Source organism: Culex quinquefasciatus, chromosome 2, assembly GCF_015732765.1.
Source record: "Culex quinquefasciatus strain JHB chromosome 2, VPISU_Cqui_1.0_pri_paternal, whole genome shotgun sequence".
Taxonomy (NCBI): domain Eukaryota; kingdom Metazoa; phylum Arthropoda; class Insecta; order Diptera; family Culicidae; genus Culex; species Culex quinquefasciatus.
In genome coordinates, this window is record NC_051862.1 from 400,080 (window position 1) to 684,671 (window position 284,592).

At 38.5% G+C, this 284,592-nt stretch overlaps 22 protein-coding genes and 1 long non-coding RNA gene across 40 annotated transcripts in view; 12 read left to right on the forward strand and 11 right to left on the reverse strand.

The window, feature by feature from the left end:
- LOC6040543 (sex peptide receptor) overlaps positions 1-20,644 on the forward strand; it is a 62,588-nt gene extending 41,944 nt beyond the window's left edge. Inside the window, exons 5-6 of the mRNA XM_038253229.1 lie at positions 10,008-10,130; positions 19,896-20,644. Of these exons, the coding sequence (XP_038109157.1) occupies positions 10,008-10,130; positions 19,896-20,520 (748 nt within the window). The 3' untranslated portion in view covers positions 20,521-20,644. The remainder of the gene's footprint in view (positions 1-10,007; positions 10,131-19,895) is intronic.
- A 1,698-nt stretch (positions 20,645-22,342) lies between these two features.
- On the reverse strand, positions 22,343-24,381 carry LOC6040546 (zinc finger protein 567). The gene is made up of 4 exons (XM_038257216.1): positions 24,146-24,381; positions 23,000-24,090; positions 22,626-22,932; positions 22,343-22,566 (listed from the first exon to the last, which is right to left on the reverse strand). The coding sequence occupies exons 1-4, from the start codon at positions 24,271-24,273 to the stop codon at positions 22,434-22,436; spliced, it is 1,659 nt and encodes a 552-aa protein (XP_038113144.1). The 5' UTR covers positions 24,274-24,381; the 3' UTR covers positions 22,343-22,433.
- A 777-nt stretch (positions 24,382-25,158) lies between these two features.
- On the reverse strand, positions 25,159-27,165 carry LOC6040547 (neurotrophin receptor-interacting factor homolog). Its single transcript, XM_001849877.2, has 4 exons — positions 26,825-27,165; positions 25,776-26,767; positions 25,408-25,717; positions 25,159-25,341 (listed from the first exon to the last, which is right to left on the reverse strand). Exons 1-4 carry the CDS (start codon positions 26,959-26,961, stop codon positions 25,209-25,211), a joined length of 1,572 nt encoding a protein of 523 aa, XP_001849929.2. The 5' UTR covers positions 26,962-27,165; the 3' UTR covers positions 25,159-25,208.
- Positions 27,166-27,616: 451 nt separating this feature from the next.
- On the reverse strand, positions 27,617-29,405 carry LOC6040548. Its single transcript, XM_038257638.1, has 3 exons — positions 29,182-29,405; positions 27,853-29,116; positions 27,617-27,789 (listed from the first exon to the last, which is right to left on the reverse strand). Exons 1-2 carry the CDS (start codon positions 29,307-29,309, stop codon positions 27,937-27,939), a joined length of 1,308 nt encoding a protein of 435 aa, XP_038113566.1. The 5' UTR covers positions 29,310-29,405; the 3' UTR covers positions 27,617-27,789; positions 27,853-27,936.
- Positions 29,406-30,391: 986 nt separating this feature from the next.
- On the forward strand, positions 30,392-32,044 carry LOC6040549 (zinc finger protein 835). Its single transcript, XM_001849879.2, is given in 5 exon segments — positions 30,392-30,596; positions 30,663-31,314; positions 31,317-31,478; positions 31,544-31,737; positions 31,811-32,044. Coding segments are annotated over 5 exon segments (1,281 nt in total). The 5' UTR covers positions 30,392-30,498; the 3' UTR covers positions 31,986-32,044.
- A 2,192-nt stretch (positions 32,045-34,236) lies between these two features.
- On the reverse strand, positions 34,237-42,143 carry LOC6040550 (sister chromatid cohesion protein PDS5 homolog B-B). Of its 2 annotated transcripts, none has more exons than XM_001849880.2 (8): positions 42,127-42,143; positions 38,135-38,643; positions 35,794-38,065; positions 35,596-35,732; positions 35,458-35,534; positions 35,131-35,393; positions 34,854-35,069; positions 34,237-34,791 (listed from the first exon to the last, which is right to left on the reverse strand). In XM_001849880.2, the coding sequence occupies exons 2-8, from the start codon at positions 38,599-38,601 to the stop codon at positions 34,642-34,644; spliced, it is 3,582 nt and encodes a 1,193-aa protein (XP_001849932.2). In that variant the 5' UTR covers positions 38,602-38,643; positions 42,127-42,143; the 3' UTR covers positions 34,237-34,641. The 2 variants fall into 2 exon arrangements, with proteins under 2 accessions (XP_001849932.2, XP_038108102.1); XM_038252174.1 differs by lacking the exon at positions 42,127-42,143 and adding an exon at positions 38,924-39,118 and having other exon boundaries at positions 38,135-38,743.
- Positions 41,165-44,102, forward strand: LOC6040551 (protein phyllopod). Of its 2 annotated transcripts, none has more exons than XM_038252176.1 (4): positions 41,165-41,348; positions 41,459-41,766; positions 42,404-42,449; positions 42,523-44,102. In XM_038252176.1, exons 2-4 carry the CDS (start codon positions 41,557-41,559, stop codon positions 43,242-43,244), a joined length of 978 nt encoding a protein of 325 aa, XP_038108104.1. In that variant the 5' UTR covers positions 41,165-41,348; positions 41,459-41,556; the 3' UTR covers positions 43,245-44,102. The 2 variants fall into 2 exon arrangements, with proteins under 2 accessions (XP_038108104.1, XP_038108103.1); XM_038252175.1 differs by having other exon boundaries at positions 41,166-41,348; positions 41,535-41,766.
- A 12,540-nt stretch (positions 44,103-56,642) lies between these two features.
- Positions 56,643-62,565, reverse strand: LOC6040552 (polyadenylate-binding protein). Its single transcript, XM_001849882.2, is given in 6 exon segments — positions 56,643-59,331; positions 59,334-59,480; positions 59,547-60,302; positions 60,305-61,012; positions 61,888-62,203; positions 62,380-62,565. Coding segments are annotated over 5 exon segments (1,881 nt in total). The 5' UTR covers positions 62,054-62,203; positions 62,380-62,565; the 3' UTR covers positions 56,643-59,227.
- Positions 62,566-70,232: 7,667 nt separating this feature from the next.
- LOC6040553 (tudor domain-containing protein 7B) lies at positions 70,233-83,545 on the forward strand. The gene is given in 10 exon segments (XM_001849883.2): positions 70,233-70,423; positions 71,855-72,106; positions 72,181-73,137; positions 77,887-78,636; positions 78,639-78,755; positions 78,814-79,395; positions 79,397-79,899; positions 80,168-80,434; positions 80,500-80,657; positions 82,167-83,545. Coding segments are annotated over 9 exon segments (3,789 nt in total). The 5' UTR covers positions 70,233-70,423; positions 71,855-71,878; the 3' UTR covers positions 82,394-83,545.
- A 3,561-nt stretch (positions 83,546-87,106) lies between these two features.
- LOC6040555 (zinc finger protein 423 homolog) lies at positions 87,107-178,460 on the reverse strand. 5 transcript variants are annotated; one of them, XM_038256064.1, is made up of 10 exons: positions 178,158-178,460; positions 169,520-169,744; positions 146,758-146,850; positions 99,873-100,225; positions 91,323-91,465; positions 89,908-91,254; positions 89,728-89,847; positions 88,836-89,660; positions 88,414-88,773; positions 87,107-88,354 (listed from the first exon to the last, which is right to left on the reverse strand). In XM_038256064.1, the coding sequence occupies exons 1-10, from the start codon at positions 178,195-178,197 to the stop codon at positions 87,688-87,690; spliced, it is 4,173 nt and encodes a 1,390-aa protein (XP_038111992.1). In that variant the 5' UTR covers positions 178,198-178,460; the 3' UTR covers positions 87,107-87,687. The 5 variants fall into 5 exon arrangements, with proteins under 5 accessions (XP_038111992.1, XP_038111993.1, XP_038111996.1 ...); XM_038256065.1 differs by lacking the exons at positions 146,758-146,850; positions 169,520-169,744; positions 178,158-178,460 and adding an exon at positions 106,412-107,067; XM_038256068.1 differs by lacking the exons at positions 99,873-100,225; positions 146,758-146,850; positions 169,520-169,744; positions 178,158-178,460 and adding an exon at positions 94,533-94,554.
- On the forward strand, positions 99,315-100,288 carry LOC119767447. Its single transcript, XR_005277520.1, has 2 exons — positions 99,315-99,695; positions 99,762-100,288. It is a non-coding gene; the product is annotated as an uncharacterized LOC119767447 (long non-coding RNA).
- Positions 178,461-181,526: 3,066 nt separating the features above from the next.
- On the forward strand, positions 181,527-184,533 carry LOC6040556 (dynein regulatory complex subunit 6). The gene is given in 6 exon segments (XM_038255632.1): positions 181,527-181,688; positions 181,766-181,846; positions 182,194-182,424; positions 182,427-183,576; positions 183,579-184,032; positions 184,094-184,533. Coding segments are annotated over 5 exon segments (2,112 nt in total). The 5' UTR covers positions 181,527-181,688; positions 181,766-181,774; the 3' UTR covers positions 184,299-184,533.
- A 4,426-nt stretch (positions 184,534-188,959) lies between these two features.
- Positions 188,960-203,411, reverse strand: LOC6040557 (heat shock factor protein). Of its 7 annotated transcripts, XR_005277724.1 has the most exons (10): positions 203,135-203,411; positions 197,257-197,365; positions 196,617-197,193; positions 196,358-196,447; positions 195,043-196,035; positions 194,878-194,983; positions 194,255-194,332; positions 193,931-194,099; positions 193,404-193,586; positions 189,903-189,973 (listed from the first exon to the last, which is right to left on the reverse strand). XR_005277724.1 is itself a non-coding variant. In XM_038257361.1 (9 exons), the coding sequence occupies exons 1-9, from the start codon at positions 203,237-203,239 to the stop codon at positions 189,804-189,806; spliced, it is 2,355 nt and encodes a 784-aa protein (XP_038113289.1). In that variant the 5' UTR covers positions 203,240-203,411; the 3' UTR covers positions 188,960-189,803. The 7 variants fall into 7 exon arrangements, 6 of the variants coding, with proteins under 6 accessions (XP_038113289.1, XP_038113288.1, XP_038113292.1 ...); XM_038257361.1 differs by lacking the exon at positions 193,404-193,586 and having other exon boundaries at positions 188,960-189,973; positions 195,085-196,035; XM_038257360.1 differs by lacking the exon at positions 193,404-193,586 and having other exon boundaries at positions 188,960-189,973.
- A 381-nt stretch (positions 203,412-203,792) lies between these two features.
- LOC6040559 (probable ATP-dependent RNA helicase DDX27) lies at positions 203,793-206,731 on the reverse strand. Its single transcript, XM_001849889.2, has 5 exons — positions 206,489-206,731; positions 205,577-206,428; positions 204,555-205,390; positions 204,065-204,496; positions 203,793-204,003 (listed from the first exon to the last, which is right to left on the reverse strand). The coding sequence occupies exons 1-5, from the start codon at positions 206,639-206,641 to the stop codon at positions 203,853-203,855; spliced, it is 2,424 nt and encodes an 807-aa protein (XP_001849941.2). The 5' UTR covers positions 206,642-206,731; the 3' UTR covers positions 203,793-203,852.
- Positions 206,732-209,869: 3,138 nt separating this feature from the next.
- LOC6040561 lies at positions 209,870-212,654 on the forward strand. 4 transcript variants are annotated; one of them, XM_038255865.1, is made up of 6 exons: positions 209,870-210,081; positions 210,448-210,730; positions 210,789-211,079; positions 211,158-211,178; positions 211,248-211,975; positions 212,040-212,654. In XM_038255865.1, exons 2-6 carry the CDS (start codon positions 210,458-210,460, stop codon positions 212,389-212,391), a joined length of 1,665 nt encoding a protein of 554 aa, XP_038111793.1. In that variant the 5' UTR covers positions 209,870-210,081; positions 210,448-210,457; the 3' UTR covers positions 212,392-212,654. The 4 variants fall into 4 exon arrangements, with proteins under 4 accessions (XP_038111793.1, XP_038111794.1, XP_001849942.2 ...); XM_038255866.1 differs by having other exon boundaries at positions 209,870-210,045; XM_038255867.1 differs by lacking the exon at positions 209,870-210,081 and adding an exon at positions 210,229-210,388.
- A 5,314-nt stretch (positions 212,655-217,968) lies between these two features.
- Positions 217,969-224,385, forward strand: LOC6040562 (porphobilinogen deaminase). Its single transcript, XM_038254714.1, has 3 exons — positions 217,969-218,540; positions 222,566-222,638; positions 222,712-224,385. The coding sequence occupies exons 1-3, from the start codon at positions 218,481-218,483 to the stop codon at positions 224,220-224,222; spliced, it is 1,644 nt and encodes a 547-aa protein (XP_038110642.1). The 5' UTR covers positions 217,969-218,480; the 3' UTR covers positions 224,223-224,385.
- A 2,129-nt stretch (positions 224,386-226,514) lies between these two features.
- LOC6040564 (protein anon-73B1) lies at positions 226,515-227,266 on the reverse strand. Its single transcript, XM_001849892.2, has 2 exons — positions 226,896-227,266; positions 226,515-226,831 (listed from the first exon to the last, which is right to left on the reverse strand). Exons 1-2 carry the CDS (start codon positions 227,166-227,168, stop codon positions 226,727-226,729), a joined length of 378 nt encoding a protein of 125 aa, XP_001849944.2. The 5' UTR covers positions 227,169-227,266; the 3' UTR covers positions 226,515-226,726.
- Positions 227,267-227,775: 509 nt separating this feature from the next.
- Positions 227,776-229,184, forward strand: LOC6040565. Its single transcript, XM_001849893.2, has 2 exons — positions 227,776-228,669; positions 228,733-229,184. The coding sequence occupies exons 1-2, from the start codon at positions 227,899-227,901 to the stop codon at positions 228,946-228,948; spliced, it is 987 nt and encodes a 328-aa protein (XP_001849945.1). The 5' UTR covers positions 227,776-227,898; the 3' UTR covers positions 228,949-229,184.
- A 2,311-nt stretch (positions 229,185-231,495) lies between these two features.
- On the forward strand, positions 231,496-233,325 carry LOC6040566 (zinc finger MYND domain-containing protein 10 homolog). The gene is made up of 3 exons (XM_001849894.2): positions 231,496-232,778; positions 232,842-232,982; positions 233,062-233,325. The coding sequence occupies exons 1-3, from the start codon at positions 231,655-231,657 to the stop codon at positions 233,123-233,125; spliced, it is 1,329 nt and encodes a 442-aa protein (XP_001849946.2). The 5' UTR covers positions 231,496-231,654; the 3' UTR covers positions 233,126-233,325.
- LOC6040567 (40S ribosomal protein S12) lies at positions 233,135-234,138 on the reverse strand. The gene is made up of 4 exons (XM_038255341.1): positions 234,027-234,138; positions 233,761-233,780; positions 233,361-233,694; positions 233,135-233,288 (listed from the first exon to the last, which is right to left on the reverse strand). Exons 2-4 carry the CDS (start codon positions 233,775-233,777, stop codon positions 233,217-233,219), a joined length of 423 nt encoding a protein of 140 aa, XP_038111269.1. The 5' UTR covers positions 233,778-233,780; positions 234,027-234,138; the 3' UTR covers positions 233,135-233,216.
- A 2,631-nt stretch (positions 234,139-236,769) lies between these two features.
- LOC6040570 (GTPase Era, mitochondrial) lies at positions 236,770-238,134 on the forward strand. The gene is made up of 2 exons (XM_001849898.2): positions 236,770-237,121; positions 237,189-238,134. Exons 1-2 carry the CDS (start codon positions 236,894-236,896, stop codon positions 238,065-238,067), a joined length of 1,107 nt encoding a protein of 368 aa, XP_001849950.2. The 5' UTR covers positions 236,770-236,893; the 3' UTR covers positions 238,068-238,134.
- Positions 238,135-242,578: 4,444 nt separating this feature from the next.
- The window catches only part of LOC6040571 (sodium-dependent serotonin transporter), a 44,813-nt gene continuing 2,799 nt past the window's right edge, over positions 242,579-284,592 (forward strand). Inside the window, exons 1-8 of one of the 2 annotated variants that reach the window (XM_038254280.1) lie at positions 242,579-243,072; positions 260,838-261,210; positions 263,237-263,883; positions 268,409-268,805; positions 269,018-269,291; positions 269,354-269,827; positions 282,871-283,071; positions 283,131-283,298. In XM_038254280.1, the coding sequence (XP_038110208.1) occupies positions 263,364-263,883; positions 268,409-268,805; positions 269,018-269,291; positions 269,354-269,827; positions 282,871-283,071; positions 283,131-283,298 (2,034 nt within the window). In that variant the 5' untranslated portion in view covers positions 242,579-243,072; positions 260,838-261,210; positions 263,237-263,363. Of the gene's footprint in view, positions 243,073-251,820; positions 251,837-260,837; positions 261,211-263,236; positions 263,884-268,408; positions 268,806-269,017; positions 269,292-269,353; positions 269,828-282,870; positions 283,072-283,130; positions 283,299-284,592 lie in introns of those variants that run through there. The other variant, XM_038254281.1, reaches the window with a different exon arrangement.
- Positions 258,045-259,166, reverse strand: LOC119767036 (vicilin-like seed storage protein At2g18540). Of its 2 annotated transcripts, none has more exons than XM_038254283.1 (5): positions 259,052-259,166; positions 258,851-258,995; positions 258,688-258,788; positions 258,352-258,632; positions 258,045-258,286 (listed from the first exon to the last, which is right to left on the reverse strand). In XM_038254283.1, exons 1-5 carry the CDS (start codon positions 259,099-259,101, stop codon positions 258,075-258,077), a joined length of 789 nt encoding a protein of 262 aa, XP_038110211.1. In that variant the 5' UTR covers positions 259,102-259,166; the 3' UTR covers positions 258,045-258,074. The 2 variants fall into 2 exon arrangements, with proteins under 2 accessions (XP_038110211.1, XP_038110210.1); XM_038254282.1 differs by having other exon boundaries at positions 258,851-258,998.

The following is a 284,592-nucleotide window of genomic DNA, read 5'->3' on the forward strand; positions in this document are numbered from 1 at the left end:
CATTAGTCTTTTCGATGAGAGACGATTAACGGGCCCGGGGCCAACGTGTGAAGAGCTGTTCACCACGATGATGATGATGGTGGCTGCTCCTGCAGTTTCCAGCTGTAGTGTGTACCGAACTCATAAAACAGCAAACAAGCTGCAAAAGGCGCTGAGCTGGAATCGCGCAACTAAGACAACAAGCTGAGCCAGGGACTGAGACTAATCCTCCACTTCCGGCGTTCGTCCCCGGGACCAAGCACAAATAACGCAATTTATTATTCTATTTATTGTTCGTAATGTACAACGCTATTAACTTCACTGCCATTAACGTTAACGATGATCGCTATCGTTGATGCTCGATTTTCCCTGCCACAGTGTTTTGCTTTGCTTTACGTGGCTATAATCACAATTAGATAAACACACGCGGTGTACGCCGCGAACAAAAAAAAAAACAACCTTCTTTGCTCAGCCTGGAAAGTGATCTTTAAGAAGTGATAAAGCATTTTTTTTCGCTTATTTTTGTTTTTGTTCAGCCGTTTAATGGCAAGCTGCCGAAACGAAACTGAATGCTGGGAAAAGAAAGCGGAAATTGATTTTAGGAACTTTTTTTTTCGTTTTCCATTGCCACCACCACAGATAATAATTTCACCCACAAATTGACTTTTAATAATAAACTCTGTCTCTTCGAGTTGCTATTCAGAATAAAGCAAATTATTTCAATAACAGTTTGCTCTTAATTTTTAATGTTATTCTGTCGCTGGGATCCGATCTTTGATTTATTTTCGTGTAGAACCAAAACCATAGGGCACTACACCGGGTCAGTGGTGGATGAAAATGTAATCAGCCCAAACATTTTCATTAGCACATCCCACCCTCATCACGGAGGAGGACTGTCCCGGAATTAAAATCTCCCAAGGGGGCACTGGGCGTTGACCAGCGATGTCCTCCAATCTCATTTCACAGTCGACTGCATTCCACACCTTTTTATTTTTTTTTGTTGTCCTCCTTCCCGCGCTTTGAAATCGTTCGTTAATTGCAATCGATTTTCCCCCCATTTCCGGACACGCTTTCTCTCAATTATCATTCAGTGTGCGACGGAACCAACTTATATAACTGTTGGCCGCAGCATGTTCCAATGTTTGAAGGTCGAGAAAAGGATCGAGTAGGGGGAACAATGAATCTTCATGTAAAGTCCCTTAGCTCGGCCCAAACTTGACGCGCCCCGCGCGTGCTCTCTTAATTAAATTGTGCCATAAATTTCCGACCCGCAAAAGCACCAAATTTATGAAGAAGATAAAGTTGGCATCAACAAGTTGTACCTACACACACAATTACTGCCGTGTGTTGAATGCAAAAGAATGAACGTAAACGTGACGGCTTTTGTTGTCTACTTGGGCTGGAATGTCGAACTGATGGAAAAAGTTGCCCGCGGAGAATGTGCACAATAGGTCAATCAGAATGTGGGCGATTAACTTGATGGAAGCATTAAACCTTCCAATGACACAGAACAAACCAAATGATATGAAACAACATCCACCTACTGCACACACACAACAATGTCCGGGGTCACCACCCAATTAGTATCCCATTTCGAGGTCCGAGCATTATTCATTTGTGGAAGTGCCTTGGTTTGGATAACACGACAATGCACAGTCATGTGTACGCAATTTGTGGCCCCAGGTCGTGCACCAGGAGATAAACAGTAATAAATTATTCCAGTTCCAGTAACGAGAATCGATATTTGTATTTTTTGGACACATGAGCCCACGCGCAATCTAACTCAATTGTTAAATTGAAACTCCATGATTACCAAAGCTGACCAAAGCACTATGCGTTTCCACAATACACAATTAAATGTTAATTTTGGTGCGGAGAAAAAATAATGTTACGGAAAAAATCATTTCTGTTTTTTTTTGTTTTCAGCAACTAATACTGAAATAAAAACAAAAAATGTTAAGCCTCGGCAAAAAAATCGCCAATATCTCGAGTAACAAAAATTGAAGCTTTCAAAACAAGCGAAGCGTGCCACTGATTTTTGCAATCATTGAACTTGGCAGTTTAATCTGGACACATACAATGCGCACAAACTGGGCGCCGTTCACATCACAAAATTAAACTATCTAACATCGCCTGTGGAAACACCCGCCGCACACGCTCTGACATGTGCTGTACTGGGACACCCAACGCCGCCATACTCATTGTTCGCCAGAGAGTAAACTTTCTAGCATAACAAATAATTCCCATCAACTAGTTTCCTATTTTTGGGGATAAAACCCGCAAAATATGCGATGCAAAAACATGCCATTCAGCCCCGGGTTCTGGGTCGTGTGTGACGGGAAGCAACATATATCAGGGTGGTTCAAAAATGGACTTTGATTAAATGTTAAAACCCCTTTTTTCGATAAGATGAAGTACTAGAAAAATATCACTTTTGGACCACTTAGTTCGAAAACGTTTTTTAGACTTCTCCAAAGCGAATATGTTATCGAAGATGGCGGTGATGGAATGTTGGAAAAATTCAGTACATTCTTGAGTTTTTTTTAAAAAAAAGGTCCAAGAATCCAAATTTTCAGTGTTTGCTTTTTGGGTGTTTTTTAAAACCCCTGACTCAAGGCTCGTGGCGCAGGGGTAGCGGCTTCGGCTGCCGATCCCGATGATGCTATGAGACGCGGGTTCGATTCCCGCCATATCCACTGAGCTTCTATCGGATGGTGAAGTAAAACGTCGGTCCCGGTTTCTCCTGTCTCGTCAGAGGCGCTGGAGCAGAAATCCCACGTTAGAGGAAGGCCATGCCCCGGGGGGCGTAGTGCCAATAGTTTCGTTTTTTTCGACTCAAGGCGGTTTCAAAAACACCCAAAAAGCAAATACTGGAAATTTGGTTTATTGAACCTTTTCAAAAAAAACTTCAGATATATTCATTTTTCACATAAGATGATTGTTTGAATAAAAACCTTTGAATGCATTCAATGTTATTCTTAAAGCCACCCTACCACGACGCTCCGGGGTGGAATATTTGGTCAGTTCAATGAATAATGAAAAACCTCTAAATCTGACCGGCAATTCCGGGGCCGAGTGTCGCTCGCTACGTGAGGGACAATGCTCAACACTACCGGTTATATTTCAAATTGTGCGGCTATCGCACGTCCGCCATCAACCCCTCAATCCGGAACTTGTACGACATTTGCAAATGAAGCAAATGGTGAAAAAATGATTTGTTCAGCTCGAATTGTAACACTTTTTCCAGCCGAACCATGCTGTGAGGTATATCACTGTTGGGCTGGTAACGGAATGTAGCAATAACCACATTTCACACAATTTCGCAAAATTCTCTCTCGGCAAGTTCTAAACGTGATTTATGTTCATAAGATTCGGTCTATCTCTCCTGGTTCTTTGCTTTGAATGTAGGTATGTGGTCTGTGTGTGTATGTTTGATTGTATCGTTCACTCTGGTGGACAACGAACATTTTGCCACCGCACAAAATATATCGCTCACTAGCGTCCTTCACCACAATCATGGCCAACATGATGTGGGCCAATCGAAATGCATGGGTAAATGGATCGTTCCTCTCGAATGGGCTACTGAGAGTGTAGTCGGGGAAATAAAAGTGAAGCCACAATGAACGAGAAAGGTCAGAAAAAAGGTATCACTTTGAGGTTACGTTTATACGAGAGATATTGTAACAGATTTCGAGATTTTCTCCCGCCCGGAAGAGGCTTATCGCAGCCGAAGCAGTAAAGTTTTTTCACCAAAAAGGAAATTTTGTTTCCCTTTTTTCCGGACCTTCTCCTGTCATTCGTCTCGCTGTCTGTCTGCCAGCAGCCGCAAATCAAACATTTTCCTCCTAGTCCATGGGTTCAAACGGAAAGAAAATAAAACTCCCCCTCCACCCAAAGTGTCTTTATAGCAGAGGAAATGTTCATCAATTCATTTTCCTTCCCGTGATAAAAAGAGGCCATCAGATTCAAAAGGTGACCAAGCGATTTTCCTCGCTTTCACGCCTTCCGGCCAACATTTTTGTGGATGCTGAAACCGCCACCGATATTTATGTGGGTGGATAGAATTGGGGAAAACTGAAAGCCGCCAGGAAAACAATTTTAGCTTCACCGTTAGGCACGTCTGTGGCTGATGCGATGTCATCCTCCCACTCGGATTGAGGCGATTATCTCAAGTGAACCCCCGGGTGTCATCAGCTTCAACGGCATCACCTGTGCTGTCGAACATTAGCATCAACAGATTTGAGCCACTTTTTCTGAGTGATGGCTGATCACTGTGTCTTTCAAGCATCTGTCACAAATGCATCAATTGAATGTTTAAATTAGACAGATATTCGAATGTTCGCACGAAACACCATGTCAACAAAGAAGATCAATCAATTAGTTATCCTCCAACCACAAATTAACATAGATATTATCGACTGAAAATTAATGATGCTGGGCTGCCTTCACAAGCAATCACCGCACGGCTCAGTGCACGCGTCAGTTATCACGTTGTTCGGCATTAATGAGCCCATCCCGAGATCCTGATCAAGAACCTTCATCCCTTCCGTTACTGATTTCCTTTGACTCCCCATCACACCGCTAGCTGGGTAATTCATTAGCTGTGCTGGCGCGATGAGAAGACGATGCTCTAATTAGCTGGCTTCGATCTGCTCGTTACATTTGAGATTTAATCTTTGGGATTGAGAAGGTTCGAATTCGGGGCAAAGGGTGCTTCCGTGAGGAGTGAACCATTTTTTTACAAAGTGATAAGGTATCATATTCCATCCTGAATGGAATACAATTGACCCCGGTTCTTTTACATTATCGGTTTTGGTTAAATGACAGATAATAGTTTCAATCACTCATGTCGTTGTCGTTAAAAACGAACATGACTCCTAAAATTCTCGATATTGATATTAATTTCCGCAAAATGCCGTGAAATTCTATGGTTTTCTGAAATCAATTAATAAAAATTAACAAATATGTTACCAGCATGGTAAATTTAAAGGAACAAAAATATTAAAATAGAACTGTAACTACATTTAAAAAAAATGAAATAAAAAAAAATCAAATAAAAAATAATAATTTAATAATAATTTTTTTTGTTTACAAAAATATTGTTTGAGGAAAAAAAACTGTTATGGTATTACACAATGAAAATTCACAAAAGCTTTACATATATTAAAATTAATTCAAACAGGTTAAAAATGATAAAAATTAAATGACGCAGTGAAATCCATTTTAAATTGTTTTCAAAATTAAAAGCTGTTTTTTCTGGTGACATCTAGTATCCTTGGAAACGAACTTAAATTCCAATAAATGTGTTTTGAAGATTCTTTTAATTTTTCTGGATGGAACACTTTTTATTTGATTTTGAAAATTGTGCTTTTTTGCACTAAAATTCCAATAACTACCATTAGATTTTACAAATTAGGATGCTTCACCGCATTTTGTTGCATTTCAGATGCATTTTGAATTTTGAAATTCAATTGAATTTTGCCTAAGGCTTCATCCATAAAGTACGTCACGCTAAAATCAGCCAATATAACCTAGTCTAGAACTTTCGATGCTTCATTACCCAAATACGAACCAAAATATTTAGAAACAAAGTTGTTTTACCAAGTTAGTTGAATGAAATCCTTAAAATGCCATTAATAAATTTAACCAGATTGAGATCTAAATCGGAACTGAACGTTTCACGACAAACCCATTCAAATTCTAAAAACAATTAAATCTGCCTTTCCAACCTCTACCCAGAACCAACAGCTGATAGAATTTTCGTCATAAATCACCAGAAATGGTGCAGCGAATAGTAAAATTTATTCGCCTGATCGAGCGAAGGCAAAAGGCGAACCTACGATTCAGGCTAATAAATGAAATTAATGGCTGATGAGCTGCTCCTCGGCGAATGCGAAGCCGAAGAGAGCTTGGCCAACCAGCCAACCGGATGTAGCTAAATTAATCTTCTCCCTGGTTTCTCTCTCTCTCTCTCTCTCACTTTACGTTTCCGATCCGTGCAGATCCTTCCGGCAATGTTCCACACGGCATCGGTTTGGCTGACGTTGGCGCTTGCAGTGCAGAGGTAAGTTAATTACTGGTGGGCAATTCGATTGCCAATATATCCTACCGCTGCTGCCTTGCCTTGCCCCACGGCCAGGAATGCGGGTGCTACCCTTCCGAGGATTCCACCGGTGCAGAACGGCGACGGCCGCTAACCCATTCCATCACTTGACCCAGTCAAACGACTTAATTGCCATTGTTCATCATCATCATCATCGACGGGAGGGGAAGGTGAACTGAGTGATGATATATTGGCTTTTATAATGCATACAGACTGGGAGATGAAGATTAGATTAGAATGCTCAACAATGTACAAATTAGAAAATTTTAAAACTTTTTATTAACCAAAACATCGTGTTGAATGATGTTCAATTCAATTGTCATACCTCCATGCGTCTCCTCTCCATTGAATTGAATGCAGAGCAAAAAGTTTCATGGAGACGCATGATACATCATCTGAATTTTTCCAAACCTGGATTTTTTTAAAATGCAGCAAAATACAGATGGAACCGACTTAATTCGGAAAACAGGAGTCACCCAACGTTCTGAGTGTGTTTTTGCACAAGTGTGTGGATACCATCTACCAAAATGTTGAGCGCTGACAGTCAGTCACTAAATGGAAACAAGATCACAGTTCACTGGGGCAGATAATCGAATCCGGCTGCCAAATTGGTCACTCCTTGCTCGCAGCCGGAAAAATTCAAATGAACGGACTACGAACTAGTTATGGTCGATGTAACGGCAGAACGAGAGCACCGAGAAAAAAATGAATGTGTTGCATAAAACTTTAATTTTAAAAAAAAACTATTTGCTTGTATAATACTAGTTGTGGACTTGATTTTGACTTTCACGAATTAGTTTGTATCAGAAAATCACAAAAAAATGACAGCAGTATCGTACAAGAAACCTAATGGTTCAGAACATTACATTTATAAGGTTAACAGATAAATATTCTCTCTCAAAGTGTTATGTTCTCAAAAGATGTGAGTTCGATCATTCTAATTCACTCCTAAATTTTCACTTTGGATAATCGAATGACGAAATAGTAGTTTATGGACTTCGTTGGATAAATGTACGACTCTGGCTGAAAAAGTATATTTTTGCAACGAGTTCATACATTTCTTGATATTCCGAAAACATCCTTTGAATGGAATTTTAAGATAACTGTCCATGTTAAAAACAAAACAATATTAAAAGTATTACTTTTTGACACAAGTGCAAACATAACACAACTTTTCTGAACACATTTACTTAAAAAAATGCGATTTTTTGATATTCTTAAGGTGAAACTGGACGTCGGCCATTGAAAAACTTCTATGCAGCTTAAAACAAATTTTAAGCTCGATAGATTGTTTGCTTACGGCTTATTTACTATCTGCCATACAGAGGAGACCTTTCTAAGAAACGGCTTTTTTCTTATTAATGCTTTCAAAAACACGGAGAAAACTTTTTTTTTTGCGATTACAACTGATCAACAAAATTAGATTTCTGAACCCGACAGTTTGCTTGCTGTCGTAATTTTTCTCGTCTGCTAGATACAGAACACAATTACGTGGAATTAATATGGCGGACCTTTCCGTATTCCCTTAAGATAATCAGAGTTCCGTGAGCATAATATCTATCAAAGCGAGATAGGATTGAATATGCTAGCGAATAAATTAGGCTAATAACCGCAAATAACATTCCAAACGGGTGAAGCTCCAAATCATCACTGTTTACATGAGATTGGATTCCAGATTCAAATTCAGCAAGCATAAGACATACATACGACATTGTTATTTCAAAGAAATCATTAAAATTGGCTCTTTTTTTCTCACTAAAACTCAAATATTTCGGCTCTGGTCTGAAGTGTCGAAATTGCATTGTTTTAGAGAGCAAAATGTTTGTCGTGAAATTACCTACAAGCTACAAGTTTTACTGGGAAAAAAGGGCAAACCTAAATAAAATTAGCATTTCTGAAAATCGATATTATTTGTTCGATACAAATCTTCCTGGGCGAAGCCAAAAACATAAATTTTGGTCAAATAATTAATAGTGCATCTTGATCCTTTGACAAATTTCTATGATTTAATGTAAAAAATTGCCTTTTTATGCCTTTTGATGTACACAGTGAAAAATGTGTAAATTTGGAAGGGTTTATTTTGGAAGGCTGAATATAACCTCTTTAGTGTTGTAATTTTACCTGAATTTAGACAAAAAAGTGACATTACACCAGAAAAGTGGTAAAATTACACATTTTCAGAGGTAACATTAAAAAAAAATCTGACATATGTAATAATTCCATTTTTTACTATGTTTTGATATGAATCGATCACCGAAAATTTGTTCAAAAAAGTTATTTGTAACACTGGAACGCCCAACGCATGTCCAACTTACACGGACGCCCAAGCCTCCCAAAAAAGGTGGAACGGTAACTTCAACTCGCTGGTTCTCGGGCATTACTCAACCAATCGGGACGATTCTTGTTTCCAGTGATTTGTAAGAATGTCTAGATGATCCTAAAATTTTGCAGATCTTGATTTGAACAAATCTGTAATTTCTGCGTCCGAAAACATCGTTCCACCTTTTTTCAAAACGACTGCCTCCGCGGAATTTTTGGCGAATTTTTTTTTACACGCGAAAAAAAAAGTTGGAACGATGTTTTTGATCGCAAAAATTACAGATTTGATCAAATTAAGTTCTTTAAAGTTCTAGAATCATCTAGACATCCTAACAAATCACCGGAAAGAAGAATCATCTTGATTGGTTAAGTTATGCCCGAGAACCAGCGAGTTGAAGTTACCGTTCCAACTTTTTTGGAGCCTTGGGCGTTGGAATGTTAAGTAAATGGAAGTAGTGGTGCAAGATAGTATTTAATTATTTTGTATTGTCTAAAAAAATATTTCTAACATCATAATCTATCATTTTAGATGTATAAGAACCCAGAATTCCTCTATAAACTTTTTTCAAAAAAAAAATTATGGTATAACAAAATCTAAAACAATTTAAATTGCTTCAAAACTTACTAGTTTGTTTGTAATAAGTTTGGTCCCTGTAACATGAATGGTCAAACTTTCAAATTTCAACGTTCAGACTAATTGAAACGAACCTAAAATTCAGTGGTCCGAATAATCGAATCCAGGTACAAATTGATCACTTTTTTCCTCGCAGTTCCAACACACAACATCATCCAAGCAGCTAATTGAGTTCGCTTGTGTGCCAAACGATATTGGCTGGGAGAGCGAGAGCGTGCGAGAGAAAATAAAACTAAAAATTCCAGCGCAAAGCTCGCCATTTCCTTGCACCGACGACCGACCAATATTGCAATCAGAAACAGCAGCAAACCACACTGACCAAGGGCGGATGGATAATTGACTGCCAGCCAACTGACAGGGTGGTAAGCTGGCGCCAAAGCGAACCAAACCAATTTTATGATGAAAGCTAAAAGATTGGCCACCAAGCTCTTGTGCACGGCTTTGATCGTTTCTTTATCGCTCGCCCTTTCTTGGGTGGTGCAAAAGGTTAACCAATTTAGATTGTGAGTTAAATGGATTTTTTCAATCAAGATGCAAACACTTTGTTGTTTTATACAACACAATTTTCGAAATAACTTTTATCGGCAGATTCAATTAGAACAATTCCGAAAACATAACAATCGAAGATAGAAAAAAAATACAATCTTAAATTGGTCAAACGAAAACCTGACAGAAAAAAACAACAACTTATTTTAAGTCCGATTTATCTTTACACGTACGCTGTGCGAACTGTAAAAGTTGCTCTTGCCTAAATTCAACAAAATCCTTCAGGGAATTCCCAAAACGAGAAGAAAAATCTTTTCCCCCAATCTTGGATGCCTTCCGCCAAATCCTCGAGAGCAACTCGAAAACCTCGTTATCAACTTTTCAGCATCGTATACTTTTGTTTTATTTTATTCACGCTAGTATCTCTTTTTCCCCAGACTTTTATATATTCAATCGTAGTCCTGTCCTTCATTTCATCCCCCACAGGTACGTGTACGTCTGTCATGCCCCAATCGCCCGGACGTGGTGCACAATCCCGAGGGTGAAAAAGTGTATCGCCTACATCTGTCTAGCTGCATTAATTCATCAGAGCACCAGATTTTTCGATAAGTAAGTAAACCGCAAAGAACGAAAGAATGTTAAATGACGAAAAGTGTGGCCGACAGAGTGAGGAAAATGGGTTGAATAGAACATAATTGTTCTATCGCCTGACTCGCTGCAAACAGACATTCTGACAGAAGATTACAATCGTCGTGCTATTTCATGCAGATATTCATTCACCTTGGCATTATCCGGGGCTTTCGGTACGGGGAACATGGAAGAGTAAAAAGTGGTGAGGATGCAGTGCAAATCGCAGAACAGCTTAAGTGACTTTAATCACGGCAAAACATGTGAAAATGAGAGAAAATTAGAACCAAGTTTAAATAACCTTTAGCCTAACAATTTACATTTTTTTCACTTGTTAGAAAGGCTCAGTTTTAATAAAATTTTAATCAACAACAGTTGCGCAAGTTGCCTAAAACAAGCAATCTGGTATTTTTGTTTTGTTTGTTTTGTTTAGTGATCATCTATGAATATTCGGTATTATCCAACAGGGAGGATGAATTTCCATTTTTTAATATGACTTTTCAGCAAGAAGGCAAACCAGCTTTATATCCACAAAGAAACGGCAACCAACCTAAATTTTTCGAACAAGAACATGGCCAGAGACCATCCGTTTCGCTTGCTGTGAAATTTACGATCAAAAATTAATCTTCCCAGAAAATCCCTTCGGCATCGACTGCAAATTGAACCCAGTCCAACACCACAAACAATTACGGTGGGCCGCACTCTTTTAATTTACTCAGAAATAAAAACACATTTTCCCGAAATCTGAAATGAAACACAAACATTTCCAAACAAAATATGTAGTTCTCGCCGGGGTGCTTCCTCATGGAACTTTATCAATTCCACGAGCGGACGGCTTCCAACTGTGCCTTTTTCCCGTCACTGCATGAAGGCAAACGAAAGAAAATATTTGCTGTGCTGATGATGATAATGAATGATGAATGTGTTCGTTTTTCAAGTACTCACACAAGCAGACAGTGAGCGGAACATGTATGGCGTGGCGAGCAGGATTTTCCCCCGTTTTGCAACGAGCATCAGCCCACCACAGGCCACACTATTTTCCGCCTCGATGATGGCAAACTGGTTGTCTGTTTGAGGTTGCCAAAGCTGGTTTACAGTCAGAAGTCGCTCGATACGGTTACACTGTCTCAAAACGCTGTTACCAGAATCCCTTTACTCATCAGAGGTGAGAATTTAAGTCATTTGTACCAAATATAGTTCATGTCAATTACACAACTCGACATTTGTGAAGTTGGTACCAGTAAACGCTTCAGTTTCGTCAAAGTATGATATATTCGGGCTCTCCGAAATCGCTCCAATAGACAGAATTTATTTTTAAGTGAATTCCCTGCCACTGTATAAAATTGTGAATTTATGAATCCCTTAAGCAACCATGCGCACCCACGTTTGTCTATGGGGGGTAGCAATGGGAGCGCATGGTTTCTTAAAATGATTTCAATGCTTTTATACCATAAGTTACCCATTTTATTTATTAGACGGGAATTTTCTAAGATTCATTTTTTTCAATTCAAACTATTATAGTGCCCTAGATTATTTTTGCGGTGCATTTACTGAAATCCTGGGACATTTTCACATAAGTTAAGGGGCTACATACATGTGAATCGTCAAAAATGTCAGAGGTTGGTATGAGCACACTTTTGAACTTTTTTTTAAACTTTTATGTTAGCCGTTTCAAAAAACGGGTGCCACGATTTGTGAACACTGCATTGACCAAATTGGCTCAAAATTTTGGTGAAGACTCGTTGAACGAGTTCTGTGTGCATGATGAAGGCCGATTTTCAACAAAAATATTTTTTGTGAACTTAAATCGTCTCTTACGCAGTTCAGTCATATATTCATGAAACTTTCAGGAGTGATTGAAAATCATATTTTTGGTGTATTTAGAGAATATTTTATTCTGAAATAGGAAATTTTGTGATTTTCTACATGTATGTAACCCCTTAAGTGTAATTTCCTTCTAAATACAGAGCGATTTTCAATATTCTTTTTTAATGGGGAATTGGGGCACCATGTACCCTTTGTCGTTTCGTGCGGTAGATAGTAATATCACCAATCGATTTTTTAGTTGTAAATTTTTGCTCGGGGGACCCCTTAGATCCAATTTTCTGGTAAAAATTGTTTCATATTCGTGCTCCTGAGACAATTTTATAAAAAAAAATTATGTCTATAGATATCTATAGATATCTATCGATGAGTTTTTACCTCCTGTAAAAAAAAACTTAAAGCGCCAAACTCTCTCCTAGTAATGCTCATGACTTTTCATGGAGACACTTGGAATTATAAAAAGAATTCGTATATGCATGATAGTTTACAGGACTGCTGTGAACTGTGTCCAGAGTTCCTAATGGAAGGGTGGGATCTAGGCTAGCATGCACTAGCAGTCCTCCCACACCCAGAGCAAACTCACTCAAATATTTTAGTGGAAAACAGACACAGAGTGGATAATAAAAAGCAAACGAGCCGAGAAACGAAGATGTTTGAAATAAATTCAAGGTTTTATAGCAATTTGTATCCTTGTGCGGGGCGTGGGTTAAACTATGCGAACTGCCGCTTTCAACTACATATATGCGAGCAATTTTTGCAAGAAAGGATAACGGATGGGTTTGCTTTTCGGTCTAGCGCAACCGACGAGGAATGCAAGCCAAAAGGGCCACTCCCCCATCATCCCACTCCAAATTTGTACACACAGGAATTTTCCCCGGTGCGTTTTTCAGGTTTTCCCGCTGAGATTCAACAGCCCAGCCAGTCGCACTCTGGTCCCGGAGTTTTCGTTCGCGGGCACCTTCATCAAAAGCGCCAAGTTCCGGTGGATGTTAGGAATAACAGACCTTCGGCGAGATGCTCAACTTACAAAAGTGTGTTCCCCCCACCTTCGTTCTCGTCCGCAACGTCTCGACGTCCCAGCACGTCCTCTTCCCATATTGGAAAACGGTAAAATTGCCTCAGGGAAGGTAATTTCACTCGCCAGTGTGTATCCTTGGGAGCATTCCTTTTGTTTTACCTTCAGATGAAATGCCACGCGAACCTTTCCATTGTTACTCTTTCGGATGCTGATGTGACATCTTTCGGAGGTGGACGACGAAAGCAATAACGGAGCTACACAAAAAAAGCATACCACCTCAGCATTCTCCCGAGCGTAGAATCTTTCGTACTTTTGTTTGCTTCACCGACAGCTTCCGGCTTGTGCAGAAAGAAAACTTTGTATCCATACTGCATCGAGCAAAAAACTATCACCGCACCAAATAAAAACTTGTTCTGGGTGTCAGAACATAAACTTTGCTTTTTTTCTTCAACGTATTTTGAGGCAGTCACGGCCGAGATTTTTATTTTGTTAAAAAGGTGGAAAACTTTTTAATAATGAAAATGAGGTCCCGAGCAAATTGTTGACCCATTGGGAAAAAAATGTCAGCAGTTCCGAGGGAGAGAAAAAACATGCTTTCGACAATTATTTAGGACAAAGTCGCAAAGTTGAGGTTCAAGTCGGCATCTGGGAAGCGCACATTTGTCTTACATGTTAATCTCAAATAAGACGTTATTCAAGGTCAAAAAGATCTAAAGATTAAGATTAATCAGCTCTAAAAAATAATTTAAGGTCAGATTAGGCAGAGATTAATGTTTTTGGCCTCATGTGTAAATCGATACAATATCTTTCTAGTTTTTAAGTCTCAATCAAAGTAGGCGTCTTTGAGGGTCAAGGCATAGCCCTGTTTAAACTTTTCGGCAAATCGATGCAGGTAGGCAATTTTGCAGAACAAAATGACATTTTCCTGAATAAAAATGTTTCGATTTCGCTGATATTTTTAACACAGCAATGTTTTTACCCTAAAGAAGCCTATTTTCAGAATATATGAAAATTGTAAAAAATATCGAATTTTATACAAGGCCAAAAACTAAAAACAGTAACTTTTTGATAAACGACTCACGCTAATGTCGCAATCACTACCTCCTTTCCCCTTGACATTCGATGCAGTTGACATTAACCACGTGCACACGTAATTTTCACACAAATTGTTTTCCTCTCTCGTCCTTTCATAATTTACTCTGCTAGCTCGAGTTCGCCCCAAGGATAACGGCTTGTAATACAATTTTGCAGTGAAATAACTACCTTCTAACACAAACTGTTTGCATCCTGTTGGGGTGGGGCTTAACAAAATAATAGTAATTTTCCATTTCATGTTGAAAGTATGTTCTGTAAAAATCTCTACAAAAAAAATTAATGTGAAAATTTAACAAACAACTGTACTACAAAACAAACAATTGACCTACCCTAGCAACCTTCTCGGAAATGAGCATCCTCCCACAATGAGTATATGTTTTGCTTCCCGCGGAGAGTGTATGCTGCACAATGCCATCATCACCACCACCCAGTTACGATGTGGAGTGTTGTTTGCATGCGAATAAACTCATTTTCATGCTGAAATTTCAACGTCCACCCGGCGAAATCCTCGAAGAAAAACAAAGAAAAACTATTTTTTACGGCGCAAATATTAAAATATTTGCCCATGGCAGGCACGACGATTTCGCTTTTGTTATTAGCTGAAACGTTGCGACGAAAACGAAAACGACCACGTGGCTCCATCGTCGCGTTACCCTGCCAAGCCAAAGTAGGCTGAGCTTTTAAAGCTCCGCGTAGATTGGCGCGTAGATTTTAATGGAATTAAATGCGACAATTTTTGACACAATTTTCTTTATCGCATCGCATCGTTGCGTTGCGATTGTTATTCAAATGAGCCGAGAGTGCGCCATTGTGTGACGCCACCACTACCAGAAGCGTGTAGCGGATATAATATTGATGCTCGTTCAGTGTTCAGCTCTAGTCCCCCAATCACATGTTTGTTGGCCTCTTCATTCATATATTCACGCTGCTCTGATGGTAACATTATTCTGATCGGGTTTCCACAATTTGATACATCACGGCACCACGGCGAGCGGAGCCACCGAAAATTGAACGTTGTGGCATTTTTTTTCCTTCTTCCTTCAGAATAATGTTTTGAATGTCAGAGGTGCTGCCATTGTGAGGATTTCAGTTATCTGATCGACAGTTTGCGGGAAATCGGATATATTTGCAACGATCCATAAAGGATAACGGAAATGGCTGCTTTTGAAATTGCAAATGTATTTTTTCGGGGATGCTTGCCAAGAAAAAAAAACCATATGAGAAATGTGACACCATTCTTCAGCTAAAGTGAGAAAGTGTGGGATATAAGAGCACTTGAAAAACTGATTTAAATGTAACTAATCCATTAAGAGTAAATCAATAATTGGCTCAAATACACCATTTTAGTCAAATTTGAAAAGTTTGTTGCATATTTAGTGGAATGTGGGGCAAGAAGACTATACAGGGCAAGAGGAAAATTGCCCTTGTGTCATTAGTAAAAAAATGTTTTCGGGTTTCTACATTAAAAACTCTACAAAATTCAAAAGATTTTTGAATTAACCCAAACATGCTAAAAATGATTGTAAACGCAGAGGAGTGCATTTTAACATGATTTTAGTTGATTATACTTAAAATTCCATTGAAATTATGCTTTTTAAAAAAAACGTTACTTAATCCACCCTTAGGTGGTTGGTGCCTTCCTCACATTTAAAGGGTGCTATCCAAAATAGACACAAAATGGCGGTGTTTTTCAGAGTTTTATCAATTTTGACTCATTATTCATACCACTAGATTGGGTAGTCAGATCTTCATATTGCAGGGCACTTATGTGGTTACAACTTATGATAGGGTAGTCAGATCATCAATCCAATTCGTGCTTGTTGAAAAGGTCTTTTAATTACCTATCCAAAGATAGGTCGCATTAATATCATGAGATAAGATCTGATGATCATGAGATCCGGCCTCCAAAATGTGCAGGTGTTTATAAATTTTGATAGGGTTGTCAGATCTTCAATGTTTTGGACGCGTTGGAAAGGTCTTTTAAATACTTTTCTGAAAACGTATAGCATGACGGGTTTTCTTACAAAAACCACCCTTTTTACAATCTTCTGAACTTTTGTTAAAATCGTTTTTTTAGCATAACTTTTAAAGTACTTAACTAAACTCCATAATTTTTAATAGCGACTTATGGGACCCCAGGACGGATCGAAAGATGCCAAAATGGACAAAATTGGTTTAGCCAGTCTTGAGATAATCGAGTGACAATTTTCTGATCAACATCCCACCACACACACAGACATTTGCTCAGAATTTGATTCTAAGTCGATAGGTATACATGAAGGTGGGTCTAGGAGGTCTAATTGAGAAGTTCATTTTTCGAGTGATTTTATAGCCTTTCCTCAGTAAGGTGAGGAAGGCAAAAAGGATTGTTATGTTCTCCGATTTTTCAAGTCGACTGTAAGAGGGGTGGGGTGTGGCTTAAATTTTTCATTGCATTGTTTTTTTACAAATCGTTTTTTTCTGTAATTTAAAATATTTTACGAAAAGCAAAAAATATGTTCAAAAACCTGATAAAATTTAATATAATTTTCCGTTGCAAACTTCGTTCACGAAACTGCTGGTTGCTGAGGCTTTTAAAAAATACTTCATCATCCCGGTACGAGAATCGAATTCACGATTGGAAACCCAGCACGCCACTAGTCGAAACCCATCCCCTACCTGTCAGTATTCCCAGTGAGCACATTTACTCTTTGCCAAGCCAGACAGGAATCGAACCCATCACATTCCGCTTACAAGGCGAAACCCGTAACCTCACGGCCACGGTAGCTTGGCATAAGTGTAAAATCTGTGAGAAAATAGTTTTCTCAGTGTCACCTAGTTAGTGCTCATTTTCAACTGAAGTTTTTTCGGAAATTTAAGAATTGTACCAGCGGCTGAAAAACTATATTACAGTCGACTCTCTGGCTGTCGATCTTCTCTTCAGTCCCAACAAGAATATTGCTTTGATTTTTCGTTCTATAATTTGATAACTCCCTCTCGACGGTTCCTTCAATATAGACAACGAAAGAATTCACTGTATACAGCATGAAAAAAATCGCTTGATTCGATTTTTAATCTTGAAAGTGAAACTATTTTGAATTTCAGAAATTTCGAAGCTTTTTTTCGAAATTAGGCCTGTCGTTTGAAAATGTCCAAATAAATGTTTGTATTTTTAGGTTTGATGACAAATTAGATTTAAAAACATATTGAAGATAATATGATTCAAATCTTTTTTCAGGAATGGATTTTTTTTTAATTTGAAAATTTAAATTTAAAATAAAACTGTTTTTAAAAGAATCAATTTATGAAAAAGTTTTTCCGGAATTAGAGGCTTCCAAAAGAATTCAAATCCATCACCCTGGCACTAATTAATATCTCACTTAAGTTCTAAACTCAACTTTAGCGTCACCAAATCATCCTAACGAACCCGGAGGGAGCTATAATTTTTCATTTTATTTCCCACGCACCTTGCTCAACCGCCCACCCTGCTGCCGCCCTCTGTACTACGCGTGGCATACCAGGCTTCCGACGAAACGGAACCAGGTCCGTAATGGGCGGTTAAGGAGACGACTCTTTCCTTTTTTTTTCATTATTATTTCGTTCCAGTTCAACCCAACCTCAACAGCGCGTGACACAAGTTGTGTTGGTTGCCGGAGAAAAACCTGTGTATTCACGCTCCAAATGGGGACATAAATTTGATAATTCATGCGAACCACTGTTTTGTCACCTCCGACAGGCTCAGGAGTGGAACGTGGCAAAAAGACGGCCTCGGTGCCGACGGTCGAGGTCACGCGGAACTCCCTTTCCGGATGGTTTTGCACGAGAGGCCAAACCAACAACAATAAAACGAGTATTTACGGCAAAGGACATCCGCTTAAAAAAAAAAGCACCCGACCAAGGAAGTGGACACTGTTTACTTGCCGGATGTTTCTCAGGTGCCGGACCAAGTTAAATTGCGTACGAATTCATCTGAATTAGGCGTGAATAGAGCAATTATCCAGCGCCAAGGTTGATTACAGCGATGAAAGGAAAAAGTTTTGCAACAGAGTGGACCCGCCAACATTATGATTTGTGCAAACACGCCGAATTAATGAGGGGGACCAAAAATGCGTGATAATCCTCTTTGAAGGTGTCTCTCGTCACGTTGTACAGCCTCGCTGAAATCGAGATTTGATCTTGGTACAAATTTCTCATCCTTGGAAACGGGTTGTCTACGACCTATAATCAAGAAGAGCTGTTCTCGAGAAAGGCTTCGCGGGATTTAAAATCATCCCCGGATGAAAGAATAATTTGAGAGGGGTAAACAAATCAGTACTCTCTATTTCTTCTTTGAACTCTCGCGAGGGCGGAGAAATAAATGAGTTCTGGACGATAAATAAGAACTCCAATTAAATTCAAATTTCCTTAATGAATCTACAAGAACAGCGAATCATCGCCGAGTGGAGGCAAAGCAACTGAAAGCGGTAAGGTTAATTTAAGATGGTATAAAATTAGTTCATCAAACCATATTCGCCATATTCGAGCTAAACAACCAATAATAAGACAATGAAAAAATAATTTGTATGTGATAACTGGGAAATTGAATCTCTTTGCGCAAAGCGAGGACAACACCAATCGTTCCCAAACTTTGGGGAGTTGTTTAGGACCCTTTAGGAACTAAAAAATAGCTGTGCTCGCTAAATTTGGACAACCTTATTTTTTCCATACAACCATTTTACACCCTATTGTCCCATGTTTAAAAAAGGGTAACTGAGAAAAACGCGGTTGAAATTTTTCGATCGTTTTCTGTGTTTCTACGCATAATTGTCCAGTGGGTCTCTATTCGCCCTATATGTCCTCAATCACCCCGGTTAACATTTTATCGCCCTTATTTGTAATCCTCTTGCAGATAAACAGGTAAATAAGGTAAAATGCTTCGAAAAACTCATGATTTCGTAATAGAAATTACTTGGTGGGACAATTATGCGTAGAAGTTCAACGATGGGACAAACAGACTTTTTTTCAGTGTTTTTTTCGATGATTTTCTAAACAATGTACTAGATTTTTTGTGTTTTTTTTCTGAAAGTAAACGTAAAACTAAATTTAAACATGATAAAAAGTCAGAACCGTCAAAAAAATGACATGGGACAATTATGCGTAGAACTGCAGTGTATCTCGGCGAAAACTCAACCGATTTGGATGATTCTTGTTGAATTCGATCCGGAAGGATGTCAAGAATCACCTCCAACAAGGTAGATCCAAAACAGATGCGTCTACCCTAAGATACAATGAAAAAGGCATTTTCAACATTTTTTTTCCAAGTTGCATTTCAAACTTTTTTGACCCCGTTGGGGCTACAAGTGTTAAACTTAAAAAAACTTAAAAAATAGACTCTTTAGATTTTTTTTTGTTCTTTCCGATAAAATGTAATCAAAATTTTAAATAACTACCGTTTGAAATGGGCTGCAAAATTAGTCCTTTTTGAAATGCAAAAATAAAAATATTTCGACAATTCTGAATCGTTAAAGTGTAACAAACTAGATTTACCCATTTTCTAATTTTGAAAAATATTTGCAGTTGAATACTGATTCCATCAAAAAATAATTCAAATTGGCTCATCCATTTGAATCACCAGGTGATGCTATTCCGTCCCATTGGAATATTTTCAGCTAGTTAATAGTGACATCAGGAGTCCTAACGTTTTGCGTGAAAAATCGACAAATCCCAACGTGGTTTCGTTATGCTGTCCTTTTAGGGAGTTTAATGTCCAGACGTTTGCGCAGTTCAGTTTGTCATTAAACGATGGATTAAAAGTGTAACTAACACATTTTTCTATTATTCTTTTACCGCAGATCCTACAGCTTGGTGCAGATCGAATGGAACGGGCAGCTTACCGAAGTGTGTCACACGGACACCGCCGGCTGGGTGCACGATTACGTCGGCGAGGACTTTTACTACACGTTTTATTTTTCGTTCCGAATACTGTTCGTGCACCTGATCCCGTGCGGCAGCCTGGTGGCGTTGAACGTTCTGCTGTTCAAAGCGATGCGACAAGCCCAGCAAAAGCGCGAAAGGCTCTTCAAGGACACTGCCAAAAAGCGCGAATGTAAACGGCAGAGGGACTCGAACTGTACCACGCTGATGCTCATCGTCGTTGTAACTGTGTTCCTAATCGTTGAAATTCCACTCGGTGTGATAACGGCCTTACACATAATTTCCTCGCTCATCTACGAGTTTTTAGACTACTACATTGCAAACTTGTTTATTCTTTTTGCAAACTTTTTCCTCATCGTCAGTTACCCTATCAATTTCGCCATTTACTGCGGGATGTCGCGCCAGTTTCGGGAGACCTTCAAAGAAATCTTTGTCAAATCTAGCAAACAAATCCCAGGTGGCAGCAGCAAGAAAGATTGCGGATCATCGCGATACTCCCTGGTCAACGGACCTCGGACATTCACCAACGAGACGGTACTATAACCTTAAGCTAACTCTCCAAGTGAATTGAGAGACAATGCGTCTCCATCGAGTTCGAAAGAACAGAAAAACACAAACAAAAAGTGAATACGTACCACCCATCCCTTAACCCCTCCAATAAAAAAAAGCTTCGCACAAACGAGGTTGAACCAACATACAGAGCAAAGTCGTTTAGCTCACGCTCGCAGCTAAAGTAAATAAGCAAGCTCATTTGAATAGAAAATTCAGAGCCCGATTTTCTAATTCAAATGAACAAATAATAACGTCTTATCATTTGCCAGGAGAAGGCCGAAGGAGAAAGCCAAAAACACTCAGAGCAGAACAGAACATAAATGTGCCAGCATTTGTTGATCAAATAAAAAAAAAATCTCGCTTTTCCGCCACATCTCACTTTCGTCCTACCATATCTCCCAAATTGAGTTGGCGCAAAGTTCAATATTCCTCCCCGGCAACGTTTAAAATCAACACCAGCCCAAAGGTTTTGTTCCCAACGAATACCACTTAATCGATTCGCGGTAACCGAATTTATATTGACGGATTAGCAACGTTCCCCGCCCAAAAGTCTAGACTTAACCTGGCAATTTGATTAGAACCGTGTATCTACTATCGAGGGAAAGAAGAGCAGATAAAACGCATAATCAAACCGACCGACCGAAAATCGAGGAGGAAATTTTAAACATTCTCCTCGATTTTCGGGTCACACTCCTGATTAGTATAATAAAAAATCAAAACAAACGATAAAATCAACAGCCACATCGAGACGAAGGATGATCATGATAATGTGCTAGTCAAGATTAAACAGTGAATAGTTATGTAGTTTGAAAGGTTGAGAGTTTATTTGAGCCGAGCCGAGTTATTGATTTTTTAATGAAACTAATATTTTAGCTATAAAACAAATTGAAGCAGTTTATAACTTTAAGCACTTATTTCAAAATATTGATATAGGTTTCGTTATCAACTTCAACAAAAAAAAATAAAATCAATATTTTTATGAAATACATGCAAAACAACAGTTAAACTAATAAATAAAATTTTAAACTCTTGTAATCATTTTTTAATTATTTTTTCGCTTGAGTTTTAATCAAAGAGAAAGAAATCTTCCCAAGATATCAAAAACTCAAACCTGGCGCACCTGGTTCTCGACCGTTGGCTTGACTTCTCTCGGCGTACACATCTTCCGGAACATCGCCTGCTTCCGAAGCAATCGCCTTTTCTGCTGGGGTGGCCAATGGGACCGCACATGACAAGGCTCTCACTTTTCGTACAGCAAGATGTTTTTTTTGCCGACACACACTCACGCCCTTTCACTATTTTTGCTCAGATGACCATTGGGACCACCTTCTTCGCATTGTTCGCAACGTCCATCTCGCTGCTGTGCTTTCCTTTGTTCGTTCCACCAAACGCGCGTTCCGTCCGCCAAACTGCTGAATCACACCTCAGTTCCATGATTCTTTCCAACGCATATTCAAAATGGAGACACTCACAGTGATTCAGCCTGGCGTGGTGACCAAATTTTAAGGCCAAACCCCCAACTTGATTCTGTGATAAAAAAAAAACACTCAGGTGTTCGTTTTCTCACTTTCACTTGCACAATATTCCAACAAGCTGCCCATTTTTACGCTGCGCGACGTGTGTGCGCGTATTGCTGTGAAGCAATAGTGTTCGGGCAGAACAAGTTTTTTTTTCATTAAAAAAAGTGTGTCCATTTCTTGGATTATTTATTCATCGACTGAAATTTTGCAATCATAACTAGTTTTTTTAGGTGGGTCATGTAAAAATATAAAACAAAATCGCTTAAGACCTTTTATAAAAAAAACTAAATATATTTACCTAAAGTAAACGTAAACTTTTATTTGAATTTAATGTATTTATTTACTGGTAAGAGACAATACACTCGATAACCGAAACCGACATTTTTAGAGATCACTCTGCACGCTGTGCTCCCAAGATGTACTGTAGCTGGTTGTAGGAAACTGCTCAACTGGAAGATTACTTTTTTTCTCATGAATATTTTTTTCGTGAGTTTTCATGCTCCACTTATTGTTGAATCTGAAAATTAAGACAGCAATTAGATAATTTCATCAAACGAAAACCACCACAACGCATACCGTTTGCCACAGTACTGGCATTTATGGGGAAATTCGCCGGAATGTACGATCGAGTGTTGACGTAGATACCATTTCATCGTAAATCCCTTTCCGCACACCGTACAAACGTGCTTTTTCTCCTGAGTGTGCCGCTTCTTGTGATAGTTGAGCACCTTTATCGTGCCGCGGATGAATTGTCCGCAAATGTTACATTCGAGTGTGGGCGTTTCCTTCTCACCGTGCAGCCGCTTGATGTGCGACACCTGATTGTTTTTGCTGTGGAACGTCTGGCCGCAGTCGGCGATCGGACACGTATACGGTTTAACACCTGAAAGAGAATGAAGATGGCGTGTGATTTGTTTAGTTTTAAAATGACTAATTTATAATATCCTTACCAAGATGACGGTTCATGTGAGCCTCCGCTGCGGCTGAAGTTACCGATTCGCCGCAAAAATCACACAGCTGATGTTTCATGTCCCAAATGATCTTTTGTTTCTCTTCCTCGGTTAGTCCTTCAAAATCAATCTTTTTCTTGCGTCCTTTTCTATTCTTGCGTTTTGGTTTCTCCTCCTTAACTGGATCGAACTCGTCCTCTCCAATGATATCGTCATTATTTTCATCGCTTTCGTCACTTGTGGATTGGACAGGACGTTTTGAAGCTTTCCGTTTTGATGGTTTCACATCTTCGACACTGGGAGCATAATCGGAATCATCGCCATTGTCCTCGTAATCGTCGACGTCATTCTCGTACTTTATATTGGTTATATCCGGTTCTAGATTGCCCTCAAATTGCTGCACATCTTCCTCCGTTATAGTTGTCTCTACTAGTCCGCTACGCTCATCAAACATTTCCGATTTCAACTGATGAGTTGAGATTTCCTCAACTGGTTCTTCATGGACCATTGCCGTTGTATTTATACTAACAGCACAAGTTGGCTCCACAGTAACGTCCTCATTCTTCGACACAACTTCCTTTCCTTTTATTTCCTCCGAATGCATGTCGTACAGTGAATCCAGCTGCTTCCTGTTTTGCTCAACAGCAGCCTTGCAATTTGCCATCGTTTCCATCAAGCTCGGTTCGTCCCAGCCGTCGCCCTCCAGGAAGGCCCTCTTGGTCAGCAGAAGAGTCTTGGCCTTCATGGCAGTCTGTCGAAAGTCTAGAAAAATGTCCAGCAGGTTCAAGCAGTTCCGACAGGCAAACGGATACGCATCGGTCACGTAGATTTTCATCCGAAAGGCCATCATGACTTTGGCCTTGTGTTTATTTAAAATTAGCGTTAGATTCTCCTGGGCAACTCGCCGCAGACACAAACGACACTGCGGAACGATCACTTCGGTGTCTTCTTGAGCCAGAATGGGCTCGTTTTCACCTGGAATTCGTGGGATTCGAGGCTCAACGTCCAGCAGGTCCTCGGAAACTTGTGTAGATCGGTTGCATCTTGGTTTTGGCGCCCTTCCAGGTTTTTTCTTTCCTTCAGTGGAAGCTCTGAAAAATTTAATTATTGTTTCATTAACACTTATTTTGCGAAATTGTATCTTACCTCGATGATCGGCTTATTTTCAAATTCGCTCCGCTTTCAAACACCTCCTCATCCTGTTCCAAAAATACTTGCTCAACCTTAATGGTGCTCGATGCCCGCTCGATTCGTTTATTGGATCGGGATCCCATTTTCCTTTATACGGATTTTTTTAAATAAAAATTGTTAATCAAACTCTTGGATCAATCACAAACAAAATTGGAAACATTCACTCACGACAGAAATTGTCTCTGTCACTTTGTGAAGGTAAACAAACGTAAATTTACAAATGCATCATGTGTAGACTGACCTTAACAAAACAAAAAGTGATGCCAAATTTCGACGATTTTCAAATCGCACATATAGGAAAAATTAGAGTCCTTCAGCGATTGTCCACGCTCCATACAAAAAAGATTAATTTTGTACGGAAATTGTCCACGGGGGAAGGGGGTCTGAGTGTCCACGTAGTTTATGAATGTTCCCCATCCAAACAGCCTCGAGTTTCTTTTTTTTCCTTTGGGCTGACAGGCTCGCCCAGCCTCGAGTTTCCAATGCCAATTTATCAGAAACTAGGAAGCAGCATCTAACTCCAAAATGCTTCTAATGTGGCCATATCAGCACTTAGACGTTCAATTTCAGCCCATAAAAAGCGTTTTCAACTGAAGTTGAGTAATAAACAGCTCAATAGAAAGTGAGCAAGCAAGTTTCTTTCAACAGTTTTTCGAAATAAGGTGTTAAATAGTAATTTAAATGGGGTTAGGAGCGAGTGCTCCTTCTAAAGGCTAGTATGCAGATCGGAAGGAAAGGGGTCAAGAAACAGCTTTACGAACAGCAGAACAAAGAAGAGGGAGCAATTTCTAGGGGCTTTTCTTCACTCTCTCTGACTTGCTTGCGCTGCCGCTGCCGCCCATTTGATTTTTTTTTTCTTGACCGGTTCCTTCCGAAGTGCATATACCGCTTAAGAGTACAGAAAAAAATTAAAAGATTTAGAAAATAAAAGCCCATTTCCACTGAATGTAGGAAAAAATATTATTTAGTTTTTTTTAGTGTTTTATTCAGTATTCTGATAGTTTACTATTCCGCACACTTAGAATGAATTTTCACCAAATTGAACATAGCTGGTCGTTGGCTGTGCCTGCGCTTCTTGCGCCATCGGAACATCGTTCCGCTTCTCGTGAATGTTCTTCTCGTGCGTTTTCATGCTCCACTTGTTGTTGAACCTGAAAGCACAAAAAAAAATGTGTTACCATGACCCATAAAATTGCGAGCATCACGATCGGGCTTACTTCTTTCCACAGTACTGACACTTGTGCGGGAATTCTCCCGAGTGTGTGATCGAATGTTGAGTCAAATACCAGGGCATCGTGAACCCTTTGCCGCAAATCTGGCAGACGTAGTTCTTTTCCGAGGTGTCGTGCCGCTTCATGTGGTACTTGAGCGCACCCTTCGGACCGCGTATAAACTGGCCACAGATGGTGCACTCGTGGCTTGGGACGCCATTCTCGCCGTGGGCCCTGCGCACGTGAAGCAGCTGGTTGTGGCGACTGTGGAAGGTCAACTCGCACCCGATGGCCGGGCATTTGTACGGCTTTAAACCTACAGGAAGAATCGTTAATTAAGAGGTTTGATAGAAATGAATCATGCTGTTTTATACCAAGATGACGATTGCGATGGGCCTCAATCGTTTGAGCGCAGACCTTTGCGCCACAGAGATCGCACAAGTGAGGTCCATTTTTAGGGTTGGTTTTGTCAGCATCGGTATTTCTAGGTTTCTTAGATTTCACTGGTTTCCTAATGCGCGGTTCTTTTTTGATGGCTTTGTCCGTTTTGGGCTTTCTGCCTCTCTTTCCTGGGGTTTTCAAGATTACTTCTATCGATGGTTCCCTTTTGACCAGCGGTTCATCGTCAGCGCTTGGTTGATAGTCTGTGTCATCTATATCGTCCTCGTAATTTATATTGTACTGCTCTTCTTTGATGACTTTCTCTTCCAGCACTTCGACAGTTTCATCGTACAGCTCAGCGTCGGTGACTTCCACGGGTTCAAAGGAGATCATAGGTTCTATGCTGAGCTCGGTTGATTCTGCATCGTACCGCTCCTCATTCTTCGAGTTTTCCATTTGCTGTTCCAGTTCAAGTTTGGCATCATAAGCGGCATCAATCTGCTTCCGGTTTTGTTCCACCGCGGCCTTGCAGTTTGCAATCGTTTCCACCAGAGTTGGATCGTCCCAGCCTTCGCTCTCCAGATGAGCACGTTCACTGAGAAGCAGATACTTTGCCTTCAGAGCTGTTTGCCGAAAGTCCAGGAAAATGTCCAGCAAGTTCAAACAATTCCGGCAAGCAAACGGATAAGCATCGTTGACGAAAACTTTAAACTTGAAGGCCGCCACGGCCTTTGCCTTGTGTTTGTTCACAATGACCAGCAGATTGTTCTGGGCCACCCTCCGCAGGCAGAACCGACATTGGGGAATGTTGGCTTCAGCGTCCCCTTCAGGAATAGGTTCGTTCTCCCCAGGGACGCTCGGAACCCGCGGATTCAACTCGATTTGGTCAATGTCCTCCGGACTAACTTGCGTGTGGCAATGTCGTGTGGTTCTGGTGTGTTTTCTCTTTTTCGGTGGATCTCCCGAAGGACTTTCGCCGGAAGAACTAAATTTAAAAAAAATAACTGAATACTCTACAAATTTATAAAGCAGCAAATCTCACCTATTTCGGCCATAGATGCTGCTCGAAGGAAACTCATCACTGTTGTACGAATCATCCAAGTCGGGTTCTTCCTTCACTCGAACCTGCTCCAGCTTTATCCTTTCGGCGTCGGTCCGGCGCCCCCTCTTTGATGCCATTTTAATCCGAAAAAATACACTATAATATATTCTCACCCAAATTGATCCTAGCCGATAACGCTTGAAAAATATTTGACAATGTTTTTGACAGATACTGCCTTAGGGGTCGTCCCTAAAAACTGTATTTTAAGTTTAGCTGCGATGCTGCCATACAAACTTAAAACTTTTTGAAATAAATATAAAACAGACAAATTATTTGTAGTAAAATTCGTGAAAAAAAAAACTTTGAAAGATGCGTAGCACACGAATGGCCTTTAAAACATCAATAAACAAATTGGAAGCATCATAAAACGATTGTGTCAACGGAACTGAACTTTGTAGAAGCCAGTCAGGGTTGCCAAATCGCTTGTTTCATTGGTTTTCGTTCCTCGCATTATTGTCCCATCATGTTTGAAAGATTCTGCAGTAGGTAATCAGAATTTCAACCAATTGAAATGATAGCAATGCGTCTAGGGATCAAGTTAGAGAGGGTGAAGAAAAGCCAAAAAAATCGCTCCTTCTCCTTTGTTCTGCTGTTCGTAAAGCTGTTTCTTGACCCCTTTACTTCCGATCTGCGTACTAGCCCATAACTAGGAAAAGGAGGCGCCTGGTGGTTTTTAAACGTTTTATTTTCTTTAATTTTTTTGTCCCAAAAATGTGAAGTCAAAGAAATTGATTATTTTTCTAGAAAATTTATTTTAGTTCACTGTTTGAAATGATTTTTTTTTTTTAACTATTTTACCCGCAACGTGCTATTCAACTTTTTATCAAGCTTGTGGCTGATTTAGAACCATTTTTTTCTCATGGATATTCTTCTCGTGTGTTCTCATACTTGCTTTGAGATTGAATCTACAAATTAAATTAAAAGTTAGTAAATGAAGAACTTGAAATACCCCTTAAATAATGTTTTACCTCTTTCCACAGTACTGGCATTTGTGGGGAAAATCGCCGTGAGCCTGCACGTGCTGCCGCAAATAACTTATCATTGTAAATCCCTTACCGCATATTGTGCAAACGTGTTTTTCTCTTGATTGTGTCGCTTTTGTGGTATTTCAACGCCGAAAGTGGCCCTTGAATAATGGAACCGCAAATATCGCACTCATGGCTACGTTCACCATTCTCCGGATGGAGTCGCTTGACGTGGAACGACAAGTTGTACGAACTTTGGAAGGTCAGCGGGCACTTGGGACATGTGTACGGCCGAATTCCCAGATGTTTGTTCCGGTGGCTTTCGGCAGTTGTGGAATATATCCTCTCGCCGCATAAATCGCACAACACTTTCTGGTCGTATTTTTTCGGCTCTTTTGGTGTCTGATTAGTCGATTTTTTCCTTTTTGTTTTAGTTTTTTTAGCAGCGGTTTTCTTCTCACCATCGGAACTGCTGTTATTTTCATCTTCGTCACTGTTAGATTCGCGTATATCAATTTTACTCGGCTTAAAGTCGTTGTCTTCTGATTCATCGTCGAAATCGTCGAATTCGTCACCATCGTTGAATTCTTCTTCAAGATTCGGTTCTGGTTCGTTCTTAGCGTCCACGACCGCAGCGTCAGGATTTGAATCTTGCAGCAAGTGTTCAATGTAGACATCCGTTTCCATCGTTTCCACCAACTCATTCGGCTCTTCAATAGTTTCCTCGTAATTTGATGTTCCCTCTATCGGAGCAGCACTTTCACTTTTAACAGGACCCTGTACAACCAAATCGTCCTTTCCGAACCTCGGAATATAAATGGAATCAATTCGCTCACGGAACTGTTCCACGACAGCTCTACAATCAGCCACCAATGTCATCACGCCTGGTTCATCCCAACCGTCAGCCTCAAGAAAGGTCCGTTCCGTTTGAAGCATGTGATTCGCTTTCATTACAGATTCCTTGAAGGTGAGCATAATGTCCATCAAATTCAAACAGTTGAGACACGCGTACGGATAGGAATCGTTCACGTAGACTTTGAACCGAAAGGCAGTGTTGGCTTTGGATTTTACTTTGTTGAAAATTTTGCTCATTTTGTCCATCGACATTCTGTGCAAACAAAATCGACACTGTGGAACAATCAAATCGGAGGTGACGATCGGTGCGCTCTTAGTAACGACACTCGGCAAATCAAATTCCGTGACAATTTCATCGAAAGAAACTTGAGTGCCACGGCTTCTGATATATTTTTTGATCGGTGCCTTTAGGCTAAAAAAGAACGCTAAATTGTATTATCTTGTACGTGGTACGGAATTTAAGGTTGTGCCCAATACCTGGTTTCGGCTTTGGGTTCGAGTTCGGCGGAATTCTCGAAATCTTCGTCTGGTTCTTGTTTTACGAAAACTTCCTCAACCTTGATAGCAGCGGATTTTTTCGCAGATCTTTGTGACCTTTTCTTCATCGTTTTCACGCTAAACTTCAACAATTTCTAATCAAAAGAAAGCTTAAGAGAAATTTCCGGCGTCCTTCAAAACTTTAACCAAAACATAAACACAAAGTTTTGTGTCAACGGCAACCGACAGCACAGGCTGTCACGACTCAACATCAATAAATCAAACACTGAAAAAATAATTTACTGTACGAAAGTCATTAAAATATCTGTGTATGCAAAGAGATGCAAAATGTAGATTTTTTCAGCACTAGTTGAGGTACAACTAGTGCTGAAAAAATCCGAGTTAAATAAATACGGCGAGTGATAAAAATAATCGAGTTTTGCAATTCCGAAAAACAAGCTTTGAACTTACTTTGCATTGATACAAAACTCGTTTTTTTCAGCACTCATCGTATTTATCCTACTCGGCAATGGAAAAAAATCAATCATTAGTTTGGATCCTGCTTACACTAACTACAATTACGGAATACGGCTTTACTTTTTCTGCCTTTCAACATTTCTGTGCTCTATACTGCTGACTGCATAGAAATTCTAGCAATCTTAGTACAAGAAAACACAGGTTTAAGAAAATCTCTCCATCAAGCATAGGAGCAAAATTACCACTTTTTTACATTATTAAACTTTGATAATACGTATCAATTTGCATTCTAGTAAATAGTATTTTTTTACTTATTGTTTTTAAGGCAATATGAGCAACAAAAGAGTAGTTTATGCAACATGTTGCAAAAAAGAGGATTTTTTTCAGCACGAGTCATGCATTTATCCAACGAAGTTCACCGAGTTGGATTAATACGAAGACTGCTGAAAGAAACAAGTTTTGCAACGTTTTTTGCAATTCCGAAAAACACCCATTGAGTAAAATTTTAAGTCAAGTTTTCATGTATTTTGTCAATAAATCGTTTAAATCAAAAAAAATATTGAAAAGTGTTACTTTTCGAAACAATTGCTGAAAAGTTCAACTTTTCAGCGCCCATTAAAAAAAAGAAGAGTATTCATCATGAGCTTTGATGTAAAATTGCGACATCAGGCTCTAATGGGCTGAATTATTGCAAACGTAAGAATGTCAAAATAGGTTGGTGCTAGCAAGTATCACAGTAGACTGCGGGTTCTTCTTCCAAACAAAACAAAACAAAAACTAAAGTTAAAATTTGTTTGCAAATAAAAATTCTTCTATCCTTCAAGGTGCTTTTCTAGCAGAATGAGCAAAAATCAGGGTCGTAGATCGACAAGATCCTCAAAACGGTTTAAACCAAGTCCAGAAGAGGTGCAAACCATTGAAGTAAAGCTGGAAGAAGTGTAAGTTGGCCGAAAGCTGCCACGACTGTAAACAATTTTAAAAACCATACTAATTTCATATTTCAGTGATACTGAACCGGACTTTTGTCGAATCTGTCTACGTGTTCCACTCACAGATTCAGATCTTCAGCAAATATCCCCGGAACATAAGTCAAAATTGCAGGACACAATGAAGCTGAAGATCCGCAAGGACTCGAGCCAGCAAATCTGTTCAAACTGTTCAAACTTGCTGGACATAATTGTCGATTTCAAAGCATCCGTACTAAGAGCAAACCAGGTTCTATTGACCAGTGGAAGGCACCTGTCCGCAGTTCATGACGAGTGGTTCCATTCGAGCACCGTACAGGTAATTGCTCAATGTAAAACAGCGGTCGAAATTCATCGACAACTTGTCGAATCGGCCTGCGAACCTCGCGATACAAAAGACGACAAACCGGAGCTTCCGGATGAGCCGGAAGATTGTCCAGAGCCCTTGACAGAAAATCCAGAAGTTGTGGAAATTAAAGTCGAGCCCTTCAAAGAGCCAGATTCGGTCAGCAATGTCGACGATCAGTCACAAAATGACGATGACGAGGACGATGAAGACGAAGACGGAGATTTTGCAAGTGACGAGGATTATGTCCACGTGCCGAAGAAACAAACCACAAAGAATAGAAAGCCGCGTCGTCGAAAGGAAAATCCCAAGTTCCAGCCCCAACTTTGCACACTGTGCGGGAAACGTGTGTGTGTGGAGAAGCGGCCGAAGCTCACCGGAATCAGCACCTGGGTATTAAACCGTATCGCTGCTCTACGGAGGGATGTAACTTGGAATTTTTTGGTCCCTACCACAAAACCCGTCACGAGCGCCGGATGCATGGCGAGAAGGGAGTTTTGACGCATAAGGTGCGGGGAAGCGAATATCCACTTATTTTTTACAAAACTAATAAAGCTCTTTTTCCTTTCAATAGTGCCACATTTGCGGAAAGATGATCCGTGGCCCAAACGGTGCGCTGAAATACCATCTCTCTCTGCACGGAACAAGCGAGAAAAAGTTTGTCTGCACAATCTGCGGCAAGGGATTTGCCCTGCAGCGCTATCTACGACAGCACGGAATGACCCATTCCGAGGAGTTCCCGTATGCTTGCAGTTACTGCGGAAAGAGGTCTGTTTTGCTAAATTATTCTTAAACTTATCGAATTTATTTAAATTATTTGTTTTTTTTTTCTAAATCGCAGATTCAACAACAAGTGGTCAATGCGAACGCACGAAAAGAACATGCACGAAAAACGCAACCAACCCCAGCTGCCGGAAGCGGAGCATACCGGTGGTAAGGAATTGGAGGCGACAGCCACCGAAACGACCTGGACTAGCACGGAAAACATGGAGCTGATGAATTTGAATGGAGAGTAAGCGATAGTGGAGACATTAAGATTCGAATACAACAATACAATACCAGTGTCAAATCCGTATATCTTTGGTTATAGATTCCCATTATCACACCCTTAAGTCTCAAATTTAGATTGGCTACGTTTGGGAATTTTCTGGAGTTAAGTCGGTCTATTAAAAAGATCACGAAGTTCACGCTTTGTCAGGACTAGAGGGTGACGATTCTCGAGATTTTCAATTTCCCGGGAATCGAGAGTTGAATTTGGTCATTTCCCGGGAATTTCCTGGACCCGGGAGTTTTTTCTTCTCATTTCCGATAATCATAATTTTCTGCTAACAAATTTATGTATTTTGATTCTACGACAGTTTCCGGAATTCCATTTCCCGAAATGGACACTATCCGGAATGGACGTTTTCCGTTATAGACGTTATCCGGAATGGACATTATCCGGAATGGCCATTTCTTGGAAAAATTAGTTTTTTATATTACCTGATTTGACGAAACGAAAGTGAAATGTTCGGACAAGAACAAAAAAAAACTCCAGAAATCAACAAAGAAAAAGCAAATGAGCATGAGCATGAGCATGAGCATGAGAGACCACCCATGGTTGTCCTTCTCCGTTGCTGAACAGGACCGTAATAACCTATCAATACAACCGGTCATACGCTTCAACGATCTAATGGTGTTTCCCTTATCAACAGCATGTATGAATGCGCTGAAAAGATAAAACATCAATATCATCAAAACTAGATCTGGAGCAAATAGGTAACAGTCGTTGGCCACCAACGGCGCCCGCCATTTCAGTTTGTAGATCTCGGGGGATTGGGACGGGAATGTTAGTTAGCACAGGTTGCTACCAAAGGTGGGTTCTATACGATATCCACACCCCCACGTGTGCCGGAAAAACTACTTCTACTTGGGATTTTGTTAGTGGGTAAAGGTAATGGCCAGGATTCATCATAGAGGATGATGATGCGACCCAATAATCAATAAATTTTGTTTAATAATGTGATGGATTATGAATTCTCAAGACAAAAAGTCGGATGATGCGGATGAGACTATTCCCGGTTATTTGGTGTTGATTTAGAATAAATGATTCAATCTTAGACAGCCGGATGTGGAAAGATAAAACCAAATAATATTCGAAAAAGCAAAAACGCGAAACCGCCCGGTCAGAAAAACAAACACAATCGGGGGGACAACAAAAACGGAAACGGCAACAAAAATCTTGCGTGATGACCGCGACCCGCACCGTTCAACTTCACGAACGCAACTGTCAAACTCCGCGAAACCGCCCGGATAGAAAAACAAACACAATCGGGGGGACAACAAAAACGGAAACGGCAACGAAAATCTTGCGTGATGACCGCGACCCGCACCGTTCAACTTTACGAACGCAACTGTCAAACTCCGCGAAGCCGCCCGTATAGAAAAACAAACGCAATCGGGGGGACAACAACAAAGAAAAAGCAAATGATAAACAAAATTGACATCGCGACCACAATGAAACTATATTTGTTAAGACACAGCTTGCTATAGAAAAAAAGAAAAGTGTTTAGAAATAAGAGAATCAAAAATTAATTAAAAAAAATATATAGGGGAAATTCTCGTATGTTTGGCAGGTTAAGCACTCGCTCCTAACTCCGTCCAGTTTGCTGATTTTCACTATTTAAACAACTAATTTTGTAAAACTTTTTATAGAAACTTGCTTGCTCACTTCTTATTGAGCTATTTATCACTCGATTTCAGTTGAAAACGCTTTTAATTAGCTTTAATTGAATATCAAAGTTCTGACCTGCTGACATTAGAGGCACGCTGGAATTAGAGGCTGTTCCCCTATGAATGGTGGGTATTAAACAGAAGCCGTATAGAAAATCAGTTGAACAAAGTAAAAATAAAAGATATATTGCAGCTGGAAATAAAAAGGAGAGAAACCCCGTTCTCGGTTTAATATGCTGCCAATCCAAACAATACCGTCTACAATCACAAATTATTTCACATTCCCATTTTGGCGCGCCCCTTCTTTTAGCCGTCCCGACTCTAACCCTCGTTGGTCGAAGGTTTACGAACCGTTTCCAAAAATCACCAACTACCTTGTCATCAAGGATCAAGAAAAATGGACAATATAGCGATTTTTTCTACCAAAATTTTGATTGCTTCAATAGAAATCCCACAACCCCAACCAACTTCTTCGATTCAAGGGCAACGTTCGGATTTGAGCAACGACCAGCACGATTATTAAATTTGTAAGATTTTATTGGATTTTCCGGCTTGTTTTTTTTTTTACTTTCTTTCTCTTAGGAGTTTTGCCCTGTCACTTTAATAAAGTTGATAATAATTTCAGCGCAATGACAACTTTACCCTTAACTCTTTTAGACACATCCAACTCGCGCCAAACTGTTTACCAAAAGGAAACAAAAGAGGGAGCCGCCCTCTTTCGTGTCACGCGCGTCATTTTTTTTTGTTTTTGTTTGTATAAATAATAACTTAACATCAGAAAACATAATTGTAATATTTCTCCGTTCAGAAAATGTGTATCTCCACGGCAAATTTAGATTTTATATTTTCATCATCTCAACCTTTTTGAAAAAGATCAACTTTCTGGCCTTAACGTTAGAGGTTTGGGTTAAATCTAAAAATGTGTCTGTGTGTGTGTTTTAGTTACCTTGCTAGAGCTCGTTAGTCGTCCTCGTTGCTACTGCTGTGCATCTTTTTCGTCGGCGGTTCGTCGTCGTCCGCGCCGGAATCGATGCCGACATTGTCCTCGCTGGTTCCGCCGTTGCCTTCGTGGTTCAGCGCATTCTTCGAAGTGGTCGGCTTTTTGCGGTCCTAATTGCGGAAAGAACGTTGAAATTTTTGAACGAACCAAAATCGACTTTTTGGAAACTCACCCCAGCGAGCGTCTTTTTCGCGGGCGCCGACGAGGACGACCCCGTCAGATGGTACATGTCCTCGGGGATGTACAGCCGGTCGTTGTGGAAACTTTCGGGCTGCGCTTGGAAGTACATCGAGGGGATGCGCGCGTCCACGGGAAACTCGCGCGCGTCGAACGTGTTTACTTTGGTCAGAATCAGCCCCAGGGCAATGTCGCAGATGGCCCACAGTTTCTGTAAATGGGAATTTGAGAATTTCGAGGGTAGGCCAGGAGAAATTCAAGTGCAAACTCACATTGTTGGTGTCCTCGTCGTCCGGTTTGAGCGAATCCTTGTGGTTCTTCATCCGCTCGATCAGGTTCTTGTAGAAGCCAAAGCAGAAGAACTCCTTGTTGTTGACGAGCGGCTCGAGGATCATCCACAGGCAGCGCTCGATCTGGCGCAGCTGGACCGGGTCGGTGTGCCGCGTGAAGCGCGGATCGTGCGTCAATACAGGGACGGCAAACACCAGCATGTAGTCGGGCAGGATGTGCGGCAGCTGGCACATGGCGCGTTCCACTGCGGAGCGAAAGAAAAAGTTGTTAGAGTTTTTTTGTTCGAGATTCCTCGCGGGTTTGTTTACCGGTGGCAAAGGTCTTGACGTATTCCCTTCTTCGGTTGACGTCCGTTTCGATGTTCGACTTGATCTGCTGCTGTAGTCTGCGAAACAAAGTAGAATATTGGCAAATTTATCAATTTAAGTTATCATTTTTTAAATTACTTTCTGTCCGGTTCCCGTCCGCCCAGCACGTAAAAGCCCATAAAGTCCAGCGGAAGACATTTGTGGGGGATGCCCTTGTTGAGGCCCTTGTGCAGCTTCTTGACGAAGATGTCCCGAACTTCCAGCACCGGATCGGACTGCAATCAAAAAACAGCCATTTAGTAACCAACTCATGCCCAAAATTCAAACAACTCTCACCATCAGCTGGGACAGGTTGTAGAACTGCTCCGCGATGAACTGATCACCGACGCCCTTTTGCTCGCAGATCTTGAGCATTGCTTTGCCGGCGCTGAGCCGCAGCCAGGATTTCTCCGCCGACGAGAGCGTCCCCTGCTCGAGCAGGTCGCCCTTTTTGCTGATGAAGGCGTTCAGCATCCGGAACGTCTTCTGGGCCGAAAGGACGTCCTTTTTGAGGCCCAGCAGCCAACGTGCCATCGTTTTGAGTCCCTCCACCTTGCAGCGGGTTTCCTCGGGGAGATCTTCTTCGTCGCACCAGTCCGAGCTGAGGCCCTCGGGTCGACCTTCGGACGCTTCCTTCACGAGCAGTTCTTTGACGATTTTACGCGAGATTATGTTCTTGATTTGTACGTGGAACTTTTCCGGCAGGTTGTACGCAATGTGACCGAGGCTGACGATCGCCGTCCGGTAGTGTTCGTTGTCTGGGTTGAGCGTACCCTTGAACGACTCCACAATGTCCGGGAAGATGTCTATGCTGGGATCGACGCTCGGATCGCCGGACTGGGTGTTGACGAACATGCAGCGAATTGCGTGTTTGGCCTGCTTCGGCGACCCGGCCACGGCAAACTCCTTGCAGATCGGGGCCAGTTCTTTGATGATTTCGAGGTGCGACTCAATCAGCGGCTTGTAGCGGCCCAGGTACGTGAAAGCCTTCAGCACGTACGGCGCGACGTATTCCTCGTCAAAGTTGAGCAAGCCGATCATGTGGCGCAGAATCTCTTCGTGTTGGAAGTGCGCGGAAAATACGTACGCCAGGACGGTCAACAGCTTGAGGCCACGCTCGCCCGCCGATTCCGAGGGTAGACTGACTTCGTCAATCACTTCCGATCCGTTCATGCATTCCTGTATGAGCTCGATCAGGATTCCGATTGATTGTTTGTCGACCATGACGGAGGCGATACGCTCGAGCAACATCTTGACCGTGTTGTAGTACGTATTGGTCATGATCGGTTGGCCGAGCTTTTTCAGTACGATCGCCATGGTATCAGCGCACTCTTTGCAGGACACGTCCCGCTTCAAAATAGTCTCCATCTCGGATATGAGCTTCGGATCTTTGCGCATCTGCGCGCTAAACTTGAGCAGAAATTCTTGCGCTTTCACCGGCTCTGGCAGTTGTTTTGCAATGTTGGTGCACTTGGCGTTCATGTCCTTCTGGATGGTCGGATTGATCTCCTTGATCCTGTGCAGTTTGATCCATTCCGCCACACTTCGTCGCACCTTGAGTTGGTTCTTCTGCAGCTCGATAAACGCCTTCGTGGCATTTTCGTCAATCGTGCCAAGCAACTGGTACAGCTTCTTCATACGATCTTCGGCCGGCAGTTGATACGGAACTAGGCAGGTGATGAGAAGCCGCTCGACCAGCAGTCGATCCTCGATCCCGGTCATGTAATATCCATGCAATATTTTATCCTTTATCCAGTTGATGGCTTTTTTCGTCGCCTCGGGCACGTTGCTATCGCTGAGATACTTTTTGTAGATCATCGCCAGTCCGTTCATCGCTTCCTTGCGAATTTTGTACTTTTTATCCAGCGTACGTTCCTTCACGAACTCGAGCAAATCCTCCGACTCGGACACGATCTGAAAGTCTCGCTTTGCAGTCTCCACGATGGCCATCACCACCTCGTAACGGACCGTTTCGTCCGAGTCGTGCTGGCGGACCTTCAGAATGTCGATGATGTCTTTCCTCAGGTTTGGATGATTGAGCAGAAAGTGCATCGTGCTCTGAACACACTTGATGCGGATAGGAACGGCAATGTCGTAGAATCTACCTAGGAACTGTCGCCACAGCGGGCCGTACTGCTTGGCCAGCGTTGAATCCTTCTCGGAGAACATCCGGGCCAGCAGCGAAACCGCCTTCAGTCGTTCGTTCTCCTGGGCAGACTTTAGCTTACACTCCAGCTGAGGAAGCACCGACAGCAAAATCGACGGACTAATTACGTTCAACTCGTAGATGACGTCGTAGATCTTGGGCATTATCTGGTACTGCTTTTCATACTTGTCCAGTATGAGAATTTGGTTGAAGAAGGCCTGCGTGTACGACTCGAGCGTGTCGCTCGTCTTCACGATCAGATCCTTGGCCAGCTGGTACGCGTTCTTCTTCTGTGTCCTCAGCGGTTCCACAATGTTGATGAATATCAAATCCAGCAGATCGTTCGAAACGGAATCCGACTCGGTGATCAACGGGCACAACACATCCAGCATAAACGACTTTACCTTGCAGCTGTGCTCGTCGCTGAAATTATAAAAAAAAGTAAAAGATTAAAACTTCCATTCCGGCCTCAAGTTGAGTGCCCATCCTTACTTGACAATCTTGAACATCAAACTGAACAGCGTACAGAATATCTCCTGGCAATCCTCTAGCTCGAAGCACATATTGAAGGACTTTACGTAGGCCAGATTCTCCAGCAGATAAAAGTACCGCTTAAAAGCCGGATCCTTCGGGTCCTTCAGCCCGTTCAGCTGCTTGATCAGAAACAGAAAGATGCCCTTAATCTGGTCCTGGTCCTTGTACGGCGCTTCCGGCGCATATACCCGCAGCACGTCCGCTATGCAGCACGCAATCAACAGCTGGACGTCCTTGGAAGCATGCTGAAGAAAGTATTCGTCCGCCAGGTGCACGGCAAGCGGAATATACTGTGTGTACATTCCCTCGTCCTGACCCATCGCCTGCAGTGTGTGTGTCAGCGTTTTCAGCCGCCGAATCAACTCGTCCGGACCCATGTCCTCGTTTATTGGCCGACATCCCGGCGGATAGATGATATCTGCCATCGCCCCTTCCGGCACTTTCTACAAGTGTGTACGTGTGTGTGTGTGTGTTTTATGCCGATTCACCGGTTCCGCTGACTCCCGCCCTCGATGCCCAGCCTCCACCCTCGCAAATCCTGCAGTTCGTTCCGGACGCCGATGGTCACTGTGGGAACCGAACAAATTCCGATTATTTTTGCGAAACACCCCAAAATTTGCCAGGAGCCAAGCAAGCAAAAAAAAAAAAAGACGAGCAAAAAGGAGAAGACGAAAAAAAAGCTTCAATGGCCGTTCAGAAGGAAAACAGTCCCGCAATCTCATAAAAGAGGTTGGCCGCCTGTCTCACCTGTCGACTGGTGCATTCGCTAATCCGCGTTCTTTCCAACACTCGAGCTGGCCTTTTCCGCAGCCTTTTTTCCGAGGGAATTTTCTAAAACTTTTCGGGAAAACACACAAAACACAGCAAGCAGGGATGGATGGATATGGTGGCTTTGCTACTCTCTTGCTCGCGCGCTCTCTCTTTTGGGTTGACATTCGTTCGTGCGAACGAACGAACGACAGCGCTGCGTTGTTGCACTCTTCTAGCCGGGCTGACTGACACCCAACACACGAAGGAGGGAAAAGGAGAGGAGAGGCCTGGGGGGTCGTTCGATGGGTGGGTGGAAAGTTTTAGACTTGGAAAAATGAGCAAAGATGGGAGTTTTCTAACCTTGATTTGCAATTGATTCGTATGAATCATAAATTAAAATGAATGAAAAAATATTACAGTTGGTAGAATGACCGGATTGCATTAATTTCGAATTCCGCAAAACTTAATCATTGTGAGAGCGGCCCCTCGGTAAAAAAAACCTCCCGGTTTATTTTTCAGTTGGCTGCTCTGTTATTTGACGTTTAACGGTGCTGCCAGACAGTGCTAGATGCTGATCATAATAAAGTCTGTACAAATGTTGAGATTTTTATAATTTTATTTTACAGCAACCCCAAATACATTATACATATTATGAGTATACATGAGTATATATGTATACATGAGTATATATGTTTCATTTTTGTAATTTTAGATTTCTAGATTTTAAAAGTTTTGGGAACTTTATATATTCTCTTCTTAAGAATAAGGCTTTCTAGTCAGAAATTTACCAACACATTCAAAGTCAAAATCAAAATTATTCGCTCTACAGCTTTGCCTTGGCGTTCTCGATTGCGAGATTCCTACTCGAAACTAGGTGTCCGAAGGCTTGATTGTTGAGGCAATTGCAAACCTCTTTTTACACCTTAGCTTCCATCCACCCCGGGATTCTAACTGACGACCTTTGGATTGTGAGTATATATGAGTATATATGTATACATGAGTATATATGTTTCATTTTTGTAATTTTAGATTTCTAGATTTTAAAAGTTTTGGGAACTTTATATATTCTCTTCTTAAGAATAAGGCTTTCTAGTCAGAAATTTACCAACACATTCAAAGTCAAAATCAAAATTATTCGCTCTACAGCTTTGCCTTGGCGTTCTCGATTGCGAGATTCCTACTCGAAACTAGGTGTCCGAAGGCTTGATTGTTGAGGCAATTGCAAACCTCTTTTTACACCTTAGCTTCCATCCACCCCGGGATTCTAACTGACGACCTTTGGATTGTGAGTCCAACTGCCTACCAGCGAATCCACCGAGGCAGGACCCAGGGAGACGACTCCTACACCTGGACTGAGCTAACGACCTAACACCTCTAGGTTAGACCGGGACCAACATTTACTTCCCCATCCGACGGAAGGCGTGATCAGATCATCGTCTCAAAATTTGCCACCGGGACCTTCTGGGATCGAACCCAGGCCGACTGGGTGAGAGGCAATCACGCTTACCCCTACACCACGGTCCCGGCCACACATTCAAAGTATGTTTACATTACAGCTGGACGTTTGTTTGCATCAGGTTTCCTATCTCTTTCTAGCATTTTTTTGTTAGGCGACTTTTAGCTGTTTTTTTTTTACTGGCCGCCCGATATGTAAGCAAACATACTTCGCAGGGCTGTGACAGCTCAGCTCGGTCTTTGTTTGCATCAGGGCACTGTGACGAGAAGTTCGTCATTTTTGGGTTAAATTATTATTTTTTTTACTGGGCCTAGAAAGCCTTATTTCAATTTTAAAAATTAAAATCCTATTATTTTGAATTTTTATAATTTTTGAAATTCTAAAATGCTAAATTTAAAAAATTCTTGTATTCAAAAATTTCAGAAAATTTATGATTTTCAAAACTCATAAAACAATAGTTCAAAATTTTAAAAGTTGAATATAATTTCCGAACTGTCATCATTTTTTGGGAGAGTCACGAAAAAAATGCTCAACTTTTCTTGACCGAGTTCCTTCTGATCTTAAAATATGTTCAAAAAAACATTCTAGGAATTTCGGCATTTCAGGTAAAAATTAAAAAAGCCAAAGGAAAAATTATTCACAGTTTAGTTTGGAGAAAATGGTTTACAGTTTTAGAGTTTACACAATTTTCTGTACGTAAATATTGTAGAAAACTGGCAACGCTTCGCTTCAATCACACCTATCTGTCAAAATGTTAAATAGCAGACAACCTACAATCAATCCACAACACATCGTTTTTTGGTGTGAAAACATCTGCTGCTGGGCGCTGCAGGCTGCAGGACTGGAATCGTTCGCGAGAAAACGAAGCTGTTTTTTTCGGAATCGGAATAATCCTTTAAATTAGGATAGCAAGATTGATTCCGGTTCTTTTATCCGATAAGTTGTCACATACATAGTGCAAGTCAGGTAAGTTTGCGGATCGTTTACTCGTTTGACCGATTTCAATGCAAAAAATAATTGATTTTTCCGTGCCCTAAATGCGTGTTTCCCTCGTCTGAAAAAAAAAACGAGCTCAGCCAAATCAAATTAAGTGCGCTTTGTCTCTAATCCGCACCCCCCCGCACTCAAACAACCCCTCATCAACAATTGCAGGACTGCCGCCACCGCCGTCGGAATGAGCACTCCCGCCTCGTCGAGCGACGCGACCCCCGGAAAGGACGGCGGACCAGGTCCGGCCCCGGCGGCAGCAGCACCACCAGCGGCTGGCAAAAAGACCAACGTTTGCCTCATCTGCGGAATCTACACCAACCTGTCGCTGAACATCTTCGAGCCCCGGAACGGGCCCAACATCCGCGAGGTCATCTATCAAAAGTACAACTTTCGGGTAAGCGCTCGTCCTTGTCTAAAGGAAAAAGTGGGTGAAAGGCGGATTATCGATTTTTTTTTTCGTTGGTTGGTCTTTCTGGCACGATTCAATAACCCCCGCGTGTCGCGCGGGGACAGAGTGACCTTAGTGAACAGTAGCCGATTGTTTCATTTTTTTGTAACAGAAAAATAGTTTAATTACCTTTATATTTCGAACAAATCTATTTCAGATATTTACCTGCCTGGGGGTGGTCATAACAGGATTGAAATTAAATTTGTTTTTTTTTTCTGTAGCAAAAAAGGATGACAATGAGAAATTGAAAAAAGAATTAAATTTGACCACCCTAAGCTTTAGTCAAACTAACTAAACATAGTTCATGTGTGTGTGTGTGTTTGTTCGCCAGGATATTACATACCTTCACACATGCGGCAATGTAACGGAATACGGGGCAAGGCGCGCGCGCGGGTGGGAAGACCAGAGCAAAGGAAAGGATGTAGAGGTGGAGAGGGCAATAAAAAGGCGAGCAGATGTTTTCTGTAGTGCTCCTTTCCACGTTCTTCTTTCTTTGCCGTTGAATGAACTGAGTTCAACTCTCCTCCTTTGGGGAAATCAAACTATCTTTTAATATTTCTTTTAATTTCTCCCCTCGACACAGGCGGAACGAAGTGACACCGAGGACAAATACATCTGCTTCAGCTGCAGTAAGTGTCTCGTCGGGTTTTATCGCGCGAATGACCAAACTCACTTACCTTTCGCTTCTCCCCCCCTTTTCAGACAATTGGCTCATCAATTGGTACTCGCTGCAGCACTTGTCCGAATCCCGCAACTACGAATCGACGCCATCGTCCAGCCGCCAGTCCCAGTCGTCGGAGAACCGGAACAAGCGACCGAAAAACAATGGCCGCTCCAGCTCTAGTGCGGCGCCCGGTTCCAGCCGAGACAAGGAAAACCTCGAACAGGACAATGTCGTGTCTTCCACGGTAAAATCGCCGGAAAAGGAAAATGCCTCGCCAAAGAGAAAACCCAAACGACCATCATCCGGCCGCCCGGTACTGAAGTTGTCCTCACAACACAACATGATCTCCAGCAGTACCGAAGCCAGCAACGCCAACAGCACAACTCTAGTCAAACCGTTTGAATCTCATCTCATCCGGATGTTGGAAAATCAAGGAACGAGCGTGATCAAAGAGTCCAACAAACTCGCGAATCCGTTCCGCAGTCAAGCTGAAAACAGCCCTGCCCTCTCGACCGGGAAACGATCGCTAGACTCGCAGCTTGCAGCGGAATCGACGAACAGCAGCGACATCGTCCTCAGCTTCAACTCCGCCATCTCCGAAGTGGTCAACGTGCTGCCAACGTTAAACTCGCTCCGTCAGCACCAACTCAGCCCCAGCTGCAACGAGAACGACCAAATCGACCAACACTTTCTGCGCACCCATCGGATGTCACGTTCGCTGTCCATTTCGCTGATCGATTCGGCGCCAACGGAACGTTAGACCACTTAGTCGTCACACCCCCACTTAAACTATTGCTATTGTCGACTTTTCACACACTCTATGCAACAACAACAAAAATCACACGTTTTCGTCCGCCATTCACCGAGAGAGAACACAACAAAAAACGCTTTCCCCCCTCCCCTTCTTCTCGCATATTATATTGTGTTAAATTTGCCATTCCAAAACGAACAAACGATACAAATTAGGCTAGAGCGTAGCGCGCGTCCACCGATTCAGTAGCAAAGTCACACCAAAAATGTAAGTTACTCACTTTAAGTTTAGTATTCCCCTCAAATCCTCAATTGAGAGCAGAGAACACACGCTTTTTAGCCAGAACAGGAAAAGGATAGGCAGCGCGACGAGAGATGTTTGTTTTTATCATTGTGCGCGAAATTTCAAGTGACGAACTCACTACTTAGCGTAAAATATCTCAGTGTTGAAATATCGAGAATTACTTATTATGATGATTATTATTAGCATATAATGTTACAAACCATTGATGAAATGAAAATATGTGTGTGTACTCTAAAGAGAGAATGTTTACACCTATTGCTGATGATTATACATAGTTTGTACTGAAGCGAAGGAAATTTCTCAACACTGTTTTTTTTACGTTGTCCGTCTCATGCTTTATTACGATAGCACAGTGTGTAGTAAAAAAGGACATTCCGTTGTTTTTTTGTTTTAGTTTACACTAGCTAGTATTATAACTGTACTGATTAAAATAGAAATCCCATGACAACGCGTATGACTGTAAACTGTACTTGATTTCGTTTTGCGTAAGTTCCCTAATCTTATTTATTGTGAATTATCGAGACACGTTACGGTATGAATATAGCGAAATAAACACAACAAGCTAGTTGTCTATTTTGTATGATGGCTCTTCCAACTCTCTACTTCTACTCTACTCTACTAAATTATAATATTTTGAAAAAAAAAAGTATTTCGTCTACTAGGGGTAATTCTCGTATGTTTGGCAGGCACTCGCTCCTAACTCCATCCAATTTGCTGATTTTCACTATTTAAACGACTAATTTTGCAAAACTTTTGATAGAAACTTGCTTGCTCACTTCTTATTGAGCTATTTATCACTCGATTTCAGTTGAAAACGCTTTTAATTAGCTTTAATTAAATGTCAAAGTTCTGACCTGCCAACATTAGAGGCACGCTGGAATTAGATGCTGTTCCCCTACTTGCAGACTTCATTAGGGGTCTGTTCTCGACTGAAGGTTCATTGCTAGTAGGTATATTCCCATCAATCTTCTTTGGTGCCGGAACGTTGATCCGTTACCTGAATCCGGCGATGGTTTGGTGATGTGTCTTAAGATGATCGCGTCGCTAGTTGTGATGTTAAACCTTTTCTTGGTGGTGTGTTTAGTTACTGCTGACCTCAAATGGAGGACACGGCCTTTCTGTTTTTCCTTCTCAGCCTTTTCCCCACCCAAGGGTTAGTGCATCTCCAGCGCGGGTAGCAAACATCAAAGCAAATCAAATTTGCACCCGACGTCAACCCCACCGCGGTACCTGTCGCGGTAGCAAATTTGCTCTCAGTTCTTCGGGATTTCACTTTGCTATAGCTATTTTGCTACTGCGGCAAATGGAATGATGCACGGAAAACTGAATCATGCACGGAAAAAAAATTAAAATTGTTTTTTATGCACGCTGAAAAAAGTTTTGTAGAATCAGCCTGTACGAGTTTTGAATCAACAAAATTTTTGTTGAATATAATCAACGCCGATTTTGCGTTGAAACAAACCTTGGTTTTCTCGATTCCACAAAAGTCTTTTGTTGTTTTGAAAAAGCTGCATTGACGTTTAGAGTTGATTCAACAAAAAAATTGATTTTAAAATCAACAAAACAAATTGAAGAACTTGATAATTTAAGATCAACATTTTCCGCTAAATGTTTGAAACATAGACAGAAATATTTAGAAAAACGTTACTTAATCCACCCTTAGGTGGTTGGTGCCTTCCTCACATTTTAAGGGTGCTATCCAAAATAGACACAAAATAGCGGTGTTTTTCAGAGTTTTATCAATTTTGACTCATTACACAGCGTAACAAAATATTTTTTTTATTTTTTGGCAGCACGAAAAAAAATGCTCCTCTAGAGATCGGCTTCCCGAACACAATGCAACCTGGCGCATATTTTTATAGTTATCCTAACTCGAGATATTCAATGCAGAAGTTTTGCATATGAATCACCCCCCGTCGAAAAATATTTTTTATTTTGTTTTCTCTGTAACTTCTGATCAATTAGGTCTTTTTGGATGCTTCCGGTGTCATTCGACGGTAAATTGTTAGAAAAACTCATGATTTGGTCCCATTGGCCGGTTCCCGTAACCGGTTCCGGAGGAAATCCGGAATATTGACCAAAACTGTGCAGAAACTTCAAAATTTTGAAGTTTTTTGCTCCTAATGCGAAGTGAACACACTATAGCATCAAACAATCCATACAAACTAAAAAAAATGTTGGTCCCAGCATGTTTGAAGGCGTCTAATTGAAAACGTGGCCATTGAGAACCGGTTCCGGTCAATCCGGATCCGGAAACTCTGGAAAAAATAAGCAATATTTTCACAATTCCAATGTGTCAGACAGATATAAACAAATGTGTTGTTGAAGCAATCTTTGCTACTTCAAATTCATATTACCACCAAAACATGGCCAAGTGGCCAACGGGAACCTGCTCTAAATGTTCCGGATCAGGAAACCTGTGGAAATTTTATATTTTTATTAATTTTATTAAGCAGTTTTTATTAAGACATTTTTAATGTATCTGAAAAAACATCTAAATTGATTCAAAATCAAAATCAGAAATGTGGCCAAGTGGCCAACGGTAACCTATTCTGGATGTTCCGGATCATGGAACCAGTGGACAGCATTTTTTCATTAAGAAATTTTCAAGGATTCTGGAAAAAAATTAATTAATTCGAAAGCAGAAATGTGGGCAAGTGGTCAACCGGAACCCCTTCTGAATGTTCCGAATCAGGGAACCAGTGGATACTTGATTTTTTTTGTTTATTTTTTAAAGCATAATAAAATAAATAAATTTTCTAGATTTCTAGAAAAATCAGAATTAATTCAAAATCAGAATCAGAAATGCCTGGTGATCAAAAGAAACCCGTTTTAAATATTCTGGATTAGGGAACCAGTGAACATTTGAAGATTTTATCAAGTTTTCACAAAACATATTTTGATTCATGACATTTTTAAATTCCTGGAAAAATTCAAAACTTCTTTGAAAAAGGAATAAGAAATATTGCCAAGTGGCCATCGGGAACCCGTTCTGAATGTTCTGGATCAGGGAACCAGAAGACACTTGATTTTTTTGTTATTAATTTTAATAATGCATATTTTAATTAATGAAATTTTTAAATTCCTGGAAAAATCTGAATTTATTTAAAATTAGAAATAAAAATGTTGCCATGTGGCCAACTGTTCCGAATCCGGAACATCCAGAACGGGTTCCCGATGGCCACCTGGCGATATTTCTTATTACGAATTTTAAATAAATTCAGATTTTTCGAGGAATTTAACAATTTCATTAATTATAAAATGCTTTATAAAATATACAAAAAAAAATCAAGTGTCATCTGGTTCTGATCAATTAGGTCTTTTTGGATGCTTCCAGTGTCATTCGACGGTAAATTGTTAGAAAAACTCAAGATTTGGTCCCATTGGCCGGTTCCCGTAACCAGTTCCGGTTCCCGTAACCAGTTCCGGTTCCCGTAAACGGTTCCCGTAAACGGTTCCCGTCAACTGGTTCCCTGATCCGGAACATTCAGTACGGGTTCCCGTTGGCTACTTGGCAACATTTCTAATTCTGATTTAAAAAAATGTGATTTTTTCAAAAATTAAGAAATATCAGTAATTTAAATATATATTTTTTTTAATTAATAAAAATTATGTCCAGTTAGTACAGGTTCTCGTTGGCCACTTGGCTACATCTTTAATTTTGATATAAATTTAGATTTTTGTAGAAATCTAGAAAATTTCTTCATTAAAATATGCTTTATAAAATAAACAAAAAAAAGTCTAGTGACCGTGGTTCTCTGATTTGGAACAGTTGGCCACTTAGTAAAATTTTTATTTCTTATTTTAAATAAATTCAGATTTTTTTTCAGAAATTTAAAAAAATCATTAATTAAAATTCGCTTTATTAAAATAAATAAAAGATCCGGATAATTCAGAATGGGTTTCCGTTTGTCACTTTTCAACATTTCTAATTCGGATTTCAATTAAATTTTGAATTTGTACAGGAATTTTAAAATTTCATTAATCAAAATATGTTTTTCGAAAACTTGATAAACATTTCAAATATTCACTGGTTCCCTAATCCGGAACATTTAAAACGGGTTCCTGTTGGTCACCTGGCCACATTTCTTATTCTGATTTTGAATTAATTCTTATTTTTCTAGAAATCTAGAAAATTTCTTAATTAAAATATGCTTTTTTTAATAAATAAACATTTTAATTGACCACTGGTTCCCTGATCCGGAACATTCAGAACAGGTTCCCGTTGGCCACTTGGCAACATTTCTAATTCTGATTTAAAAAAATGTCATTTTTTCATTAATTTAAATATATATTTTTAAATTAATAAAAATTGTGACCAGTCAGAACAGGATCTCGTTGGCCAATTGGCAACATCTTTAATTTTGATTTCAAATAATTTTAGATATTTCTAGAAATCTAGAAAATTTCTTAATTAACATTTGCTTTTTAAAATAAACAACGCTGGATCTCTGATTTGGAACAGTTGAACACTTGGCAAAATTTGTATTTCTTATTTGAAATTAATTCAGATTTTTCCAGGCATAAAAAAATTATTAATTAAAATATGCATTATCAAAATGGAAAAAGATCCGGAACATTCAGAACGGGTTCCCGATGAACACTTGGCAATATTTTTTACTACGAATTTTAAATAATTTTATATTTTTCCAGAAATTTAAAAATTTCATTTATTAAAAAATGCTTTATAAAAGAAAAAAAAATCAAGTGTCAACTGGTTCCCTGATCCGGAAAATTCAGTACGGGTTTCCATTGGCCACTTGGCAACAACATAAAAAAAAATCACTTGGCAACAAACAAAAAAAAAAGTCTGGTGACCGCTGGTTCTCTGATTTGGAACACTTGGCCTTTTAGTATAATTTGTATTTCTTATTTTAATTAAATTCAGATTTTTTTCAGGAATTTAAAAAAAATCATTAATTAAAATATGCTCTATTAAAATAAATAAAAGATCCGGAACATTCAGAATGGGTTCGTTTGCCACTTGGAAACATTTCTAATTCGGATTTCAAATAAATTTTGAATTTCTACAGGAATTTTAAAATTACATTAATCAAAATATTTTTTTCGAAAACTTGATAAACATTTCAACGGGTTCCCGTAGGCCACTTGGCAACATTTCTAATTCTGATTTAAAAAAATGTGATTTTTTTTTAAATTAAACAAAAATCAGTAATTTAAATATATATTTTTAAATTAATAAAAATTGTGACCAGTCAGAACAGGTTCTCGTTGGCCAATTGGCAACATCTTTAATTTTGATTTCAAATAATTTTAGATTTTTCTAGAAATCTAGAAAATTTCTTAATTAACATATGCTTTTTAAAATAAACAACGCTGGATCACTGATTTGGAACAGTTGACCACTTGGCAAAATTCTTATTTAAAATTAATTCAGATTTTTCCAGGCATAAAAAAAAATTATTAATTAAAATATGCATTATTAAAATGGAAAAAGATTTTGAACATTAAGAACGGATCCCCAATGAACACTTGGCAATATTTCTCACTACAATTTTTAAATAATTTCATATTTTTCCAGGAATTTAAAAATTTCATTAATTAAAAAATGCTTCATAAAATACACAACAAAAAATCAAGTGTCAACTGGTTCCCTGATCCGGATCATTCAGTACGGGTTCCCGTTGGCCACTTGGTAACATTTTAAAAATTAAAATTAAAATTAAAAAAAATCGGTTATTCAAATATATATGTTTTTAAATCAATAAAAATTGTGACCAGTCAGAAAAAGTTCTCTTTGGCCACTTGGCAATATCTTTAATTTTGATTTCAAATAAATTTAGATTTTTCTAGAAATCTAGAACATTTCTTAACTAAAATATGCTTTATAAAATAAACAAAAAAAAGTCTAGTGACCGCTGGTTCTCTGATTTGGATCAGTTGGCCAATTAGAAAAAAAATTATTTCTTATTTTAAATAAATTCAGATATTTTCAGGAATTTAAAAAAATCATTAATTAAAATATGCTCTATTAAAATAAATAAAAGATCCGGAACATTCAGAATGGGTTTCCGGATGCCACTTGGCAATATTTCTGATTCTGATTTCAAATAAATTTTGTATTTTTACAGGAATTTTAAAATTTCATTGATCAAAATATGTTTTTGGAAAACTTGATAAAAATTTCAAATGTTCACTGGTTTCCTAATCCGGAAAATTTAAAACGGGTTCCTGTTGGTCACCGGGCCACATTTCTGATTTTGAATTAATTATGATTTTTCTAGAAATCTAGAAAATTTCTTTATTAGCAAATGCTTTATAAAATAAACAAAAAAAAGTCAAGTGATTGCTGGTTCTCTGATTTGGAACAGTTTGTATTTCTTATTTTAAATAAATTTAGATTTTTCCAGGAATTGAAAATTTCATTAATTGAAATATGCATTATTAAAATTAATAACAAAAAATCAAGTGTCCACGTCCAATGTCCAATGTTCCCGTTGACCACATTGCAACATCTTTAATTCTGATTTCAAATAAATTGTGTTTTTTTCCAAAAATATAAAAAAATAAGTTTTTAAAATATATATTTTTTTTCCATTAATACAATTGTGAAATTATACAATGTCAATTGAAATGTTTATATTTAAAAAAACAGCATATTTTAATTAAGAAATTTTCTAGATTTCTAGAAAAATCAGAATTAATTCAAAATCAGAAAGAGAAATAAGGCCAGGTGACCAACAGGAACCCGTTTTAAATGTTCCGGATTAGGGAATCAGTGAACATTTGAAATGTTTATCAAGTTTTCGAAAAACATATTTTGATTAATGAAATTTTAAAATTCCTGTAGAAATTCAAAATTTATTTGAAATCCGAATTAGAAATGCTGCCAAGTGGCAAACAGAAACCCATTCTGAATGTTTCGGATCTTTTATTTATTTTAATAAAGCCTGAAAAAATCTGAATTTATTTACAATAAGAAATACACATTTTACTAAGTGGCCAACTGTTCCAAATCAGAGAACCAGCGGTAACTAGACTTTTTTTGTTTATTTTATAAAGCATATTTTAATTAAGAAATTTTCTAGATTTCTACAAAAATCAAAATTTATATCAAAATTAAAGATGTAGCCAAGTGGCCAACGAGAACCTGTACTAACTGGATACATTTTTCATTAATTTAAAAAAGTATATATTGAAATTACTGATTTTTTTTTAATTTTTGAGAAAATCACATTTTTTTTAAATCAGAATTAGAAATGTTGCCAAGTGGCCAACGGGAACCCGTTCTGAATGTTCCGGATCAGGGACACTTGATTTCTTTTGTATGTTTTATAAAGCATTTTTTAATTAATTAAATTTTTAAATTCCTGGAAAAATCTGAATTTATTTAAAATTTGTAATAAGAAATATTGCCATGTTGCCATTGGAAACCCGTTCTGAATGTTCCGGATCAGGGAACCAGTGAACATTTGAAATGTTTATCAAGTTTTCGTAAAACATATTTTGATTAATGAAAATTTAAAATTCCTGTAAAAAATCAAAATTTATTTGAAATTTGAATTAGAAATGTTGCCAAGTGGCTAACGGGAACCCGTACTGAATGTTCCGGATCAGGGAACCAGTTGACACTTGATTTTTTTTTGTTTATTTTATATCTGAATTTATTTAAAATTCGTGATAAGAAATATCGCCAGGTGGCCATTGGGAACCCGTTCTGAATGTTCCGGATTCGGAACAGTTGGCCACTTGGCAACATTTTTATTTCTAATTTTAAATAAATTCAGATTTTTCCAGGAATTTAAAAATTTCATTAATTAAAATATGCATTATTAAAATTAATAACAAAAAATCAAGTGTCTTCTGGTTCCCTGATCCAGAACATTCAGAACGGGTTCCCGATGGCCACTTGGCAATATTTCTTATTCCTTTTTCAAAGAAGTTTTGAATTTTTCAGGAATTTAAAAATGTCATGAATCAAAATATGTTTTGTGAAAACTTGATAAAATCTTCAAATGTTCACTGGTTCCCTAATCCAGAATATTTAAAACGGGTTTCTTTTGATCACCAGGCATTTCTGATTCTGATTTTGAATTAATTCTGATTTTTCTAGAAATCTAGAAAATTTATTTATTTTATTATGCTTTAAAAAATAAACAAAAAAAATCAAGTATCCACTGGTTCCCTGATTCGGAACATTCAGAAGGGGTTCCGGTTGACCACTTGCCCACATTTCTGCTTTCGAATTAATTAATTTTTTTCCAGAATCCTTGAAAATTTCTTAATGAAAAAATGCTGTCCACTGGTTCCATGATCCGGAACATCCAGAATAGGTTACCGTTGGCCACTTGGCCACATTTCTGATTTTGATTTTGAATCAATTTAGATGTTTTTTCAGATACATTAAAAATGTCTTAATAAAAACTGCTTAATAAAATTAATAAAAATATAAAATTTCCACAGGTTTCCTGATCCGGAACATTTAGAGCAGGTTCCCGTTGGCCACTTGGCCATGTTTTGGTGGTAATATGAATTTGAAGTAGCAAAGATTGCTTCAACAACACATTTGTTTATATCTGTCTGACACATTGGAATTGTGAAAATATTGCTTATTTTTCCAGAGTTTCCGGATCCGGATTGACCGGAACCGGTTCTCAATGGCCACGTTTTCAATTAGACGCCTTCAAACATGCTGGGACCAACATTTTTTAGTTTGTATGGATTGTTTGATGCTATAGTGTGTTCACTTCGCATTAGGAGCAAAAAACTTCAAAATTTTGAAGTTTCTGCACAGTTTTGGTCAATATTCCGGATTTCCTCCGGAACCGGTTACGGGAACCGGCCAATGGGACCAAATCATGAGTTTTTCTAACAATTTACCGTCGAATGACACCGGAAGCATCCAAAAAGACCTAATTGATCAGAAGTTACAGAGAAACTTCTGCATTGAATATCTCGAGTTAGGATAACTATAAAAATATGCGCCAGGTTGCATTGTGTTCGGGAAGCCGATCTCTAGAGGAGCATTTTTTTTCGTGCTGCCAAAAAATAAAAAAAATATTTTGTTACGCTGTGTTATTCATACCACTAGATAGGGTAGTCAGATCTTCAATCCAATTCGTGCTCGTTCAAAAGTTCTTTTAATTACCTATCCAAAGAAAGGTCGCATGAATATCATGAGATAAGATTAGATGATCATGAGATCCGGCCTCCAAAATGTGCATAAATAACACTTAGGTGTTTATAAATTTTGATAGGGTTGTCAGCTCTTCAATGTTTTGGACGCGTTGGAAAGGTCCTATGCAACGATAGGTCGCATGAGAGATAACTTTTTCATCAAAATATCTGAGATCCGGCCTCCAAAAAGTGTGTAAATAACACTTAAGTGCTTATAACTTTTGATAAGGTTTTCAGATCTTCAATGTCTTGGAAGCGTTGAAAAGGTCTTCTAAATACCTTTCTAAAAATGTATAGCATGACGGGTTTTCTTACAAAAACCACCCTTTTTACAATCTTCCGAACTTTTTTTAAAATCGTTTTTTTAGTATAACTTTTAAAGTACTTAACTAAACTCCATAATTTTTAATAGCGACTTATGGGACCCCAGGGCGGATCGAATGAGGCCAAAACGGACAAAATCGGTTTAGCCAGTCTTGAGATAATCGAGTGACAATTTTTTGATCAACATCCCACCACACACACATACACTTGCTCAGAATTTGATTCTGAGTCGATAGGTATACATGAAGGTGGGTCAATTGAGAAGTTCATTTTTCTAGTGATTTTATAGCCTTTCCTCAGTAAGGTGAGGAAGACAAAAAGGCATGGTTACAAATATTGAAATATAGCCAGACAAGTGATTTAAAACTCTGTAACCTTCCTCTTCCACTATCCACCTTGAAGAGATGAATGCACAATGGTGTAAAGTCTCTATAATAAAACAAGGAAAAATCAACAAAACGTTTTTTTATTCAAATATGCCTTATATTTCTGCGTGTGTATAAAAAAAATTAAAAAATAAAAGAATTACAAAATAAAAAAAATAAAATTGAAAAAAAAAATTAAAAAAAAATAAAAATAAAAAATATAAAAATTTAAATAACAAGCCATAGTCATTTAAATGAAAAAAGTGTTTTAAAATGCATTTTTCACTAGTTCAGTTGTTTTGCAATCATTAGTTTTCAAAAAATCTTAGATCTGACAAAAACAAAAATTGTATCGAAAAAAAAAGATTTTGCATCGAAAATTTTCAAAAAAGATTATAATTTTTTAACAAACCCAAACATGCTAAAAATGATTTTATACGCAGAAGAATGTATTTTAATTTGATTTCAGCTGGTTGCACTTGAATTTTCATTGAAATTTTGAAGTTTATTGTAAAATTATTTTTTTGCCCCCTGATTTTTCGGGCCAATTTTGAAGGGGGTAAGGGGGTGACAAAAACTTTTAAAAATATTTGTACCAGCCTAAATAAAAAGATAAAAAATATTGAAAACTTAAAAAAAAACAAAAATTAAAAAAAAAACAAAAAAAAAAAACAAAAAAATCAAAAAAAAAATAACAAATTTCAAGAAATTAAAAATTCAAAGCTTAAAAAAATCAAAAATATTTAAAAAAAAATTGAAAAATAAAAAAAAAATAAACAGATTGAAAAAAACTAAACTAAAATTAAGCTATTTAAACGCAATTTTGAATTTTTGTATTTTTGAATTTTCGTATTTTTGAATCTTAAAATTTTCGAATTTTACAATTTTTGAATTTTTAAAATTTTGAAAAAAATTAAGTTATGTAAACGCATTTTTGAATTTTTGTATTTTTTAATTATTGTATTTTTAAATTTTTTAATTTTCGAGTTTTGAAATTTTTAAATAATTAAATTTTAAAATATTTTTCTTCTACAGATGAACTTGAGATCAAATTTAATACCTGCTTTGCTATGCGCGGTGGGAGACTCGGGGGCAAACTCGAGAGCAAATTTGGTGGGAATCAAATCGGGTAGCAAAATGGTTTAACTTTCGTCATTTTCGAAAAATTAAATTCTTTGAAATTTTCAAAAGGTTTAAAAAGTTTAATAAACTTTTAGCATTTCTAGGCATGAATTCAACCCCCGCGTTGGGCTTGTTTCGGTGGCAAATTTGCTACCCTAGCGGTGAGGATGACGGAGTTTTTTCAAGGTGACAAATTTGATCTCGGTATTCATGAGCCGGGTGCAAATTTGATTTGCACCCCAGCGCTGGAGATGCCCTTAGATGCTTCTCCAATCTGTATGGGATCATCAGTTGAGCTTAAGATGGGTTCCAAATTAATGTTCCGACTGCTGAAGACTAAATCGATGCCAAATTTCACTAGTTTTTGTTGCAATGGGCTCTGCTGGTTGCGTACGGGTTGTGAATGATGTTCTATGGAGCTTTCTTTCCGTCTTGTCGATGATTGCAAGGATACCCTGTCACAAAATATTCTAGCAGAGCTGGTTTTTCCAGAATCCTGCTAGAATGCTGTAAGAATATCCAGCTCTGTAAGAACTCTGCTAGAATCCTGCTAGAAAGTCGTGACTGGGTAGTTGTTTTGCTGTAACCGTTGATTCTAGCTGTTTTTAATATATTGGACAATTCCATGATTACCTGCTTCGCTGAGAGGTAAAGTAGTCATCATATGTATGAAGTAATGATAGGCTGCAATTTTCTGTTGTAAGTAATAGTTTGACGTGGCCGGAATTGTTCTTCGGTTGGTTGGAAAATGCATAAAATAGGTCACCGAAAAGCGCTTCCCCAACACGGATGTGAACTTAAAGTACCTAGAATGTTGACAATTTTGATAGATAAATCGAGCCAAACATTTCATTAGGGCACAAAAGCAAAAACCGCGATTAGAGAAAATCGCTTGCAAAAAGTGCACAACTTGTTTCAATTCCTATTTAAAAAATAAGCATGACTGATGGCATTTTTACTGATGATTCGATAAAACACACCATTATCCTCAACACTGCTTTACTGCTTCTTAATTTATGTTGATTTTTGCAATAAAACTCATAATTTTAAAAAATCTCGTTATTAGGCCCTTTTAGCTTTCCAACTGCTGTTCATAATGGGCCCTTTCTAAATGCAATTTCGAAGAGAACTAAAAGGGCACTAAAGCGCTGTCACCGGATTGTTGTTTTGAATGATGTTTATGGGCCCTTTTGTTTAGTTAGAAATAATGAGGAATTCAGTGGAAATTTTGATAATTGGTGAAGTTTTATGATCGAATGGAGTAGATAAGGTATGTGAAACATTAAAATTCTTCAAAAGTGTACTGAACAGCAGCCGCGGGCCGTATTCAATATTGTATTTCGACGAAGTTTTTTTTCTGCAGAAACCCTTGGTGAAACGTTAACCAAACTTTGTTTTGAAGTGAACTAGTGTTAAGAATGTATGAAAAGTTCACTTTAAAACATAGAAAGTTCCTTAACCACGAAAAACTAACGAAAAAGAAAAGGGCACAATTGGGTACTAAAGCCCTATGTCAATTTTTATGTACAACGGTAAAAAACACGATTAAAAACCATTTCTGATCACTTTTTTTTCATTTTATGGCAAATTTTTTTTTTGACGAGACAACATTTTTTCGATGGATCAACTATGGTCCCCTTGGAACGAGCTGTCAGGTAGGAGCTTTTCTGTCAAGAAGGACCGCGAGGTTAATTTTTCAAAATTGATTTAAAAATCCATTTTAAACTCTTTGTGGTCGGCCAAAAGGTCATTGTACTCAAAAAAATAAGCTTTATCGCTGTAAACAATAATATCAGCAATCTAAGCTTCATTTTAGGACCCAATTGAACTTTTTTTTCTGGTTTGGAGTGAACATTGTTATGTGCCCTTTTGTTTTTTTGATTTTTTCAATAGGAAATTGTTTGCTATCAATCTGATTCTTGGAGGGCATGTAGGGAGTGTACTATGGAGTGGAATAGTGGAATAATCCCGAATGTTTACGTTTTGGTTTTGTGCCCTAATGAAATGTTTGGCTCGAAATAGCATTTACAAAACCCATTATTGAATTTCTAGTTACCTCTCGATGAACTTAAACTAACACTAACTACATTATTCAACGCCATTCCGGTTATGTCACGGCATGTGATATTCATCCGGGTGGATTGAAACAATTTTCTTTTACGGAAAGTGGAAAATTTATTGAAATTTAGCAAAACTTGTTAGAAACTCAAACAGTCCAATACAATAATTACCCTATTTTGCCTCAAGGCGGTGTGTTATTTTTATAATGTTTTTTCTTCTTCTTTTTCATCATCAAACTTGTGTTCCAGAAAAGATATCATTTTGCAAAATCATGTTGTTATTTGGTTTATATTGAAACTGAAACCCTGTTATTTTTCCGTAATCATCGATATCTCAAACTCATCCACTGAATGATTGTAGTTTAGAATAGGTTCAAATTGTGTGGGTAAATAATATGCCTCGAAATATGGGGTTAATTTCCAATATTTTTTTTTGTTATCGATATTTATATAAGTTTGCTCAAAGTATTTGTAATAATTTATTAAAACTGTACGTGTGTTATGTCAGGGATAATAATATTTTCACAGAGCGAATAAAGGTGATATAAAAATTACTCTGTGAATAGTTTAAATATAAATATTTCTTCAATTTTGAGATGTTACTCAACCGAATGAACGCGCTTTTAAAAATGATCAAGAAATAAAAGGGACCACTTTTCCGGTCCCTGGCGCTTGAAACTTGGGGAGGGGGAGAAGGAAGTGGTAGGAGTCGTGTTATTCTACAGTGAACTTGTTTCTTCACAAGACTTCCTTTCCGAGAGGGTTTCTGCTATTTTATGTGTGTGTTAGCGCGTGATACAGTATGTAATGTTTTTTTTTAAAGCTACTTGCATGCTCTGTTTACGACGACGATCCCAACCCACCACCAGTTGGCCAGATGGACAATCCACCCAAACACGGTGCTCGGAACGCTCGGTATCGATTAAACGGCAACTTCCGGACCGGATGGAAAGGTCACTTTCTTAATTCTGTTACGTGCTATATACTGTTTGAAAGTTTTTTTTTGCAAACGAAAATCGCCGAATAACGCCAGGTCGAAGGAGGCCGATACGGTCACGTCCGAGCACCCCGTGGTAGACTGTCCAGGAGGCTACCGGCATTGGATTGGGTCCAGGAGAATCTTCCAAACAAGACTCCAAGGGCAGTTGATAACGAATAGCTGGTGATTTCTGGTTCATCGTCAGTTGAAAAAAAAAATAAAAGATAGAAATGGGCCATGCAAGTAGCTGTTGGCGGGTTCCGGATAACACCGCAGCGCAAATTTCTTGTTCATTTTAGAACCACAAAACTCAACTACAAACTGAACTCTCTTTCTAGCAGCAATGGAGCAACGGGGATTATACTTGATTCTGGTTTGCTCCCGAAACTATCGTGTTTGTGTTTTCATCTTCACCTTTAGATTGATTGTGGCTTTTCCAAGGCCTTCCTCAATTTGCCAAGTGTAGATCGATTTTTTATCTTAATTTTTAGATTTGTTTTGCAGTTTTTTTGTGATTTTCAGTGGTTTTTTATATCTTTTCTTTCCATCACTTTTTTTTTGTTATTTTTTCCTTTTTGAGACTGTCGCATCTGTTGTGATCATTTGAATGTGGGGATTTTTTCTTCAATGTTGTTTTCTTTAACTTTTTTGCTACCCTCTTTTATTTTTCAAGTTTTTTTTCTTTTGTTTCAATTTTTATTTTCAAAGAAGATAATATGTTTTATATTCATTTTCAGAGGGGATCGCTTCAGCAATGGATTCGCGCAAAAGGCTCCAGCAAGAGTTTTCTTACAAAAGCTCCAACGCCGCCATGGCACCACTGAGAGCAATCAACACTTTTTTCCATTTTTTTGGCTTTTTTTTTTAATTTATTTTATGTGTATATATGTGTTCATCATATACGTAAGTTGCTTTTTTACCATTTTATATAGATTTACTATTTTTTTGTGATTTTTTATATATTTTTTTTTCTTGCTTGATTTGTTTTCTCGTTGAAATTGTGTATCAAATCAACATTAATAACAGAAGGTGTGGAAGCAGCATGCTTTCTCTTATTTTTGTCTGCAACAAAGTTGCAGTAAAGATTTGAAAATAGCTTTCTGCCTACGCACTCTTCTTACTTGAATAAACTTATTTTTCTTAGATAAACCATGAACCAAAAAAATCAAAAATGTTATTTCAAAAGCAAAAAGATAACTAGCTCAAACTCCTGCAAAAGACTCCAGTAAATTAAGCCGACGGCATGAAATCAATTTATTTCTCTTCTGCAGTTTTGATGCGACTACAAATTTTAAAGAACAGTTTTTTTTTGTTATCCTGCAACATAGTTTTTCAAAACGGGGAAAGAGTGAGGGAAATTTAACTTATTGTTGGTTTGTTGAATTCATTAATCAAGAGGGACGACGTTTTTAGAAGCAAATTTTAGTCTGAAGCTTAAAAAGAGTGTGAATAATTGAATGTTGCATCATCAGCGGGAACTGCAAGCACCTGCGACACGGTCTTTAGCTTGAGCTGACGTTGAGGAAGCAATCTTATGTGTATGACAAAGAGATACGAACCTTGTACGCCGGGCCTGGCCGTTCCCGCCCGTGGTTAATTCAAACTAGTCGCATAAACAATTTCATCCGAGCGCTTATCATTGATTCGCGGGTTGCGGTTGACGTTCTTGTTTTATGTTGCTGCTTGTGTTGTGTTGTTTCTTTACTGGGGCTGAGTCTTTTGCTGGTGAGCGTGCAGCACGGCAACGGCCTCATCGACCTTGGCCTTGAGCGACTCGCTGTGCTCCAACATGTGCACGAGCTCGGGTTGTCAATCTCGAGCAACATTCCGGTGATTTTACCTGCGATCGACGGGTACATCGGCTCAATCAGCGGGAACAAACGCTCGCCCAGCATCTGCTTCTGCTCGGCCGGCTGTGCGGCGGCCAACATGGTGGCCGTGAGCGGTTCTTGTCCTGTTAGGGGATAGAGGGGGGAATGAGTTAAGGGAGATCGAACGATGGAATGTTGATTATGTTTACCTTTAACGTGGACAGCCTGTTGAGCAACGGGCTGAGTCGGGATGGCAACGGGCTGAGCCGGCGGGTTGCGCATGTTCTGCGTGTACTTGTAGTTAGCAGCACGGGCCTGGTTAGCGGCCATTTGCGGAGCGACTGGGCGGGTCTGCATGTTGCCACCTGCCTGTTGGCCGGTGATGGGACGGGCCGAGTTACGCATGGCAGCGGAAGCGGCCTGGGCTTGAGCGTTGGGGGCCTGTTGTTGTTGGCCGCGGACGTTTCCGGCTTGGCGATACTGGTTGCCGGCGGTGGCAGCGGCCATGGCCGGGTAAGCACCACCGGCAGCGTTTGCAGCAACGGCATTCTGGTTGGCAGCGTTGGCACGGAACCAGCCAGGAGTGGTACGAATCTGGCTGACCTGCTTGCCGAAGAAGCGCTGCGGCTGGGGGATGGTCGGAACGTAGTAGCCTCCGTTGCCACCGGGCTGGAAGATTTGTCCCATGTGCTGCATGCGCATGTTGGCCATACGCTGCATGTACTGCGAGGCCAGATGAGCCTTGCGGTCTTCCTTGCGCTGGGCCAGGGCCACGTACAGCGGCTTGCTGCCAACGATGCGACCGTTCATCTCGGTGACGGCCTTGGTGGCCTCTTCGGCAGCCGAGAAGCAAACGAAGCCGAATCCCTTGGAACGACCTTCCTCCAGCATGACCTTGGCCGATGTGATGGTTCCGAACGGAGAGAACTCCTTGCGCAGACGTTCATCGTCGATGGAATCGTCAAGTTCTTGACGTACAGGTTGACTCCCTGGTACCGGGTCAAACGCTCCATCTTGAGCTGTTCGAAGCGGCGCTTGAGTTCCATTTGGCGTTCGTTCTTCTTCTGAGCACGGCCCACGTACAGGACTTTGCCATCGCCAAGCTCCTTGCCGTTCAATTCCTGGACGGCCACTTCGGCCGATTCTGGGTTTTCGAACGCGACGAATCCGAATCCACGGCTCTTGTTTTCCTTGATCATCACACGGTGGCTGGTGATGGTGCCGTACTTCTCGAACATCTCCTTGAGCGACTCATCGGTCAACTCGTCACCAAAGTTCTTCACGTACACATTCGTGAACAGCTTAGCCTTCTCGCCGAGCTCCTTCTCGCGCTCCTTGCGCGGGATGAAGCGGCCCACGAAGACCTTCTTGGCGTTGAGCAACATACCGTTGACCTTCTCGATCGACGTGTTGGCCGATTCCTCCGTTTCAAAGTGCACGAATCCGTACCCCTTCGAGTTGCCCTTTTCGTCCTGGGCCACCTTGCAGCTGAGAATGTTGCCGAACGCGGAGAACGTATCGTACATGGCCTTGTTGTCAATGTTCTTGTCCAGGTTCTTGATGAAAACGTTGCCGACGCCGGACTTGCGCAGCGACGGGTCGCGCTGGGACCACATGATGCGGATCGGGCGCCCCTTGATCAGATCAAAGTTCATCGTGTCCAGGGCACGCTCAGCTGGAAAGAGGAGACGAAATTAGAATTGGGAGATATTGCATATTGTACGTTTGTGTGGGTGCTCTACTCTGCTTGCTGGCCAGGCCACGACCAAAACGACAAGGTCGCACATTCCAAAGGCGCGCTCATTCGTGGAAAATATACACAAAAACCAGGCAGCAAATCGTAATTTCGTTGGGGTTGATATCATTACGTGTGTGTGTGTGTGTGTGTGTGTGTGTGTGTGAATTATGAAATTTGTGCATTCGTCATCGATGTACGCTGATAGATCGAGTGGGGTGATTATGTGTATGTGTGTGTGTGTCGGATGGCAACAAAATTAGCAAATTTCAAGGACTTTTAAATGCATTTTGCTTGTCTCTAAGCGTATCGATTTATCAGTGTAGAACGAACGGTTTTGTTTTTGCCTTTGCCATTGGCGCCAACCATGAATGGTGTCGAAAATAGTAGCGCCCCCCGACTGAACGACGAAAATCGAGGCCGTTGTGCGCCGTGTGTGGTGGTGGAATGCGTAAATCTGACGAAACGAAATGCAAGCAAGCAAGCATGGTTTTAATGACAGGTGGGCGACGCAGATGACGTCACTGATTTCAAAAGGGAGGTAAGTGATAACAAACTGTGCTGGAAAGGAAATTATGCGCTAAGAAACGTAAACATGGCAATTAAAAAAAAAAGATTCCACCACATAAAAGCACCATTTATGGACGACCCCACTGGCAGGCAGAGTAAAAAAAGCACAAAATACAATATGGCCGACACGAAGATTTTCTTTGGCCATCGTCGTCGTCGTCGTAGCAGGCTGCGCGAGAGCCATGGCAAGCAAAACCCCGAACACGTGTAGGCCGAAAAGGGAGAAAAAAAAAAGTTCCGCTTACCGTCTGCTGGCTGCTGGAAGTTGACGTAGGCATAACCAAGGGAACGACGGGTGACCACGTCGCGGCACACTCGGATCGACAGAACCGGGCCAGCGGACGAGAATTTTTCGAACAGCATAGCCTCGGTGATGTCGGCGTGTAAATCGCCGACGTAAAGAGACGCCATTTGAACGGATTTTTTTTAAATCGGGTTTGATGGTAACCCTAGCCAGAAAGAACTTTCACTTCGCAGCAGTGAATTTCACCTTGCTGCTCTCGTCGCTCGTCGTATCTCGCCAGCCGAAAAAATAACGTCCACGTCCTCAGCTACTTTTTCCTATCGGTGAGAAAAGTTATTTTTGCATTTATTCCAAAGTGGTTGGGTTTCGCAGAAATCAAATTTTCGCTGCTTTCTGCGCTCGATGAGTAATATTTTTTCCCATTTTCCACACGCGACAATTTGCGGGGCAGAGGAACGAAGGAAAAAAAAACGGCTAAAAACACTATACGCACTTGCAACCTGCTCTACTTTTTCACTTTTTTCGATTTTTTTGGAAATTTTTTAACTATTTTTATGATTTTTTTGTGGATTTTTGTAATTTTTTTTATGCACAAAAAATGTGAATGGTTGTGCGATCTTTTAGCAAGAAGCACAACCTCACAACGTCAGCGACACTCTTTGTCTGAGCAGGCTGGCTGCAGTGTGGCAGTTTGAAGGTCCACATCTGACGGCGTCTCGCTCACTCTACCGTCCAGCAGAGCGGAGCAAGCGAGACGCCACATCACTGTCTCGATGACAGCCAGTTGCGAACAGGAAGCTCAGCAAAATGGCCGCCGGTGCAAGCCGTCCGATCGTCATGGCAACCAGGTGTCGCTGCTCAATTTTCACGTGATTTGAACGAACCGTTTGTTAATAATTTTTTCAACTTACCCCAAATCCAATAAATATTTCACAATTTTCGCAAAAAAACCGCATCCAAAAAACCAGCAAAATTTACCGCTGACACGGTGATTCACCATCCAATTTTTACATTGCAGTTCTCACGCGGTTTTCCTGCCGTTTTCAAACTCGCCGCCGTTGCTCGTACATCCAAACACACGCACTAGCTCGAAATCACTGTGGATTTTCCGGCTGTTTTTCTGCAAAATTTTCAACCACAAAAACGTGGAAAAAATGGACGAGGCGCACGCACGCACGTGGTCTGCACTTTTCTTCACTCTGCTGTGAGGAACTGGCCACAGGAAAGAATGCGCGCGTGGCTTGCTGTGATTTTGAAATTTTGGAAGGTGGCGACATTTCCTTGCGGGATCGTCCAGATATTATGTAGTCGTTAGAGGAAAGAAATAAATTTTTCATCAAAAATTACAGAATACAAAAATAAAAAAATCAAAAGAATTCAAAATCAATAATACAATAAAATACAAATATAAAGATTACCGAATTCGGTAAAAACCTCATCGTACAACCGATTTTCGGTGAATCTTTTATCATTTTGACAGATTTTTCAACTACCGAATTCGGTAAAAAACGTAAAAATCTAAGTGGGTGGTTTTCAAAATTCTAATGGCCTATCTACAATCACTTAACTTAGAAAATTTCACTTAGGTTAGGAGTTTCAGGGTTGTTACGGACGGCGCGGATCGCGCGGATGGCGCGTATGGCGCGGATCTGGCGCGGATTTTCTGGCTAATTTAGCTCAGGCGCGGATTTCGCGCGGATAGCAATTTTGATAAACAAAATAATTGAGAACGATAGAATTTCTTTCAAATTACAAAGGAAAATATTATTAGGAATTAAATAAATTCAATCTTTTTCGTTGAGTGCGAAAACATCAATTTCTAAGAAGTTGTTAATGAAGAAAATTTTCTTCTAAAAATTATTGATTGTTTTTTTTCTTAATACGAAACTTCGAAATAATCTTCAAGGAGCGATTTTGGGCGGAATGGTTTTAATCGATCCGTCTTAACGTCCCCTAAATTGCTATTTATATTCATGCAGTTTTATCATGCATTAAAAAAGTTATGTTAAAAAAAACTGTTTCATATTAAATTAAAATTATGGTGAAAAGGGTGGTTTTTTCATGAAACCCTCACATGTTATATATTTTTAGAAAGCATATGAGAAGACCTTTCTTGTGGATTGAGAATTTTCAAGATCTGACTTACCTATCTAAAATTACAAGCAGTTTAAAAAATGGTCTGAATTTACATAACCTCAACTGTTCGGGTCTGATCGCTACGAAAAAAAGCCTTGTAGAGGGATGCCATTTTCCTGTCTGTATAATCTTGACAAAAAGTCTGTAGGAAGTCTATTTTTTTTACTCGTCACTTATTTTTATTAGGACCTCTTAGGTGCTGCGATCACGTGGGAGATCCATAAACCATGTGGACACTTTAGGGGACTGTAATCACACTATAAATGAGAGGAAGGCACCAACCACCTAAAGGTGGATTAAGTAACGTTTTTTAATGGATTGAGATTTGTTATATAAATTTTACATAACATTACAACTCATTATTTTTAAAACATCTGCTTAACAATTCAAATAAATACCAATTTAATTAAAATCAAAATAACAAAATTCAAAAAAAATACAGAACATTCAAAATTTGAGGCTATGAAACTTTGTAGATTTTCTATGTTTTTTTCAATATAAAAATTTAAATTTTTAAATTTTTGGTTTATTGAAAAAAATAAAAATTGTGTTGCCACTCTGATTCAGGTAGAATTGATTCTACTCCCAATTATCACAACATGCCGAAATCCACTTAGAAATCTGCTAAAATCTCCGTCTAAAAGCGAAATGTAATGTTAAAATTTAAAAAATAAGAAATCTGGAATTCAACAATTTGAAATTTCAGAATTTACATATTCAAATAATAAAAAAAAATAGAATTCATAATTTGAAATTGTCCAAACATACAGACTCAAAAAACGTAAAAAAGTACGAATTATCAAATTGAAAAATAACGAAAATAGTAGAATTGATTTTTCTTTTTATTTTAATTTTTTAAAGAAAGTTCGTTAGTTATCAAATTATTAAATTATTAAATTATTAAATTTTAATAATTGCTAAATTATTAAATTATCAAATTATTAAATTATTAATGTGGGTCTCGTGGCGCAGGGGTAGCGGCTTCGGCTGCCGATCCCGATGATGCTATGAGATGTGGGTTCGATTCCCGCCTTATCCACTGAGCTTCTATCGGATGGTGAAGTAAAACGTCGGTCCCGGTTTCTCCTGTCTCGTCAGAGGCGCTGGAGCAGAAATCCCACGTTAGAGGAAGGCCATGCCCCGGGGGGCGTAGTGCCAATAGTTTCGTAGTTTCGTTTTTTTTAAATTATTAAATTATTAAATTATTAAATTATTAAATTATTAAATTATTAAATTATTAAATTATTAAATTATTAAATTATTAAATTATTAAATTATTAAATTATTTAATTATTAAATTATTAAATTATTAAATTATTAAATTATTAAATTATTAAATTATTAAATTATTAAATTATTAAATTATTAAATTATTAAATTATTAAATTATTAAATTATTAAATTATTAAATTATTAAATTATTAAATTATTAAATTATTAAATTATTAAATTATTAAATTATTAAATTATTAAATTATTAAATTATTAAATTATTAAATTATTAAATTATTAAATTATTAAATTATTAAATTATTAAATTATTAAATTATTAAATTATTAAATTATTAAATTATTAAATTATTAAATTATTAAATTATTAAATTATTAAATTATTAAATTATTAAATTATTAAATTATTAAATTATTAAATTATTAAATTATTAAATTATTAAATTATTAAATTATTAAATTATTAAATTATTAAATTATTAAATTATTAAATTATTAAATTATTAAATTATTAAATTATTAAATTATTAAATTATTAAATTATTAAATTATTAAATTATTAAATTATTAAATTATTAAATTATTAAATTATTAAATTATTAAATTATTAAATTATTAAATTATTAAATTATTAAATTATTAAATTATTAAATTATTAAATTATTAAATTATTAAATTATTAAATTATTAAATTATTAAATTATTAAATTATTAAATTATTAAATTATTAAATTATTAAATTATTAAATTATTAAATTATTAAATTATTAAATTATTAAATTATTAAATTATTAAATTATTAAATTATTAAATTATTAAATTATTAAATTATTAAATTATTAAATTATTAAATTATTAAATTATTAAATTATTAAATTATTAAATTATTAAATTATTAAATTATTAAATTATCAAATTATAAAATTATTAAATTATTTAATTATTATATTATTTTTTTGCCATTTTCTTAGTTCGGATCATTTTCAGAGTCATATTTTAGATTAGAGAAATTTAGAGAAGAAAATAATAGAAATTTCGTGTTTCGATTTTCCAGAGTAAAGTTTTGGCGAGCATTATCAAGTACTAAATCCCTAGATTTTATAATTTGGTGATTTATTTTATGGTTTTAACTTTTTTTTAAATCTTCGAATTTAAATTTTTTTTCTGAATTTGTTTTTTAAGCAACGATATTTAAAGTGTTGCAAAAAAATGCTTATATTATTTCAGGAATGGCAAAAAAGCTTCCATTTGGTACAGGTGGGATATGAATCCACAACTGATCAACGGTACTGATCCAAATGCCTTCTGTATTATTCTTTTTTCGTTTAAAATTTCATTCATTATGTTACTCTCTTCTATGTTTGTCGCGGTTTTTTTATATGGCGCGGATTTCGCGCGGATTGGGTTTTGGGGTCGGCGCGGATCTGGCGCGGATTTTTTCTCGACTTTTCCGTAACAACCCTGGAGTTTGAATCAATGCAAATGAATCTGATCTTCTACAATGAAAAGGAATAAAATAAGAAACTTGACGTATGGTTTGGAAAATTTCAAAATCTACGGTAAGTTGACGTTTCCATATCAAAGGTAAACAAACAACTGCATAGCAACGTATATCAGCCCAGCAAATTTTCTAAGTTGATTGTGGATGACGGCCGTAAGTTGTGTACATTTTCTAAGTTTTACTTTACTTAACTATTCTAAGCTAAGTGATTGTAGATAGGCCATAAGTATTGATCATTTATTTTATCTTTTGTATCAAGAAAATGTAAAAATACAACAATACAAAAAAACACAAAAATACAAAAAAAAAATGCCAACATACAAAATTACAAACAATACGAAAACACAAAAACACTAAAGTATGAAAATACGAAAACAAACATCAAAAAAATATTTAAATATTAGAACTTGATTAGAACAAAAAAGCACAACAAAACAATAAAATAAATGCAACAAAACAGAAATTTTCTGCCCATGTTCACATAAATAATTTATAATTATTGACGCTAACATTTCAAAAAGCATCATTAGGCTTAGTGATTTTTCACGCTAAAAAAATAAAAATTTCCTCGCAAAATTTCACTTTAATTTCAAACCATCAAATTTTACGGAAATTTCGCAGAAAGTGAAATACGTTAAAATACTATGAAAATCGTACTTCAAAATTACATAAACTACATGTTGTGCTTCATTTAATATTATTATTAAATATTATAAGCGATTATAAGAATGTTTCCACGAGATTTATGAATTTCATCTATACATGTTTTGAAACGAAATGTAGGGCATGTTTATTTTCATTTATTGAACTGATTTTTTTTTTATTTTCGACTTATAAAACAAACAAGTACTCGCTGAATTGCTTCTACACTCAAACCCCGGTGGTTTGACACCAATTGTTGTCAAACGAACGGGGTCACTTTTTAGTTTGACACCCCTTTTACACGGAGTTCACACACACTACTGAACGTTTGTTTTGATAGTGTGCGTGAGCGCCTCATACAAATTGACAGTTCGTTTCTTTTTAGTTTGACTTTGACCAACCAACGGGGTACAAACTAAAAAAGTGTCAAACGAAAAAGTGTCCAACCACCGGGGGTTGAGTGTACTAACATTTAATTGAATTTCATATTAAAGCATCATTTAACATGTTGTCCAGCCAAAATGATTAAAATAACTTGAATTTTCTGCGACGTTTTGTCAAGTACACTCAAACCCCGATGGTTTGACACCAACTGTTGTCAAACGAACGGGGTCACTTTTTAGTTTGACACCCCTTTTACACGGAGTTCACACACACTACCAAACGTTTGTTTTGATAGTGCCCAGTCACGAAATTTTCTAGCAGAGCTGGTTCTGTCAGAATCCTGCTAGAACCATGGAGCGTTTCTGCTAGAATGCTGTTAGAATATCTACCTCTGTTAGAACTCTGCTAGAATCCTGCTAGAACGCCGTGATTGGGTGTGGGTGAGCGCCGTGTAAAAAGTGACAGTTGACTTTGACCAACCAACGGGGTACAAACTAAAAAAGTGTCGAACGAAAAAGTGACCAACCACCGGGGGTTGAGTGTAGTTTTTTTTTCACTTCTCAAAAACAATATCAATCAATACTATGAATAGAAAGAGACGAGTTGTTCCTTTTAATTCCGCTATATATTTTTAATATCTTGACAGATACGTATTTTGTCTACTACTTGCAGACTTCTAGTAGATGAAATACGTATCTGTCAAGATATTAAAAATATGTAGCGGAATTAAAAGGAACTACTGGTCTCTTTGTATTCATATTTAGTAATGCATTCTGCTAAAATGCTCAACCAAACCACAATATCAATAAAAATCAGAGCAAAAAACAAAAAAAGTGTTTTTTTTTTTTTATTTCCGTGCGAACTATCCAGTCAAATGATTAAATATCATGAACATTAAACAGGACTCCAAGCTTCAATCTTTTAAAATTCTTCCTTAAAAATAAAAAAAAGTAGTCAAATTGTTATTAACACAAATGGAAAAAATGGTCAAAATTTTTAAAAATTCAAACTTTTTGGTAAGAGAATAACTGCAATCAAATGATTGATAATATTTACCATGCTTGAGATAAGTTGATGATTCCGAAAATAGCTTTGACTGATTTTTGTTAATATCATATCAGTATTCAGCAGCATTCACATCTCAGAAAATGTGGTTACATTTTTTTGTTAATGTATGTTTTGCCAACGATTTTTCAAACGTTTCATATCACGCTTTTCAATTAAATACTAATAATTTTTTTCATAAGCCTTTAGGAATGAAATATTTATTACGTTATTATTTTAAAGAATAGATTTGAGGAAATTGATAAATTTCACGGGTATTCACAGAAATCTTCAAATTTTACGAATTTCACGTGTTCGCGAAATCGTGAAAATTCACTAAGCATCATGTACAACCCGTGCGTTTTGAGAAAAAATGCATTTGAATGTTGAGCATAATTTTTCAATTCCCATTTTAATATAAAAGCAAAAGAAGGTGTTCTAATCTAGGTTCTAATGATAATAATCGATGAAAAACGTTGCCTTCATTGATACTTGATCATCCATATTCAATAAATTATTATTTCCTCGATTATTTCCCTCATTCTATTTAAAAAAAAACAAACATAATTTCTTTTGAAAACACCAACATCTATACCTCGATCTATACATATCACCCTGCTGCACGCCCTGCTGTCATTGGAGGGGAATTCCCCTTAAGCTTTGTTATGATTCTTTTTTCTTCGCCGAATGTACATGGCGCCTTTTGCAAGTGGAGGGGAAGTTTTGTTATGATTTGCTTTTCGACGGCAAATGTAAATGGCGTGAGGCTTATCCCGTAATTTCGACATTACTTATTAAATTATATTAATATTAGGCCGATGCAAATATTTAAAAAGTTTTGTCCTCGGCCCTGGCCGAGGTCAAGGGGGCAAAAAAATATAAAAATTTAAATAACAAGCCATAGTCTTCACATTTAAATGAAAAAAGTGTTTTAAAATGCATTTTACACTAGTGCAGTTGTTTTCAAAAAATCTAAGATCTGACAAAAACAAAAATTGTATCGAAAAAAAAGATTTTGCATCGAAAATTTTCAAAAAATTTTAAGATTTTTTAATAAACCCAAACATGCTAAAAATGATTTAAAACGCAGAAGAATGTATTTTAATTTGATTTCAGCTTGAGCACTTGAATTTTCATTGAAATTTTGAAGTTTATTGTAAAAATATTTTTTTTGCCCCCTGATTTTTCGGGCCAATTTTGAAGGGGGGGGGGGTGACAAAAACTTTTAAAAATATTTGTACCAGCCTTATTAATTTTCAGGATTTAGGACCCTATTGTAAGTGCATTTTCAAATGTAGCGTCACGTTATCTACGATCGCCTCCTTGTCGTTTTTGCATTCTTCTTTCGTTCTGTCATCGCTCTTGCTGCTGCTCGCTGCCTTCGTTGCCTGTTCTCATTCGCAGTCCAGCACTCGGCTCGGTCGGTCGTGTATTCTCCGCTTCGTTCGTTCGGTGTTTGAGTTTACGGTTTTCTTTTCTTTCCACTTTCACGAGACGCGGCAGCAGATTTTCCACGGGATTGTCCGCGGATTGTGTTTGGTTCGGTGTTTTGATTTTGCTCGGCACGGATACGGAAACTGGATACGGAGCTGGTTCGGAGGTAAGGGATTGGATTGAAGATTTTTTGCGTTAGATTTTTGCTTGCTGCTGATGGTTGCGTGGACCATTTTTTCGTTTCTTGTCTTTTAGCTGAAGATTTTCATGGGTAGACGGAGATAACAGCACTAGAAGCCGTTTGCCAGAGTGGGACGGGTGAGAGAGTCCGAGAAGCAAGTGAATCGAGAGATCACGGAAAGGGGTCTTTCAGGGATGAGGTGTTTAATGTTTATTTTTTTAATTTGAACGATTCCATTCAAAATATTCTTATGGCTATTTTTTAATGATTCAAGTTTAAATTTTAAATTGATAATTTCTCCAATGCACTTGTTATGGACGGTCCCTACAGATTTGGAGCATCGGTAACAGTGAAAGAGAAGGCAATTAAAATTCCTTTACATAATAGCTCTTGCTCTAGTGCATCAGGTCGAAGGGTGAGGCCTGTAATGTTAGCCAAAGTTTAACAGCTGATAATACTCAACTGCATTACGTTATTCTCAGTTGAACATGGATTTTCCTTTTCATCTTGCAACCAAAACATGAAAAATCACAAGATTACAACGTGTCCAATGTCTACTCGGATCGTTGTTTCCAAGCTTACCACGACGGATGCTCGACCAAAAGAGACAGCGCTTGCTGTGGGTTGTTTAGCTGCGTGTTCGTTTTCTCTTGTTGTTTTGTTTACCTTTCACGCATTTTCTTATGTTGTAAACATAAACGCACAATCAGCATAATATTATTATTTTGCTGCGACATGAATGATTCACTCTCGGGGCTCGCGGTCTGCGTTCCGAACATTCCGGAAGATAGTGCCAACAAATGCCTCGTTGGCAGTGTCTCTCGCGCGATGACGTGACACGATTTGGGTTGTGCGAAAAGCACCTGACCGAGCTGCACCGCCCAGCCCAGCCACCCCCACGTTGAAATCGAAATTATCATCGTTTGTTCGTTGTCGCTTCGTCGCCGCGTTCCGCTTAGGAATGCAGTCAGCGTTACTGTTTCGTTGTTTATCTTTGCGACACTTTCGTATTGCTGCTGCAAACTGTTGAACTAGGGAGTGGGATAGATCGTAGGTTAAGGGTAATTAATAGATGTAAGAAGTTATTGGCATAGAGTCTTAACATTACAATTTATTTAAAAAAAAAAAAACAAGCTGGTTCAACTGACCCAGAGAGCTCATCCGGCATGTGTGTGATGTTCGTATTTCGCTACTGACTGCGTTCCTCTTCATACACATTCACGTCGTGCTGCATTAGCAATAAAGCAAAGAAATTGAGAGCAACCTCAGGGGCGCGTGTGTGTTGTTTTGTTACCGCGGCGCTTTCCTTGCCCCTCCGCGCACGATCAACAGCAAAAGAAATGCAAAATTTCTCCGTCTACGGAATGTACGGGCAGTGCGATTTCGTTTAAAACAATGCTTTGTTGTCTCTTGCAGGGCGCCCTCCCCCCTAGGCACACGATGGCCAACGTCAGCCCGAAAAGGTTCTCCGAGGAGGCCGAAGCGGCCGTCTCGGTGCTGCGCGCGATCGTGACCTCGAAAAAGGGCGCGTCCACCGTGCACAGCGTGCTGGCCGATTTCCGCGAGCTCGAGGGTGGCCCGCTGATGTACAAAAAGTTTGGCTTTCCCAACGCGGACGAGTTCCTGAAGGCCACCGGCGCGTTTGTCGTGCAGAGCCGAATGGGCGAGGTAAGTCGACACGACTGTCTGGGCGCAATTTGATACTGGATTAACTAAAAATACGTTGTTTTTTGTTTTTGCAGTCGGTGGTATTTGCGAAGCATTCTGCGGCCTCGGCGCACATCCAGAAAATGGTGTCGGCCCAGCGCAGCACCAAAACCAGAAAGTCCGGATTTGCCGTTTTGCGGCAGCCGCAGAAGAGAACCGGTGGCAGCAGCTGGAACCCGAGCGCGTACAGTAAAATGTACCCTCGGGTGCCGTACCCGGCCCAGAAAAAGTACCCACAGCAGCAGCAATACTCGTCCTACCAGCGAAACAACGTCAATCCGAGTCCCAAGCAGTTTTTCCCGCCGGGATCGGCAAAATACTCGTTCAACAGCCAACCCAAGCCGCTCATGTCGCTGAAGATAGCCCCACCAGCGCAGCAAAGCACTCCGGTTAACCGGCCTGAGGCAAACAACAACAGTTCAGCGGCCAAGAACCTGAACCGGGCCACCCAGGGCCAGGGACCACTCCCGAACAACGATCTCCGGCACAGAATCAACAACGACAGGGCGCCTCCCCCGCAGCAGAGGCAGCTGTCCTCCCTAGAACTAAAAAACCGTACTAACCAACACCAACAGCAGGACCTCCAGTCTCCAACTCACGTCATCAACAAGGACGCCCTCCAGAAAACCATCTACGACGCTCTGGCCAGCAACCAGGCCTTTAACGCACCACGGAGCGTCAACGCGCGGCTCAGCACGGACGTCGTCCGAACATCGGAACCCGTCAAACCATTCGAGGCATCGCCCAATGGTGTCGGACAGCCGCGCCAGGAATTCAGTCGACCGGTTCGACCGGCGGCTGCTTCCCAGCAGCCGTTAATTCTGGCGCCTCCCTCGCCTCCCGTGGTGCCGCTGCCGACGCTTCCCGGCAAGAAGTCGCCTCAGGAACGCCTCAAAATCAACCAGCAAGTGGACAGCGTCGATCTGGAGAAGGCCGCCAAGGTTGTCGCTCCGCAGACGTCACCACCGCGGGCGCCAGAACTATCGCAGCAGGTTTGTATTCGTTTTCGAGGGTTTCGTTTAAAATTTGTCTTGGTAATTACTGCACTCGATCGAAATAATACGATCGTAATTTGCCGATAGTAAGTCGTAATGTGTCAATTGTATTCAAATTTCAAAAAAATAATATTTTTTTATAATTCATTTTTATTTGATTTGTAATTTGTTGTTTTATTGAATACGGCAAATTATTTAAAGCATCTAAAATATTTAAAAAAAAATACAAAAAATTAACAGTCCCAAATTTTAAAAAAATTCTAATACTTTAAATTTTATAAATAAATTTTCTATATTTTAAAATAAAATTATAATTTCTAAAATTTTAAAATTTTGATAATTTCTAAATTAATTTATTTTTAAATTCTTAAATTAATTTTTTTATACATTTTTTTTTAAATTTCAACAATTATAATTGAAGGTTTTATAAAGTTTAAAAATTTCTTAAATTAAAAAAAACGATTTTAGGTTTTGAAATTTATATTATTTCCGTAGTATTTTCAAAATGGTGAATTCTTGATTGTAAACAAGCAGTATATCCCCCTCTTATTTGACTGTCACTTGAGTAAAAGGGACAGACTGTTTGTTTACTACGGATCTTCTAAAAAAAAATTAAAATTAAATACTTTTAAAATTTAAAACTTACATAAAATTTAAAATTTAAAAAAATCTCAGTTCTAAATTTTAAAAATAAAAATAAAATTCAAAAAATTCTAAAAGTTTCAAAGTTTCAAGAATCTCAAGAAAAAATATTTTTTTTAGAATTTTGTTCGGCCGATGCCGAAGATTTCACCAAGAAATTCGCAGTTTGAAGCAGTGTGCGCAACCCCACCCCTGCGCCACTGACAGAACGGCGCTGCCAACTTGACAGAACAACAACAACGGCGCGACGACGAGAGTTCGCGCGCAACGAACACGAAAACCGAACGGAAAGTGCGCGCCAAAGCAAGTCGCACGAAGGATCGCGTAGAGAACAGATCGTAATCCTGTAAATATCATCGGAAATACAAGTTTAGTGCTAGTGAAAAACTGTGTTTTCGCCCCGGAATTGAACTCCCAAAAGAAGCTTGAGTTTTACAGTCCGCTCAAGTTGAAGGACAGTCCACCTTGTCCAAAACCGTTGCCAGGAGCCGCAACATTTGGTCCATTCGAACCGGACAGAGGACCCGAAAGTTCGCGAGTGAAAGTGAAGAGTGGCGGCGGACCAACCGGATGGTCGCCATCTTGAAAATCTCGATTCCGCAGAAGAAGAAGTTTGAAGTCGCGATCAATTCAAACACCTCGCGTGCCTCCGGATGAGGAAAAGTTTATCCTCCATCTCGCGATCGTCTCGAGTGCTCCGCGTGAAAACGTGTCGCGTGTCTGTGTCTTGCAGAACGACGGATCGGAAGACGCTGAGGGAAGATCAGCGAAACGCGTCAAGCGAAGCGAAGTGAGCCGGAAGTTGGTTACCGGCAGAAGAATCAAAGTGCGTTCACTCGGCAAGGAGCAAGCAAGCGCTGCCATCTTGCCTCAGATAAAGTGCTAAACCGAGATCGGAAGTGATAGTTTAAGAAGGCGACTCCGTGGCCTGAAGAACGGCGGAAACAGTGGCGGCAAGAGCCCGCAAAAAAGCGAAAAGATGTTCGTGTAAAAACCTGTGAGTGTGTGCGGTGAGCGTAGCGACGCCATTTTGTTTGGTTCCCAAGCGTGGAACATTCCAGTTCACAGTACCGCTGCGAATTTGGCGGTCGCTCCAGCTGCACACGGTAGAAGAAGAAGCAGTGGAACGTATCCGGCTGCAAGCGTCAGCGGGGACGATTCCAGATCCAGCCGCGTCGAGGCCACAGCACCGACGGAAAGGGCCTGCTGCAAGCGTCAGCAGGAGAGTTCCGGGAGGGTGGCTGCGACGAAGAATCCCGAAGAAAAGTGTTTCGCTTAAGAGCAAGTGCGACACCCCGAATAAAAAGTCCTGAAGTTGGCCTGCTGCAAGAGCAAGCGAGGAAGGTTTCGGATACCGGTTGGGAAGCCGCTACCCGAGCAGAAAGTGTTTTGCTGATGTGCTGCCGCTGTTGTGTCGCCACGAGCGCGATCACGGCGGAACATTGAAATCTAGAGATCCCAAAACTAAACACCAGAAAAGATGAATCCCGCTGGACATCCGAGGTCCTCGAAGAGGTTGGCCAACAAGCGACGCCAGCTGAAGTTGAAGATCCTGCTACTCCAAGAACGACTTTCCACCCTCGAAGAAGACCAGCAATTGCCATCCATGCCGGAGTTCCGGGTGTTCGCGAAGAACATCGAGCGATTCTACGGTGAGTTAGATCGAGTGCTGCGAGAAATTGAGGATTGCGACAGTTTTGCCGATGAACGAGACGCCCACGACATGGAGTGTGCGGCGATTGAGGGGCTACTCCAAGGAGTCAACAACAAGATTGTAGCCCTCAGTCTCGCACTGCTGTCCAAGCCCGTCCAAGCCACTGAACAGCAACAAGTCCAGCCTTTAGCAGTCTCGCAGCAGGTTGCCATCCCAACTCCGCTTTTCACGAACGACGCTCGTGGTGAAGGAGAGTGTACTGGTGACTGCGATGTTCCGGAGAGAACCGACCTAGCTGCAGCTGATGCTAAGGTATGTGCCCCTATTCAACTCCTCTCGAGCCCATCCAACGCAACCACAGAGCGTGGCGACCCGTTGTGCACGCGGTGCAACGGTTGCCACTTGAGTACCGACTGCTTTGTACCCAGTGAAGTACCTCTCGGACAGAGTCACGAGACGAACTCCAACCTGAAAGCCTTCCAAAGCATGCCAGACAGTCCCGCCGAACCTGAAGTGGTTCAACACGAAGCCTCGACAAGAGTTCGAGGTGACGTCGACATGTCCGGCGATTCGGGCGTACCTCCTACGCTGCGGTCAGAAGAGCGGATACGCGGTGACATCGACGTTGGCTGGTGTCAGCCAGTGGAACTTGGTTCACTGCTACCAGCCGACGCAGAACGAGAAGACGCCAAGTCCGATGACCCAAGGCAGGGGACAGCTGGACTGGTAGACGAAGATCGCGATATCGCCACGAACCAGGCAGTGAAGGACGAGGACGCTCGATCACTGCAACCAGCCGAAGCCGACGAAGTGAACGACGAGGACCGTTCGCTTCCGATCAATGCACAGCCCGTTTGCACATCACCAGCCGTCCAAGAGGACGCAGCCACAAAGCCAAGCCACAAGAGTGAGACGTACAGCTGCCAGCTATACAACGCCAACGTCGCACGATCGACTGATCGTGTCCGTGCAGCCAGAAAGTTTACGGAGAAGCTGCTGCAGTCCGTGATCTTCACCAACAACGAGAAGCAGTCCCGTTTGGTTTGGGACCCGGGATTGCAGCTGAGCTCTGCCTCCCGCTCAACCATTCGACCAACCGAAGAACACCACCAGATGGCAGCAAGCTCGGGACGAAGCATGCGCATCTGGTCCGAGATCCTTAACCACCAACGAATTCCAGCGTGGCCAGCGGCCGATTCTCTTCTAGCGGGATTGATGTTAGAAGCCGAGCCTTCAACCCGGGGGGAGAATGTTCGGCCGATGCCGAAGATTTCACCAAGAAATTCGCAGTTTGAAGCAGTGTGCGCAACCCCACCCCTGCGCCACTGACAGAACGGCGCTGCCAACTTGACAGAACAACAACAACGGCGCGACGACGAGAGTTCGCGCGCAACGAACACGAAAACCGAACGGAAAGTGCGCGCCAAAGCAAGTCGCACGAAGGATCGCGTAGAGAACAGATCGTAATCCTGTAAATATCATCGGAAATACAAGTTTAGTGCTAGTGAAAAACTGTGTTTTCGCCCCGGAATTGAACTCCCAAAAGAAGCTTGAGTTTTTACAGTCCGCTCAAGTTGAAGGACAGTCCACCTTGTCCAAAACCGTTGCCAGGAGCCGCAACAAATTTCTAAAAAAAACATAAATTTAAAAAAAAAAATTGAAAAGTTCTATTTTTTTTTTGAAAATTTCATCAATTTTATAAGTTTTAAGAAGTTTCTAAAATATTAAAAAATAAATACAAATTTTTAAATTTTCTTAATTTTCTAAAATTTTTGGAATATCTCAAATTTCTATAAATTAATAAAACATATATTTTTTTATTTCAAAAGAAATGTAATTTAAAAAAATAAATATCTGAAATAAAAAAATATATTAAAATTTAAAAAAATACAAAAAAATCTGAATTTAAGGAATTAAAAAAAAAATCTTAAACTTCTATTTTTTTTAATTACCTGCTAAACTAAAATCACAAAACTTAAAAAAAATTATTTTGAAATTTGTAAATTTCAGATTTTTTTAAAATTTAAATACTGAAATAAAAAAAAATAAAAAAATATATATTTTCTAAAACTTTTAAGATTTTTTTTTTCTAAGTTTATAAATGTCTACAATTTTAAAATTTCTGAATTTTCAAAAATTTCGAAAATATCTAAAACATTTTTTTTGAATTTCTAACATTACAGAAAATAAAATAGATCTCTTGCATTTTTTGTAAAATTTTAAGGAATTTTAAAAAGTTTGAAAATTCCTAAAATATTCAATTCTTTTTAGAATTTCTTACTTTGCCTATAATGCCTATAATTAAAAAAATAAATTGTGATTGAAATAAATTGAGAATGAAAAAAATTGCATGTGTTTAAAACTTATCAATGTTTAATTATTTTTTTATTCCATCGAGTAATCACCATGTAAATTTGTATTTGATAGCGATTTGATTGTTTATTCCACAGACCTCTGTGTCGTCGCAGCCGGTAACACCGCCCGCAACCAACGTGGTGAACGCGGCGAAAGAGCCCTTCCAGTGGAACGACCCGAACGCGACCCCGGTCGAACTGCTGGTTCAGTACGCGCAGCACAACGGGTTCTGTCGGCCGATTTACAAGTATCTCCGCCTGAAGAACCAGCGCTTCCAGTGTCGCGTTACGGTGAACGGGTCGACGTACTCCACGTACCCGGCGGATTACGCGAACGAGTTCGAGTGCCAGTTTGCGGCGGCACGAACCGCCATCGAGAACATCAAGCGAGAAAGCGAGCGGAACAACTACTCCGTGTGCCTGTGGACGGACTACGAGATAGCGGTTAAGCTTTACGAGCTGTTGCTAAACTGCCCAAGCGGCATGTTCAGCAAGAACATCCCGGACGCGTTCCTGGAGGCGCACCAGTCGCTGCTGCCCGACCAGTGGGAGTCGGAGATAATGCTGGCGAGACCGCGGATGTTCTACAAGGAAGAAGTAAGCCAAGCGTCGATCTACTTTGCCGTCGCCGGTGAAAATGGGTCGTCCGAATCGGACGGTTCCATCACTTCAGAGGCCAAGATTATGTCGGTCAATATGGTCGAGCTGCCGTGGGAAAAGACGTACTGGGACATTTACGTGACCGCTCCGGTCTCGACGGTTGAAGTGTGGGCTCGGCTGGTCGGTCCAAAGCACAGCGACCGGATGGACGCTCTGAGTACGGAGATTGAGCTGGAGATGATGGACCTGAAGAACCAGCAAAACCGAAAAGCGTTAAAAGCGGCGAGTTCTACCTATTGCTGATCATGGACTGCTGGCATCGAATCCGTGTCGATGAAGTGGACTACGAGTCCAATACGGCGATGGTTATTATAACATTTTGCGTTGAGGTTATTTCAAAGTCTCATGAGATTGTTTTTTCAGTGCTTCTTCATTGACACCGGTGACCAGGAGACGGTGGCGCTCGACACAATCTACGTGTGCGATTCGCGGTATCTGGAACTGCCAGCCCAATCCGTGTGCTTCACACTGGACAAGCTCGAAGATTTCGGCGAGAATCCAAACGCGAAACCGCATTTGGACTATCTGATTTGCGGCAAGGTTTCAATTGGCCAGATTCTTACGACGAAAGAAGAGTACGACAAGTTCGACACGATCAAAATAATGCTGTACGACACGAGTACAGACGAAGACGTCAATCTTAACGAGGTTCTGCTGGAGCACATTTGCGCGGACACTCCTGTGCCCGAGCTGCAACGGAACGGTGTGACGACGGTGACGATAGTCTTTGTGGACGACGAAGGGAATGTCTACTGCCAGCTCAAGGACACCGCGATGGTGTACATTCAGAAGCTAATCAACAACCTGGTCGAGAACGGTGCCCTCGATAACCACCACCGTGGGTTGTACAAAACGTCCGGCGAGCATCAGCTGTACCTGGTCCGGGACGAAGAAGATCACAAGTACTACCGGGCGGCGAAAGAGTCCAAGGGCGAGTTCGACCGTTTCCGTTCTGTACATTGACTACGGAATAAGGAAAACGGTCCAATCGGTCAACTTGTACCGGCTACAAGCACTGAGTGCGGCGCTGTCCCGTTACCCGGCCCAAGCAATCCGCACCAAGCTGTTTGACCTGCCAGAAATGAACGAATACTTGCTGAGCAGGCTCCGTGCGTTGCTGAAGCCGGGTGAGACGGCGATGGTCAAAGTGGCCGCCATGTCCTCCGTGGTACCGCTGGTCAAGGTACACATGCATTACGGCGAGAACCACATTCTGGTCTGTTTGAACGACAGCATCCGCGCGGAAATGGAGCTTGAGATCAACTCGGAGGAGGTGATCTGCGATCCGCGAGTTGCGGCGAACGATGTCAACAGCAGCTTCAGCTCAACAGCCAGCTCCGCAAGGTTCGATTCGGTGTCTGATTACTCGATGAGTAGTACCGGCGTAGCTGAATTGTCTCAAAATTTTAGCGGACTGAGTATCGAACACGATTAGGGCCGTGCTCTAATGTGATCGCTTGTTTTTTTTACGTATTTTAATACACTCTGAATGTATTTATACACTTTTGACAGACGTTATCCCTAGGGAAAAAGTAATAAAATTCGTTAACTTTAAGTTCGCACTAATTTAAAGACAACCAGCGACGCATCAAATCATTTCACATATTGAGGAAAAAACAAACAAACAAACCAAAAGTCCATTCCATTCCCTCATTCCTTCTTGTGAACCACATATCGCACACCCTAACGTCTAAATGCATTCCAGAACCCAGTTCAGCAGCCCCGTCCCATCCCAGGTGGTGCCCCGGCTGACCAAGTGTCCGCTGCCACGCGTCGGCGACCTGTTCGACGTGACTGTGACGATCGCGTCCAGCCCGAACTACTTTATCGTGCAGCCGTACCGGCACGCCAAGGAGCTCAACACGCTGATGGTGGACCTGCAGACGTACTGCAAAGGCACCGGCGCTCAGATGGTGCCGCCGGACAGCGTTAAACAGGGTGAGGTGTACGCCGGGTTCGACAGTGACGACGGGAATTGGTACCGGTGAGTAGGGGAGGGTCAACGTCCCTTTTGTTTCAAAGTTGATAGGCTGATTTTTTTATTCTCAGAGTCTTGGTGGTCAACATCCTGTGCGGACCCACGCTGATCCACGTGTACTTTTGTGACTTTGGTCAGATCAAGATGCTGGACAGCAAAATGTTGCGGGTTCTGCCACAGCAGCTTCGGCATCTGCTTCCGCAGCAAGCGGTCAAGGCCAAACTTTACGGTGAGATAATTTTCTTCCAGATCTAGGAGAACATAAGAATTAATGACTTAAAGAGTTGAATAATTATAGAATTAAAGAATTGAAGAACTTTAGATAGAAGAATTAAAGCATTGCTGAATTTAAAAATTTCAGAATTAAACAGTTTCATATTGACAGAAATGACAAAATGAACAAAATTGACAAAATAAAAAAACTAAATTTACATAATTTACAAAATGAAGAAAAGACGAAATGACCAAAATGATTAAAATATCCAAAATTGCATAAATGACCAAAATTAACAACATCTACAAACGGAATAGATGAAAATAACCATAATAAACATAATGGCCGAAATAGACCAAAACTCCTAATTTTTCCAAAGTGACGAAAATTACCAAAAGACAAAAATTACCAAAATTAACAAAATGACAAACATTATCAAAAATGAACAAATTGATCAGAATAACAAAAATGATCAAAATTACGAAAATTACCTAAAGACAAAAATGACCTAAATGAAGGAATGAACAGAGTGAAGAAAATTAACAAAAAGAACTAAATGACCAAAGGAACAAAATGACCAAAACGACCAAAACAACCAAAATTTCCAAAACATCCCAAATTAACAAAATTACAAAAATGACCAGAATGGCCAAAATTACTAAAATTACCAAAATGATCATAAGACGAAAATGACCAAAATGACGGAAATGACAAACATGATGAAAATGACTAAAATGACTAAAATGGCTAAAAGACGAAAATAACGAAAATGGCGAAAGAGGTGAAAATGACCAAAATGACGAAAATGATGAAAATGAACAAAATGTCCGAATGACCGAAATGAACAAAATGTCCGAAGAGACCGAAATGACCAAAAATTCCGAAATTTCTCAAATGACCGAAATTGCCAAAATAAAATGATGAAAAAGAACAAAATGCCAAAAATACCAAAGAGACCAAAACGACGAAAATGACAAAAATGGCCAAAATGGCGAAAATTATGAAAATTGCGTAAATGGCCGAAATGAACAAAATGACCAAAGAGACCGAAATGCCCAAAAATTCCGAAATTTCTCAAATGACCCAAATGACCGAAATTGCCAAAATGACGAAAATGGACAAAATGACCAAAATGACAAAAAATACCAAGGAGACTAAAATATCGAGAATGAACAAAATTAACAATTATATATTATGATTAAAATATTATGATTAAAATTACCAAAATGGCAAAAATTTACCAAAATCCAGAGTTTTTTTTGAAAAGGTCCTAGAAAATTTTGTCTTTCTTATGTTTATAGGACCTATTAAAAAAACTCTAGAAATGAACAAAGTGACAAAAAAATATATATATAATTACAATATTATCTCAATTGACTAAATTCAATAAATTACTAAATTCACTTAAATTCACTAAACTAATATACAAAAAGATAATGTGAAAGAATTACAGAATTGTTTTTACATTGTTGGAATATTCATATCTGTGATCTAATCATCTGTATTTATTTTTTCAAAATTCAGGAGTTCAACCGCGCCACGGTGACTGGAGCACCGAGGACGCGGTCCGATTTCAGCAGCTGACGGAGGGTAAGAAGTTTGCCAGCTACATTCGCAGCATCCAGGCGGACGAGTTCAATCCGAACGACGACATTGTGGAGCTGGAGCTGATTGACGTATCGACCAGCGAGGATATTATGGTTTATCAGCAGCTAGTGGACGAAGGGCGAGCCGTGTTGACTAGTAAGTAAGTTTTTTATTCTGAAGCAAACTGTCGAAACCGTTGGCCGTCGGTTGGCAGGCTCACTTTCTACGCGTACGCTGCGTAGAATCGCTCAGGGTTATCGAGCGCACCAATCGACGGACTGCGTAGAAACGAAGAATCAAGACGAAATTCAGGGTGATATTGCCACCAATTTGCCTTAAAGCCGACTTATAAGAAAAGTTGAAGTTTTTGACGAGATTTTTTTATGTCTATTAACAATACTCTCGAAGTTAAAAGTAAGACCTAAAATATTTAATAAAATATTAACGAATGTGCTAACTTGAATCGATATACACAATATACATTCCATTATGTATGCTAACGAGCGAAAAGAATCGCAAGCAAAACAAGAAGCAATATAAACAATCACTCCCAGAATTGCCAAATTGCTTCGCTTTCGAGTGAAGAAATGATATCCAACATATATTTATGTAGTTGTTAATGGTACCTTTACACATCGCAGCTGTGTAGTCGAGAAACAATTGGAAACTGAATGTGATTAATCTATGATAGAAAAGTTTAAAATTATAGCGGTTAAGTGTTGATATGGGATAACACAGATACTTTTTTTCCGGGTGATGGTAAATTGAAAGCAAAGTTGGGATCTATGTGTGATTGTAGCTAGAAATTAACAGAAAAAAATAATTTTGCCGTCTTCATTTAACCTAATCCACACGCAATCACCATATTAACGAGTTCCGTTGTGTCTCACTTTATCGTTACACGGTTTTATTGTGTCTGCATGATATACTTTAAATATTATCCTCGTGCCTTTGAAAATAAAACGAAAAGCATATTTAGGCATCACATATGTTTCGCCCAACAATATATTTATTTTAGCTTTTTTTTCAAAATCTTTATCGTGATATCCTCCGGTTTCGCCACGCAGCAATAAACAAAACAAAAAATGTGGTAAACGCAAAAAAAGTATTTATTTTACTGGATTTTTTTTTATAATAGCTATATATTATTCAAATCGTTAGAACCATATCTGTTGATTTCGTCCCTTCGCTGGGAGCTATTTTATCGAACAAGATTATTGCCTTATGTGTTAATCATGAATAATGATAAAAGCGTACTAAGCTTTATTTATTCGGAAGAAATATATAAAATGTAGCATGCCTGCACTGAAAAAAAACAACACATGGTTATTGATTGAGAAAGTCCTTAAATATTATCTGTATCAAGGTTCAATCGACTCAAACCCCGATGGTTTGACACCAACTCAACTGTTGTCAAACGAACGGGGCCACTTTTTAGATTGACACCCCTTTACACGGAGTTAACACACACTATCAAACGTGTTTTCTTTTGATAGTGTGCGTGAGCGCTGTTTGACTTTGACCAACCAACAGGGTACAAACTAAAAAAGTGTCAAACGAAAAAGTGTCCAACCACTGAGGGTTGAGTGTAATCATGAGGGGAAGAGTTCTGGAGTTTTTTTTTTGAAAAGGTCCAATAAGGCTGGTACAAATATTTTAAAAAGTTTTTGTAACCCCCCCCCCCTTCAAAATTGGCCCGAAAAATCAGGGGGCAAAAAAAAATGTTTACAATAAACTTCAAAATTTCAATGAAAATCCAAGTGCAACCAGCTGAAATCAAATTAAAATACATTCTTCTGCGTTTAAAATCCTTTTTAGCATGTTTGGGTTAAAATTATTTATTAAAAATCTTAAGATTTTTTGAAAATTTTCGATGCAAAATCTTTTTTTTTGATTCAATTTTTGTTTTTGTCAGATCTTAGATTTTTTGAAAACTAATGATTGCAAAACAACTGAACTAGTGTAAAATGCATTTTAAAACACTTTTTTCATTTAAAAGTGAAGACTATGGCTTGTTATTTAAATTTATAAAATGCATTTTAAAACACTTTTTTCATTTGAATGTGAAGACTATGGCTTGTTATTTATATTTTTATATTTTTTAAATATTTGCATCGGCCTAAACAAAATTTTCAGTTTTTGCTTTTTAGAGCGAGTCCACGAACAGGGCATATGTATGGGACGTCGTTTGGACCTCACCAATCTGCCTGAAATTTTCAGGGGTTGTTTGTACATATAAAACTAGCATCTGGCCAAAATATGAGCACTCTAGGTCAACGGGAAGTGGGGCAAATCGGGACACAAAGTTTGAAGGTTCAAAAACGTAAAAAATCTTAAAAAGGCTATAACTTAGGCAAAATTCAATTTAATTTCAAAATTCAAAATGCATCTAAAAGGGCTTCAAAAATGCAACAAAATGCAGGATAGAGCATCCAAATTGGTTTATTTTAAAGGGAGTTATTGGCATTTTAGTGAAAAAATAGCATAATTTTCAAACTCAAATAAAAAAAATTCCATCCAGATATCAACTCGGTTCAACCTGCAGCTTGTAGAGGACATCTGGGACTACCATCTGAGACTGAGAACGCTTTGGGTAAGGCAGTTTAACATATTAAATTGTCACTTTTACTTTTAGTGAATTTTTTGGTTGTAAATTTTTGCTCTGGGGACCTCTTAGATCCCATTTTCTGGTGATAATTTTATCATATTCGTGTTCCTGAGACAATTTCACAATAAAAAAAATGCATAAAAATGTTTATTTTGAGGCATTTTAACCCTTTAAAAAATGAAAGTTGACCCGTTGACCTAGAGTGCTCATATTTTGGCCAGATGCTAGTTATATATGTACAAACAACCCCTGAAAATTTCAGGCAGATTGGTGAGGTCGATGCGAGATGGGTATGCTTTGCTCGTGGACTCGCTCTTAAGTGTTTATAAAACCGCCTTGAGTCAGGGGTATTCAAAAACACCCAAAAAGCAAAAACTGAAAATTTTGTTTAATGGTCCTTTTTTTTAAAAAAAAAAAAAAAAACTCCAGAGTTGGACTTCGCTGAACGGTATACTATTGGTACGTTCGTTTGAGGGTTAGTTCCGCACGAGTTTCGCCGCCATCTTGGAACTCTAGTGCCGCACTCGATATTTTTTCAGTTTCATGCAAGTTCCACGCACACTAACAAATCGACGTCGTCGTGCTATCTTGTCGCACCCGCCATTTCGACGTTCCGAGAAAAACGCGTTTTAATGTTTGACCTCGAATAAACAAAATCTAGAGCACGCAATGTAAACAATAACAGACACGTTTTGTTTGGCTGACCATTCTGTGCATTGTCCCGATGTTTGGTTGAAATTGGTTGCCTGAGTCCCGAGATATAATTACGAATGTTTACGGTAGTCTAACTTGTACGTGCGTCAAACGCGTTCTGAATAAAATTCCTTTGACCAGTTGTCGCACTTACATTAATTTTCAGGAAGTGACAAGATTGAAACTTATTTTATATGAAGAGGGACAACAACGCACGGAGTTTTTTCGGTTTTTATTAAATATCTCAGGGTTGAAATCGAATTTTGGAGATCTGTAAAGGTCAAAAGGTGAGGCATTGTTAGCTGCACAAAATGGCGTTCTTAACTCAGTTTGCACCGGCTCTTCTATCGAACGTACCATATATTCTGCTTGAACGCCCACTAAAAACACAATCACAATCGGGCGTTGGATGCGCAAACTGCGGTAGGAATCGATCAGTAAATTTTCGAGGTAGCACCTGAGTGCTTAAAACGTCATCTCATCTAATTTGGGTAACTCAATTTTACTTAGTTTTTGTGGGTAGGTATACTTAATTTTTGGCCATTTAAAAAAAAAATGGTAATTTTCGTCTTTTGGTCATTTTTGCCATTTTCGTCTTTTGGTCATTTGGGAAGTTTTGGTTATTTTGAAAATTTTGGTCATTTTGACCGTTTTTGTCATGTTGATAGTTTTGGAAATTTTCGTCATTTCGGTCATTCTCGTCTCTTGGTCATTTTGGTTATTAGGGAAGTTTTGGACATTTGTATCATTTTGGTAAATTTATTAATTTAGTTGGCTTTGGTAGTTTTGGTAATTTTAATAATATTGGTCATTTTCATCTCTTAGTAATTTTTGTTATTAGGGAAGTTTTGGAAATTTTGGTCAATTTATTCATTTTGAATGTTCGGAAATTTGGTCGTTTCAGGTCATTATCGCCATTTCGGTAATTTTCATAATTTTGTTTATTTTGGTCATTTGAGTGATTTGGGAAATTTTGGTTATTAAGGTCAAAATATTGAGATAATTTTCGTCTTTTGTCAGTTTGGTTATTTCGGTTTTGGTCATTTGGTCATTTGGGAAGTTTTGATCATTTGAGAAGTTTTGATAGTTTTGTTCATTTTGGTATTTTTTTATTTAGGTCATTTTGGTCATAAAGGCCATTTTCATCTTTTGTTTTTTTTTTTTTAATTTTCGTCATTTGGAAAGTTTTGGAAATGTTGGTCATTTTTGTCGTTTCGGCCATTTTAGTCATTTTTGTCGAGGTCATTTGAGTGATTTGGGAAATTTTGGTTATTAAGGTCAAAATATTGAGATAATTTTCGTCTTTTGTCAGTTTGGTTATTTCGGTTTTGGTCATTTGGTCATTTGGGAAGTTTTGATCATTTGAGAAGTTTTGATAGTTTTGTTCATTTTGGTATTTTTTTATTTAGGTCATTTTGGTCATAAAGGCCATTTTCATCTTTTGTTTTTTTTTTTTTAATTTTCGTCATTTGGAAAGTTTTGGAAATGTTGGTCATTTTTGTCGTTTCGGCCATTTTAGTCATTTTTGTCGAATTTGTATTTAGAGGGCTTTTCGAAGCATAAATTTCGCAATCCGTTGCAATGTGTCTAGGATACTTTATTGGTACTTGCTTGATTTGGTGATATATTTTATAAATATTCAAGATACTACCTCGGATAGACTCTTTCGAAGAAAGCGCGCTGTCACCTTCTACATGAGCATTAACTACAAAAATGCAAATTAACAATAATTATAAACACACCAAGCAGCCACGAGCCAGCTGCACTCACTGGGTCTTGTCGCTATCATCAATAGTTTGAGTATTTCTTAGCAAAACAAAAATAAATTACCAACTTAACAATGAATGCCTCTATCATCAATAATGTTAAAACTAATAAAAAAGCCCTTTCCTCTTCTGATATGCGCACATGTTCTACGGTGCGTGGAATGTTTTGCGTTGTGTATCTAATTGTTCTTTTCAAACTTTATCAATTGTAATAGTAATATCGTTACGCTTAATTTTCTACATAATTTATCTACACGAAGCTTCTACTGCGAGCACTCGATCGATTTACGATCCTCCTTTGCACTCTCCTCCACGTTGTGCTCCACCTCAATGTACTCGTCATCATCATCCGCCACCTCTTCGTCATCCTCTTCCCCCTCTTCCCGTTCCGTCACTTCCGGTTCCTCCCCAGCGACGATTCCCCTTCCTGTTCGGAACCACTTTCCGGATCGGCGTCAGCTGGAGTAGTTTTCTCCACGATCGCCTCGACAATTTCCGGCTTAATCTCCGGCGGGCTCGTCCGCGCGTGTTCCTCCTGGACGAACGCTGCCGGCAGATGTACCTTGCCCAGCTCGTGGTCAATCAGGTGATGCTCCAGCTCGGCCCGGAAGAAGAACGCTTCGTCGCAGTGGTTACAATCGTACGGCTTGGCCTGCGGACCGTGTTGGTCCATGTGCGTCTGCAGTCCTCCGGACGAGGTGAAGACCGATGAGCAGAGATAGCACACGAAGCCGCGATCTTCACAGCCGGCGAACGTGTGATCGATCAGGTGTTCCTGGAGCTTTTGTCCGTCGTAGAGGTGCTTCTTGCACAGGTTGCACTGGGCGGGGGATTGACTTAGAGTGGGAGGCGGATGGTGTTGGTGATGGTGGCTGGTGGGGTCTTCCGCGGTGGAGTTCGACGATGACTTGATGAAGTTGTTGATTGAGAGCAGCTTCGAGGGAAAGTTGTGCCGCTTGAGGCAGCTTTCGCAGATCTTGGCGTCCTGGCCGTTGGCCAGCGGTTCCAGACAGAGGGCGCACGTTTTCTCGTTGGTTTCGCTGGACTTGGTGTGGAATCTGTGGGGGAAGGAACTCGTTGTAATTCAGAAGTTTGAGGATTTTGGGTGGAATCTTACTTTGCATGCAAGCTAATCTCAAACTCAGAGTTGAGCGTCTGGCGACAGCAGATGCACTGGATCGGGAAACGTTCCTGTTCTTGGCCGGAACTCGTTCCGTTGGATTCGTTCTTCCCCGTTGACGACGTCGAGGAAGTCGCCGACGCCGGTTGAATGTGCTGGGAGAGGTGGGCCTTGAAGCTGTGCACATCGGGCAGAGTCGTTGGACAGTGCGAGCATCGGCCGGAGGCGCCCACCTTGCAGTGGGTCAGCTTGTGTTCCGCCAGGACCGCTGGTGACGGGAAGATTTCGTCGCAGATCAGACACTTGTGCTTGCCGCCGGTGTTGTGAGCGATTTTCATGTGGTTCTCCAGCTCGTTTCTGTAAGTTAGGAATAATATTGATAACTTGAACTGTTTTTCTTTTGCTGACAAAAGTCTTACCTTGACCGGAAGTCCCCGCTGCAGTAAGCACACCGCAGACTCACCCCAGTCTTGAGGTTGTGCACGATCTTACGGTGCGTCTGGACCTCGTTCTCGGTGCTAAAGTCCGTTCGCTCGCAGATTCCACAGCTGTAGTAGTTTACGGTGTTGTTCTTGGTGTTGGAGGAAGTCGCCTTTTCCGGTGCTGCAACGGCCGAAGCGCTTCCGTTGTTGCTGTTGGCTGTCGAACCACTGCCGGAACCGGACGAGTTGAGTCCGTAGCGGTGCAGCAAAGCCGTTGGTGAGTAGATCTGGGGAGATTTGTTGGTCGTCGCGGGGGCAGCGTTGGCGGCGGTTTGGGCCGATTGGGATGCGGGATTGTGATCGGGCGAGTAGAGACCGTTCATGGCCGCCGAACGCTGCTGGTTGTACAGGTTCAAAAGAGCCGCTTTGGACTGTTGGGAGTTGTTGTTGTTGTTGTTGGGACTGACGAAGCCCTTCTTGGACTGGTCCAGGTAGCGCTGGGCGTGGGACTTGTTGAGGCTGTCGTAGAAGCCGTGCAGGAAGTTGGGATGTTTGATCGGGTTGAGCGTGTCCACGTGCAGCGGGTTGTAGAACTTGTTGGCGGCGTACAGATTTTGCCAGTTGGCGGCCGCTGCTGCCGCGGCCATTTGTCCGTGCAGTTGGAGATAGTCCAGGTTGGTGCTGTTTGTGGGTTGGTTGTTGACCGTGGTGCTTGAAGCTCCCGCGGCAGCCGCGTTCGAGATTTCCTTCTGGCTGTGGTGGGTTTGCATGTGACGGTCCAGCAGGAACTCGACGTGGAACGATTCCGGGCAGGCGGGACATCTGGGAGGGTAAAATTGGGTAAATTTTAAGAATGAAAGCAAGGGAGAGATGGTTTTGTCTAACTCACTTGAACTTGCGAGCGTGGGCTGCCAGATGGAACTGCATTTCCAGCTCGGAAGTGCACACGACGCGGCAGAAGACGCACTGAACCGCACCGGAAGTGATGTGACGCGTCCGGATGTGATGTCTACAAAAGAAAGAATCGTTAGTAGGATGAAGCAAGATCAGATCGTGCAAACGAACTAACCTAAAGTCCCGTTCGGCGCGGAACACCTCGGCGCAAGCAGAACACCGGTACAGCTTGACCTCGTTCGAGTGGGCCACGGCAAAGTGGACCTGGATGGTGACCTTGGTGTCGAAGGTTTCGCCGCACAGCACGCACTTGTACAGGACCTGGGTGTGCGAGTCGTACAGATGTTTGTGCAGTTCTTCGGCCTTGGCGAACGACTTGCTGCAGGTGGGTTCGCACTGGTACTCCGCTCCGGCCACCAGGTAGTGCCCGGTGACGTGCTTTTCGTGTTCCTGCTGGTCGGCCAGGGTGGCGCCGCACTGTTGACACACGAACGAGGACGCCGTTGAGCCCTGCTCGAGGTGAGCTTTCAGATGGGTTCGGAAGGACTCGAAATCGGGCAGGGCGGCGTTGCACTGGTTGCAGAGATATGCGCCCGGAGCGGTTGATAGGTTCGACACTGGGGTGGTGTCTTTTTCCGCTTCGCGGGTTATATCTCGACTTGAGGAGGACGAGGTCGAATGGTTCTCGTGCTCCAGCTTGAGTCGCTTCATGCGCGGTTGACTCAGGTCGGTTGGAGCGAGCTGTTCCTGGTGATCGGCAGCGTCCTGGGAGTTGTCGTTTTCATCCTTTTTCTCTTGTTTGATGACCTTGGGTTCTATTGGTGGTGGTGAAGCTGCGGTCGCCTCTTCGTTGCCGTTTTCATCCCGGACGCTTTTCTCACTGCTGGGACGTTCATTTTTAACTTCCGCGTTGGGCTCGTGTTTGTCTTCGAGGAAGGCTGATGATCCGTAGAACGAGGTGTACGTGTTCATGAGATTCTTGTTGAACTGTTCCAGATAGCTCTTTGGGCTGTTGATCCGGTCCAGATGGGTTGTCTTGAGATGGTTGAACATCATCGGAACAGTAGGGAACTTCATGGTGCAAAACTCGCAGGATATTGGCGGATACGAAAGGAGGGCATCGGGCGAGGTCGGCATACGATGAAAGTTGTTCTCATTAAGCAGTAGATTACTGTGCATGGTTTGTACGTGAGCTCCCAGCTGCTCCAGGTTTGCGAAATCTGTTCGCGTGCAGTAGATGCAAGTGAGTTCACCGGATTTGAGCAACTTGGAGCGATTGATCATCATCAGGTTCTGTTCATACGGCGAAAACTTCCGCTTGGGATTCGACGCACTGCTCGACAGCGAACTGGTCGACCGAGGACTGTACGTCAGGTTTGGACTCCCGGTCAGCGCAATCTGCTTCTTGTGGTTCTGCATGTGACTGGTCAGGGCCGCCGCCGTATTGTAGCCCCGATTACAGATCGTACACTGGAAAGGTTTCTGGTTGTCGTGCGTCTTCATGTGGATCTTCAGGTGATCGCTGCGGGAGAGAAACAAAAAGAGTTGAACGTTAATACCTTCTACAACCTCCCACCTAAACCTCCTTACCTTCTGGAGAATGCCGCCTCGCAGTGAGGGCACCGGTATCGCCGATCTCCCGTATGCAGCTTGGTATGACGGTCCCGTGACCTCTTGTGTTTGAACAAACGAGCGCAGTATTCACACTTGAATGGCATATGTTCGGTATGGCTCTGCAGGGAAAACAAGAGATTTAAAAGAACGAAAATGAGCAAACTTCTAACCGAAAGGTGGTGTCGTCTTCCCCCGAGGGAGCGCGCGCGGTAGCGTGGAGAAAATTGAATAAATCAACCATCCCAAGCGCGGAATCGGAGACTCCGGGATTTCGCAAAGGCGGCGCAAAGGAACGTCACCATAAATAAGGAGACAGCAAAAGCAAGAAAAAAACAAAACTTGAATCGGACACAGAAATATTGAAACATTCCACGAGCGCCGCGATCTGCGGCGTGAGAGTTCATGGTGGTGGTCCCCGGTGTGGAAATAATCGTTATAAAAATTATGAAAACTGCAATCGGGAATCGCGAACCGCGAAATAGGTGAAATAGTTGCAGTCCGGCCACGGACCCGTCATAAACGCCCGGGGCGGTAGAATATTTATTTATGCGCTCGCTCGCTCGCCTGCTACGACGGCCACTCTTCCATAAATCAAAATTCTTTTTGACAGAAAAATAAGTGCCAAAGAATGTCGTCATCTTCACGACACGTTATCTCATTGTTGGAATCTCTTTCTTTTCGAGGCTTCAAAGGCGCGCGCGTTCGATGCTGCTGCTGGTCTGTCCAGGAAGGATGTGTTTCGTTCGATGTCACCAACCGTCGATGGGCAGAATTATGACGACGAAGGGAGACTTGTTTTGGGGCCGCATTGTTGGCGTGCCTTGGTGGAGCTGATTTTTAATATTTTTTTTCTTCAAATTTTGCACTTGTTGAAAATTATACTTTACTCTTGCGTGAAATTTTGAAATAAAACTGGACATATTGACCGTCATCTAGGATTACATAATCCCAAATCATTTTCGTTTATTTTTGATATCGTATTTAGGATCAACGACATAAAACGAAAAAAAAAAAAAACGAACAAAACTGTTTCTAACTAAAAACTTATTGATAGCATAAAAAAAACCATCACTGCTTTTCAAGTGACTCAGATTACTGGAGATTTAACAACTCCGACTTCAACTTTCACAAGAGCCGACCCCACTGACTCCTACGGCAACAACAACTTCCTGAAAATCAACTTCAACAAATTCAAATTCTGATGTTTTTTTTTGTTAAGGTTCAATAAGGCTGGTACAAATTTTATTTAAAGTTTTTGTCCCCCCCCCTCCCTTCAAAGTTGGCCCGAAAAATCAGGGGCAAAAAAATATTTTTTCAAAAAACTTCATTATTTTTATGAAAATTTAAGTGCAATTAGTTAAAATCAATTTAAAATGAATTCCCCTGCGTTTAGAATCATTTTTAGCATGTTTGGGTTGATTCAAAAATCTTTTGAATTTTTGAAAATTTTCGATGTCTTTTATCGCTAAATTTTTTTTTCGCTAAAACTTTGTTTTCGTCAAATTTTACTTTTTTGAAAACTTTTATTGCAAAACAACTGAACTAGTGTAAAATACATTTTAAAACACTTTTTCCATGCAAATGTTGAAACAATGGCATGTTATTTTAATATTTATATTTTTTTATTTTTTTGCCCCCCCCCCTCGACTTCGGCCAGAGCCGAGGGACAACAACTTTTAAAAATATTTGCATCGGCCTAAACAAAAGTTTCTTTTTTTGCTTTTTGGGGGTGGATCCCTACGATTTCACAAATCGACCTTTCTTTGTATTGTTGATTGGGATGTACCATTAGTTCCATATACAATTTTCGAAATATGTTTATTGAAAAGATCAGAACATTTCGCAGAAGTTTCATTTTTCCACATTAAAAACTGGACGAATGGTTTACAAGATTTCGTCAGTACAGGCTAATTAGGTGGCACTTGGATAAAATCATCGATTCGAATTCTTTGTTAGGCTGTATATCAGAAACTAATTTCCCGATTTTCAATGTTCAAGAGAGAAAATTGAAGGGTGTTTTCTCAGCTTTTCAAAAGGGCTTCTCTTTCAAGAAGTATTTTTAAAATGCAAAAAAAAAAAAAAAAACGAAAAGAAATCGACAAATTTTACCTAAAAGAAGCTATAACTGGAAAACTGTACATTTTTTCAAAACAAACTATTAAGTACTTTTCCATTGTAAATTCGATTTCGATTTAATAAATGATATTTAAATATTTTTTTTTGTTCAGATGATGTCTTTTTCAGTCATCGCAAACAAATAATAAAAATTAAATACGTAGTTTGGGAATTTTATTTCTTATCACTAAAAGTTCCACTGATTTGTTCCTAAAATTTCTAATCCTAACATTCAACTTTCGCCGAACACACAAAATTTATCACAAAACCCTTTCTCAAGACACAGAATTTCATACATTTTGTATGACCAGCTCCCAAAATTGTACGTCAAAATTGCAAAATTTTAGAGAACAACTCCCCTGATTCAAGGCGGATTCAAAAACACTCAAAAAGCAAGAAATTAAATTTTGTTTAAAAAGAATATCCAGATTTCTGTTTTGATTAAAAAGAAGTGCAGATGGTTATGTTACAGACATGACCAGTATGACAAAGAATATTGCTTAAACATTTCTGAAACATCTTTAAAATATGAATTGTGAGCGATTTAGAGTCTGGTGCAGAGACAAATTAAAAAACAAAAAAAAAACACCGACAATCACGACTGTTCCTTGATCAATCAACGCACGGGAATTGTCGAACTTCTCCAAGTATATTGAAAAGATCTTTGAAGTAGAGATAGACCCAGTTGGGTTGACCAACTAGTTCTTACTGGTCCTTCGAGAAGCTCTTCCATCCCAACTAATGATGAAGTGCTGCCGAGTTGCCCACACCACTTTGATTACTCTATTATGACCATTTCGAGCCCGGTGGCCACAACGACTACCTATTCCGCGTATAGATCGACGACAAGCGCGGAATGTCGAAAATTTGTATTGTCTCACCAGCGGGCGCGAGGGAATGCGCCCGCGGCCAAAATAGGGATAATTGCAATTATGACTGCCCCTTTGCCCGTGTGGTTTCTGCTCATAATTCTTGGCCTTTTGAATCTCGAGTGAGCGCGAGCGCGTTCGCAAATGAACTGCTCATAACGTGAATGAATTTATAAAGAGACTCTTGCGAGAGCTTGGGTACCTTGGAGCGCGGGTTGTGCCATTTTCCTGGAAGTGCAACGGCAGACTAGTTCCTTGGAGACAGGTTCGCTGAAAAGGTGAACAGAAAAAAAACTAGCTCCAACTGCCTTGAAAGTAACTGACCAAAGGGTGAGGACAAGAGCGAGTTTCCAGAAGTGAGGCAAAAACTTCAAAACAATGCCTAATAAAGAAATTATTCAGAGGAAGATGCTTTCTCTTGGACAAGATTTGTCTTGACTTAATGTGCTGCGGCGGCGGCGGACGACTCGTCCAGAAACAAGAACCACAAACGAAACGACCCATTGCGACAGCTTTTCCTCGCAAGACTTTTGACTGGTTTCGTTTTCCACCGAAATCTGCACCAGTAGGCTGTGGAGACGACGCGGCACAGGCAGCAAGCCATGCCTGCACATGAGATCCGGCCAGAAGTCACAACCTTTGACATCAAACGAGAGGAGTAACATGGCTTAACGATGTTGTCGTAGCCTGCTTTGTGCCCCGCAGGCATGCTTCGGTTATGCTTGCTGCTGCTTGGTGATGGTTTAATTGTCTCACCTCCAGTCGGCTCTGGGGTCTGCGGTGTTGTTTGGAGACTTCTTGCATCACCTTCTTGAATGTGAGCATCTTCTATTCTATCTTGTGGTGTCTGCTGGCATAAGAGAGGGTTGACTTCTTCTGTGTTTCTGTTTGTACGATTATGTTGAACTTTCTTAGAAAAGTTTACAAACAATTCGGCTGAAGTAAGGAGAACGAGAGGTTCCAGATGCGGTGTACCTTGGACATGTCTTCTTTATCTTTAGAACGAGAGTTGAGAATTGCTAAAGAAGGGTGATTTGAGTACTCCAAGTCTTGTTGCAAATCAATTCACTCTGTTGAATTACTTACAGCATGTAGGCAAATTTGTATTTTCACGTGTTGTTTGAGCAAGGATAATCTTCGCCAATCAATCAGCTTTTATTATTTGTGCTTAAAAATGTCAGAAAATTTCAAGGCAAGTTAACAACAACAAGTTGTCCAATGTCTATACTATTCGCAACCAAAAAAAAATATTCAAATATTTTGCATAATCATGGAAAAAATAGACGTCTCGATTAGTCCCAAATGAGTTTAGCATAACTGTCATCATCATTAAAGCATTTTGTGATACTTTTTGCTTATTTTTTAAATTGAGCTAAAATTAGAAGTAACATCTAATTTGTGAAAAAAAAACTCACTCCAAAATGCTGTTTAATTTTTGACAACATTTTTTTCCCTTTGATTTTTTGGAGACTTTTTGAAAAGAGGTTTAGAAGAAGCTTAAATATTGATGTAAGTTATTAAATTATGAGACTGAAAAATATGAAGCAGATAGAAATCTGCTCTGAATCGACGGACTAGAAAATAGTATTTTCTGCAACGAAAAAGCTAAACTCGACAACCCAAAGCAGAGTTAGACAAAGACGACGAGTGCTGGAAAAATCGAGTTCTACAACTTTTTTTTGCAATTGAATGTAAAAAAAAACTTCTAAATACGATTTTCAAGTGGAACGTTTGTTTCTTTTCCGTTTCAGGCGTCCGTGTTTTTGTTCCAACTCAAAAACCAAAACAGTGTTAAAAAGTATTACTTTTCGAAATAAGTGCGGAAAAGTTTAACTTTTCATCAACCAAATGAGTGCTATAATGCTTGGTGCATGGTGACGTGTTCAGTTTAGCTTTTTCTAAAAATTTCAGACGGAATTTTTTTGTAGTAGAATAAAAAAAATCTTTTCTCTTTTCTCATAAAACATAAAAAATGTTTTTGATTTTATTTTTTTCATCCGGAGAGTATTATGGAATCATCGGATTTACATGGTTCATATCGCTCTTCAAAGCTGATTAACACAATTTCATGCTGCGTCTTCATCGATTCCTTAAGGTGCCCCCATCCCCGGCCGGAGGCACGTTGCTCTATATGGTAAAACCAATAACAAGGTACTAATTAAATCGCGCACTAGTCACCAGAGAGACAGAGGTGTTAATGCCATAAAAGAGACTTCACACGAATGAGCGATCGATCGAAAGGTGCGCGATCGCGAGTTGATCAATTAAAACATAAATCATATTCGAGTGACGTGACGAGTTCTCCAACAGCCAGCCAACCAACGCAACGGAGTGCTGATCAATCGCGCTATTGGTGAACGGTGTCGAGAGCCAACACAACGAACATGGCCTCTCGCCATAAATCGAGCGAGCGGCGGAGATCGAAGAATGATCGCTCTTGTACTCTTTGCTGCCATATTACTATGCTAATGAGATGGTTCGCGTTGGCTTGAGAGCAGAAACGAGACGACAACACTGGTAGAATGCTGGGCCCGTAATCGTTGGCCTCTCATTTCTTCTCTTTTGTATGTGTACCCACTTTGGAAAGGCGCAAAAGATGGATGCGATATGCTTTGTCGGAGAAGAATGCACCTTCCGATGACGCTCCAAACTGGTACAGAATCACAACGATTTCGCCGCCACAACGGGGTACAGAAAAATTGTGCTGTGCTCTGCAATATTTATGAACACATCAAACCAAATTGCTGCTTCCCTCCATACCTGACAGGAAAGCGTAATTCGAAGGTTGAGTGACTGCGCAGTCTTAGAACTTTACTTCAAAACTGTTCAAACTTTGTTGCACAAATCAGCGTAGAAAACTATCTTCTTCTAAGAAAAACGTTATCACAGTTCACTTTCGCAAAAAGTGCGCAATTATTTTACAAAATGACGTTCCGGTTTTAAACTATTTGCACCGACTTGTAGTAGGCATTGCTCGCAGGACAGCAGATAAGGAGAAATAAAAAAACGGCACTGCTGTCGATCCACTTCTCATGACCGGCGGTGGCGCGGGTCACTTTGATTTCACCAATGAGCAATTATCGGACACCATTAAGTCAGTCGATTAAAATTGCTATTTTTCCGCTGCTGATGCTCATGTTTTGTCGCCGGCGCACCTCGTGGACGCCGTTGCACCTCACCTTGGCAATCTTTCCGTGGTGGGGATTTTCTCCAGATAATGGGGTTGAACGGTTTTTTTTATCAGCAAGAACTTTCAGATTGATGAATATATAATTTAAATTTTAAGCAAACAAATAAAGTATAAACCAAACTTTTGCGCAAAATAGTGTATAGACTTTTCGTCTAAAAAGAAAAACAATGTAATTCCGTGGACCTACGGTATTACCTTATTTGCCAATCACAGTTTTTATCAAAGTTTTACCATTCTACCATCTACACCAAACATTCAAAGCCGTTAACTTTTGCCCTGTATGCCAACAAACGGCACTTTTTGGACTCAATTTTGACATACAGTCCAGACTCGATTATCCGAAGCTTCGATTTTCAGAAGTTTCGATTATCCGTAGGTTTGTATGGGACATCGGAAAAAATGTGTTGTTTCGTATTATTTCATTTTCTTACTTTAAACATCAAATTTGAGTTCTGTGACCCCAAATTTGTACAATTTTTTTGCATTTAAACAAAAATAATATATCCGCCATCTTGGATTTAAAAGTTCTTAATTATTTTAGTGTAGTTTAAGCTCGAAAATGGATTATACGAAGTAAAATTTTTCCGAGGCCTTCGGATAATCGAGTCTGGACTTTATTCGGAATTCTCTGAAAGTCCACGTAAGTTTGAAGTGTTGGAGTTTTAAATTTGATTGGATGATTTGCCATTTTGAATGAATCTTAATTGGGATATGTTTTTATAATTATTCGGATAAGGGGTGAAAAGGGTATTCGCCTACTTCATCCATCAAAATTTAAATTGATGTTTTTTAAATGTTCTATTAATCTTTTTTAAATCACATTTTCAACTCCAACACCTCTAACTAGTGCGAAATTACCCAAGGATTTCGAATATGTCGAAATTTAGTCCAAAAGTGCTGTTGGCCTCGTGGCAAAAGTTAAAGGTGTTGAATTTCTCACTAGTATTTTCTAATTTCTTTCAACCGCATTTATTTTAGTTTTTTGTTTAGTAAATTATATTCATGAAAAAATCAATTTAAAAGAAACAAAACTTATTTGATACTTTTCAAGAGATTGGTTTGAATAAGAGTAGAATATCTTAATTTTATGCAAAATAATACTCAAAGTATGACATTAAGATTTAGCACTTTTCTGTAATTTTAAATAAATTTTGTTTAATTTATATGAAAACCCCTGAAGAAACTGAAAAATTAGTATCTCTAAAACTTCCATGTAAGACAGAGTTATTTATAGCACCATAAGACTAATTTTTGTCGACGAAAACGTAGAAATAATTTACAACTTTGAGCAATTATGCTTACAAACTTGGTTTTCGTAATATCTGTGTTATAATCTCGCTCGCTATTTTGAATTTTGTAGCCCAATTTTGTGGAAAAAGCGATTGAAAATTGGAAACAACTTCTTATAAATGGTTGCTTAGATTTTCAAATTCTTGTTGTCATAAGTGCGTCAAAAAGGCGTTTCAAAAGCCAAGCTACAGTGCAAAGATTAATATTTTAATTTATGAAATGTCTCGTTGATGAACATATCATGGTTTGAATACAGTATCCCTAAAAACACAAGTTTATTTTAGTTTTGTTATTGTGTCTTGCAGACTTTTTCAAATTTTAAATTATTTTTTTCGTAGCTGAAAAAATTTAGTTTTACAAAACAGTTTATGTTATAAAAATGGAATCGCAAAAATCGTCCCATTGTACCCCACTGCCGGTCAGTAGCTAGGAGAAACAATTATCCGCCGATCGGCTACGGAACGGCTTCAAACTGAACCTCGTGCGTATACTTACATACACAAACACACGCGATATTCGCCCGCCCGAGGGCTTTAGTGTAAAACATCAAGATTGATCCGCGATATCACACGTTTCGCGACACTCACCGCCAACTTCGATCCTTTGACTTTTAGTTCAAAAGAGTGCAGCGGAAAAAAAGAGATACACGGCCGATAAAAATAGCAGGCTTGCGAGTGACATGGCAGCAGCAGTTTGTGGGGACTTATTAAACAACAATCATCATACAAGGGGGACGGGAAGGGGAAGCGATTATCGACCAGTCAATCAATCAACAAATCGCCCGATCCGCAACGGTTGCTTGGATGGGGCTTGTTGGTGCCCAAGAGTTGCAATTATCGTATCCCAGTTGGCCTAGGCCGACTTTTGCACAATCACAATCGAAAGGTGAGTGAGGGTTAATTAAACGCATCGATCTAATTATCTGTAATTTCCGAATGTTTTCGTAAATAGTTGCAAGCATGATGTCCCCCCTTCGCAATTACCCCAGGGTCCTCAGACGCAGACAAGGCATGTTTTCGATAGGCGCAAATCTCCGACGTTCCGCCAACGGTCAACACTCACCTGTTCGTGCTTCTTCAGGTAGCCGAGCCGGGGAAACGTTTTATCACAAAACTGACACCGATAAGTGCCGTCATTATTCTTGCTGTGGCTGTTTGTGTGATTGTTATTTTTAATTATTTTATTATTATTGTCGGCGGAGGACGACCGATGGTGGTGGTGGTGGTGCCGTCGGTGCTGATGGCCACCACGCTTGTCCTGTCCAGCCGGTGCCTGCTCGGAATCTGCTGTGCCTCCGTTGGCCGATCCGGGTTGATGCTGATGATGGTCGCCGTCGTTGGTGATCGAGTTCGGCGTCGTCATGCCATCCGATATCGACGGCGAAAAGCTGGACGACGTGTGCGACGAGTAGAGTTCTGTTTCGGAAAGGGGAGAGAGGAGGAATAAAAAGGAAGTCATAATTAGATTGATGACGATAATCAGGTAATGGATTGTTTATGATGGCAAATTTATATTGATGTGAGTGCGAGATGCTCCATTTCATTTCATCTTTTTTCTCTTCTTTCGTGGTGTGTCCGGAGGGGGGAAAGCACGGATATGTAGATTTGTTGATCCTTTTTATTATCTTGCTCATTTGGAGTGGATATGAAAGGACATGGAAGGGCTAGGAAATCGCTGCTCTAAGCGTATGAAGAAATATACATTTGCATCAATCACAATTTGTGGTGGATTTGGCGTGATGCATGCCGCAGTGTTTTTTTGCTCGTTTTGGCAAATCAGTTTTTTTGCGAAGTGATAATAAGGATAGTCTTTGCTATATTGTAAGAGGTGATTCAGAAAGCTTCAGCATTTCTCATGTCATTTAACAAGGATGATTGTTATGAATGAGTGATTTTTTTGATAGCAGATTGGAGTGCTCATTTATTCATGAAAAAAAAAATTAATAATTTGAGACCATGGCGCTCTTGGAGAAGCGCCAGTGAGACGCCCCTCCCAAATTCTTCAACATTTTTTTCAACATGTAAATTTATTTGTTTTTCTTGTGATTTAAATTGATGTGCTATAAAAAAATATTTCATAGATAAATCATTTTAAACTTTCAAACACATTTGATACCGTTTTATGATAACAATGTTTTTAACGTATTTCATCATATTTTAGGTACTCAAGTACTTTGAAGTACTCATTGAAATTGGATAAATCTAGGGTAAATCATAATTTAAACTGATGGATAGATTTTTTAATGGATTTCATAAGCAGATAAGAAAAGAACTTTCCTGGATTTATAAAATATTTGAAAATAATAAAATGATGCTACTCCAAATTGAAAATAAAATGTAATACGTAGGTGCACAGAATAAAAGTAAAAATGTTTAACCTGTAACGGTAAAAAAATATGAAAAATTGAATTGACTTGCCATGGTCTTAATATTTCAATGAAAAAAGTGTTGGAAAATGCATTATACATCAGTACGGTTGTTTTACAAATACTCGTTTTCAATTAACCTAAGCTTTTAAGAAAACAAATATATTTGTGGAATTAATTCAAATTATTTTTAACTTTTTCAATCATGCTCGAATTGATTGGAAATTGCATTTAAAATTGTTTTCAGTTGATTGCGCGTCTAATTTTATTGATTTTTTTTTAAAGAATATACCCCCTCTAGGTACGGCGCTGAATTCAAACCATTCTAACGTCATAAATATTTATTATGCTTCCAGAGTAATCTTTTTTCTATCAAAAATCATAATTTGTTATAAGCTGAAAATTTCCAGTTTTATTTAAATACAAAAATAAAGATTATACAATTGATTCTAAACACAACATATTTCAATGTCAATTCAACACATTGATAAAAATGGGGAATAAAAAAAAACATATTTAAGTTATTTGTTTCATTGAGCATTATTTTTCAAACCTATTAATTAATACACAATTCCCTCAGAAGCCCTCGCACGTGCCACAACATGACTTCTCTCAACAATGTATTCGCTCCCCTTGATCTCGCGCACGCTAACCCTGGCAAACCATAACACCAAATTTGAATACGATTACCGCTAATTGTACCGAGAGGAAACACCAATTAAAAGCACACTTCCTCAATATCGTCGTCGTCGTCGTCGTCGCCGGAGCCGGTGCCAATCCAACAAGTTGTGCGCCTCAGCTCACACACACACACATCACATCACATGGCACTTTTGTGCCTCCTAATCGACGGAGTGAAAGACCAAAGGCAAAAGGCAAGCGCTACAGAAGCTCATTTGAAACATAGAGTTTTCCCTCCTCCACCCCTCCATCATCACTCATTTAACTGTGCTGTTGGTCAAACGAATGCGCCTCTTCAAACGAGCGTGACCAGCGAGAGCAATTATGACATTAGTTTAATATCAAGATTAAGACGATATATCACACTTGGAGACGGAGGGATGGGCAAGTCACCATCGTGCTGCACTGTTAGCATCTGAATTTTGATTATAATTTTTAAACTACTTTTTTTAAATAACTTGCTAAAATCTATCAATAAAAGTATGATGATTTTTTTTTGCCCTGTATGACCCACTATGCGCCGTATAAATCCGTGACTGCCCAAACGGAAGAAGCTGGACTGACCTTTGGCTTGTCCCCTCGCCGCACCTCCAATGAAGGAACAGAGTCACAGTCCCGTGTCGATGGCAAAGTGATAAAAAAAAGAAGACGATGAATTAAATACTCCACATCCTTATTAGCGCACTTGAGTTGACTTTAGCTCCAGCTGGGCGAGTGTTTGTTTGCACACGCTCTTTCTTTCTTTCTCTCTGGGGACAGCCGCCGGACCGTACTCCCTCGGCCCGACCGCGGCCAATTAAATTAGAAGCGATTTTATTAATTCATTTACGCGTGCCGAGTGGCGCGACCGGAAGTGGGCTTTTTCGCATTTCGTCGTCTCCCACTATACAATGAGGAACGGTAATGGACCCTCTTTCTCTCCATGGCCCTATCATCATCATGCTCATCCTCGTCGTTGACTCTCCCATTATCGCTTATCCTGCACTAAATCTTAGCCTGGGCTGGCAGGCGCGTGTGGCGTTTTCGAGATTAAAAACGATTTTAATTGATTCTAATGGGGTCGTTTTTCCTTGTTGTGTTTGGACCGTGCGACGAAGCCATCACCGTTGATTGGAACATCCTGACCGCACCGTGAGCGCTTGTGATAATGATCATGTTGGGACGTTTTTCACCTTGAATGTTGGCATTTTGATTTTGAGCATTCTGATTTTTCTTAAATAGAGCAGATGAATCTCTTCGCACTCTTCGACAAAGTTCTTCCTCGAAATACGAAATATAAGGTCAAAAAGGGGAAATACCAACTTTACCTGATTTTTAGGATTAAATCTAATTTAAAATAAAAAATATTGCATTTTTTAAAGCACTTTACACCTTCCGTCCGTCGTGAAACTTCTTACTTTTCCTCTACCAAAAATAACAGAATGGTATATTAAATGCCAGTGCTGAAAAGTTCTACTTTTCAGTACTTGTATCAAAAAGTAACATTTTTAAATATATTTTTTTGTTTTTAAAGGTTAATATACTTAATGTTTATCGCCAAATAACGGTACCGAAAAGTTGGAGAAACGAAAAGCCCAACTTTTCCCTACCTAAAATAACAGAATGGAAAATTTATACCTTACGGAACTTTTCAACATTAGTATCAAAAAGTAACATTTTTCAATGTTTTTCTGTTTTGAACGGTGAATTTACTACACCCAAAGTCAAGGTCCGAGGGGATATTCCTCCCGAAAAGAAACGTGAGGAAAGTACTATTTTGCGAGAGTATAGAACTCTCGCGTGTTCATTCGTTCATTGAAACAGTTCATCCTATTGAGTGGCTTATATGGACAAATGACCGTCACATAGTCACCGAACCTAGATGGCCCATACAGCAAAGGCACGATTCAATACGCCGAAGGTTTTGGGTTCGGGTCTCGGCACCGATGCTTTTTTTTTGATAGATGAACTATTTTTTGGGAAATGAACCCATGAGTAAAGTACTCTCGGTAATTTCGGGATTTATCCTCTCCGTCCGCACACAGTACCATTTTACTCTCCGTGCTCTTTATCCTCTGGTATGCCGATGCCCAATTCTGGGTGTAGTATAGCCAAAGTTTTTTTTTCGCTGCAAATTTTTATTTTCGTCAAATCTTATAGTTTTTGAAAACTAATGATTGCAAAACACCTGAACTAGTGTAAAATACATTTTAAAACACGTTTTGGCTTATTATTTTTTTTTTAATTTTTTAGTGTACTTAGGTGAATATTAAAAAACAAAAACACGATGAATTGACTCATTGACTGAGCATAAGGACGCCAACAGAAAGCGAGGAATTAAATAATTTGAAGACAAATCCAATTCAAGGGGTGTTTTCGAAATTGCAAAAAATGTGTATGCACAACGTTGCAATATTCGATTTTTACACACTCCTGGTATTTGTCCAACTTGGCAGATCCTCGTTGCTTATTTTTTTGTCCTTCCTTCTGAAACAACGAAACAGCCAATTTACAAACACAAAAGTGTATTAAAATCTCTGCGATCCAATCCATTGTTTTCTGAAAATGACGTTTTTCAGGGGTAAAATTTGGCCGTTTTTTGCTAACTACTTTCAACTAACTATATTTTTAGTAAAAATGGCAATGCAGTATTTTTTTGTAATATCCCAGACTATGCCTCAACTTAATTTTAAAAAATTGAAGTTATAATGGTAAAATTTTGAAAAGTAACTGTAAGTAACTGAAAAATATGAAAAGGGCAAACGGTAGTGATATCTTTAAAAGAAGAATTAGCCAAAGACGATTAGAAATAAACATAAACTAAACAAGATAAATTAAAATAAACATGAAACAAGAAAAACATAAAACATTGAAGTGAAGTTTAGTAGTAGAATAAAATTAGCTCAAAATATCACATTGTTGAGTTTTGAAAATACAAGCTTAAAAGTGCTTAACAGGAAAACATTCCATTATTCATATTTTTTTTTAAATTACTTTGCGCATGGACTCCAATTGAGGCTTCGAAAAGGTTTTTTTTTCACTGATGAATTGTATTTGAAACTCCTTGCTTAATTCGTTTTTCCTGCATCCGTCTTTTCTATCCAAAATATAAATCTGACCGATTCTTAGAGAAGCTACACCAAAATGTCACATTTTTCAATATTCAATGTGATTTTTAATATGATAAAAATCATTTTTATTATGATGCAATAATTGCAATGTGCTTTAAATGCGTTTTCTTATTTTAAAAGAGAAGAATATTGACCAAATGTGGTCTGCAAGCCATTGAACGGGAGAGGAGTTTTTTCATAAATAAGCTCCTTTCGTTGTCCCGTCACGAAAAGAAATGGCTGGCAAAAACTCAAATTTCAACCAATTCTTTCAGTTAAAAGAACAAAAGATTCGTTTTTTAATTTGCGATAATGTGTAGAAGAGCAAAAGTTTTCAAAAATCAAACTGGCAAAACTGTAGCGATTTTGGTAGAGTGCCTTTTAAAAGTCCAGTTTTACGATGTTGTCCCGTCACGCTACATTTTTATTTCAGGAGAAGCACAGGTACTATATGGTTAATTATGCATGATATTTCTTTTAAGGAAAATCAATTATCTTTCCAAATATGTTATAACATTGGGGGGTTTCTTCTTTAATTTTGCCACTACAGCAAAAACGCTGAAAAAAACTTGGAATTTTTTTGAAAAGGAGCTGAAGAATCGGTCATCTAGAGTTTCTTTTTAAAGGAACCTATAAGCTATTGTCTATCATCTATATCTATACACATATATAAAAAATTTCGACGGCTTTGTTCGAACGCAAATCAGTTCAATACGGAGCGTTGGATCGAGGTGCTTTTTGTTGCGTTGGGTTCGTACAAGCTCAAGGAAGGTTCTTACGATAACTAATTGACACTTTGGCCACTCTGGAACCGATTCCGGAGCATCGGAAAATTGTATGGAGAAAGTTACGTAAAATCATGTTTTGATCACAGGAGGCTGAATAAGCAAAAAAAGCAAAAAACGTCAACAAACAAAAAAAGGCAGAACGAAGTTTGTCGGGTAAGGCTTGTATGTTAATAAGACATTAAAAAAAATGGAAATGTTATACTCGTGCTGATTTTTTTTTTGGTTTTGCAACTGCCCTTTGCCCTTCAAAGATAACAAGTTAAAACAATTTGAAGGACGAGAACTGCTTGTACTAAATGTAAATTTAACTCCATGATCAACTTGTTTAATTTTGAAAACCCTTGCAAAATAACTCAACCCAATAATATCAATAAAATTCCTGAAAATTTCAGCCAGGATAACGCAACATTGCGCGCATTGAAGTCTCTTGAATTTTGATCCTTCCCCACCAGGCTGTAGTGTGCTGGCACCCAACTCACGTGTCCTGTGGCCCTCAGTAGGCGGTGGAGAACGAAACAAAATAACCTTTCACCACTTCCAGCAGCCGTCGCTCGCCGATCTTGCACATGCTCAGAAGATGCTTGGTTCGTTAGAGGTTTTACATAAGTTTGATGTTCTTCTAAATGGGGTACGAACATTTTTTTTTATATTAAATTAGGATCGGCAGTAAGTTATCACCTTGGCTCATCATCGTCAGCGGATGATGGTAGTAGTAGTCCTTGCTGCCTTGCTGAATTTTTTCGATCAACGTTTCCAGTCGCGAACTTGGCCCACGGTACAGCATTCTCATGGCCATCTATGGTTTAGCACTTGCACTTAGTTAGTTACACTGCACTTGAATTTGTTTGCTTCGATCAATTTCATAATGATTCAGTAGCTTTGTTGGTTTAGTTTCTTCGTATCTTCACTAGTTTTACTTTTTTTTGTCACTTTGTCTCACATTAAAAAAAAACTTGTGGGAGCCACTGTAAATCCCCCCTGGTGAGCTCCGAAGGCTACCACCGCACCCAACGTATCACTGGTGACTGAGCTCTGTTGGGACGTCAGCGCCCAACTATATACAAGAAAGCGTAACACATAGCATCGAACTCTATGGTCCCGAATACCGCCGCTCATCCACGGATGCGTCCTTCTAGCCAGCTAGCTAGCTTGTTTGGTGGCGTTCTTCTCTCACTCTCCGCGCGATTATCTTCTCTTAAACCCCTCGCAGCATAGCAGCAGGCCAAGGGACTATGTTGCGCTCTTATGTTGGTGCTTCTTCGTCGTTCGCAGCAGCATGCTTTGGTTCGTCGTCGTCGTCGAAGGCGCCCGTGTCCGTCGTGCTCCGATGCCGATGCCAATGCCTACTGCGACGCCTTGGAGAGCCAAACCCCGAGGAGAGCCAAAGGTAGCAGCAGCGCCAACTGTGTTGTGTGCTGGAATTATTTGTGTGGGGATTCCTCGCTCATTCTCTCTCTTTTTGCTTATGTTGCTCTCTTCTTTTGGCTCATACCAAAACCGTTGGAGCGCACAGATTTGTCTTTTCTCCTCAGAGTTTTTTTTTTCGTGGGTATGTTTCATGCTTTGCTTTCTTCCGCACCCGAAAAAGATGATGATTGCTGGTGGTGTGTGAGTATTTTTTTTTTATTTACACACATTGGTCAGACCTTCGGGTACCCCATTGGGCGTCGGTCGTCGTCACTTTTCGGCAATGGGGATTTCAGATGGGGATTTTGTACATGACTTTATGTACTCTGCCCGTTTGTTGTATTGTTGCTGTTATTTTGTTTGCTGGGGAGGTTCTCTGCAGCAAATAATGTATGCATTTATGGGCCTCGGCACCAAATTCGACGCCCTGGCTGGCAGTGAAGTGGTGTACGTGGGAAAGAGAAACGACGAAAGAAATATAACGATGCCGCCCATTTGGTGGGGCCAACCGCCCGAAATTCGCCGAACGACCCGACTTGACGACCCGAGGGTTTCTGTTTGAAGCTTGGACCTGTGCTGGTTTGCAATGTTTTGAGGTTTTGGAGACTTGGTGCACCATTTAGGCGAGTGAACAGTAAGTCTCAGAATATTTTATTATTTTTATTTTGTTGATTTTAAGTTTTAGTTCTCAAAACACAGTCCAGACTCGATTATCCGAAGTTCCGATAGTTTTTTCGGATAATCGAATCATACACAAAAATTAAGTTTACCTTATCTTTCTATTTCTACCTTTAATCTAATTGGTTTGTTGCTCTTTTCATTGACAAATGCTTTTTTTAATATTTCATCAAAGTCATCTTTGATTTAAAATTTCCAAATCACTTTAGAGCAATTTTGGGGTCATATTTGAACTCAACGGTTCCAAACAAGATAACGATTTTTTTTTTGTGAACCACGTGGACACTTTTTTATTTAAACCTCAGACATCCAGATTTTACTTCAATCGATGTCCATCCATATATAGCATTTTATGATACTTTTTGCTTCAAAATGTTGTTTGAAATCTTGAGATAGGTTTCAAAAGGTCCTATGCGCCAGTTGAAAACAAAACGGCTTTTCGACCAGTTCTCGATCAATATACGAATTATCAAATTAAGAAATGCCTTGTTCTTTAAATGCTCTTTACTGAAAAGAACGCAAATATAATTTGGTTCAGAGAAAAAAAAAAAAAAAAAACAAGTTGCACATATTTTCCAATTCTATGTCCCGGGCCAAAGTCGAGGGGAGGGGACAACAAAAGAAATTTTAAAATGGTTTTTTGTGGTTTTAAAATTTAATTGAAAAAAGTGTTTTAAAATACTATAAACATCAGTACAGTTGTTTTACAATCTTTGATTTTTTAAAGCTTAGTTTTGACCAAAAAAATTACGAGGCTTTAACATATTTTTATAACTGTAACAAATAAACTGAAAATTACTATCAAAGCAGGAAACTGCATTTTGAATGGTTTTGGGTTGAATGAACGTCTTATTTAATTTAAATTTGAAAGTTCTCTGTGAAAAAATGTCCCTTGATTTTTCAAGCCAATCAAAAGGGGGAACTTTGGAAAAAAAAATTGCAGCGTGTCGTAGGTCACGACACGTAGGGGAGATGGGGGTAAGACGGCCACCCTAAAGGAGAAGTCTCATAAAATTTACACAACAGATTATTTTGATCTCAATTTACGTACATATTGTTCTATTATTACTCCATTAGGCCGATGCAAATATTTAAAAAAGTTTTTGTCCCTCGGCCCTGGCCGAGGTCAAGGGGGGGGGGGGCAAAAAAATAAAAAATATAAAAATTTAAATAACAAGCCATAGTTTTCACATTTAAATGAAAAAAGTGTTTTAAAATGCATTTTACACTAGTTCAGTTGTTTTGCAATCATTAGTTTTCAAAAAATCTAAGATCTGACAAAAACAAAAATTGTATCGAAAAAAAAGATTTTGCATCGAAAATTTTCAAAAAATCTTAAGATTTTTTAATAAACCCAAACATGCTAAAAATGATTTTACACGCAGGAGAATGTATTTAAATTTGATTTCAGCTGGTTGCACTTGAGTTTTCATTGAAATTTTGAACATTTAAATGAAAAAAGTGTTTTAAAATGCATTTTACACTAGTTCAGTTGTTTTGCAATCATTAGTTTTCAAAAAATCTAAGATCTGACAAAAACAAAAATTGTATCGAAAAAAAAGATTTTGCATCGAAAATTTTCAAAAAATCTTAAGATTTTTTAATAAACCCAAACATGCTAAAAATGATTTTACACGCAGGAGAATGTATTTAAATTTGATTTCAGCTGGTTGCACTTGAGTTTTCATTGAAATTTTGAAGTTTATTGTAAAAATATTTTTTTTGCCCCCTGATTTTTCGGGCCAATTTTGAAGGGGGGGTGACAAAAACTTTTAAAAATATTTGTACCAGCCTTATAGAAATGACATTAATTAGGTTGAACAGACTTCTCTGAACAGCATAACTTTTTTTTGTTGAAAAATTGAAACGTGAAGAAAAAATACTGTTTACTAATTTTATATTCTGGCTTTGAGGATTTTATACCATTGCGACCATATTTCATGAAAAACTGTGAGTTTTAACAACACAACAATCACAATATGATACAACATAATTAGTTTGTGTATTTCGATTAGTATAAGTAAATCAAAATTATGTAAACACAATTATACAAGCGATTTTTATGGAATGTTTGATAGGATTTCATACTATACAATGAGTATTGCTATATCACAGTAAGGAATATTGTCGAAACGGTACGCATTTTGATTATAAATGGGTAGTTCTATCGAAAATGCTTTTCCTTATGTACAAATATCTCTTGGCATGCCCCCAAATAACTTATTTTTTTAAACATTTTTTGCAAATAGCTCATCGCATTTTTAAAACTAGTCCGAGGGACATAATCTGAGGAAAACTTCTATTTAACATGAAAAAATATTTAAAGAAAGAAATACATATTTTTACCTAACAAAAATGCCTGTTAGTCATGAAAATTACATCCAGTTTCAAGTTGAAAAATTATTTGTTTAGTTTGAGCTATTTTTATACTATTTCAAACAATAGGTTTGGTAAAGGTGACTCCGTATTCATTATTTAGCACGAGAAACAGCATTGCTAAACATTTTAGTAATATTCATTAGTATACTTAGTAAAACAGTGGATGGCCGTCTTACCCGCAGCTCCCGTATAAAGTTCAAACGTAAACTTCTGACAAAATATCAAATCGAATGATGTACAATTGTACTATTTTAATGAATCTGAATGAAGTTTGAAGCGTAAAACATTCCTTCAAGTAAAACATTATAAATCGTCAAAATTCTATGAAATAATTTACAATCAATGTTTAAATCCAAAAACTTGCGTTACGTATTGGGGATCGTTCTAATCTTGGAGCTTCTAAATGGAGCCATATTTTGGTAAAAGCGCATGGTTTCAGTTGCAGGTGTAGTTGAAAAAGTTTTTTTCAAATCATATTGATTTAATTACATTAAATTTCATCGAACAAATCAAATAAATGCTAAAGAAATCCGTTCCGTTAAGAAAATAAGTCCAAATCCAAAACAATCAAACAACGTCATCTCAGTCGTTGGTAATTTTTATGATTCATGTCCAATTCAAGGATCCATTTGCTGTGATTTCAATCCATAAACGCTCCCTCACATTTCAGTGAAACAATGCACAACAGATAAAATCTCCAGTGTCGAGCACAACTCGTAAACCGAACCTGGTTACCTGGTCCATTGAGTGCCTCTCGAAAAAATTAGCATGCGCACAAACACTCACACACACACACGTCATCGTTGAGAAGCCGTCACGTTGGCGGTCACAGTAGGCCAAACGTTTTCCTCCCTCTCCATCAAATCCCGGGCCAGATCAGTATCTGTGCAGAGAACCAAGTTGGTCACCCCGTCGGAGGATTGTGCTATTCCCCCGGGAGAGGTTCACCACCGCCGTCACACCCGTCGTCAGTTGGACTCTTCCGCCGAATCCAGGCTGGTTTAATTGTGTGCGAAATTGAAAAACATGTAAAGTACATTATACTGCCCTGCTCTGCCTGGTATTAATTGAAATTTGGATATGTGAAATGAATAAATTGTTGGGCACCGAAAAAGTTGCTCTCATGCAAATTTACGTTCCGTTTGGCCCCCCACTGTCGTCGTGCAGCCGGCCGGGAGATATTGTCGGGTTTGGTTGGCTTCCAAGAGGTGGTGACCAAACCGAAAAGTGCAAGAGTTTGTCGTTTGGTTCGGAAAATTCCGAAAGCAAAATAAGAATGTCAAACCCAGTGACGTGAAATGGTGCACGAGCCATCGTAATGGAAATGCGGTGATGAAAATTTGCATTCTATCTTGCGCTTTGTATATCGTAGCTCTCGTAGCAGGCTGTGATTGCGAGTGAAATAAGCGCTGATGTTTCACGAATCTGTTGCTGTTGCTTGCTTTCGAACAGCCGCCGCCGCATGCTGCAATGTGTTGTGCATATTTTAACGGAAACCCATTTTCGGCAGTGTTTGCACTTAAATCAACACATAACGGGAATGATCGTGGGGAAAATATGCAATTTGGCTTTTCACCCTGATGTAAAAAGATTGTCAATAACAGCGAAATTTGCTGATGAAAAAAGTTTTGAAAAGCGTTTTGTTGCTAAATAAAAACTTGGTCTATTGTTATTATGCTGATTTATATTTTCAACGATTTATAATTCCATTAAACGATGGAATTAATTAGCAATAAATCAGTTTGTTGAACATTATGTTTTTATTTTTAATTTCAAATGAAATCGGACGTTCAAATTGTATCACAATTTCCATCAAATCAGCCAGTTGTAAAAATCATCAAAAATAACTAAGTGCATTTTTTATTCCCTCCCTTCTTCAAAATTAACCTAGAAAATGAAAGATAAAAAAATTCTAAAATTTCATTTTTCATTCAACATTCAACTTGTAAAATCGATTTTAAACTATTCAACATATTATACAATGCTTAGTTATGTATTTTCAATCTAATTTCGTCGCCTTCGTGCTAACTTGTCGTACGTGCATTTTGGGCCAAATTGAGTTAAGAACGCCATTTTGTACAGCTCCTTTGACCTTCGCAGATCACCAAAATTCGATTTCAATGCTGAGATATTCAACGAAATCCGAAAAAACTCCGTGCATTGTTGTCACTTTACATATGAAAGTAGTTTCAATCTTGTCGTGTTATCTTGACACTCTCTGAAAATTGATGTAATTGCGACAACTGGCCAAAGAGATTTCAGGTCAGAACGCGTTTGACGCACGTATAAGTTAGACTACCGTAAACATTTGTAATTATAACTCGGGACTCCAGCAACCTACTTCAACCAAACTTCGGGACAATGCACATAATGGTCAGTCAAACAAAACGTGTTTGTTATTGTTTACATTGCGTGCATTTGTTTTTGTTTATTCAACGTCAAACATTCAAACGCGTTTTTCTCAGAACGTCGATAAGATAGCGAGTGCACGACGACGTCGATTTGAGCTTTTTACAAGTTTTGAATTTTGAGACCACAACCTTCGACCCCTATGCGTTACGTAATAAAAGAACGCTCTCTTAGAGCATGTTCGAGATCATATTCAAGCTCAACAATCAAAAACAATCCAAAGATTTTTTTCGTAATTCGATTATCCAAATTATATTGTTCCGAGGCTTTCGGATAACCGAGTCTTAGCTGTACAATTTTTTTTCTTTTTATAAGAAATTCGCACTACCCTTTCAAATAATTCAGAAGCACAAATGAACGTTAATTCTCTAGTAACCTATAAACCACTCATTTAACCACCATTAAACAAGGGGCAATGCATCTGTCAAAGGAAATCACATTCAAACTCTCGAATTGAAATTTCCCTCCCAACTCAGATAGGATCTGTTTCCACCGTAAGAGTTATATTCCCAATCGTCATTTAAAAATCAATTAACCCTCCCAAGTCGCATGCAGTCAAAAGTAGCGCAAAGCAAAAAAAAAAGAGGGGTCGACAAACAATTTGCTCGACACAACAGTCAGCCTGTCAACATAGCAACCCGAGGCGATATGTGTTAATTATGCAAACCACACCAACAGCGCAAGCCTTTCCAGCCAGCCAGATCTCACCGCAAAACGTCACTCCAGCGCCTGTCAGTTATTGGGGAGAATTTTTCACCCTGCCAGGCGTCTCCATCGTTGGGTTGAGAAAAAAAGAGTCAACAAAAACGAAGGAAAAATAGCAACAAATGTGTGCGAAAGAGAAAACGAAGGTGGGAGAGAGCAAACGCGAGTTTCGTTTTGTACATAAAATTTTACCACGCCTCACAATTGAGAGAGTGGGAGAGGAACGAACGAACCGAGAGAGCGGGAGAGGAACGAGCAACATGTGGTTAGGTGATCGTCGCAGCATGCTTGCTGGTTGTGGAAACCGCGTGTTTAAACATAAGAGAGGGAAAAAACAAACATAAGAGAAAGAGCATTTTCCGGCCAAAAGGGGTGACTCTCCCGGCTTGCTATGTTTGGTTTGGGAGTTTTGGTGCTTTATGTACGGATGAAGAAGAAAAATGGTAAAATGCGATCAAGTTGCATTGAAATCTTTTTCGTTCTTTTGCTTTGCCCAGGTTTGATTTTTTTTCATATTTCCTTCTGTTTTGTTTGTTCGTGAAGAGTTGTATTGTAGGTAAAAGAGTAGGTGAAATAGAGATTTAATGGTCGAAGATCACGCAATTGTTTTATGGGCATCCTTTAACTTCCAACCGCCTACTGTGGTGCCTCAGTTAAGGGTTTGTCCTTTTGAGATATAGGGGAAAAGCATGTGTTTCCATCAGACTTCTAATGATAATTCTTGATCATTTAAAGTTTGATATTGATAAATTTATTAAACAAATTGAGCCACGAACTTTTGATTTTGAATTTCTTAACCTGCCAAGGATATATGCGTTCCCTAAGTTCTATTCATGCTCCTTTGCACAAACACAACCCACTAACATACAGTTTTAAATGCTTTCCAAACATTTATTATATTGCTAATTTCACGTTATGAATGAGGGGGCCTCGTTTCGGTTTCGGGTTCTGTGTGTGAGCCACTGCATCCTTCCGCCAGGGCGAGTGGTCGTTTTGTGTGCGCCTTCCGATGGCGGAAATTTAGCCCTATAAATTAAGGAAGCAGCTTAGGCAGCAAGAAAGAACCATTAAAATCGTGCGCAGCATTGCATGCTGTCTTCTTTGAGGATAATAGAAAATAGCTGGGACAGGCCCCGGTGTAAATAATACATGCTGGGTTATCCTTGTGAGGTGAGATTTGGGAAAAGGATTTAAAATCGGAGCATTAAACGATTTCGCAAGATACGCTGAGTAGAGTTTGTACACGAAAACACATTTAATTAATGACTGAGTATTTATAGTGCTTGCAATTCAAGTTGAAACAGCTAGAATTTAAGGATAAACGAGTCCATTAATACAGTTGCTCATTCAAGGATCTTCCAGACAAAAACAATTTATCAACTTTGCTCATAAAACCCATGAGCTCCCAAATGACTAATCAATGTCAAAACATCAAATCATCGCCTGCAGGAATCACTCAACACTTACAAAAATAGCCTAACCATTAATCACGATCAGATTCGATCGCACAGGCGCCTCACCCAAAGAACTCCCTTCGACCGATCTAACAGGTAGCATCCAGCAGGGGCAAAAGAGATGTCAACCAATCACTGTTCCTTAATTATATACCTGCCGGAGATTCCAAAAACCTGTCACCAGCGCCGGTCCGTCAGTCCGTTTGTCCACCGCATCCAAATCAATTTGACTCGTCGCCAATCTCATCATCAATCCTGACCATCCCGAACAGGTCACCCCCCACCAGCAGCAAGGTCCAAACCCATCAGTAATGGGTCGTCATCGGGTGAGTTGACAAAATATTCTCTCCTTCTTCTGACACACACACACACGGAACTTGGAGCGACCTTCTTTAAACTTTTCGACAGCGCAGGTAATGGGCAGAACCGCCACCGCCGCCGGGTTGCATTTCAGCAGGAGCAATCCAACGTGATTAAAAATTGATCGCAGCAGGCCAGAATCTGGGCCTCCGACATCGGTAGAAATCGGTGGCAATTGCGATTTCCGTGAAAAACTTTTCCAGTGTTCGGTGTGGTAAGCTGGTCGGGATGAATTTTTAATCGACCATCAGGTCCGACTCCCTCTGTCCCGCTGTCACCCTTGCTCAACGCCCGGTTGGACGGACGGATGGATGGATGGGTAGAATTTGATTGTGGACCTCCATCATCGCGTAGAGGTCAGGAAAGAAACGATTTTCGGAAGTGGTTTGGCTTGTTGATATGCAAAGTCAGAATTGTTGAAAGTGACTTCATAGAATTGAGAATCGTACAATTTCATTTGGACGCAAGCAAAGTTTTTTTTTTTAATATTTAAAGTGTTTGTTATATGGAGAAAAGTATATTGGCAGCAACATAAATTTATAAAGACTTGTTTATTAATATTACATTTATCGTAAAAAAAATTAAAATATTATTTAAAAGTGAAAAATTGTTCAATGTTCGGTTAAATTTCTCGAGAAGCAAAAAAGTATAAAATTGAAATTACGAGCCATGGTTTTAACATTTTAATGAAAAAAGTGTTTTAAAATGCATAATACACCTGTCCAGTTGTTTTGTCATCATTAGTTTCCGAAATATCTAAGTATTGACGATAATTTCAGTTTTTGCGAAAAATATAATTTTTGCGGTGCTGTTCATTGGAATTTCATACAAATTCAAAACATTTTTAAACAAGCCCAAATATGCTTAATATGATTATCAATGCAGAAAAATGTATTTTAGATTGTTTTTTGTCAATTAGACTTCTATTTTCATGGAAATTTTGAAGTTTTTTGGAAAAAAAATTGTTTGCCCCCTGATTTTTCAGTCCAATTTTGAAAGGGGGGGAGGGGGGGGGGGGGCGACATAAACTTTAAAAAATATTTGCAACGGCTTTAAAAGTTTTTTTTGAATCCACAAATTCGCCAAACACTTTTTCATTATGTCTTTCATGACAAACATCTTCTACAGTTAAGCATTAAATTTACCTTAACAATCTAACTTCTCGTATTTTTTCATTTCAAACAATATTTTATTCAGTTTTCATATATTTTGAAATATGTCTGCTTTGTTTGGGCACCTTTCATATAATACAATAAATTATCATCATCATACAATCAGGTTAAATTTTATTCATAACTAACCTTTTACGACTTTGGTAGCTCCAGTGCTTTTTTACTTTATTTTTACTTCAAACTGTAATTTCTCGAAATTGAACTAATTCTCCATGTACAATCCTCTTTGAGATATTGAATTATACCAATTAAATTTTCATTTGATTTGGTTTTGTTAAACAAAACCTTAAACAAAAGCCGCAGTCTGATCTTGGTGGGAAGGGATTTATTAACTTATTTTCAAATGTTATATGACCAAATTTTTATAAAAAAATCAGAATTTAATTAAAAATAAATTATGAATTTAATTAAAAATAAATTATCAATTAATTAATTAATTTATTTGAAATTTTCAGACTTCAGACTTTCCCGGGACGGGAAATTGGGCGCTCTAAGATTCGGCTTATAATTTTACATTTTTTTCTTGGGATATTGTAACCTTGTAAAAAATAATAGAAAAAGTATTTTTCTGAAAAAATATTCCTTTATTTTTCCAGTTTAGGCTGGTACCAATTTTATTTAAAGTTTTTGCCTCCCTCCCTTCATAATTGGCCCGAAAATCAGGGAGCAAAAACATTTTTTTTTTCAAAAAACTTTAAAATTTTAATGGAAATTAAAGTGCAATCAGCTGAAATCAACTTAAGATGCATTTCCCTGCGTTTAGAATCATTTTTAGCATGTTTGAGTTGATTTAAAAATCTTTGAAATTTTGAAAATTTTCGATGTTTAGTATCACAAAACGGCTTTTTTTTTGCTAAAATTGTTGTTTTCGTCAAATTTTACATTTTTTTTAAAGCAATGATTGCAAATCAACTGAACTAGTGTAAAATGCGTTTTAAAACACTTGTTTTTATGCAAATGTTGAAAGTATGCTTTGTTATTTCGATATTTTTAATTTTTATTTGTTTGCCCCCTTTGAAAAATATTTGTATCGGCCTTATTTCTTTTCCTGAAAAAATAATCCTTAAAAAAATAATTAAGCAATAATATTTTTTTATGCTAAAGCATACAAAACAATTTTTTTAATTCATAATTAGAATTTTGAATTTAGGAAGTTTTTTTTTTATTGAGACGCGCATCCAGTAATTGATCGATTTTCTGAAAACAAAAACGCCGCGGGCTTGATGACACTGTTTTGCGTTTCGGAGGTTAGGCAGCCCTGCTTTAAACCAAATTTATCCGTAACCCAACTCAAAGTTTTGCAATCATTTTAAAATGTTTGATCTCTCTAAAATATTGTGTCGGCTCTTTGTAACAGGAAGTATTCATAAGTGGTCCCTAACAATAAACCACCCGTTCCAATTCCAAGCTTCAAATCCAGTTCACGACATAACCCCACACCACGGTGCGCTGCCATCCAGCAACCGCTCAAAAGCATCATCCAGCAGCGGCCCGCGGGGGCCAAAGGACAGATTTAATCGTTCTCGCTAATCCTTCCTTGTTAACCAGCAGCATTGTCATCACCTTTGCTTCTCGCCGGTGTGCGGTGATGGTGCCGCCGCCGCCGCCGCCACAGTAATCATATAACGATGAGTAATGAATAACAATTACCAGGTCCGAGCCCGAGCCGCAGCGCAGCTCAGCTAATCCATCGTCTTATGGTGTTTATTGTGCTTCTGCTGAATCTGTGAATGGCACCAGGGTCGCGAACGGAACGTGAAAGATGCTGCCAGCATGCAGATCCCTTCTTTTCGCGGTTCGCGAACGCAACAGTCCATGCCGAAATATCGCCGTTTCTACTTGGTCTAGTTTGAGCGTGTGCACCTCTGCGGGTTTACAACTAGCGACGCCAACTGCGACGACTGCAACGTGCTATGGCATTCCACGCGCGCAAAACTGCATCTAGTTCTTCGCGGGCCTGCTTGGATCTGGCACGTCGTCGTTGCTTGACCCTTTGGCAGCGCTGTTTCAGTTTTCTGTTCGCGCGCGCGTGTTCTTCTCTGCTCCATGGCTAACTGGGACCACATATCATAGAACAGCCAGCACGCGTTACATAATGTGGTCTGTGTTCTCCTTTGACTTGGCGCGAGCGCGAAAAAATACAACAAGTTAGCTCAAAATAAAGCACCGCGCCGACGACTGCAGCGGCTATGTTTATGGGTCCGGTTATGCTGTTGAACCCGTAGAGAGCCCGTATGTTGTTGGCGGCGCGCGTAATTGTTTTGCATTTACTCGGGAGAACCGGTGCTATCATTATCATCTTTCTTTCGCGCGCGAGGAACATTCGGAGTGGCACGATGACCTCCGGCTCGTTTTGACTGCGGGTTCAGAAACGGAACCGCGCGGGCCAAAACATGCAGAACGGAACGCGCCGGTGTCCAGTTTTTCGGGGAGGGTTCAAATGTTTACGAGTATGTGTTCTCCGTACGCGAGGACATAAACCTCAAGTGTGATTTTATTGAATAAAGTCATAAAACGCCCGAGCGAATATTACGGTGGACCTCCAACCCTCGCTCGGCTCGGTCGGTGCTCCGGTTAAGGTCCAGCAGCAGTCCGCGCTGTCGTGTACGTTGTGTGTTCGAGCAAGCAACAATGAGTACAATAAAAACATCATTGTTGTCATCATCACCAGCAGAAATGAGTCCACTTTTGATGTGGAGTTTGGTCAGGCGCGGCAGATGAAAGGTGTTGATCCTATAAACACAGCAAAGATGCTACCCTCTCAGCGGAGGAACTTTTCTAGCAATGTTAATCATACTATAACACGAATGGCACAATTCTGGAATTAGATTATTTTAAAAACTTGAATGATTCATTTTTAAGCTGATATCTTTTTTTAAAGTTACGTTTTTAAGGCTAGAACTGTTTGTTTGAGTTTTAACCGAGCGTCAACCCAGTTATAGAACAAGGGCTGTAAGTTGGATGTTGATTTAACCCAAACATATTTTTTTTATAATTCTGAAAGGAGGCAGTCCTTATTTATTCAAAATCAGCTTTGTTTGACTTATTGATACACACACAGCAAAAAAAGTAGTAATCCAGCTGCGTGTAAAAGGCTTCGGTGTAAAATATGATTTGCATTATTTTATGAAATTCTATGTAATATTACACCCTGAAATATGTAGCCCATCAGTATGGGAAACCTACTTGACCGAAATGTCAAGCTCATATATGCGTTTATCCTTTCCATTCTTCATTGGTCTGATGGCCGAGCGGGCTAAGGCGCCAGTCCGTACTGTTGGTGCTGGGTTTGAATCCCGTCGGTTGCAACTTTTTTTTGTGTTTGCAAAAATTGTACATGCAGTGTGTAATATTAAGTGTCTTTTTTGACGAAGGTGATGTGCATGCTTTTGCATGCGATTTTACCATCGGAATTTTTGCTGTGCAGCAATTCCCAACGAAACAACACGATTCGAAAAAGTGGTCCGATTGGGCCCATAATTGGAATGGGGGTTTCTTGGCCAAAATAATTAGAACCGTATTTTTTTCGTTTGGCCATTAGGGTTACCTACGCCGTGTTAGGGTGGTCCAAAAACTTCAGTTTGCAATTTAAAAAAATAGGTTTGTTTTCTAAAAATCATAACTTTGCGGCATTTCAACCGATTTAAGCTCTCTGGACGCAAATGAACGGTGATTGATTGGACTTTAAGAAACATTTTTTGGGGTTTCAAAAATCTATTTGAAATGGTCATATAAAAACATAAAATGCAGTTTTTGAAAAAAAATAAAAATAAATAAATCAAAAGATCATATCTTGGATTGGGCCTACACTCCAGAGATGTTAAAAGTTCACTCTATAAATTAGAAGAAGGCACCAACCATCTAAAGGTGGACTAAGTAACGTTTGAGTTATATCCACTAAACATAATTTTTGGTTCATAACGTGCCTTTTTACCTGTAAAGTCGTGACTAATCTTTGCACATTTTTTTTGTGTTTTTAAGGTGTAACTATTTTTCTGGAAAGTCCTAAGCAATACCTACAATTTCGCCGAAGGCACCAAGTCGATTAGAGAATCCGCTTTTTTAAATGACTTCATGGTCATAGAAAAAACAAACACAAAGTTTCATCCAATTAAAAAAAATGTTGGTCAAATTTGATTTTCCAAAAATATACAGTCCAGACTCGATTATCCGAAACCTTGGCAAAAATAACTTCGGAAGAAGGCTGTTGAAAATATTTTTCTTCATTTCTCACCGCTTCAAAAAACCGTCGGAAAACTCAGGGGAAAAAATACAAGATGTCTATGTAATTTTAAGCACAATCAGCTTAAAACAATTTAAAGTGGATTCCCCTGCATTTATAATATTTTTTAGCATGTTTTAGTTAATTCAAAAAAATTTGAAGTCTTTGAGAATTATCGTTATACAGTAGGGCCGTTGCGAATATTTTTTGAAGTTTATATCCTACGACTCTGGTAAGGGTCGAGGAGGAGAGGGCGGGGGCAAAAAAGTATAAAAATTTAAATAACACGCCATGGTCTCAAAACTTGGCTAAAAAAGTTTTTTAAAGTGCAAACCCGATTTTTTGCTTTACTTAATAAAAGAACGCTCCCTAATTGTTTTCAGTTGGTTTGACATCTAAAATTTTGAAGATTTTTGAATAACTTTTTTTTTAAACTAATGATTGCAAACCGTACTGCTGTATAATGCATTTTCGAAAACTTTTTGCATTGAAACGTTGAAATGCTGTCATTTGTATTTTTATATTGATAGGTTTATATTGATAGGTCAAGGAAGCGGAAAAAAAAAGATTTGATTGCACTGAAAACGAATGACACTTTCAGAAGAATTTCCCTGAAATGTGTTCTGCTCCTTATCACCGTAACAACAAAATGCAATCAGCAAGAGTGATCTGTTCTACGCCAAGGAAAGTCCTCAAGAACTCAAGCAGTCACTCGTGTACTGCCCATTTTGTGTGTACTCATGTGCAATTGTTATTGTTTTAATACTGTTTTTATTATTAATAACTCGCGCATAATTTCGACATAATCGTAAGGTAAATGGGTACAACAAGACAATATGGTACACTTTTATGGACTCGTAAAAAGTGGCTGTCGGTCGGTTCGGTCCTCATCCTGCTGCCACTTTGGACGGCTCGAAAAACGTTAAAAGAACAAGAAATTTAGGGGGGAGGGGGTGAGGGTGTCTCAGCGGAGGGAAGAAATTGAGATCATTGCACCGCTATACACACGTCCGACGTGCATTTTTTGTTGCTCTCTTTCTGGTTGGTTTCGGACACAACAATGACAAGATGTGAGCTTTATGATCTTTCCCCGTGTCTTCTGACTTGATTTCGACAGTGACTGACGAGTGCGACACCGCCTCGCGACAGGACCCGGCCCTTGTTTTATATAGAGATGTTACATTTCGCTGCGTGGCTTAATTTATGAGTGATTTGTAACATGGCCCATTGCCGTTTTGCTTGATTTATTAAATTTGTTTTATTTGTTTTGTGGCCTGGCTTGGAGATATGTCCGTACATGCGCTGCACATTCGTCGTCGTCATCGTAGTAGGCAAGGTGACGGCGAGTGCTGCATGACAATGTCGGTTAGGGTCACCGTACGACGACAAGCGCAGTAGGCCAGTCGCGTGACGATGGCAACCCTATCGTCCGAAAAGGTCTCCTTATTTTATATGACAAATGGCGGTAAGAAATCGCGACAGAACCGCGCGACCGCGCAACACCAAAACGGCATCAGGAAAGTGGTTTGTGAAGCAGCAAAACGGTCTCTCGATGATCCGCGGAATGATAATGGGACGCAATTATGTGCCGTCGTTGTCGGTTGGTTTTTGCTGGGTCGAGTCGTCGTAGTCGGTGTGTACCAGGTACCATTGCAGTAGAGTCCCACAGCACGTCAAGAGGACGAGGAATAAAAGTAAATTATTGTGTGCGCATAAAAATGTGCATTTGGCGGCAGTTGCCTTGGAGACTTGAGTTGTGGTGCTACTCCAATCTGGGAATATATATCATAACATCACTCAAAGGTGCTAGAGCTGGATGATCTAGAAGCTAGACAAAGATTGAGATCTTTAGTTAATTAAATCTGTTAACTGTTTTAACCTTGTATTTTTGATATTTTCCAGCATACACATTTTAAAAAAAAAATATTTAGGTTTTTTTTTTTGTACTTAATGAATACGTTAAACGATCAAAGCTTTTAAACAAATAAACGAAATCAAGCTGCTTTCCGATATCCATTGATTTGGAGCGGAAGCTATCGTTTCACATAATTTTCAATCTCACACCACAAACGGTACCCATTATCGGATTGTTAGTTTTACCCACTCGAAGCAACGCTTAAACACTGAAAACAAGCGTCTTTATCCGAAATTCGTCCGGAAATAGACGTCAGCTCATTCACAACTTTACCCCAGCATCCGCCAGCGTAGAGATTCATTCATGAGTTGGTTTTCTATGCTGAGAGTTGAAAAAAAAAGAACACCATTGAATGGAACTGACTAATCATCTTCATCACCATCAACACCACCACACCGACCGATCGGCTTAACCCTTGTACTTTCAGAGTCCCTCTTGACTCGAACTAATCCTCTTTCACCTGACTTCGATTTGTGTTTTTTCCCTACTCTCTTGCGACTAAAAATAAACCCACAGCCAATGCGTCACGGTTTAGTTTGAAGCACACCGGCTTCGGCATGTCCAGTTCGGCTCTGAGTTTGAAAATTGAATTGAACGTAGAACATGACCCCCGGGCTCAGCCGATTGAGCGGAAACAGGTGATGAAACGGCCAACAAAGTGGTGTCCGTGCGATGCTGCTGCTGCTGCTGCACTCGGAATTAAGTCACGTCTTGAGCACGATTGACTGGCATCCGAAGCTTAGCTGTGAGGGAGAGAGGGTGAAAACACGGGGCCATCAAGAATGAAAGAAGTTTTTTTTTTGGTCCGTACGAGTTGTGAAGTATCTATCGACGCGGGATTTCCAAGTGGGGAATCAATTATGCTTGAGCAATACGTTTGGGAAAGGTGGGGAAGTAGAACGGATTTTCGGTACTACACGCACCTGATCGGTTAAGATCAATTTACTTTGTGGTGCTAAGAAACTTGTTTTATAGCTAATTTCAATAAAAAAAACAACCTTATTTTAAAGATTTCTCTGTAGTAGCTTAAGTCAACTGTAATTTCTAAAGGCTAAAGAGAGTTGTTTGCAGCGATAATATCTAACAAACCCGAGCAGGTGATACTAACTGGAAAATTGTATGCTTTGTTATTGTCAGCAGATCAGGTTATGTTATTGAACACCCAGATTAGCTATTAGCTGATTTGTTCGTAAAATAACCCAATCTGTTATCAAAAATTATTACAAGAAAATCCAATAGCGAGCTTTTGCATAAAGAATTTTTTTACACATTTTGATATCTTTAAAACTACGGGAACTACAGATATATTGTTTTATTAATCTTCTTACGCACAAAATAATTTTCTAGCAAAATTTGACTATTTTTACAATCAGATTTTTGCAGGATTGGGACCGTAAGTAGGGAAGGTGGGACAAGATGACCAAATGGGGCAAGAGGAACAATCGCTCGTACGGCCGTAATTTTTACAATTTTGATTATTTCTAGTATGAGGAATTGTTGCTAGCAATCCAATTAGCTGATTCTACTTCCACATAACCGCCAAAACGACGTTAACGCCACGGAGCATAAGATTTAATGAAGTTTTTTTTACAAACTTTTGAAAGTACAAAATAAGGCTTTGGGTTCGTTTTAAGGCTCATTTTATCAAAATGCAATTTTTCCTACATCAGTAGTGTCCCTACCAATGACTTGCACCTATTATAAAGTATGATTTAACTTTTGGTTATATTTGTTGAGAGCCTTTAAAAAATCTTGTTCAGGTGGGGCAAGTGTACCATATGGATTTTTAGTATGGAAAAAATACGAATTGCTGCAACAACATATTTTATTGGGAAATAAATACATAAAAGTACTTAACAACTGATAAACAATTGTTAAAAAAAATGTCCATACAAAATATAGTGATAATATGAAAATTTCCTTTTTTTCATCTAAGTAATAATCTTTTTCGTAAAAACGATCATTTTTTTAGTAAAATAATATTATTTAATCTAAAAATGAAAGAAACGTTTCAAATACATCCTAATCTGATGTATCTAAGTGATAACAGTTCAATTGTTAGCAAATTAACATGTTGTTTCATGCATTGTTCCTCTTGCCCCAACGGGTTGTTCGTCTTGCCACACTAGTTGAGTAGAACACACGGAAAACAATAATAATTTTTTTGCATTAAAAAACAGGATTTTTTAAAAACTTGTTCTATCAAAGTCTTAGTCAAGACCTGGAATAAGATGATTATTAGAAAATCCGACAGATTTTAACGTTTTTAATGGGTTACAACAATCATTTCATTAGTTTCCTTGGTATAAGAAGACAACACGTTACTTGATTGTTGTGCACCCTTGAATCAATTGGTGTTGGTGAGATATGTTTTTCTTGGCAACGGTAAATAACTGTTTTTTTTTTAATATTTGATTATACAATTTTTCAAGTGAACAGGTAAACAAAATATTGAACTTAAACTATGTTATCGCAATTTAAAAAAATAACAACAAATTTCATCATGAACACTTCAAAAATTTCGAAAACATTTTTAATTTCCTCAAGAAAATAAGTCTTTATAAAATTGGTCAAAATTTTCCCATACTTCTAGCCATATTTACCTAAATAAATAGTAGTTTATGCAACAAGTTGCAAAAAGAGGATTTTTCAGCACGAGTCGTACATTTATCCAACGAGGTTCACCGAGTTGGATAAATACGAAGAGTGCTGAAAAAATCAAGTTTTGCAACGAGTTCCATACAACATTTTTTGCAATTCCAAAAAACACACACTGAGTGAAATTTTATGTCAAATTTTCATGTATTTCGTCAAAAAATTGTTTAAATCAAAAAAATGTTGAAAAGTGTTACTTTTCGAAACAAGTGCTGAAAAGTTCAACTTTTCAGCACCCATTTGAGTGCTGAAAAGTAGAACTTTTCAGCATTAATTTTGAAAAGTGTTGCTAGTCGATTCTGTTATTTTTGGTACATAAAAGTAGACTATTTCGTCGTTCAAGAATGACAGGAAAGTAAGTAGTTTTACGACGGAATTGCAAAAAAAATATTATGAAACGGGTTATGGACACTAAGTAATAATCGAACAAATTATTGATTTCCTCAGAGTTATTAATAAAATCAACTCTCAAATGTTATACTTTTTATTAAAGTTTTAGTATGATAAAATTCGTCAAAGTTTTCTCATAGATCTAGCCATTTTTACTTAAAATAAATCGAGTTATGAGCGCTTAGAAAAAGTTTTTTTTTTTTAATTTTACATTCAGAGGAAATAATATGTCATGACCATGAGTGAAAATCGTCATAATTTAATATTAGAATTTGTCAAAAATATTGTAAAACAAATCAATCCTAAGTCTAACTGTTAAGGACAGGTAATTTTGTGTTCCTAGTTTACATATGGAATCATCACGTCGGAATGGCGGAACCGCGACCCCCCCGAGGGAGAGCAAAACCTCCCAGCCACCACACATTTTCTCGCGCACTCATCAAAAGCAATTCACACCGCCCGCCGCCGCTGGCCAAAGTCGTAAAAAACCGCGATCTGATTCCGATCCTCCGCGCCACCGGTGCGAGAGGGATGTCATTTTTGAATTGTTTTTTTTTGGTTTCTTTTTTTCCCTCCCTTCTCGAAAGCAATAAACCCCACAATTGACGATGGTGTGATCTCTCGGAGGTGATACACATCACATTGTACCTCGCCGGTAAGCATGCTTGGTCTTATTTTGACGAATGTATGTTTTGTGATTACAAAAAAACCGGTGCCCTCAAAAGAAGTGGGGCCTCACGGAACAATCCTTGCAAACACTCTTGAGATTTAAACAGAAAAGTACCGTTTCTGGTTTTTGGCACTAAATCTGTGCCCCGGACAAGAACAAGCCGTTGAGAGTGGCGATGTTAACGAAAAAAAAAACAATGACTTGTACAACAATCATAATTGCTCTGGTTTTGTTTCCTTCTCTACTTGAGATGACCCGATAAGCTCACTCCACCAGAGCTGGAGGAGGCTAAATCCAGTACAGAGTTACGATTGGGGGGCCTCGTAACCCCGCAAACTCCCGATGTGACCATGGCGAACAAACAAAACCGTCCGGGACGGGACTCCTCCGAGCCATCTGGACGGATTGATGAGGAGCGCGTGTGGCCATTAGAAAAAAAGACCCACAAAAGCGTGCTAAATTGCAGGGAAGAAACAATTACTCTCATTTGTCGGTTCTTTTCCGATTCGGCACGTTTTTTTTTCTTCTTTCTACTGTCTCAATCGATCGCCTGGATCAGGGCGCGCGAAATGAAGGAGGAATCGATCAGTCGATCACCAGCGTCCAACTCAACAACGGATCAAACCAAGACGACAGGTGAGGTGAAAATAGATTTTTGTTGTTCTTTTGAGGTTTGCTCTCTCCCCCATCGGGAGTACCACAAACCACAACCACCACATTGGCCCAGAGCAGGCAGCTGAAGTTGTACAGGTCCAAGCTGCGCGTTGCGGTTTGCAATGGGATTGGAGCACGTGTCTTTTGGGGTAGAATTAATCACTGTTGGTGGCTGGTGAGCGGTTTAATCGAAGTAAATGGTTCAGCGGGTTAGCTGATTTAAACGTTTGAACGAAATAAATTGTTTCGGTTTCGAAAGAAGGGAACTCAACTCAAATGAAGGGGTCGAATTTCAGATTTTCAATTACAGAACAACGAGGTTCACCGAGTTGGGTAAATACGACGAGTGTTGAAAAAATCAAGTTTTGCAGTTCAATACAATTTTTTTTTTGCAATTCCGTCGTGAAACTATTTACTTTTCCTGCCATTCTCGAACGACGAAACTTAAAGCCTACTTAACTCTACCAAAAATAACAGCATCGAATTGTAACCGTTTTAAAAACAAATGCTGAAAAGTTCTACTTTTGAACACTGAAACAGATGCTGAAAAGTTGAACATTTCAGCACTTGTTTGGAAAAGTAATACTTTTCAACATTTATTGACTAAATCTATGGACATTTGACTTATAATTCTGTTCAAATGTACGAAATCTTTTTTTTTGCAACTTGTTGCATAAACTACTATTTTGCAATACCGAAAAACAGTGGAATTATAAGTGAAATGTTCATGTATTTTTTTTAACGTTTGAATCAAAAAAATGTTGTAAAGTATTTCTTTTTGAAACACTTTTCAGCATCCATTTCAGTGCTGGAAAGTAGAACTTTTTAGCATTTATTTTGAAAAGTGTTACTATTTTGTTATTTTTGGTACAGAAAAGTAGGCTTATTCATCGTTCAAGAATGACAAGTAAGTAGTTTCACGACAGAATTGCAAAATAGTAATTTATGCAAAAGTTCAACTTTTCAGCAACCATTTGAGTGCTGAAAAGTAGAACTTTTCAGCATTTATTTTGAAAAGTGTTGCTATTCGATTCTGTTATTTTTGGTACAGAAAAGTAGGCTATTTCGTCGTTCAAGAATGACAGGAAAAGTAAGTAGTTTCACGACGGAATTGCAAAAAGATTTTTTTGTAACTCTATCGTGACATTGCTTACTTTTCCTGTCATTCCCGAATGACTGAACGGCCTAGTTTTCTTAGCTTGTATTGAAAAGTAATACTTTTCAATGTCATTTTGATTTAAATTGATTAAACACATGGTCGTTTGACTTAATATCCCATTCAAAGGGTGTTTTCGAAATTGCATAAAATGTTGTATGCAACTCTTAGCAAAACTTGATTAAAAAAACTCGTCATTTTAATTCAATGATGTTTACCGAGTACGACTCGTGTTGAAAACCTACTTTTTGCAATTCCGTCTTGAAACTTCCTATACCTACGTGAAATGCAAAAAAAATTAAGACTTTAATTTTCTACAATTGTTTCGTCAGACAAAAATGTCGAAACAAACTTTAAAACGAATTTCAATTTCAAAACAAAACTTCGCTTGTCTATGATAAGTTATGGTAAAATTGCCTGTTTATATCGGCTTTGTCCAACAATGTTATGTATTTTCCCTGTCAGTGTCGAGTTGCCAAAATTTTATTTCTAGATTTTATGTTTGAAAAGGCTTATAGGCCCTTTTAAAAAACTCTAGATTTTTTACAGTAATTTCTAAAAACGCCATTGCTAATTTTATTTGAGGCTGTTGTCTAACCCTCGTTCAATTTTTTTCAACGTATACTGTTGCATTTATAATCAAATAGGCATTATTAACAATTTTGATTTTTGAGAACTCCGACGCGAAAGTTTAAGGAAAAAATGTGATCATGAACTTTTGAAAGCTGCCCATTTTTTTGTTTTGATGTATTCAGCATTTTGTGATAATTTTGCCTCAACATAAAACAACAAATGCAAACAAATTTAATAAATCATAAAAAATCTAACATGGACAAACTCAAAAATCCATAGAAATCACTTGCATAGAAACAAAATCTAATCCACACGGGCTCTATATTGCCGTTTATAGCCATTTTTTAAACCTCAACTTCCGAATGTATAAGTTAAGTCCTAGTTTAGATTTTGAATCAGGTGAATATAGTATTATTGAACTATTTAGAAATATTTTATACTATTTTATTACAGTTGAGTCGCTTCACCTAACAGATTTTTATTTAAAAGAAATCATTATAATTCTAAGATAATTCAACTATTTTTTTGGTTTTCTTTGTTGAGCGTAAAAACAACCGGTCACACAACAAGGCATAAGAAACTGTGCTCACCCTTAAGTACAGATATGCTAGTTTTCTAAAACGTTCTTGGCAAAATCTAAGTTTGCAAACATCTTTTTCTACGTTTACTAATTATTATTTAATAATTTATGTATTGCTCATTAATTAACTTTTTAACGCTTTCATTGATTCCACGGCAACCACCGAACTGAATTTCAAACTTTCTTAGCAATAAACCCTCCCCAAAACCGAGCCGGCGGCACCATCAAAGTTGTCCAGTTTGTTCGGTATAAATCGTAAGCAAACAATAGTCCCGCGCGCGCAAACAACCGCCTTTTCCGTGTTTTTATTTCGCGCCAACTTTCAAGCGCAACAGCAATTAAAAGCAGAGCCTGCTGCGCTTGGTCTGTGTGGTGTGCCCTGGTTCAGAACCTAGAATCTCCGAAACTTTTATTTCGAGACTCATCATCAAAGCTAGCCGCGCTCCTCACCCAGTGAGTCGAATTGCTCAAGCGGGCGTTAAATGGGCGCGAAATCAACCCCAAACCACGCGTGGAGTTCGAGGAGGGGTCATCCTTAAATGAAGCGTGTCTGTGCCTGGCCTGGTACGACCGACATATAATCAATGCTTAGGTTCTGATGAAATCACGGTAATAGCGGACGGACGGACGAACGGCCACCACACAAAACACAACCCTAACCGTGTCTCCTGGGAGTTCCTGAACTCCGGGCCTGAACTCAACTCGGTGCGGTGCCGCACCGGTCAGGCAATCGATATACCACGAGCAGGCAAAAAGGCCACATCAAAACCGGCAGAAGGAGCACACGATGAGAAGGAGGGAGGAAAAAAAATCAAGTGTAAAATGATTCTCCTGGCCCTCAGAAGTCAATCTCACTCGTTTCAAAGCTTGTTAATAAAAGTTTCCTATAATTTTTGCGCCTTGCTTGGGAAATGTTTCTAGTGGGAATACGTTCATAAATATATTACTCTCGTTGGCTCTGCTTTTCGGAAATATTATAACTGAGCTTTCTCTCCCAGTCAGTCTCGGGGATGTTGTTTTACCGGCATTCTGGCCGAGATATAGGCCTCGACGAAAAAAGGAAAAATTTCGGAACGGAACGTGCTGGACGAAGGTAAAGTTCGAAGCCACTATGTTGGCAAAAGGTTTCAAGCTGGGCGTGGAAGGGGGGACGAGGTGGCAGACAAACACTTTCTGGTCGTCCTCGTCGAACAAGCCCGGTGCCAAAAGGATCCTACACCGAACCCGAAACCAACCGGCCCCCGCATCGAGTGGGTGTGTGTGTGTGTGCGAAAGAGAAAAGTCATTTCAATTTCTATGTATCCTTTTGGGGTACTTTGGAGCCTGATGGGACACAGAGGAACAATTCAATTACTCCCCTGAGAGTGAGCAGAAATTTCAAATACAGAAATATATAACGTATATAAATACAAACACACTCACACACACTTTCCCCCTCTCGACCTTCATGCTTCCTCACCTTCACCCCATTGCTGACACACTTTTCCACCCACAATACTATCGAGAAATTAAAAGTGAGAGTGTGTGCGTGCAACATGGAGTTAAACTTTTCAAAGTGCCGTGGTAATCTTCACAGCAACTTCTCAGAAAGTTTAACTCCATGTTGCACACACTCTCACTTTTAATTTCTCGATTTTCCACCCTCACTTCAACCACGTTCGTCGTCGGAGAATCGGGTGCTCTCGTCTCGATGCTCAAACTCTCCCATGACTCACTCTCACCACACACTTCACGTGGTTTTGCTCTTTTCCATGCCTGCCAGCCAGCTGAGCCTGCTGTGTGTTTACAAACAGAGAGCGACAGAAGTAGCAAAAGGTTGAGATTGTTCATTTTTCGCAAACAGAGAAGAATCTGACGGTGAGAAATGAGCAGCACTGAGCGACAGGAAATGTTTGAGCGATGTGACGAGCTGCAGGGTTTATCTGAATGGGAGGGAGGGGGGGGGGGATCACACAATCAGGTTCGATGGACAGGATTCGAGGAGTGTCCCGAGAGGGATGCGATGGTCGGAATAGAGCAAATTTAGTTTAATATAAATTAATCGATTTCTAAAAATTGGGCATTTAAATGCAGTGGTGTTATTACAGGTTTAAATATCAAAAATGCCTCTATCGAAGTCTGCGATCTAAAAAATTCGCCAAAAAACAAATGTTCAACCAATTTTAGATCTTTACAGGCATTGGAGTTCTTCTTTTATAAAATGAAAGGGTTTTGAATTTAAAAGTATACAATATGAAAAAACAAATTAGACATGGCAATTAAAAAAGGTCATTATTGGTGGTAGAGTAAAAAAGTAAAGTAAAAAGTAAAAGCGAATTAAAATACTAAATTTGAAACACACAACACATAAAAGAGAACAGTAAAGTTTTTCGTGGAACATAAGTTGCTCAAAAACATTTCCTAAACGCAGAGAAATAATCATTTTCGATTATAATTAATGATTCATCAGCGAAATATTCTTATTGCATAAATGATTTTGGCGTCCATGCGTAACGTCAATTCAACAGCTTTTTTGACCGAGAAGTCTGAGTTCAACTTTTCACATTTTTGTATAACAACAACGTTGACGTTTGACAAGGTTCTGAAAAGTTAAATTTTGCGCAACTCAAATGAGTTTTCTAATGAACTTTTCAGTACATTTTTTGAGCGATAAAAAAACAAGCCATTTTGTCAGCAAAAAAAAAAAGATAGCAAAAGTCAAACTTTTCACCACTCTCTTGAAACAAAATCTTAAAGTTTAATTTTTCAACGCTCATACTGACGGCGCCTTGAAAACAGTGACAAGCAAACATCATTCAACGTAAAAAGCTGAAAAAAAAATTCGGCCACGGTATCAACATTTTAATGAAAAAAGTGCTTTAAAATGCAAAAAAAAAACAACTTAAATTTGAATACGTGTAAAATCCCTTGACAGCATCAAAAAAATCATTTGTTTTGCTCTTAGATCAAATGTTTATTTTCAAACTTCTAAGAACTGACGTCAATTTAAATATTTATTTAAGATTTTATGCTACCCTCGCTGAAGAAATCTTTTTATTGCATTTTTTTTATTTTTTTGTGAATCCCGACTAGCCTTCTGTTTTTATTTAGTTTTGTTGGTAATAAACAATAAGATGCTTGAAATTAGTGTTTTTTTTGGTAAAAATCAAATGTTAAACATAATGTTTCGCTTTTACCTTTATTTGAAAGCTTTTATAGCGATCTTCTGAACGATGTACCGACCAACTCAAAATTTTAATTTATAATTTATATCATTATTTTGAAGAAAAACATTGGCCTTTAAATCCACAAATTCGGAACACTTTTTTCTTATTGATGTAAACTAACATTAGTGTTCTCCAGAAGTGCGTATTGTTAACAAAATAACTATATCTTTGTTATGCTTTTATGAATTGTATGATATTTTTGTGAAATTGTCCGTAGATCGGGTACAGTAATATCCCACAATTATGGATGCAGTGTTTAGCTGCTCTTCATAAAATAGCCTTTAAATGATGTTTTTTTTTGTAAAAACAAAAAAACTGTAAAATGAAGGTCCTAATTATAGTAGGGCCAATTCATAAATATTGATAAATTACCACAATATTCCAAATATGTGGGATGATTGTAAAAAACTGAATTTGAAATTATTAGGCGTGTTTTGTTTTTGTAAAAAGAGAATAACTATTTGGTCCTCAAAAGGCAAAGCTAATTTTTAATTATTCAATGTTGGATTTTCCAACTGTTTTGCTCCCAATCCCACTTAATTCGGGATAAGATTTCCAAGATTCGACAATCTGTACCTCTCCAAAGCAGCAGCAGGACCAGCTGTAGGAGAGTGTGTCGCACTTTGTTTCATTTCATACCGTCTAATTTATTTATTTTTATTGGACAACCTGATCCAAATGCCGCCCAAAGGGGTTCTCGCTCTCTCTCTGTAAACCTCATGAAAAGCCATCACTCTTTCGTTTAAGGAGCAACGGCAACAACCCCCAACCCGGGTCGGTCGTCGGCGTTGGTCCAGGTTTTTGTCTCTCCTGGTAGATTATTCTCGGTGATCAATTGGGTAATAAAAATGATAACTGTTAGATATAGTATCTCTTGCATGGAATTGGAAAGGAAATGCCATTCTAAAGGGCCTTCACATGTGTGAGTTTGAGGTGGCAGGTTTGGCCGTTTGAAACACACACAGGGGCAACGTGTGCCGGAAGATGCTGCTGCTGCTGCTGCTGGTGGGAGTGGGTTAGCTCCCATGAGGGAAATAATTTCCTGATGTAACCAAGTTTGCTGGGTAGGGGGGAAGCCCGAGTTTGGCGCGAGGTTGGAAGTGAGTGTGAAAGAGAATGAACGTTATGATTCCAGGGTATGGGGTAGGGGGAATTTGCTTTTCGGGCAGCATATAAGCATAATGGTTTGCATACATTACTGAGGTTTTCCGACAAGACACTGCGGACACTATCCGGCAAGATGCTAACGCAGAAGGGATTCCGATATGTGTTGCCAAAGTATTTGGAAAATCTCGATAATTAATTAAGTTTTCGGACAAGCGTTCATCGTGTGGCGTCTTGAGTGTGCGATAATTGCTACGTGACAGCGTTCCGCTGGGCCCATTTACCCATACGAAACCCCGAACAACGAAGAAACAATCCTTTTCCGTGCCGCGAAGGAAAATAACTGCCGAGGATAAATTCCTCTCCGGAATTCCAAACGACCCAGGCTCGATTAAACTATCGCGTTACCACCTTTTGCAAGCGGAACGATTCGACAATGAAACTCCCTTTTTTCGCTTCTAAAAAAATCGGTCCGTAGACGAACAAAAAAATCAATCGCAATTGCTCTCCACAGGATCCAAAACGATAAAAATCATTCCAAAACAAGGCGGTCTGTTGTTCTCTCGTCAAGCACCACGCACAATAAATAAACAATAAAGAAATCCCCGCAACAATACCGAATGAAATAATACAAGTAATGAAGAGGATGCTCCTTTTTTGCTTGCTTGCTCCCTATTCACCCGGCTAACTTGATATCGCAGTAGTCGACGACGAAGAACGTGGTTGTTCATTGATTCAAACGTGCGCTTACTGCGATTGCAATCTTAATGGTTGGAAGATTTTTTTTTCCTGTATGTTAATTGTAGTAGGCCGTGAATGTCCCGCAAAGGTGGCTGGCACCTTCTATTCTGTTGTTTTTTGTTGTGCGAAGGATTACCAAACTGACAAAAACATAACTCAAAAATCCTTAGCTTAGCGTGTTGATTATGGGCTGAGCCCGGAATGAGGCGACAAACCTGCGATCTGCTGGGGCGGATGGGATCGCCTTATCTTACAAAAATATCAAATGTCGGGGCTTTGGTTTGTTTGGTCCCTTTGGGTTCCCATGTCCTTGGATGTTTTGTGCAGACATTCCATTGGGGGATGAATAAAACGTGCGGCTAAATGGGCTAAATGCATCATATACAGCCTTATTATGTTCTTTTGGTTGGAAGCTGGAAGAACACCACAACAGGTGGAATACAAAAACATCATTGTTTTACATGGTTGAATGACAATTTAATCAACAAGAATTCGAGGTGAACGGCTTAGATGAATCTAGTAAGTAGGAGAGTTTGGTGTAATATGAACAGTGGAGGGAATTTGGACACCTCTTTTAAAATCCATTTTTCTTCAGATTTAAAATGAAAACGGTAATGACAAAACCAGTAGGACTGGTACTGGCCTAGAAGTACGAAAAAAATTGGAATAGGTAGTTTTGGAACAATTTGTAAAAGATTCCGAAGGTACTTCCTAAAATCCTGCCAGGCATAAAACTGAACATTTATTAATTATTGATTGCAATTTTCAAAGGTTTTGAAAAGTCAAAATACTTTTAAAAAAAATAAAGGAAGCACAGGAATTTGAAAAAAAACTTTCTTTATTTTATTATATTTATTATAATATGTAAAGGGCCACTGAATTTAAACTGAAATATTTATCCATTTTGGTTAATAACTTAATTTATAAACCTGTCCTTAAAATTCAAATAAAAATTTTCAATTCAAAACGTTTAGAGACTGTACCGCAACCGAAATGTTTGACATATTACACTTATTTTTAATTTAATTTCATTTAATTTTTAATTTACTTTGCAAAAGATAATTTTTTGTTTACAAAACCAGCTAAAGGCACAAAAGAGCAAAAAACAATAAAATACAAATAAATAATACTTAAAAACAAGCTCAAGTGTATAATAAATGTATGTCTTAGAATTTCCGATTTCCGTCAACTGGGAGAGGACCAAGACAAATGATTTGAAAAGGACAACTGTTTAACCATGTTCTTGCTCATTTTATTTTTATTTATTTTTATTGATTTCAAAACTAGAAACTGTAAACTGCTCTAGACCTACAAGAAAAGCAGTTATTCGTATATAGTCCAGATTCGATCCGAAGCTTCAACTATCCAAGGATTCGATTGTCTGAAGTTTGATTACCCCAAGGTTTGTATAGGGCTTCGGATATTCGTATTTCGCATTTTTTTTATTTTCTTGCTATTAACATCAATTTCGACCAAATGTCAGTCAAATTTGAGTGGTATTTATTCAATATTTCATCACCGCCATTTCGGCCACCATCTTAGATTTAAAAATTCTAAATCACTTCAGCATAGTTTAAGCTCGACAGTCAAAATCATCCAACGAAAAAAAAAAAGTAATTCGATTACTCAAATATTTTTTTCAAGCTTTTCGGACCATCGAGACTTGACTGTATTGAACAAATTTTGTTTTACAAGAAAAAAAAGTACCATATTTTTGTCAAATAAATTTTAGAATTTTTATGTTCAGTTTTTTTTTTATTTTTCTGGCTTCTGGCTTCTCCAACTCCAAAAAATCGGGAGTCTGGGACCCCTTGGTCATCCCTCATATTCGCAACAGTTTACTGATCGACCAATAATCAAAAAATCATAGCAAATCGATAATTGAACTTAAGATTCGCTTCTACCTTCATTTGAAAGCTTTTCTTGCGACCTTTCAAATATTGTATTGACCAACTGAAAATTTTAACTTTTACATGGAGTTTTTGATAACGCTTTGACCCTTGAAATCAACAAATTTGGAACACGGATGTAAACAATTTTGGTTCTCTCCATGAGTACATAATTTTTACAAAATAATGACATAACTTACTAAAACCAACAAAATTCAAGCTTAGTTATATTCTATGAATGGTCTGATAACTTTTTATGCAAAAATATCAGTTAAACTCAGGTGTTCCACAATTGTGGGAGGCACAATAACATCCCACAATTATGAAACAGGCAATTTGGAGGCAGTGTTTTGCTGCTCGGAATAAAATCGTCTTGAAATACAGTTTTTGTTTAAAAAGTACTACTTTTACTAGTGAAATAACAAGAGAATTTCAAATAAAGGTCCTAAAAATAGTAGGGGCGACAGAAATCATGCATTTGGCATGCTATTGACAAATTATCACAAAAGTGTTCCGAATTTGTGGGTGTTCCGAATATTTGGGATGACTGTACTGCCCACCATTGAAAAAATGGCTAATATCCACTTTTGACAAAAACGAGATATTAGCACCAGGTGGTAGAGGATGTTCCAACGCATCTTCTGGAACTTGAATTTTACTGAAATAATGCTTAGACTTGGCTGCCGATGCGAAAAACCAAACGGCTAATATTCCACTCTTATGGGAAATTGCCTTGACGGAGATTTTGTCAAAATCACTAAAACGCGTTTTTCTCGGAATACTTGATTTGGCATAATAGCCGAATTTTCAATTATGGGCAGTGTACACAATTTTAAAATACATATTAAGAGCGAGTTTTTCACCAATGTGTAACAGGTCGTATCGAGGTGCTCCGATTTGGATGAAACTTTCAGCATTTTTTTGTCTATACATGAGATGAACTCATGCCAAATATGAGCCCTCTACGACAACGGGAAGTGGGGTAAAACGGGCTTTGAAGTTTGAGGTCCAAAAAACATAAAGAATCTTAAAATTGCTCGCATTTCCGTAAAACTTCATCAATTCCAACTCTCTTAGATACATTCGAAAGGTCTTTTGAAGCACTTCAAAATGTGCCATACACAGAAAAAAATATTTCTGTAAATTTACATTATTTATCATGTACCAAAAGGTATCATGATAATTGATGTATATTTACATTAGGTTCATTGGAAATTTACATTAGATTCATTGGAAATTTACATTAGTTTCGAAAATTTACATTAGTTTTCGAATTTACATTACTTTTGGAATTTACACTAGTTCAAATCAACTAATTCTGATTAGCCAATGGGAATGAGAAGCTCGACTTGGATTGCAGTAGGAAAAGGGTGTGGCCTATGTTCTATTTTAAAATGAGTGAAGCGAGCAGCAAAAGAAATTATGATTTAAAAAATTGTTTCACAGGTAGGGGACGCTTTCTCGTCGAAGGCCAAGTGGAATAACGCTGGACTGGAATCGAACGGACGACGGGTAGGATGTTCGGTGTTACTGCTGCTACCCGCTGCCGACTGAGCCATCTTCGCATTTTATAAACGAGCGGCTAAAGCATCAACTTGTTCAGGGCGAGGCTCAGGCAGTGGACCAGCGAAGTATGAGAGCGATAGAAAGAGAACCAAATATTACTATTTTTAGTTCGGGTAGTTTTGAAGTCAACGTTTGGCAGAAATACATTGGATATATGATTTACATTGAATAGGAATTTACAGGAAGCCGAACACGGGTAGAAATTCATCAGATTTGAGTTTCCATGCTCAACGTTTCCATTAGATTCATGATTTACATTAGATTTAGATTTACATTAGAGTAATTTCCATGACTTTTTACTCTTTACATTATATTTCAACATTACATTGAGGGAGTTTACATAAGAAACAGTAATTACGTGCTGTGTAAATTTACATATTTTTTTCTGTGTAGACATCCAGGATTGGTTCGACTTTTTCTCTTAGCTTTTGCAAATTACTGTCAAAAATGGATTTTTTTAAACCCTTAATATCTTTTTGCAACAGCCTCCAACAACCATACTCCCATAGGTCAAAAGATAGGTAATTATATGGACTATAAGCCTACGGAAATAACTTTTTGGCCAATCGCAGTTTTTCTCATAGTTTTTCGATTTTTCTAGAACAAACATTTTACAACGTTAGTTTTTGCCCTCTATGCCGCCATAGCGGCACTTTTTGGTCTCAATTTTGTCATATTCGGAATCCTCGGACAATTTCACGTAAGTTAGAAGCATTGGAGTTGTAAATTTGATTGGAAAAATTGCCATTTAGAATGAATTAAAATATTTTTTAACAATTTGTTTAATTAGGGGTAAAACAGATTTTCGCCTACTTGATACAGTATTTGACGTATTGATCACAGGGTAAATAAGATCTATTTCTTTATTCAAAAATGTTTTATTTAATTAGATTTTAAATCAAATTTACAAATCCAATACTTCTAACTTACGTGAAATTGTCCGAGAATTCCGAATATGACAAAATTGAGACCAAAAAGTGCCGCTATGGCGGCTTACATAGCAAAAACTAACGTTGTAAAATGTTTGTTGTAGAAAAATCGAAAAACTATGAGAAAAACTGCGATTGGCCAAAAAGTTAATACCGTAGGCTTATGGTCCATATAATTACCTATCTTTTGACCTATGGGAGTATGGGTGTTGGAGGCTGTTGCAAAAAGATATTAAGGGTTTAAAAAAATCCATTTTTGACAGTAATTTGCAAAAGCTAAGAGAAAAAGTCGAACCAATCCTGGATGTCTATGGCACATTTTGGAGTGCTTCAAAAGACCTTTTGAATGCATCTAAGAGAGTTGGAATTGATGAAGTTTTACGGAAATGCGAGCAATTTTAAGATTTTTTAGGTGTTTTGGACCTCAAACTTCAAAGCCCGTTTTACCCCACTTCCCTTTGTCGTAGAGGGCTCATATTTGGCATGAGTTCATCTCATGTATAGAAAAACAAATGCTGAAAGTTTCATCCAAATCGGAGCACCTCGATACGACCTCTAGAACAAACCGAGCAATATTTACAAATACTGCCTCTTAAGTGAAAAACACAGCCAAAGTTGAACTCAGAAAAATGACATTTAAAAAAAAAACATTGGCAAAGTCACATAAAAAAGTGGAACTTCCAACCCAATTTTTTTCTTTAATTTAAAGATTTCTTCTTTCCAATGCTTTTTAAACATAAAAAAATGGTTGAAAATTGTTTTTTGGTAAATTTTTAGATCGAGGCCGCTTAGAGGCTGAGTTGGATTATAGAAAAAATACGTTTTTCATGAAAATTAACATGTTTCGTGAAACAATATGAAATGAAAATTCGGACCGGTCAATCCCCATTAAAACGCGTTCTCTCTATTTTGCCGTAGGGAAACTCGTTACTTGTGACTGCTGTATTCTCAGAAAGGCAATAAAGAGCTCCGCACACCACATTTGCCCACGGTATTATCCTTTTTTGTGCCACGTACCACCGCATTCCAAAAAAAAAACCCAAACCAAAAAGTGTGAAACACACCACGATAGAAAGAAAATATTTCCCACCTCGCGCAAAACCACCCCCTCTAGAGTGTGCCACGTGATAATGAGAAAAGTGAGAACAGAAAAAAAGCTCAGCCGTGATAGCAATAAACGGTTTTCCGAGTCGCGTGCTCGCGCCCTCTGCTGCTGGCTGGTGGGTGACATCAGCCGAGGATGATCCCGCAGCATCCAGTAGACCGACCGCCCAGCAACGCACTTTCTCACTCGCTGTGTGCGTGGGAGGATGGTTATTGTTATTACACTTCAGAGCGGTACGCATCGCCCCCCAAAGGCACCAAACCGAACCGAACCGGGTTTTCCATGGCCAGCCAGAACCAAAACCCGGACCAGAACAACCACTCACTCTCCTCGGTGGAGCAGCATACATAAATTTATCTCATCCCCACACCACCCACAACCTCTCCCTGTGTCTCTCTCTAGTGATGCTGCTGGTGGCAACACGAAATAAAATGTGTGTAGAGATACATAAACATTTGCAGAAATAAATTATCTTCTAGGGGTTACGAATGTAGTTAGGTAATATTGAAATCACTCCCAAGCTTCAGGTGAAAAGGCACCCAGGAGTGTCGTGGCCGTTTCAAAGACACCCAGTACACCGATACAAAACCGGGGCCAAAACTTGGCACTGCTGGCACATTGGCCCTGTCTGTCTCTTTCATCCCCACAGCGAGCTCTCAGCTCTGTCGGGCTCGTTTCAACAGCCAGAAAGTGAGGCTCTCTTTGGTGGTGTTTGGGCTCGAAGGAACGCACCACTGCCTGTTGGTCCGCACAGGTTATGGCCCTGTCGAGAAATCGTCTCCACATTAAAAATAGAAACTCGCTCATCCCGTTGTCAGCGCAAACTTTTCCTCCTGCAGCCAAATAATTAATGCACCACCCTATAACTCTACCACTCCCAGCAGCACCTAAAGATTTCAGAGATTATCTTCCGATCAATCTTAATTATGCCCGCCAGATGTAAATTCATCACCCAAAAGTGGAAATCAAACATCCACCAACACTGTACGGTCTAGTAGGCCGGATGGAATAATTGATGCACCTCTCGCTAATAAAGCACGCTCGCTGAGGGTGGGTGGTTTAGGGGGGAGGGAATCGAATCCCTATCAAACAGAAAGGGAAAACGAATTTCGAAACCACGCAACGAATGGTGTCGTCATTATTCTTGGAGGAGTGATTCTTGGCTGCATGATGGGAAAATATCTCGGGTTTTGGTCTGAATTAATTAATGAATTAATTGAATTAAAATTTTGATACTGAAGTTCTATAATAATAACGACAGTTCTATCGTTATCATTGGGACGAAAACGATAATTTATCGTTATATTTAAAATTTTACCTCGTTTGATAACCATACTGCAAATAATTTATACAAACACGAAATTCGCTTAAAAATAAAACCCAAATTGCGACATAAGAAAATTTGAGTATTTTTGCATAAAAACACTATATTATGAAAACTTCAGTAATCAACCAAAAATATTCGATAAAGCGAAAATATATACAACATTTCGCTTCGTTTGATACCCATACTGCAATAATGAAAATTTGAGAATTTTATGAAAATTTGAGTATTTTACAACAAAATATTTATGAAAACAAAAATGCATAGACAATTTACCTCGTTTGATATCTACAGTGCGAGTTATGAAAATTTCAGTATTTTCAAAAAATACGATATTTTGTGAAAATTGTAATGTTTGCAAAAAACACTATTAAGGGGTTTCATACATGTAAATCAGCAAAAATGTCAGAGGTTGGTTTGAGCACAAACTTATTTTTTTTTTCAAAATCCCTTTTCAGGGCATTAAAATATACATTATCATCTATTGACAAAACAAATTTGAAGACAGTTGGTCGTATCATAGCCGAGATAAAGCTATTTGAAGTTAGCAGTTTCAAAAAACTGGTGCCACGATATCTTAACACTGCCTTGACCAAATCTGCTCAAAATTTTGGTGAAGACTCCTTAAACCGTTCCTGTGTGCATGACGAAGGCTGATTTTCAAAAAACTTATTTTTAAAAAAGCTTAAATATTTGTGTTTTTCATGTAAAAAATCGTTACTTTTTGATTTTTGTATTTTTCAATTTCAATTCAATTCGGTTTTATTGGTGAATAATCAAGATACAATGAGTTATTTTGAAGTGCATAACAGAGTTTTGGAGTTCCTTACAGCTGTGTGTTGCATCATAATCCATTTAGGAACAATTATTTCTTTAACTAAGGCACTAGCAAGAGTAAGAAAAAACTATAAAAAAACTTACAGAAATTGCAAAGGAAAGGGGATAGAGGAAGAGAAAGCTTAATACTAGATCACAGAAAATTTATCCTTTGTAGATGTGTTTGATCATCAGTTCCCCAAGGGCCAGGAATTGTTCTGCCTTGTTCCGGCAGCTCCGAAACCGCGTCATCATCTCCCCCGCGAGAGCAAAGAACTCCGGCAGGGTGAAGAGATCTTCCCGGTGACTTCTTGCTGGGCCGTACTGCCGCTACCGGCAGCGACCACGCTGGCGAACGAACGCCCCCAACCAGGAGGGAACGCTGAATTTTCCGCTGGAACCGTACGCTGTCCAGCTGCAGGAACGGCTGCGCTCGTACTTCGCTGAGGAGGGTGGGACGCTTTCTTTTTTCTCTTTTCCTGCTCCTCGAGGTAGGCCTTGCGCGCGACGCATCCGCGGTAATTGCCGGTATGGTTGCCGTCACAGTTCGCGCACTTTACGCGCGGCTTGGTTTGTTCTGCCTTGTCCCCCAAGTCCGCCTTTCGTGGCAGTGCGCACGCCTCCGAGAGGTGTGACTCACCGCACTTCACGCAGCGGGGCCGGAGGTTGCAGTTCCGCGAGCCGTGGCCGAATTTCTGGCAACGGTGGCATTGCGCTACGTCCGTCGGGTTCTTGGTGTAAAACCGCCAGTTTACCCAAAAACCGTCCAACGTTTTAGTCCGCCGCAGGTCTTGGATCTTGACGGTGCCGCGGTCGAAGTACAACAGGTACAGTGTGTGTGTACCTGTTACCGTTGTCTTGCGCGAGAGCACTTTAATCTCCCGCGGTTTTATTCCAGCGTCGGAAAGGTGACCCTTCAGGTCGGAGATCGGACGGTCTTGATAACCCTGCAAGACAACCTTAACAGGGGCTTCTCGGGGTTGAATGTGTAGAAGTTGAAGTTGCTACGCTTCAATTCTTCAAACACCAGGTCAAAATTCTTTTGGTCAGTGTGATCACTTGCACTGCCGACTTACCGATTTTCAGACAATATCCGAGGCCTTCCAGCAACTCGTCAACATCGTCCGCTAACGTGTCCAAAACAAAAATTGAGGTGGTCTACGTTCCGCTGGAGAGTTGTTCTTTTTGACGTCGGCACTTTTTTCCGTGCACGACCATCATCGTCGTCGTCGTCGTCGGTAGTGCTGCTACCGTCAGAGTTGTTATTTTCTTCGTCGTCGCTCAGCATCTGGAACTCGTTCCTGATGGGGATGTTGGCGGATGTTGATGTGCCACTGGTCGTGGCACCGGAAGTACCGGAACGGGTTCGCACTGGTGATCTTGGGACATATCCAGGATGTAGTAACTTTTTATTTTTGTATTTTTATAAAAAGAAAAATTTTAAAATCGGGCTTCGTCATGCACACGGGATATGTCTTGAGAGTCTTCACCCCAAATTTTAGCCGATTTGGTCCATCCCATCTTGAAATATCGTGGCACCCGTAAATCAACTCGGTGTTTCGAGAAAAACGATCAGAAACTTTTACAGTCCGCTTTGCGCACGGCAAAATGTTGAGCTTTAAATCGTCTCTAACTCAGTTTAATTATGTAATATCTTCATGAAACTTTCAGGAGTGATTGAAAATCACCTTTTAAGTGGATTTAAAACATTTTCTGTAATATGAAATTAAGTGAAAATGGATACAAAATTTTGCTTAGTTTGATACCCGTATTGTTTTGTGAAAATTTTAGTACTTAACAAAAAAACAATAAAAGTAAAAAAGCATACAAAATTTCATTTCATTTGATTTTTTTTTTTCAAAATTCACGGTATTTCGTAAAAAAAATTGAGAATTTTATTTATACTTTGAAACTTACTAAATTATCTAAAAATATACTTGGAAAAAGCATAGAAAATTCAAAATTATTTGGTTGGATTATGTACATATTTGAAAGTTTTTTTTTTATTTTTTATCGCAAGCGTGACAAAGTGTGACAAGAAGGAAAGGGAGGCCTGAGAGACCGTGACGTCACGCTAGATTATTTCTTGTAGTCCTTTCCTCTCCTTGTTTTGTGTTTTTTTTTTTCGTTGCCAGCTCGTTTTACTTTTCGCTCGCGGGCAATGATGGCTCGCGAGCTGCCTCGTTCGCGAGCGTACGGGAGCACAGGCAATCGGCGAGGCAGCTCCTGACTCGCGGCGAGAAATCGAGAGAGAGGAATATTTCTTGCGAGGGTGCAGGAATTCCAACACTGCATTTAACAAAATAAAAAAAATCAATAGACAACATTAAGAAATTATAAACTTTCGCGAATTAACTCCAAATAAACAAAAATTAAATCATCCAGTTTATACATCATGCCAAAATTTAACAAAAAAAATCAACAAAACAAAACGTGTCGTACTTTTCTAGCGGGGTTGGAGCCAGCGTGACAAAGTGTGAAATAAGGGGAGGAGGGGGGTTAATTTTAGCCGATTTTAGAGTGACATACTCTATGGATGACGCCTAATCGGCACAAACAGCGCTTTTTCAGCAGATTTGCAGCTGAGTTTAGACATTTTATTTCTGTTTTCCAGCTGGACCTTTTCTGTCGTTACTCCAACCCTGCAAAATGTAAAAAAAAAATAATTATTTGCAGACATACTGTCATCAAGGGAGACATTGGGTCTGGGGTGAGATTGGGTCATACAAATTTCAGCATTTTGGTATGACCCAATCTCACCCCCCAGACCCAATGTCACCCCTGATGACGGTAGTCAAAACGGCACTTTAATTTTTCATTAGACATTTTCTAAAGTTAGGCTAACATTTTGGACTTCAATATATTTTGGAGGCTTTGACCACGCTCCAGACAAAAAGATTTGTTTTGTATGGGAATTGCTCACGAAGGGGGAGGGTGGGGGGTCTGAGATTTAAAAAAGTGTTAACGTGATTTGTGGATGCGCCTTAACTCAATTTCAAAATATATTTTCTGCGTGTCATTTTTATTTGAATAAAAATTTTGGCTGTTTATACTGTTTATACTTTGAAATTAAATGAACCTACGAATATAAACTCGCAAACCAATTTCATTTTTTTATAAATAATTGCAATTTAATAATTAAATTAAATTTATCTTTTAAAATCTCTATTTTGAATTAGGGCTTATAAATGTGTTTTTGCAATTCCGTCGTGAAACTACTCACTTTTCCTGTCATTCTTGAACGACGAAATAGCCTACTTTTCTGTACCAAAAATAACAGAATCGAATAGCAACACTTTTCAAAATAAATCGGTGCTGAAAAGTAGAACTTTTCAGCACTTGTTTCAAAAAGTAACACTTATCAACATTTTTTTGATTTAAACGATTTATTGAAAAAATACATGAAAATTTGACTTAAAATATCACTCATTGTGTGTTTTTTGGAATTGCAAAAAATGTTGTATGGAACTCGTTGCAAAACTTGATTTTTTCAGCACTCTTCGTATTTATCCAACTCGGTGAACCTCATTGGATAAATGTACGACTCGTGCTGAAAAAACCCTCTTTTTGCAACTTGTTGCATAAACTACAATTTTCTGTTTTTTTTTCTTCTAGTAAACATTACCAAAAAATCAACCGTGAACACGGTGCTATAAATATTCGAAATGTTCCCACTGTGCACATTTGCAAACTAAGGAGACATTCACCTTAAGGACAATATGAAATGAAACTGTTCTGTTTTGTGAATGAACTCATAGAATCTAAAGAGACATAGAAAGGAGCCGAGCGAGTTCTTCTGTTAGATCTGTGATTGTTTTGGTGTTTATCGTCGACTTAATACCGATTTTTAAATTATACATAACGTCATTCAGTTTGGGACACACCTTTACGAGAGGGCACCTGCCTGTCTGCCTGCCTGCTATCCGATTCATTCAAAGTTTGTGTCTGTGGGCCCATAAAAGAAAGGGATGCTGCGAAGAAGATGAAGTTCCGCTCTATTTGGGATTCCCTCCCTGGATGGCGTGAAATTTGGTGCGGTTTTACTGGGAAATCGCTTTTGTATTATTTATCATTCCTTTTTTCCAATCTCGTTTGCCTTTGGGTGACTGCCGGGTAAATATTTGATGAACCGTCGTACGGATTTCGTACGGTTTCCGTGACACGGGACAAAAATCAAGAAATCGAGGGGAGCAATTATCTAAATAAAAGAGACGACAGTTAAGGACGAGGGTTGCGTTGCATTGTCGTCATTTGTTAGAGCGAAGGTGTGAGGGTTGGGCAAAAAGCAGCGTGTGCAAGGTCATCCCCGGGGGAATAGTTCCGGCTACGGAGTTTGCGATAAGACGCTTGAAGGAGTAACGTCACATAAATCAAGAGCGAATTGGGCACGGAAGAAGTATCCTCGACGAAAAACGGACCGCCACATTCCTGCCAGCAGGTTTTGTCGGCGTATCTTTGACCGGCCCCACGAGACTCTGCACGGTGCTGGTATTGTTCTTAAGACGAAAAGGTAAACCGCTTTAGGAAGAGACCGAAAGATGGGCCACAGTAATTATTCAAAAACACAATGTAAGAGATAAAATTTGCATAGCTCACTCATTCACTCAAAGGTTCGTATAAATCACGTCAAGTGTTTCGTTGTACCCTCTTTCTTGGCGCCAGAGCAACAACTCAAACATTCCCCACAAAAGAAAGACAACTCGGGTGAGTGTGTGTTGTAGTTAATTATTCATCAATGTCCCTTTTTCTTAGGACCTGAGAAAGCGGCAGGTCACCCCTTTGGTTCTGAAGCGAAACCGTGATGCACCACACACTTGGCTAAAAACTATCCTTCAGTACAGATTAGATAAATTGCGGTCGTCTTTTACTTTTGACTTTGTTCCGCAAGAGTGGGTTCTTTCAAGAAGACACAAAATAAACAACTACTCATATAATAATAGGGAATGCAAGAAGAACTGTACTTACCGGAACAGAAGCTCTCCGAGGTGAGATCATCGTCGTTGTAATCGTTGGAATTGATCGAATCATTGTCAAAGAGTTCGTGCTTTATCGGGTCACCTGAGAAAAAAGAGAGAAATTAATCAAGAAAGTGTGTTTAAAACAAACACAAATAAATCGTTTCTAATAATGAACATTAATAAAATATGCGAAATGATTTAAAGGAAATCTAAACTTGTTTGAGCTTTTCACTTTTTAAGAAAAAATCCACTTTTAGGCAAACGACCTTACACAAATTTGTAGTGTAAAAAATCTACTCTTACTCAAAAGTAAGGTATGCACTTCGGAAGAAACCGGTCAAGAAAAAATTCAAATGGGCAGCAGCGGTAGCGAAAGCAAGCCAGAGGGGGTGAAGAAAAGCCCCAAGAAAACGTTTCCTCTCTTTTGTTCTGCCGTTCGTAAAGCTGTTTCTTGACCCCCTTTCTTTTGAAGAGCATACCGGCCCAAAAGTAGAACACATATCTTCATGTTTAGATTTGAGACTGTCGTTAAATATTTTTGTGGAAAATGGCTTTTTCCATATCGAGCTGTCGATTCCAATCGAGCTGCCAAATGAGAGTTCCAGTCCAGCATATAGAGTTTTATTTTTTGAAAAAATATTTTTGTTTTAAAAGCGTTTTTCGATCCAGTTGGCATGCAAATTATCCGTGATGAAAATTCCAGTGAAATTGGTAAATTTTTCACTTTTCTGAAAATCCGGTTTTCGTGCCAAACTTTTATTTTGACAGCCGAAAAACTCACCTTACCTTATCTTATCTACAAACATTGGTTCCAAACGAGCGACAAGAACAAATCTTGCATGATCAAGATTGGAATCACTTTATAATATTATTGATTAAAATACAAGACGAACATTACAAATTTTGCGAAATTTCAAGGACCTTAACGACGTTGTGAAAAGCTCAACTTTACAGCATTGTTATTTCGAAAAGTTCGACTTTTTGCAACTTAAATACTATAATAAACTTTCATGCACTGTTTTAGGCCATAAAAAGAAGGCAAATAAATTTAACCATATTTGAAAAGTTCACAATTTTTAAATGATTAGAAATTTGAGTTTCAGACAACGTGTCTAATCAATTTAAGATTTGTTTATAGCTGAACAAAATTTTCGTACTGCAGCTTATCTGTCTCACGAGTTTGGATATTTTCAAAGATAGCAATTTTCCTTCCCCAAAATCGCTTACATTCTATTAGGAAATTCCCTAGACAAGAAAAGGCACACCAACTTCTAAGTCTACGGTCCAGACATACCCCCAAGTATAAGCCCCTCCACAGGGTAGCTAATAATTATCGAGGGTGGGTACTTCTTCGAAATTTGATTTACCACACCTTATCGGAATCGTCGTCGTCGTCGTCGTCTAGCAGCAGCACAAGACTCTTGATTTTCCAATTCCAGTGCGGTGCGTCCTTCGGGGTCATCGTCGTCGTCTCATCCGCTTGTTTGGGGACCAAAATCGTCATTTTTTATTCATAAATATTTGCGCAGGATGTTTTTCGACTAGCCTGCCAGCATGCCAGCAAAGAAAAGGGTGCAATTTCGTCTTGTTCTTGGGAAATGGCTTGGCCCCAAAACAATCCTGCTTCCGCGTCACTCTTTCGATGCTGCCGACCCTCAATTGGAGTTTGAGTCGAGGGCAAATAAAGCAAAATAAAAAGCAATTTGATTGCGCTGTGAGGAAAAGAAGTTGCTGCTCAAGTGCATTGGCTTAGATGTGCCCCAGCCAGGGATGGTGTGTCTAAGATTTTGTCTTCCAATTTACATAGACGAACCTTTCTTCCGTTGAAGGGGGACGAGCAAGGTGAGCACTGGTTTGTTGTTTTTATTTCTGAACACAATTGTTGAACGGAGGAGCATTGAACACTGGGAGAAGATCCCACACTGAAAGGAGATTTTCGGAAATATAAAACAAAAAATCTAAAAATGCTAAAATCTAAAATTACAAAAATATAAAAATACAAAAACACAAAAATACAAAAATACAAAAATACAAAAATACAAAAATACAAAAATACAAAAATACAAAAATACAAAAATACAAAAATACAAAAATACAAAAATACAAAAATACAAAAATACAAAAATACAAAAATACAAAAAAAATACAAAAATACAAAATACAAAATACAAAAATACAAAAACAAAAAAATACAAAAATACAAAATACAAAAATACAAAAATACAAAAATACAAAAATACAAAAACAAAAAATACAAAAATACAAAAATACAAAAATAAAAAAAAAATACAAAAATACAAAAATACAAAAATACAAAAATACAAAAATACAAAAATACAAAAATACAAAAATACAAAAATACAAAAATACAAAAATACAAAAATACAAAAATACAAAAATACAAAAATACAAAAATACAAAAATACAAAAATACAAAATACAAAAATACAAAAATACAAAAATACAAAAATACAAAATACAAAAATACAAAAATACAAAAATACAAAAATACAAAAATACAAAAATACAAAAACAAAAATACAAAAATACAAAAATACAAAAATACAAAAATACAAAAATACAAAATACAAAAATAAAAAAAATACAAAACAAAAATACAAAAATACAAAATACAAAAATACAAAAATACAAAATACAAAAATACAAAAATACAAAAATACAAAAATACAAAAATACAAAAATACAAAAATACAAAAATACAAAAATACAAAAATACAAAAATACAAAAATACAAAAATACAAAAATACAAAAATACAAAAATACAAAAATACAAAAATACAAAAATACAAAAATACAAAAATACAAAAAAACAAAAAATACAAAAAAACAAAAATACAAAAATACAAAAATACAAAAATACAAAAATACAAAAATACAAAAATACAAAAATACAAAAATACAAAAATACAAAAATACAAAAATACAAAAATACAAAAATACAAAAATACAAAAATACAAAAATACAAAAATACAAAAATACAAAAATACAAAAATACAAAAATACAAAAATACAAAAATACAAAAATACAAAATACAAAAATACAAAAATACAAAAATACAAAAATACAAAAATACAAAAATACAAAAAACAAAAATACAAAAATACAAAAATACAAAATACAAAAATACAAAAATACAAAAATACAAAAATACAAAAATACAAAAATACAAAAATACAAAAATACAAAAATACAAAAATACAAAAATACAAAAATACAAAAATACAAAAATACAAAAATACAAAAATACAAAAATACAAAAATACAAAAATACAAAAATATAAAATTGCAAACAACTTGAAAAATTTGCAAATTTGATTTAAATTGTAATTGTATGTTATTTGATTGCAAATTGCAAACAACTTGAAAAATTTGCAAATTTGATTTAAATTGTAATTGTATGTTATTTGAGAGTACCGTAAACTGGGGTCAATCGGGACACATGGGGCGAATTGGGACAGCAGTTTTAACCATGTTGGAGCACAATATTTTGATTTTTCTGGTTGGTTTCGGTTAGAACAGACTCAGGCCAACAAAATGTGTACATCCATTTCCAAATTTAAAAGCTTAAAGTGCTCTAAAAACTGCTGTCCCTATTCAGACTGTAGTCCCGATTCACCCCAGATTACGGTAAGTAAACACCTTTACCCATTTAAAGCTGGATTATTAAAATTTCTAATTTTCCGTGCACCATCCCGAAAATAATTTTCACCATCTTCCCCCTCTTGCAAGAAACTCTGGATTAGAAATGCGGAACAATGCCCGAAATGAAACATGCTCCCTCCGATGTGCTTCTTCTGTTGATGCCAAGAATCTTACGGTTCTGACAAAAAGGTGAATGCAAAGAATCACGTTGAGGGTTGAGCGGGGGAAGAAGACAACTATGGGGGCACCAGATGATAAGGATTCTTTGAACAATCTTTCCATGGAGCCGTAAGAAAACCGAAAACTCGCATTTGCTAGAGAGAATAGAAATGTTCCGGCATGGAGCAGAAGATACCCATACCGAAATTTCCAACTTTATATTATTCAATTATTATACCCTCAAGATTTGCCGGCAAATAATAAGATGAAATCTGTGCTGCTCTCGATGCACTTTCCGGGTGTGGTGCATCTTTTCGGTATACGGTGCATCCGACAATTTGCTCCGTTGCCTCAAAATTGTAAACGTGTTTAATATTTATATGGTTGCATATTGTGTTGTACCTTTTGCCTTTGTGGGCCCCTTTGGACACCACAGAAGAACATGGTTTCCAAAAAAAAGCCCGACAATTGTCTTGTAGGAAATTTACACCCAACTCCGTGTTCCAACAAAAAAGCTTTTCCCACCAAGGTCGCATCTCATCAGTCAACATTCAGCTCCCCGAGTCGAATCCACAGCGCCGCACACATTATGGATGTGCCCCACCGGGACCTGCCACACAGTTCTCGGGGCCCGGTTCCTTCGGAGAGATCTCAAAACTCTAAAGCACAACTTATGTGAGTTTGTTTTCTTCGCTTGTCCTAGGCTATAACACCCTGCCAGCCAGTGTCGTATCTCTCGCCAAAACCCTTATGTGTGCTTCTGCCAAAAAATAACTTTTTGGCCACCTTCAGCAACGGTGCCGGTGCCACCGACATCACAACATCCCGGTGCTATCAAAGTGTCCCCCGGGAACCCGTATGCCGCAGCAGCAGCAGCTCTTTCACGGATTCTTGGCCCCCATAGTTTGATGATCTGGTATCTCGCTCGCTCGTTCTATCTCAGTTTTCTACCTTCACATTCCGAAAATAAACTGCAATACTGGGAGTTTCGGAAAAACCTCGTATTGGTGAGAATGTGTCGATATTTTGAGGCAACTTAAACGTAAAAGTTTTAAAAAATTAAAAATTCTGGAGAAAAACCTTTTGAAAAAGCAAACTTGAGTTTAACATGTTATTTAAAACCGATTTAATATCACCAGAGGTGAAATAGTGCCTTTCTTACAAAATGATGAAACTCCGAGAAATATATTGGTGCAATTATTTTTTTCAGAAACATAATGATACCACCCAGTGAGAATTTTACCTAAAGCTTCGATTCTTTTTATGCTAAACCTAAAATTATTTCTCGCAAGATATTTAAATTTAATTAAGAAAAACATATTGGATTGACATTATTAGAAAAAAATTAAGGGTGCTCAGTCTTTATTGTTAGTCTATGATTAACTTAAAAAAATATGTATCGCTATTGCACTTTGTCGATCTATTATGAGAAGCCAGTAAGAACACATTCACGCGCAGCGTAAAACGCGCAAGCGTAAATGCGCTGGCGTTGAAGCTTCGACTTGACGACTTGTCGAGCTTTCGAGTGAGAACGAGCCGGGACTTCGAATTTGATGTTCATTATAAATGTATAAATGTTCAGTATAAATCCAAAAATTTAATAGGAAAAAAAATAGGGTAAAAATAAGATGAAAAACACTAAAATGGCTATATCTCTGGAAATACATTTTGGAAAAGCTTCAAATTTTGGGCCCAAAAAGTTTATGGCGCATGTTTTCAAATGGCTTTTTGCTTGAAACTGAATTCTTTTAATTTGATAGTGTTATCTGTAAAATTGTCCAAAAAATACCTCTAAAAATGGTTTTGACCACATTTACTGGTCGAAAATTGTGAATCGAAAAATAAAATGTTCGTCTCCGACCCCACGGCTACAGATCTGACTTATAAAAATTGTGGGATTTACGAGCGGTTTTCCAGTGATGGAAGACACAAATTTTTAAGAGCGGATACAGACATCGCTCATGTATTTCAGAAAAAGAGCTCTCAAAATCAGACTTTGGGTTCCGGGTTTCGGGCCAAAATTCAATCGTAAGAGCGCATCTAAACCTTCAATTTAGTAATAGGATTTTTTCCTGGGACGAATCCTCGCCATGCACAAATTTTTTAAGATTTCTGAGAAAAGCGTTTTTCCAAAAGCAAACCTTAAACCTTTCTTTTGTAAGAAAGGCAAAACAAGCAAAAAAGTTATTCTTCTTCTTAAAAACACCCAAAGCAAACGGCCGAGAGTACTTGGTAAGTCAAAGGTCTCGGGATTGAATTCAGATACTCGTGTTTTTTTAAGTCAGTCCGTTCGTTTTACCTTTTTACTCTCAGATCGTGCTTTTTTTTTCTCTCGGATATGGGCTCGCCGCAAATGTGGGTGTCAAAATTTGGTGTTGTTTTATTCGAAAATGTCATAAGATACAAAGAAATTATAATCTCTTCGAACCATTGCATGTTTCCACCAATTTGTCACCCCATTTCGCTCAAAATCTGTCCCAATATGTCCCAACCGCCGCGCCGCACACAGTACATTAGTATGCCGTCCATCCGTAACCAAACTCGGCGGGAATTGGCCAACCCGGGGCCCGTTTTCCGTTCCGTTCTGTTCTCGGGCACGGATTTCGACACCAAGTCGGCCAAACACATATAATAATTCCGAGCCTTCCGCAAGGGGTTCCGGCACTGCTGTTGCTGCTTCTGCTCCCCTTTATAATTCCCTTGGGGAGCAGGCTTTTCCTCGTGCTCGATTTCCCCCCTTTTACCACTTCCGCTTCTTCCGGGTGGGGATCCCGGAGCCAGTGAGGTTGAAGCTGGTAGCGGGGGAAGGTTCTCTCTGGCTTCTCCTCCCCAGTGGGAATTCCGTTCCGTTCGCTGGGAAGTTTCCATTTTGCCGTCCCATTTTCCACCCCGGCAGCAACCCGCAATCCGCCCGAGGTGGGACGACGACAACGACGATGGGGATTGCTTCTTGTTTCTTGAGCACTCTCGACGACTCGACTTGGCCGATGTGCCTTCCGAGGAGGTGTCGTGTGTATTTGTGTGTGGGTGTGAGTGTGTTTATAAATTTTGTTTCTCGGACGGAATCCAGCATACCTTCATCATTACCACCTGGAGAGATGAGATAGATTTCCCCCGAGAATTCACTTTTTGAATATAATTGCAAATGTTTTTAGCACGGTTGGGATCCACAAAGGCCGACCTTTGGGCGCAAAAATGTGCCAGTTTTGATTTTTGGTTTCTTTATTCACACTTCAGTTGGCAGAGATCAATATTTGGCTAAGAGAGATAGGTTGAAGAAGATGAGAAAAGTTTCAATTCATTACGATATAACCAGAAGAAACCAACAAAGTCAACGATTTCCACAACCAACTTTTTAACCTGTAAAATAAAATATGGATTGTTAACTGAAATGAAAACGGCAAGCCAAGTTTTATTTATCAACACATCAACAAAATATTATTGAATTAACCCAAACATGCAAAATAAATACTCTTAGGCTTCATCCATAAAGTACGTCACGCTAAAATCAGCCAAAATACTAAAAAGATGATTTTCACCACTCCTGAAAGTTCTATAAATATATTTCATGATTAAACTGTGTAAGAGATGATTTAAACTTGAAATTTTGCCATGCACAAACTGAACTGTCAAAGTTTGTGAGCGTTTTTTCTAAACATCATGTTGATTTAGGGGTGCCACGATATCCCAAGATATGTCATAGACCAAATTGGCTGATTTGGGATGAAGACTCTCAAGACGTATCCCGTGTGCATGACTATGCCTGATTTTTAAATTTTGCTTTAAAAAACACAAAAATCAAAAACTGACGAATTTATTATATGAACAGCAAAAATATATTTTTATATTTTTTAAATCCAGAGTTTTTTAAGTCCTTTAAGCTATTGTCTTCCATATGTTTATAGGACCTAATAAAAAAAAGTCGAAAAATAAACTTTGCAATATTAGAAATACGATGAAAACATATTATTCTCTTCCCCTAAAAAAGAGTATCAAAAGTATACCAATTTAAGGTTAATGAGAACATTTTCTCCAGTGGCCGAAATCCTGATTGACAAGTTGTACCCAAAAAATAACGTTGACCGGTCCCAATCCCCCATCATCACGTTAAACAAATTTCAATGCCCACAAAAAAGGGGCCCATTAAAAATTGATATTCTAATAAAAATTTTTTGCTCCATACCTGCCACAGATTATCCTAGGAGAATTCCAGCAAGCTTCCTTCAACCAGCCACCGAACGGATCAACCAAAAACGAAAAAAAAAGTACAACCTATGGCCATAATTCCTTTCGGGAGCATCAACGACGTGTGACATTTATAAACAGGTCGTTTCCACACTTGCTCTATGACAGCACATCGACATGACATCGTTCGACGGCGATGGTGGTGTGCCACTCTCTAATGTTACCTCTATGGCATGATGCCGCCACAGATCACATCATGGTGGGAACACCCAGCTCAGCTCTCCGAGGCTAGCAAAATCCTCCAACGAAACGTTTTTTTTTTTTGCTGTTTTTCGGGGGTGGAGGGATGTTGCGATGGAGAATCAGAATCAGAGACAACAGGGCTGAGCTGATGATGGTATTTGGGAAATTTTTGCTCGTCGTTTGTCTATTTTTTCCCAGCTTCATCCTTCATCCGTTTTACCGGCACAGGAGGAAGTTGGGTGTGTTGTATACATTTGTTGGGCGCCCTCCGCCGTCGTCGTCGTCGTCATGAGATGGTGATGATGACGTTTGGCGCCACTGCTGCTCATACATGCTGGCTGGGTCCCAAATGAGGTGTCTGGGAACAGGAGCGACAGATCCACACCACAGTTCTCTCCCAACGAGGGTTGCTCACGTGTCGTAGTTGGTTGATGTGCCCTCCCCTCGATGAGGACCAGCCCTACTGGTAGAGCTGTCTGATTGCTGCCAAAGGTGATTTAGAACAGCATGTTATGAGCAATAGTGTGGTAATGTTTGGACAATGTGCTCATTTTTCTATGCTTGCACTTATGGATCGATGTATAATGCAAGCCCGAAGTTCTTGCTCGATTAGAAAGAGTGTGACCTTCCCATACACTGATTGGCTTTTAAAAGTTTTGAAATAATAGTTAATGAAATTCATTACATATCTCAAAGCAGAGTAGTGAAATCGAAAATTGAAAAAAAAACACATAAAACGATGAGAATACAATAATCATTCAGTTGTAACCGCCTTGTTTCTGGTACCTATTATTTATGTATTTTTTTTTAATTAGGAAAATTTATGTCGTGTCGTTATGTTGCCCCAAATTAAGAATAAATTTTCCCGTGTTTAGAACGAAAATTTAGGTGTACCTATTTAAAAGTGTGTTTGACAATTTTTACAATCAAAATAATTTAGGATTTGGTCATTTTGGTCGATATGGTCATTTTGATCGATTTTGTAAATTTGATCGATTTGGTCATTTTTGACGATTTGTCATTTTGGTCGATTTGGTCATTTTGGTCGATTTAGTTATTTTTATAGATTCGGTCATTTTGGTCGATTTAGTTATTTTTATAGATTTGGTCATTTTTGTCGATTTGGTAATTTTGATCGATTTAATTATTTTGGTAGATGTGGTCATTTTTGACGATTTGTCATTTTGGTCGATTTGGTCATTTAAAGTCGTTTTGGTCGATTTTGTTATTTTGGTAGATTTGGTCATTTTTGACGATTTGTCATTTTGGTCGATTTGGTCATTTTAAGTCGTTTTGGTCGATTTTGTTATTTTGGTAGATTTGGTCATTTTTGTCTATTTGGTAATTTTGGTCGATTTGGTTATTTTTGAAGATTTGTCATTTTGGTCGATTTGGTAATTTCTGTCGTTTAGGTCGTTTTGGTCGATTTTGTTATTTTTCTCGTTTTGATCATTTTAGTCGATTTGGTCATTGTTGACGATTTGTCATTTTGGTCATTTTTGGCGAATTGTTATTTCGTTTTAGTTGATTTGGTCATTTTAGTCATTTTGATCATTTTGGTCAATTTGGGCATTTTGGCCTTTTGGTCCTTTTGGTCATTGAGGTAAATTTGATCGATTTGGTCAATTTAATCATTTTGGTAGATTTGGTCATTTTAGTCGATTTGGTCATTTTGGTCGTTTAAGTCGTTTTGGTCGATTTTGTTATTTTAGTCGTTTTGATTATCTTGGTCGATTAGGTCGATTTGGTAATTTTTGACGATGTGGTCATTTTGGTCGATTTGGTAATTTTGTTCGATTTGGTCATTTTGGACGATTTGTCATTTTAGTCGATTTGGTAATTTTTGTCGTTTTGGTCTATTTTGTTATTTTGGTAGATTTGGTCATTTTTGTCGATTTGGTAATTTTGGTCGATTTGGTCATTTTTGACGATTTGTCATTTTGGTCATTTTTGACGAATTGTTAATTTGGTCGTTTTAGTTGATTTGGTAATTTTAGTCATTTTGATCAATTTGGCCATTTTGGTCGATTTGTTCATTGTGGTCATTTTGATCGATTTAGTCATTTTGGCCGATTTAGTCATTTTGGTAGATTTGGTCATTTTTTTCGATTTTGTCATTTTTGTCGATTTTGACATTTTTGTCGATTTTGTCATTTTGGTCAGTTCCGCAAAAAATAGATTTTGATTCATTTTGATCATTTTGGTGAATTTGGCCATTTTGGTCGTTTTGGTCGTTTTGGTCATTGTGGTAATTTTGGTAATTTTGATCGATTTGGTCATTTTTGACGATTGTTATTTTTGTCGTTTTAGCCGATTTGGTCATTTTAATCATTTTGGTCTTTTTTGACGATTTTGTCATATTTAACGAATTGTTATTTTGGTCGTTTTAGTTGATTTGGTAATTTTAGTCATTTTGGTCGTGTTGGTCGTTTCGTTCATTGTGGTCATTTTGATCGATTTAGTCATTTTGGCCGATTTAGTCATTTTGGTAGATTTGGTCATTTTTGTCGATTTGGTTATTTTGGTCAGTTCCGCAAAAAAATCGATTTGGTCATTTTGATCATTTTGCTCGATTTGCCCATTTTGGTCGTTTTGGTAATTGTGGTAATTTTGGTCATTTTGATTGATATGGTCATTTTGGTCGATTTAGTCATTTTGGTAGATTTGGTCATTTTGGTCGTTCAAGTCGTTTTGAACGATTTTGTTATTTTGGTCGTTTTGATCATTTTGGTCGATTTGGTCATTTTTGACGATTTGTCATTTTGGTCGATTTGGTCATTTTTGACGAATTGTTATTTTGGACGTTTTAGTCGATTTGTTCATTTTGGTCAATTTGTCATTTTGGTCTTTTAAATCGGTTTGGTTATTTTAGTCGTTTTGGTCAATTTGGCCATTTTTGTCGTTTTACATAAGATCATCGTAGTAATTTTGGCCGGTTTGATCGTGTTGGTCGATTTTGTCTTTTTGGTCATCAAAATACCAAATACACTATTTTGGGCATTCTGGTCGATTTGGTCGATGTGGTCATGTTGGTCGTTTTGGTCATTATGATCATGTTGGTCGATTTGGTCAGCTGATCGATTTGATCATTTTGGCAACTTTGGTAATTTCGGTAATTTTGGTAATTTTGGTCGTTTTGGTCAATTTTAAGTTCAATTAGTGAAGTGATGGTACACGGTCGATGACCTAAATTGTGTGTGTGAGAAGAAAAGTTTATTATCCTAGTATTAATGTGTACTCGAACATGTCATTTCTATTTCATAGTTGATCGGAAGGCACGGTGTCGTCTGGGATCCCATTGGGTTTCTTGAAGTTTTCCATAAATTTGCGGGTGCTTCCACTGTTTTAAAATCGACATTAGAATTGTTTTTAATTTGAATGAAAAATGCTTTCGATTACGAAAACAACAAATGTTTGCATTTCTTGGAGTCTGCTCATAAGATTTAATCCTTATGAGAAGATCCCATGAGACTTATTGAGTGCTACAATATCGTTGAATGTTTTGTCAATTACTATATTTTCATTTGAATTGTAAAATATGGGTTTTTGCAATTCCCTCGTGAAACTCTTTACTTTTCCTGTCATTCTTGGACGCCTACTTTTCTGTACCCAAAATAACAGAATCGAATGAAAACACTTTTCAAAACAAATGCTGAAAAAATCTACTTCGCCAAACTGCGTTAAAATCCACCCTGCACCACACTCCAGCAGTGTGACCAAAAGTGTCGTTTTCAGCACCTAATATAAATCGTTCCACCACACACTCAGCCGCTCACGGTCCAGTTTTTATCACCTCTCTTCTAATGCCAGTGCTGAGTACAACTGCAACCGCGTCGTCACTGCTCTCAATTCTAGCTATTTATTCATAATATTTTCCCACGAGAACGGCCCAAATGACAACCACATGAATGCTAATTAGTGGCAATTGCTTTTTACATATATTAATATCAAAATATATATTTATTTATTCCCATGGGACCACCCCTTTCACTTATACACCAATGTGCGCGCACTAGCTGTTGCTTTCACAGCATCCGTCCATCCGTGTTCGTTCGTTGGTCCTGGCATCAGAGCAGAGAGCAACGACGGAGTCAGGAGCTAGCCATGGATGGACCAGCAGTAGGCAAGCACCGCCAACTGAGACCAAGCATCGTAGCCTGGCGCGTTGACATCGCATCGTCGTCGCAGCAAGCATTTCGCATTTTCTGCATATGCACAACGACACTCTACACTGTGGAACCCGACCTTCCCGAAACCCACGGCCTGCTGCTGCTGCTGAGGTGTGTGTAAACACATTCGAATACATAATTTCCACCCAGAGAGCCAGCCAGCACAGCATCCGTTTTGCTCCGGTATGTTGTGCTATGGCACAGGCCGTTGTTGTCACCCACCGAGAGCGAGAGGTGAACGACGACGACGACGATGTTTTATGTGACTAGGGGGTGCCACCCTTGGGGTTCGAACCCGGAATACGGTGTGGTGTGCGTTGCGTGTCGTGGCAGCCGGGTGAGTTATGCCAAATACTCGAGGTTAGGTCCCAGGATTCGCGCTAATTCATGCAGACATACACACATTGATTAGGGATTTCAGATGCGGTATACTGTTGGCTGGCGAATATACGGCGGTGCTGCATGGGTCTCGTGGACATCGAAGCAGGCTCGACCAGACCTGTGGTGCCCGAGCCGCAGGGCTGAACTGGAGGTCGGTCGTAAAAATGTCCTATTTGTTGTGTTTTTGGCACAGCTGATGAAATCTTTTTAATATCTTTCAATATTTTTGGTAGAAAATAAGGAATAAAAAAACAAAAAAAAAATCATCAGCATAATCGAATTTATTGATTATTATGCTCATCGACCCGTTTTAAAATCAAACAGTTTTTGAAAAGTTACTACGAAACTGTTCCGTTGCATATATTTTTTTAAGTCAGCAAAACAACTAAATTGAAACTTCATGTTATGGTTTCAGAATTTCATATTTTCTAAAAAAAATCCAAATATGTTAAGTGAAAAATACGGTGCAGTATATAAGAACGACAGAAATAATAAAAATATTTTATTATAAGCCTAAACATGATAAAATTAGTCTGTTAGAAGTCTTTTCAGCTGATTGCACTTGTGTTTTAATGAAAATGTTTAGAATTAATTCTTTAAAATAGAGATATATTCACGTCTAATTTGCAAGGAAAAAGTGTTAGGATTACCGTAACGGAACGAAATTCGAAAATTTACCCAATATATGTTTGTTTTTTTTTTTGCAATTTAGCTATGATATCATTCTAATGATGACGAAAACTAAACCAAACGACGATGACGATTGATTTCTATGAAAAACCATGTTGCCATTATAACTTTTAAAAAAATCATGAAATCTGCATTGGCCGTGCAAATATTTCTTTCGGTTTATGTCCCTCACACTCAAAATAATAAAAATTAAAATTTTAGTAAGGCATGATTGTTGTTGGTTTGTAATCATGAGTTTTTTTTTTAACTGGATTTGGATTTTGACGAAAAACGCATACTGCAAAGCTGAGAATCTTTTAATTTCAATATTTCACAAAATATGTTGAAACAATTTTAATTTTACTAAAATATTTAACAATGATGGAAATTTTTACATTTCGTTTTGGTTTTCCCGAGATTGAGAAAAAACGTACAAATTTTGGTACAAAAGTTTGTTAATCTTATTAATGTAAATTCTTGTTTTAAAATTCATAATAATTCTAATTCTATTTCATCGTTTTTCGGGAATCTACCGGTATCTTGGGTGAATCAGTACAATTGGAACGAATTGGGACAGCTATTAAAGCTATATTTGTTGCAAAATGCTTTGATATTTTTGATTGGTTTCAGTTAAAACAGTAATCCAATGCTGTTTAATCGAATGTCCCTATTCAGACTTAAGCTCTGATTTGCCTAAGTTGGCGATAGTGACTTAAACGGAGATTAAAGATAATTAAAAAATCATCCATTTTGTTATTTCAAACACTACATTCCAAACTCTTATAAAATTTGACTTTGACATGATGTCATTTTCTTTGTTATCTTTTCTTTTGAGACACTATCAAAGACATCACAATATTAATATTAAAAATTTAATATCATATTTAAAATAAAAATAAAATAAAGAATAGTGATTGACTAAAATCCAAAGCATAAAAATGTACATAAGTTTTTAATACTTTTAAGCTTTTTAAAAAATATGTCTACATTATCACCGTTTAATAGTAATCAACTAATTCTACGAATTTAAAAATATGTTTCTTGTTTTCCGGAAAATTCGAAACCCAGGAAAATTGGACGCCCTAGTCAACCAATCTATCCAGTGCTTTCTATACTCGCAGTACCTATGCTCTTTTTCACATGGGACTCTGTTGCGAATACGGACGCTTAGTCACTTGAATAAAAATAAAAATAAAAATTGAACAGTATTTTTTTCAACTGGTCATCACAAACATTTTTAATTCTATAATAATTAATTTAAAAATAATATCTGGTATTGGTCATTTGACAAGAATAACTGTTTCAATAATCGATTTTTTTATTCGTTTCAATAATTCTAAAAGTTGTGGTAACGCTAAAACGACAAACAAATGCTCGGGCCCGAGTGTCCCGGGCAGTTGAATGGCGCAATTCATCACTAAAACACCACCCTCGCGCGCCCCACCTGTGCGTCAGGGGCCGCCCCCGAGGAGCACAAAACTCTCTGATTAGGAAACTCCCCCAGGATCGACTTCGTTGGCCTTGCAGCTTGTCCGTCCATGTGTTTGGTGGTGGTCGTACATTAGAGAGCCTGTTGTTTAGAGTTTTCGGTGCAAAAACATGCCTTTGCCATTATGGATGGCGGAAACTTTTTTGGGCGAACTGGTTGAGCAATTGTATTTTTTTAGTGGAATTACCGATCGATTTTATTATAGTGTGGAAAAAAGTGTCGAAAACTGTGTGCAGTGATGAATTTAAATCCGCACAACAATATCCTTTCTAATTCGACGGGTGACAAAACAGTATCGATCGTTTTTCGTTTCGATTCGGAGGGGGAAAAAAAGATGATCCACTCGGGGATCGCTGAGGGACTAGAAAAGCGTTCTATTTTTTGTCCGATTGGTACACAAAAATAACTGTTTAGTCACACGCTAAGCCGCTGCTCCAACACAGTTCACACAAGGATCGCGCCCGACGCCTGGATGACGGTTGCTCCCGTGGGAAATTGACCCAGCTTTACTGTTTTGGAGCGCGGCCTGGAATGACGCCACGGTCACTGGACCCCACCACTCCCCACTTTATGAATACATGAGAAGGACACGTTTGAGAGCCTATACCGTGATGATGCCTTCGGAAGCATCGGGAGAGGACACATCATTTATGTGCTTCCCAACTTCCCACCCAATATATATGGCTAAGCCACTCTTTATTTTTTTACTCTTTTTTTTCTAACCGTGAAGCTGCCTCCGTTCTGACACAGCCTTTTTTCGCTATCCTGACTGGTGCTGGCTGCTGCTGCTGATGTCGTTGTTATACATTTTTGATATTTTCACTCTAAAACATAGTTCGCCCTGGGACCTCAGAGACCATCAGAAGAGAATCGAGAGAGAGACAGACGAGAGCCTCCAAATATCACAGCGCGCCATCCGGGGCATCAACACAACCAGTAGTGCAGAATAATATGGAGATGATTTTAGATATAAATATATTGAGTCGAAACAATCTTTTTTTCCTCCCCCACCCTGACCGCCTTAACGACTAAGACGACCGGAACGTCCTATTTATAGAGCTCTGGCCACAAACCACGTGGTGGCTGTCCGGCGTGGGCTACTGCGATCTCCTTTGGTGGCTGTTTGGTTTATACTTTATTAGAGGACGGCGAGAACGAGCTGAACGCTGGACCCGGCAAAGACTACTAAGACCAACTATCCTTCACTGTAGGGTAGGGTTGGTTAGGGGGTGGATGTTGGAATAGAGTTGTACACACAACTTCCTTACCAACCGCCCTGGGCAGGCGGAGAAGTGCCCACTACCTATACATTCGGGGAATTGATGTTTCTCAAAGTAAGAATTATATTGTTGAGAGCTCTGGTGTGCTCGGGGGTGGTCGATAGACGAACGTTCGGGGTGCTGTTAGTTGAGAAGTTATAAAATAAGTTTGAAACTTTTCACACTCCGTTGCCACCTCGCTGCCACTCACCGTTTGCCGTTCGGTCAGTGTGTGCGCCAACACATGGTTTTGATTTGGTAGTACGGTAAAGGAATATAAATCGAATACACATTGTGATTTTTTTTTTTGTTGATAAAACATAGAAAATTATAACTGTTAAATATTATTTTACATCTTTCATAAAAAGGTGTTTGCTCCCCCTTTCAAAATTTAAAGAAAAAATCTAAATAAGAAAATATTTTTGAAGAAACATGAGATTGATTTACTAAACTTGTGTAATTAATTATAAGCTGTCAACAATTCATTTTGACTGTCTCTTCAATTCTGATCGTGGATTTTTTTAAATTAAGTCAAATGGAATATGTCTTATGTTTAGATAGTTTTTTAGTGAACTGAGGAACAAAATTATATTTTAAAAACGACTTTAGTTAAATTGCTTTGTTCTGGCATTAAAAGTTGTTTTAAGTATTTATTATATCAATTTCAGGACTGTTTCACGGTTGTAACCCATTCACATGGGCGAGTTATAACCGGTTATAACCTTATTTAAAACCACAACACATTTATTCACCAAAAACTAACGAAAACGTAAAAAATGAAGGAGCCTTGCAAGTTCTGTTAATCTGATGATTATATTGATTAATTTATTAAAGTCATATATAAATTGAAATCATGAAAACAAATTTGTTGCATTCTTCTAAGAATAAAGCCAGAAATTGAAATAGGTTTCAAAAATGTTTTCAATGCAACAGTTCAGCAGACAAATTCCCGCGCAATTTTTTTTTAAAATCCGTTTTTTAAGAAAAAAAAGGTGAAGATTTTTTCAAGTACTATCTTTGCCCTGAGAGAAGAATTCTCAAAATTATAAAAGGGATAAGAAGATGAGGTGTTTTTTGACAAAACAATTATATTAAATATATTGAGCTGAAAATTAAAAATCAAAATTTCACCGATAGAATATTTTTAAACATAAAATAAAGAACACCCAGATGAGAAGAAATTCTTGACACGGAAAATCTAAAAGCGTATACTATTGAAATATTTTGAAATTTAAGATTTGCAACTGTACAAAATTAATTGGATTTTTCACACAAAAATTAACTGTTAAAAAAAACATTTTTGAAAGGCTCATTTTTGGATGTATACCAAAAATGGCATCTTTTGAACTGAAAAACTATACATTGCAACAATTAGGCCCGTATTTTTTAAAATTTGGCCAATTGGTTCGATTCCTGTCTGGCTCGGCAAAGTCAGATCCCTTCAAAGAGTAAATCTGCTCACTGAGTACTGACCGGTAGGGGATGGGTTTCGACTAGCGGCGTGCTGGATTTCCAATCCAGAGGTCGTGAGTGTGATTCTCGTACTGGGATGATGATTTTTTAAATAATCATGTATTTTTTCATGCTAATTTATTTGAAAAATAACGATATTTGAATTCGCCACTTTAGAGCAGCACTGACAAATGCAAAAAAAATCATCTATCTAACATGCAAAATATACGAATTCTGTGCATGATTTTCGCGAATCGAGAAAAAATGTTTCCCTCAACTTAGGTTTTTTTTTTATTCTTCTCTCTTTCCCTAGAAGATTGCAGTAGTTTATTGCATTTGACAAATATATGACTGCCTGGTGTGCCTGCGGTGGGAGTAACACCCAGTCAGCTGAATGTATTGGTGCCAATATGTGTTCTTCATGTATTGTTGTAACCAAGCACAGCGTTGGAAATTCACACGTGACATATCTCGCACGTCCCCACGTGGCCTGGGAAGGACAACAACTTTCAAACAGTAGCTCTGAGCTGTTGCCACTGCACTGGTGTTAGGAAAAGTTTGCTTCAAGTAAGAATATGATTTTGAAATACGGTGAGACAGAAGCCGTGAAAGGTGTGCCAACAACTGATTAAGACTGGCGAAGAAAAAGAAAAAAAAAGCTGGAGCTGGTTCTGCAACCGTTCCCCCGAGGGACGTTTTCGTTTTTTCGACAGCAGCTTCAATCTACGGAGGGAAATGTGTCAATATCGGTTTGGCGCTTTTGCTTGTTCTTTGGATGCTGTGTCGCGTTCGGTTGTGACTCTGGAGCTCAAACTTTGGCATTGCAGATTTTTTGTTTTGTTTTGGCTTTACTTGAGAAAATATATGCATATATCGAATTTCGCAGTCGTCTCGTCGTGACACTTATCAAATTTGACAGTTGAATTACAAAAAAAAGTGCACTTCTCTACATTACAATATAAAATGTATTGATTATTTCGAGTTGTTGTGCGGCACTATTTCCCTCCGCGGAATCGCAACCCGGACCAGCAACAACAACAACAAAAAGAAACTTATTTCGTTTTATACGGGAAAGTTCATCTCCCGCGGGACGCCGTTGCCAAGGAGACGTTCGTTTCCGAGCCCCCTTGGGGACCATGTGCTGGCTCCTCCGCAACAGAAGCAGCAGCAGCACCAGAGCGCAGAAAACCCGGCAGTGCCAAGGATAAAAATATACTTGTGTGTACCGGATGGCCTGGTAGTGGTACCGTGGACCGGGGTTAACTCTTTTGTAAATAATTTGAATCATTTTGAATAGATTTTGTAAGAGAAAAAATATAATCAAAACGGCAATAAAAGTTAAAGTAGGTTTATAATCGAGAAAAAAAAACAACTTTATTTTATGAGTCTCGGAGGGAAACAATATTTTTTTCAAAAACTCCAGAATTGCAATGTATTTTTAAATGCAACTTGCTATAAACAATTTAAAATGCATTCCCCTAAGTTTATAATCATTTTTAGCATGTTTAAATTAAGTATTTCAATTCATTCAAACATTTTATGAATTTTCGTTGGACAGTTGTTCAAATGGCAAGTAGAAATTTCTCCAAAAAATCAGGGAGCAAAAAATAATAATTGCAAAAAAATTTAGAATGAAAAATTAACGTTTATTATGCAAGTTTTTGAAATCAAATATAGACTTTTTAACAATTTTACAAATCTATAACTTTGGGAGCCTGACTGACGGAAAAAATCATGAATTCATTGATATTCTGAAATTTGTGCTTAAAAATGTTTAAAAACAGACTTGGAATTTTATATATAGTTTTTTTAGATATAGATTTTTGATATCTTCAATAGCCATTTTGTATGGACAGCTGCGAAAGTTGTATGGAGACTTGTGAGCAATTCTCTACGAAATCGGTATTTTTTCTTCAATTTTAATTTTTGTATTTTTTCATCCGACTGAAACTATTTTGCTGCCTTCGGTATGCCCAAAGAAGCCATTTTGCATCATTAGTTTGTCCATATAATTTTCCATACAAATTTGGCAGCTGTCCATACAAAAATGATATGTGAAAATTGTAGGATTTTTTTGATCGATTTGGTGTCTTCGGCAAAATTGTAGGTATGGATACGGACTACACTGGAAAAAAATAAAACACGGTAAACAAAATTTGGTGATTTTTGTATTTAACTTTTTATCACTAAAACTTAGGCCGCTGCAAATATTTAAAAAAGTTTTTGTCCCTCGGCCCTGGCCGAGGTCAAGGGGAGGGGGGGGCAAAAAAATAAAAAATATAAAAATTTAAATAACAAGCCATAGTCTTCACATTTAAATGAAAAAAGTGTTTTAAAATGCATTTTACACTAGTTCAGTTGTTTTGCAATCATTAGTTTTCAAAAAATCTAAGATCTGACAAAAACAAAAATTGTATCGAAAAAAAGATTTTGCATCGAAAATTTTCAAAAAATCTTAAGATTTTTTAATAAACCCAAACATGCTAAAAATGATTTTAAACGCAGGAGAATGTATTTTAATTTGATTTCAGTTGGTTGCACTTGAATTTTCATTGAAATTTTGAAGTTTATTGTAAAAATATTTTTTTCCCCCCTGATTTTTCGGACCAATTTTGAAGGGGAAGGGGTGACAAAAACTTTTGAAAATATTTGTACCAGCCTTAATTTGCAGAAAAAAAACACTATTTTTAATTTTTTTATTTTTTGATATGTTTTAGAGAACATAATATGTCAACTTTTCAGAAATTTCCAGGTTGTGCAAAAAATCATTGACCGAGTTATAAATTTTTTAATCAATACTGATTTTTTCTAAAAATCCAAATTTTGGTCGCAAAAAAATTTCAACTTCATTTTTCGATGTAAAATCAAATTTGCAATCAAAAAGTACTTCACTGAAATTTTGATAAAGTGCACCGTTTTCAAGTTATAGCTATTTTTATGTAACTTTTTTCAAAATACTCGCAGTTTTTCATTTTTTTAAATTAGTGCACATGTTTGCCCACTTTTGAAAAAAAATATTTTTGAAAAGCTGAGAAAATTCTATATATTTTGCTTCTTCGGACTTTGTTGATACGACCTTAAGTTGCTGAGATATTGCAATGCAAAGGTTTAAAAACAGGAAAATTAATGTTTTCTAAGTCTCACCCAAGCAGCCCACCATTTTTGAAAATATTGTTTTCGAAAAGATCGGAAAATATCACAAATGTTTCATATCGGACCATTAGTTGTTGAGATATGAGATATTGCACAATCTGGAAATTTCTGAAAAGTTGACATATTATGTCCTCTAAAACATATAAAAAGAATTAAAAATAGTGTTTTTTTGTAAATCGAGTTTTCGTGAAAAAACAACTTTGCCGAAGACACCAAATCGATCAAAAAGTTCCTTCAAAAGATACAGATTTTTGAATTTTCATACATCATTTTTGTATGGACAGCTGCGAAATTTGTATGGAAAATTATATGGACAAACTAATGATGCAAATGGCTTCTTTGGGCATAAAGAAAGCACTAAAAAAGTTTCAGTCGGATTAAAAAATACAAAAAAATGGAATGACCGAAATCCTAGAGAACTGCTCTTGTATGGACGCACTAATTATGCAAAATGTCTTCTTTGGCCATAGAAAGGATATATAAACAATTCTTGTTCAAACCGGAAATGGATTTTATTTATATTTTTTTAATTAGCTCAAACTTTTTTTGGGTCTCCACTATGACCAAAGAGGCAATTTTTTCACTGATTCGTTCATACGAGGTTCCGTACAATTTTGGCAGCTGTCCAGAAAAAATGGTACGTAAATATTTGAAAATCTGTATCTTTTGAAAGAATTATCTGATCGGTTTGGTGCCTTCGGCAAAGATGTAGGTAATGATGAGGGCCATCCAGAAAAAAATAGTACACGGGAAAAAAGATTTTTTTAAAAACGTTTTCATGAATTAGTCACTTAAGTTTCTTTGAGCTCTACAATTCTAATTTTCCGATTTTTTTTAAATAGTGTTCGTGATTATATCAAGAGTTTGTTTTTTATAGAGTCCTATAAACTATTGTTTCATATGTTTATAGGACCTATTGAAAAACTCTAGATATGTTTCCGAATATAATTTTTCGAAGAGTTGAGAAAATATCCAATTAAATTGCCAAAGAGACATTGAAGATTAGACCTCTGGTTGATGAAAAACAGTAACTAAAATAAATAGAAACAAGAAAAAAAAATTAAGTCTTGTGCAAACAGCCTATTATTTTTTAGTTCCAATATCTCTGAAACTTATGTTCCTATTTTCAATGTTTAAAAATGGAACATTTGTGACATTTTCTGATCTCTTCGATTTTTTAAATTTTGGAATCAACTATAACATTTAAAAGGACGTAATATTTAATATTTGACCTTTAAATATTCGTTCAATGGGTTCCCAAAAAATATTTCGACATAGAGATATTTAGTAACCGAAATACCATGCGTTCCCATGATTTTTTCCTTGCGCTTTTATGGGACCGCATGATTCTTTTAAAAAAACTAACGAAAAGATCAAACTCACTCCGGGTCACAAATCCCTGTACAGTCTGAGCAAGGCCAAAAACACACACACACTCACAACTACAAAACACAACGACGCGAATTACGGTTGGCTCTCCTCGTGTCTGACTGTTGAAACTCCCGTCCCGGCCCAAAAGCGCGCGCGAAGAGCTCAACTCCGGGCTCAGCACTCACTGCCGGCACTGGCTGACACCGGGACCAGGACGAAGGAAACTGGAAACAAACTGCGCGGGTATTCTCCAGCGACCGGAAATGTATTGCTGGGGGAATCCCCACGAGCATCGCTACGTAAAAATGAGACTTTCACAGAAAAACACACAGAAAGCTCCTCTCGTGATCTGCTTTTTTGTCTGCTTTCTTCGCTTTCTTTTTCCCTCATTTTGGCCTTCCTTGGTGGCCACAGAAGAATATTGGCTTCTCCAGCTAAAACAAAAACTGCCCGAGAGCAAGCAAGCGAGAAAAGTGGCGCGCAAAACGAGCTTCGATTTTTTAAAGCCACCTTCTTCGGTGTAAAAACTAACCCTAAAACCACTTCCGTACTGTGAAAAGTGTTGTGACTCACCTCCATTTTCCGGCTCATCACCATCCTCGAGCATTTCGGCCCCGTCCTCGTCAGCTTCCTCTTCCCCATCTTCCCCCTCACCCTCGTCGTCGTCGTCGTCGTCGTCGGCGTCGGCGTCGGTGTCATTGTCTGGCATATCATTTTCCTTTTCGCTGTTATCGTTGACGGCCAACAGTCCTCCGGCTTCGCCACGATTTTCCACCAGTCCGTCATCGTCGTCATCATCTGGAATTAAAACGGGACGGAGATAAGAACAGGTGAGAAAACAATTATAAACCCACTTATCAGCAACGAAACGAAACGAGCACGTGGGTGAGTCAAGTCAAGTGCGCGCGCAAAAGTTGGCACCTGTCGGGAAAATTTAGCCAGCACATTAACATTATTACACACTTGGCTGGCCGGACAGCCAGCTGCTGCTGCGACGACAGGGCAGGGTCATGTCTGGTGCTCTAATCTCAGTTGATTCTTCGGGACAACGTTGGCACCGGGAGTAAACCCAAATGATTTTTTCGAAATGGTTACAGACGACTTTTGAAACTATTTGAACGATTTGTTACAGCTTCTGAAATATTGTTTAAAATTGATAAAATCATCAAATTTAGGTCAAAATATAAAACAATATATTTCATAACTGTTTTTTCATTTCTTAGTAAATTTTTTAAACTCAAAATGCGGTTGTTCACAAAATGCTTTAAACATTTTAACAGATGTGCTACTCTCACATAAAAAATATTCACAAAATATTTTTTGATTTCCATTAAAAAAAAACTAAATTTAGTGCAATTTTTTTTCAAGAAGTTTATAAAAATACTAAAAAGCCTTTATTTGACTAAAAATGCATAAATTTTATCCTTATTCGCAAAAATTTGCCATATGCACTTTTGAGTTTTTGATGCAGGAAAACCAAAAATATCCAATTTTTTTTCAAGAGATCTGTTGAAAATCCAGTTTTTTCGCGAAAATTTAACACCTAGCCTCATGTGTGGGCAAACTTGCCTTGCGTTTTATATATGGGACTTTTGTGCGAACATGGCAGATTGCAAATTTTATTTCAATTTCCCCTAATAAATCAGGTCGGGAAAAAATATTGCTAAAAATTTGATTTTTAAGCCCCACAAGCTTGTTTGGTACTGTTATCCGAGCAAAGGGAAAAAACGTGGGAAATTTGATATCATCCCTTTTTTTGTATTATATCGGAAAATTTCAAATACAGTGCCTTCCCGATTTTGGCAAAAAAAGACTGATGAATGAGATTAACTTCATCTTTAACTTCATTTTAAAACAATCCAAAGTATTACACTGTGTAATTTACACAATAATTAACAATTTGAAAAACTGAAGCTGAATTGTTTCAAAAATTTATATTGCCACAACGGAATGGCACTGTACCGTCAAAAATGGCATTAGTTGATGGTATTACTATGGCAAAGCAAGCAGATTTATTTTCAATAAAGGAAATTAATAAAATCTATGAAAACTTCCCAAGTTAGAATACCAAATTTTAGTACTTCTGTGGTATTTTCGTTTTTACCAATTACCTCTGAAGCTGTGGAATAACTTTGACCAATTTTGACAAGGTTGGTAAATTTACATCAAATTACATTTCAAAACTATTGCTTTCTTCAGAAATAAAAAAAAATCAAATTTGTTTTTTGATAAACATATTTTTCCAAATATTTTGACTTTGAGAAACTTTCAATGAATTTGTACCCAGTTACATTTAAATAAAACATTATTTTCAATCTTAGTATTTTGCAGACCGTTGGTAAACAGACATTTATGCGAACATGGGCAGTAAAGGAACTTTGTGATATTATTTCCTTTTTTTTAGATTTTTAATCAGCGCCTATATGAACTGGTGGACATGAAAATACCTAATTTTGATATTACTTGGGCATCTGACAGCGAGAAAAATGTACTATTGATTGCCCAGTAATAGATGGTAAAATATCATCAAATCATATCAAAATTATGTTTGTGAAAGACCACAACAAACTAAAAGAATACCATAAATAAATCCATTTTAGTTGCTGTTACTTGCCCAAATAATACAATAATTTGGTATTCCCGTGTTATTTTCCAAACAATAACAAAGACTAAATTTCAAATTTCAAGCCCAACTTTTAAATTTTTGAAGCATCTACTGCCGCTCGAATCTAGTCCGTCCCATATGTAAAAAGTGAGTGCTGCAATAACGCCATGAGAAGCTCGAAAAATGATTGACCTTTTTCAAATTTCTAATCAACCATTTTTATTTTTTTCACCAATTATTTCAATGTTTGTTTAAAAAATATCCCTACTCTAATTTGGACTTCAAAAAGTTAAAATTTATAGGAATATTTGATACATTTTCGTGCTGGGACTTGTCCATCAATAAAGGCAAGTCTGTCAGGTTATGAAGGTAGGCTTAAAAATTTACCTGTCATTTGTTGATTTGTTTTGATAGTTTTTGAAGCATTTTTTTTTTAAATTAAATTTCTGAAAAGTATATTTGTTTCAGGCTAATCTTATTTGACGAATAGCTTTAGTAAAATTCCTGAGTATGAAATTTTAACCGGCGACGAGGCATTCAATTGCCAATATTCAATGCCGGAACTCAGAAACACAACACTATATTTTTTTTGATCACAACACGAATCTAAGTTTGACACAATTTAATCACTAACTCACATAAGTTTACGAACGCGAATGATCATTTCCCTTAAATAAATAAATTAAATTGAAGAGCTTGTCCGGCACTTTGCAAACGTCCGATCTTCTTGCTACTAAAAGTAGACTGAGTTAGACATTTGGAAGGTCAAGACAAAAAGATTTGGAAGAAAGCTGTCCCTAAACAACTTGGTTTTAATATAGATTTGGTGAAGTCAATTTGTTCTGGGAATATCTTCTGCAAGATAACTGTCAGTAAATAAAAAGGAGATTAATATAACTTTACGCTATGTTCTTCGAGAAGTTTTCAAGAATTTTTCAAGATATTTCTAGAACAGTATTTTGCTGAGAATAAAAAAAACTAGATAAAAACTTTTATTAAAGCAAGACGCTTTTTTCAAATGTTTCATAAAAACTGATAAAACTTAGGAGCATTTTGTTTCCTACTTGGGAAATTGCTTGCTGCAGAGAGAGGAGATATTTGAATACACGTCTTAGCATATGGATAGGCAGAATAGGTAACGAGTTGCCGGGTTTATCTCAAAACGCGACAAAAATACATATGGGACGGACTAGATTCGAGCGGCAGTCTCCCGCAAATTGGCAAAATATCTATGAATTTATGAAAACATGGTTTTTCTTTATTCCAATTTAAGGTCTCAAAGTTTGATAAAAAATATAAAATAAACTTTATACAATGTGTTTTAAATAGTTTACAATCATCTGTTTTTAAATGAAATGTTGTTGTCCCTTGATTTTCTAGGGGTTTTTTTTACAACAAATAAATATTTTTCATGTCAAATTTTGTATTTGTTAAAAAGATCATTTTTAAGTTAAATGAAAAACTAAAAAACTTTATCAATTTCTCTATAATTTCTCAGTAGTACCTGATTTTGCCTAAGGTCCTATTGTTTCATGAGACAAACTAGTTTGATCAAATCTTAGTTTTTGCTTCCTGATTTTTCGAGGAAACTTTAAAGAGACTATGCTATTAGACAATATCAGTTGGGCAGAATTGAGACAGAGAAATGTTTGGTGCATGAGTAAATTTACCAACAGATAAGTTCCACGTTTTATTATCATGCATAATTAGCGCAATTTCCCCGCAGAATAAAAAGGGGTTCAATTAGCCATTGCTGGATTAAAACCCGCAGCAGGTCAACCAACGAAAGGATAATCCACCCTCAAAAGCAAAAAAACCCCACTCACACAACATGGTAACCCTCTGTCAAAGGAAGAAAAAAAATCCCCAATATCTCGCGTATTTTATTCGCTACATTTCGCTGCAGCCCAGAGCCGTGTCTCAGGGCACTTTGGCTGCAATCTCCGCATGTCCACGGTGGAATCCCCCCGCAAAAAAAAGCCATCCGTGTGTCGTCCATCCGGCGATTGGCCACATACAAATACACGGAGTACCGCGCCCAAAAGTGTGCACCGAGTGGGGCGCTGGATCAAGTCATAATAAAAATGTAATAAATGAATCGAGAGCGCGGGAAAACAAATCAAACGGTCACCGGGGACCCTTTTAAAATTGTAAAAATTAATGGATATATGGAATCTGGTTGGGACGATACCGCTCTGCGCTGACTGCCTGGCTGAGTTGGAAGGCTAATGTTCCGTGAAACTGGCCTGCCCTCGGAGTGTTGTACGTGTGCCATAACTGGTCCGGTCTTTCCGGGAAAGGGCCCGGAACACTCGCTTCACAGATGATAACTTGGGTCATCACTGGCGCGCCATTCCACGTGGGCACCAGCAACACTCGAACAAAAAAAAGCAACATCGTGCTTTGGGAGTAAACATAAAATGAATATCTGAAATATAGGTCATCTTATACACCGACCGACAGGCAATACGGTTCGGCTTTTGGGGAACCGTCGAGGACCGTGACTATGGTTAAGGACGACGGAACTTAATGGCATTTCGCTTGGTGTCAATCAATCCTAGAGCCACTTCCTGGCGGGGCTTCGGGGAGAAGTTTTTTTTTGTCTACCGTTGACTGGAAAAGCATAAAAGTTGCCACTCTGAGCTGATTACTTTCGCCACCCATCTCGAGCACGCTGGCAAATGTGGCACCCGATGGCACCACACTACTTACCGTTGCAAAATGGTGCTATTATGAACTATGGAAAAATCTATCGTACCATGAGTAACCTGATGTGGCACGAACACTCCAGATGCAACGTAAATTTTAAGTTTTAAAAGACATTGTTCTGTACAGTGATTGGCTTTAAGTGTAATTTAAATTTCAAAGCTAATAAATAAAATTCTTAACCCCCCAAAATCGCTAACTCAATCCCAGTAAATCATTCTTTACAGCAGCGACGAACCAAAACCGAACAGATTACGGTAATTAAGTGGCCAATTGGCTGTGTGTGGTCAATAAGGTCTCACAGCCAAAGTAGATTTTTTGTCCTTCCAAACAGCCAAGCCAAGCCAAGTCGGACCAACGAAAAGCGAACGAACGAACGACAACGGATGGCGATGGCAATGGAAAGGATAAAGTGCAACAGCAGCAGGACTTTTCGCGCCCATTACTTATTCACGGCCAACGTCGGGCATGCACACTACTACTCGGGTGTGAAGGATTTCACCGGATCTTTTGGAATAAAGTGGACCAAGAAGAAGATAATCTATGAGCGATTAAGATTAAGCAAGAGTGGTTGAATTCGATTTATTATGTAAGCTTAGTAGTTTGTTTTTAAAAATTGTAGAAATATCATGAAATTTGTGTTTTGAAATTTCAACTTTAAAATGCTTTTAAATTGTATTAATTAATGTCCTTGATGATGGCTTGGATTTCCATCGCTTTATTTTGAACTTTAATTTTTATTTAATTTTAAATGTGAAAAAATGGATTTGCAGGACTTGAATAAGATGTTAATAGAAAGATGACTGCTTCCTATCGAACGGATCTCAAAACATAATAGTAGTTTATGCAACAAGTTGCAAAAAAAAGATTTTTTCAGCACGAGTCGTACATTTATCTAACGAGGTTCACCGAGTTAGATAAATACGACGAGTGATGAAAAATCAAGTTTTGCAACGAGTTCCATACAACATTTTTTGCAATTCCGAAAACACCCTTTGGACAGAATTATAGGACAAATGTCCATGCATTGAGTCAATGAATCGTTCAAATCAAAAAAATGTTGAAAAGTATAACTTTTCCTAACAAGTGCTGAAAAGTTCAACTTTTCAGCAACCATTTCAGTGCTGAAAAGTAGAACTTTTCAGCATTTGTTTCGGAATTCGGAAAGTTTACTGAAGCAGTCAATCAAAGCCTCGGAAAAAATAACTTCAGATAATAGACTGATTTATTTTTTGTCTTATTTTTAATTGTCGAGATTCAATATGATCACAACACTACTTTAAAGCTATACGAATTATTAGATCAAAGTTGACACCCAATTGTATTGAAACCGTATTTCGACGGTGAAGATGCTGATTGTTCAATGTTCATCTGAACCTATTTCAATAAAATTATAATCATTTTGAATGATAGCTTACAGACATAAACATTACCATTTGTAAGCTCCAAAACTCATAAAAACAATCTAAATGTTCACAATTCGAAATCATTATAATAAAAACTAGAAATTATGTTTTAAACAAACAATTGATAGTATTTATTACGAGGAAGGGATTTGAAATGGAAAACATTCACTTTTCTCACAAAATATGTCAAAAAACTAATTAAAATGAGAGGAAAAATATGCGAAACACTAAACAGGCAAAAGAGTTGTACACAGAAAAAAAGTTGAAGTTTTAAAGGTAGAAAATTGGGTAGTTTTAATATTACTCTCGCTATATTATCGTCATCTGGGGCGAATTGGGACTGCTGTCCCTGAAGCACGTTTTAGAGCTTTGGAAATCGAACCTCAATTTTTGTTGATCTGTGCCTGTTCTATCCGAAAACAATCAAAAACATCAAAAAATTAGGAAGTAACAAGGCTTAAACAGGTATCCCAATTCGCCCCATGTGTCCCGTTTCGCTCCAGATGACGGTACTCGTTTTATGTCATTTTACCTAAAAATGCGTAAAATGCCTAAAAATGTTCAATTCAATTAAATTTGGTTTTATTGGTGAATAATCAAGATACAATAAGTTCTTTTGAGGTACATAACAGAGTTTTGAAGTTCCTTACAGCTGTGTTTTACATCATAATCCATTTTGGAACAGTTATTGCTTGTAAATAAAGGTGTCACCAAGACGAAGAAAAAATTAAAAAAAGCGAATAATCAAATCATGAACAAAAAAACTTTTTTTGTAATTTTTTCAAGTTCTACGACCCTATTTTAATTCAAATTTGAGTTGTTGATTGCCTTTTAGCATACCAAATACCTCTTTTAGCATGTATGATTCGATTATCCGTCTTATTTTTTGTTCTAACACTAAGCATAATAAACCCTTACAAAAAAGCCAAAAAATATTTTTTTAAAATTGTATAAAGGGTAATAGATCAGATTTCTTCAATGCCGCCTGACTGTCGTGGGATTTTCAACACTGCTGATGACTGAAAATGTTATAAATTGCAGACTTTTGTAACAAGATGCAAAACCGCGACTTCGCGAAGGTTAAGACATCCCTCCCACCACCCTACATTAGTAGGGTTAACCCCCACCGGAGTGCATCCACATGTCCTGTCTGGCTGTCTGTGCACCACCCAACCCCGGTGGTTCGTATCGACAAGACCGCGCGCACGTCAACAGGAGATATTCGAACGGCTTTTCCGCATCTGCAGACTTGAACCAGGGTTGTAGTCTGTTTACAGTGGTGACCCCGAAAGTACTGTTTTTGAGAGCTTTTGAGGGAGTGATTTTTGCATGTTTTGGGCGCGATCATTTGTAAGCCACGTGGTCGAACTGTTTGGGGGTGCACGTGGTGATGGCAGAGAGCCGCCGCCGCAGCAGCGAGGTCGACCAGGATATTCCGACGTTGTGGTGCTGCCACAGAGCGAGAAGCGCACAGGACGAACTCCCACGGGAGACATGAACTTCTGTGTCTGGCAGTGTGTTTGTAGCAGTGTGGTGCCGCTGTGTGAGTGAGTGTCTCGGTTTCCGTTGCTCTGTTTGTGTACACCACTGCCAGCCAGCCAGCCAGCATCGCTCTGTTGAGGCACTTCAGTGCCATATAGTCAAGTTTTCCATTCTACTTTTTTCCCCCGACTGTTCATCTGCGCCCGAAAGAGTCGGGAAAAGCCACCCCCTCAGTTGATAGCAAGCAGCCCCAGCAGAGCAGCTCAGGGCCCTCTTCTGCTATAGTGGTGTACGGTCTGTTTCTCGATTTTGTGAAAATGTGTATTCCCAGTACAGCAGCCTCGCTCGGTTCGCTCTCTCACACGACCTGTTACCGTCCCAATCCCGGTATATTCCGTTCCGTTGGTGGTGGCGGTGCTGCTGGTATATTTCACCAATTTCATCTCCCGGCTCTTCTGGTCGTCGTCGTCGTCGTCGTCCTGCTGTTCCTGCGCTCTTTCTCGCTCTGAGCTAGGGCTCCCTCGACATTAGCCCCTCTCTCTGTCTCTCTTGCCCGTTGCCGGAGCTGTGTAGTATGTACGTTATAATAATACATTCATTTTCATATTGACGTTACAGTAATATGAACGTCTCGCGGGAATCGCCGGTCCCCAAAGAATTTCCCATTTCGTTCCAGCAGTGTGAAAATGGTTATTATAAAAGTGTATACAGCAGAGACCGTCCGTCCAAACCGACCGACCGACGACGTCGACGTCGAGAGGGAAGATTGTGCCACACGGGTGCGGCGTGGATGTCCGGGACTGAATTGGAAATGGGATTCGGGCAAGGAAACTCGAGCCCCGATGGGGACCTGTGCGGACGAACGAACAAGTGAATCCCGTGGGACTTGAAGGAAGCAGGGCGAACAAAATAACTCCACACTGGCCCCAGTTCGCAACGTTTTTATTTTTCGAGTGCAGTGCAAGGTTTAGAAAAAGTAAACTTCACTTTAAAAAATATTCCCAAAACTTACGTTTAAACGCACGCGGTTTGGCCTGCTTCCTGCGTGACATCGTGTCCCACTGGTATTCCACTTCACCGAATATCTAAAAATCGTTCACTTTACAAACTTGAACAACCAATCTTCACACCAACTTCAACTCCAATCAAAGTAGCCCCACAACAATCACGTCCCACGTGCAGAACACCAACCGCCAACGAAAAAGTAGGCAACACGCACAACACTCCAAAACCCAACCAACTCGTCCGCAAACACCTTCTTCACTGGTCGGCTTTCCACGCCGGAATGTATGCTACTCCCTCTGCTAGCAGGCAGGCAGGCTGGCAAACTCTCGACGTCGCGACGCTTTCGTCTCAGCAGGCGGAGAAAGAGCGTCGTCGTCGGAGCGAATCCTTTTTTTCTCACCAGCATGGCGCGCGCGTTTTTGCTCTCTCTCTCTCTCCGCAGGAAGGGCGCGCGCAAAGAGGAATTCGAAACCAAAACATAGCGACAGCCGAGTGAGTCTCGGGGACACATGCTGAGGCAGGGTGAGACCACGGAACACCATGCGGTCATCGTGCTGGGTTCGGTGATGTTTTGATGAAGTTTGAATTGGTGCGTGTTGAGTGAAGGATTTTTTATAATTTAATTTCATAAGGGGTTATCGAATACCTTCATAGTCAAGAACAGAAATCAAGATTATTTTCTGAGGGGAAAAGACTTTTCTACAACATTGAATACTGAAAAGCATGGTAACATTATTTCAAAGAGATCGTCACTAAAAAAAAATGATTTTCCAGAAGAGAAAAAAAATTGATAAAAAATCTTTAAAAATAATTATATTTGTAAAAGTCTTAGATTTCTTTTATTTAAAAAAATAAAGTTATCGACTTTTTTCATTTTTTAAAATTGTCTGAATTCAAAACAAATAATTTGTATTTTTTTAATTTTTAAAATGTTGAAAACTAGTAAAATTTGCATGTGTATTTTTGATGTTAAAATATTTTGCACAATTTTTAGAATACTATAGCATTTTTGAGAATTACAAATGAACATTTACACAAAAAAAAATTCTTCAGATTTAAAGAATTTTAAAATTTCTTCAACCTATTGACATATTTGATACACAGTCCAGACTCGATTATCCAAAGGCCTTAGAAAATATCGCTTTGGATAATCGAATCACGAAAAAACATATTTTTTCTTTATCTAAGGCCGTTGCAAATATTTTTCAAAGTTTATGTCAACTTTGATCAGAGGCGAGGGACATAAACTTCAAAGAATATTTGCAACGGCCTAATTTATGATTGTTTAGCTATACCTAGTTGTTTAGCTAGCTAAACCCCTAAACTACTCTAAAGTGATTTAGAATTTTTATATCCAAGATTGCGAGCAAAATAGCAGTGATGCAATATTGAAAAAAATTTATATTATTTTATAATTTTTAAAACTATCAACTATTCAAATTTGGCTAAATGGGGTCGCAGAATTCGAATTTTATGGTAAGAGAATCAAAAAAAAAAACATTTAAAAAATATTATTTTGATCATGATTCCATTACCCGAAGTCCAACACAAATCTTCGGAAAATCAAATTCCAAATATTCGAGGCCTCTGCTAATCGAGTCTGGACTGATTTAGACATTGTTTTGGTTTTCAAAATTTATGTACATCAATTTTAAAGAATTTTAAAGCATTTTCAAGATTTACAAATACATATTTAAAAAACGTAAATGCTTGAGATTTGTAGATTCAATTTTTTAAAAATATTTTATATTTTCAGTTTTTTTTCCTTTATTTTAAGAGTTAATTTTTTTCAGAATTTGTAAAATATCTAAAAACTTTTTATAGGATCAACTCGGATCTTCTTGCACCCTTCGACAAAGTTGTAGGAAATTGAATTTCCTACAAGAATCTCACACTTGGGCAATTTTGGGCGATACCTGCTGCCAAAATACAGAAGCGATGTTTTTCATGTTTTTCTCCATACATCTTCGCGATTTTTCCCAAATAAACATCAACGATAAAAAGCGACTCTTAACCCCTAATGGATTTGGCTCAAAATTGGCACAGTTATTTATTATTGTGTTTTTCAGTTGATAAGATTTCTATTTAACCATTGAAATTTCCAAGCTGTTTTTTTTTTTGAAAAATAATTTTTGCCCCCTGATTTTTCGGACCAATATTGAAGGGGTGAGAGCGACATAAATTTTGAAAAATAATTACAGCGGCCAAAAATGTTTTTTTTTAATATTACCTATTTTTATTTTCAAAAATTTATGTTTTTAAACAATTTATATTTATTTTTTAAAATTTTTAGTATGCTTTCTTGTATTTTTTTATAATTTATAAACTTTTTACAAGGCTGAAACCAAAATGTCATTGAAATTCCAAAGATTCCATAAAATGATTCTAAATGCAAGAGAATCGCTTTAAATTCATTTCAGCTGCTTGCATTTAAACTTATGTTCTTATTTTGAAGTATGTTGATTACATCATTTTTTTTTTTTGCAGATTCGAAATTTATACAATAATTCCTGTAATGTTGTAGCAATATTTTACCATTCATTCATATGCAAAGCAAATAGCTATGGGATTAAATTAACTAATTTCAACTTATTTCACTCGATTCCCAAAATAACATCGTGAGAACAACGGCCGCGTTCTAATGACATCAACATCAAAGTTGGTCCTGGGCCGTTTCCTAGGTCGAGCATCGCAGCATGCGTTTTGATCCTTTGAATTTTCAACCACATCAGGAAACCTTTACACGCCAATCAATCAGCGGGTGGGAACTTCAACAAAATTATTCAACAAAAACAGCTAAGGTGACCCTTTGAGAATGAAAGCTGGGTAACTTAGTGGATGTTAAAAAGAGTAAAAAATAATGTGAAATTTAATAATTGATCTTAAAAATATTGTAATTAATTAATTTATTGTAACATTGTGCTATTAGGAATCGCAATCCAACACTCGCGGCTAAGGTGTCTTTCCCACCACACACAAACCTTTCTTTCCGATACATGCACCACATCAAAAGGGGTGGCAGTAGGCGCCCCGCGAGGTGGTGTTTGATGCCCTCTCAGCTGTTGTGTGGTGTGCGTGTTTCAACATTCTGTTTTGATTCCATCATTCCAAATCAAACAAGTCGGCGACGGCGCGCGCACCCGTTTCAGCACGACGCCTCGGTGGAACACGTGTTTTCTTAAGCGCGTGCTTATTACGCATGAAGCAGGCAGCTCATGGCATGCTTATGTAACGCGTGGGAAACTGCGTTTTTGGAATTTGAAATTTGGAGTTGTTTCTTTTAAATTTTAGTTCATGCAAATTCAGTAAAAACGACGAAAAATTTCAACAAGTTTCATTAAAATCACATTCATGGGATGGCGCTGGTTTCGGTGTATCGAATACTCGCTAGTAGTGTTAAATTGCTCCCACAGTAGTATGAGAGACTAAAACTCAGCTGTCACTTGCCTCTGGTTATGCATTTTTCTGGTCGTCGTCGTCGTGAACGCAATAACTCTCGAATCGATAATCACGGTTTTATTTTGGTGTTTCAATTTGGGTGAGTTTGGTTGATTTTTTCATTTATTTGAAATATATTATTGAAATGGCGTCCCTTAAAATGTTTATTTTTTGCAGGTTTTCACTATGAGCAACACGGGACCACAGCAGTATGTCTACGACGAATTTGGGCCCAAATATAGTGATTTGCCGATGGAGGTGAGAATTTTTTCTGTTGTAATTACTGTTCCCGACAGTAGATCCCGTGACTTGATTGATTTCTTTATATTGTGAACAAGGGAGGCTCAAATTGAGTCGCACTAACGTGTTGTTTTTGGACAATTTTCGTCGCGAATCACCTTATCAAATCAGACATCGACCCAGACAGAGATAAACAGGGAAGCAATAATGCGTCACATTCTCTCACCATCAGAGTCGAGAGTTATCTGTTTGCTGCTCTTAACCCACTTCCCCTTGTTGTAATCTTATCTCACCTACGTCACAAAACTACACAGTACTAAGTGAAGTTCTTTCTTCTTTTAATCCGGTGCGGTGCGCTCTAACAGATTCTGGTGGAGATATTTGGATACCTTAATCCGGGCGATCGGTTCCAGGTCGGATTAACGTGCAAACGTTGGCTTGAGGCGACCCAGTATCAGCAGTTTGTAAACGATCTTTGTTTGGCCTTTCACAAAACCCACTTTAGCGACTCGACGAGTCCAGTGAGCGGACTGCTGCAAAGTTCGCGCAACTTTCAGAATGTAGTTCTGTCGCAGGTGGATTTCAACGAAACGGAACAACGATCGGGCTTCAAATTTTCAGTCGCTTTGGAGAGAATATCTACGAGCTGAGCTTCAAAGCTTGCGACATTCGGGAGAAAACGTTCACCAGTATACTGATGAGTGTTCCAAACCTGCGAACACTCCGTATCGAGGGATGTCGCGAGCTGCTAATGTCCGGTAGATTGTTCGAGTCCGCTTCGGATCAGGCCAAATTGGCGGAAACGCTGCAGAATGTAACCACATTGAGCTTGGCTTGTAATCGGTACCTTTCGGATGCTTTGTTCAAGCGGACCGTGTCGCTAATGCCGAATTTGGAGAGCATTGACCTCTGCGGATGTCACATTTCGTTCCACAAGGGACTGTACCGGAAGTTCTACCCTGGCCGACCGGATGACGCCTCCGAGAGCGTGCTGACTTTCTACTACATTTCACAGTTTATTGAACGCCAAGCTGATAAGCTCAAGTCACTCAACTTTAGCTCCACGTTGATCGATGGAGACGCGTTGGAACTTTTGGCCGGGTATGAGAACCTCCAGTTGGAAACATTCAACATGAACTCCTGTGACCAGCTGACCAAACCGGGCATATCAACTCTGGTTCAAAAGCAGAGTTCGCTCCAACATCTGGACTTTTCGCGATCGGTGCGCTTCACAGATTCGTGTCTGGTGAAGATCTGCGCCCACCTTCCGGAGCTAAAGTCGCTGAAAATTCGTCGTTGCCGTGCGCTTACCGACCTTGGAATCAAACAGATAGTCCGACTTCGCAAGCTGCAAGTACTGGACATTTCCGAGTGTGAATCCGTTACCGGTCAAGGCATCATCCAAGGTATCGCGTCAGCCGGACCGAACCCGGTTCTACTTGAGCTGTACGTGAGTGCCCTAAACCTGTGCGAAAGCTCGGTCATCAAAATTGCAGAGAATTTCCCATCACTGCGCCTTTTGGACCTCAGCTACTGCTTCCACTCCGTATCGGACCTCTGTCTGCAGATCATCTTCAAAAACCTGATCTGGTTGAGACATCTCAACCTGGACTATTGCGATAAGATTTCCGATAGCGCGATGACCGGCGTTGGAATGCTGCAAAAGGTGCAGGACTTTGAAACCAGCAAAACGACCGTACCCAACACGATCGAGCCTGCCGCTCAGCAAGATCCAGACGAAATCGAACCGGTCCAACTACCGGTCAATCCCCAGAAGAACTGTACAAAATTTCCCTGCGAAGCCGAGCCGAACAGGAAATCGTCAACGACGCGATGCGCAAACGGGCCATGATGGAGATTTGCCAGCAGAACGAGTTCAAGGAAGACGCCGTCACCAGCGGCCTGTCCATCGATCGGCTCAAAGGCTTACGCGTCCTACGACTTTCCCAGTGCAACAAACTTTCGGACATTTCGCTAATGTACGCCTTCAAGCTGAAGGAACTTCGCGAACTCAGCCTGGCCAAGTGCCAGCAGATTTCCATCGTCGGAATCAAATCCCTCGTTCGGAACTGCCCCTCGCTGGAGGTCGTTGACCTGAGCGAGTGCCATAACATAAACGACAAAAGTATCGAGCTGATTGCGATCCACTTGAAACGGCTGCAAACGCTATCGCTGGATCGATGCTTCCAGCTCAGCGATTTCAGGTAAGCAATCATAAAATTCCACTCATCCAACAAACACCAACTCTTCCTTCCTCCCACACAGCTTGGACTACATCGCGATCCACTGCAAGGCGCTGCGCACGCTGGATGTGCGCGGCTGTCGGAACATGTGCGCCGAGCCGAACCTGCGCCTCGTGTCCGTGCCCACGCTGAAAACGGTGCACATTAGCAAGCCGGGCCCGTACCTCGGTGAGGCGGGATACTTTGTGAAGAAACCGCCGCCGCCGCCGATGCCGAAACGGATTTAATATTTGCTGCTGCTCGACGTCGGCGGCCTGTTGATTGTTGTTTTTATATTGATTATTTATTTTCTACTGTACTGACAGAAAAATTGTTGAGCAAAAATCATCCAGTACCTATGAATATTTAAACACAAAAAAAAGGAAACTATCATTGCATAAGTTGCGATTATTATCTACAAGATGTAAAACAGATTATTGCGTGTACGTAGAATCACAAGAGAATAAAACATGTTTCGTGGTATTTAGTTGTTTGGTAACGTTTAGTCCCTCACATGGAAAAAACAGAGTTGAAATCCTACTTATATTTGCGACCCCTTTCCCTGATCAGGCTAAAAAAAAATAGCTTTCTAATAACATTTTGCATTATTGGTTCGTCCATACAAGTCACCATACAATTTTGGGAGCATTCCATACAATAACTATCTTAATTTTTAATCAGTCATTGTGTGCAGCGGGGTATGATATTGGTAAATTGAAAAAAAAAAATAATAATGAAATGTCGTTACACTTAACACACCCTACACAACACCATCGCAAACAATAAATCGGAACGTTTGGTACGGTATGTCCACGCATCCTTCCTCCCCTCTAGATTCTGTGAAATGCGATCTATTCTCAAAAACCTCTCTGCGGTGAACACAACGCAGTAGGGCTGGCCGCTTTAACTTTTGTTATGCAATGTCGGGTTACTGAAATTATTATTACTATTTTTTGCTGAAAGTCTTAATATTGTCAAGAACAGTGCTTAAGCGTACTCTAACTCATTTGATTTTAGGTTAAAAATTAATATTTTTGATGTTTGGAAATACTGTCGATGTTTTTTTCAGGTAGCTGAACAAATTATAAATTCATATTCAGCTTCAAAGGTGGTACGAATAATGTTAGGTTAGAGTATTGTCAATAATTAAAATTTGGAAAAAAAGTTTTTAAGTATTTCCCAAATGCCTTCATTTTTTTACTAAAACGGTGCGTTTAAAAAAACGTTTCTCTTCAAAATTATAAAAAAAACTTTTCCCAAACTAGATTTTGCTTCAAAGAAATAATTTTGAAAAAAGTGATTTCATTTCGACGTCGTCGTGCTATCTTGTCGCACCCGCCATTTCGACATTCCGAGAAAAACGCGTTTTAATGTTTGACCTTGAATAAACAAAAACGAAAGCACGCAATGTAAACAATAACAAACACGTTTTGCTTGGCTGACCATTATGTGCATTGTCCCGAAGTTTGGTTGAAGTTGGATGCTGGAGACCAGAGTTATAATTACAAATTTTTACGGTAGTCTTACTTGTACTCATGGTGTCGATCCAAATCCCAAAATAAAATTCCCTGACTTTTCCCTGACCTCTCCAGACCACCAATTTTTTTATTTTATATTTTTTACTAATATATTGTTTGGAGCGTTTTTATGGTTTCATGCATTTTCCTTTTTGAATATTGCAAATTAAAGATATTGATAAAAATAAATGACTTTTTTATTTTATTTATTTAACGATGGATTCTGCAAAAACTGAAAAACTTTTTTTTTATTTTGTCAATCATTTTTTTCTAATCGAACATCCAAAATGAGCAACCATAAAATTGTCCTATATTTTTTAATCTGGTGATGCCATTTTAACATATGAAACACAATAGCTTACAGGACCTCTAAAAATAACTCTAGAAATAATAATAATTACAATTGTTGCATGTTTAAAATTGCGATGAGTTAGTTTCACTTCATTTCCTAAAGAAAACTTAAAGTTAAAAGTTTTCAAAAAAAAAAACAATTCAAAAATTTGAATTAAAGTAAGAAGTCATGTTTAATTTTAAAATTGTTGCCTTTTGCGGAATTTTCAAACGAATTTAAGAATTTAAGAATTTAAGAATTTAAGAATTTAAGAATTTAAGAATTTAAGAATTTAAGAATTTAAGAATTTAAGAATTTAAGAATTTAAGAATTTAAGAATTTAAGAATTTAAGAATTTAAGAATTTAAGAATTTAAGAATTTAAGAATTTAAGAATTTAAGAATTTAAGAATTTAAGAATTTAAGAATTTAAGAATTTAAGAATTTAAGAATTTAAGAATTTAAGAATTGAAGAATTTAAGAATTTAAGAATTTAAGAATTTAAGAATTTAAGAATTTAAGAATTTAAGAATTTAAGAATTTAAGAATTTAAGAATTTAAGAATTTAAGAATTTAAGAATTTAAGAATTTAAGAATTTAAGAATTTAAGAATTTAAGAATTTAAGAATTTAAGAATTTAAGAATTTAAGAATTTAAGAATTTAAGAATTTAAGAATTTAAGAATTTAAGAATTTAAGAATTTAAGAATTTAAGAATTTAAGAATTTAAGAATTTAAGAATTTAAGAATTTAAGAATCTAAGAATTTAAGAATTTAAAAATATTTTTTGTTGTTCTCTTGATTGTTTTTATTTTTAAATAATGATATCTTTGATCTTTGTTTTCATTTTTTAAAATTATTGATTCAAAAATTTCGAATCTTTAAATTTTTTTTAATATGATTTTTTTTTTTGGGTTTTTAATACTATTTTTCCTAATTTTATTTCCTAATTTCTGAATAACCCAATTCTGAAAGTTGGAGCTGTAATTTTTGAATGTTTGGATTTTTTATTTTTCTTCAAGAATGTTCAAATTAAAAAAAATATTTCTACTGCTTGAATCCCATCTAAAATTCAAGGCGGAGAAGCTTCTGTTACGTCCAATCAGGCTCATATTTGGGATAGAAGCACGTACTGTGGAACATGCCCAATAATAATTTTTGTTACATCCAAATGTCTGTATCTTCAGGAGAAGTTTTAAATATGGTTAAGATTCACAAGATTAAAATAAAAAAAAAACAATAAATAAGGATTAAAAACATTACTCAAAACTTTAAAGAAATGAAATATTCATAGTCAGTATGTTTAAAAATGAGTTGAGTGTAACAACCCTGTTTTTCCACAAACTTGTGTTTTATTTCTTTAATTCTTGAATTTAATTTTTCAATTTTTAGTTCCATTTCACCATCACTATTTTGCTTACATTTTAGATTACACAAAATTAGACTACTTTGGATCATTTTTAAATCATAGTTCAGTTTAATTTTGAGAATAATAAAAAAATAGATAACGAATAATAAAGTGAAATTTTGGAAAAAAAATTCTAGCTTTACAATTTTTTTAGAATTTTAGAATAAGAATTTAAAAAATTAAGAAACAATTCCAAAACATCAGAATTTCAGATTTTTAAATTATTCATTTTTCTGACAAAATGTATGATTTTCTCTATGGTCCCTATGGTCTATGCTAAGCAAACGATCAATTTTAAAACAAATCTCTGAGGATGGTGGAGCAACTGCTTCATATTGTCCCACCCTGTGTGCGCTAGTAATTTGTAATTTTCAGTTGAACGGAAATCCAAATCATATCCAAATTAGTTGATTTTTAAACCTAAACATATTGCAAACAAGCTACGCGATTTTCATCGTAACCCTTTTCTTAAGCATTTTTTATATGGAGTTCTGCGTTCTTTCCGGACTGAACAATATAGAAAATTAAATATTATCAATGTTGCAAAGCTCAAGGGCGAATTTTCAAAAAGAAATGAAATTTTGTAGTAATATTTTTAAGATCATCGAAATTCCCTGACCCAGCTTAAAATTCCCTGACTTTCCCTGACTTTTCCAGGTTAAATAAAATTCCCTGACAATTCCAGGTTTTCCCTGACTTTTCCAGAAATCGACACCATGTGTACGTGCGTCAAACGCGTTTTGACCTGAAATCCCTCTGGCCAGTTGTCGCACTTACATCAATTTTCAGGGAGTGACAGAAAGCACGACAAGATTGAAACTTCTTTCATATGTAAAGTGACAAAAATGCACGGAGTTTTTTTTTAGGATTTTGTTGGATATTGAAATCGAATTTTGGGGATCTGTGAAGTTTAAAAGGTAAGGCATTGTGAGCTGCACAAAATGGCGTTCTTTTGGCACAAAATGCTTTAACGACAAGTTGGCACGACGGCGACGATTGTCGATAAATCATATTTTCAAAAAATCATATTTCAAAAGATACCGTTTTTGTCCAAAACAAAAAAAATTAAAAAAAAATGAATTGTTCTCATTATGACCTACAACTCTATTGAAGACACCAAATCGATCAGAAAATCACTTGCCGAGAAACAGATTCACGAACCATATTCTCTTATGGACAGCTGCTAAAATTGTTTGGACGAACCAAGGATGCAAAAAGCCAACTTTGGTTGTAGGAAAAGCCCCCTTGACTGTGTTTGTACAGAATGCTCTAACTGAAATCAGTGTAAGAACGGGCTTATCTTAGCACCAGGTTCCCGGCACCCGAACACGCCTACATCTCACCCTTGTCCTGAGTCCGTACGAGCGATACGCTAGAACACGCTTTAAGTGTTCGTTCCAGGCTATTTTCGTATAGAATGCTCCAACTGAAATTTTGATAAAAATGATTTCTTTGACAGGTTAAGGATTGGATCCATTTCCCATCCAAATAGTTGATTTTCACTATTTAAACAACTAATTTTGCAAAACTTTGCAGCAAACCCTGGTTCCTCGCTTCCTATTGCGTTATTAACTTCGTGAGTGAAACATTTAAAAGTCCAAAGTAAAAATTTGTAAGGATTTTTCTTTTTGTTCTACGACACAAGTACAAAGTTCTTTATTTTTTTGTAACAGAGGTTACCTCAAATATAATTTCCATGCTTCCAATAAACGATATTTAAGAGATAATTGATATAATAAATGTTAGTTATCTTTTTTTGTTGTCATTAGAACATAATTTACCACTAAATGCGCGGTTTAATCTACGAGTCAAGTTTTCTTCAACTTACGTCACTTAAAATGAAGGAAACAATAGCAAAAGGGGATAATATTCGGGAATAGCGCGGTGCATACTGCAATCTAGGGAGTTTGTTAGTTTTTTTTTACCGGTCGTTTTCATTCGCAGTCAGGTACAGCAGCGTGTCTGTTGGCCTTCCAACAGCTGGTTCGCGTTAGTTCTAGTGACTAAGAAATTATTGTGATCCGGTTGTGTGGCTTGAAAATTGTGGATTGGATTCTCTATCAACGCTGTAGACTCACTCTCGGCGATCGCATCCAAAGTCGTCCTCTTTACGGTCAATCTGAATGGTGCTTTCTCTTGAAGAGATTATTACACGCGGGCGGTCGGTTGTTCCATTGGTTAAGGTGTGTTTTTATTGCATCTCTGATATTGTCGCTCTAGCGCATCCAATTTTGATCAAAGACAATAGACAAAAAAGAACAATTCCTGATGAAAGTTGAACTACTGGGGGAAACGTTTTACTCATGTCCTTACACTTAGCTCACTTTTACAAACTTTTAATGCTCAAAATAAAGGCTTCTTTCATATTACTCATTCCCGTACACAGCTAGTCAAGTTATTTAATAAAAAAAAGAATGGAAAAACAAAACAAAAACAAATAACTCTCTCTTTCTCATTTTACGGGGTCAAACGCTATAAGACACAAATTACTTTCAACGGTTAAATTAGAATGGAATTTTCCTCTTCATTGCCAGCCTCGAGATTGAGCAACTCATTCAGATCGATGTAGTCACCGGTGACGGTGGTCGCGTTCCCTCCCGGATTTTTGTATGCCATGAGCTGACTCGTCGGATCGCCGCCAGCAGCAATACCTGCGGACTCTAGAAGACCTGGAAGCACACGCGCACAAGAAACGGTCGTTATTATGCAGGTTTAAACCCTAGACGAAGGTACGGATTTAACGAGTTAAAAGTATACATGAACCAAACAGAAAGTAAACGGAAATCACACACGCTGGCACACACACTCTCTCGTTTGCACATTTCATGGTGTCGATTTGTGAAAAATTTAGAGAAAATAGAAGTTGTCAGGAAAGTTTGAAAGGAATCGGTCTATTTGTCCAAAATATTTAGCAATTATTGAGGTAAATTTTGTGAGAATTGTCAAAAAAGGGCTGTCGATTTTTTTTCAAGATTTTTTTTTACGCTAGATACTTCAAAATAGATGAGTTTTGTAAAACCATCAAAAGTGATATACAAAATACAGTTTTGGCCAAAGTCCGGAAGATTAACAAAAGGGGCCGTTTTGCACGAAAAATTGCCATGTTATACATTTTAGAAAATCATTATCCGTTGTTGTAAAAAAGACATGTGTATAGCTTATCAAGCTACTGTGTTTCATATGTTTATAGGAGTTATTAAGTTATAGCCAAAAACAATTGAAAAAAAAATACAATTTCCAATTACAACCATCTCAGAAAGGGACAAGAGTTATCCAAATATTGAAATATTTCTATTATTGTTTTTTCTTTTTTTTTATCTACAACCTTCAAAAAATTTCTAGTGACTCTAGTGCATATTTTTTATTTTTCATTCGACGTCAATATTTCTAGAGCTATTGTGTTCCATATGTTTATATGACCTTCTTAAAAAAACTAAATTAAAAATGCATGTACAAATGCATGCATATTGAAAAAACGTACAGTCCAGACTCGATTATCCGAAGGCCTCGGAAAAATTTCACTTCGGATGATCGAATCACGAAAAAAAATACGCTAAAGTAAATTAAAAAATGTAAATCCAATATGGCAGCCAAAATGGCGGTGATGAAATATTGAAATTATTTAATAAGCAATCAACTATTCAAATTTGACTAAAATGGGGTCGCAAACTCGAATTTGATGTTTAAAACAAGGAAAAGAATGAAAAACGAAAAAACATTGCCTTTCCCTTTAACAATATTTTGAGTTTTAGTTAATTTTCGATGAAAGTTTTTATTTCCGTAAGATAAAACAAATCGGTAAAACTCAGATTTTTTTTAAAACAAATGATTGCAATGATTTTTTACTTTTTACAGTTATTTGTAAAATGCTAAAATTTTCACTGAATGCCGTTGCCTAATTGTCGATGCCTTTTTCTGGTCACAAGGTTCATGTAGCCTTTTTGGTTTTGAGGGTGTGACAGGGCTATATGAACAGGCAAAGCTGTTGCCAGAGATATTGTTTATATTACTTTTTTCACTATCACTATTATGACCACACAATTTTTTCTACAAAAAATGTCACAATTTGCACTTTATCAAACATATTTAAGGTAGGTTTTTAGGAGTGCTTTGAAAACACATAATAATCTAGAAAGTGGCGCCTTTTGAAATGTTGTATGTTTTCAAGGTACAGTCCAGACTCGATTATCCGAAGACTTTGGCAAAATTTCACTTCGGATAATCGAATCACAAAAATAGTAGTTTATGCAACAAGTTGCAAAAAGAGGATTTTTTCAGCACGAGTCGTACATTTATCCAACGAGGTTCACCAAGTTGGATAAATACGAAGAGTGCTGGAAAAATCAAGTTTTGCAACGAGTTCCATACAACATTTTTTGCAATTCCAAAAAACACACACTGAGTGAAATTTTATGTCAAATTTTCATGTATTTTTTCAATTAATCGTTTAAATCAAAAAAATGTTGAAAAGTGTTACTTTTCAGCATTTATTTTGAAAAGTGTTGCTATTCGATTCTGTTATTTTTGGTACAGAAAAGTAGGCTATTTTGTCGTTCAAGAATGACAGGAAAAGTAAGTAGTTTCACGACGGAATTGCAAAAAAAAATAATTCGTTGTCTTATTTTTGATTGTTGAGTTTTAATATGACCCTTAAGCTACTCTAAAGTGAATTAGAATTTTTAATCCAAGATGGCGGCCCAAATGGCAATGATGAAATATTGAAAAAATGCTTTTTTTTTATTTTACAAGCAATCAACGATTCAAATTTGACTAAAATGGGATCGCAGGATTCAAATTTGATGATTAAAGCAAGAAATAAAAAAGGAAACACAATTTCTTTGTTCGTATTTCGAATATCCTTCGAATAATCGAGTCTGGACTGTACGTTTAGATTTGGTGCATATTTATTTATTTTTAATAATTGTTATTAATTTATGAGTTAAAACAGAAATTATTGTTGAGAACATAGCAGTAAAATTAAATGCTTTTAAACGCCTCATAAACTTTTTGACGAAATAAAATTTGTAGTTTTTAGAGAATTTTCTAGATCAACTCTTAATGATTTGTTAGAGGTATAATTTTCTTTAATTTTTTTTTTCTAAAATCAAATAAAAAATTGTTTGAAGATGTTATCACAGACAATAGGAAAAATTTAACACTGTTTTTTTTAATTTCGTGCTTCCGGAAAATTTCATTTTTGTTACCTACAGAAGTCAGTCGAGGAAAAGTCAGATCTTTTTAAATTGAATTTTAACAGCCACTTTAACTATCGCACTAGACCGCTATATCATAGCCAAACAGACGTAAATCATTGATAATCGAAAATTCATCAAACACCCCGCACTAGAGCCATCTAGTTGTGAACGAATGTAGTTCCGCGCGAAAAGTATAGTAGTGCTCGTGTATACAGTTTGAAACAATTGGCAAACGCGTTTAAATGGGCTGTGGTGAGTTTCCGGTCATTCAAACATTCCGTTAAATTGTTGATTGACGGATTATGTTAGATGTTTACGTTTGTTTGTCTGTGAATCGAAATATCATGTAATATAGCGTGCAGTAATTAGGGTGACAGCGTTTGCAAAATAATCAGTCAAGAGAATAAAAATTAGATTGACAATCGACACCGGAAATTCTCGTTCAAAGTCAGACGCGCATTGTTTCACACCAGTTTTTTTTTTTTTTTTTTTTTTTTTTGTTGAGAGCCCAAATGACAGACAAACGACCATTCGATTTATTGTAAAAATTAGACGTTCATTGGAACCAGCATCCCGGCCGATGCACCAGTGGGTCTCGTGGCGCAGGGGTAGCGGCTTCGGCTGCCGATCCCGATGATGCTATGAGACGCGGGTTCGATTCCCGCCTTATCCACTGAGCTTCTATCGGATGGTGAAGTAAAACGTCGGTCCCGGTTTCTCCTGTCTCGTCAGAGGCGCTGGAGCAGAAATCCCACGTTAGAGGAAGGCCATGCCCCGGGGGGCGTAGTGCCAATAGTTTCGTTTTTTGGAACCAGCATGTTTGCAACAATGGAAAAAAGAGCGTTTTTGATTGTTTTTTTTTTTTTGGTTTTTTTTTTTTGCATTGAGTGAGAGGGATATATACCTGGATGAACTTTTTAACGCCAGTCTTGCCTTTTTGCGCGGTTTCCAATCCTAGCTAGAATACACATTTCATCACCACAATTCCCAGAGTTTTGCCTGCCATTAAGCATTAAGCACAACCAACCACAACAGAGAGACCACCACTTTCAACCACAGTTTTGCAACGTCGACAATTTAGACATTCCTGTGGAGAAAAGTCACAGTTTGATTATTCTGTAAGGGGAGGAGGCGGGCGTGAGTTTGTTAGTCAACGGCGAAATATATATTCAATATCAATATAAACAATATCTCACGGGGCAATTGTGACTCATTTGAAAGAAATTACAGTAAAATTATTGGCATCAAACTTTACTTTCGTTGAAAAAACGTTTCTCGAGAAAAGAATTGGACAAATAATAATGAGTGAAAATTAAAAACGTTAAAATTACTCCAATCGAATCGACTTTCCTGTGCGTCTTGCGGACACCATTCACAAAAAATCAGCTTAAAAAATAAAACGAACTCGACCCCGGAAAGGGCTCTGCTTACCTCCGCTGCCGTTGCTGGCCGAGTTTGACGAGGACACGCCGGCCGTAATTGCACCACCTCCTGCTCCTCCAACTGCGATATTTCTCTTTTGCGCGTCGGTCACGCTGGCCGCGTCGGGCAAGTTCATCGGGAAGTCGTACCCCAAGAGGTCCTCGTTTCCGGCAAAAAGCTAAAAGTGGGAAGAGCAGTTGAAAGAAAGTGGAGCACGTTTTTGGAAAAGAGGACCAACGATGCGAGTTTTACTCGAGCTTTTTTTTTTTGGCAGATTCCTCGGAAAATTACTTAAGTTATGAATCAACAGAAGATTAGTGATGGCATAGCTACCTTGTTCAGGGCATCCGTGTCAAATGCAGACGGTGCGAAATAAACTCTGCCAAACTGCGGACCGTTTCCGCCAGTCGTCTAAAATGCGTGTTCAATCATTTTGTTTTTTATGCGTTGTTTAGAACAGTTTTGGTACATTTTGTTTGATTTAAGGGTGGATTTTTTTTATTCATCAACGTGTGATTGTGTTTTCGATTCATCAGAAGTCATCAGTTGTGGCATCACAGTTGAGTTTTTTGTTTTTGGTAATTTTTGTTTTATGTTTTATTATTGTAGTTGTTTGTTTTTTGTTTATTTTTTTCAAAGGAATAAAAAGAAAAGCATCAAATTATCAGCAGTGCAAATTTACGAACCTTTAAAATAGGCAAAGCTGAAGTTTTAGACAAATCTACGTTTTCAAATATTTATTCCAAATTACTACGCGCGTTAAAATTTAAATGTTTTTATTCTTTCATATCAACGATATGCAGACCAAACAATTATTTTATCCGATGATATTTTAGTACTTTTTTGAAAATTAATTCGTTTTCCAAATCTAAAGAAACATGCTCTGGGGAAGCAAACTTAAAATTTTCAAATTATCAACATCAACAAGCAAACGCCCTAATCGGTCAGAAACTTACCCCGAGCAGCGTGTTGGCATCAAACTGGTATCCTTCGCCCTTCAGCAAATCCTTCAGCGAGTCCAAATCGGTCTGGACGGTGTCGATGTGATGTCCGTAATCGATGCTGAAAGTAGGGAAATTTCCAAGCGTTTGAACAACCAGAACTTACACCCTAGCACTTACATCGTGTTAAGTTTATTCATGTCACTGTCGTTGCTAACAAACCTGGCTAAGGTCCGTCCAGCTTTGTCCGACTCGTCCCCACCGTTCAGGTCGTCCTCATCGTCGACCTGCAGGTTGCTCTCGTGGCTTGGACCTGCGGCCTGCGTTTGGGGCTGTTGCTGTTGCTGCTGCTGCTGTTGAAGCAGCTGCTGCTGGCGGCCCTTCATCTCATTGATGTTCACATTCGGATTGTAGAATCCGCCATCAAAGTTGAACCCAACGCCCAGCATCGGTGATTCCTTCTCCATCTGGCTGTCGTTGTCGTCGAACAGATCGCTCGGCACCTGGTCATTCACGATAAAGTCGTTCATGCCGTACCCGATGGACGTGGTCGGTATGGAGTCCGTCACAAAGTTGCCCATCCCGGAGGGACCTGCCGCACTGGTGCCGGACTGCTCGTTTGACGAAATGGTCTTGCCGACGCCGACGTGGTGCATCTTCTTGCCACTGCTTGACTCGGCATGCTTGTTGTTCGCCAACAGACTCTTCTGGGCCTTGTGAATAGCGCCATTCTTCTTTATCTTCAACAGGCTTTCACCCTTGGAAACTGCCTTCTGCTGCTGTTGTTGTTGTTGTTGCTGCTGCTGCTGTTGCATTTGTTTGAGTTGTTCCTGCTTTTGCATCTCCTTGATGACCATGGGCGTGACCAACATGTCCGAGTCGTGGTACAGCTGGGACGTTCCCGCCTCGAACTCCTCCACGTGATCAACCAGATAGCCCTCATCGTCGTACGAGCCGTCGTCGACGACGTTGCCGCCTTCCTCCTCCTGTGGTCCGGTCATGCGTCGCGTACGGTCCACGTGCTCACGCTTGATGGCGATCTGCTCCTGCTGGCCGCCGTAATACGACATCGGGCTGGTCACCTCCTCGATGACCTCGTTGACACTGTCCGACCGGTACGGCGACTGTTGCGCTATCGAAATTGGGGACGTAACTTCCGGAACCTCGGATGTCCTACGGTGATTATGAAGTGCGATCAAGTAATTGAAAGTACCGCTAGTTGGTAAAAATTAGAGATGTGTGTTGGGTTGTTTTAAACATTGCAGTGTTAACAGTACTGCTGACAGCGGATTTTATGATTTTTGTGAGAACAGGAACGAACTAAAAAACCACTCAAAAAAATTATAGCAATCCAATCAGAGTATGAAAACAAGTAATTTTTGTTTTTTTTTGTTTATCAAGGGGGACACAACAAGCGGAGGATTCATGTTAACATAATAAGAAGGAGCAACGTCTACTCGAAGGCTATACAGATGCAATGAGAAGACAGCGTTACCTGGCCGATTCTTTCGAGTCTTTTGACTTTTCGCTCCTAACTTTACCGTTACCCGCCGTCGGTTTTTCTTTCTTGTTTTTACTCTGCGACCTAGAAGCATGTACAGTACATATCAATACCATCAATAAACCCAGGTTTCGTATCAGCATTAGCTGCAAAAATCATTAAACGCCAGCAACAAACAAAAACGAAATCCACGAAACCCTGCTCTCTCTATGTTAATCATCAAACCAAGCTGACCCAACCACCCGATACTCACAACAAGTCCTGTTCGTTCTCAAAGGCAACCTCTTCGAGCACCTCGCCCAACTCCTGAATCGTGGCGCCCTCCCCGCCGGTCTTCTTTACCTTCGCCGGCGTCGTCGGCGGCGCGTCGTTTATCATCAGCTGGAACCGACGCTTGTTGTTGCCATTGCCGTTCATCGAACCCAGCCCACCGCGGGACGGCTGCACGATCGTGACCAAAAACTGAATCAACTTGTTCACAATCTGCTGCTGCTTCATGTGCTTCTGGCGCAGGATGGCAATCTCACGCCACAGCGCTTCGTTCTCCTGCTTCATGGTGGAGAAGCGCGAGTCCAGCGAGTCCTGCCGGCCGCGCATGTTCTTCATCTCGGACAGCACCCGGTTGACGGCCTCCACCTTGGTGGAACTTTTGTCGTCCTGCTGCTGTTGCTGTTGTTGCTGCTGCTGTTGCTTCGAGTTGGCAATCTTGCGCTTGATGTGCTCCAGCAGGTACGGGTGGTCCTTCTGGAAGCACGGATGCGTAAACTCCATCTCGTCCTTGTCGAACCGCAGGCCACCGTTGTCGATCGATGTGATCTTGTGGAAACCGTCTGGAAGGGAAGGAGATTTTGTTATTTTAGTATCGCGCAAAACAAAGAGGTCAAACTACTTACACATGTTCAGCTGGCGAATAAAGCTGGCCATGTTGTTATGTTTGTAATTTAGCGGCAGCAGCTCTTTGGCGAACTGTGCCTGATTCTGAATGATGAAACTCCTGCCATCCTGGAAAACAAAATTGATTCTAGTCAATTGTTCCTACAGTTTTCAATATTTAGTAAATAAATTAGTTTAATTTTGAGACCTAAAGGCCGAATTCAAATAAATATTTTCTTTTACGATGTTATCATTTTTATGGAAAATAAAATGAACGGTTTTGTAAAAATATCAAAATTTCAGTTCTCAGCTAGCACAGTTATCATGACCGAAATCTCATCTCCCAATTGTCACTGCCCTTCTCTCCGTAGCGAAATTCTTGACAAAAAGAACTGCCGGTATCTAGACATTCTCTTTTTCTCTCTCATTCCCTGATTCCTCAACAGAGCGTAGCAACAAAAGCCGCAAAGAAAAACAACGCTGTTTTACGGAACGTTATCACAATCTTCCTGCTTGCGGTTTTTTGAGAAAACAAAAGAATCATCGACGAGGGAGCGTGAAATACGAAAAGAGTAGGAGTGATAGAAAGCGAATGCTCTTGCTGACAAGCACGACATACACGAAGATAACTCACAAGCTATAGTGGTCGCTATATCCTCTGATATTTTGATGCTGGAATCATCAAATGATTGTTTTTTTCTATCATTCATTTACATATTCATGACTTTCAACCTCTTTTACCCTTTTATACGCCGTTTTGATTTTTGTAGGTTAGAAAGAAGTGCACAATTTACATGGACTTGGCCCATTTTGATGCGGTCGTCGATTTTGTTCGGGGCAAATCATCGAAAATCAACGAAGATCATAGGTCCTATTCCCGTACTTGCAGAATTCTGCAATTCCGCACAAAATTGGATCACCCAGATTTTATATGAAGATTTTCAGAAAAGTGATTTTTTTTTTCATTTTCCGGGCAAATTTTACCGTTTATTTCTGGAGTTTTTTTTTAAAAAAAAAGGTCCAATAAACCAAAATTTCAGTTTTTGCTTTTTGGGTGTTTTTTATACCCCTGACTCAAGGTGGTTTCAAAAACACCCAAAAAGAAAAATCTGGAAATTTGGTTTACAGTCATCCCACATATTCGGAACACCCACAAATTTGGAACACTTTTGTGGTAATTTGTCAATAAGATGCAAAATGCAACTTTTCTGTCGTCCCTGCTATTTTTAGGACCTTTATTTGGACATTCTCTTGCTATTTCACTAGTAAAAATAGTACTTTTTGAACAAAAACCCTCATTTCAAGACTATTTTATCCAGAGCAGCAAAACACTGCCTCCAAATTGCCTGTTCCAAATTGCCTGTTCCATGATTTATTGTGCCTCCCACAATTGTGGAACACCTGAATTTATTTGATACTTTCACAAAAAAAAATATCAGTCCATGTTCAAAATATCGCTAGGCTTGATTTTTTTTTTGGTTTCAGAGTGTGAAGTCATTTTTTTGTAAAAATTATGTACTTCTGGAGAGAAAAAGAAAGTTTGTTTACATCGTAAGAAAAAAGTGTTCCGAATTTGTGGATTTCAAGGGTCAATGTTTTTCTTTAAAAACTTGATATAAAACGTAAAGCAAATCATTATGTTCAATTATCGATTTTCTATGATTTGTTGAACATTGGCAGATCTGTAAACTGTTCCGAATATGAGGGATGACTGTATTGGACCTTTTTTTTAAAAAAAAAACTCCAGAATTTTTCCAAAAAACGAACGTTAACGAAAACTTTTTTAAACATATTCTTACCAGCCAGCAATGGAGGAATCATCAACAATAGAAAATCTTTGAACGTTCATCAAGGGGAAAAAAAATCCGAGAGGAACATGGCTCTCCTCTCTCGTGGACGAAGATCGATAAAAGGAATCTAAAAAATCATCATCTTGATTATCCAGCGGAACATCTTTTCTACTACTACACTTGCAAGTGTAACGTCACACATCGAAAAATTACTGGACACTTTTTATAGATGAACAATGTGTGTAAACAAAACAAAATAAATGACAAGGAAATTCAAAAAAAAAAATCATCAGCAGATTGATTTCCTTTGTAGAAGATCGCGAGCGATTCTCTTTTGCATGATTTTTCTCCTCTCTCTTTTGTTGGTGAAGAAAACTCGCAGGCGATTTTTTTTTATTATTCCATTAGGGTGGAATCAAAACTTGATTTCTTAAACAACACATTTGAATGTCCTTAACAACTCTCTGAAAGACAGTATTGTGCTTCAAGTTCAAGAGAGACATTTCGAAATACCTACTCGGTAAAAATTATATTTTTTGCCAAAACTGCCAAGATAAGCGGAAACTTTCGAAAACTTTATTATATTTGAGGAATTGGGGTGCAATTTAACTAATTGATGTCTTCTGAACATTGCTTCATAAAGATTTTACGTAAGGTTAATCAAAATATAAGAACAATCATGTTTGTTTTGTATTTCATAGTTCCTTTGGCAATACTGGCAGAAAATGTGAATTTCACTGATAATTTCAATACACTACTCTGACTCTTTTTTGTGACGCACTTCCCATGGCTATATTTCTACGATATTAGTTTATAAAATAATAAAACATGAATTTTGTAAATTCAATTCAATTCAATTCAATTAGTTTTTATTAGTAAATAATCAATTCACAATTTCGTAATTCTTATAACCTAATAGAGTTTTGGAGTTCCTTTCAACTATGTTTGAACTATAATTCATTTTGATGTAATTGGATATTCTAACAATGGATTTGGCAAGAGAAGGAAAAATTAAAAAAAAAACCTTCTAGATTTACTAAGGAAAAGGATAGAAATAGAAAAGCTTAAAACTAAATCACAGTATGTTTTGTCCATTGACGTCGAAAAACTTCGCTGCACAAGGCAGCTTATCCGTTGTAGATGTACTTCATCATCAGCTCACTGAGAGCTTGGAATTGTTCTGCCTTGTTCCGGCAGGCACGGAAGCGCGTGAGCATCTCTCCAGCAAGAGCGAAAACTCGGGAAGCGTGAAGAGGTCATCTCCGGTGACGTCTGCTTGTCCCGGTGAAGTACCGCTCCCAGAAGCGGCTACTCTAGCGTACGAACCTCCCCAACCGGGAGGGAACGCTGGGTTGGTCGATGGAACCGCTCCGCCGCCAGCTGCTGCAGCGTTCGAGCTCGATGTCTTTGGATGTTGGCGGGACGCTGGCGCTTTCTTCTTCTTGTCCTGCTCCTCGATGTACTTTTTCCGCGCGGCACAGCCACGGAAATTCGCCGTGTGGTTTCCACCACAGTTCGCACACTTGACGCGCGCTTTGTGCTGCTGGGCGTTTTCCCCCAGCTGGTCTTTCCGCGGAAGATTGCACCTTTCGGTGAAGTGGGTCTCACCGCACTTTACGCACCGGGGTGGAAGATTGCAATTTCTGGAACCGTGTCCGAATTTCTGACAGCGGTGGCATTGAGCTGCGTCGGCCGGATTCTTCGTATAGAATCGCCACGTAACAAAGAAGCCGTCCAGTGCTTTGATCCGCCGTAGGTCCTGGATTTTGACGGACCCGCGATCGAAGTACAGGAGGTACAAGGTGTACGTACCTGTCACCGTAGTCGATTTTGAGAGCACCTTCATCTCTCGAGGCTTTACCTTGACGCCCGTCAGGTGTTCTTCCAGGTCGGAGATCGGGCGGTCCGGATATCCCTGAAGGACGATCTTCACTGGGACCTTCTCTGCAGGATCAAATGTGAAGAATTTGAAGTTTCGCAACTTCAACTTCTTCACCACCAAGTCGAAATGCAGCTTCTTGTGGGTAATCACTTGCACAGAAGTTTTGCTGATTTTGAGACAATATTGAGTCCCTCAAGCAACTCGTCAACATCGTCAGCCAACGTATCCAAAACAAAAATTGGAGGTGGACGTCGTTCCTTCGGAGAGTTACACTTTTTCTGCTTTCTTGCTTGCGCGCAAGTTCATCATCGTCATCGTCGTCGCTAGCACTGCTGCTGTCACTGGCGGTGTTGTTTTCTTCTCCACTCAGCATCTCAAATTCGTTGCTGGTGGGAACGTTGGAAGTGGTTGTTGTCGTAGTGCTGGTGGACTGCTGCTGCTGCTGCTGCTGGCCGGAAGTGCTTCCGGATGCCCGGGTCGATTGTCTCGTCCGTACTGGGGACTCACGTGGACGGTATGACACGTGTAAAAACGATGGATCGGTGACGTCACTGGGCACGCTCCCGTGCGCGATGGCGGTCGATGCGGCGTTGGTGTGTTTACCTTTCTGCACTCTGCCGGTAGATGAACTTCGCGGGTTTTTTCGAGGCCGCACTCGAACTGCCACGGCCACGGCCGGCCCTTGGCATGCTGGAGCAGCAAACTCGCGGGTAAACACGGTTAATTACGGCGAAAAAATCGAAAAGTTTGAGGAGCTCCGAACAGTTGACTGTTGCTGGCTGGTGTTGCCAGTCCCGATGCCTTTGTAAATTCAAAAATGACAAAATGCAACTTTCCGCGTAGTAATTTCCATGCAAATTTGATTCGCTTTGCGCCAATCGTGGGCTCAACCAATCGCTCCAAAATTTTGGGAGATTGTTTGGGATCCCAATAAGGGACCTAAAAAATGTGTTGCTGATTGGGTTTTTATCATTTTCTATTTTACCATATAGCTTCCATCCCTGGTACCAGCCTATAACAATGAAAAAATAATGAAGCAAAAAGTTATAAAATATTTAAATTCCATTTAATTTTTTATATTGAAAATAATGTTTGCATTCAAAAATAAGTATTTCCATTTTCTAAATTTGTATTTTTTTTATTTTATGTAATTTTTTAATTTAATTAATTTTTGTGTTTTTTTATATTTTTGTTCTCAAATTTTAAAATTTTTGAATATTTAAATTTTAAAATGTATTTTTTTACTAATTTGGCAAAACCCACTTTCCAATCACAGATGTGAACTTTAAGCACCTAATATAAATGGTCCTATCTAAACTTGCTTTAAACTTTCCGAGATTAAAAGATTTTTATCTTATATTACAATAAAAATTTCCTTGTTTTTGATTCTAACTATATTTTAGTTTTTTTTTTTTATAAATATAATACACTTTACTAAAACAAAAATCTGATAATACAATATCTATCAGTTCAATGGTATACGTAACAAAATCATGATCAAATCCAACGCGTAACGACGCCACGCGCAGAGGCTTGTCTCTGGTCCTTTATAAAAACAACTGCCAAAAATGAACCGAAAATTTGTGATAAGAAAAATTAGGTGCACTTTGTGCTAATTTGGAAGACAGTGAGTACAGAGATAATAACTAAGAAAATCTTATTAATGTTTTGTGCTCTTCAGAGCTAATTTGACTGTTTGGGACAGAATATGGATTTCAAAAAAGGCAATATTAAAAAATACTTTAAAAAAGCTTATAACTCTGATTAAATGTTTTCGAAAAGACGTAACTGTTGTTTTGTTACTAATTTATTATTTTTTTTCGATTTTAAATTTACATTAGAATAAATTTTATTCTAATGTAAATTTAAAATCGAAAAAAAAATTAGTAGCAAAACAACAGTTACGTCCTTTCGAAAACACCCACAAACACAACACAACAAGCAAAAAAGCCGTCGTCATTGGTGTCATCGTGACGTAGTGACGACGGGAAACAAAACCCGAAAAACCACCCAAACCAGCCAAAAACCTGGAAAATTCCTCTTCCGCAACCGGGAAAACCACTTTCCCAACATTTTTGGCACCATTTTGCACAAGTTTTCCCGAAAAAAATCGCCCCCGACGGATCGAACATTTTCTACGCAAAAACAGACGTCGGCCATTTTTATTTGCTGCCTTCGTCGACCAAATTCACGACGGGCTCGCTCGACGACGTCGGATTTTCTTACCGTGCTCCAGGAGATCAGATCGTTCGTTTCCGGATCCTCTACCAGCCGCCAGAGCTTGGCCAGGAAGGCCGGAACACCGGCACCTGTTTCACTGAACGTGTGCATCACGGGTGCGCCTAGTTTTTCTACGGTTTTGAAATATTGTTCTCTGTACGGTGCAAAATGAAAAATTCCACTTTTTTTTCTCCTCTCACTTTAACACACTGGTGCGATTTAATTTACGCGACTTGACTCGAACGTGTTCTCTCACAGACTGCCAGACGAAAACAAAATGCGTTTGACAGCTGACGAGCTGGGCTGCAGTGTTGTCAGATTTGCGTTTTTGAATGCGGTGACAGATTTAGGGCATCGCCACTCGTCGTGGTCAAAGGGTGAACGGGTTGCTAAAAGTTGGGTAGAATGTATTGCTCGGAAATCTTGTTGGAAATGATGTAGAAAACTACCTATTTAATTAGGTTTTACAGCGTGACGTCACGAGCGCACACGCACACACATTTTTACAGAGACACACGTGCAAAAAATGTAAACAGTGCAGCCAAGCTGTCAAATTTCTTACCTCAAAACCTAGTCGGCGTAAAACCTAATAATACTTAATAAACCTAATAAACCTAACAATTATTGTGCTTTAGGAAAAGTCAAGGAAAAATAAAACGATGCATTAACTTTCAATATTTTTTTATATTGAATTAGTATCAAAATATTACACGAAACACACACTTTAGCGCTTGCCCTTCCGGGGACCGAACGATTTGCCCTTGTTCTGCTTGTTGAGACCCTTCTTGTTTCGGAACTTGTCCGCGCTCATCTTCATGTTGGACATCTTTTTCTTGTCGAATTTGTCCATCTTTTGCTTTTTCGTTGCGTCGTACCTGAAAATAGATATTTTTGTCATGTTTACCTGCACGAAATTTTTATTTAGGCAAATTTTACCTCAACTTCTTCACGCCCTTCTTGCTCACATCGGTGAGATCCCGCTCGAAGCGGGATCGCTTCTTTTGCTTAAATTGCTTGCCACCCTTGGCCGGTTCCTTCTCGTCCTCGGTGGCGGTCACCCGCGACGGTCGGCTCTTGATCTTGGACAGCTTCGCCTGCACCATCGACACCTTGGTTAGCTCCTGAAGGGCACGTTCCTTCGCCAGCTGTTTGGGCGTTTTCGCCGCTTCGGCCTTCGCCTTTTTCGCCACCTTTTGCTTCTTTTCCTGCTGGTACTTGATCGGGTCGAACTCGTCCTCGCTGTCGTCGCCGCCACGTTTGCGCTTATTTTTGTTTTGCTTCTTCTTTTCGACCTTTTCCTCATCCGTCTTTATAGAGAGGCGTTCCTTTTCCTGATGGCGCTCGTGCGAGTTCTGGAACCACTCGCGGCTGGAAGGAAATTGAGTTTTTGGCAAAGTTTGAAGTTTAATCAATTAATTCAACTTACCTCGGTCCATTGGAAATGCCTTTCAGCTTGTTTTCGGTCTTGCTAAGCTGCTGCTCGGTTTGGCGGAGCAACTTTTCCGCGTGCTCTTCCTGCAAAACGTTTTCGATTTCCTCCTCCAGCGCTTGGACCTTCTTGCGATACTTTTCCACAATTTCGTTCGGGATGATGCGATTTTTGACCGGATTCACCGCATTTTTGATAATGTCCTTCACAATCTTGCGCTCCAGCTCTCCGGCCAGCGACACGGACACACCGGCTTTTCCCGCACGAGCCGTTCGTCCAACGCGATGGATGTAATGCTCCATCGTGGCCGGCATGACAAAGTTGATGACCGTTTTGACTCCACTGATATCGAGACCACGCGCAGCAACATCGGTGGCCACGAGGACGTCGATTTGCTCGTCCTTAAACTGCTTCAGCGATTCCAAACGCTGCGACTGGGTCAAATCTCCGTGCAACTCGCCGGCCTTCACTCCCAACAGTCCGAGCAGAATTCTCAGCCTGTGGGCTGTCTTTTTGGTCTGCACAAACACCATGCAATGGTCGTGGAACGTCCGACAGATGAGCGCCGCCAGAATGGGTTCCCGGTCGGCGTCACGACTCTCGCGAATTCGGATAAACTCCTGGCGCAGGTTGAAGGCCACCGTTTGGTTGTTGTTGACAAACACCTTCACCGGCTTGGAAAGGGAAACCGCGGCCAGATCTTTCACCTGATCGGTCATCGTAGCCGAAAACAACATCGTCTGGCGCGATTTGCTACAGCTCTGAATGATTTCCTTCATCTGCTCAGCAAAGTACTCGTCCAGCATACGGTCAGCTTCGTCGAGAATCAAGACCTAAAATTTGAGACATTTTAGTAAAATTTCTTTTCTAATCGAATAGTTAAAATTTACGTAACAAATCTCAGATATTTAAAACTGCTCGGCAGCTTGATAAATTAAGCTCATCTTTAAAATCAGAGCGCAAGGAAGTTTCATCATTGGAGTTCCTACAAAACAATAAAAGCTAAAAAAATTACCCACCTCAATCGAGTCCAGCGAGAAGCTTGGCGTGTTCTTGATGTGGTCAATCAACCGACCCGGCGTGGCAATCACAATATCCGGATTCGTGCGCAGAACCGCCTCCTGGGCCTTCACGTCCAATCCACCAATCGCGATCCCAACCTCGATGCTCGTGTACTGCGTCAGCTGTTTCGTCACCTGGTAAACCTGGGCGCCCAACTCTCGCGTCGGAACCAGCACCAACACCCGTGTCACAGCCTGAGCCGCGCTCGGTTTGTACAACAACCGTTCCAACGTAGGCAGCATGTACGCGGCCGTTTTACCCGTTCCTGTCGCCGCACACCCACAAACATCGCGTCCCATCAGCGCGATCGGTATTGTGGCCGCCTGAATCGGCGTCGGGTAAATGTACCCAAGGAACCCAATCGCCTTCATCAGCGGACGCGACAGATTCATCTGGTAGAACGAAGAAATCTCCTCATTCCCACCAGCTTCCTCAAAAAAGTCCTGCTGCTCCTCGTCCTCATCCTCAATCTCAACCTTACCGTCATTTTCCGAAACCTCCCTCTTCCTGCCCTTCTTCTCCTTGGTCCGCATCGTATCATGCTTCAACTCATCATCCGACAAATCAATCTCCGCGTTGTAAGAATCCGGATCAACCTCATCGTCTCCGTTCAAAACCTCCGCATTCTTCCCCGAACGACCCTTAATCACATTCGCAATCTTATCGTCCACCTTGCCGCGGTTCTTTTTCTTCACAAACTTCATCAAATCATCCCAAGTATCATGATTGTACTCGCTCACCGACGATACAAACTTAAATCCACTATCGAAATCACCCTGCTTTTGCTTCTTCAACTTCGACGGTTGGTACTGAAATTGAACACCAAAATTAAAACCAAAACCAACCCCGGTGGAAATGCCCTAACTCACCTCGACTTCAACGTCCGACTCTTCCGACAGATTTTCCACCTCGTCGTCCTCGTTGATCGTTTTGATGAGGTCGAACTTGCCCTCCTCCGGAACGAGCGCCGGTGCCAACTTCTTCACCACCTTCGCGGATGTTGATTTCTTGTCTTTTTTCATGATTTTAGGCGGATTTTCGGAGGAAACACTAAACCACGAATTCCGCACGACTGGTCGTTAGCACGTGTGTTTACAAAATGTTGCAGCGCGAGCCGCATTTGAACAGCCGTCAGTTCGGAACTGTCAAACACGATTGTTGTTGTTGTACTGCCCGACACTGAAAATGTTGAAGGGAGATATCAAGGGGATCAAGGGGTGATGTATACATAATTTCCTTTGTTCATAGGCCGTTGGAAATATTTTTTGAAGTTTATGTCCCTCAATTTTGGTCGGGGTCGAGGGGGGAGAAGAGATTTTTTTTGTCGAAAAAAAAAACTTTTTGCGGTGCTGTACATTGGAATTTCACAAAAATTAAAAATATTTTTGATCGATCACAGACATGCTGAATATGGTTTTAAACGCAGGAAAATGCATTTTAAATGGTTTTCAGTTGGCTATAGCTTTCAATTTCCTTTAAAATTTTGAAGTTTCTTGAAAAAAAATGTTGCCCCCTGATTTTTCGGACCGAAAAATATTTGCAACGGCCTTATAAATTTTAAGATTTTTTTTTTAATTTTTGAACCTGAAAAATTAAACTGATCTGAAATATCCTTAAAACTAAAGATTATATATGTTTTTTTTTATAAACCACAAAAAAATATAAAATTCTAAAAATGTAAGATTTTTAAATTTATTAAAGCTTTGAAAATTCAAAAAATGGAGCACCGGTTTCGAGTGATGCAGATGATAGTTCTCTCATACATTGAAGAAAAAAGCATAAAATGCACAAATGGAAGTGTTCCATTAAAATCCTTAAAAACAATAAAAACTGCAAAACAAAAGAAAATAAAATTCTAAAAAAAATTATATTTTAAAAATTTAAATTCTAAACGTATTCTTCAAAATTCTGAACAAGCATGCTTAAAAAATTAAAAAGAAATATAAAACTTCTTTCAAAAAATTAAATTAAGTTACAAAAATAATTGCAAGAATCTCTAAATTTTCTTAATAATTTCAAAGAGCTTTCAACACGGCTTTCAAAATTCCAACAAGTTCTAAACTGCCCCTGATCGCATAAATGTCTCATATGCATTTTCATCGATTTTGAGTTATTGATGCAGTTTGGTTCAAAATCGCGAGCTCTTTCAGAAAAGCATATAACATCCAGTACTTTGTTCTAGAAATCAGGAGGAAATTCAGTTTTTTCGCGAAAACTTAACACGTAGCCTTATGTGTGGGACAAACTTGTTATGCGTTTTTCTCAGCTTTCTGTTTTTGCATATGGGACATTTATGCGAACATGGGCAGTAAACAATCAACAAGTTCTAGAAACGTGAACAAACTCAAAAAAATCTAACAAAAATCAAAATTTCTGAGTTCTTAAGGACATAAAACAACAACAAATTAAAAAAAACAAAACTAAAAAAAAAATTCAAATTCAAAAAACTACAAAGATTTAAAATATTTTTTTAAAATTTTTATCAATTCAATAATGTTTGGAAATTCTAAATTTAAACAAAGAAAAAGTAATTAAAAATCACAAAATTCACAAATCACAAAGCTTAAAATAATTTGTAAATTTTGTTAAGTATAAAAATTCCAAAGCTTCTAATAATTCTTAAAAATCTTAAAAATTGGAAAATTCAAAAATTTCAATAAATCCCAAATTCTGAATTATTGAAAAAAATCTACAAATTAAATTTCTTTACTTTTTTAAAATTCTGAAAACTCATGCTTTTCTAAAAGCTTAAAAATTCTAGAATTCCATTTAAAAAAAAATCTTTGAAATTCTACCAATTCTAGGCATAAGTTCTAGAGTGTTTTTTAAACGTACTTTAAGCTATTGTATTTATTTGTTAAAAGGACCTATTTAACAAAAACTCTTAAGTTCTACAAATTAAAAATATATGGCAGTGTGTGGCTGAATGGTTACGCTGTCCGCTTTGTAAGCGGATGATTCTGGGTTCGATTCCCATCTGCTGCAACCTTCCATCGGACGAGGAAGTAAAATGTCGGTCCCGGCCTTGGTTGTTTGGCCGTTAAGTCATTCCAGGGGTAGGAGTTGTCTCCATGCCATAAGTACAAAAAACACACCAAACCAAGCCTACTCCGGTGGAATCGCTGGCAGCGGTTGGACTCGCAATCCAAAGGTCGTCAGTTTGGGTGCTCTCCCCATTCAAGCCTTCGGACTCCTAGGTTCGAACAGAAACTTGTAATAGAGACCACAAAGACCCGGGGGTCGTTAATGTTGAAAAAATCTTTTCTAAAAAATTTTTTCACTAATTATTATTTTTTTCTAAAATTCTAAAAATTCAATCAATGAAAAAAGTGAAAAAAAATACTAATGCAGAATCTTGAAATTAAAAGGACAGCAAATGGCCTATCTAACACTGCTCAGCGATGTTCACCAAGAAGAGAGCAACAATAACGACGGTAGCAAGTAAGTTTAAGAGAGCGAAAAGAAGAACTAGGTTAGAGGCGTGGTTGTGCGGTCAAATCTACAGCTGAACAACTACTTTGAAGCCTTGGGACAACTAGAATCCCAAGGATCACGGTGGCTTAAGGGTAGAAAATATTTTTTTTCACTAATTATTATTTTTTTTCTAAAATTCTAAAAATTCAATCAATGAAAACGGTGAAAAAAAATACTAATGCAGAATCTTGAAATTAAAAGGACAGCAAATGGCCTATCGAACACTGCTCAGCGATGTTCATCAAGAAGAGAGCAACATTAACGACGGTAGCAAGTAAGGTTAAGAGAGCGAAAAGAAAAACTAGGTTAGAGGCGTGGTTGTGCGATCAAATCTACAGCTGAACAACTACTTTGAAGCCTTGGGACAACTAGAACCCCAAGGATCACGGTGGCTTAAGGGTAGAGTATCCCGCTAGTGACGTGGGTGGTACGGGTTCGAATCCCGTCTGAAACTACCAGTTGTCTTTTATCTTCGAATGTCTTCTTCCAAGTAAAAAGAGTCATAGCCTAACGTCGTCGGCCTAACTCAGGGTGAATAATAAAAAAGTAACTTAATAATCAATATTCTACAAATACTAAATGCATAAAAAAAAATCATAAAATAAATAAAGCTTTAAAATTTTTAGAATTCATAAAATTTTGTTAAATTCGTAGAACGAATTACTGAAACCTAAATTTCGATTTTCTCCGTGCATTAGCGTTTCAGTGCCGGGTACAATCGTACAACGACGACGACGACGACGATGCCAACTGTCAATCACGATCAATGAATCAGCTGTCACCACCTTCTCCTCCCTGCTTGTTGTTGTCCTTTTGGATTATTCTCGCTCTGCTGGGAGCAGCGAAAATACGCAAAAAAATGAATTTCCATCAAGTTTTATAATTTTTTAACGCCTTTCACCTGTTTGTTCTACCTGGTTGTGTTGTAACGTGTTGTAGAAAGTGCCTCGAGGTGCGACTTTTTAGCTGGAGCTTTTGTTTGAGCGCAGTAAGTTGGCTGGGGAAGGGTTTGCAGAGTTTGCAAATTTTCCCTTGAAAAATTCCAATTTATTTGCCCTTAATCAGGTGTTCCGTCTGTTGCTACTACTCCTCCTCCTTCTTTACCACTCACTCAATTTGCGATTAGCGCAGTAACGAGGCAGAAAATGACGTTCGTTTGCCTTTTTCGTCAACGAACTCGCTGCTGCTCAATATCGTCTTTCACATAAATATCCAGCAACTCGATTTTTTGTTGACAAAGAAAAAGTTAAACACCATTTTTTTATTGCGCTAGAATTATTTCTGCTGAGGTGGAGGTGGATCGTTATCTGCTCTGCTTCGAATTATCGCTGATTAAACTCATTTTTTTTCGCAGGTCGAACGCGATGGGAAATTCTCACAGCGGCAAGGCGGGTGGACATTCCGGCGGAGGCGGAATGGCCACCGCAGTTCAGTCCAATCCGAACGGGCAGGTGCAGGAGAATCCCGGCGGAGGAAGTGGCCCCGCGGTGAAGGGCATGAGCCGCACGGCGAGTGGAGCAGATCTGCATGACCGCGCCCAGGCCCAGTACCATCCGGTGGACAAGCTGGGCAAGATTCTGGCCAAAAAGTGCGACGACGAGCGCGGGATTAACGGCGTGACCGGGGATGTTTTCGCGGTGAGTGTTTTTAAAATTGATGAAGTTTTTAAATTGATGAAATTCTTTAAAATTTCAGCGCTACGTTTTTCCAAAGTTTCCGGATCTGGGCATGAAGCTGTTCCAGTACTTGCGCCACAGCAGCCGGGCCAAGACGGACCACCTGGGGGTAACGGCCTTCCGGCAGCAGTGTGAAAAGTTTCTCGGAATCCTGGACGATTCGGTTATTCTGGAGAGCTACGTCAAGATGTTTGGCGATTTGAACGATCAGAACGAGCTGATCAAGCCGGAAAATTTGAAGGAACTGCTGCGAACCTGTTACAACCTGTCGATGTCCACCTACCAGGACGGGCCGCAGTCGTGCCGTTTGGTGAGTTTTTGATTTTTTTTGAGTATTATAAACGAGGTTGTTCAAACAAAATGTCTTGCCCTTAATGCATTCAATCAGAAGGAAGATGATGAGGAATCGGTAATTTATAAAGATTGACAAATTTTGAGCTAGATTTCAGCTCTAATTCTTGTTTTCCCCCTCCCACAGCTGGATCGCACCCTAAACTCCGTCGTTCAGTCGTGCTTCTTTTCGAAGGAATCGCTCAGCTCGGGCTACATTTGCCGGTGGCTGGAGAACAACGTTCCGCGGTTGGTTCCGCCAATCCACAAGTATTGCGTGCACGCCCTCAGCACCTCCCACCGGACCATCATCGACAAAAATATGAAGAACAACAGCGACACGGTGGTTTCAATCAGTGCGATCAACGCCGGCGAAAGCAGCTACGGTCTGGAACTGCAAACGCCAATCCTGGAGAAGGCCAGTCCAAACTTTGCGGCAAACGGTGCGACCGGCACGACGTCCAACCCGGGCAAGCCGCTGACGCAGGCCGACCGCGAGAGAATGATCATCCAGCAGCCGCTGTTGCCACTGTCCGAGGCGTGGCTGCTGGCCGGAGCCCTGCCGCAGATCTACTCGCGACCGCAGTCGATCCAGTCGCCGCACAACGCGAGCTCGACCAACCTGGCCTCCCAGGTCTTCATGGCCAAGCTCCTCTCGATGATGCCCTCCCACTGGACGCTGCTGTACGACTCGCGCCAGGACGGAGCCGGAACGAACCGGTTTCTGCACCACGTGCTCGGCTATCGCGGCCCGAACCTCGTCCTGTTTCGCTGCGACGACGACCTACTGTTTTGCGTGGCCAACGCGCAAGAGTGGCGCGAAACGCACCTCTACTACGGTTCCGAGGACAGCTGCTGTGTCCAGTTGCTGCCCAAGTCAGTACTTCCCCCTCAAAACATCCTTACAACCCACTCACAATCCCCCCTTCTCCCGTTCCAGATTCGTGATGCTGGAGCAAAAGCCCAAAAGCCTCTACCTGAACACGCACATCCGCGGCTACCCGAAAGGCCTCCGGGCCGGCTCGGACCCGCGCAAGCCCATCCTGATCGTGGACGAGCACTTTGAGAAGCTTGAGCACCGCGGCCTGCAGCACAAAATCCTCTCCATCGAGGTGTGGGGCTGCGGCAATACACAGCAGCGCGAGGTCCAGCTGGACATTAAAAACTGGCAAATTAAGGAGGCGGAACGGCAACGGACGGTGAAGCTGACCGCGGCCGACTGGATCGATCACCCCGATCGGTACCTGCTGGAGCTGGGAGGGCGGCAGAATTACAACAATTCGTCGTCCTAAGAAAAGAAAAACAGTACTTATTTGCAAACTTTGATTTCAACAAAAAGATACAAAAAATGACCTGGCCTAGCACAAACTTAAAAAAAAGGAAACATTTTCGACGCCGAGAATGGTTCCACTTATAAACGTTTCTGTACTTAGATTGAGCATCGGAAATTATTTTTGTTAGCAGTATACATTAAAAAAGATACAACAGCGTTGTAAAAAAAAATACTTCAACTGATATGCAAAATATATACACAAACGTACTTGTTACAAAAAAAGGGTTGAGTTTTAAAAATTCCTTCCAGAAAACGCATAAAATTCAGTTGATTACTGGACTGGAGTTTAACTGGATATAAGGGGAAAGTTAATCCTGTTTAACGCAACTTATTTTTAATTCTAAAATATTTCTAATGCTGAATTCTCTAAAACTTCCTCATTTCATTCCTCAATTCTGAAATTCCAATACCCGAAACATCTTGAAATTTGACATGCTAATCGAAATATGACAATTTCTAAATTCTAAAACTTGGAAGTTCAGCGAGTGGAATTTTCATGTTTAATGAAACCAAAACAAAATAATTCTAACATTTTCAATAAAACTAAAATTTCTTCTATTTTATTTTTTTGTGATTTATAAAATTTATTAAGTTTGTGAATTTATGAAATACATAAAAGTAATGAATTCCTGATATTTATGAAATTTTTGAAATGTTTTAAATTTTTGAAATCCATTTTAAATTTATGAAATTTTATTCTTTTTTAATTATAAAAATTACAAAATTTATAAAATTAGAACTAATTATAAAATTTATAAAACTTATAAAATTTATAAAACTTATAATTTTTATAAAACTTATAAAATTAAAAAAATCCTAAAATTTATAAAAATTATATACTTTTTTAAATTTATATAAAATTCATTGGATTAGATTATATAAAATTCATCTTAAAAAATTAAAAATATAAAATTTACAATTTTTTAAAATTCATAATTTGTGAAATTTATAAAAATTTCAAAATTCATAAAATTTATAAAAATTTAAAAAAATATAAAATGTAGAAAATTTATGAAACATAAAAAAAATTATAAAATTTATGAAACTTAAAAAAAATTATAAAATTTATAAAAAAAATAAAATTTATAAAAAAAATAAATTTAAGAAATTTATAAAAAAATAAAATGTATAAAATTTTAAAAAGAACAAATTATGAAGTTTTTAAAATGGAAACATTTTTTTATATTCACAAAATTTATAAAATTTAAATTTATAAAATTTACCAAATTTATAAAATTTACAAAATTTATAAAATTTACAAATTTAAAAATTTTATAAAATTGTATTTCTTTTTAAATAAGTAAAATTCATATAATTTATGATTTTTTGAAATTTATTGAGCTCATGAAATTAATCAAATTCATAAAACTTATGAAATTTACAAAATTCATTCAATTTATGAATTTTAAAAATTCATTTGGAATTTATTTGTGCTTTTTGAAATTTTTTTAAAAAATATTAAATATTTTATTAATCTTTAATTATTTTTTTCTAGAATATTTTAAAACGTAATTAAAAAAAATGAATTTAATTAAATTTAGATTTATTTTCGTATTATTATTTTTATGTTTTTGAAATTTCTATTATGTACAATTTCAATCGTAATTTCTTGATCCACAATCAAGATTTCTCAATTTATAGTTTTCCATATTTTTAATCTATTTGAGGTTTTGGTTTTTTATGATTTTTTTTATTTAATTAATAAAAACAAATGCTCTTAAAATTTTATTTTTTTTATTTTAAAATCTTCTGGAATTTAAAATTTTTGAAATCTGTAATGTTTTTGAGAATTTAAAATAATTTTAAAATTTATGTTTGTTTTTTTTCTGATATTTTCAATAAAACTAAAATTTCTCCTATTTTATTTTTTTGTGATTTATAAATTTTATTAAGTTTGTGAATTTATGAAATACATAAAAGTAATGAATTCCTGATATTTATGAAATTTTTGAAATGTTTTAAATTTTTGAAATCCATTTTAAATTTATGAAATTTTATTCTTTTTTAATTATAAAAATTACAAAATTTATAAAATTAAAACTAATTATAAAATTTATAAAACTTATAAAATTAAAAAATTCCTAAAATTTATAAAAAATAGGGGAACCATACCCTTTCTCAGCCTATTTCTATTATCGGCCTATCAGCACTTTGGTCATGAATTACAGCTTTCATAAAGTGTTTTTGACTGTTCCAAAGTAATAACTAGCTCCAAAAAAAGTGAGCAAGCAACTCTTCATTGTTGATACATCTGAAAATATGGATTTTATAGCGGAAAACGGCAAACGTAATGAGAATTGGTCGAACGGCTTAGAGTGATTAAAATGGGCATATTTCCCCTATATATTTTTTTAAATTTATACAAAATTTATTGGATTAGATTATATAAAATTTATCTTAAAAAATTTAAATTATGAAATTTACAATTTTTTTAAATTCATAATTTGTGAAATTTATAAAAATTTCAAAATTCATAAAATTTATAAAAATTTAAAAAAATATAAAATGTAGAAAATTTATGAAATTAAAAAAAAAATTATAAAATTTATAAAAAAAATTAAATTTATAAAAAAAATATCTGTTATTTTGTTTCAAAAAATATTTTTTTTTTAAATAAAATGTATAAAAAGAACAAATTATGAAGTTTTTAATTTTATTCCATTTTTTTAAATTCACAAAATTTATAAAATTTAAATTTATAAAATTTACCAAATTTTTAAAATTTACAAAATTTATAAAATTGTATTTCTTTTTAAATAAATAAAATTTATATAATTTATGAATTTTTGAAATTTATTGAACTCATGAAATTAATCAAATTCATAAAACTTATGAAATTTACAAAATTCATTCAATTTATGAATTTTAAAAATTCATTTTGAATTTCTTTGTGCTTTTTGAAATTTTTTAAAAAATATGAAATTTTTTATTAATCTTTGATTATTTTTTTCTAGAATATTTTAAAGTGTAATTTAAAAAAAAATGAATCTAATTAAATTTAGATTTATTTTCGTATTATTATTTTGATGTTTTTGAGATTTCTATTATGTACAATTTCAATCGTAATTTCTTGATCCACAATCAAGCGTGGTGATTATTGCATTCGATCGTAATATTTCGATCGTAATTTCTCGACTCAAGATCGAGATTTCTCGATCGTAATATTACGATCGTAATTTGTCAATGGTAAGTCGTAGTTTGTCGATGGTAAGTCGTAATTTGTCGATAGTAGATTGAGATCATTCGATCGTAATTTCTCGATCTACCATCGACAAATTACGACCGACGATCGAGAAAATCTCGATATGGGTTCGAAGCTCGTTTTGAAAACTTTTTTATTTAATTCATGATTTTCAAAAAAAAAAAACAAAAATTTCAAAAAATTAAAAAACATCAAAAAATAAAAAAAAAACAAAAATTTTAAGAAATTTCAAAAATTAAAAAAAATCAAATTTAAAAAAAAACTTCTAAAACTTCTAAAATTTCTAAAATTTTAAAAAATTAAAAATTTTAAAAATTTTAAAAACTTAAAAAAAATTAAAATTTTTAAAAATTTCAAGAAATTTTTAAAATTTTTAAAAATTTTGAATTTTTTGAATTTTTTGAATTTTTTTGAATTTTTTGAATTTTTTAAATTTTTTGAATTTTTAGAATTTTTAGAATTTTTTGAATTTTTAGAATTTTTTGAATTTTTTGAATTTCTTGAATTTTTTGAATTTTTAGAATTTTTAGATTTTTTTTTGAATTTTTTGAATATTTGGAATTTTTTAAATTTTTAGAATTTTTAGAATTTTTAGAATTTTTAGAATTTTTAGAATTTTTAGAATTTTTAGAATTTTTTTATTTTTTTGAATTTTTAGAATTTTTAGAATTTCTTGAAATTTTTGATATTGTTGAACTTAGATTTTTTAAATATTTTATTTAAATAAAAGAAATTAAAAAAACGGTATTACAAATTCCGATCGTAATTTCTCGATCCACGATCGAGATTTCTCAACAGTCAAATTACGATCGTAATTTGTCGATGGTAAGTCGTAATTTGTCGATGATAGATCGAGATTTGTCGATGGTAAGTCGTAATCTTACTATCGAGAAATCTCGATCGTGAGTCGAGAAATTACGATCGTAATATTACGATCGAATGCAATAATCACCACGAAGATTTCTCAATTTATAGCATTAAAATTCATTTTTGAGTTTTCCATATTTTTAATTTATTAGAGAACTGGGGTTTTTATGATTTTTTTATTTAATTAATAAAAAAATGCTTTTAAATTTTTCTTATTTTCAAGTCTTCTGGAATTTAAAATTTTTGCAATCTGTAATGTTTTTGAGAATTTAAAATAATTTTAAAATTTATGTTTGTTTTTTAGTTTTTAAGATTTATGCATTTTTTGATGGTTTAAAAATTTATAAAATGAAAAAAAAAAAACAAAAAAAATAATTAAAAATTTTAGAATCTGAAAATCGAAATAAGAAAAAATTAAATTGTTTATTTTATTAATTCATTAATTTTCAAATTATAAAATTTTTTATTCTTCAAATATGAAAAAACAGAATACACGATTTTCAGAATCAATTCAGAAAAAAATCATAGACTGTTGCAAATATTTTTCAAAGCTTTTGTCACCCCGTGGTTACCTGGGTCACACCCGCTTCAAAGTTCAAAAATCTTCAAAATTTTAATAGAATTATAAGCGCATCTGAATTCAATTTAATATACATTTCTCTGCATTTACAATCATTTTCAGCATGTTTGCGATTATTTGAAACAAAATCTATTGATTTTTTTTTTCAAAGCTGATGATTGCAATACAAAGCGCATTCGTTAATTGTTAATCGCACGAAATCACATGCTCGGAAAACGATGAACAAAAAGGTCAAAACTCTTTTGACAACTCAGTTTGAGTTCTTTGAGATTTGTTGACAGTATTAAAAAAAAGTTTGTTGTTGATTTATTTACATAAGCACCACGCGATCTGTGTTAAATCTCTTTCGCCGAATAAACGCAACTCATAAAATATAATAAAAACCCCGATGGTTTGACGCCAACTGTTGTCAAACGAAAGGGGTCACTTTTTAGTTTGACACCTCTTTTACACGGAGTTTACACACAATACCAAACGTTTGTTTTAATAGTGTGCGTGAGCACCGTGTAAACAGTGACAGTTCGTCACTTATTAGTTTGACTTTGACAAACCAACGGGGTACAAACTAAAAAAGTGTCAAACGTAAAAGTGACCAACCACCGGGGGTTGAGTGTATCGAGAAATTAACATGGAGTGATACATTCGCAGCTGTCACGGTAAACTTCACAGCAGCTTGACAGAAAATTTAACTCCATGTTGCACTTTCAATTTCTCGATAGAATTTAAAAATCAAAGAAAAATTGTGGTGTTGATTTGGCGTGGAATTTGTTGAAATTTCTCACATTTGTCCCGATTGTCGCACCCCTCGCTTGACAGTGTGGTTTCTTTTTCTCAGCGGCAGTGTTTTTGTTTTTCCCCCTTGCACTCATGTTCTGCTGTCAAACCCAAGGGGGCTGTCATTCACAAAAATCGTGCACCCCGTCGTCGTGTCTCGTTTCATCGGCCAGTGCCAGTCGGTCGTTTGGGGAGTCGGAGTCGTGGCGGTCGTCGTCATCGTCGGATCGCACGGACCACATTATGTAAAGCGGAGTGTGTGCGCAATCAGTGCAAGTTTTGTTTAAAAGTCCAGAATATTTGGCAACCTGCTGCTGCCGCTGATAGTCGTCGGCACGGGACGAAGAATTGCCCAATCGTGGGGGAGATAAGTTCAGGTCTTGGGAGGAGAGGCCAAGGTGCCAAATCGACACACAGTCTAGATCCGGATGCCGTACAAGTTGTTCGGGGTCACTCACGAAAAAGGTGCTAATAGTAGCTGTGTAACGGGCGCGTATTCAAATCACTTTCACCCCCAAGTCGACTCAACTTTAAGCCAAGAAATAGTTCGCCAAAGGTCGTCCCCGGACACTCCCCCAAAATTCTGTTAGATCTAATCTGAGCGGCTGAAATCAACCCATTCACCATGACTGGCGAAACGAAGGGCAACTCGAAAATCATTCGAGTGGGCTCCAGAAAGAGTGAGGTAAGTTTAAGTCAGTTCGACATAGAGTTATCTAAGCCCGCTCTCACGGACACTAGCACGCCATTTGTTTTGCTGGACGGTACAAAATTTAACCTCAATCTTTTTCGTGTACGTACACGCAATACATGCGCACGTAGATAACTCTATTGACGGTACGGTGTTCAAACGGTTCATAGATTTGACCTGGCCAACCAAACACCTTCTCCTTCCAAGCAATTCATTTTTGCTCTCTTTTTTTATCTTCTTGGGCCATGCGGTTATGTCACTCACTATCTACCCCCTCGTAAGAGTCTCAAGCTTGTAGTTAGTGCAGTTAACTGTGGTGTCGAGTTAAGCTAGTATGCGTTTAAGTCACGACAAGCCAACCAGTTCAACGAGAAACCCCACAAAAGTGAATGAATTGCTTGGGCTTTCCTATGGGTTTGGTGGTGGCGACGGCGGCACCGGGTTTTACCTGGCTGTGCGTGTTCTTGCTGGTCAATTTTTGAATGATTACTTTTAATGACCGGCATCGTGATGTCCGAGTGTAAATTAGCTTTTTGTGACCCAATATTTACATAATCGACTAGATACTAGAATATTGATAACTGATGTCAGTAGTCACTCCTTTTTTTACTTTAATTGACATCCTGTAAAACAGTAATATATCATCGTGGTTGTGCTATCTTGCCTCTCGGCTAAAAATAGACAAAACACTAAATTTCCCGCGTTAAGAATTATTTCTTTACTTAACTTTTCTTGTTTTATGATTTTATACTTTTAATTAAAATAAAAAATGTACATTCAAATCATGGTCGGTGGTCACCAAATTTCGTTTTTGAAATTCCAGTTTTTTCCGGTATTCTCCAGAGACCAAATCCAGAGTTTTTTTTAAAGGACCAATAAACTCTTTCATATGTTTATAGGACCTAATAATAAAAACTATAGAAATGGATTTGCTTGGAAAGTTTTTACCATGTTTTTTTTTTTTTTAAATTTGAGCTAAGTAACATTTTGTTCTTTGAATGCATACATTTGGAACAGTTATTTTGTTTGATATTTTCATTACTAAGATTAGCAAGCAACAGTTGTTTTTGAACGGTTTTCAATCTAAAACTTTAATTTCCATAAAGCTTGTTTTTTTTCGCCTCCATACTCTTTTCCAAACTCAAAATCAATAAAACATTGTTTTATTTTTTTTTTGTTTTATTTTAGGGGAAATATACCCATTTTAAGCATAATAAGCGGTCGTGTTTGAATGATGCCTGATAATCTGGAGTGTTCCTTGAAATTTTCTAAAACCAAGTACACCAACGAGTAGAGCAACTTTTTGTGAAAATTTCTCTTTATTTTCACTTTTATTGAAAGTTATGCTATACCTTTTACAAGCATTTAAAAAAATCCCAAATGCATTTTAATCAGTCGAGTGCATTGGGCCACGCCCATTTTCATATTTTCAGCTTAGTTCTTTTTTTTCTCCCAGCGCTCTTTTGGGTCTGATGTCCGTGGTGGTGTTGGTGGCCACCCTTTGTTCTTTATTTGCTTTCGCTTCTCGCTCGGTTTTCTTCAGCCTTCGATTGGAATGGGTAGTCAAAATTCAAACGTCAAAAGACTTTGCGCGTTTGTTTTTTTGATAGCGCTTGCTAATTATTTACATGTTTCGGGATTATTTTTCAAGTGAGTGACTAACTAATGTGCAAAAGAACATATTGCCGGTAGTTGGAAGCAATTTTATATCTTAAGCGCTTTGAAATAGTTAGCGCAAGTGAAAAGATATTGATGGCGGCTTTCGTTAAGCAGTTAACCTCTCATCTTGCGTGTGGATGTGAGTGCCACCAAAATGATTAGAAATGGATTCGCAAAATAGAAATTAATTATGATCAAAAGTGCATTGAATTTGATCTTTTTGGCCAGTAAGTGGCATACTGGTAAGTTTACAGCCTAAATAGTATTTTTTGAGCTTTAATCGAGCATCAAACTCTTCATATGATGAAGATAGGTGTTTGATTAGAAAGGGTATATTTCCCCTAGATAATTATGAAATTGTTACTGGAATGTAGGAAATGGCCATCAGGCCGTTTTAAAAATTATGTTTATTTTAAATAATTAAACCTTAAAATATAAAACCTGGGTACTTAAAACAATACAATTTTAAACATCTTTAACATGCTATAAAAATATTCAAAATGGTTACCTTACCTTGAAAATGATTTTTTACATGTAAATAATATCGAGAAATTAAATGTGAGAGTGTGTGCGTGCAACATGGAGTTAAACTTTTCAAAGTGCTATGGTAATCTTCACAGCAACTTCACAGAAAGTTTAACTCCATGTTGCACGCACACACTCTCACATTTAATTTCTCGATAGCATAAAATAATAAACTTTTGGAAATGTCGCCATTTGCGCAATAATACAAGATCATTGAAATTCATTTAGCAGTGCTACGATGTTTTCGTATGTCTGAGATGTAGTCAAACCTTTATTTTTAGTTGAAGTATGAAATTTAAACCCACAACAATTCCATTATTCTTTTCATGTTGTATCTACCTAAAAGTGATTGTTTCTATAAAAAGGTGACTTTTTCGAGAACTTTTTATTAAAATAATTTGTAATCCTATTAAAGAAACCCTGAAAGTATTTTTTATCTATATCAGAAAAGAATCCTGTTAATTTTTTTTATAAAAACTTTTCATTCCAAAGGTATTTTTTTCCTAAACAACCCCTTCCCGCCCAGAGCAAAATCGAGATTTTTTACGTTTTTCCTTGGCATTTATTATTGTCTTGGCCAAATTGGATGAAACTGGAAATGGTATCAGTAAACAGTCCACGAAATAGTCTAAGTAAAACTGTGCAAGAAGAGTTAGTTTATTTTATTTGACAGTTTGCGGGAAAATTCAATCTGAAGTGAAAATTTAGTGGTGCTCTGGAGCTACTGAGGGCGTTAGAGGGTTAAATACGCAAGTTTGATGGGAAAATTTGCACCCTATCAGAGAAGTTCAGTCATACCTTGGTTTAGCACCGCATTTGGGGGATGCAAAACCGAGGTGTGCATAACTGAAGCACAGAGATATGGAAGACATCTGGAGTTTTTTTTTAAAAGGACCAATAAACCAAATTTCCAAATTTTGCTTTTTGGGTGTTTTTCAATACCCCTGACTCAAGGCGGTTTCAAAAACACCTAAAAGCAAAAACTGGAAATTTGGTTTATTGGTCCTTTTAAAAAAAACTCCAGACATTGTCATAATCGTATGAAAAATCATACAAAAAAAAAAATAGTGTTTTGGAATCAGCATGATGGCAGCTAACCATTGCAATAATAATTACATGACAATTCTAAAAAAAAAATACGTATTTTTCCTGAAATACGAATGCTATTTTTTTTCTGAAAAAAAAATCTTAAGATAATTGTTATTGCAATATGGGTATCAAATGATTAGGTTTTTTTTATACATTTTGAATGGAATACAATTTTTATTGAAAATACTCAAAATTTTCACAAAACTACGTTTTATAGAAAAAATACACAAAATTGCAGTTTTTTTACAATATGGGTACCGTCAACTGGGGTGAATCGGGACTACTGTCTGGATAGGGACAGCATGTTTTAGGGCACTTGAAAACTTCATATTTTAGAACGAATGAACACATTTTGTTGCTCTGAACCGGGTCTAACCGAAACCACTTTTAAAAAAGCAAAATATTAGGCTGCATCATTGCTAAAACTGCTGTCCCAATTCGCCCCATGTGTCCCGATTTGCCCCAGATAACGGTATTAAAAGATCTGGATTTTTTTCATACATTTCGAATGTAAAGACAATTTTTTTTGAAAATACTCAAAATTTTCACAAAGCTATGCATTTTCGAAAAAAAAAATACTTTTTTTTTCGAAAATACGTAGTTTTGTGAAAATTTTGAGTATTTAAAAAAAATATCTTTACATTCGAAATGTATGAAAAACTCCCGATCGTTTGATACCCATGTTGTAAAAAACTGAAATGTTGGGTACGATTTACTAAAATCTATCACTCTATACGTTCTTCCAGTTGGCACTCATCCAAACCAAGTACGTTATCTCCTGCCTGCAAAAGCTGAATCCCGACGTCGTGTACGAAATTCGTAAGTATTTCTCAACATGTTAACCTGTGATGGCACGTCCCATCTTATCTTCTTGCCTTCTTCCTATCTCCAGACACCATGACCACCGTCGGTGACCGCGTGCTCAACAAGTCACTGCCCAAGATTGGCGAGAAGTCGCTCTTCACGAAGGACCTGGAGGACGCGCTGCGAACGGGCGGCGTCGACTTTGTGGTCCACTCGCTCAAGGATCTGCCGACGGCGCTTCCGCTGGGGATGGCCATCGGGGCGGTGCTGGAGCGGGAAGATCCGCGGGACGCGTTGGTGCTGAACGAGGCTCATCGGGGGCGGACTTTGTCGACGCTGCCGAAGGGTTCGGTGGTGGGGACGTCGTCGTTGCGGAGGTCCGCACAGTTGGCGCGGAAGTACGAGAACGTGGTGGTTTGCGACATTCGGGGGAACTTGAACACGCGGCTGGCCAAGTTGGACGCGGAAGGGTCGAAGTTTGCGGGGATTATTTTGGCGCAGGCGGGTTTGGTGCGGATGGGTTGGAATGCTAGGGTTAGCCAGGTGATTGAACCTGGGGAGATTCTGTACGCGGTTGGACAGGGCGCGTTGGCCGTGGAGTGTCGCTCGAATGATGAGTACATTCTGGGCATGCTGTCCAAGTTGTGCCATTTGGAGACCCAGTGCAAGATCTTGGTTGAACGGAGCTTCTTGAAGACGCTGGGAGGTGGATGTAGCGCTCCGGTGGCCGTTTGTACGACCTTGAAGAGGAAGGCCGACGCTAAGGTGACTCAGCTGAATGTGGAGGGAGCGGTTTGGAGTTTGGATGGCAAAACGGAGATTCGTTCCGACGGCGGATGTGCCTTGATGTTAAACAGAGACGTAGATTTGGACGCGGAAAACGGGAATGTCATTCCAGCGAAGAAGGCAAAAGCGGCGGACGAGGACACCGTCGACAACGCGATTATTCCTGCCAGTCCACCGCCGACGGCCAGGTGCCCCATTGACCACAAACGGAAAAGTCCCAAAGTGGTGGACCACGCGAAACCCGGGTGCTCTCAGGACGGCGATAAGATCGACCTGTCCAAGTTCATAAGCGTGCATGGCGAAATGTTCAAAAAGTGTCCTTATTCCAGTGAGATTGAGAAGCTAAGTTCCGTCGAGTCCAACGAGCTGGTCGAAAGTGGGAAGTGTGACGATGGGAAGAATGACCCTAGCGCGACCTTCCCCGTGGGAGTTGACTTCATGGGCGATTGTCCGTACGTGAGCACCGAACAAAAGGTCGACCAATCCGGCCAGAGTGGCCTCAAGTGCCCGGTCAGCGGAAAACTGCCCCTCGAGCAAACCTCCCAGCAGGACGCAGGACTCAGCTGTCCCTTCCTGGCCCAGCAAGCGAAAATCCTCGACTACAACGAAAACCTGGAGCGGGAAATTGTCGCTCCGAAGCTGGAAAGCACCAGCGAGCACCTGTTCTGCGGCATGTTCCGCCACAAGCACGTGGCCAAGGAGATCTTCGACGAGTGCGAGCAGACCGGGATCCGGCTGGCCCAGGACCTGATCGGAAAGGGAGCGCTCGAGGTGATGAAGTGTGCCCAGAACGAGATCCACTCGAAGGTCTAGCGAGTTCCTACCACAATCGTGCTTTTGTTACACTTATTTTTGTCCAATAAATGTTTAGGGATTTTTTTCCGGTTACTTTCTTTTTCTCTCTTTTTGACAATAGTAAATAGTAGAGTAATATATACTTATTATGTTAGAGCATGATGCGTCTCTATTAGTAAAATGTTGTTTTATTTAACGCTGAAAGAAAGTCCTGCTGAACAAACTAAAATGAGTATTTCTGACACAAAGAACTCGGAATGCAGCCATACTGCCAACACTCGTATCTTTCGGGGGAACCTTCTTTGAGGGCACCGGCCACTCCAGGTTTTGACCACTACTGTCGCAATTGTCATTTGGCATTTCATGAGAACCGCCACATTATGGCGACTTCCACCGGTCCGCTTTGCTCGAATTTCGTCAAAAAAAAAAAAATAATATAAATATTGAAAAAAACAAGCCATACTTTCAACATTTACATGAAAAAAGTGTTTTAAAATGCATTTTACACTAGTTCAGTTGTTTTGCAATCATTAGTTTTCAAAAAGTGTAAGATTTGACGAAAACCAATATTTTAGCGAAAAAAAAAAACATTTTGCGATTTTAAACATCGACAATTTTCAAAAATTCTAAAGATTTTAAAATCAACTCAAACATGCTTAAAATCTGGGTGCTGAATAGTGGTTCGAAAAACGGCCTCAATTTTGAAAAAAGCTTAAAATGATTTTAAACGCAGGGGAATGCATTTCGAATTGATTTCAGCTGATTGTAGGTCAATTTCCGTTGAAATTTTGAAGTTTTTCGAATTTTTTTTTTGCCTTGATTCAACTAAATTTAACTAAATATAACCACATTTGCTCAATTTATCTTATCAAATCTAACCCTATCGCAGCTAGTCTTTCGAGGGCATCCTGGAAAATGCCTTAGGTTGATTAACGCCTATTTATCAACAATTGCAGTGTCCCTATGCAATAAATTGCTTTGAAACATCACACACGTTATGTTCACCGTTTGAAATCAAACAATACGAAAAGTTCGTACCACTTTTTAAGTTAGAGGTACGAAAAAACAAAATGGTTCGTAAATAGAAAAATATATTCAGCCGCAGGAAATTTTACACCATGAACTTGTTTTTTCGTAACAGGTACAAAGATCAAAATGTACGAAATCGTTTTGGACAAAATACGAAACTACTCGTACGATGTTTGCACCATCCGAGTTGTAGATGTACAGTTAGATTAGTGAGCACGGGAGTACAATTTTTCTATGAAGTTTGATTCGTTGATTTTACAAAACAGTTTCATTACCGAAATCCCCCATTTTTTCCGCATTCATTACGAAAATAAATCGTTCTATTTATCAGACTTTTAAGGATTTCACTCTACTGCGCGGGCTGTGTCCTAAAGCAGCTGGATTTGGAGCAAAAATTTCCCGGGTAGAAGATGTACCGCGACGAGAGCGTTTTGAACGACCAGCTGCTAATGGCGCTGCTCGGCCAGTTCCAATACGAACATCCCAACAAGGAGCATTTGGGGCCCCCTGAACCGCCCTCTCACTTGGAACGATTCAGCCCGGAAGATTTGCACAAAATTTATCAGCCAAAAGCTGACGCCATCGCATCTCTGTAACCAAAGATGAATTTCAAAAGAAGCGATTTCTTTGTTTGCGCCAAATCCGACTCCAGCTAAATTCTCATTCAAAATCCCGTCGGCCAGATGCCGCGGCTGAATTCCACAGCCGCTCGCTCAAGTTCGCTTCTTTTGATAAAAAAATTATAAACATTAAAACATTAGTTTTTTTTTTTTGAAAATTCAGGAAGGCAAGAGTTCTGTGGAAGGAGCGAAACCGCGTAGTTGATTTTGACAAAGGACTTTGTCTTATAGCTTTATCTCCGGTGTCAACCCAAAATTTTGTCAGATTCTAGGTACTTGAATGTTACGTCCCAAGTAGAGATGATGTCGGCAACGCAACAGTTGCGCGGACCGAAATGATTTGGGGCAATGCAGTTGTGAACAAATTGGCAGGATATCGGCCACACCCGTAGTTGCCAGTGTCCCGGGGGAAGGTTCTCCCGGGAGGACGCATTTTTCTCAGCTTGCTGTTTTTGCATATGAGACATTTATGCGAACATAGGCAGTAGGTATATCTCGGAAACAAAAAATGATAGAGCAAAACTTGACAGTTATTTTCGAAGTAAATTGAACGCTAAATTGAATATAATCAAACTTTGAAGCATTTTAATTTTGCGCAATTGAAAACTTTACATGCAATTTTCTCAATACTCTCTTTTTTTGACGATAGTAGATAGTAATATATACTTAATTGTTAGAGCATGATGCGTCTCTATTGGTAAAATGTTGTTTTATTTAACGCTAAAAGAAAGTCCTGCTGAACAAACTAAAATGAGTATTTCTGACACAAAGAACTCGGAATGTAGCAGTTTTAAGTACTGGCAAAAAAACAAACAAAATATCACATCAATAAACTATTGCAAAACATCCGCTGCTCGTTCAACTACTCGAGATTCAACGCCTCTTCTTCTTGTCTTGCTTCCGGCTGCGATGGTACGGACGCCGCGGTGTATTCTGCGGCGACGAGTGTTCCGAGCTGGAATCCTCACTGTCATTTCCCTGCGAGTAAAACGAAACCTCAGAACCCCCACCTCTACGGTCGCTATAGATTCTTCCAACAAACCTTCGAGCAGCCGTCGCCTCCGCCGGACGAATCCGGCAGCACAATGCAGGCCGCCAGGCAGACCATCTGGAAGATGGCCCCCACGTACAGCCCGTACCGGATGACGAGCCCGAAAAAGTCCTCCTCGGCGATGCTCACCAGTGTGGCGCTCATTTCCGGTTCCCGAGAGTTGTCGTCGTCGGGAAGACGGTCGCACTTTTTGCACCTTGTTGGTATCGATTTTTTTGCTTGCGAGAAAACAGTCTTTGGTTTTGGGTGGGGGAGGCGATTCATTCACCGTGCAGGTGTGCTGCGTTTCCCATACACAATCGTCGTTTGGGTTTGGTTCTGGATCTCCTCACGCAGAAAAATAAGGTATGTTTCAAGTTTTTTGTTAAATCAACGCTTAACGTCAAAGCACCTTTTTCAAAACAACGAAAGACCTATGTCAATTTTTATGTACAACGGTGACACAATTAAAAACCATTTCTGATCACTTTTTTCATTTTAATGCAAAAAAAAATATATTTATATATTGACAAGACAACATTTTTTCGATGGATCAACTATGGTCCCCTTGGAACGAGCTGTCAAGTAGAAACTTTTCTGTCAAGAAAGACCGCGAGGTTAATTTTTCCAAATTGATTTAAAAATCCATTTTAAACCCGGAGATGTTTTTGAAAAGGTCCAATACCCCTGACTCAAGGCGGTTTCAAAAACACCCAAAAAGCAAAAACTGAAAATTTGGTTTATTGGACCTTTTCAAAAAAAAAAAAAAAACTCCAGATTTTAAAGACAACTTTGCAGCTTTTCTCATGGAAGGGAACTGTTTACTGTTGCACGCATGACGGCATGACAGTTGCGAGGCAGCTGTCATGAGCACGAGGGGTGTACCGATGGTTGAATTACTTTCAAGAATGTCATGTTTTTCGTCAGGCCTTGCAAATAACAAACAAAATTGTGCTGTAAATTTTGTGATGATGATTTTTTCGTGAAAAGTCCGGCGAATCCGTAATTTGGCGCCATGGCCAGGACGAGCAACGTGCGCGTCAAGCTGTGCGATCAAATCCTGCTGCATAAGTTGCACCTGCTCAACAATGCCGTGTCCCGGACGGGCGTCACGGAGCGCGAGATGGAGGAAGCGTTCAAGCTGTCCATCGGCTATCGTCCCAGCCGGTTGTCGTGGGCCATGTCCTGGAACGACGGAACGCTATCGATTCTGTACAGTGTCATCTTCCTGATTGCTCTGTTCGTGTTGACCCCGTTCCTGGCGTCGTTCTTCGAGGTCATCCTCGGAACTCGGTGCATCGTTCCGAACAACTATCTAGTCTGGGAAGCGACACGGCCGCTGTCCGATTGTGACTTTTGTCGAGGCGTCCAAAGTCCAATTATACTGTCCAACTGCTCGCGCGAGGAATTCAAACCGTACGCGTACTCTTCACGGCCCATAATCATCAAAAACGCCGTGTCCCACTGGCCAGCGGCACAGTTTCTCAACTTTACCTACCTGAAGGACCTCTACCAGAAGCATCCGGCCGCGTTGGACAGCTTTCACGAGGACTGTCAATTTCTACACTTCAAGTCCAACTTCCAAACGCTGCGGGACGTATTCCGTATGTCGGAAGACTTCCGCACCGGCCACAAACCGTGGTACGTGGGCTGGAGCAACTGCAACCCGGTCATCCTGGCCGAGCTCCGCAAACTCTACCCGAAGCCGCACTTTCTTCCCGAGGACGCCGAAATGCCCAACACGGACTTTGTGTTCCTTGGGTACGAACAGGGCGCCCTCATGCACGTAAGAACATGTCAAAAGTGGTGTCAAAAGTTCAAAAACTCACTCCAAAATTCCAACTTCCAGATCGACTACATCCCGCGGCTCATGTGGCAGGCCCAGCTGCGCGGCAACAAAACGTGGATCCTGGCACCGACCCCGGAGTGCGACAACGAGTGCAAGAGCTTCAGCTTTTACGTGGAACCGGGGGACGCGTTGCTCGTGGATACGCGCCTCTGGTACCACGGAACGTTCATCTCGAAGGGGGAGTTTTCGTTGACCATTCAGTCCGAGTACGGTTAGTTAGAGGAGGAGTGGGGATGACGATGGACTGTAACAGCAGTGGTACCGAAATGGTGGAAATTTTAGTCATTTATTGTGTGTGCATTTTATAATTTCTATGATTTTGGTTGTATTTTGTATATAAATGTTTATTTTTGTTTTTGTATTAAGCGTGCCATTCGTGTTTAGTTTGTATGACACTAAAGATATTAAAAGAGCAATAAAAATGTTAAAAGATTCATAATTTGATGATCCGATTACTAACGCTTCAAATTCTAATACTGTTTGATGATCTGAAAAAAAATCTAGAGTTTTTTTAAAGGTCCTATAAGCTAACGTGTTTTATATGTTTATTATAATAGGACCTATTAGAAGAAAAAAAAAACTCTAGAAATGCATTATTCCAAAATTAAAAAAAAAAACATCGGATAATCGAGTCTGGACTGCATAATTGGGCCCTAAAATGAAGCATACAGCGATAAAGCTTATTTTTCTGAGTACGACCACAAAGAGTTTAAAATGGATTTTTAAATCAATTTTGAAAAATTAACCTCGCGGTCCTTCTTGGCAGAAAAGTTCCTACTTGACAGCTCGTTCCAAGAGGACCATAGTTGATTCATCGAAAAAATGTTGTCTTGTCATTTTTTTTATGCATTAAAATGAAAAAAGTGATCAGAAATGGTTTTTGATCGTGTTTTTTACCGTTGTAGATAAAAATTTACATATAATAAAAAGCCGAGAAAAACGCAAGACAAATTTGTCCCGCCCATAAGGTTAGGTGTTAGAATTTCACGAAAAAGTGATTCTTCTACGGTTTTCTGGAACAAAATGCTAAAATTTATTGGTTTTTTGATAGTTCACATGATTTAGAACCAAACTGCATCATTAACTCAATATTGACAAAATTACATATGGGACGGACTTGATTTGTGCGGCAGTAACCCATTTTTTTATTATTTCAATTTTTTTAACATGCTGTCATCTGGGGCGAATTGGGCAACTGTTTAAGTGGTTATATCAAGGGTTATATACAGTACTTGTTCGGTAACTGGGCTGAGAACGTAGCCCAGTCACTGAATGCTGCTCACTAAAGGAGCTATTGCACTACGGTAAACAAACGAACTCGCAGTTTTTGACAGTTTGCCTGCTTTGTTTGTTTGCCTGGATTTGTTTGTACAAACGTCAGCCTGCATACATTTTGCCCTGTTTGCGAGTTTGTTTGCGGTAGTGTAATGGCTCCTCAACTGGGCTGAGCGAAAAATAACGAGGGGACCACCGATGCATAATATTTTTCTGATGAAATATAAAAATAAAAGTAACTCAATTGTTTTTACAATGCTTATTTTTCATACATTTCTTAAATTGTGACTTGAAATTAAATAAAAGTTTGAAAAAAGTTTTTTATTTATTGAACATGATTTTTGCCTCCATTATCCCCTCGGCCATTTCGGTTAGTTTTGGTTTTTTGACGTTTGTCTGCTTTTTAACTGAGCTACGGCCCAGTTTTCGAGCGCCCAGTTAAAAAGCAGCCCAGCTAAGCAACGCCCATTTACCGAAAAAAAAAACAGATCAACTAAAAAGATGATTTTAAATCATTCCTGAAAGTTTCATGAATAAATTTCATGATTAAACTGAGTAAAATACGAACAAAAACATTTCTGGAGTTTGTTTTGAAAAGGTCCAATAAACCAAATTTCTAGTTTTTGCTTTTTGGGTGTTTTTGAAACCGCCTTGAGTCAGGGGTATCAAAAAACACCCAAAAAGCAAAAACTGAAAATTTGGTTTATTGGAATTAAAAAAAAACGCCAGATTTGTTTATAGAACCTCATAAAAAAGTCTTCAAATTTTCGTCATTTTCTTAAATTAAAAAAAAAAATAGTACAAATCTCTGGTTAGTTTGCAATACGTCGTAAGAGCCATCGCGACCTCACACACTTATTTGAATTTTTCTCTGAAACAAACCAAATTTTCACTGTGTTTCAGTAAAGAGCCTTTAAAGGACGTGCAGATGAACAATTCAAAGCATTTTTGAATTTGTGAATTTGTAAATTGAACGAGAACCAATAAAAAAACTGCTTTGTTTACAACTGGCGCTTAGGACCATTTGAAAACTAACCCAAGAAATGTTGATAAATTGGCTTGTAAATTAATCTTCAATTTTTTTTATAGTTGGTTTAAATTTTTGAGTGAAATATATAAACAAAAAATAAAATGAAAAATGAATTTCCCTGATAATTTCAGGTTTATCCAGAAATCAACACAGACTATCAAAACTAGTCGTACACACCAATTTCTTTTTACTGAATTTATTCAAATTTACTACTGAAATTTTCAGTACATGAAAACTTGCCGAAATTTTCAGCTAATTTTGACAGCTCCAAACGAATTTTAACTGATGTTCAGCGAAAAACTAATTGAAGTTTTCAGTAGTGCAGTTTTCAGTTCATATTAACTGAAAACGAACATCCGAATTTGCTGTATACATTTATCCAACGAGGCTCTGTCGAGTTGAATAAATACTACGAGTGCTGAAAAAATCGAGTTTAGTAACAAGTTTGCATAAAACGTTAAAAAATTACTCAACAATGAATTTCATTGTCTGTGATCCAAATATCGATCCAACCTGAGATCTCAGCAAACCAGCATGGTCGACCGTTTCTCCTGGCAACGGGGTTGTTTATTCCGTTTCAAAGATTTTTCAGCTTCAAACGAGATTCATTAGTCAAAATGTCCTACCCGTGTGCGGTCTTCCCGGAGGAAGTGGACCTGCTGGTGAGCGGGTTGCGCCGGTTCCCGGTCGCGGACATCGGCACCCCGGCCTGGTTCGACCAGAACGAAGCGATTCTGAGGCTGACGCAGCAAAGCTACATCGAGGCGAGCACGAACCAGGAGGAGGTGGTGAAGGAGCGGCTGGTGGCGGAGGACCGACTTCCGGTGCTGGTGCACGAGATGTACTGCGTGTTGGTGTGGCGGAGCCGGGTTCTGCCAAAGCTGTTGGTGGGGGATTTGGAGGCGACTTTTGTGCTTTACAGCGTTTTGTACTATGAGATGAATGTGGCGGCGGTGCTGGAGACGGTTCTGTACCATCGGAATAGCTGCGAGGCGCTCGGGGGAGTGGTGCTGGATTTGATCGATTACTGTGCGAGTGCGGTTGGGTTGCTGATCGGGATGACGAGCTGTGAGCGGGTTGAGGGTGGTGGGGAGGACTTGCTGAACGAGAGCGGGAAGGAGGAGGTTGAGCGGATGAATGAGCAGATGGCGTTCAAGATTGGGATGAAATGTTTGTCGATTTTGGGCAGTTTGATGAGTAATTTGGACGTGCTTCCGTTGAGTGCGGGCAGTCGAGTGACGAAGGTTCACGATGTTCCGTGCTTGGTGGCGGAGATTTTGCACGCCAAACCGTGGCTCAGGAAGCGGAAGGGAATTGAAAAGTTCGTGAACGATAGCTGGAAGCCGGTTTACGGGGAGGAGATCACGAAGGTGACCAAAACGGAAGCTCAAACCTGGTTCTGTCTGTTTGGGTTGCTGTTCAACGAGAGCACTTCGAGGAATTATGAGATAAACGACTTCCGCCAGCGGGAGATAGGCAAGTGCGTTGGATTGATGAATGAGCAGTTGCTGGACCAACTTCCGGCGCTCGCGCAGTTGAAGCAGTTTCTTTGCACGCTGCAGATGAGCGGCAACGGTTCCGGTGGAAGTAAGAAGAGCGACTTGCTGCTAGAGGAATTACCGGAAATAAAGGACGGTCTGATTGAAGAGGCACGCAAGTTTGGTTGGAGCAAGATTGTCCAGGCTCACAAGGAGATTTTCGTCGATTTGACCCAGGAACAGTTGACTTCCGTGGCAAAGAGGTAACGGTTATATCCGGTCCGTAATTTGCCACTTTAACACTGTTAATTTTGGTTTTGTTCCAGACTCAACGCGGCGTACAACACCGACCTGCTGGAGAAGATCAACAGCGGTACCGATGACGGCGGCCATCGAATCTGCTCAACCTGCAAGAAGTCCGCCGAAAAGCGATGCTCCAAGTGCGAGTCCGTGTTTTACTGTTCGCGGTAGGTTCCGGCGAGGTCACAAACACACACACACACAAAACCAACAACTAATTTCATACCTTCTTTTGCGATTTTTCAGCGAATGCCAGGTTGCGGATTGGCCCCGCCACAAGGAGCTGTGTCATCAGTTGAAATCACTTTGAGAGAGCTTGTTCACGAGTTTGTATCCATTTCTGTATTAATAGTTTAGCAAACATCCTCTTCCTTTAATACAACGCACACGCACAGCACAGCTTAGCTCGACTGTCTGAGCTGCTTCAGGTGCTCTTTGATGACGTCGTGAGCTGGGGTTTCCTCACCGTAAGCCTGCGGAACGAGAACAAAATAAAGGAATTAGATCAACAAGTGACTTAAGTCTCAAGTTTGTTTGCTTCTCACCTTCAGCACCACGCAGGAAGCTCCGCAGATCTTGCGCGGCTTGCCCTCCTTGTCGATCTTGCACAGGCCGGACCACTCGCCGAGCTTCTTGTTCGAGTCCACTCGGATGAGCGGGATCTGGTGCTCGTTGCACAGGGCCGTGATCAGCTTCTTGTACTGGGGCTCGTCGCAGCTCTCGGCCAGGATGCACAGCACGGCCTGACGCTTGTCCAGGGCCTTGCACGCTTCGTGGATTCCGTGCACAAGCCCGTCGGCGATCAGCGACTTCTTCAGCACCTCCTGGAGGGCAGTGTTGACGTCCATGGTTCCGTCGACCGGAGCGACCGGGGCTTCACTGTAAACCAAAACATTACCCGTTAACACCGCAAACTAACCGTGAAACTCCCCCGGAAATACTTACACTTCAACGTCGGACATTTTCTGCAAAAAAGAAAAAGATAAGACAAAAAGTTAACAACTCCCCTTCAAACCAACAGGAACCACCAAAACATCGCTCGGAAAAACGGGCGAAGACAGGTTAGCGGCAGCGTAAACAATTTTCCACTTTTTTCCCCGATTTCCACTCGAATCCAACCCGCAAATCGACCGCCCCCTAATCCGCAACACTTTTCCGAACAATGTTTCGCCAGTTTCGACGCGAAAATCCGCCAATTTACGGCAACTTACGGGATTTTTTTCGCGGATTAAACGAAATGTGTTCCAACAGCCGGAGCTTGATGACGGGAAAAGAGCGACATTTGCCCGGAAGTTGATATTGGTGCGAGACGTTTGACAGCGCCCGACACTGCTGCCATCTTCTTCCCCGGGTAGGGGCGCACGGGGGGTACTTTTGACGTTTGATGACGAAGCGCACAGTAAAACACCGCTTGTTTGGATTTTTTTTTATTGTGTTTTGAAATTAAGATTAAAATTTTGGGGTAACGTTATCACTGTGCACAAAACTGTCACTCGCAATCACATATTGTACAATCCTGGAGTTTTTTTTTTAATGACCAATAAATCAAATTTTCAGGTTTAGGTTTTTGCGCATGTTTTTAGGTGTTTTTTAATACCCCTGACACAAGGCGGTTTCAAAAACACCCAAAAAGCAAAAACTTGAAATTTGGTTTATTGAACCTTTAAAAAACTCCAGAAATGTTTTATTACTACATAAAATTTTCCTTTTAATGTATTTTTTTTTAATGAGAATGTTTGATTCAACGTTGATTTCAAATTTAAAAATTGAAAATACAAATTTTTCAATTTCAGAATTTAAGATTTTTTTTATTTGGGAATTTAAAATTATACATTTTCAAATGTTATAAAGCAAGCCATTATTATTTGTTATTTATTATTATTTCTCTAACTTTGAAAATAAATTGAAAATATATTAATTACTTAAAATTTTGAAAAAAACGTAACATACATTTAGCGGAAATTCTCGTATGTTTGGCAGGTTAAGCACTTGCTCTTAACACCATCCAATTTGCTGAATTTCACTATTTAAGCAACTTATTTTGCAAAATTTTTGATATGAAACTTGCTTGCTCACATTAGAGGCACGCTGGAATTAGATGCTGTACCCCTATATTCTAAAATTTTTCTTTTTTTTCTTTTATTTGAATGTTAGAAATTGTGATTTTGAATTTCAAAATTTAAATATTGAGTTTTATAATTTCAGATTTTAGAATAAGGCTTTCTAGGCCCAGTGAAAAAAATATATTTTTAACTCAAAAATGATGAACTCCTCGTCACAGTGTCCTGATGCCAACAATGATCGAGCTGTAGCTGTCACAGCCCTGCGAAGTATGTTGGCTGACATATCGGGCAGTCAGTCAAATAAACCAGCTAGAAGTCGCTTGACAGAAACATTTTGCTAGAAAGAGATAGGAAACCTGATGCAAACAAACGTCCAGCTGTCATGTAAACATACTTTGAATGTGTTGGTAAATTTCTGACTAGAAAGCCTTATAGGGTCCTAAGCACGATGTTATTTTTTATGTTCAACGTTTAAATTTAATTTCACGATTAAATTTTTTTTTCTGATCACTATTTTTCATTTTAACAACCTATCTTTTGACCTATGAGAGTATGGGTGTTGGAGGCTGTTGCAAAAAGATATTAAGGTTTTAAAAAAATCAATTTTTAACAGTTATTAGCCAAAGCTATGAGAAAAAGTCAAACCGATCCTGGATTTCTATGGCCCATTTTGAAGTGCTTCAAAAAACCTTTCAAATGCATCTACGAAAGTTGGAATTGATGAAGTTTTACGGAAATGCGAGCAATTTTAAGATTTTTTTGGTTTTTTGGACCTCAAACATCGAAGCCCGTTTACCCCGTTTCCCTTTGTCGTAGAGGGCTCATGTTTGGCATGAGTTCATCTCATGTATAGACAAACAAACGCTGAAAGTTTCTTTCAAATCGGAGCACCTTGATACGACCTGTTACACATTGGTGAAAAACTCGCTCTTAAGAATTTAAGAACCGTTAATTTTAGAATTTATAAAAAATATTTCGAAAAAAAAAAATGGTTTGTGTAATTTTTGTATTTCAGATTTCTAGAATCCTAGAATGCCAGTATTTTACAATTTAAAGCTTTAGAATATTATAATTTTTATTTCAATTTTGAATTATCAGATTCTGCTGCTTTGAATATTCAAAATTTTATATTTCAAACATTAAATCTTTATTATTTTGTATTTTGGAATGTGTGAACTGCGTACACTGAAAATATGCCACACTTTTTATTCAAGTGCCCAAACACTTGAATGATTGAATAAAGTCACATCGTAGATCTAATTGGTTTGTGTTTCAACATCAATCCAAACCACTATCAAATGCAAGTGTTTGGGCGGTTGACTTTTTGGTATTTTTTGACATGTTATTTTCATTCGGGTGGCTCAAGCTTTTCAATTGTTTTGCTCATGAATTTGTCCCACCTTCTTGAACTATTCAAAGTAATGAGCAAAACACTTGAAAATGATCTTAAGATCTACCCAAAACAGGCACTATTCAAAGTCAACGTGATTATCCACATGAATTTAATGTGTTTCACTGATTGATTTTTGCGCGACATTCATCGATGGCTAGAAGCGAGGCAAGAACCAATAGCACAAAAACACTCCCGTATTCAACTGGCCGGCCGGCGCAGTGGTAGCGTGCACGACTAGCAAGCGAGAACCTGTAAATCGCTTGCACGTACTTTTTTCAACGCCATTTAAAATTCAAGTGTTTGGCTATTGACATTATTTCATGGCCAATCACCGAAATTTCAAGTGTTTTGCGATTGATATTTGAGTGCTCTGTACAGCAGGGCCAGATCATGTGTAGAACACTTCGTTGAGCTGTGTAAGTTTTGCTCAGTGTACATCCCTTTATTCTTGAATTTGACGTCTGGCAGCACGGTTCTCAACTGACATTTTCCCGAGCGCACGTGTGACATAACGAACCAAAACAAAGTTCGTAACCGATATGAAGCAAAATAAAACTCAAAATTTGAAATGAGTTCATAAAAAGTTCAGTTTTTTTAAAAACACATTAGCTACAAAAAAAAAATGTTCGACAAACCGCTGCTGATTCTGTTCCGCCGTGCGCTCCCGCGAACCTCATCGTGGTGCAGGAGCTTTGCTGTCAAACCGTCGGAGCATGTTCCGGACGGACGACCGGACGCGGGCGTATCTCCCGCCGGCCAAAGCACCTCTGAAAAGCTGATAAAGGTGGCCATTATCGGGGTGCCGAACGCGGGCAAAAGTACGCTGATTAATCACCTGATTGACCACCGGGTGAGTGACTTGAATTTTTATTTTTTGTTGAAGATGAGTTGATTTTGGCGGTGATTTTTGTTTGCAGGTTTGTCCCACGTCGATGAAGGTTCATACCACAAGGGCAGTTTCGAAGGCGATCCATAGTCGGTCCAATTCGCAGATTATTCTGTTTGACACGCCTGGGTTGGTTGGGGAAAAGGAGATGAAAAAGCACCAGCTGGATAGCGGGTTTGTGTCCTCGTGCCGGCACGCCATCCAGAATTCACACCTCATCGGAGTGGTTCACGACGTGTCCAACACGTGGACTCGGAATGCACTCAATCCGGTGCTGCTGGAGGTGCTCAAGGCTCATGCCAGCATTCCGAGCTTTCTCATCCTTAACAAAATCGATACGCTCAAGTCGAAGCGGATTTTGCTGGACATTGTGAAGAATGTGACCAACAATCGGCTCGAGAGCATAAAAAACTACAGCATCCGGAAGCGCAAGAGCACCGACAAGCAAGAGGAAGTCTCGCGAAAAGCCCCGGAAGCGGAAGGTTGGCCGCACTTTTCGGAAATCTTTATGGTTTCTGCGATGACCGGCGATGGGTTGAAGGAAATTATGAGCTTTGTCCAGTCGCACGCAAAAACCGGCCCTTGGGAACATCTGGCTACTGAGCACACCGACCAGACGCCCGAGGAACTCATCGTGCAAAGCGTCCGGGCCCGGCTGCTGGACTATCTGCCGCAGGAGATTCCGTACCTGCTGCAGACGGAGCTGGAATTTTACGAAAACATCAAGGGAAAAATCTTTGCCAGTGCCGTCGTGACGTGCCCGAGTGAGCGTCTCGAGCGGTTGGTTTGTGGCGAGGCGAACGGCAAGCTCCGGCAGATCACCGAACGAGTCACTTCGGATCTGATCGAAACGTTTGCGGGACCCGTCTCGTTGACCATCGCCACAAGGATAAAGGGGAAGGAAAAGTAATGGGGGTGTTGTAGATGAGATGTAATTAATAAATTATGAAAAAAAAGTAAATAAAAAAGTCTTTGAATATCGAGTCCAGATTCCATTATGCGAAGGTCTTGGTAAAAGTACATGTATGTATGTATGTATGTATGTATGATCTCCATACCAACAGGCAACTTGGTCCTGGAATCGAATGTGAGCGCTTGGTGAACAATTCGATCATCTTTTACTCCGTAATCTGTACTCCCATGTGCATACGTTGTTTTGCACGAATTTTAGTGCTACAAATACCGACGCTAAGAATAAAAATAATCCGTCTTTCCCTCCCCAAGCACCGGAAATTTGTAGCGGGTGTAGGGACATTTTGTATAGACGCCCTTGCTCCCATCACGTCACGTATGGTATGGAGCGACGAGAAATTAATAAGCATGACCCACCAGTCGAACCAGGCAATCCTCAACTCAGAGCGAACGACCAAGGGAACACCCTACCGTTTGAAAACGTCACCGACGAACCCAACAGATGTCCAAGGAAACGCACCGGATTGAGAACATCATTCGCCGATGAGTTGCTACCAGGAAATGCTAGCCATGGTGATGTTGGAAACTGGAAAGCAGCTCCAGTATCTGCAACAGGCTCGGGAATCGCGATTTGAGGTTTCTGTGACATCTCCTCTTGCTCCGCTGGAATCTACCGCCAGGACACAGTTTTCGCGACCACCACATTTTCCACTGGATATCTTCGGAAAAAGGCAATTTTCCGCACTATTTGAAACGAAATTTGAGGGACAAAATTGACAGCAACATTTTTTTCGATCCGCACACACGCGTGGCTTACTTCGATCCGAAGGTCTTGGAAAATGTACACTTCGGATAATCGAATCACTGTTGTCGAGCTTAAGGAAATAAGACCCCTAAACTACTCTAAAATGATTTAGAATTTTTAATTGCCGAACTCGATTTTTATGTGCGCAAGAAAATTCTAATAATTTGTTATTAAGCCTTACCTGTCGTGTGTCACCATGTTTTACTTTCTACGTATAAATCTCCCATGGCTGTTCTCGATTTATAATATATTGCCTCCTCGCCGTGAAATTATTTACTTTTCCTGTCATTCTCAAGCGACGAATCGGCCTACTTTTCTCTGCCAAAAATAACAGAATTGAAACTATTACTAAAACGTGCTTTTCAGCACTAGTATTGTCCGTTTCTCTCAAAGGAACACACCGCAACATTTTTCAATGTTTTTTATTTGTTTTTCAATGGTGAATTTACTTAACACATGGACGTTTGACATAAAATTCCATCTAAACAATTTTTTTTTGGAATTTCAAAAATAGTATTTTTATATCTTTGATTATTTTTAAATTTGTTTTTTTTTTGGTTTTTGAAATATTTGAAAATTTTGAAATCTTTTGACGATGCCTGAGATATGTAGGGGTATGTGGGAAGACTTGATCCCTTTTTTTGTATCGCACATAACTGTGTCACTATGAACTTTTTCATGAATTGAAAGCTTAAACATTCAAGTATGTTTGGCTCATAAGAGTATTTCATCAGATGAACTATTCGAATCATGCCAAGCGTTTAAAAAAATATTTTAGGGAATTTTCGAAAAGTAAGAGGTAACTGTCATTTTGAAGAAATTTTAAGCAAAATGTTTCTTATTCATCCAAGCTTTTAATTTTCTATAAGTTACAGCAATTTCACATAAAATCTGTACGTTTGTGTTCAAAATATAACAAGTTTAGTTTGTAAAAATTTAAAAACCTAAAATATTCTTTTTTGCAATTCCGTCGTGAAACTACTTACTTTTCCTGTCATTCTTGAACGACGAAATAGCCTACTTTTCTGTACCAAAAATAACAGAATCGAATAGCAACACTTTTCAAAATTAATGCAGAAAAGTTCTACTTTTCAGCACTTGTTTCGAAAAGTAACACTTTTCAACATTTTTTTTTTTGATTTAAACGATTTATTGACAAAATACATGAAAATTTGACATAAAATTTCACTCAATGTGTGTTTTTTGGAATTGCAAAAAATGTTGTATGGAACTCGTTGCAAAACTTGATATTTTCAGCACTCTTCGTATTTATCCAACTCGGTGAACCTCGTTGGATAAATGTACGACTCGTGCTGAAAAAATCCTCTTTTTGCAACTTGTTGCATAAACTACTATTTTGCAATTCCTTCGTGAAACTACTTACTTTTCCTGTCCTTCTGGATAAACGAAACGGAACATTTCCCTACCTAAAATAACTGAATGGAAAATTAATACCTTTCATTACCAGGTGCTGAAAAGTTGAACTTTTCATATTTTTTTTGTTTTGAACGGTGAAACTAAACACATGAATGTTTGACTTAAAATTTCATTCAAGAAGCGTTTTTAAGGAATTGCAAAAAAAAATGTTGTAAGAAACTAGTTGCAAAACTTGATTTTTTCAGCACTCGTCGTATTTATCCAACTCGGTAAACCTCGTTGGATAAATGTACAACTCGTGCTGAAAAAATCTCCTTTTTGCAATTTTTGCATAAACTACAATTTTAGACCAAAATTGAGCATGTTCACAAAAGCTTTTTGAATTTTTGTTTACAAAACATTTGAAAAATGGTTCAAACTGCAGTAAGTTATGTACAACTACACTAAAGGAAACTATGTACGAAACCCAGTCCAAGCTTGAGGCTGATTCCAGTGACTGTAAAAATGCAAGGATCAAGTCTCCCTAAACTCATTTTTTTATACAATTGATTGTAAAAATAGTATGACGATAAATTTAACGTCAAATGCGTAATGGCCTATCTACAATCACTTAGCTTAGAAAATTTCACTTAGCTTAGGAATTTGAATCAATGGAAATGAATCTGAGTTTCTACAATGAAAAAGTAATCAAATTAGAAACTGACGATTGGTTTGGAAAATTTCAAAATCTACGGTAAGTTGACGTTTCCATATCAAAGGTAAACAAACAACTGCATAGCAACGTATATCAGCCCAGCAAGTTTTCTATGTTGATTGTGGATGACGAACGTAAGTTGCAGACTTTCCTAAGTAACTACTTTACTTAGATGTTCTAAGCTAAGTGATTGTAGATAGGCCATAAGGGTTTAGGAGTTAATAAGTTTATCAAACAATTCATGTATAAAAAATATGTTTTTGAATAAATTTTGAGTGTTTTCTATACATATCAAAACAAAGAAGATACATTTATTGAGGTTTTGATAAAAATTTATCGAAATGATTGACATTTTTTCATCAAATATGATCTACAATATCCGTTAATGCCATCCAGATTCCTTTAAAATATCTATACAGCCTGTGGTAAAGCAATATCCTTAGGGTGTCCAAATTACCACACGCTCCCCTCCCGCTCCCTCTCCCCATAAGCATTAAAATTCTCCAAAAGAATACAGAATTAAAACTACTCGCCAAAGCTTCGAATCAAACGAAATCAATAAAACATATTTTGAAACCGATAATTTCTATTTTTTTGAATTCGTCAATACTGAAATCTTACCAAAATCGACAAAATTTTTCCCTACTGTAAATATTTTTAAAAATATTTTTTTACTGTAAATATTTTAAAAATCGAAAACATTGTTGTTCAAAATCGGATTCTTTTTACAATTTGGAAACATTTCCATGTTGTTGAATTCGACAACAAAGAGTTTCGGATTTGCTTACAGGATTTCTATCCGTGAATTATGTTTATTGCGTGTACTTAACATATTACATTTTATTTAACTTCTTAACTAGGGCTTAAGTTTGAGATAGGAGAACTTTTGTGAAAAGATATCAAAAACATAATATTTTTGTGCAGTACTATAAGAAAAAGCTTTACTTTCTCTACAATGGAGCCGCTTGGTTCTCCAACACCAACTCAAAGGAGCAACTGTTTAACGATTCAAAACTATTTCGAAAAATCATTGCCCTGTTCCCGGGGGCCCTCATTTCAATAAATTTCCCACCCCAATTCACCGATTTGTCTCGTGCCGTCGTGTGTCCAAACTCATGAATATGTACGTGCGTGAAGTGATTCGAACCCGGAAGATGGGAGAAATACAAAAAAAAAATGGAGTAAGGGAAAATTAACACAATATCAGTTCTAAACGTTCCTTCCTTCTGCACAAATCGCAGTAAGCTGGTCAAGCTTCGTCAGCAGGTCCTGCCGTCTGGCTCGTAGTAGGCATTGTCCCGGATGCGGGTCGGCGCAGCACCCTTCCTTGGAGAGTTTTTGGGGGGAAGGGGACGCATCATTTATCAGTAACTGATATATGGTTCGAGGGCTCATGGTTGTTCGCAGTGGCGCCGAGCCTCCAGAATACTGCTCTCAAGGATGACTCGATGGGGTGGGTGGTTGGGCGGTCGTTCTCTCACAGGTTGCTTCGATGACGATGATGACGGTGTGTGGAGCAACAGAACCAGAACATCAACCAGAAGCAACAAGCAGCAGCAGTAGCAGCCAGAAGCAGAAGCAGAAGCCGCGATTGTAGAAGGAAAAAGGAGCTTTTAAGTCATCGTTTCGCACAGATTTGAGTCAGTCGTCGACGTGCAGCCAAACCGTGCGGCTCGCAACTTTTTGGCCTGCCTGGTTTGGACTAGAACAGATCTTGTTCTAAGGTGAAAGAGAAGTGTTCAACAGTTGGAACATTCTTTTTTGGCAACTTGTTGCAAAAATTAGGAGAACAGTTATTTGGAGCAGTTTTGGAAGAGAAAAACGGTTTAACCAGTCTGTGATTAAGAGAACGATTAGATTCAAACGAAGAAAAAAATGTTAAAAGTGAAAATGAAAGCGTTAATGGACGAGATCGAACAAATTGGTTGGTAAAGTGGAGAAGAGTTTAACAGTACTTTATTTGCATTTGATCTCGGGCAAACATAAATTACTTTCTGACTGATGCCAGTGAGTGTTTAAAGAGTGTCTATTTGTTCAAAGTGTGTGTCTCGTTTGGTGATTAATATCTTGTTGGCGCCACCGAAAATCCCCGCACTCCTCATGAGCCGTCGGAAGTTTAATTGAAAAGTAAATATAATTCAAAACGATAAAATTTTCATTTCCAGCTCTTATCGCACCAACAGCCAGTCGTTAAACCAAATCCAAATCATGCCCCGTCGGAAAATCCGCAATCGCCAGTTTTGTCAGATTAGTCTTAAAAAGTAACGAGTTTGGCGCGGTTTTGGTGAGAAGGGTTTCACTTTTTTTCCATCAAATGAATGTGTTCAAGCAAAGGAGGCGTTGCGCTTGGCTAATTGCCTAATTGGTGATAGCAATCGATTTGTCGCGCCACGCGTTACCGCGCGCTTCGCCAACTTGGATGAAGATCGTTTGTGGCTGGGCGATGGAGAGGGCCGTTTTAACGCGCCCGTTTGGCGCATCTTTTGATTTTTGCAGCGTTTTACGAGTGGCGTTAATTTGGCGTGCGGAGAGTTTTAAGAGAAGCCATTATGTGCAATTTAACTGGATATTAATTTAAATGTTTAATTATGAGTGGCTGCAGATAAAAAGGTCTGTAAATAATTTGGTACAACGTTCCCTTTTTTGCTTCAATGATCTATCTGTAAAAAGTGAGCACTTGATGATTAAAATACTCAAAAATCTTGAGGTGTGGAATTGGCGTTCATTTGAACACCGTATCAAAGTCACCCCGAGATACCAATATCACCCTAGTTTACAGTACAGAAATTTGCTCATGAGCAGTTTAATTATTAATAAAAGGCAATCACAAAATTAAATTTAAGTTAGAATTATTTAAGAGCTTAGCCTTGAAAAATAAATCCACGTGAGTCCTATCATGTATCTCACCTCACCTCATATAAAGAAAACAAAATTTAAAAAATCCTAATAAGTTACACATTTTCCTAAAAAGTACTGCAAAAAACCTCCAAGAGATCTTTTTTCTTTGTTTTTATGTGTAAAGCAAACAATTTAAATTCATTCAAAACCCTTTTGCAACTGTATTGTACAAAACAGGAATTTGTTGAACTATTTGAAGAACAATGAAATCTTTACATCCATCGCAATTATAAACTAAATTCAACTATAGATGCAAGAATTACATTTCCAACTCAATCTATCAACCAACTCTACTAGAAGAGGCACATGAAAATTTCAAATTTAGTTTGAAAACTTTTTAATTTTTTGATGCAAAAACACCGAAGCAAAAAAATAAATAAATAAATAAATAAGGCAATTTGCAATCCTATACGTTTTCGCAAATAGACATTCAATTGTATTTTTTGATTTGGATAAAACTTTGTCGGCAAAGTTTCAGGTTATGTTTAGGACGATTCGAAAAAAAAAATAGGTACGCAGAATAAAAAATGCATTGACTGTTCCGTTTTTTTTTAAATATTTTAAAGCGGACAAAAAAGTGAGCTACAGGGTATGACGTATGAACGTATAGTTTTTCACAAAGCCATGAATTTAAAAATAGTGATTTTTGGAAAGTATTGAAAATTCCCCCAAAAAAGTTAAAAAAAACATTTATGGATGTAAAATTGAATTTGGAATCGAAAAGAGTTTTAATTTTTTTATTAGATGCAAAGATTTTGAGTTAAAGCCATTTTTAGGTTATAATAAAAAAAGTCGTTTTTAATCTGAAAATAATAAAAAAATAACATTCTGGTGCAACATTTGAAAAGGTAGCATAAGAGCAGTTCTCTCAGATTTCGGTAATTTGTTTTTTTTTTGTATTTTTTTATCCGACTGAAACTTTTTTGGTGCCTTTGGTATGCCCAAAGAAGCCATTTTGCATCATTTGTTTGTCTATATAATTTTCCATATTTGGCAGCTGTTCATACAAAATTGATGTATGAATTTCAAAAATCTGTATCTTTTGAAGGATTTTTTTTTATCGATTTGGTGTCTTCGGCAAAGTTGTAGGTGGGTAATTCTCCGCCAACTCACACAGCAGTTGCCCCGACCCCTCTTCGATTTGCGTGAAACTTTGTCCTAAGGGGTAACTTTTGTCCCTGATCACGAATCCGAGGTCCGTTTTTTGATATCTCGTGACGGAGGGCGGTACGACCTTCCATTTTTGCACATGCGAAAAAGAGGTGTTTTCAATAATTTGCAGCCTGAAACGGTGATGAGATAGAAATTTGGTGTCAAAGGGACTTTTATGTAAAATTAGACGCCCGATTTGATGGCGTAATCAGAATTCGAAAAACGTATTTTCATCGAAAAAACACTAAAAAGTTTTAAAAATTCTCCCATTTTCCGTTACTCGACTGTAAAAATTTTGGAACATGTCATTTTATGGGAAATTTAATGTACTTTTCGAATCTACATTGTCTCAGAAGGGTCATTTTTCATTTAGAACAAAATTTTTCATTTTAAAATTTCGTGTTTTTCTAACTTTGCAGGGTTATTTTTAGAGTGTAATAATGTTCTACAAAGTTGTAGAGCAGACAATTACAAAATTTTGATATATATACATAAGGGGTTTGCTTATAAACATCACAAGTTATCACGATTTTACGAAAAAAAGTTTTAAAAAAGTTGGTCGTCATCGATCATGGCCGTTCATGGTCACCCGCGACAGACACGGACGACGAAACAAAGAGAAACGCAAAAAGTAACTTTTTCAAAACTTTTTTTCGTAAAATCGCGATAACTTGTGATGTTTATAAGCAAACCCTAATGTCTATCAAAATTTTTGTAATTGTCTGCTCTACAACTTTGTAGAACATTGTTACACTCTAAAAAATAACCCTACAAAGTTAAAAAACACGAAATTTTAAAATGAAAAATTTTGTTCTAAATGAAAAAATGACCCTTCTGGGACAATGTAGATTCGAAAAGTACATTAAATTTCCCATAAAATGACATGTTCCAAAATTTTACAGTCGAGTAACGGAAAATGGGAGAATTTTTAAAACTTTTTATTGTTTTTTCGATGAAAATACGTTTTTCGGAATTCTGAGTACGTCATCAAATCGGGCGTCTAATTTTACATAAAAGTCCCTTTGATGCCAAATTTCTATCTCATCACCGTTTCAGGCTGCAAATTATTGAAAAACACCTCTTTTTCGCATGTTCAAAATGGAAGGGTCGTACCGCCCTCCGTCACGAGATATCAAAAACGGACCTCGGATTCGTGATCAGGGACAAAAGTTACCCCTTAGGACAAAGTTTCACGCAAATCGAAGAGGGGTCGGGGCAACTTTTCCCGATTTCGTGTGAGTTGGTAGAGAATTACCCAGGTATGGATATGGACTACACTGAAAAAAAATGATACACGATAAAAATTTTTTTGATGGTTTTTTTATTTAACTTTTTGTCACTAAAACTTGATTTGCAAAAAAACACTCTTTTTAATTTTTTTCATTTTTTGATATGTTTTAGAGGACATCAAACCAACTTTTCAGAAATTTCCATGTTGTGCAAAAAATCCTTGACCGAGTTATGAATTTTTGAATCAATACTATTTTTTTTTTAAATCGAAATATTGGTCGCAAAAATTTTTCAACTTCATTTTTCGATGTAAAATAAAATTTGCAATCAAAAAGTAATTGAGTGAAATTTTGATAAAGTGCACGGTTTTCATGTTGAGGTCATTTTTAGGTAACTTTTTTGAAAAAAGTCGCAGTATTTCATTTTTTTAAATAAGTTTACATGTTTGCCCACTTTAGATTTTTTTTTGAAAAGCTGAGAAAATTCTCTATATTTTGCTTTATTGAACTTTGTTGATATGACCCTTAGTTGCTGAGATATTGCCATGCGAAGGTTTAAAAACATGAAAATTGATGATTTCCAAGTCTCACCCAAACAACCCACAATTTTCTAACGTCGATATCTCGGCAATTAATGGTCCGATTTACAATGTTAAAAAATGAAACATTCGTGAAATTTTCCGATCTCTTCGAAAACTATTTTGAAAAAAGTTACCTAAAACTGGCTTTAACTTGAAAAGGGCCAGTTTATCAAAATTTCACTAAAGTACTTTTTGATTGCAAATTTGATTTTACATCGAAAAATGAAGTTGAAAAATTTTTGCAACCAATATTTAGATTTTTTGAATAAATTAGTATTGATTATAAAATTCATAACTCGGTCAAAGATTTTTTGCACAACCTGGGAATTTCTGAAAAGTTGGCATTTTATGTCCTCTAAAGCATTAAAAAATGAAAAAAATAAAAAGAGTGTTTTTTTCAAATCAAGTTTTAGTGACAAAAAGTTATATAAAAAGTCACCAATTTTTTTATAGTGTATCATTTTATTTCAGTGTAGATCATATCCATACCTACAACTTTCGCGAAGACACCAAATCGAACAAAAAATCCTTCAAAAGATACAGATTTTTGAACTTTCATACATCGTATTTGGTATCAAAAAAGTTTCAGTCGGATGAAAAAAATACAAAAATTAAAATTCTAAAAAAAAAAAAACGATTTCGTAGAGAATTGCTCATAAGTATTTGGATAGCTGGAACTTTTTAGCAAATTCCAAGACAACAGGCAACTATTCAACAAAACTCGTAATATTAAACGGTAGTTGTGGATGCCATCTATCGTTATACGCATCGAAATTGAAAAATTGTGTGTAAAAATAGTGAAACTCGTAAAAAATTTTTGAACCTTCCAAAAAAAAAAAAAGATTTTTAAAATCACCACTTTCATTTAAAATGGCTTAAATGGCTTAAAATATTTAAAAAATATTTTAATTTAAGTTGAAAATGACTGAAAAATCATGTACCAAAAATATGCAAATATTTTTCAAAGGTTTTGTAACATTCAAAAACGGCTCGAAACGAAACAGATTTTCTCTTAAAAAAATGAAATTCAAGTGCATTTAGTTGAAATTTAGAGTTTTATTTGAAAAGAATAGCTTATAGGACCTTAAAAAAAACACTCTAGAAAGAAGTTTATAATGCATTCCTCTGTGTTTAAAAAATTTTTTGGCCTGTTCAGATTTATTCAAAGATCATTTGAATTTTAGTGATTTTTTGATGTACAATACAAATAAACGTATGTTTCAAAGGTTGAGGATTTGGTTCTAATGCTACCCAACTCGCTGATTCTCACCAATTGAACCAATGGAGCACTTCCATTAGAGCAGTTTTTGTTTTTTTTTCAATGTATTCCTTATGGGAGAACTGTCATTTCCACCACTCGAATCGGGTGCTTCATTGTTGCAGCTTTTTTGACATAATTTGGTTGCTTATATTTTTATTTAGGTATTCATAAAAAAACGAGGTATGGAAAAAGCTGTAAAAATGTTGACTTACCAATTCCTTTAAAAAAAATGAATTTTCATATTAAAAAAGAACGAGCTCATTTCTCAAAACCTTTTCCACGACACAGTAATGACTGGGAGATTCGCACTTCGCTTGATGCTGCCAGTCCGATGGACGCCCTTTTTTAATGAAATAAAAAGATGAAAAATATAGGATGAAATTCTCGGGGTCATTGCGTCCACGGCACGTAGTAGGCTAAAATATCGTTGAAGGGCTTGCCAACCAGTCAGCAAGTGCAGCTTTATAGTAAAAATTTATTTACTATACCGACGCGCGCAAATGACCATCATCGTCAACGAACTTTTTTTGCACATTCATTCATGACAATAATGCAGTGACGATTTGTTTAAGCGCGCGAATACGTTTGATTAGAGTGTGCCATGGAATTAAAGGGGAGCAGCTTGCTGCGATTCATTTGATTCAATTACTGCACCGAAATATTCTAAAATAAAAACGTTTGACAGATCTTTAAAGTTAGCAGTAATCATGTATTCAAGAATTGAACACCATTCCCCAAAGCAATTTAAAACACCATAATCGATAGCAACTGCCAAAACACGAAACCAGACGATTAATCCAAGCTGGTATCGTTCGCGCTCCCTCTTTCGATTGGTCCCCGAGCAACTGTTTCTAATGACCGCAAATACTAATTGCTGCGGCGTGTCGTCGGTGGTTCGGACCGAGCTCATATTAGTGGAAAGGGTCAAGTTTCAGTAAGTTTGACGCGGTAGCCGGCGACGACGACGACGTCTACTATGAGTGTGCCGGGTTTTGTTTTTCTTTACAAATTCCTCTCGGTCGAGACCGAGGCCCGTCCGGTGACGCACACAATGTTGATGTTTTGCAGCTCTGCATCACCACCAGCATCATCATCATCAGCACCGGCGCTCATCAACTCTTGCCATGGAGATTTGGTTTCGCTGTTGTTTGCACAGGTGAAAATAGCACCCAGTAAATGCCTACTAGATAGTGCAGGATTGTTGTTGTTGTTGTAGTTTAGTAATGGTCAACTCGTCTCGTGACAAAAGGTAAAAGGTTTTCTTATCTAGCTGGATTTTCCGGTTTATGTTCTAATCTGAAGTGAACTTATCACACTACAGTCAAGGTGTATCACACTGTAACCAAGGTGGGTTATGTAAGTAAAAAAAGTAAATCTTTCCCAGTTCCTGAGGGGAACACCCTTGAAGAGTATCGGGGCCGGCATTTACAAAGCGGATTCAGTGGCAGTTTCATTCTCAACTTAATGTTACTATGTTAAGGTTAATGTTAACATTCCATAGGTCGCCTCCCTAAGGTGTCGTGATAAGGTCCAGTTTGTGACGATACACTACCTTCCCTTTACTAAGCAATCGATTCCAGAAGGGAAAAGATCACCAGTTGTGTTGGTCCGAGCCGGGATTTGAACCCCGATCTGCCGCTTACGAGGCGAAAGCGTTACCACTGGGCTACGTGGCTCGGTCTTATGCATGTTTCAAAATGTAGTTAATTCAATTAGTTGCAAAAAGAAGATTTTTCACAGCACGAGGCGTACATTTATCCTATAATCTCTAAAAATAGGTTTTCAAGGGAGTTGAATATATTATTTTGCCATTCTCAAAAAAAAAAAAAAAAAAAAATCAGTGAACTATTTGTTGCTGTTTTCGATACAAGTGCCGAAAAGGTAAACTTTTTAAATTCAACATTAATACCAATAATGAAAAAAATAGTATTTAGGCCATTGCAAATTAAAGTATCACAATTCCCCTTTCAAATATGTTCCGAGATTATTTAGCTGGAGACGCATGGTGCTTTATGTTCAAACAATGTACCGAATTCGATATGGGACCATCCATAAACCATGTGGACACATTAGGGAGGGGGTATGGCGATTGTTCACGCTGCATACAAACAAGATTTTTGTTGTATGGACAATTGTCCACTAGGGGAGAGGGGGTTGAGATTTCCAAAAAGTGCCCACGTGGTTTATGGATGGTCCCTAATATTTTTTTAAAGAAATCATACCTCAAAATCCGGCCAATGAATATTCACCATTATTATATAAAACTATATAAAAAAATCATATCCAAATATTATCAGCTGTGAACTCTTTGGTCCCGAGTTCTTCAAAACAGCAAAACAAAGATTCAATTGACCTTTAAGGGTATTTAGAAATGTTTTCTAAATGTCCTAGTGTTTTGTATTAAAAGCCCAGCCTTTCTTTTGAAACATGGTCGGAGATATATATAAAAAAGTAATTTTTGAAAATCGTTCCAAAACGCACTACGCAGCCGTTTTATCAAGTGTAATCAATGTAAATGGAGCACCCGCAGTCGAGCAGTTTTTGACAGTTCGCTCCATAAGAAATACATTGTAGAAAAAAGCAAAAACTGCTCGAATGGAAGTGCTCCATTGACTCCATGGCTTAAAATGGAGCACTTCCATTCGAGCAGTTTTTGCTTTTTTCTACAATGTATTTCTTATGGAGCGAACTGACAAAAACTGCTCGATTGCGGGTGCTCCATTGTCAATGGAGCACCGGATTCGAGTGGTAGAAATGACAGTTCTCCCATAAGGAATACGTTGTAGAAAAAAGCAAAAACTGCTCGAATGGAAATGCTCCATTTCAAACTTAATTTTTCTTTGAAAAGCTTTTGCAAACGATTGTTAACTGAACTAAATAAATATCGTTTTGAAACAACATTTAAGGTTGATATTTTCCAACTTTACTTGCAATGTTTTCTAGAAGCATTTTGTGGTGCTCATTGAATTATAAAAAAAAGTCCTTGGAAGAGAGGAAAAATAACATTAATACTAGCTTACTTTTTCATGACGTCCTATCTACCTCCATCAAAACCTATGGCGCATTGGTAATTTTGAAAAAGTAATCTGGAATAAAACACTTGGTTTGGGATTGAATCTATCGAAGATTTCAAATTAAAAAAAAAACTTCTGCTCAGTTTAAAAAAAGAAATAAAATGATCTATTTCTAATTAACTACAATTCTCTAAATCCTGGATCCATCCAGTAAGCACCGATGAGTCACACTCTCTGGACATGCTTCCGCGGATTAGTGCTGCTGATAGTGGTATCATGTAGTGTCTAGCCTACTGCGTTTAAACTCTCAGCCGCGATGAATCAAGTGTCTCTCCACGGTCACTACCTACTTGGCAACATTCTAGCGCAAAATTCCACCCTCATCAAAGCAGGCAGTGCATTTCCATCACGCGAGCTTAGCAGGTGGTCTCGTTTACGCGCGCCTACTCCCATCAAAAACACCGGACAATGGGTTACCAGAGATCATAATCGCGCGCCGAAATTTGCGTTCGAATTGTGTGTATGCAAAAATAGGTGAATCACCATTTTTGACCGTTTGAAACGCGTGCGTCAATCGATCAATCACTCAATCAAAACCGCCAACTCTTCGCCAGCGAGCCGGTTCAAAACCGATAACAACCGATTCGCCTAACCAAAATGTGAAATTGATGTTTGGGGGGTCGCATTTTTTGTTGTTTAGTTGTTGCGTGAAAGTGAACCAGATGTCGTCAGTCGCATCATCGTTCTGGTCGAAAGGTAATTAGTTTAGTGCGGAACTCACACACGCCGAATGCAATTAACGGCCCCACGTGGGAACTCGCGGTACGCTCGTGGACAATTTCGCGCGTTCCTGGCCGGAGGCAGATCGACCACAAACACTAAACGGCGAGGCACATCGCGCTTTTGGAAGGGGCTTAATTGAACTATCGCGAGCCTCGATGTTTGCTCCATTGAAATATATTAATTAAATCTGGATCTCTTTCTCTCTCTATTAAACAACCTTGAACGGTTCTCCATCGACCAATAATACAGATTGATCTATCAAAGTCACATTTCCCCACTTCCACCCCTCCACAGTTTAGTCATCATTTTGTCAATTTGTAAATGCGATAGTCGTTGTTTTTTCTCTCCGTTGATAAACCGATTAACTTTTACAGTTTTACTCTCAAGCGGGAACCGACGACGACGACCAACTGTGAAGTGAAAATGGGGAGCTTAATTTTCATAAAATAAATAAATATCGTACCCTTTTGCGACCCCATCCCCCAAACCTGCCCCTCGCAACTTCATTTCAACCCTCGGCTGATTTTTATATTAAAGTCGTCCCTTTTTAATTCCATTTTACAGCCGTTTTGTGCGATTACAGCAAGTGTCACGCTGTCTGCGCTGGGTGTGTGTGTAGTGGGCCCTTGTACGTGCGAGCTTTTTTTGCACTTCAAAAGTTCATTCCAATCCTACTTGTGTTTTGGTTGACGGTAACGCGTCGCACGGCGTCAGGGTTAGTAGGCTATGGCGTTGAATGAAAACTGGAAATTTGAGATTCAAAAGTAATAATTTATTTTTTCGAGCTTATTTTTTGTGTTATGTTGCAAATAGTATTTATTTTAAAAATGAAAAAAAGTTCTATGTCACTACCCTTTTTTTTCATTTCTGATCATTTAATGAAAAAAAAATAAGTTAAAAAAAAAACAAGACAACATTTTTTCGATGGATCAATTATGATCCCCTTGGAATGAGCTGTCAAGTAAGGATCTTTCTGTCGAAAAGGGCCACGAATTTTATTTTTGAAAATTGATTTAAAAATTCATTTTAAATCCATTGATAAATAAGCTTCATCGTTATGAACAATAATATCACAAATCTAAGCTTCATTTTAGTACCCAATTTTATATACATCTTCCTGTGTGTTTCTGTGATTAATCTTGAAAACGGTGCACTATCTCTAAATTCTGATTCTACGATGTTTTTTTTCTTTTTTCTTATTATAGTCTTGAAACTTTCTCACACCTTTTTTTGAAAAAAAAAATTGCCTGTTTTCATCAAACTTTTTTTTCAATGTTTTTTGGAAAAATCTCTTTTCTTTTTGAGAGATTGCCTAGAATATCGCATTATTTTATCTCAGGATTTTCATTCTACATTTTTGCCTTCCTCACCTTACTGAGGAAAGGCTATAAAATCACTCGAAAAATGAACTTCTTAATTTGACCTCGTAGACCCACCTTCACGTATACCTATCGACTCAGAATCAAATTCTGAGAAAATGTCTGTGTGTGTGTGTGTGTAGGGATGTGGGTCTGTGCACCAAAAAATATGCACTCGATTATCTCAGCACTGGCTTAACCGATTTGGACCGATTTGGTCTCATTCGATTCGTCTTGGGGTCCCATAAGTCCCTATTGAAAATTATGAAGTTTAGTAAAGTACTTCAAAAGTTATGCTAAAAAAACGATTTTGGCGTATGTCCGGAAGATTGTAAAAAGGGTGGTTTTTGTAAGAAACCTTGTCATGTTATACATTTTCAGAAAGGTATTAAAAAGACCTTTCCAATGAGCCCAAAACATTGAAGATCTGATAACCCTATCAAAAGTTATTAGCACTTAAGTGTTATTTATACACTTTTTGGAGGCCGGATCTCAGATATTTCAATGAAAATGATGTCCGGGTCCATCATGCGACCCATCGTTAGTTAGATAATCGAGAGACCTTTCAAATGAGCCTAAAACATCAAGGATCTGACAATCCTATCAAAAGTTATTGGCACTTAAGTGTTATTTATACACTTTTTGGAGGCCGGATCTCAGATATTTCAGTAAAAATGATGTCCGGGTCCATCATGCGACCCATCGTTAGTTAGATAATCAAAAGACCTTTCAAATGAGCCTAAAACATCAAGGATCTGACAATCCTATCAAAAGTTATTGGCACTTAAGTGTTATTTATACAATTTTTGGAGGCCGGATCTCAGATATTTCAGTAAAAATGATGTCCGGGTCTATCATGTGACCCATCGTTAGTTAGATAATCGAAAGACCTTTCAAATGAGCCTAAAACATCAAGGATCTGACAACCCTATTAAAAGTTATTGGCACTTAAGTGTTATTTATACACTTTTAGAGGTTTGATTTCAGATATTGTGATAAAAATATTGTCTGAATCTTCCATGCGAACTATCGTTGGATAGGTTTTTTTATCAGACCTTGCCGATGAGCCAGAAATATTGATGGTCTGCGAACCATATAAAAAGAAATGAGTAATAAAGTTGATTTGTTAAACATGTTAAGGGGGAATGTTGCTATTTTTACTGAATGTATTGACTTTATAAATATGAGGAAGGCACCAACCACCTAAAGGTGGATTAAGTAACGTTTTTTATTTAGATCAAACCTTTTTGCCATTCCCTGCCAATGTCAAACGAGGCAATACAATGTTGCGTGCTGGTCATACAAAATGCGCATTTGAATATTAGAAAAAAAACTGCATCTTGAGAAGGGATTTTCTAATCCATTTTTTTTTTGGCAAAGTTGTAGTTTTTTTCATGAAAAATAGATTCATAAAAAAAAGTCTATAAATTGAATTCTTAAAAATTCTCAATTCGAAACTTTTAGAAAAAATAAAAAAGTCATTTTATCGTTTGCGCTAGAGCTCAGGATGATGCAAAATGTGGTACCGTAAACCGGGGTGACTTTGATAGGATTTCAATTTGTTTTTAGAATATTTTCCAACAGGTAAGGTTTTTCTCAAGATTATTATTTTTAAAACATGTACTGGGGTGGACCACACAAAGTCCATGCACTATTTCGGAAAAAAAGTTTTTTCAATAACGTTTAGAAAAATAGTTACGTTAAAAATTCTTAGTTTGAATTCCGGGGTGACTTTGATAGTCATAGTTTTTCTAGTTAAAATCATATTTAAGATGTTCAAACTTCATTTGTACGTTAAATGTACCATCACTAAAGTAGCTGATATAGGTTTAAAGAAAAAAAAATCAATGTTTATAATTAGTTAACTAAGTGTATAAGCTTTTAAGCAAAATACATATAAATTTCAGGTAAAATTGCTAAAAAGTCGGAATTTTGCCTGAAATTTGTTAAAACTAGTTTTGTTTATAAAATTATCGATTTATATTGCATTTTATACTGAATCCGAAGCACAAATCACAAGTTTTCACATTTTACATGAAATTTGTTCAACTGAAATTGCCTATAAATTAAAAGAGTTTTTATAATTGTGTTTAAAAAACACATATTATTTATTTTTTACAAACTTTTTTAACCTTCTCCTAGTGGAAAATTGTCCAAAGAATCCGAAAATGCATTCCGTTTTCCGATTAAAAATCATGTTCATTGAGAAAATCATGACACTTTGAGAAGTTTAAAATAATGGCTTTCATCAAGGTTTTCTTAACTATAGTTAACTAACTTTTTAAACTTGTCAAAATTTTATGAAAAGTTCTTGTTGAGGTACTTTGAACACTTCTCTACCACGGTCAGTATGTTTCTGAACCATTCCTTACGTATTTTAATTGTACTCTTCATTTTGCGGAAAAATCGCAAACCTATCAAAGTCACCCCGGCTATCAAAGTCACCCCGTTTTACGGTACCGGAAATATGTTACAATAATGTTAAATAAAATTCCAAACATCATGTTTGGATACAAAATTAAGGTTATTGAGTTTTAGTTCTTTAAGGAGCAATTCTCTAAATAATCAGCCGATTTAGACCAGTTTTGATTTTTTTTAAATATTTTTTAATTTGGCTTAAATTTTGTGAGGGCCTTTCCTATGACCAAATAAGTCATTTTGTGTTGGTTCAACCACACAAGGCTCCAAACTATTTTGGCAGCTGTCCACATAAAAATGGTACGTAAATATTCGACAGTCTGTATCTAATGAAGGAATTTTCTGATCGATTTGGTGTCTTCGGCAAAGTTGTAGGTATTGATGTGAACTATTCAGAGAAAATAGGCACGAGATTTTTATTTTTTTTTCACAAAAATTCAATTTCCCAAAATTTATATGTTTAAAATTTTGAATTTTTCAGATCTGTTTTTGCATCCAAGTTATGATTTGAAAAAAAAAATCAGCTGAAAAAAATCACTTCGATTTTTCGTATAAAATCAAATTTGCAATCGAAAAGTATTTCACAGATTTTTTATGAAGTGCACCGTTTTCAAGATAAAGCCACTTTAAGTTTTATACAAACTGGAAAATTTCCATTTTCCGATTTTCTAAAATATCGTCCATGGTTTTACTTTCCTGAAAATATATTTTCCTAAATGTTCAGAAAATTCAAAAAAAAAAAAAAGATAATTTATGTTTTTAAGTCTCAACCAAAAAGCCTTTTATTTATCGTCCGAGTCACGTAGTGGTAAAGCTTCCGCCTCGTAGTAGATTGGGGGTCAAATCCCGACTCGGACCAACACAACTGGTGATCGTTTCTCTTCTGGATTCGATTACTTAGTAACGGGAAGGTAGTGCATCGTCACAAGCTGGACCTTATCAACGACACCTTAGGAAGGCAACCTATGGAATGTTAACATTAATCTTAACATACACACTGAATCCGCATTATATCACTGAATCCGCATTGTAAATGCCGGCCCCGATACACTTCAACAGTTTTTCCCCTCAGGAACTGCGAAAGATTTACTTTATAGCATTGTCTCATAAACTAAGTGGTCAATGTAAAATATAGAAAATTTGTTTAATTTTTTCTGGTCTCTTTGATAATTTTTTTTTTGAAATTTTGGTATCAACTCTATCATTTGAAAAGGGTCCACCCTTTTGAAATGTTAGTTTAAACGTTGTTTTTTTCTATAAACGTAGCTTAATGAGATTTGTATGGAAAAAATAATGATAAAAAATGGCTTCTTTTGACATAGGGAATGCGTGAGATAATGGTATTCTCTAGTTTTTATATGTTTTAAAAATGTTTTTCTAACAACTTATGACTTCTAATTGTTTTTTAAGAAGAGATAAATTTTATTAATTCGACTTCAACCTAAATCCGTTTGACCCCGCTATTCGGGATATCAACTTTACTCCCTTCCCGGGAACCGTTGATAAATAATCGTTTATCATCTCCCGCACTGTGAATCCTTCGACAGGGTCACGCCCAGGATGGGAAAACCCTTTTACAAAAAAAAAAATAATAATCTGATTCAAGTGCTCGACGATAAAAAGTCGTCAGCAAACCAGGACGAAATTGTTGGTCAACCCGCGATTGACATTTTTTGTTGTTGGTGGGGAAAAGTGGTTAAAATTACGTTCAATTAAAACGGCTTAATTTAAATATTTTATGGGTTGGGGAGAGAGTAATCTTCGTAAGTCTTTCGGAACAATCGATTTTTTTGTTCGATGCGCACACAATTGCACATTTGTGACCCTCGCGGAAAATGAATTCCACCGATACGTTGGCATTGAACAGCGGAATTGCCGTAAATCATTCGTTAAGGGGTGGAATGGTACACATATATATATTTATAGTACAAAAACTTTCCCCCAAACGGACGAAAATGAACGAGTGCATTTCACGCCATTTTTCATGGGCGCCCCCTCAAGGAATGGTGGCTCCCCAAGTTTATTGCCACTATTGTGGGGAGTAAATTTTCCGCCTTTCTTTCCAAATGCCAACCGGCAGCCGGAACCACTTTATTAGCTCATTTGGTAGTGGTAGAGCAGTGGCAATGAACAGACTGAATACCTGTTGTTTTGTCGGGTGAGAAATTCAATTAGACTGCTGTGCAACGCCGAGGAAGTTGGAGTGAATTATGACGAAATCGATAATAAAAAGGATTTTCAATTGTTGCACTTGGAAGGTTAGAGCTGATAACACAGTAGGCGTCGGAACTTGGTAGGCTAATCCATCCCCTAGTCGAGGTTGTGGTCTTGAACGAACAGGAAATTTATTACGACCATTCCGCACAGTAGGCGTGAAGGAATTAATTGCGAAAGAATCAATCAAATATTAACTGTCAGCATCAGACAACTGTCTACTAATCGAGGTTGCCTTGCCAGGGTTGCGGGTTGACGAAGATGCTGGAGACGGTTCCGCGGAGGCTCTCGATGCCGCGATTCATCGGAACCGGTTTCGGCTTCGAGCTGGACGACTTGCACCACTCTTCGTAGATGGTCCGCGAGAGGTCCTTCCGCTGGGTTTTCAGTTGGCCCTCCAGGCGTTGCTGGGCGAGGGACCGAAGTTTGGTTTCTAAAATTGGAAAAGAACAAAAATAGGTTTGCGAGAAAAGGTGGGCAAAATTTCCCCAAACTTACTCTCCTCTTGCTGATTGACTCGACTTAGCCAAACTTTAAAGTTCGATATGCTTTCGTCGTTAGGAATCCATGCTTTTGAGGTAGATTGTTGTACCTTTTGCTTTGATTTGGTTTTCTGTAGCTGTTTCGCCTTTGCTTCCGCTTCCTGTTTCTTTCTCTCCAGCCATTGGTTCCACTTTTGCTCGCTTTGCTCCTTCCGTTTTTCCTCTTCCAGTTTCTTTTTAAGTTCTTCTCGTTTCTTTCGAGCTAGCTCTTTTTCTCGCTTCTGACGTTCTGCTTCACTGAAAATTCATCCTAAATTAATTTCAATTCAAAAAACGATTTCCAAAATCTTACTTTTTAACTTTAAGCCAATTTTTGTGCGCTTCCGGATCATAGTCCCGCCGTTTCTTGGGAAGTATCTTTGCCACCGTAGTACTCGAGCTCGTGTCTGAGTTCTAAAACCACAGAAAATGAGTTTTCGTATATTTTTTTTCAGAAAAGAGTCATCAATTCCTACATAACCTTCCCCAAAAAGAACCGCTGCTCCTCGCAGCGTTCCGCTGGTCACCGTCGAGGACATCGAACAGGCATCGCACTCGTCGTCCTCACTGTCCGTGGAAAGTCCTTGGTCTTTTGAGATAAAAACCGCATTGTTAACTCTCCTACTGGAACGATAGTTGCTATTTTTTCGTTTTTCAAAATTAAATTAATTTAGTACCGAGTCTCGTTTTCCAGCGATCCAAACAATTCCTCGCAGAAACTATCCATCTTTTCCGTTTTTTTTACCACCGTAAAGTATGAATCTCCCACTGTGCTTCGCTTTCGGTGACAGCTTGGGGGGAAAACTGCTCAAAAGTTCAACGCTTGCCTCGATCGCTTTGCGATGAACTCGAATCATATCTTCACAACTTTTTTCCTTCTAAAAAAATAATATTTTTCGCCTCTTCTGAACAGATTTATGCTCACAAATATTTGCAGATAATCACCGAGTCCACCTCCAAGGGCAACCGGTTAAGCTGAATGGAAAATGCGAAAAATAAAAACACATCTCCTCGGTCCGGTTTTCTTAAAATTCGGGCTAAAGCTCCCGGAGGGGAGGAGGAAATTGGGAGGGGACGTCCATAAACAGTTTATCTGTTGCCGCGCCGCAGCCTTTCATCTACATCTTTGGCTCTGGCCAGAAGAGGTGTGTTTGTTGCCTTCGGGGAAAGCAAGCAATAGAAAATTTTGCTTTTCCCTAAGAGATTAAGCGAATTAGAATCTTTGCGGTGTGGAAGTTGGCGGAAGTGTAGTTACAGAAGTGAGTGCAAAATAATTCAAATCTAACCCGGTTGGTTGGATTACGATCAGAGATGTAGCTTGGGTCTATGGCGCCTTTGGGTTTTCAATAGTTTGATGATTTTATTTATATTTTGTTTTATTGATTTCTGCAAAAATCTGTGAATCAGTCCTTTCACATTTCCTTAAAATCAATATATTTTTTAAAACTTCATCATCCTGGTACGAGAATAACCCATCCCTACTGGTCTCCCAGTGAGCAGTTTTACTTTTCAAAGGGATCTGAGTTTACAGAGCCAGCCAGGAATTGAACCCATCACCTTCCACTTTAGCAAAGTCACAAACAACACTTTAGCAAAGTCATTCTCGAACTCTACAATCGAAAATAAGGCAACGATTTTTTTGTGATTCGATTATCGGAAGTAAAATGTTTCCAAGGTCTTCGGATAATCGAGTCTGGGCTCCAACATTCAACAAAATTCTGTTAATGCTCAAATCAAAGTTTTGATATTCAAAGTTTAGTTTTTTATCCTCTCCAAACCCCTAGGTACGATGCTGATTAGGACTCTTCTGCAGTTACGTGTACTTTGAGCTTCGAAGCAAAGTAAACATTTGCATTAAAATCCTGTTTCGTTTGTACAGCAACTGGAATACAATCGATATTTATCCTTTGCGTTGCGTTGTTTCATATCACAATGCCTACTTTGTAGTCCACCGTGCGTCTCCATCAAGCTAAAACATCTCTTCAACAATGTTTCAACAGCTTCGTCTCCCTTGCCACATCAGAGCCTACTACTACCTTTATTGTGGTTTCATAGGAAAAAAAATATGTCGAGCAATGTATTTTATTGTCTTTCCCCTTCGTTATCAGTCAGACAATCTACTTCCACCGTTTTGAACGCAATTTTTCTTTCCGAAAAATGTGGGCAAAAATATAAAACGTTGACGAAGTCATTAGCGACATCGGAACATCCGAAAAGCATTTAGTCCGTAAAAACTGTTTTAAACGATACGCTTTTCTATACGCACGCACGTACACAAACAGACTTTTTTCCAAGGCTGAAAAATCCCTTTTACTTTTTAGTGGTTTCGCGTGCACCTTTGTGGCTGATTTTTATTCTTTGAAACATAAAAAATGATACACACTGAAAAAAATCCTCACCAGAAAACCGCGACTTAAGCTCTATTGTGTTTCCCTTTTTCTCTCCCCCAAATTTTCTTTCTAGAATGTCCTCCCACCCTCGGGTTCATCATCCACAGCATCCGCTTCCGGCAGTGGCCATCGGAACCGTCACCGCAGGTTCGCAATGACATCGTCAGGTAATAATGAGCCCCGGTACAAAGGCACACGAGATTAGAATCTTGAAGTGGTCTGTGGTGGCCATCGCAGCAGCAGCTTCCGCCAACCTAACCCAAGGGGACCCAAGAATCACGTGGTTAAGAAGAGTTAAGAACATAAAACAACACGCTGAACGGGGGAGAATGGTTTTTCATTTCCCGAGTTTGGTGGAAACTGAGCCACAGATGTAACAAGGAGGGCTCTCGTCAGAGACAACGCAGAAACTCGAGGTCAACCTGCTGCCTTTTGTCATTTACTAGGTAAGTAGGGAGATTTACATGTTAAACGCCGGTATATTTTTTCTGCGGGTTTAATGAAAACAAAAAGAGTTTGAACTTTTGGCTTATTAAGCGGTAGGCTGCTTGGATTCTTTGTTGTATGTAGGTTTTAAGGCGTAGCAAGCTGTGTAAACTTTAATAAAACGTCTTGAAAACGTCAAAGACAGCTGTGATTTCTCTTGAAATACACGAAAGATTATTACTTTATGGTCAATATTTCAAGTTCGGTATCTGAAAAAAAAATACATTTCCTTAATTTTACACTTGGTTTGTCAATGCATATATCTGCAAATCTCACCTAGTATAATAAATGAATGCAATCCAACAATAGCAAAACAAAAAAAAAAAAAAGATTGCTGAAGATTTACATTTTTATTAAAAAACCTGTACTATTCGAAATACATTAAGGTGTTAATGTTTTTTATGCAATTAGGACACTTTCAGTATTATTTTTGCAAATTTAAAATTTGTAGGCCACCGATCAGAAAAAGAAACAACATAATCGAAACATCAGGAAAAAATATGTCGTAATTACATTTATATTTTGCAAATTTTCAGTAGAAGCATAACTGTAAAGATGTATCAAGCAATTTAAAATGCTTGTTCCTTAAAAATGTTCAAGGTTGGGCTTTAAATATGAAATTTAGTGTTTTATTTTTATGTTTTGCTCGAACTTTAACTTTGACCTTTACAAAAAATTTAGTGAAATTTGTAGGAGACTATTGTGTTTCAAACTATTTACCTTAAGAAAAGTTTAAAGATTTTTTTATGAAGACTCAGCATGTTATGATACTTCTTGCTTACATTGTTTTGAAACAAACTTTTAATTTAGTTTTTCCCCTTCTCTGGTAAAAATTTACTTCAACCGAAGATATAGATTAAAAACTGTAAATAGAACTTTATTAAATATCTGACAACCTTGTTGTGAGACATCGTAACATCATACATCACTTCAAAGAGGCACGGATCGCAAAATTAATACAAATTGGATTTTTGAAAATGGTGCGAATTTTGCAAATTTCCTGTTTTCCGGACCGAGCTGCTGGCGGGTGTGAGGATTATTGATCAAATCAATTTATATTTTATTTGATTGTTGTTACTACTTTATATTCTTCTTTCAAAATTGGCCCGAATAATCAGGAGGCAATTTTTGAAGAGGACTTCAAACTCTAATAGAAATCAAAGTCTAACTAACTAGAAACAATTTGAAATGATTTTTTCTGCATTGAAAATAATCTGTTAAAATATTTAGAATTTTGCTGCAATTTCGATGTTTTTCGTCAATACCAGATATTTCAAATTAACAAGATTGTTAATTGTTGATTGCTTACATTATTTTTTTACTTTTACTGCTGGGAAAAATTTTAAATTTTAAATATTTTAAAATAAATAATAATATTTATACAAAAAATCCAATACATTAACAGTACATTACCTATTTAATGATGTAATATAGCTGCAATAGTATATTACACATTATCATTGGTAAAATTCCACATAAATGTTTTCCTGACAATTAAGTTCACCTCAGGAAATTTTTAATATTACAGTAAATTTTTGCCTCGTTTCAGGATTATTTAAATTGCTAAACATTTATAGAGGCTAGATTACATCATAAAAATGTAATATTACACCATTATTTCTGATCAGGAAGGGAAATTCAACTTTCTGCGTGTAAATCTCCTATTTGTCATTTCAAATAAATAAGATGTTTTGACATACCATTTTTTTTAAAGCAATTATGACAACCTGAAACAAAAAAAAATTGAAATAGGACATTTCAATTAATTCATATAGGATAAAACAAAAGTTACTATGCGCCATGCATATGAAAATTCTATAAGTTCTTTGCTTTTATGATTTTTCTTTTCTTTTGAGTTCACATTATTTTTAATGGGAAGATTGCTTACATCTTTATTTTTTTCAGTTTCTTGTATTTTATCCAATAAAGATTTTTACTGATAGTTAAGAATAATTTCAGAAATTGAAGAAAAACTTCATTCCACAGTAAACTCAAAGGACGTATTGACCTACTACCGCTGTCCTAAACCTGAACTCTTGTATGCCGACGCCTGAGCCAATAAACCCAGTCGAAGCAGAGGAAGAAGAAGAAGCGGAAGCAATCGAGGAGCAAAATGACGAATGATACGAGTACGGCGAACGTCAACGCCGCCTCCTACGATCCGCAAAGCAACAGCTGCAAGAAGCGTGAATCATGGCACACTAACGGCGATGCCACGGGGGACGGCGGCCCAGATGGGGCGGACAAGGACAACACCGATGGCAACGATCCGGATTCGAACGGTTCCGGGACGGCGGGTGGCGGAGACCAGGCTAAGGAAACGACCACGTTGAATCCGAAGGGAAACAAGGAACGGGCCATGGTGGTCACGCTGGCCGGTGAGCGACGGCGGGAGACCTGGGGCCAGAAGGCCGAGTTCCTGCTGGCCGTGATCGGATTTGCGGTCGATTTGGGCAACGTTTGGCGCTTTCCGTACATTTGCTACCAAAACGGTGGCGGGGCGTTCCTGATTCCGTACTGCATCATGCTGCTGTTTGGTGGACTGCCCCTGTTTTATATGGAACTTGCCTTGGGGCAGTTTCACCGGTGCGGGTGTCTCTCTATCTGGAAACGGATTTGTCCGGCGCTCAAAGGTAGGATTCTCGTTTGATTTTATGATATTTTTGCTCTCGTGGGAAACGCGACGTGGGAAGGCATGGGTTGCAATCATCTATCCGCAGAGATGAATAGTTTGTGGTTCATATATCCCTGGTGGAAAACTGGGACGATTTTCTCTTACGTTGTGGGTTGGAAAATTTATCTCTTGTGTCAGCGGATTTTCTTCTATTTTTCCGATTTCTTTGTATTATTTACTTTGAACGTGAACAGTTCCAATGCGGAAGCAATCAATGATTTTTTTCAGTAAAAGTAACTGTAACTGAAGTTATTTGTTTCTATAAAGTTATATTTATGGAATGGCCCACGAATCAATAGCAGCGACAATTGGCGACCATCAATTTGTGCAACAACTTAGTAAGCCAAATGCCGGGAACAAAATCGAACGTGACTTTTCCTTTCCGCAGCATTTTCATGGCAAACTGTGTGCATCTTCCACCTGAAGAAAAACCCACGCCGCGTGACATGCCACCGATTTGCTTCTTTACCTTCCGCTCACGGCCTGCTACGCGGGGAGCTCACAAGTTGCAAGATTTTTATCCCGAGCGGAAAATTCCTTCGAAACGGGCAACAACTTTTCTCTTTTCAGCCGAGCTTTCAAAGTACACTGTGTGTGTGCAAAGAAAAGCACTCATTACGAGATGATTTACTACCCTTCACTGTCTTCTTCTCCGTTGGGAAAAGCCAGCCTGGTCTGGCCGATGGTGCCTGCAAGTAGTTCGATCCGTTGGAAGAAAGAAACCACCACCGGATTCGTCACATCCTGGGTATTTTTTTTCTTCTTGCAATCACATCGGCAAGGAAGGGTGAACCAACATTAAATCAAAAAGGGAAAAGCCCTCTGATGCTCTCTGAAGTTGGTGTCTGATGATCTGTGGCTTGCTACGATTGGGAATGACGGTGGCGCCAAACTGATACCAAAGGTAAACAGTTTTAAGAACTCCCTGCCGTCGAGTTTACGTTTCACAGCCTGCTACACTGGATGACAAAAAACGGCACAAAATGTTATCAAGACTTTTGAAAAAGTTTATTTTGCGCTCCAGTGTACATTTTTCTTCCGTGGTTTCTTGGAGATGATGACGAAAAGAAACGCTAGCAAACGCCAAGAAAATATCAAGGTAATAAAACACGTTCTCAAATATCGGTTATCTATCGGCTTGCTTGGATCTCTGGGTTTGAACCTTCAACCTTCGCCGTCTTTTGGCGCTACTGGCTGGGGAAACCTCTTCATGGGATCCTGCCTTCAAATTTGGAAGTGAACCGGAAAAAAGCGAGTCAACGATTACAGCAAACGCGCTCAACGCAAAGTTGAAAGTATTTGACTTGGCCAAATGTTTGGCTTTGGTTGCTTTAAGAGCGAAAAAGAATCGTTTCGGTGATGTGTGGAGCAATTTTGTTTGTAATTTATTTTGATTGAATTTGAAACTCGAATAAATCAGATTTCATCAACAATTTTTAGGCATAATCCTCGAGAATTTGAAAATCTGCGGCCTTAGAATAAATGATCAATCGATAAAATAACTTAATTTTTGCGGGTGTATTATTATTTTGAAAAGTATTTATTTGAAGATAAATTTTTAAAAATGTAGACTTCAACAGCTTAAATTTTACTTCTGAATTTTAATTTCTTGCATTATATTGATTTTAAATACCTCAATACGCTTCAGTGAATTGTTTAAATAGCAATAAATTACATGATATTCCTATTCCTTGAAATTCTACACTGATCCAACAATAACTACAAGTTAATCGTCTTTGATGCTACATTTAGCACAAAACGTGTCACTTGGATTCATTCATGGCCTCCTGAGACCATCGCTTCGGCTTCACCGTATACACAGGTGGTGAGAAACCAAAAATCAGGCCAGTCATCCGTTAAAACTCCTTCTCCTAGCTCTGGAGTCAAAGGATGCAGGAGAGGCGCAAGAAGTCTGCCAGGGATAATAACTTTAAATTGTTTATGAATAGACAATTTATTTCGCATTTATCCGATTCCAGCCTGCCGACACCGAGTTTGTGCCGCCTCCGGGAGGGTAAAGTTGTGAATATATTGATTGCCCGGATTGAAATGGCACGGAATTGAATTAAATTTTATGTGTCACATGAAGAACGGGTCGGATCGTCGGGCGTTGATGGGAGGACGGATGTTTCAAATTAGATAAGAAAGCCTAACCTCAGATGGCCTTGATAGTTCTGGCAGGAGCAAAAACTTTAATCGTCAGCGTGTAATCCTTCCGTAGTAGGCGATGAACTTGGCCGAAAAGTTTGGCTGATTCCATTAAATTTCCAGCAAATTTGCCAGCTCATGCTCAACCGTTTAAGGGTTGGCCTACTGTGATTACAGGGATGATGGCGGCCAAGTGACGGTTGTGGCAAAGGGTTAACGAGAGATAATGTCACTGGCAGAAGAGGGCATGACTTCGAGAGACAGTCCGATCGTAATTTTGCTTGGGTTAGATGCGGGTTGTACGATGCAACGTACACTTTTCATCTTCCGTCGCCGACGGCTTCTTTAAATTAGTACAATCATTGTCTTGTGTCTTGTGGCGTTCCCGGAAAGGGGCAGCCTCGTATGACGAAACTGTTCCGAGCAATTAATTTGATTTTGCAAACTGATTTCGCTTCTGTTCCTGCAGAGTTGTACCAAGAAGGCAATAGGTTGCTCATCGAAGTAGGCTATCCTTCTTCTAGAACCAGCTCAACAGTAAACGCTTTTATTGTAAGACCAAGCTTAGCCATAATCCACTCTGGAGCCACCACTTCTCGCCCAGCCAGCCTACTATACGAACTCCATTCCGAGCGGGTGACAATAATGACAATGTGTTGAGTCGTTAAACGCGCCGTCGTCCTTCTTTCTTCGTCGGACGAAAGCATGGCAAACAAACATTTTATGCTGCCTTGGGTTGGGTTGAGTTGAGTTCGTTAAGCACCTTGTTCGTCACTTGAGCACAGCAAAGTGCGGGAAAATAAAATTCGTCGAAAATAAACGGATCCAAGTCGGCTGGACGTTTGGAATGTCGGAAAACCTTTTTCGTACCCCGGTTCGCCCTGGTGTGGAGTAGGCCATGTGATTCGTTAGGGTGGTGTTGGTGGAAATGCGTAGCCATGTGCTACTTGGATTAGTTTGTTTTTCCACTTCTCTTTTCTTTTTTTGGCGGCGCCACCCAGAGCAAACAACCGCAAAGGTTTCCACATTTGTGGGAGGGGTGGAAAGTTATTCAACAAGTGGAGCTTTAGGATTTGTAGTACCGCAGGTTACTGTCAGATTTTTTGTCCTTCCTATGAGTGCTTTTCGAGCTTGGCAGATATAGAGTAGGCCGTAAAAACAAGAACGTGGCATTTTCAAGGCTTTTTGGGATCAGACGTGGTGGAGTTTGGAAGTGTTTGTTTGTTGTTTGATTTGTCCAAATGTGTTACAAATTAAAAAAAAACATAAGTTACTCAAACAAGTAACAAATAAGAATAACTTGGATACTTGATTTTCTAAATTCAGTCAAACAATTTAATAGAAATGCATTTTCAGATTTAATCTAACAATTAAAGTGCTTCAAAAAGATACCATTTTTTTTGTCGTAAGCGTAGATACCTACCCAGTTAACGTGTCGCAAAACCACAAATACGAACGAAAATCGATCAAATGTCTCCCGCGAGTGCACTTGAGAGAACGGCAGTGTTGGGGCCGGCTCGCAAAACAAGCCGAAAGTGGCCACTTGAGCCGCAACCGGAGGGGTCGTCTGATGCCACATAATCGAACCAGGTGTAACGTGTTGGGAAAATTTGGAATGTTTTCTTAATTTTTTTTAATGTTTGTTGAACTTTCAAAAATTGTGCAAAAAGCAAAACAATGTGTAATTTTCAAGAATGAATAAATAATTTGCTGAATATTCACATTGTTACCACTGTGTAAGCTGGATTTGTATCAGAAGAATCAGGTACATTTTGCCGAAAGTTGTTTCGCCGAATGACACATTAGAAGCCCCCCCCCTCCCCCCCCCCGACAGAAATTTGTTCAAGATTTGTCTGAGGGTTCATTCAAAAACACCGTAATAAAAAAAACTCTGCGTGTGCCCCCCCCCCTCCACCCCTTCTGTCTGAGCCTGATCAAGCTACTGCTTTTTATTCATAGATAAACAAAAAAGCATTGAAAAATATACTTACTCGCTAAAATTCCTAAAAAATCTCATTAATTTGTTCAACGGCGAATAAATTCCCTAGAATTCGTTTTCTGTTGATCTTCCATGTGTTAAATTTGAATTCGGCGAAACGACTTTCTGTGAAATGTCTTGTATACATTTCAGAAAATTCAAATTTACATTTATATTTAGCTCTCTGGGCTCGTAAATTATCCACATGTCTCGATAAACTGCTCAACTCACGCGGTCAATGAAGCACTCATGGCCAACTTATCCGATTGCTCGATTGAGTAAGTAATTTGGCACCTGTTTTCCACGAGGACGTCGCCTACCGTTTTCTCCTTTCCTCACTTTCTACTCTACTCCACAGGTGTTGGCTACGCAATCTGCTTGATCGACATTTACATGGGCATGTACTACAACACCATAATCGGTTGGGCCGTTTATTATCTGTTTGCCTCATTTACCACCGAGCTGCCGTGGACGAAATGTGGCAATGTTTGGAATACCGAGGCGTGCACTCCGGTGACGGCCTTTGCCAATGCGACTGCCACCGTGGCCACCGGATTGCTCAACGGAACGACTACGTTGGTGGACAGTATCTTTACGAACGCATCTACGACGATTGGACCGATGGTGCAGACCGTGCTCAATGGAACGACCCAGACACTGCTGATCTCCACATCGACGGTGGCTACCAACCCGGCGTCGGTGATGGTTGGGGGGATTGAAATGGTCCGGACCAGTCCGGCGCGAGAATTTTTCGAGTGAGTTTATTAGCTATTTTTATACACGAGCGCGCACCTGCATTATCGACTTTTACGACAGAAATCCCAGCGTCGTCGCCTACTGTGTGTCGATTTCTCGTAAAAATGTTCCCATTAAATCCCGCGAAGTGGTCATCTCACTTCCGGATGTCATCGAATTTAACGACGTCCATTTAATGGTCCCCTCTCTATTCCGTTTCATACGTCATTAGGCGCCAGGTCCTGGAGCAGTACAAATCGGACGGGTTGGACTATATGGGACCGGTGAAACCGTCGCTGGCGCTGTGCGTTTTTGGAGTGTTTGTGCTGGTTTACTTTTCACTGTGGAAGGGAGTCCGCAGCGCCGGAAAGGTGGTCTGGGTTACGGCCCTGGCACCGTACGTCGTGCTGCTCATCCTGCTGGCCCGCGGGGTGACACTGCCCGGGGCAGCCGAGGGCATCCGGTACTATCTGACGCCGGAGTGGCACAAGTTGAAGAATTCGAGGGTGAGACAGTTTTGGATCAATCAAATTTCATTCAACTTTTTAAATCATTCTTTTAAAATTAGGTTTGGATCGACGCGGCCTCGCAGATTTTCTTCTCGCTGGGACCCGGTTTCGGAACCCTGCTGGCGCTGTCCAGCTACAACAAGTTCAACAACAACTGCTATCGGGACGCGCTGCTGACGAGCAGTATCAACTGCTTGACCAGCTTCCTGGCCGGGTTTGTGATCTTTTCGGTGCTCGGCTATATGGCCCACGTGCAGAACAAGTCCATCGAGGACGTTGGCCTGGAAGGACCGGGGCTGGTGTTTATCGTGTATCCGGAGGCCATTGCCATGATGAAGGGGTCGGTGTTTTGGTCGATCATCTTTTTCCTGATGCTCATTACGCTCGGGCTGGACAGCACCTTTGGAGGGTTGGAGGCCATGATAACGGCACTGTGCGATGAGTACCCGCGGGTTATTGGACGACGGCGAGAGCTGTTTGTGCTGATTTTGCTCGGGTTTATCTACATCTGTTCCCTGCCAACGATGACCTATGTGAGTATTAAAAGGTGGAGACACTGGGTGCTTTTCAACCATCGAAGCAGGCTTTGCTAAAGCAGCAAAGTGTTGAACTACGGAGATGAATTCATAGTAGGCACTGACCAGCTCATGAATGTTTCATGAGGGTGATTTTTATTTTGCCGAACTTGAACGGAACACACATAAAGTGTTCAAGGCTGATAAATCGTCCTTGCGTGCGGTTGAGTGAATTCTGTAACATTGGTTCAACTTGCTGTATTTGTGAATAATGATGTAAACTCTTTGTTATGGATTAAAAAGATTTTTTTTAACTTTCTTTTAAGTTTATATAGCAGTCCAGACTCATTTTTCTGAATTTTCGATTTTCCGAAGTTATAATTAAGTTGTAAATTGAAAAATTGTAAATGTAAAAATAAGCAACCAAAAATATTACAAAGTTTTCAAAGCAAAATTACAATCAAGGTACTGTAAAAAATTGTCAAAATATTTTATGGAAATATTCATTTTTGCATTTTGTGCTCATAACTTTACTGAAATTAACAGGGCGTATTTTCATACTAATATTTTTTTTCATACTTACATTGAATCAGTTTGTTTTAGTACTGGTCCTATGAGAAGCCATTTGAGATCATTTTCCAAATTTGGCGGGTCAGTCATACTAATAGGCAGGGAAGTATTCGAATATCTGTATCTTGAGAAGAGATTTTCTGGTCGTTTGGACCTTTTAAAAAACATTAGAAATGTTTTGCTGCGAATTAAAAAAAAATCCAAATTTTTAATTTTGGAGCCAGATCGACAAAAATACATAAATTTTTACACAGATCAAACAATGACATACAATTAAGGAAAAAACTAACTTAATCCACCTATGTGGTTGAAGCCTTCCTCACAACAATGGCTGTACACAAGTTTCATCTATTTTTTAGATCCGGCTTCCAAAAAGTACATCGATATCACTTAAGTGGCCATATCTCGAGACAGGGTTGCCAGATCTTCAATGTTTTGCACTCGTTGGAAAGGTCTTTTGATAACCTAACCAACGATGGGTCGGATGATGGATCCGGACATAGTTTACATACATTTAAGTGAGATCCGGCTTCAAAAAAGTACATCAATATCACTTAAGTGGCCATATCTCGAGACAGGGTTGCCAGATCTTAAATGTTTTGCACTCGTTGGAAAGGTCTTTTGATAACCTAACTAACAATGGGTCGGATGGTGGATCCGGACATAGTACACATACATTTAAGTGAGATCCGGCTTCAAAAAAGTATATCAATATCACTTAAGTGACCATATCTCGAGACAGGGTTGCCAGATCTTCAATGTTTTGGACTCGTTAGAAAGGTCTTTTGATAACCTAACCAACGATGGGTCGGATGATGGATCCGGACATAGTTTACATACATTTAAGTGAGATCCGGCTTCAAAAAAGTACATCAATATCACTTAAGTGGCCATATCTCGAGACAGGGTTGCCAGATCTTCAATGTTTTGCACTCGTTGGAAAGGTCTTTTGATAACCTAACCAACAATGGGTCGGATGGTGGATCCGGACATAGTTTACATACATTTAAGTGAGATCCGGCTTCAAAAAAGTACATCAATATCACTTAAGTGGCCATATCTCGAGACAGGGTTGCCAGATCTTCAATGTTTTGGACTCGTTGGAAAGGTCTTTTGATAACCTAACCAACGATGGGTCGGATGATGGATTCGGACATAGTTTGCATACATTTAAGTGAGATCCGGCTTCAAAAAAGTACATCAATATCACTTAAGCGGCCATATCTCGAGACAGGGTTGCCAGATCTTCAATGTTTTGCACTCGTTGGAAAAGTCTTTTGATAACCTAACCAACAATGGGTCGGATGGTGGATCCGGACATAGTTTACATACATTTAAGTGAGATCCGGCTTCAAAAAAGTACATCAATATCACTTAAGTGGCCATATCTCGAGACAGGGTTGCCAGATCTTCAATGTTTTGCACTCGTTGGAAAGGTCTTTTGATAACCTAACCAACAATGGGTCGGATGGTGGATCCGGACATAGTACACATACATTTAAGTGAGATCCGGCTTCAAAAAAGTATATCAATATCACTTAAGTGACCATATCTCGAGACAGGGTTGCCAAATCTTCAATGTTTTGGACTCGTTAGAAAGGTCTTTTGATAACCTAACCAACAATGGGTCGGATGATGGATCCGGACATAGTTTACATACATTTAAGTGAGATCCGGCTTCAAAAAAGTACATCAATATCACTTAAGTGGCCATATCTCGAGACAGGGTTGCCAGATCTTCAATGTTTTGCACTCGTTGGAAAGGTCTTTTGATAACCTAACCAACAATGGGTTGGATGGTGGATCCGGACATAGTTTACATACATTTAAGTGAGATCCGGCTTCAAAAAAGTACATCAATATCACTTAAGTGGCCATATCTCGAGACAGGGTTGCCAGATCTTCAATGTTTTGGACTCGTTAGAAAGGTCTTTTGATAACCTAACCAACGATGGGTCGGATGATGGATCCGGACATAGTTTACATACATTTAAGTGAGATCCGGCTTCAAAAAAGTACATCAATATCACTTAAGTGGCCATATCTCGAGACAGGGTTGCCAGATCTTCAATGTTTTGCACTCGTTGGAAAGGTCTTTTGATAACCTAACCAACAATGGGTCGGATGGTGGATCCGGACATAGTACACATACATTTAAGTGAGATCCGGCTTCAAAAAAGTACATCAATATCACTTAAGTGGCCATATCTCGAGACAGGGTTGCCAGATCTTCAATGTTTTGGACTCGTTGGAAAGGTCTTTTGATAACCTAACCAACGTTGGGTCGTATGATGGACCCGGACATAGTTTACATACATTTAAGTGAGATACGGCTTCAAAAAAGTACATCAATATCACTTAAGTGGCCATATCTCGAGACAGGGTTGCCAGATCTTCAATGTTTTGCACTCGTTAGAAAGGTCTTTTGATAACCTAACCAACGATGGGTCGGATGATGGATCCGGACATAGTTTACATACATTTAAGTGAGATCCGGCTTCAAAAAAGTACATCAATATCACTTAAGTGGCCATATCTCGAGACAGGGTTGCCAGATCTTCAATGTTTTGCACTCGTTGGAAAGGTCTTTTGATAACCTAACCAACAATGGGTCGGATGGTGGATCCGGACATAGTACACATACAATTAAGTGAGATCTAAATATATGTGAAAACACATTTTTATACATAACTTTTGAACTTTTTATCGAAACTTCAATCTGTATAAAACTCGATCTATGGGACCCTAAACCAAGTCGAATGCAACAGGTTCGGGTCAAATCGGTTCAGCCAGTGCCGAGAAACATGAGCTAGTTTGTTGGTCACATACATACATACACACACACATACACACACACATACACACAGACATTTGTTCAGTTTTCGATTCTGAGTCGATATGTATATATGAAGGTGGGTCTTCGAGCTTTGAATAAAAAGTTCATTTTTAGAGCAGGATTATAGCCTTCCCAAGTAACAAATTAAGTTTTCTAACACTATTGAAGAGGTATTCAAGAGCATTCAAACAAAATTGGTAATAAAGCATTTAACTCCTGAAAGCCGCATTAAATAAGAGTTAAACCTGCGCTAAGTGCAAAGTGGACCCGTTAAGGAGGTTATCAAGATTATTATTCAATACCAGTTTAAAACGTTTTGGTCCTATCTCAAGGTTTTATGTTGGTTCGCAAAAACTCTCTCAAATCTCATTAAAACTTATTCAAAACCAAGAAGCATTCAGTCTAACTTTCAGAATTCTTTAAAAGCAAAATAAAACATGATTTGACACCTTTTAGTCTTGCATCATGTCAAATTAACCAAATTTAGAACCAAAAGCACTAAATATATATTATTTTGAAAGCCATTCGGTTTTGTCAATTAATCTTAGTAATTGTATGATTTTCAGAGTTACGGATACACAAATTATAAATATGATATCATTATATTCTAGAGAAAATTATTAAGATTTCATCAATGATATACCCCGTAAGTCCTATGCCACGGAAATTTCACTGATTAATTTTTCGTAATACTTCGTAAAAAAATTATCCCCCTTGATATTTTTCCCAAAATTACATCGATTTTTGAAACAGAAAAATATTTTATTTGGCTTCCTCTTCATAAATTCAACATGGCTGCTTTTTTCAGCCGATTTTCAGCTCTACAAACATGGCGAAAGAAATCAAAACTCTATTTACTCAAATAAAACTGCTTTAAATGTTTTGAACCTTGTAATGCTCTTGTTAAAAACTTCTCAAGAGTGTCAGGGCGAGAGAAGCTCTTTTTTTGAGAATACTCAAGAACTATAGAATTTAAGAAGGTTTTAACTTGGCTTTTATCAAGATAAAATCGCGTATTGCCAATGCCGTAGCGCATGCTGATTTTGATTGATTGGTATAGATCTGGTAGGGAGAAAATTTTGAAATAAAACACATTGGGCGATTTTTTCAATTGATTTTATTTATTCAATCGAATCGTACACTTAGAACACCAACATTGCATAATTAATTTTAAATATCAGTTTTCACTTTTACTGTTTCTGCTGTCAACAGAAAAACAACTTATAATATCAAAAAGTCGGCGTTTTCCTCTGTATCACGCACAATTCACAGCATTTGTCTTCCTAAAGTTACACTTAATCACATAACACTTAAAACACAATGTATAGACCGTTTTTGAATCGGCGTTTAATTTTGAAGAAATTATTAACTCATTTTCGGATACCGATTACAGTTAAACCTCGTATAAGAGCGCCTCGCATATGCAACTTTGCATATACGAGTCATTCCACCTGTTTCGGTTTTGTCGCAAGAGTTGCATATGCGAGGTACAGGGCTTATGGGATTTTGGCTATATGGGAGACATGGGCTATATTTTTATAAAAAATCAATTAAACTATACAAATTTATAGTGTTTTGGAATCGTTATGAAGTCAGCTTTACAGCTACACCAAATTTACATGGTTTACGATGTTCTAGGTCATCCGAAACTTCGTCAAGTTAAGGCCTATGTGTTCAACGCCGTACAAGTATGAGGTATGCGATTTGACTGTGGTTTTGACCACAGGTCATATCCAGATAACCTCAGGGAGGTTCAGGGACTAGTCTACCGATATGTGGTGATGTTCTGGGTCTTCTGTAGAGTCCCGGGAGGTACGTCCGATGGGTCTACCGCCGTAACACGGCAGAGGTCGGTAGTTTTAAACCTCAGATCATATCCGGATAGCCTCAGGGAGGTTCAGGGACAAGTCTACCGGTATGTGGTGATGTTCTGGGTCTTCTGTAGAGTCCCGGGAGGTACGACCGATGGGTCTACCGCCGTAACACGGCAGAGGTCGGTGTTTTTTGACCTCAGATCATATCCAGATAGCCTCAGGGAGGTTCAGGGACTAGTCTACCGATATGTGGTGATGTTCTGGATCTTCTGTAGAGTCCCGGGAGATACGACCGATGGGTCTACCGCCGTAACACGGCAGAGGTCGGTGTTTTTTGACCTCAGATCATATCCAGATAGCCTCAGGGAGGTTCAGGGACTAGTCTACCGATATGTGGAAATATTCTGGGTCTTCTGTAGAGTCCCGAGAGCTACGTCTGAAGGGTCTACCGCCGCAATAAGGCAGAGGTCGATGGTTTTCGGCCTTAGATTATATCCAGATAGACTCAGGGAGGTTCAGGGACTAGTCTATCGATATGTGGAGATGTTCTGGGTCTTCTATAGAGTCCCGGAAGTTACGACCGACGGGTCTACCGCCGTAACAAAGCAGAGGTCGATGGTTTTTGACCTTAGATAATATCCAGATAGCCTCAGGGAGGTTCAGGGACTAGTCTACCGATATGTAGTGATGTTCTGGGTCTTCTGTACAGTTTCGGGAGGTACGTCCGATGGGTCTACCGCCGTAACACGGCAGAGGTCGGTAGTTTTAGACCTCAGATCATATCCGGATAGCCTCAGGGAGGTTCAGGGACTAGTCTACCGGTATGTGGTGATGTTCTGGGTCTTCTGTAGAGTCCCGGGAGGTACGACCGATGGGTCTACCGCCGTAACACGGCAGAGGTCGGTGTTTTTTGACCTTAGATCATATCCGGATAGCCTCAGGGAGGTTCAGGGACTAGTCTATCGATATGTGGAGATGTTCTGGGTCTTCTATAGAGTCCCGAAAGTTACGACCGACGGGTCTAACGCCGTAACAAAGCAGAGGTCGATGGTTTTTGACCTTAGATATTATCCAGATAGCCTCAGGGAGGTTCAGGGACTAGTCTACCGATATGTGGTAATGTTTTGGGTCTCCTGTAAAGTCCCGGGAGTTACGGCCGATGGCTCTACCACCGTAACAAGATAGAGGTCGGAAGTTTTCGACCTCAGATCATATTCAGATAGCCTCAGGGTGGTTCAGGGACTAGTCTACCGATGTGTGATAATATTCTGGGTCTTCTGTAGAGTCCCGGGAGTAACGGTCAATGGATCTACAGCCGTAACTAGTCTACCGATATGTGGTGATGTTCTGGGTGTTTTGTAAGATTTCGTGAGCTATGGCCGTTTGGTCTACCACCGTAAAAAGATAGAGGTCGGAGGTTTTTGACCTCAGATCATATCCGGATAGCCTCAGGGAGGTTCTGGGGCTAGTCTACCGATGTGATAGGTCTTTTGTAGAATCCCGGGAGTTACGGCCGATGGGTCTACCGCCGTAACAAGATAAAGGTCTGTGGTTTTTGATCTCAGATCATATCCGAATAGCCTCAGGGCCGTTACTTCCGGGACTCTACAGAAGACCCAAAAGATCATAACACATCGGTAGACTAGTCCCTGAACCGTCCTGAGGCTATCCGGATATAATCTAAGATCAAAATCCAGTGACCTCTGCCTTATTTCGGTGGTAGACCCATTGACCGTAACTCCTGGGACTCTACAGAAGACCCAGAACATCACCACACATCGGTAGACTAGTCCCTTAATCTCCCTGAGGCTATCTGGATATGATCTTAGGTCAAAATCCACCGACCTCTGCCATGCTACGGCGGTAGACCCATTGACCGTAATTCCCGGATCTCTACAGAAGACCCAGAACATCACCACATATCGGTAGACTAGTCCATGAACCTTCCTGAGGCTATCCGGATATGATCTGAGGTCAAAATCCACCGACTTCTGCCTTGTTACGGCGGTAGACCCGTTGACCGTAGCTCCAGGGACTTTACAGAAGACCCAACACATTACCAGAAATCGGTAGACTGGTCCCTTAACCTCCCTGAGGCTATCCGGATATGAACTGAGGTCGAAAACCTCAGACCTCTATCTTGTTGCGGTGGTAGAGCCATCGGCCGTTACTCCTGGGACTCTACAGAAGACCCAAAAAATGACCACACATCGGTAGACTAGTCCCTGAACCACCCTGAGGCTATCCGAATATGATCTGAGGTCAAAAACTTCTGGTCTGTATCTTGTTACGGTGGTAGACCCATCGGCCGTTACTCCCGGGACTCTACAGGAGACCCAGAACATCACCACATATCGGTAGACTAGTCCTTGAACCTCCCTTAGGCTATCTGGATATTATCTAAGGTAAAAAACCATCGACCTCTGCCTTGTTACGGCGGTAGACACTTCAGGCGTAGCTCCCGGGACTCCACAGAAGACCCAGAACATTTCCAAATATCGGTAGACTAGTACCTGAACCTTCCTTAGGCTATCTGGATATTATCTAAGGTAAAAAACCATCGACCTCTGACATCGTTGACGTCGTCGGTTCGCGGCTGGATCGCGTTTTTTTTCTGCTGCGTCGTATTTTGGTACTTTTGTGTTTTACGGTCGCGGGTGCTGTATTGATCGGTGTTTTTAGTGTTTTGTTTTGAAAAACTGTCCGGAATATTAGTTTAATTTTGCGGCAGAACTGGAGCTATGCCCTCCAGAAGTTTTGGCTGGTGACAGCTTGTTGTGCGATGTTTTTTTTTCTCAGACGTGTGCGATTTATGGTGTGACAAAGAAAAGCATTTACGTGTCAAAATCAAAATAGTGTGGGAAAGAAAAGTAGTGCCAAGAAGAGAAGAAAGAGAGCGCAGATGCTTAGACGGCTCTGACGGCTACTTGAAAAAGGCTATGAAAGGAAGAGTTGCCAAATGAGATTATGGTTTTAGGATTTGTGAAGGAAAAAGTCGTTTATTTGCTGGCAACTAAAAAATCTGTGTTCTCACTCTGTCTAGAGTTGTTGCCGTGGTGCAAAAGAGTGGAAGGAAATGTTTTTTTATTTTTTTTATTTCTGAGTGCTCTCAGGAATTCTTAAAAGGGAAATTTGAGTGTTAAATGGAAAATTATCAATACGTTTTTTTTTTTTATAACGACGTGCTCTGCCAATTTTTGTTTCGTAAGCGAATTTTCAGTGAAATAAAAACAAAAATATTGTGTACATTCACAAACATCTCGACCCTAAGAAAAAGCGAGTGTTTGAATGAAGGTCTAAACAAATAACGTGACAGAGTATAATCGAGTGATAATTTGGTGAGGCAATTCTAATTACATGCTTTTCTTTCAGGTTTTTTCGCGGGTCATGTTTCCTCGTTCCATATTGATAACCTCCTTTAGTTACATCGCGTCTTCATTTAATATTACAACACTTAATTCGAGTTTAAAATGTTAGGTTTCTGCTTTTTTTTTGTGCCTTTAGAATTTTAAAATTTGAAGTCATATTTTAAAATATTTTGATAGGAGTATCAGGTGAGCAACACTGCCCGGAAGATGGATATTTGTGGAGTTCTTTTTGTGCTGTATTCGTGATCGTGTTCATATCGAGTTCTGTGGAAGGTGCGAAGCCGCGTGGTTGGATACTTGTGTCTCTGTTGTTTTATTTGTTCTGGAATTATTTTAATTTAACTGTCTACATGTAATTTTATCTACTCACTATATAATTTATTTAAATGTTCATATTATTCCTTATCCTATTCCTTTCTTGAAACATACCATCTTCTCATACAATATATGATCAAATTGCTTAAATTAACGAAACTTTCTAAAACAGCACGGGAACCATCTGGAGTATTTATATTTTATATTACTGCTATTTTTTTTTTACAGCTTCCTGGAATCATCTTGATTATATTTATAATATTTATTATATTTATTCTTTTAACTATATTTATTATATTTATTATCTATTTTTACTACAAAACTATATGCTTATTAGATAATACACTACAGACTCACATTTACACTTACAAACATCCAAATCATTTAATACATTACGCAATCAACCATTTTCATCGGCCCGATGAAATTCCCCTAACCCCCATTCCAAACCTCCCAAAAATATTCCGTTCACTTTTAAAAGTCGCATGGGTTCCCTGCACTTTTGCCACTAGTGAACAACAAAAACATCCCCTCCCAAATTCCCACGGGACTGTATGGGCGTAGCCTTGGAGCACAGTGTGGAAATTTACGTTCTCAGATATTTTTGGTTGTACCGGGCAGCAATCAAATTGTCTAAGAATATTGAATTGACCATTGTGGCACCCCCTACAGCGTGGTGCAGACCCGTAATGCTATGCTATGCTATGCTATGCTAGGTAAAAAACCATCGACCTCTGCTTTGTTACGGCGGTAGACCCGTCGGTCGTAACTCCCGGGGCTCTATAGAAGACCCAGAACATCACCACATATCGGTAGACTAGTCCCTGAACCTCCCTGAGTCTATCTGGATATGATCTAAGGTCAAAAACCATCGACCTCTGCCTTGTTACGGCGGTAGACACTTCAGGCGTAGCTCCCGGGACTCCACAGAAGACCCAGAACATTTCCAAATATCGGTAGACTAGTCCCTGAACCTCCCTGAGGCTATCTGGATATAATCTGAGGTCAAAAACATCTGACCTCTATCTTCTTACGGTGGTAGACCCATCGGCCGTAACTCCCGAGACTCTACAGGAGACCCAGAACATAACCACATATCGGTAGACTAGTCCCTGAACCTCCCTGAGTCTATCTGGATATGATCTAAGGTAAAAAACCATCGACCTCTGCCTTGTTTCGGTGGTAGACCCTTCAGGCGTAGCTCTCGGGACTCCACAGAAGACCCAGAACATTTCCACATATCGGTAGACTAGTCCCTGAACCTCCCTGAGGCTATCCGGATATGATCTGAGGTCAAAAAACACCGACCTCTGCCGTGTTACGGCGGTAGACCCATCGGTCGTACCTCCCGGGACTCTACAGAAGACCCAGAACATCACCACATACCGGTAGACTAGTCCCTGAACCTCCCTGAGGCTATCCGGATATGATCTGAGGTTTAAAACTACCGACCTCTGCCGTGTTACGGCGGTAGACCCATCGGACGTACCTCCCGGGACTCTACAGAAGACCCAGAACATCACCACATATCGGTAGACTAGTCCCTGAACCTCCCTGAGGTTATCTGGATATGACCTGTGGTCAAAAACCACAGTCAAATCGCATACCTCATACTTGTACGGCGTTGAACACATAGGCCTTAACTTGACGAAGTTTCGGATGACCTAGAACATCGTAAACCATGTAAATTTGGTGTAGCTGTAAAGCTGACTTCATAACGATTCCAAAACACTATAAATTTGTATAGTTTAGTTGATTTTTTATAAAAATATAGCCCATGTCTCCCATATAGCCAAAATCCCATAAGCCCTGTACCTCGCATATGCGTGCTTCGCATAAGAAACCCCCATATGAGGTGCATATGCGAGGTTTAACTGTACTGAACTGAAACGCTAAGGCGTACTAATACAAAATGTCAAACCGACGACGTCAAACTGTAACTGACAGCGCGTAGCAATACACATAATTAAATCTTTTTAGTTTTAGACAAGATAACTTCAAGAATGAAAAGTTTTTTTTTCAAATTCTTTTCGAAGAGACGAAAACCATACATTTTTAAAGCAGTTCTAACCAAGGCTGAATGGCTTTTACCAAAATGTAAGCCAAAAAACACAACAACGAAAAAAAAAATCAATCAAACGTCTCGTTTATTGACGATACATTGTAAGACAACATAATTTATATCCACTTTGCCACAAAAATGATTATGCGCAATAACAGTACAGACATCAACTGCAAAACTAATCAATTTTGGTTTTGGAAAATATTCCGTTTTCTCACAATTCTATCTCAAAATTCAAACACACCACCAACTCAGTCATATTTATTATTATCAACACACAGTTGATGAGACAGTTATTTGTAAAAAATTCACTAAGAATTTACTAGTATTTAAACCTAAAAACGTAATTTAATAAAACAGCTCGCCTCTTGAAAGTATTTCACTGCGGCGTTCGTCACGGACAACTAAATGTGTCGAAGTGACAGCACAAATCAAACAAGATTAATAAAATGCTCACTGAAGTCTAAAAGATTTAAAGCAGACTTTGTTAAGTGATTTAGGCTTTACCAAGAATTCTTCAGGGATACTTAAAGAAAAAAGTTGAAAACTGAATTAAAACTTCTAAACACATTTCTTTATCATATCTTGAGGAATTCTTGATAATATCTTTCAGATTTTGTGACGATAAAACCGGTTGGGTTTGGTGAAAAATGTAATAAATATTTTTTGCATTTAATAAAACTAATATAAAACTACATAAGAATCTATAGCATTTGTCTTGTTACTTGGGTTACCTCAGTGAGGAAGGCAAAATAGTTCCAAAAATGCATTGATATTTTGCAATTGTTTGGCTGTAGCATGACTGGGGCATTTGGTTTTTATATTTTTACCACCGAGCCGAGAGACGAAAACTTTCAATAAAATTTGAACCAGCCTAATCATAACCTACTACTTGGATCCAGATATTTACTAAATTGATCAGAAAGAATCTTCTAAAGATACAGATTTTCGAATATTCGAATGGAGCCTTGCATAGAAAAAACTAATGGTGCAAAATGTTTCCTTTTGCATGGTCAAATTTCATTATTTATCCCGATTTATTTTAAAATTCATAGAAATCGAAAAACTATTATACTGCAAACTTGAAAACATTGAAAGATATCTGAAATATTTTGACGAAATTTGCAATATAAATAGAATTTAACAAAATTCTATAAAAACGGTATCATAAAACTTGAAAAAAATCAAGCAACAAAAAAAAACAATTCCTTTTTATATATAGCATCCCTATACACAAACCATCCAACTTCATGCATTTAAACATGAAATTGATAGTAAAACGTAACTGTTGCTTCCTATCAAGTGGCCACAAGTGATTAAATTAACACAAACATTATTTATCCCCTGGAATTCGCCACACTCTTCGCTCGCTTCGGCCACAATGGTCAATATCGCTCCGCATCGCAGAAAGCAAGCCATGGAAAAAGCGTTCCCCAGTCAACGGTGGGTTTGTCCTAGTTTCCTACCCTCTCCCCCTTCCACAATCCTTACTCTGTTGTCTGTTATCAATTCAAATCACTCAACGCGCCGTCGCCGCTTGCTACGTTTGCCGTTTTTCTTTACTTTCATGGGAAAACTTGGATGTTCGGCGTTCGCGGCACAGCACAGCATCCTTGGATCGAATCAACTAGCGAGCGAGAGTGGCGAATTAAATTGATTCTTTTCTTCGCAGCCCCTTGGCCCTTTGGCTTGGGAAAAGAAACTACCCTCGCTTTGCGGTAACCGGTGCAAGTAGTGGCCAAGTTTTATTTATCTAGCCGGATTTTTATCTTGGATCTCGAGGTCTCGAGAGTGGACGAGCCTCCGAACCCCCTCGTCCAGGATTTCTTTCCAATGTGATAAGCAGTTTGATTAAGGAAGAGTAAAGAGCACACAGCCTTGATGGACTTTCGATGTAGCGTTAAATGATGGGTTGTGTGGCGTGCTCGATTGGACGGTTACTAGATTGGCGCTGAAACAGTTGCGGGCAGGCCTGCTTTGATGAGTTGACGAGCGAATAATTTCGCAATAGGAAAAAAAACCCTTTCCTAGGGTGACATCAATGCGTCCTCAAGAGGGAACTTGTTTGACTATTTTTCCCCCTCCTCTTTTCACAGGGTGGCGTCTATTTGGTCAACTTCCTGAACGTTTACGGGCCCGGGTTGGCGATACTGTTTGTCGTGTTTGTGGAGGCGGCCGGGGTGTTTTGGTTCTACGGCGTGGAGAACTTTTCGTCCGACATCGAGCAAATGTTGGGCAAGAAACCGTCGCTGTTTTGGCGAATCTGCTGGAAGTACATCAGTCCGACGTTTTTGTTTGTGAGTTTTATTGGGCGAAAATGAATGTGATAAGATCATTAAGAATGTTTTCCTTTCAGTGCATTCTGGTGTTTTCGTTGTTAGGTTACGAAGCCATGCTGGAGGGAGAGTACGAGTACCCTGAGTGGAGTGTGGCCGCCGGCTGGATTCTGACATTATCGTCGGTGCTTTGTATTCCACTGTACGCGATTTACAAATTTATGGCCAGCCACGGAGACTGTAAGGATGTGAGTATTGAGTGAAATTAGCAGTCCTTTTATTTATGAATCATCAATATGTTTGGTAAAATTTTCAGTTAATTCAAAACTGAATAATTCACGGGCCACGATATTGAAACAACCGTAAAAATGTTGAACTAACAAAAAATTATCTTCGCACTACATTCAAATATTAATTGAGGGTAAAAAGCTGTATTTTAAACCTGTAGTTACTAGGGTGGGTACGGATTTTAAAAAAATCTCAGATCAAGTTCTGGTGTGGTTCCCCTTGTAGGGCATACCCAAAGGGACTCTCACACCAAATTTCAGCTCATTTGGTTGAAAACTGGCTTGTCTCAAGCGGGTTCAATTTTACATGGAAATTACTATGGGAAATTTTGAATTTTCGTTCATTCGCTCCTACAGGCCTGGGGAAAACATGTAGAAACTTCTAGGATGGCCAGAAATGAGCGGAATCGTCTGGAGAACAACTTTCCCTAAGAGACCAGGTCGATTCGTTCAACCCCATCGAGCTCAACAGCAATACATCCGGGGTTTTCGGAACCAACGGTTTTCCCAGAAAAGCAACAAATTTTCCTTAGCATGCTATGAATGCTTGATGAAAACCGCGACGCCACATGTCAAACAGCTACCATGTGATTGTAAAATTTGCACCATAACATTTTTTTTCTTAGTTGGAGGTTTAGAATACAGTTAAATAGTATCAGGATCACCATAAATTTTAATTCTAGGGTTCAAAAAGTAATAAAAAGTATTTTTTTTATAGGCGATGCTAGTCCACGTGGTAACTGTTTGACATGTGGCGTCGCAGTGTTCATCAAGCATTCATAGCATGCTAAGGAAAATTTGTTGCTTTTCTGGGGAAAACCGTTGGTTCCGAAAACCCCGGATGTATTGCTGTTGAGCTCGATGGGGGTTGAACGAATCGACCTGGTCTCTTAGGGAAAGTTGTTCTCCAGACGATTCTGCTCATTTCTGGCCATCCTAGAAGTTTCTACATGTTTTCCCCAGGCCTGTAGGAGCGAATGAACGAAAATTCAAAATTTCCCATAGTAATTTCCGTGTAAAATTGAACCCGCTTGAGACAAGCCAGTTTTCAACCAAATGAGCTGAAATTTGGTGTGAGAGTCCCTTTGGGTATGCCCTACAAGGGGAACCACACCAGAACTTGATCTGAGAACTTTTCAAAATCCGTACCCACCCTAGTAGTTACGGAAGATTCTGAATATTTGCAACTGATGATGAAAAAATAATAAAACAAACTGGAAAAAGCAAAATATATCGGGCCTACAGTCTGAACAGG

Excerpts from the sequence above, each read along its gene's own strand:
- LOC6040546 (XM_038257216.1), bottom strand. The coding sequence starts at position 24,273 with ATGGGATCCCGATCCAATAAACGAATCGAGCGGGCATCGAGCACCATT. Across the intron at positions 24,091-24,145 it reads AAAATAAGCCGATCATCGAG|AGCTTCCACTGAAGGAAAGA; the intron begins GTAAGATACAAT and ends TAAATTTTTCAG. Across the intron at positions 22,933-22,999 it reads TCACATGAACCGTCATCTTG|GTGTTAAACCGTATACGTGT; the intron begins GTAAGGATATTA and ends ATTCTCTTTCAG.
- LOC6040547 (XM_001849877.2), bottom strand. The coding sequence starts at position 26,961 with ATGGCATCAAAGAGGGGGCGCCGGACCGACGCCGAAAGGATAAAGCTG. Across the intron at positions 26,768-26,824 it reads AGCATCTATGGCCGAAATAG|TTCTTCCGGCGAAAGTCCTT; the intron begins GTGAGATTTGCT and ends TTTTAAATTTAG. Across the intron at positions 25,718-25,775 it reads CCATCGCAATCGTCATCTTG|GTTTAAAGCCGTACAAATGC; the intron begins GTATAAAACAGC and ends TTCTTCCTGTAG.
- LOC6040548 (XM_038257638.1), bottom strand. The coding sequence starts at position 29,309 with ATGAAGAAAAGGTCACAAAGATCTGCGAAAAAATCCGCTGCTATCAAG. Across the intron at positions 29,117-29,181 it reads GAACCCAAAGCCGAAACCAG|CCTAAAGGCACCGATCAAAA; the intron begins GTATTGGGCACA and ends GTTCTTTTTTAG.
- LOC6040550 (XM_001849880.2), bottom strand. The coding sequence starts at position 38,601 with ATGGCAGATATCATCTATCCGCCGGGATGTCGGCCAATAAACGAGGAC. Across the intron at positions 38,066-38,134 it reads TTGATGTTCAAGATTGTCAA|CGACGAGCACAGCTGCAAGG; the intron begins GTAAGGATGGGC and ends TTATAATTTCAG. Across the intron at positions 35,070-35,130 it reads ACGACGAGGACACCAACAAT|AAACTGTGGGCCATCTGCGA; the intron begins GTGAGTTTGCAC and ends TCCCATTTACAG.
- LOC6040551 (XM_038252176.1), top strand. The coding sequence starts at position 41,557 with ATGAGCACTCCCGCCTCGTCGAGCGACGCGACCCCCGGAAAGGACGGC. Across the intron at positions 41,767-42,403 it reads ATCAAAAGTACAACTTTCGG|GCGGAACGAAGTGACACCGA; the intron begins GTAAGCGCTCGT and ends CCCTCGACACAG. Across the intron at positions 42,450-42,522 it reads ATACATCTGCTTCAGCTGCA|ACAATTGGCTCATCAATTGG; the intron begins GTAAGTGTCTCG and ends CCCCCTTTTCAG.
- LOC6040555 (XM_038256064.1), bottom strand. The coding sequence starts at position 178,197 with ATGTCACGCAGGAAGCAGGCCAAACCGCGTGCGTTTAAAC. Across the intron at positions 100,226-146,757 it reads CTCGGAGAGCTTCTGTTCCG|AACTCTACTCGTCGCACACG; the intron begins GTAAGTACAGTT and ends TTTCCGAAACAG. Across the intron at positions 91,466-99,872 it reads ACCTGAAGAAGCACGAACAG|AGCCATACCGAACATATGCC; the intron begins GTGAGTGTTGAC and ends TTTTCCCTGCAG.
- LOC6040557 (XM_038257360.1), bottom strand. The coding sequence starts at position 203,239 with ATGCACACGTTCAGTGAAACAGGTGCCGGTGTTCCGGCCTTCCTGGCC. Across the intron at positions 197,194-197,256 it reads TATTCGCCAGCTGAACATGT|ACGGTTTCCACAAGATCACA; the intron begins GTAAGTAGTTTG and ends CTTCCCTTCCAG. Across the intron at positions 194,100-194,254 it reads ACACGGATGCCCTGAACAAG|CTTTTTGCCGGAAACGAGGA; the intron begins GTAGCTATGCCA and ends TCCCACTTTTAG.
- LOC6040559 (XM_001849889.2), bottom strand. The coding sequence starts at position 206,641 with ATGAAAAAAGACAAGAAATCAACATCCGCGAAGGTGGTGAAGAAGTTG. Across the intron at positions 204,497-204,554 it reads GGCATTTCCAATGGACCGAG|CCGCGAGTGGTTCCAGAACT; the intron begins GTAAGTTGAATT and ends ATTTCCTTCCAG. Across the intron at positions 204,004-204,064 it reads AAGGGCGTGAAGAAGTTGAG|GTACGACGCAACGAAAAAGC; the intron begins GTAAAATTTGCC and ends ATCTATTTTCAG.
- LOC6040561 (XM_038255865.1), top strand. The coding sequence starts at position 210,458 with ATGGGAAATTCTCACAGCGGCAAGGCGGGTGGACATTCCGGCGGAGGC. Across the intron at positions 210,731-210,788 it reads TGACCGGGGATGTTTTCGCG|CGCTACGTTTTTCCAAAGTT; the intron begins GTGAGTGTTTTT and ends TTAAAATTTCAG. Across the intron at positions 211,179-211,247 it reads AGGAAGATGATGAGGAATCG|CTGGATCGCACCCTAAACTC; the intron begins GTAATTTATAAA and ends CCCCTCCCACAG.
- LOC6040562 (XM_038254714.1), top strand. The coding sequence starts at position 218,481 with ATGACTGGCGAAACGAAGGGCAACTCGAAAATCATTCGAGTGGGCTCC. Across the intron at positions 218,541-222,565 it reads TGGGCTCCAGAAAGAGTGAG|TTGGCACTCATCCAAACCAA; the intron begins GTAAGTTTAAGT and ends ACGTTCTTCCAG. Across the intron at positions 222,639-222,711 it reads CGACGTCGTGTACGAAATTC|ACACCATGACCACCGTCGGT; the intron begins GTAAGTATTTCT and ends TCCTATCTCCAG.
- LOC6040564 (XM_001849892.2), bottom strand. The coding sequence starts at position 227,168 with ATGAATCGCCTCCCCCACCCAAAACCAAAGACTGTTTTCTCGCAAGCA. Across the intron at positions 226,832-226,895 it reads GAGGCGACGGCTGCTCGAAG|GGAAATGACAGTGAGGATTC; the intron begins GTTTGTTGGAAG and ends TTTTACTCGCAG.
- LOC6040565 (XM_001849893.2), top strand. The coding sequence starts at position 227,899 with ATGGCCAGGACGAGCAACGTGCGCGTCAAGCTGTGCGATCAAATCCTG. Across the intron at positions 228,670-228,732 it reads AACAGGGCGCCCTCATGCAC|ATCGACTACATCCCGCGGCT; the intron begins GTAAGAACATGT and ends TCCAACTTCCAG.
- LOC6040566 (XM_001849894.2), top strand. The coding sequence starts at position 231,655 with ATGTCCTACCCGTGTGCGGTCTTCCCGGAGGAAGTGGACCTGCTGGTG. Across the intron at positions 232,779-232,841 it reads TTGACTTCCGTGGCAAAGAG|ACTCAACGCGGCGTACAACA; the intron begins GTAACGGTTATA and ends GTTTTGTTCCAG. Across the intron at positions 232,983-233,061 it reads TCCGTGTTTTACTGTTCGCG|CGAATGCCAGGTTGCGGATT; the intron begins GTAGGTTCCGGC and ends GCGATTTTTCAG.
- LOC6040567 (XM_038255341.1), bottom strand. Across the intron at positions 233,289-233,360 it reads CTTCCTGCGTGGTGCTGAAG|GCTTACGGTGAGGAAACCCC; the intron begins GTGAGAAGCAAA and ends CTCGTTCCGCAG.
- LOC6040570 (XM_001849898.2), top strand. The coding sequence starts at position 236,894 with ATGTTCGACAAACCGCTGCTGATTCTGTTCCGCCGTGCGCTCCCGCGA. Across the intron at positions 237,122-237,188 it reads ATCACCTGATTGACCACCGG|GTTTGTCCCACGTCGATGAA; the intron begins GTGAGTGACTTG and ends TTTTGTTTGCAG.
- LOC119767036 (XM_038254282.1), bottom strand. The coding sequence starts at position 259,101 with ATGGATAGTTTCTGCGAGGAATTGTTTGGATCGCTGGAAAACGAGACT. Across the intron at positions 258,789-258,850 it reads TTCTTTTTGGGGAAGGTTAT|AACTCAGACACGAGCTCGAG; the intron begins GTAGGAATTGAT and ends CTGTGGTTTTAG. Across the intron at positions 258,633-258,687 it reads AATTGGCTTAAAGTTAAAAA|TGAAGCAGAACGTCAGAAGC; the intron begins GTAAGATTTTGG and ends ATGAATTTTCAG.